Below are 225198 nucleotides of genomic sequence, written 5' to 3'. Positions count from 1 at the left end.
ACATTTCTGGTGGAAATGTAAAACAGTACAATGACTGAAGAATAGGGTTTGGCAGGTCCTCCAAAGTTAAAGAATGATCGCATGACCCAGCATTTCCACTCCTGATATACATAAAAGAGAATCGAAAACATATGCCCACACAAAAATCTGCACACGGATGTTCCTAGCATTATTCATAATGGTCAAAAACTGAAAAGAACTCAAATATCCATTAGCAGCAATTAGCATTATTTGAACACGTGTCCAAAGGTTCTCGGCACTGTTTACAAAAACTAGAAAGTGGAAACAATCCAAACGTGCATTAGTGAATTAAAAAATTGTAGCATAAGCATCAAATGGAACATTACTCACCCATAAAAAGTGAACTACCCATACGTGTTACAATGTGAGTGAATCTCAAAAACATGCTAAGTGAAAGCCAAACACGAAAGGTCACACACTGTATGATTTCATTTATATGAAATATCTGGATGAGGTATAGTGACAGAAGGCAGATTGGTGGTTGGAAGGGACTAGGTATTACTGCTTAATGGGTACAGAATTTTCTTTGGGGGTGATGAAAATATTTTGAAACCAGATAGAGGTACTGATTGCATAATATTATGAAAGTACTAAATGCTACCGAATTGTACACTTTAAAAATGTTAATTTCACCTCATTTTTAAAAAAGATTTTTGTTTGTTTATTTCTTCATGAGAGACACAGAGAGAGGCAGAGACACAGGCAGAGGGAGAAGTAGGCTCCCTGAGGGGAGCCCAACGTGGGACTCAATCTCAGGACCCCGGGATCATGACCTGAGCCAAAGGCAGATGCTCAACCACTGAGCCACTCAGGCGCCCCTCAACTCATTTTTTAAAAGAGGGAAAAGAAATACAGAAGGAAGAGTAAGAGGATCAGAGACTGAGTCCTGGTGTATTACCTACTGGCCATTTCACTACAGGCGTGTAATTTAGATTTCCTCTGACTTCAATTTCCTCATCTATACAGTGATACTCATCATATTTGTACCACCTACATCATAGGGTTATTGTAGAAGCGAAATGAAACATAGTATGTGACATGTGAATATCATGTAATAGTATTATGGGATGCTAGAGATGATTATTGTTGTATTCGTCATTAAAACGTACACTTGGTAAGAAAATGGAGAGCTTCCTTTCATCCTTTTACAAGATCCAAGTTGTGGTAAATGTGCTCATAACGTTCTCTTTTTAATTATTTTTTTTATAAATTTATTTTTTATTGGTGTTCAATTTGCCAACATATAGAACAACACTTGCTCATCCCTTCAAGTGCCCCCCTCAGTGCCCGTCACCCAGTCACCCCCGCCCCCGCCCACCTCCCCTTCCACCACCCCTAGTTCGTTTCCCAGAATTAGGAGTCTCTCATGTTCTGTCCCCCTTTCTGATATTTCCCACCCATTTTTTCTCCTTTCCCCTTTATTCCCTTTCACTATTTTTTATATTCCCCAAATGAATGAGACCATATACTGTTTGTCCTTCTCCGATTGACTTACTTCACTCAGCATAATACCCTCCAGGTCCATCCACATGGAAGCAAATGGTGGGTATTTGTCGTTTCTAATGGCTGAGGAATATTCCATTGTATACATAGACCACATCTTCTTTATCCATTCATCTTTCGATGGACACCGAGGCTCCTTCCAACAGTTTGGCTATTGTGGACATTGCTGCTAGAAACATTGGGGTGCAGGTGTCCCGGCGTTTCATTGCATCTGCATCTTTGGGGTAAATCCCCAGCAGTGCAATTGCTGGGTCATAGGGCAGGTCTATTTTTAACTCTTTTTAATTATTTTATATATTGTGAGCAAAAGATTAAAAGAAACAATTCTTATCCAAATAAGTAGCCAACATCTTCAAGATTTACTGTGGAATATCAAGCCTCATCATGGAATTGATCCTCAGAAGGAAGATACAACACACAACACAAATTCTTTAGGGACAGGTGACAGATATGTGAGTCATGTTATAGGCCCAAGAGGCACATACACATGTGTAACCATACACATGGTTACTTGTGGTTATCAGTCTTCCCAGGAGCAAGTTTTCACATTATCAACAGAGCAGTGATAAAAATATGGGAAGGGGGCAGCGTAAACATCTTTGGTTTAAGGAAACGTAAGTAAGGATTTATCTCATGGTTGCACTGACTTAACGTTTAGTTGCTCTGTTAGTAAAAAAAAAAAAAAAATGTCCTTCTCCCAATTTCAATCCAGCTTCAGTCTAATTCAAACCAGGATCATGGGAAATTTAACATAAAAATACAAAATAACATAAAAATCATCCACCTATTAGAGAAATAAGGAAATACACCAGCACATCAAAAGATCTCTCTCGGGGTGCCTGGGTGGCTCGGGTGGTTAAGCCCCTGCATTCAGCTCAGGTCATGATCTCAGAGTCCTGAGATCAGGTCCTGCACCAGGCTCCCTGCTCTGGGGGGAATCTGCTTCTTCCTGTCTCTGTCCCTCTACTTGTGTTTTCTCTCTTTCAGATAAATAAATAATACCTTTAAAAAAAACCTTTAAAAAAATCTCTCTCTTCCTCCCCCTTTTGCTTTTCTTATGCCATAAACAGGCCTAATGGAATTTTTTAAAAAAGATTTTATTTATTTATTCATGAGAGACACAGAGAAAGATGTAGAGACATAGGCAGAGGGAGAAACAGGCTCCATGCAGGGAGCCTGATATAGGACTTGATCCTGGGACTCCAGGATCATGCCCTGGACCAAAGGCAGGCACTAAACCGCTGAGCCCCCAGGGATCCCCGACCCATTGGAATTTGATAATAAACAAATAAGCAGGTGAAGTCTAATGAAATCATTAGGATTTGTATAGCGTATTCAGGAGGCTAGGAAATAGTTACTCTCCTTTGATTTTATATCTCTACCTTATTTCCCCCAAAGTATTCTCGCTGATAATGTCTTGAAACATTTTTTTATTGCCCCCAAAGTATTCTCGCTGATAATTTCTTGAAACATTTTTTTAAAGATTTTATTTATTTATTCATGAGGGGGTGGGGGAGAGAGAGAGAGAGGCAGAGACCCAGGCAGAGGGAGAAGGAGGCTCCATGCAGGGAGCCCGACATAGGACTCGATCCTGGGTCTCCAGGATCACGCCCTGGACCGAAGGCAGCGTCAAACCGCTGAGCCACTGGGGCTGCCTTCTTGAAACATTTTAAAGAGTAAAATGCAAGAGAGCTAAAAGGTTTTTGGGATTTCACAAGTAATCTGGACTCTTTACATATAACTCTATTTTTCTTTAGAATGCCATGGTCATTCCATGCCACTGCGAGATTCTGGCCATCTGATAATAAAAGCCTATGGTGAAATGATCCATCATCCACTATTTAGTAATTTGCAATAAAATCCTCTAACAAAAACTAGACATATGCAGTTGTTAGGAGTTTTAGGCGAAATTATACTCAGTCTAGACAGAATATGTGTCCTTATTGTTGTAAAATTGGCTCAGTTTTATTACTAAATATACTCAAAGTCCAGTGGTGAACACTCAGCACCCAAAATTCTGTAAGCTCTTTGTAATTGCAGAGCTGGGAGCCAGGCCCAAGAAACAGGTGGTTCTGAATAACCGAAGGTCTGCTGTCGTTCCAAGAAACCAAGGATACTTCATAAATTTTGAGTTTTTATATACTAAGTTACATATATGAGTAGTTCATTTGCAATTAATCTGAGATATGTATGTAGGAAGGAAGATTGTTGGCTAACAGGAGATAGTTGATACATTTCCCTAAAGAGCTTACCGTTTTTGTTAATATTCTAAGTCACTGTAACAATTCTACTGGTCTTTCCGAACTACTAAAATGTTTGCAGCCCCTTCTTCTCCTTTCAGGTGATACTGATCAGTAACCTGATCTGTGAACAGAAAAGACCTAGCATTACTGAGTACTTATGCTGTACTAGATTCTATCCTAGACCACCCTAAATACATCATCTTATTAAACTCTCATCAAAATCTTGTGAAGGTTAGCACTTTCTTTTTAGAACCAAGACACCGAAGCTCAGAGGGTTTAAGAAGATGGTCTGAGGTCCCATAATTAATAGGTCAAGGTGGGGCTCAGACGCAGGGGCTTTTGACTTCAGGGGCAAGGCTTACAAACCCAATTTAATGAGTGAACTAAGGAACCTACCATCCTGACACCCAACAAACCTCCTGGGTGATGAGAATAGTAAGCCAGAACCAAGCCCGCTCCTCTAACAAGTATTTATCAGGCACCTGCTAGGTGCCTTGTGAAGGGTGAATTAACAGACATGGGCTTCGCCTTGATGCTCTAGAGGTGATGAAGACACCTTGAGAGCCAGTGTGATTTGGTGACTCAAAAGAACTACAGAAGGGGCGGTGATAACATGCCACAGGAGAAGGACCTTCTCCTTCCCAAGCAGACTCACAGGATGAGGGAGAGGAGGTGAGAATAAATCCTGTAACCGTGTCAAACATAGTAAATTTAACATGAGACCTTTGATTGATTTAACAAGCATTGCCAGAACACCAACGGAGTCCAAGGCACCAGGCTAAGCCTTCCTTTTCACAAGGTACTCCAAAATATCGTGCTTCTCTAGTTTGCCCATCAACTGCATCTCCTCAGAGAAGGCTGTGCTTCCATGCAAAGATCACAAGTATTTCCTAAAGATCTCACTGATTATCATAAAAGTGGTATGGCGGTAAGAGTCTCTTCCGTATGGGACCCGAGGACACAAGGGCAGGGTGTTCCAGACCAGATGACATGCAGGCAATGACCAGAGAATTGAAGCATTCAGGCCGTGTCTCCCTCCAATGCATCCAACTGTGGAAACTCATTCAGGTCCAGAAATGAATCAATTTCCTTTGCCTGTGTCCTTAAATTTGATGAATAGGGCCTTTGCTTAGAGCTACTGAAGCTGCTATTCATCTCAGTTAGTTGCTAAATAAAACGTTGTTCTTGGATGTAATTCTGGCGAATATGACTTTGGAGATTTTTCACTTAACTATGTAAGTCCAAATTATTCCCTGAGCGATTCTACATGTGAGCTATTTTTGTTCCACACGCTTCATCTTTTTTTCCACGTTAAAGACTAGGAATCTAGGAAGACCAGGTTTTCTTGTTGACGGTAAAGAGGATCGACCCAGGGACAAGTGCCAATTTTTGTGACAAACAGCTGAAGTCATCACTGTTAAGAATTACTTTACTATTCAATGCGAATGGATAATGCGGAAAGCGTTTTGGACCTTCAGACATGCAAAATTTAAAGCAACGAAGAACAACATTTAAATAAACAAATAAGCTGTATCTGAGGAGAGTAGTGGCAGTTTTGACTTGAAGTGAGGGCTATGGAACTTCACGGAACAGTTCAGAACCCTGTGGTCTTCTGTGGTCCACAACTCGCCCAGTCACATGACTAGTGGTGATAGAACATAAGTGGACCACACGTCCTTTTTTTCTTCTCTTTCTTTAAATTTTTAAGTAAATTTTAATTTTTATCTAAGTGAAGCATGGTCACCGTTTACAAAGTCAGAAAGTAACAACTAAAAGATTTCTTACCAAAAATGAACACAAAAACACCAATCCCTAACTTACCTCTTCACCATACTCCTGGTCTCTGTCTTCAGGGAGTACCACTGAGTTATTATTGCCTCTAGTATTTACACATCTTTTTCTATATCATGTATTTTTAAAAAGATTTTATTTATTTATTCATGAGAGACACACAGAGAGAGGCAGAGACACAGGCAGAGGGAGAAGCAGGCTCCATGCAGGGAGCCCGATGTGGGACTCGATTCTGGGTCTCCAGGATCACACCCCGGGCTGAAGGCGGCTGCTAAACCGCTAAGCCACCGGGGCTGCCCTATGTTATGTATTTTTATCTCTAAGTTCTTATCATGAAAAATTACAAAAAGCTTAGAAATACACATCCATGTAGTTACACACTCACATTTTTGATGAATTCTTTAGCAAGTAAGTTAAAATCATCATGACACTTCTGTCCTAAATACTATATGTAATTTATGCTAGCTTTCCTTCCTCTCTTTTAGACATTGTCATAGGACTTCTGTTTATGGGATTTGAGGACTGAGATTTCGTTTTGTTTTGTTTTGTTTTGTTTTTACACCACCATCTGTTTCACAACCCCCATCCTCCCAGTATCATTATAGTACAATTTTGGTTAAATATATTCTAATGGTCAAAATTTTGAGCATTCTTTAAAGACCCTATTTGATCCTAAAACTTCTGCTTTATGAAAGGGAAATCCGTTTCTCAAGCTGCTTTGAAGTGTGGCAGAAAGTATACAGGACACTTTGTAATTTATGATAATGCTAAGCGACCAACTTCTTCTGTAGAAAGTGACTGCAATGGAAAAATCTCCATTCAGTTCTAAACTAGGTAAAATGGTCTCAACAGTACCACCAGGGGCACTGATGAGGCCTATAAATTAGAAACTAATAAAAGAATTTCACAACTTAAAAAAAATATATATATATATATTCTATGTTATATACTCTTTTTTTTCCTGAAATTAATAACTGCCTTGATTTTTTTCATTTGCTTACTGTCTTTGCTTAGTTTCTTACTAATGCCTCCCATACCAACAATAGCCTTTTAAAGCATTTCCAATACAGACCAACTTCAATGATATATACAAATATATATAATATATGTGTATATATTTGAAAAGCACACATATATATTGCACATAATATATATATATTGCATAATCTCTTAGAGAACTCTCCTTTCCCTTGGCTGCCAACCTTGAGCCACCTTTGTCTATCTCCAAGTTTAGATTCTCTGTCTTCTGATTCTCATGCTTGGTGTACACTCTTGTTTTGGCAGAACACAGCCTCTAATAGGTTCATGAGGAGAAAAGGGGAGCATAAGGGACTATGTCTACCTCTTGAGTCACGGCTGCTCTAGTCGGGACTGGTTTCCCTCCTCACCTGTTGTGCAGCTGTTATCCTGGCATCCCATTCCCAATTACCCTGAGCACTGCTGTCGCTATGCTCTTGAGTTCCAGCCCTGCATACCGCACACTGTCTTCCTCTTTCATGGCTTATTTACTCCCTTGCCTTGGTAGGGCATGGTCTCCAGGAGCTTCCTGAGAGAGGGTGCCCAGAAGGTAAAAATTTTTAGAGCTTTCACATCTGAAAATGTTTTTATTCTACACTTGATTGATATTTCGGCTGGCAATGCCTTCTAGGCTGGAAATAACTTTGCTTCAACACTTGGAGTCTTTCCTCCATCACCTTATGGCTTTGCATGATGCAGTTGAGAAACATGAATTCTGACTCCTGCATCTTTGTATGTGACTCTTTTTTTTTTTTTTTTTTTTAACCTTGTAGGCTCTTCCTCCTATTCTGACATTTTAGAATGAAGTCCTTTCTTGCGGTTCACCTGTATTCATGATCCTGGATACCTATTGGCTCCTTTAGCTGAGGTGTATGTTCTTCAGTTCCGGGAAACTTTTTAAAATTAAAAGAATTTTTTGTATGCTTTCTTCCCCTCCTTCTTCTGTTCCTCTCTTTCTAAGCTATGATTGAAACATCTATACGAGTTACCTGATTTTACTGTCTTTAATCTTTTGTTGCCATTTATCTCTTCCCCCCCTTCTGTTTTCTGGAAAATTTATTCAACTTTCTTTTTCAACGTTACTAATCCCAACCCTTTATCATTTTTGTTTTTATGATTTTAGTTTCTAAAAATTCCTTCTCATTCTTTGGAAGTTCTTGGGTTTTTTGTTTGTTTGTTTTGTTTCATGTTTTTGTTTTGTGCTTTTGGACAATAGCATTTGCCCCTAAATGCAGTACCTTTCCTTAACTCTCTGAGGATAGTAATGATTTGGGGGGGGGGGTTGTTTTGTCATTTTTCTTCTTGTTTTGCACTGCTTCTAATGTCTCCGAGTTGCTTTTCTCCCCGTTGGTCGATTTTAGCTTCTATCTTCAGGGTTAGTGACATCTCACAGAAGTCCTGCAGTTCTTGGCTGTCTGCTTAGGTTTAACAGGGGGAACCCAAAAGCTGATCAGAAGTTTTGAAATGTTTGGTTTGGGCTTATCCATGTTGAGCTTCACTGTTGCATGATCTGCTGGATTGTTTGGGGATGGGGGGCGGAGGGAGTCTTGATATCAGTAGGTGCAGGTCTGTCCTCTGGAGCTAGTCAGTTTCTAGCTGGAGAACCTTCCATTCTCTCCTGCCTAGAATGTAAATGCCTGGCTTCCTGGCTTCAGAGAGCTAGAAAGCAGAAGAGGCTGAGAGGATTCATTATTTAGTTCACAAAACATTTCCTTAATTTTGCTGTTTTCATATGGTCGCCCCCTCCCCCGCCCTCCTGTTTAGCACTGCCTGGCATCTCCTAGTCCAGACATCCTCTGGATTTCCACGGGGACTAACACTCCAGGCCTCTACCAGGCTGGGGAGGAGCTGATGCCCAGCATGGAGTTGGCAGCAGCGAGAGAGATCTGCTCACTCCCACGACAACTCCCATCAGGCCTCCTCATTTTGCTCTGCATCCCAGCCCCTCCCATCGGGTTCCAGGAGCCCCCTAGGCTGCCTGTTCCTAGCCTCTGAGGATTTTTCAGAGAAGCAAACTTGAGTCTCAACCTGCCTGGGCTCCGGGTTGAGAATCTGGTTCCCTGCATTTGCTAAGATGCCTCCTGTCCATCTGTTTTCCAGGTTACAAAAAGTTCTTATCGCCTGTTGTATCCACCCTGCCCCTGGTAAATTTATCTTTTATTTGAAATCTCTTGATGGTGGTTTTCATAGGGCATCTGGAAGCAGCAAAATCAGACAAGTGGGTTCAATCTGTCTCTTCATCTAGAAAGTTCTACCATGTTTTTTTCTACTCCACTATAAATATTTGTGCTAACAGTGGAAAGTGTGTAATCCAAGATTATATGATAAAGGTCACTGTGAGAGTTACATGAATTACCACCCTAACCAGCTAGAATCATCATACCAGATAAAACTATGAGGTAAGGACCAGAAATTCTGAGTTTTAAAGAAAGCAATGGTTGGACAGGAGGAAGGAAGAGGAAGAATTTTAATGTATTACACATGATGTTTTAAGTTCCAACTTCCAACAGGGAAAATAGAAATGACCAGCTCAAAAAAGATAAATGTAGACTAAATCCCCCTTAAATGGTCCCTAAACCACTATGGAAAGAGGAAGCTGCAGAGGAAAAAAAAAAAAAACACCTGACAACTGATCAATGCTACCTTACTGAGTATTTGATAGAGACAAACCCTAATCAGTCCCCTTTCATGTTTTTTATACTAAAAAAAACCAAAGTCTTTATTAGAATATTGGAATATTATAATGTTGCAATATTGAAATAAAGTCAATATAGTAACATGGAAATCTATAGCCTTGCAGTTAGCATGTTTGTCTCCTCGCGTGGACATCTGAAAGAAGATGGCCCCTAAAAGCAATGACTTTTTTAGTGCTTGTTCATCAAAAAAGTAGGAATTTGTGTGGAAAGTGCCAAACAAAGGGTACCTCCTGTTACAGGTCACATTTCCTCTCGTGTCTCCCCTAAGTTTGGCAAAGACACCTGCCAGGAAGTCAGTATCAGTCACCTGGGCCACAGGGCCTTGCATATGGAATCTCTAGAAGAATCCGGGCAAAGGGAAAGAGTTTATGAAAAGTCTCCAATTGTTCTTCATACTCAAAATGTAAAAAAAAAAAAAAAAAAAAAAAACCCTTGGGGAGCCTGGGTGGCTCCATCAGTTAAATGTCAGACTCTTGATTTTGGTTCAGTTCATGATCTCAGAGTTGTTGGATTGAGCCCCGGGTCAAATAGGGCTCCACACTCAGGGCAGTATCTGCTTGAGATTCTCTCCCTCTCCCTCTCCCCTCCCCCCACTCTCAGTCTCTCTCTCTCTCTCTTTCTCTAATAAATCAATAAATCTTAAAAAAAAAAAAAAAAAAGGAAAACAACCCCAATATATTCACTGCAATTGCTGTGGGCAAAGAGGATAAAGAGGAAGCCCTAAGCAAATGACATTCTCCCTTCAGAGAAATGAAGCCGATGCCAGGTGATGGAGAGAGCCTTCTCTGATGGTCAGCTGCCTGGGCTTGTCCCAAGGCGGAGGCCATGAAGATTGAGTTGGGGCCCACAGCACCACGTAGACAAGCAAGCTGTGTTGGCAGTACTGCCCTCCCTCACCCCATAAGGCTTCCTCCCCTCTGAGAGCCCCCACCACCTGTCAATCAGAGGAAGTACTAGTTCTTGATACTTCCTCTGGACAGGGTTTGGCTCATTGGAACTTCACTTTGCTCTGCTTTCGTGTCTTCCCATTGACTATACTTAATCTTACAAAGATGAACCGAAGTAACACTTGAAATGAAAACATTTTTTGATGATATTTCGGCTAACTGCGCCAGATTACTTCAGATTCATTTCACATCTTAAACCAAAATATATTCACGATCTGATGTTAGCTTCTTCAGTATGAAATTCCCTTCATTCATCCAAAGAACAATCTCTAAAAAAAAAAAATCTCTCTAATGTCTGGGTTGGAGATATCATTCTTCTCATTCCCTTATGACACACGGAACAAGGTCACTAATTACGTTCTAAGACATCTCCTATGCCTTGTGCCACTAAGAGTAGTACATGCAAGCCTGTCATAGGGGCCTAGGCTTCTTCACAAAGGGTTCCTGACTTGGCCAAATGCTACCTGGCGTCCTGGCTTTACTTCTCCAACCTACTTGACCTTGCTTTTCAGATGGGGATTCTCTTGCTCATTTTTGCTCAGACCTGAGGTCTCTGTGGGTTTGACTTCACTGTTGCCTCAGCCTATCCCCAATCCAACATTCCAACATTTGCTATTTGAATCAGGTTCTGTGGCCCCATTCTTGGGCTCCCTCAGTATGACCTCTGAATTTCTCCCATCATGGTGGAAATGGCGGATGGAAACTGGAATCAAAAGGAAATGGCCTTGCAGCTACTTTTACGGACATTGGGCGACTGTGTTCTAATGTGTTTGTAGGGCTTGTAGGGCACGTTCCTATGGTTGGGCGTACAGAATGACCTTATATTGGTCAGGCCTTTTGATTTCAGGCAACTGAGTTCACGTGCGTTTAAGCAGAGAGGAGTTTATTAGAAGATATAAAGTAGTTCAGAAAATTTCCGGAAAGGATAGAGATCTGGGCTGGCTGGTTACTCTGCCAGTTTCAAAGCGACCAGGAGAAATAGCCAACCCCTCTACTGGGTCGTTCTAGTGAAAATTCTCTACCACTGCCATCCACTACACCCTGGACACCAGGGACAGACGCCCAACACACAGCACAGCTGAACCGGGAAATCCAGGTGCCTTACTCATTGCACTTGCGAGGTGTGAGCTCTCCCTGCAGGGCCACCACCCACATTTGGCATCTCTACCTCTAATCCGAAAAAGCACGGCTCGTTGGCCAAAGCTGGGTCCCACGTGGACACTAGCCTCAAGGAAGTCCTTGGGAAAATATAGTTTTAGCATTCCAGCCTTCACAGCACCAGAAGGAAAACTGAGAGGGACATTAGCAAGGTACTACTACGGGAGGCATGTGGGTTCTCCGCCGGAAGGGAACAGGAATTCCCCACATTACTCAGCTGGCATGAAGAGCTCCCACCCTGGGGCCTGGGCTGTAGCAGGAGGGTGCTCCGAGGTGGCGGGGGGCAAACGGCATCTGGCCGGGCGGGCAGGCTGGGGCATAGATGAGGAGCTAGTACAGCAGGAAATTCCCCAGGCTGCGCCGTGCGCCCCGGACTCTCGAGGTGGCCGCAGCTGGGAGCCACTGCACAGGGCTCTGCGGCCGTGGAGTGTAGCTGCTGACAGTGTAGATTTTGGAACCAGTCAGCTGGGGGTGGATTATTAGCTGTGTGACCGGGGGTGGTGGGGGTGGGGTGGCTGCTCTGTGGGAGGGTCCGATTTCCCCTGGGGAAAGGTCTGCACCCATGCCAGGGTGGTGATACCGACCCCAGAGAACAGGAGCAGCCCCTCCCCTACGAGCGCCTCTCCTTGCCACGAGCCTGGGAAGCCTGGAGTATTCTCTTGTTCAGAAAGTGAACTGCTGGCTCAGTGGGCTGAGCATCTGCTTTCCGCAGGGCTCCTGATTCTGGGATCTCAGGACTGAGCCCCCAGTGAGGCTCCCTGATCAGTGGGGAGCCTGCTTCTCCCCACTCCCTGCCCATGCTCTCTCTCTCCCTCAAATAATGAAATCCTAAAACAAAACAAGAAAGTCAACAGGTTTCCTTATGGGTCAGCCTCTCTCCACGAGGAATAATGGAAGATTGCACAGGGATTGCACAGGGTTCTTTTAAGCAATAAGCTCCTATAGAATAATTACAGACGCAAGATTGTGACCGGGTGTACCTGTTATCAGCGGCTGCAGGACAGATCACCCCCAAAAACTTAGCACCTTCAAGCAACAACTCACGCGGTATCACACGTCTGTGTGCTGGCTGGGCAGCTCCTCTGCCAGCCTTCCCTGTGCTCCCCAAGGCTGGGCACTGCTGGCTGGATGACGGGGCACTGCTGGCTGGGTGACGGGGCGCTGCTGGCTGGGTGACGGGGCACTGCTGGCTGGGTGACGGGGCGCTGCTGGTTGGGTGATGGGGCGCTGCTGGCTGGGTGATGGGGTGCTGCTGGCTGGGTGATGGGGTGCTGCTGGCTGGGCGGCTGGGTGCTGCTGGCTGGGTGATGGGGTGCTGCTGGCTGGGCGGCTAGGCGCTGCTGGCTGGATGATGGGGCGCTGCTGGCTGGGCGGCTGGGTGCTGCTGGCTGGGTGATAGGGTGCTGCTGGCTGGGTGATGGGGCGCTGCTGGCTGGGCGGCTGGGCGCTGCTGGCTGGGTGATGGGTCCCCACTGGCTCCCTCCCAGGCGTGGCCGTCGGTGCCGGCGCTGGAGCTGGCTTCACCCCACGTGGCCTTCAGTGTCCCCCCGGTGTCCCCAGGGCTCCCAGAGGCGAGGGCGGAGCGCAGGGCTGCATGAGCTGCAGCCCCGGAGCCCGCCTCACCCCACCGCGATCGCCCTCGCCCGAGCAAAGCCGCCGGGCCGGCAGCAAGGCGGGGAAGCGGGCCTCATCCCTGGAGGAGAGGAGCCCCCGCGTGACACCTGCTACCCGGAAGGGAGCTGGGCTTTGCTGTCATTGAGCTACCTGCCAGCCGGGGCTGACTTAGAACTGAAAACGGCATCCGGGACAATCCAGCCACTCCGCCCTGTGCGCACCAGGGCAAACACAGCCATCATCGTGATCACTAATTTCCCAGTGGTCGTCCGGGAGTTCAGAACACTTGAAATAGGGCAGCCTGGGTCGCTCTGTGGTTTGGCGCCTGCCTTTGGCCCAGGGCGTGGTCCTGGGGACCCGGGGTCGACTCCCACGTTGGGCTCCCGGGATGGAGCCTGCTTCTCCCTCTGCCTGTGTGTCTCTCTCTCTCTCTGTCTCTCTCAAGAATAAATAAATAAAAATCTTTATTAAAAAAAGAAAACTTGAAATACTATTTTGTAACAGCTGCTGTGGAAGGCAGGAGGGAATCTTAGTGACCTCTGACGATGGAATTAATAACCTCCTTGGCTTCTTGGGAACTGCAGCTTAGAAGTCATCTGCTCCTAACAAGAATGTCCCCAGAAGAAGCCCCTTCAGACAGTGAGAGTCCGGAACAGAAGCATCTACATCAAGGCTTAAAGCACTTTACTAGGCCCTGTTATTGGAAACTTCAGTGTCCCAGGTCCCCTGGCATGTGCCCTCCGTGAATGGAAACCTTGGAGACTTCTCAGAATCATTCCGGGGGCACCTGGGTGGCTCAGTGGTTGAGCCTCTGCCTTCCGCTCAGGTCATTGACCTGGGGTCTCAGGATCGAGTCCCGCAACAGGGTTCCTGTGGGGAGCCTGCTTCTCCCTCCGCCTGTGTCTCTGCTTCTCTCATGAATAAATAAATAAAATCTTAAAAAGGAAAAAAAAAAAAAGGAGTCGTTCTGAACATCTTTCCACGTGCCCTTGGTAAAAAGAGAGGTAAAAAGTCTCCTTCTCCCCGATTGAAAACCTTTCAGTGGGGCCCCCGCTGGCAGATGGGTTGACCGGGACCCCGGCACCGTCCTCCGGGCAGCTGTGCAGGGTGGACAGGTGGGCCTGTGGTGGCACAGCCAGCCCGGCGCGGGGTTCCTTCCTCGCCCAGGCCTCGCCCTCTCGGCTGTCAAACCCCAGGCACTAGATGAAAGGCTTTCCCGCTGACATCTGGGGAGGCTCGAGGAGCCAGGCGGAGGGGACAGGGCCTTTCTGCCAGCCTCTGCCACAGGCCTCCCCGGAGGAGCAAGCAGGCGTCCAGGGCCTTCCCGCTTTGGCCAGGATACTTCTCCACCACTGCCGGCTCCCTACTCCAATTCCATTTTCAGTTGCTACATTTGGAAACTACCATGTGGTGTTGACAGGATTTGAAAATCTTGTCTTTTGAACAATCTTTTCGCCTTTTTATTAATCACAGGAGAGACAAACCTTACTGCGTTTTCCTTTCCATGAGACATCTTACATCTTCCAAAACCATCTTAAACTTAGAACTTCTATATCATCAAAGACATCTGAGGACAGTACAGTAACTGAATGCAATGAAAAAAAAAATGAAATGCAAAATTAGGTGAGCGGAGTAACCAAAAGCCTGAAAGGAAAAAACACCAATATCTTAACAGTGTTTGCACCGGGGGATTGGGATTTTGAAAAATATTTTTTCCTTTCATTTTCCTGAAGCATAATAACCTCTTTCATGGTAAAAAAAAAAAAAAAAAAAAATATATATATATATATATATATATATATTCTTTTTTACATACAAGAAAAATTCCTTTGCTCAAAATTGTTTGTTAGAGTAGGCCCATACTTAGAGCCCCATGTTTAAGCAGTAATTAAGAATTTTGTTTTCACTCCTAAAATAATGCTTAGGCTTGTTTGTTTGGATTGACAGGAAAACAGTGGCCTGCAGTTTATCTTATATTTGACTCTAATTTTATGGCCACGGATTAGCCCCGTGACAGTGAGTACAGGCCAGATTTACAATACCAGTGTCTTTTCTCTCTTAGGAAAGCATGTTAAACTGCCACTATGGTGCCCAGGCCACATCAACGTGAAAGCTGTAGGCCCTTCAGACCTACCTTCGAATAGAAACAAACACACAAATGGACAGAGTAAGAGGAGAAGGAACATTTTCGGTAACAATTTCAAATATGTACTATCAGCTTGCTTTCTCCATCAGGGCTCTTGAGCAGAAATCCTCAGAATGACTGGCTTATCAGCTGATGGAGGAAAGATATTCAAGCAGAAATCCACACAGATGTTGTGAGCCAGTGGCCAGCACCGAGTGCACAAAATGATAAGAATGTCAATGTTTAAAAGAGCTGGAACTTTTTGAAACAGAACAGTACATGGATTTTGTCAATGTGATGTTTTAACGAGGAGATAGATGCCACCATTTCACTTTGCTAACTTTTTTTTGGGGGGGGGAAGGGGACGTTTCTGAGGACACCAATTCTATCTCAAATTGCAGCCAAGGAGAAATTGTCCTCTAGACTACTGCTGCTACCAGGGATTGAGTGTTTTTGTAAAATAGGCATGCTGGAAGTCTTTTAATGTCCCTTAAAAATACTAACCATTTGAACTTCCCCAAATTTCTAATTTTTAAAGAAAAATGTCATTCAGGCAATTTCTTTCGCCAGGAATGCATCTGACATATGTGTATTTACAGTCGGATTTCTCTCTTCCACAATAGCGCGGTTTCCTTCAACACAGTAAGTTGTCCTTCAGAAATGAGTTAATTTGTATTTTGTCATTTAAATTAAGCCTCATAGAGAGTATGATTCAGTTCCACAAAACAGGTTTTGAAGCAGATAAACATGTTCACAGTAACTTCATAAATGGCCCTTTGACTTTGGATTTATTATTTCAGTTGTATCTGGTGAGGGCATTTTGCATGCTTATAAATCTCTTCAGTTTCTTTTTGTGTTTCAGTGCTTCGTGTTAATGCACTTCATAACTGTTACATAAAGCACATCTATCAACAAAGGGTTAGGGACACACCTTTATACCAGGACTGTTTAAAAGTTGGCAGCCTTGGCGAAAAATAAATAACTGTGAACAGGAGAGAAAACAATCAATTAAACAAGAGATGGTCTCCAGAGAGTTTCCTTTTCTTTTTTTCTTTTTTTTAAAGATTTTATTTATTTATTCATGAGAGAGAGAGAGGGAGAGACACAGGCAGAGGGAGAAGCAGGCTCCCTGTGGGGAGCCCGAGGTGGGACTCGATCCCGGGTCTCCAGGATCGCGCCCTGGGCCGCCGGCGGTGCTAAACCGCGGAGCCACCCGGGCTGCCCTCCAGAGAGTTTCATAAAGGGTGGCGGGAACCATCAGGGTCGACACACGCGGCACTCAGCCCAACACAGCCCGAAGGAGGAACCATCAGACTTCCACAGCCCTTGACTATAGTGCTCTCACATGAAAGGATTTTCCCTAATGTTTGGACTATAATCAATATTTAATCAATCTCTGACTTCACTCTAAGTTCCAAAACCTGTATTCATGGGTTCACCATGTCTCCTGGCTTCCCGGTTCTCATACTCAAAGCCAACCACGCTTTCATATCCCCTACACTCACCCTTTCGAACCATTACTTTACATTACAGATTTGTGAGGTCCCTGTCTCACCTGAAATTCACGGAAGCATGACTGTTGGAAGTTTCAAGGTCAGTTCAGTTGCTCAGTTTTATCTAACTATCTGCCTCACAGGCGTCAAAGGGGCAGTTGTACATAGTGGAACTAAGAGAAAGGTCAATATCCTCTCAGCAATCTTTCTCACGGGGCTGAATGTCCTACCTCATATCCTGTGGCCCAATGATTGACATGTAACAACTGTGACTTTACATAGTTTAAGCCCTTTCCATGTATACATCCCACCTGCAGCTCCTTGAGGGCAGGAACAATGCATCTATGTATCTTTGCTTTTGCACCCCTGTGTCTAGCATGGGCAAGTGCCAACAAATGTCAATGCTATTGCTTCCTCTATGGTTGGTGAAGGAGCTCAGGAAGAGGGAAAAGGGGGAAACAACTGTCATTGAGTGTTGGTCAGGGTGCCTGGGTAGCTCAGTCAGTTAAGCTTCTGCCTTTGGCTCAAGTCATGATCCCAGGGTCATGGGATCAAGCCCTGAGTGGGGCAACCTGCTCACTGAGGAGCCTGCTTCTCCCTCTCTTGTTCCCCCTGCTTGTGTTCTCTCTCTGTCAAATAAATAAATAAAATCTAAAAAAATTTTTAAGAAAAGAATGTTGGTTAGTAGAAAGGAGGTGGGTTGGGGGATGGATAAGACAGCTGATGGGGATTAAGGAAAGCATTTGCTGTGATGACCACAGGATGATGTAGAGAAGTGCTGAATCACTGTACTGTACACCTGAAATTAATATCATATTTTACATTTACTGGATTTTTTAAATTTTTATTTATTTATGATAGTCACACAGAGAGATAGAGAGAGACAGAGAGAGGCAGAGATACAGGCAGAGAGAGAAGCAGGCTCCATGCACTGGGAGCCCGACGTGGGATCCGATCCCGGGTCTCCAGGATCGCGCCACACATTGGATATAGATATTACTTAAAAATATATATATTAAAAAAGAAACACCAATTATCTTTAAAGGAGTAACAATTTTAAAAAAAGGAGAACAATTAGAATAATAGCAGATTTCTTATTAGAAATAATGGAAACTGTAAGTCAAAAGAAATGACATTCATATTTCATTTCAAAAAAACCCTTATTTTATACTGGCCAAAAATACCCTTCAAGAATGACACTTTTAGGGGTACCTGGGTGGCTCAGTCGGTTAAGCATCTGCCTCTGGCTCAGGTCATGATCCCAGGGTCCTGGGATAAGACCCTGCATCAGGCTCCTTGCTCAGCAGGTGGTCTGCTTCTCCCTCTGCCTCTGCCTCTCCCTGCTAGTGTGTGCGCACTCTCTCAAATAAATAAATAAATAAATCTCAAATGAAAAATCTTTTTTTTAAAGATTATTTATTTATTTATTCATGATAGAGACAGAGAGAGAGAGGCAGAGACACAGGCAGAGGGAGAAGAAGGCTCCATGCCGGGAGCCCGATGCAGGACTCGATCCCGGGACTCCAGGATCGCACCCTGGGCCAAAGGCAGGCGCTAAACCGCTGAGCCACCCAGGGGATCCCTCAAATGAAAAATCTTAAAAAAAAAAAAAAAAAGAATGACATTTTCAGATAATAAGAAATAATTTCTCACCAACAGGCTAGCCCTTAAAGAAATACCAAATGGAGTTCTTTAGGCCGAAGGAAAGTGACTACATGTGTAAAGTCAGAAATATAGGACGTAATGGAGAGTGATGATTGTGTAAATATGTGAATAAATCTAAATGTATGACTTTACTAGGAAAAAGTGATTATGTGCTGTGGGGATATAAATAAAATACAAGACAACAATTGTGTAAAATTCCAGAGAGGACAAATGAATGAAAAGTGTCCTGAGGTTTCACATTCACCAGAAAGAGTGTAAAATTAACAGGTAATGTCAGGCTTGGAAAAATCAAGAATACATGTTGTCGTTGTCAGTGTAGCTACTGAAAGAGTGTTAAAAGAAATGTGTAACTACCACACTGGAAGAGAAAGAATACAGAATATTAAAATATTTTCCATCAAATTAGGATAAGGCAAAAGGGGAGGGAGAGACAAAGGGAGCAGTTGGATATAAGATTTAAATCTAGGGATCCCTGGGTGGCGCAGCGGTTTGGCGCCTGCCTTTGGCCCAGGGCACGATCCTGGAGACCCGGGATCGAGTCCCACGTCGGGCTCCCGGTGCATGGAGCCTGCTTCTCCCTCTGCCTGTGTCTCTGCCTCTCTCTCTCTCTCTGTGACTATCATAAATAAATAAAAAATTTTTAAAAAAATCTAAACATGTAAGTAAATATGTTAAATGTAAACAGGTTACCTATTCTATGTAAGATAAAGATAACCAAACTGCATTTTCAAAGTTACGCTACTTAAAAGCGATATATTAAAACATGAGGACAGGAGGGTTGACAGTACAATCATCAAAGAAGACAAAGCATGCATTCAGTAACCAAAAGAAAGATGGTGGGTTATAGTAGGATCAGACTTTGAGGCTAAATGCATTACTAGGAATCAAGAATGACACTTCATAATGACAAAAAATTCAATTCATCAAAGATAATATTATATTTGTTTGCACTCAATAAAGTTGTCTTAGAACATATAAAAAAAATAAAAAACTTAGAGACCTGCAAGGATAAATAGATCATCTAACGTCGTAATGAGAGATTTGAATACACTTGCCTCAGTAACCCATAATGAGCAGATAAAAGGTAAGTAAGGATAGAGATATAAAGTCCAGGACTGACAAACTTGATCCAATGAGCAGACAGGATACAGAATTGAACGCGGGCAGAATAATACACGAATACACAGAAAACAGTTTCCAAAAACTTGATCAGATTCTATGTCATTAAGCAAGTGTCTATGTATTTTAAAAGAACACAGCTAAGCTTGGAATCAGTAACACAAATATTTTTAAGTCCTATTTTGGAAATAAACTAATCCATGTGTTTTAAATAACACCTGGATTTTTTTAAGGTGTAAATTACAAAATATTTTTAACTGGGAATAATATTGAAAATACTCAATATCACGGGTGCCTGGGTGGCTCCAGCAGTTGAGCATCTGACTCTTGATTCTGGCTCCAGTCATGATCTCAGGGTCATGAGATTGAGCCCTGTGTAGGGCTCCTTGCTCAGCACCCTCTCTCTCTAAAAATAAAAAAAAAAAATATTTTAAAATAAGAAAATATTACATATCAAAACCTATAGGAAGCATCTAAAGCTGTGCTTAACAAAGGGAATTTTATTATTATAATGGCACTTAGAACAGTAAAGAAGAAGAAAGGATAAAAAAATTGATGAACTATTAAGTCTGAAAAAGACACTGTATTATCTCTCTTACATGTGGAACTTAAAAAATCTATTTAAGAAATTAAGTTCATGGGGCTCCTGGGTGGCTCAGTTGGTTAAGGGGCTGCTTTCAGCTCAGGTCATGATCTCAGGGTCCTGGGATGGAGCCCCATATCGGGCTCCCTGCTCAGTGGGGAGCCTGCTTCTCCCTCTCCCTCTGCCTCTCCTCTATGCTTGGGATCTCTCTTTCAAATAAATAAATAACATTTAAAAAAATAAAATGAAATAAATTAAGTTCATAGACACCAAGAACAAAACTTGTTTGTGTTCTTCTCAGAGATGTAGTGTTCATGGATTTTTAAAAAATAATTTAGCTTATACAATGTTAAAAGGTCAAATAGTACCACCACACACCTATTAGAATAGCTAAAATCCAAAACACTGACAACACCAAATACTGCTGAGGATGTGGAACAATAGGAACTGTAATTTATTGCAAGGGGGGAATGCACATCGGTGCAGCCACTTTGGAAGACCATCCATCAGTTTCAATCAAAATTGAATATACTCTCACCATGTAACTCAGCAATTACTCTCCTAGGTATTTACCCAAAGGAGTTGAAAACTTATGTCCACACAAAAACCTGCACACAAATGCTTACAGCAGCTTCATTCATAACTGTCAAAACTTGGAAGCAACGAAGAGATTTTCTTTGCTTGGGTGAATGGATAAACAGGTACACTGTACAGTGGAGTATTACTCAACAATGAAAAGAAAAGAGCTATCAAGCCATGGAAAGACACGGAGGAGATGTAAATGCATATTACTGATTAAAAAAAGAGAGAGAGAGAGAAAGACAAAAAGTCCATCTCAAGGAGGTAGAAAAAAATAACAGTAAATTAGACTCAGAAGAAAGTAGAAAGAAGGAAATAATAAATTTATGAATATAAGCTAATGAAATGAAAACAAATATAACTACTAGCTCTCTTGGTGAAGCCATTCAAAGAAGAAAGAGAAAATAAACAATGTCAGGAATGAAAAGGAAGACATGACTCTAAGCCTTGCAGACCTATGAAATTGCAAAAAAAAAAATGTATTAAACAACCTCATGCAAGTCAATTTTAAAATATAAATGAAATAGAGAAATTCCTCAAAATACATGACAGGTAAAAACGATGGAAGAATAGAAAATTTAAATAATCCTTCAACTACTAAAAAAACTTATAGACCTACAAAGACCTAGAATTAAACCTAAGATTTGTAAATTAAACCTATAATTCAAAACTTTTCCATAAAGAAAATTTCAGGCCCTGACAGATTCTAAGAAACATTCAAGGAAGAAATGAAGGCAATCTTTCACAAACTCGCTCAAAGCACAGGAAGGACAGCTACCAGTTGCCAACTCCTGTTAAGAGGTCCAGAATAACCCTGATATAAAAACTGTCAGGAAATCCCCAAAAAAGAAAATTTCAGGCTGTCTGACTTATGAATACAGATGTAGATATCCTGAACATAAGATTAGCAAACTTAACCATTAACATAAAGATGGAATGTTAGAGATCAGCTTAATATGAACTAGAAAGCTAGAGCCAGTTCACCCACTGCTTTTTCCCCCTGAACCTCAGGAGAAATAGATTTTTTTCAGGTTTTGGTAAGTATGTTGCTTTTTAAAAAGATTTTATTTATTTATTCATGAGAGGCACACACAGAGAGAGAGAGAGAGAGAGAGAGAGAGAGAGACACAGGCAGAGGGAGAAGCAGGCTCCATGCAGGGAGCCCGACGTGGGACTGGATCCTGGGTCTCCAGGATCACACCCTGGACTGAAGGCGGCACTAAACCACTGAGCCACCTGGGCTGCCCGGCAAGCATGTTTTTTTTGTTTGTTTGTTTGTTTGTTTTTCTTTTTGGTTTTGTTTTTGTTTTTTTAAAAAGCACATCATATCTAGCAATATATAAAAAGGCCAATACATGTCAGGCATATTCCAGAATGCAACACTGGGTTATGATTTAAAAATCAATGCAGTTTACCACATTCACAGACTGAGGGGAAACATTCCTTTATTTGATCTCAATGGAAGATGTTGATCAAAATCATTGCAAAAACTCTTTTTTTTTTTGAAGATTTTTTATTTATTCATTTGAGAAAGAGACAGAGAGTGCACAAGCAGAGGGAGAAGCAGATCCCCACCGCTGTTGAGCTGGAAGCCCAACATAGGGCACGATCCCATGACCTGGAGATCATGACCTGAACCAAAAGCAGACACTTAACCATCTGAGCCACCTAGGTACCCCTCATCACAAAAACTCTTAACAAACTAGGGCTAGAAAGGAATTTTCATAAGCTGAAAAATGATACCTATTCCCAAAGGAGCTTCAGCAAATATCAGACTTAATGATGAAATATTGAGAGCTTTCCCCCTGGAATTGGAACCAAGACATGTTGACTTGTTGCCTAGGGCTGCTATAACAAAGTACCACAAACTGACAGGTCAAAATAGAAATTTATTGTCTCACAATTGTGGAGGCTTCAAGTCTGAAATCAAGGCATTGGCAGAGTGACAATCTCCCTGGAGGCCTTAGAGGTGGATCCTTCCTTGCTTTTTCCTAGCTTCTGGTGGTTGCCAATCAGCCTTGGCATCCCTTGGCTTATAGATGCATCACCTCAACTTCTGTTTCTGTTTTCACATGGTGATTTTCACTGTGTATGTCTTTATCTCACCTCTTTTTATAAGAACACCAGTCACAGTCTTCTTGGAGTAGGGCATACCCTACTCTAATATGACTTCATCTGAACTCATTACACCTGCAAATACCTTATTTCCAAATTCAGTCACATACACAGATTCTGGGATTGAGGACTTCGATCTACCTTCCTGGAGAACACAACTTAATCCACAAAACAAAGACTCCCCCTACTGTTACATCCTTTTGTACAGAATGCCCTAGCCAAAGCAATAAGGCAAGAAAAAGAAACATACAAAGATGAGAGAGGAAGAAATAAAACTCTCATGAATGATATGGTTGTCTATGTAGAAAATCCTAAATAATTTACAGATAAATTATTAGAATTAATAAGTTTAACAAATTGGACTGTTCAAAATTAATATACAAATTAACTTTACTACAACAGGAACAAGAAAATAAATGTTTAAAAAGGTATTATTTACAATGACACACACACACACACACACACAAAACCCCAAATACCTTGAAGTCGATCTAAGAAAATATGTATAAGACCTTTAGGAAGACAACTATAAAGTCTTATTGAGAGAAATTAAAGAAGACCTAAATAAATGGAGGAATATGCCATACTTATGAATCAGAATATTACAAATACACTAAGTCTTTCCAAAATGATCTATAGATACAATGCAATCCAATCAAAATCCCAGTTTATGGAAAATGACAAGCTTATTCTCAAGATCATATGGACATGGAAAGGGTCAAGAAGAGCCAAGAATCTGCTGAACAAAGTGACAATACTTGTATTACTAAATATGAAGACTTAGTATAAAGCTCTTTTCATTAAGACAATGTGGTACTGACACAAAGATAGACAAAGATGCCTGACACAGAAGAGAAGGCCCACAGACAGATCCAGGCACATGGGGACACTTTTCCCATGACAGAAGTATCATTACAGGGAAGTCAGAAGAGACTTTCCAATAAACTGTGCTGGGATAAGTGGATATTCCTATGGGAAAAAAATAGAATTTGACCCCTACCTTGTGCTATGCACCAAAAAAGCTATGTGAAAACAAAGATGAATTTCACAAGCATAAATTCAAGCAGAAGAATACAGGCTGTAAGATTCTATCTATATGAAGTCAAAAAACTAAACCACAATGTAAGAAGTCAAGATTGTGGTTAATTTGGGGGGAAAGAAAGTGTTAGTAATTGGGAGTGGGTACAAGAGGAGTTTTCAGGGAGCTCTTGAAAATTCATATTTTTGAAGGGAGTGTGGTTTTAGTTGTGCTTGCTTCATGATAATCCTTTGATTTGCATTCTGTGCACGTTTTAAAACTTGTATTAATCTTCCCAAGAAGATGAATTTTAAAAACTACATAGACACATTCATTCACTAAACAAATATTTACTGAGAAATCACTATATACCAACACTCTACTAGATCTGGGTCATCAACAGGAATAAAAACAGGCATGCTCCCTCCTCTGGTGGTGCTTACATTCTAGTATCAGAAGCAGACAAAAACAATTACAGTAATGAATACAGATAAATATAGACAATCAGTGGGATGTTTTGACACCCCTAGATCACTACAAAAGGACGACTCTTTTATATATATAGTAGAGAAAACTTTTATTTTTATTTATTTTATATTTTGTTGTTTATTTATTCATGAGAGACACAGAGAGGGAGAGAGCAAGAGAGAGATAGAGAGAGAGGCAGAGACACAGGCAGAGAGAGGAGAAGCAGGCTCCATGCAGGGAGCCGGACGTGGGACTTGATCCCTGATCTCCAGGATCATGCCCTGCCCTGGGCTGAAGGCAGCGCAAAACCGCTGAGTGCCCCACTCCCATCCCACTCCCCCACTCCCAGCCCCACTGGGCTCCCAGCTGCCCCAAAAGACTCTTTTTTAAAAATTAGAGGTGGGAGGTTATGAGGAAAGCCTTTAGCCTTTACACATTTCACTGGACTGAATTATCAAAGTAGTTTGAAAATGTCAATCGGCTTCTCCAAAATGGTAGTCGTTCCTTTTACATATAAGAAATGGTTCCGGGATACCTGTGTGGCTGAGTCAGGTGAGCCTCTGCCTTTGGCTCAGGTCATGATCTTGGGGTCCTCCTATCTGGCCCCGGGTTGGGCTCCTTGCTCGGTGGGGAGTCTGCTTCTCCCTCTCCCTCTGCCCCCTCCCTACTCATTCTCTCTGTCTCTACTCTCTTTCAAATAAATAAATAAATAAAATCTTTTTTTTAAAGAAATGGTCCCAGTATAATTTTAGATCTACACTTACAGGTAGAAATCCTATCTTCTTACCCAAGGAAAATCTTGGCTTGAATGTCATGGCAGCCACTCAGAAAACGAAGAGAATACTAATACTAATTTGTCGTTAATTTTGGAGCTCGTCCTCTAAAATTAAAAAGTTTTTTAAAGTCTTAATTCAGAAAACACCGAGGTTTAAAATAACGTTTTTCTGATTACAAAATACCTGCATGCTTATTATAGAACACCTGGAAGTCATAAAATTACAAAGATAGCAAAAATCCGTAATTCTATCGCCATAGCTACTGTGGATGCTTTGATGCGTTCCCTTCCATTTTAAAAACGCCTCTGTATATTTGTTTCCCCAGTTGAGACAGAATTTCTACGTGATTTCGCAAACTGAACTTTGCATTTAAAAATAGAGCGAGCTCTTGCCAGGTCATTAAATACTCTTCCTAAACCCGATCCTTGTGAAACTGCATCTCCAACTGGAATCCTCCCCAGGAAGGGCCCTTCGCCACACGGAGCCCTCCAGGCACCCCACCCAGGCTCCGCACCTCGAGGCTAGACAGAGCGTTAAAGGAACCGGGTCCCCGTGACCCCGGCAGGTGCTGCGCGGCCCCTCCAGGGAGGGAGCCTGGTGTGGGACTCAGCAAGCCGCGGGGGCCTCGGAGCGCGGAGTCCCGAGCGTTCGGCCAGGTTGCCCCGGCGCCCACGCGGGAGGCGCCCACGCGGGAGGCGCCCGGAGATGCCCAGCGCGCACCCCGCTCCCGGCGCGCCGAGGCTCCGCGTCTCCGCGTCTCCGCCGGCCCCGGCCCCGGCCCCGGCTCGGCCTCGGCAGCGGCGGTCGGCCCGGGCCGCGCCCTCCGCGGGCCGCTGGGCTGAGCGTGGGCGGAGCGCGCCCCGGTTCCGGGCCGCCGGACCGCCCCACCCCTCCCCGCACCCTCACCCCCACCCCCACCCCACGCCACGCCGGGAGCGCGCAGGCGCGGCGGCGCCGGAGTCCCGCGCACGGTCCCGGAGGCCGCGGTGGCAGCCGAGCCCCCGCCCCCCCGCCGCCGCCGCCGCCGCCGCTCGCCATGGGCCCGGGTCGCCGGCTGCTGCTGCCTCTGGCGCTCTGCGTGGGGCTCGGCGCGCTCGCGCCTGCCGCGGGGGCCTCGGGCGTCAGCAGGCGAGGCCCCACCGTGACCGCCAAGGTGCCTGGTGGGCGGCCGGGGGCCGGGGCCGGGGGCGGGGGCGCTGCCCGGGGAGGCCTGGGGGAGCGCGCTGGGCCCTTGGAACTTCGTCTCGGGCGGGGGTCCGACGTGACAGCGGGGGGGGGGGGGGGAGCTTCCGGAGCCTGCGGGCTGTTTCTCCAGGAAGGAGGCGGCCCGAGTACTTCCTTCGGCGGCGTGGCGAGGACTCGGGAATAGAAGCGGGAGGGGGGGGCGCGGAAGAGACTCGCTCGGAGCCGCGGGGGTGCAGGGGGCGCCGCCGCCACCCGCCGCGGGGAGTCCGGGTCCCGCCTCTGTCCTGGGGCAGCCGGTGGGCTTCGCGAGCCCTGCGGCGGCGGGGGGGGCGGGTGCGCGCTGGCAGCGGCGGGGGGGGGGGCGGTGCGCTGGCAGCGGGGTGGGGGGGGGTGTGCGCTGGCAGCGGGGGGGAGGGGGGGTCGTGCGCTGGCAGCGGGAGGCGGGGTGCCTCGGATGCTCGGAGACGGACCGGAGCCTGGGAAGGTGCTAGGCCCACCAGGCTTTCCATCCCCGTAGGGAAGGCCAGGCGGGTGGGACATCGGCCTTGGACTACGTCTCTCCACCTTCCACCTTCGGTGCTTTTTCCTGCGTGTTACTCAGGTTAGAAGATAATGGGAGGGTGTGGAGAGAGACAGAGCCAGGGAGGAAGGAAGGGTGGGGGGGAATGATTGGGTGCCCCTAATCACCACTTCTAGAAAAACCCCCTGGCAGCAGGGTCTTGGAATCTGGAAGGAGGAGCAGCTGCAAGTTGTTTTGATAATACGTCCTCCGAAGTTTGCCAGCGGGAATGATACTGTTGAACCAGAAGTAGAGTGCTTACATCTTCTTACCACAGACCTCACCTGACATGGGGGGGGAGGCTTGTGGAGGGGAAGGTCCCCCCAACATGTGATGTAGCCAAAGAATGAACGGAAAGGCCATACCATGCTGCAGGTGTATGTGTGTGTCAGGGAGAAACTTAGGCCCATTGTTTGGAACACTGAGTCTACTCCCAGCCCCTTGATATTTTGGGCTTGAGAAATTGAGAAATGGCTTGTCCAAGGCCACGGAGCTGAATGGGTGGGGAGGGGGATTCTTTCAGTCTGCAGATACAATTTGGGTCTTTCAATATACAATCATAAGCATAAAATTCATAAAATGATAAAACATACTAGTCCCCTCCTGTCTGCAGGGTATAAGCTCCAAAACCCCCTTCGAATTCTGAAACCAGGATAGTAGGAAACCCCTATACTACACTTTTCCCTATACGTACATACCTATCAGAAAGTTTAATTTAATAATTAGGCACAGTAGGAGATGAACAACCCTAACTGATAATAAACTAGAATAATGATAACAATATAGTGTGAGAAGTTATGTGAATGTTGTCTTTTTCCAAATGCCTTATTGTGCTCATCTTTCTTCTTGTGAGGATGGGAAATGATAAAGCGCCTGATAAGATGAAGGGAGGTGACTGTGTAGGCAGATGTTAGGCTCCTACTCATTTCCTGACCGCAGCTTGCAGCTCCAAAGGAGAACCATCTACTTCTGGAATGCGGTTGAGGTGAATAACTGAACCTTGGGAAAATGGAAACCATGGGCGAGGGGGCGGAGACTACTGTAAACCCTTCTATAGACTGGGTGACAATTTAAAAACACCTGGAGGTAAGAAAAACCAGTCTGGCAAACACTTGGAAGGGAAGGGAGCTGCAGGTGCAAAGGCCTCTGGCCAGGAAAGCCAGGAGAGTTCAGAGGGTAGAGAGGGGACAGGCTCTGGCCCAGGGGAGAGAGGGGAGCATCTTGAGGTAAGACTGGAAGGGTGATCAGCAGCAAAATCGTGGAGGGCCTTGAAGGCCCCAGTTAGAAGTGGGTTTTGAGAAGGTTAATCTTGGAATTCCAGGTCTTAGTCTAAGGGCAGTTAGAGCGTTCAGGCTGCATGTTAGAGTCCAGATGGTGGTGGCCTGGATTTGAGTGGTAACTTTGGAAACGGGGAATCGTGTGTGTGGAAGGGGGTGGGGGGAGGATGTGAAATAGTGTAACAGGACTTGCTGACGTTTTAGATGGGGGTGGGGGAAACAAAGTAGAATTGCCAGATAAAACAGAAGATTCCCGGGTAGGTGTGAATTTCAGATGAACATGAATAATTTCTAAGTGTGAATATATCCCCTGAGATACCTGAGAACAGATATCACCAGGGAAGCTTTTAAACCTCCCAGTGCAGAGACCCACCCCAGATCAAGTCCATCACCATCTGTGTGGATCTGTGTGTAGCCCTGGCTGGGAACATCTAGAAGGGGGTGCAAGAGGGGAAGAAGCTGGTGGTTGCAGGAGGGGAAGGGTGGAACATCTCTGCTCCTAGGCTAGGGTGCTGTCACTTAAGTTTTCCTGCACTCTATTCTCAGTAATGTGTCTCTGTTCCTTTGCTACAAATTTCTCAAGTTCTAAAAGCTCACTGTGTAGACAAGTCTTCTGCAGATTTGACCCTGTTGAAGGACTTTTTCAGTGGACTTATTAAAAGAACTAAATCTACAGGAAAATAGAGATTTCAACAATTATTTCTCTTGAGTTCGGAAAAGTAGATAAACTGGCCATTGCCCTAATGTTTTCCCCATCGTCCTTTCTTTTTCCTCTCATTTCATTTAAAAATAGGACTCTGTACTAAGAGAGGTGTGCTGGGCGGTCCCCCATGGGGCTTCAGCGGCGCTCAGCGGCTCCCACCTCAGCTGCCTGCGGGGCCCCGCCCAAGGAGACTCAGGTCCATGCTCTGGCTCACTGGTCTCCAGATCCACCCGCTGTTCGCAGCCCTGCGCTTGTCAGCACATGCCATGGGTCCTGTGCAAGGTCAGGCACCGTGACTGGGAGTGCTGGGAGTGCACCTTTCCAGCTGCACTCAGGGCCCAACTTGCTGGCACTTTCTACAGCATGGAGTGGCCATGTGGCTACAGCCTGGTGCCCCTGGGCAGTGATTAATGTGTGAAGTTCCATTTCATCCTCTGTAAGTGGAGACAGTGATAATATCTACCTAGGAATGTTTTTGCATATTAGATGTGATAAAGCAGGTAAAGTGCTTAGCCGTGATTTAAGAGGTCATTTGTTACTGTTGTTTATGTTACCTTGTTAATGCTCCCGTGAAACTGCAGCCCTGAAAGGAAGGGTCATCTGTCGAACAGATGAGGAACAGGAGCTTAGAGCTGAATTAACTCGCCCAAGGTCCCCCAGCCAGTTAGTGGTGGGGTAGGGGGGGCCTGGGAGGGCTGGGGGGCTTGGGGGGTGGGGAACAGTTTGCTCACGTATTTGGTTGGTGTCTGCCCTAGCTGCTCTGGAAATGGAAGCAGGATTAAACTTATAGGGGTTAGGATCAGGCTGTGTGAGTGCCTGTTTCCTCTTCTCTCTTCTCCCTACCTCCAGTAACACATAATTTTCAAATGACTTCGAAAGGCAGCCCTCAAGGGAAAAGAGAAATGACTCAGCTTGCTCCTGAAGTGCAGTGTGGAATCCCCTGACCACCTCTGCCAGGAAGCCCACCCTGATCCCCACAGATAATCATCACCCCTGACCATGACGTTTCATCTGTCCAGGGGTGTGTGCCCTGGTCCTCATGTAGCATCACTTCGCATTGAACCACTCACCATTTTTTGAGTACCTGCTTGAGCCCAAGCAGTGCCAGGCACTGGGGATCTCAGAACACCATTTCTACCCCTTAGGGGGTTCCCTGCCTGGACTGAGAGAGCCATACGCAGGACAAATCACAGCCCAGTCAGCTGCAGCTGCGGACTGCAGTGTTGGCTTTCACTCTCCTTGGTGGGAATCCTTGGTGAATCACTGGGGGTGGTGGGGGTGGGGGTGGGTGGGAGGTGGGGGCTTATTCCCATTCTTGTCCCTGGAGGCCACTCCCCTCCCTGCAGGCCTGCTTTGCATCACACCTCCCCCCAGAAGCTTTTCCTCACCCTTAGCATCCCTCCAGGCCCGGGGATGCAGTGTTCTTGTGTACCTGTAGTCTGTGGAAGCTTTGATTTTTATCATTTCCGATGGAGTCGGGAAAAGTCTGCTGTATTTTCTTGTTGTCAGTCATGAAGTGGAAGGACACTGCACTTTGGAAAAAAGCCATATTAGTATGTGCACTAGGCTGCATGTCAGCAAGGCAGATTTTTATTGAAGAGTTTTGTGGGATAACAGGCTCCTTTTCTTCCTCTTCTCCTGCTACTCTCCCACGCTTTACATGCTCCTTGCTGTCTAAACACACACCGGCTTTATTTTCTCATCTGTATTTTCAAAGTCTGGCAGGCTTTTCTAGTGTCTTGCATGGTGTTCCTTTAAGATTCTGTCCTTGATTCTTCTCCTGGTGCTGCTTCCCTTTTGCCTGTTACTGAATTCACTCCTTGGCTTGGGAATCCCTTTGGAGAAACTGCTTCTCTGTGACACCAGCTCTGCGCCACCAGGCTCCTGGTTTGTTCCTGCTGCTTCCTGTCCCCGAGCCATGCTGTTGTTCTCCTCAAGCACCCTGCTCATCTCAAGGGCACAGTCTTCTATGCATTCTGTAAAGTTCTGCCGTATAAATAATAATCCAATTTTGGTTGCTGTGGCCATGTGAAAATTCTAAAATGCCACATGGAACACTAAATATCACATCACCCCATGACAGACGTGCTGATGTATTGGCAGAAGCTCTTGTCTTGAACTAAAGCTTGACAGTCTTTACTTCATGATTTTTCTCAACTGTAAGACATCTTTTTTCTTTGACAACCCTTCTTATATTTTTTAAAGTCATCTCTTGAATGTCTTTTTCCCCCCCTTTCAAATAGTAAATTGGTTCCTATAATCTAAACTCGCTAAAGAATGCCCTTCGACTCCGTAGCCTTTTCAAGCATTCTACTCATCCTAACATGGTGATTGGTGAAGCAAGACGTAGATAAATTTCGTTTTGGATGAAACAGTTTTTTGAAAAAAATAGTTCAAGCAAACTTGTGAGGTTCATCTGCACAAAAAGTGACCCCCACTCACTTCTGGGTACGTGTCTTCTTTCATCTATTCTAAAATGTGCCGCAGGGAGAATAACACAGTATCCCCGTATGACTTTGGGGAGCATGAGGGCTGAGTGGGGCATCTGAGGTTGCAGGGTAAATGGCTTTGTCGGGGGTCTGCACCAGGCTGGGGACCTGGTGCCTTCCAGGGCTCCGAAGTGAGGGGCAGGCCTTTCGGAGGACTCGCTGTGCCTCTTGATGTCTTGAGTTCCCTTGACAGCAGAGGTCTACGGAGAGTGCCCTGGGAACTGGACACTGTTTGAAGTCCTCCCCCCCCCCCCCCAAAAAAAATCTGGATGGTGAAAGTACTTCTTGCCTCAGCAGTGGTTCTCTGCCGCCAGGATCCAGAGCATCACCTTTCAGAGGAGCGCAAAGCTGGCAACCGGGAGGTAGCCGCAGTGCCCCGGGGGGCCGTGCCGGGGTCCTGGAGTTTGCAGAGGCCTCACTGGCTGCTTCCGGCATGCCATGCCGGGTCAAACTTCAAACCCGGTGCCTGGCCCAGAGGAGGTGCCAACTATATGTTTGTGGAACGAGCATTTTTACAGGTGGAAAGCACCCACATGATGGATTTCGAGCTCCTTTATAAGCTGCTGGGGCGGGTGCACAGGGCTTTCACCCCGAATGCATTCTCAGATTTTACCTTTCACTTCCCCTGTGGTCGTGGCGCTCCCCGCCGTAACCCTCTGCTCTGCCATTCACCCACTCGCAGGTCTTCTTCGATGTGAGGATCGGAGACAAAGATGTTGGCAGAATTGTGATTGGCCTCTTTGGAAAGGTTGTGCCTAAGACCGTGGAAAATTTTGTCGCTCTGGCAACAGGGGAGGTATGTCTCAGTTTTCGATCCCTTAGCACAAAAGGGAGTCTTCCTTTGTGTAAGCCCCATGGAAAGATGTCTTCTGGGAAAATAAGTGTTGATTTAGCAGGTCCGATGAGCCCGAGACATCTTACAATATTTTATTTTCCTACAAAATTTCGCTCTTTGGTCGCTCAGTGTCCTTGGGGTTCTAGAAATTGAGAGGAACCAACAGCATGTGAAAATACAGATTGCTCTCATTTCACTTCCATTCACATGGAAGTACTGCTCTTCTTCCGTGGTTGACTTCTTTCTTTATTTGGGGTCCGTCAGTGATGCATTTCTACCAGTAAATCCTTGCAGAGGATTTACTAATTCTGTAGCTAGTCCGTGTCATTTTCTCATTTGTCACGTCCAGATTAATACTGGGGTTCATCTTGCAGTATGGGTTCTCTCTACTCATATATTCAATTGCCATAATCTCTTTAGAAAGGATACAGCTATAAGGGAAGCAGATTTCATCGTGTCATCAAAGATTTCATGATTCAAGGAGGAGACATCACCAGTGGAGACGGCACCGGCGGTAACAATGCCTTTTCTATTTCTCCTTTCCTGCTCGCCAAACCAAAACCCAAGATCAAGTCCCTGAATTGAATTCCCAGATGTAAGAAACAAATTCCTCGGGACCCCCAAACGAATTCTTCAGAAGGACAGGGTTCAGGAAGGGGGGCTCATCACCCAAAATCTAGTCACAGGGACGAATGCTCATGGCCTTCCAACTTGAAACCAAATTGCTTTGCTCGTTACCTTTCCACAGTGGAGATACATTCCTGCAGGAGACTGTTCAGCAGTTATTAAACTGCTAGGCTCCGGGTGGGCAGCAGAAGAGAAAGATGCCCGTCCCCAGAAGGAAAGGGAGGATGTGGAAGTGTGCGCACACCGGGGCGGCAGCCAGCTAGGGCCTTGGATGTGGCGGCGGAGGGCTGGGGGCAGCATTCCCCGCAGGCGAGACTCGAGTTGAGGTGGCAGGCTTGCGGGTGGATTTATCCCTTTTGTTCCAAATTCTTCCATTCTTCTGGTCAGCTTTCCTAATAATAATAATAATAATAATAATAATAAGTAATCATGAGTTGTCAAAATGATACATTTTTATAAGCAAAGCTAGAGTTCTGTGAAGCACAAATAATTAAATTTATGGAATGTCAAAAAACTCCTGAGCTTATTGTTCCTCGTTGGGGGCACACACCCACCTCTCTGGACTGTTTTCCCTCGGAACTCTAGTGACTTCTTTTCCTGAACACACACAATGTCTCTCACTACACTAGAATTTCAGTTTACTTCAGGTTTAAGATTTTTAATTCAGCAAATACTCGTTCTCATGCATTTAACTTGTTAACTTTTTAAAGAAACTCGTAGGCCCGTTTTCAGGCATTACTGCTAATTTTATGTTTATTGCCATGACTTATTTATAACAAAATGGCTACCATTAAAGACTTAGATCTGCCAGGGCCTTCAGGAAAATTATTTTTAGTCCTTGCAAAAATGCTGCAGGGGATGGGGATGGAGAATGGAGCAGAGAAACATGTTCAGGTTACTTGGGTCAGTGGGGTTGGGGAGGATGCCCAGGAAAGCAATCCTTCCTCCCCCACTGCCATAGAGCTGGGTCGCAGGTGGAAAAGCCTGCAGCTTGAGTAGCAGTGCCCTTGAGACTGGAATCCCACTCTGCAGCCCTGGTGCCCGACAGGAACAGTGACTGAGCTTTACTGTGTCCTCTCTTCTGGCTTTTCTCTCTTTGCCTTTCCTGCTGTGTGTGTGTGCGCGCACACATATGTTCAATTGTGTGCACACATGTCTTGAGTTAAAATTCTCTGAGTTTTGGAGGTAGGACCTTTTGGATCACTTAAATCCAGACCAGACCTCTTTGTGAGCAGAGTGTTCCTTCTAGGTCACCTCATCTGTCGCCTACCAATCATCTCTAAATTGATACCCACTTCTGGTCTGTCCAACTGAGTGAGGATTGCCAGCTTGGCACCATGACACGTATTAAGGGTGTTAGAGGGAGTAGATACCTCTGATGGTCTGTGCTCTGGTTTTATGGGGAAAATGTGATCTGCTCTGCTTGATGCTGTGCTGGAACTCCAGTCCATGCTCGTGTTCAGCTCTTCTGCTCAAGGTCGGATCACTCGGGTGCTCCAGTTGCCATCCCCCTCTCTACCCGATGAGCCTGGAAGTTGTCGTGCTGAATGAGGTCCAGGCTGACCTTCCTTGCTTGAATGCTGGCTCAGGAAAGAGCTGCAGTTTTAGTGTCAGAAAGGCACGTGTCTTTAGCGTTCTGCTGTGCAGTGTCCAAGCTCTGTCACTGCTATTTCCTCATTTAAAATGCAATTGAGAATACCTGTTCTGTAGGGTAATGAGGATTAGCTAACAGTCTTCATTGAGTACTGATGGCACCAGGGTTGGGTGCTTAGGGAGGAGTGACCTGAAACCCAGGACAGACATGGAGCCAGTAAGATGGCTCATCCACCTTTCCACGTGACTTTTTGATGTCATCTTGCCCTTTGCTTCCTTCTTATTTCCCAGTGAAATCATTGACTTGCTTGGTCGGGGTTGGAGTCTTGTTTTGAGGCCAGAGGACAGGCCATCTTTAAGGCTTTTGTGTGTTTATCCAAGTCTCTGGTGCCCTGCTTCCCAAAGGAGTGAATTTTACCACTTCTTCTCTTTCTCCTTATGCTTGACCATTTTGTCCCCATGCCCAGCTCCTAGAGGGTTCTGTTAACCAATTCTATTAAAACCTTATGGCTCCCTTAGAAGAATTTACTTTCATATAACATCTGGTGATAACTCCTCTTTTTTTGTTTTCCATTGTGTCTCACCCAGGTATAAGCATTTATGGTGAGACGTTTCCAGATGAAAACTTCAAACTGAAGCATTATGGCATTGGTTGGGTCAGCATGGCCAACGCTGGGCCTGACACCAACGGCTCTCAGTTCTTTATCACCTTGACCAAGCCCACTTGGTTGGATGGCAAACATGTGGTATTTGGAAAAGTCCTTGATGGAATGGTAATGTGATACGTTCATTATTTCTCATTTAAAGCTTTATATAAAGTGAGAGTCCTTTTAGTGATTTATCTTTCTCTTAAAATGTGTGGGTTAGAGATCCATCATTATAGGCCAACTGGGCTCTTCAGAAGTGAATTGTGTATGATATTTTAAACCTGAGGAGCACTGAGGCAGAAGATGGAGACCTGACACCAAAAAACTGAGCGCGTCATTTATATCTCATTACTGGATATAAATAAAAACTCTTTTTTAATGTAACCATATAAAACCCGGGCCCCATATGTGCTTATCGTACATTATTATTCCACATTGTAAAGGAAGGAAATCCTGTCATGTGCTACAACATGGATGAACCTTGACTATGTTGAGTAAAATGAGCTAGTCCCAAAAGACTGTACGATTCCACTTATAAAAGGTATCCAGATACATCCAGATGCATGTAAAATGAAATAGAATGGTGGTTGCCGGGGCCTGGTGGAGAGGAAGAAATGGGGAGTTGGTGTTCAGTGGGTACAGAGTTGCAGTTTTGCAAGATAAAAATTCTGCAGATGAGTTGCACAATAATGGGAATATACTTAAGACTACAGCACTGCACACTCAGGAAGAGATAAGGTGGTACATTTTATGTTATGGGTTTCTTACCATGATTAAAAATAAAATATTAAAAAAAAAACCCTTGAGCACCACATGGTTCAGTACAGAAACAAGTCACCTTCAAAGATGCAGTCAGTAGAGCAACCAAAATTACCAGAGGGAGTTCAGATTCCTGCAGGTATGTCTCAAGGACTATCACAGGGGTCCAATTCATAACCCAAAGAAACACTCCCGCGCTCCTCAAGTCTCTGAAGGACCGATGCTCTCGAAAGGAGCTAAACGTGAGGGTGTGTGCGTTCCACCAGGCTGTGATTTTGACCAGTGGGCCTAACCGGATTTTAAGAAGTTTGTAAACAGGTTCAAACATTCATGCAATGAGCGTTTTTTAATACGTTGTGCTAACTTGTAAGAGAAATGAAGAGTGCGAGTGATGTGTTTTCTTCTTCTGGTCGTGGCTTTTTTTTCTTGCTCTCTAGATCTTCTGTCTTAGTGCCCTGACTCTACCAACTTCCTTCTACCCACTGGGGTGTGTCCTAGGGGACCTGCTGTCTGGTCTCAGAGAACAGTCCTTAACATTTTATGAGTCATAGACTTCTTTGAGAAATTAATGAAAACTATAGACTTTCTCTCCAGGAGGAAAAAAAAAAAAGGTCGGTGTGTGTGTGTTTTAAAGCATTTCAGGGCTCCTGGGTGGCTCAGTGGTTGTCTGCCTTTGGCTCAGGTAGTCATCCCCAGGATCAAGTCCCTCACCAGGCTCCCCTCAGGGAGCCTGCTTCTCCCTCTGCCTGTGTCTCTGCCTCTCTCTGTGTGTCTCTCATGAATAAATAAATAAATCTTAAAAAAAAAAAAATCAAAGCATTTCAAGGAATTTCCAGAATCTCCTGAATTCCAACTCAGAGATCATCTGGGTTGCTTTGTAAGTGCTACAGTTTTCTTGAGCTCACCTCAGACTTCTAGAGTCAGAACCTCCAGAGGTAGGCCCACAAATCAGCATTTTTAAAAACTGTGGGAAAATATACATAGAAATTTCAATCTTAACTATAAAAAAGCATTTTTAAAAATGTTCCACAGGTAATCAAATGGGTCGCCACTGCGTTAGGCCAAGGATTGACTTGGCTGGCACTGTGAAGGCAATGAGATGCTTAGTAGCTATTTTTGTCTCAACCCCGTTTGGGAAACCCATCTGAAGTCAACATTCCTAGTCCTGGACCAGTCTTCCCTCCTTCAGTGTGAAGCACAAGGGGTACATGGGCTTGTGCAGCCTTCCAGGGAGAGAAAGGGCCTTCGTACCACTGGGGGGTTAGAGTCGCTAATTCCACCTCTAGGTTAATGGCTTGGGTCAACTTTATTTATTTATTGGAATTTATTTATTTATTCATGAGAGACACAGAGAGGCAGAGTATAGAGAGTCTGATGTGGGACTCGATCCCAGAATCCTGGGATCACAACCTGAGCTGAAGACAGATGCTCAACCACTGAGCTACCCAGGCACCCAGCTTGGGTCAGCTTTAAAATGGGCAAACCCAGAACAAGCTCTACTTCAAAATCTGCGTTCTGACCCAGGTCCTTAGAGTTGAAACTGACTCATAGTCCATGTTAACTCTTACATTGGGATATAAAGTGGGTAAGAATACATTTTATTAGAGCTGTGTGTTTATGAAAATATCAAGTTATTTTTTAAATATGCTAATTAAAAGAACGTTCTTTCAGTAGCAAGGTAGTGGATAATCTTATTCTGTAATATATAAATTTCCTGAATATTTTAAGTTTTCCATAGTTGGTTTGCATGACTTTGGTATCATGCCAAAAACAAACAAACCTGGTTTCCCACTTGGGCTTTCAGACTGGCCATTGATTTCACCTTTGATCGCCATAGTTGCTGGTGAGAAGTGAACCAGGGGTCTGCTCTTCTCTCACCAGACTGTGGTCCACTCCATAGAACTTCAGGCAACCGATGGGCACGACCGTCCGCTCACTGACTGCTCCATCGTCAACAGTGGCAAGATAGACGTGAAGACTCCTTTTGTGGTTGAGGTCGCTGACTGGTGATAAAACAGGCAGAAAACAAGGAAGACACTCTGGCAGGGATTTGTGTGTGTGTGTGTGTATGTGTGCATGCATGTGTGTGCGTGCACACGAGCTTGCACCCATGTGTGTCTTTTGATTCTCCAAAGTTACTGTTTTGCTTTGTTTTTTCACTTCTGTGTCTCACCCTAGATCACAGGAAAGTTCCAAACATCAACCACTCAGTGTTTAGTTTACATAAATTGTGGTAAATCACTTGTTTAAGGACTTGGCACTTACAAGACCTATCCTCTTCCTCCAATGGTGCTATTTTTAAATTAGAAAACTTTGTATCTTCTGTTTCCTTTTGAACACAATCATTCATTATTTTGCTGAATTAATTGTGATCCCCACAGTGAACGACACTGAAGATTTGTCTGAAGAAGATGCGGTGTGAAGTTTGTTTTTTTGTATTCAAACAGAAATTCTTTGCAGTTAAAGAGAGATTTGATGAGTATAATCTGATATATGTCATAGGGACTTTTACCTGATAAAAGGTGCTCTTGTGTCCTCTATATTAAATGCTTTTTATATAGGTCAACTGTTTTGCAAGTCTTTTTTTTAAGTGCTTTTAAAAATTCATGTACAAAAATATGCAGACTCTAATGTTAACAATGAATAGGCTAGAGAGCGTTCTGTAAATCAAAATGCTAACACAACTGGATAATTAGGGACAGGAATGAACAGAAATAATGCCTAACCACATCCCAAATACCTGAGTGGAGTAATTCACTAATTCTTACTCACTGTAACATTTTTACAAAGTTTCCTTGAGTCGAGTTGCAACAAAAGGACATCTTTTTTTCCCTCCTACACAAGGAAGCATGAAGATTCAGACTGTACTTAAACTAGATGGGAAAGTAGAATCCTGCGGGGGCCACGTTGTAACAGAGCACCTGCTCTCTGTTCAACTTGGAGTGATACCTGCTTCTCTAGGACCCGTGCAGTAAGGACCCCCAGAGTTCCATCTAAATCCATCTCATCAATATAAAAAGAAGAAATAATAAGTCAATAAATTTTGAGAATGACATTTAAAAAAAATTACATCTCCATGGGGACTCCTGGGTGGCTCAGTCTGCTGAGTGAGTGTCTGCTCAGGTCATGATCCCAGGATCCTGGGCTCAAGCCCCACATCAGGCTCCCTGCTGGGAGAGAAGGGGGGGCTGGTTTGCTTCTTCTGCGCCCCCACTCATGCTCTCTACTTCTCTTGCTCATTCACTCTCTCAAATAAATAATCTTTTAAAAAATTCCATCTCTTGAGCTGTATTCTAAGAAAACTGTTTCAACAGGAGATGAAATGTAATGAGCATTCTGTTAATCACTACAACCTTCTTGGTAAACAATTTTTTTTTTTTTTTTTGTTAACAGAAATTTACTGACAGCCTTTGATATACCAGGTAGTAGTTTTGAGTTTTGGAGTATGGTAAGGGGCGGTGAGAAGGGGACCTCATTCTGGAGCAGAGACAGAATAAGGTAGCAAAGAGCGCACTGATGGCGCGAGGTCCCACACATGTGAGCTGGAGCGGCCAGGAGGGGACGCTGGTGGCCAGGGCAGGGCAGCAGTGGGGCAGCACGGCGGGCCTTCCTGGCAGACAGGGAGGCCCCAGTGATGAGGGTCCTCAAGTGGGAAGGAGCAGGTTCCGGCGTGTGCTAGTGTCTGGAAGGCCCAGGGGCTGAGAGGACTGTTCTGCGCCTGGGGGCTGGGGTGGAGTTCTTCCCCATGCCCAGCACATGGGGGGCTATCAGCGTTAAGCTGGGGAAGGGCAGGCCATGGTCTGCATTTAAGGAAGGTTGCTCAGTCTGCTGCAAGGAGGATTTTTATAGGGGAACTAGTATACAAATCAAGAAACTCAAAACATTCACATCCTTTAAAGTCCTGCTCCTGTGACTTTGCTCCGGAAAGTGACATCAGACTGTCATGGGCATCGCTGGTCAGTCCAGCATCCAGTCCCCGTGGCTTGGAGAGGGCCACCTATTTTCTTTGGGGAGTCAGAGCGTTCCCCCAAGCATTTCGTATCGGTGGAGTAGGCTGACTCTACAGATGGGTTAGTATATGGCCTGACAAACTCATTTATTAGCTCACCTGATAATTATTTATCGAGGGCCGCGTAGAGCTGCTAACAGTGGCAGCTCATGGTTCCCATGAAAGAAAACAAATAATAGGAACATATACCGCATAAATATATAATAGGACATCAGGTAGTAAGAAGTCTCTGAAGAGAAACAGCACAGAGAGATGAGAGTCAAGAGGTGGTCTGGGAAGTCCTGAGTGTAGGCTGAAGGAAGTGAGGGCAGCAAGCCACGGTGACGTGGAGGGAAGAGTGTGTGAGAACAGTGGCCCTGGTGATGGGCTGGTAGTTTCAATAAAGATCAGAGTCCAGATATGCAGAGCAAGGGTGGTAGAGGAGTGAGAAAGAGGGAGCAGGAATGTCTGAAAGGCTAACTGGGGCATTCCTTTGTCCTGGGCCTGGTGACTGGCTCAGGAAGAGATATTTGACCTGAGTCATGGTGGTGAGTCTCAACTGTGGGACTTCCAATGGAGATATTGGGACAGAGCTGCTATCTCTCAGGAGCAAGGCCAAGAATGAAATTGGCACAAAGGGAAGCTGATCCGGAAACAAAGAGGTATTCCTGAAGACACCAATCAGCCCCTGAGTCCAGCCATGCCTGAAGCCCATCTCTACCCTTAGATCTTTGGCTCTGCAAGCTAATACTTTTTCTTTCTTTCTTCTTCTTCTTTTCTTTTTTCTTCTTCTTTCTTCTTCTTTTCTCTTCTTTTTTCTTTTCTTTCTTCTTCTTCTTCTTCTTCTTCTTCTTCTTCTTCTTCTTCTTCTTCTTCTTTCTTCTTCTTCTTCCTCTTCTTTTCTTCTTCTTCTTCTTTCTTCTTCTTCTTTCTTTTCTTTTCTCTTCTTCTTCTTCTTCTTTTTTTTTTTTTGCTTCAGCCAGGAAAAATAGAATGCTTGTGACTTAGAACCTAAAATCTTTGTCTAATGGAGCAATATCGAAAAGCTTTGTGTAAAAAGATGTGAATTTGCAGAGGTACCAGGCTGGCTTGGTTGGTAAAGCATGTGACTCTTGATCTTGGGATCATGAATTTCAGCTCCATGTTGGGGGTAGAGTTTACTTAAAAAAATGTGAATTGCAGAATTCTTTATTCTAGCAAAATATTGGAAGCAACCTGAATGTCCCAATATGGTTATGTCATACATCCCATAATAGAATACCATGCGTTCATTAAGATGAATGATAGAAAATTTAGAACAACATGATAAAATGGTCACTTTCAAGAAAAATGGTAGGATTCTGTGTGCAGCATGATGTCAAGTGTGTAAATACACTCTCACAAAGCAAATGCAACAAAATATGAATTGTCATGAAGCAAACGCAAATGGTGAGATTTTTAAACTCTTGAGTTTATATTTTTTGCTTTTTTTGATCTTCCAATTATCCCCTAAGGGGCATTTGTTTTTAATCATTGGGAAAAAAATGTATTTAAAAAACATTTTTAAGGTAACACGGGAGGAAATTGGAAACAAATATGCGTTAGACACAGAAAGTGCTGTAAGTTTCCACGTCAGAGGGCAAGCACATGAGCCCCTGCTTCCTCTGTGCGTGGGGACATGTACTTTCGTACAGTACAGTGGGTTGTATTTTTTTATTAGTATGAGCATAATGACATCTCTCTAGTGACAAAGCAAGAAGGGGTTCATTTTCAAAGGGCTGAAACTCTGAGCACTGAACACACAGGGAGGAAATCGGCAGGCTGTCTACTACACCAGATGACACACCCCCTGCTCAAAGCTGTTTGTTTCTTGAAGGTCACACCTATCAAAAGTATTAGCAGGGATCCCTGGGTGGCTCAGCGGTTTAGCGCCTGCCTTCAGCCCAGGGCTTGATCCTGGAGTCCCGGGATCGAGTCCCACGTCGGGCTCCCTGCATGGAGCCTGCTTCTCCCTCTGCCTGTGTCTCTGCCTCTCCCTGTGTCTTCATGAATAAATAAATAAAATCTTAAAAAAAAAAAAAACATTAGCAAATTCACAACTATAAACTACTGCTTTACAAAAAGCCTATGCTTTCTGCAAAAGCTTTTGAAATGAACAGTTTGCTCTTTTGGCAATCATGCTGTGAAAAGGACACACAGCCAAGGGCGTGTGCAAAATCAGAGGAAAATTATACAGGCTACCACCATCACCATGCCCCAATTATTAAAATTTGGTCCTGAATCACTTTAATAAACAATTTAAAATACTTTGGTATCCTTAGCCGTAAGTTGTCTTATTCCAAATGCTATTTAGCAATTTTAGGGATCTTCAAATAAGATACATTTTAGTAAAACTTATTCCTAGGACACTTTCAAAATTATTAACTACTTCATTTCTGATGAGTTTTTAGATTTTGAACAGAACTCACCAAACTCCTTTTTTAAAAAAAGTTCAGCCGTTTTGAGTTACATAAAGACAAAAACATGGCAAAGATTTTATAGCAGGAAAAGGATTTGTTTTTGTTTTTCAACATTCCTATAATTCAGACAGCTGAAGAAATCTTTGATCTGGAAGGCCTGGAAATTCAAAGCCCCCTTAAGGCATCTTTTTTTTTTAAATTAAGAAAGAGTAAAAACAGTATTTGTAATGGAAAATTTTTGTGCTGTTGAGTACATAACGGCTTTTACTTAGGTCTGTAATTCATCTTGTGGACTTAAGATTGTGGCCAAGCGTAAGTTTTAGGTGTGATATAACATCACCTGCTTGGAGATTTGCTGGCGTTGCTGATATTCTTGAGTGATGGAAAAGTAACTGGCACTAACACAGAACAACAGTGACTAATCACAGGAGCCCTGTCTGGAAGAGGGGGAGAAAAAGGTCCATCTATTAAAGTCAAAACTAAATGCATCACAAAACCGATACATGGAAATTTCATCCCATCACTAGTTCCAACAGAATGCTCAAGAGTCGAGATTTGGAGGTTATGGAGAGGATGCAACATGCCAATATCCCCCCCCCCCCATTGCCCACTTCTGCGGTTTTATTAGGGGCTATCTGTCCCTACACCCATCAATTTTTCAGAAGGTGGGAAGGACTTCTTCCCAAAGCACCCTGGGCATTTAAAGTGCCATGAAAATTCTGGTCCCCTTCCATCCTAGGTGGTAAATAGTACGCCCTGAAACTTTGCTATTCAGATTCGAGAACTTGAGTCTTTTCCTCCAATCTGGACACACACACAAACCAGGTCAGCCTTCTGAGCCACTTCTGGGCACCAGGACCCATCATATGACGGGATGTCAGGAGAGGAATGAGAACTGGTCAGCATGGAGCAGAGAAATTCAAGACTTCATCTATCCCTGTCAGCCGGGAAGTATAGGCCTCTGACAAAGATCTCAGAGCTTCTGAAGTGCCTCCAAACCTTATACAAGCTGTTCCCTCTGCCTTGCAAGTCTCCCTTGCTGCTCCTGTTCCCTGTCACCCTGCAGGACTCAGTACGGGGCTCTCTCTGCAAGCCTTCACTGGAAACTTCTTCAGCTGGGGTTCCCACTGCTTACTTCCAGATGTTTCTCATCTCCTCTTGGACTGGAGGCTCCTCTAAGGATCAGATCTTCACTGTAATCCACCCCTGGTGTTTTACACATAACCGATGCTCAGTGAGTACGTTCAGAGCTAGTAACCCAAACCAGTAGGTCTACATTTATACCATGAGGTACTTAAAATCTCTCAGAAGATTGTATAACATTGGCATTCATCTTTTGACTGTTTCTGCTCCTTTTCAGAGACCGTTACCTTTAAAAAAATACCTTCTGAGTTGAAGTTTGAAGTGTATAGTAGAAGTAGATTGGCAAACATGAGGTAGGTGTCAAACAGTAAAAGGAAAGTTCCAGGTGGCTGTAAGATTTAAGTGGCAGCAGTCTCTGTGGTGGATGGTAGCTGGCTTCGGTGTCATTCCTTGGTTGTGAGCATGGCCAGCTGGCTGGCAGCTGGTGGAGGCCCAGGCCTGAGCAGAGAAGTTTGAATTTGACCTGAGGGGTGATGAGAACCCACTCTCCACAACCGTAAATACTATGGAAGCCAGGTCATCCACCCTAGAAATTCTCATGTTTAAATCCTCATCTGTTGGGGGATTCGTGTGGCCTACCTGACGCAGGACGTGCGGGGTGGCCAGGGAGTAGAGGGTGTGAGATCACAGTACGCCCCACCTGGAAGCTCAGGCTGGTAGCAGTACCATGTACTTTGTGATCAACGCCACGGTTTTGCCCTCTGCTCTGCTCGGTTCCTGACTACAGAGCATCCTCTGACCTTTGTGCGAGAGGTGTGAGAGAATTCAGCACAACTCTGTCACCACGACGGGAAGAATCTAGCTGAGTTTCCTTCTGCTGGTGGGTCAGTGTTGCGCCTCATTTTGCTTTCACGCTGCTGCAGGCATAACTCACAAAGGAAGGGTCGCAGTGTATGGGCTAGAGGAGAGACCAAGAAGGAAAGGATTTATCCCCAAACCTGGAGCTCCCTGGGGATGAGGGTCCCGTTTTCACTCGGGCTGCTACAACAAAGTACCATAGACTGAGTGGTTTATAAACACCATTTTGGAGGCTGGTGGCAGATTTGGGGACGGATGAGGGCTCTCTTCCTGGCTCACGGACTGACACTTTTTCATGGTATCCTTGCATGGTGGACAAGGGGGAAGGGTCTCATGACCTAACCACCTCCTCAAGGCCCACTTCCAAATATCATCACCCTGGGCAGTAGGTCTCAACATGTGAATTTAGGTGGGAGACACAAACATTCCATCTATAGCAGGTCCCAACTTCCCACTCCGAGTCCCAGTCAATGAATGGCATCACCATCCAACCATTGTGCAAGCCCAAAACCCATCCTTGACTTCTTTCTCCCTTCCTTTTACCTTCTGCTTCCAAGTCATCACCAAGTTCATTGGTGGCTGTGCAATACATCTTGAATATCCACATCTCATCCTCTTCACTGCTATCACCTTCCAGGAAAGGGTCATCTCTCACCCAGATTATTCTAGGCACCCCCAGTAGTCTCTCTGCTTCAGATCCTGCACCTGGCCAGGCATTCTCCATAAGCAGCCACAATGATCTTTTAAAAATAAATTGGCTCAAGTGTGATATATCATGTGTCTTACCCTAAATCGCATATTGTTTGTTGATGTCTGCAAGCTGCCTGAAGGATTTTTTTAAAAACTCATGCTTTAAAATGTCTCACGCCTGGGGCACTTGGCTGGCTCAGTCGGAGGAGAGTGCGATTCTTGATCTCCCACTCATGAGTTCAAGTCCCACATGGGTGTAGAGATTATTTAAATAATAATAAAAAAGCTCTAATTTTTTTTTAAATGTCTCATGACTAATAAAAAATAAATGAATGCAAAAGTAAAATTCTTTGTCAATTATACTTCAATAAAGCTGAATAAAAGATAATAAAATAGATTATATTTCTTCTGTGTAAAACCCATCAATGGCTTCCCATTGCATGTAGGCTGCGGGTCAAAGTCTTGAATGCCATCTCCCGAGGGGAGCACTGTGGGATCTGGCCCTTCACTGTCCTCCACACTTACTGGTTTTCTGTGCAGACTTGACGATAGCCTTTTCCTGATTCGGGGCTTTAGAATCTCGTGATGTCTCTGCAACACACTCCCTCCTCCCATTCTTTGCCTGGCTAATTTCTCCAGCATCCTTTAGGTCTCAAGTTCAAAGCCACCTCCTCAGAGAGGATTCCTGCCCTGCTCCAATATAAATTTGGTATTTTCCCTACAGCATAGTACACCTTCATTTTCCTTCACAGCATTTAACACACTTCATAATGACAATTTTGGGGGATTTTTACCCATCCACTATCACATTATTCTGTAAGTTCCATGAAGTCACATTCAAATTCAGATTCAAGTTTAGAAAGATACCAAGGATTTAGAAAGATTTTGTTGCCTGATGTAATGAAGAAAAATTGCCATGAAATAGATATATAAAAGTTCATGGGAAAGCCCTTATCTTTTACTACATTTAAAATACTTTATTAGTTTTCTTGAGATGCTGATGGGTTGTCGTCCTAAAGGTATCACCAGCCTTCTGTTGGAGCCCTCTTGACCATGTTTGATTCTGTCTGCTCCCTCTAGAAGTATTAAGGTTTTTTTTTTTAATTTAAAAAGTTTTTTAAAAAGTTTAAATATTTTAAAAATATGCAACATGAAAATAATTTGAAATGTTCCAGGGTTGTGGTTCTCAAACTTCCTTGTGCATGAGAATCACCTAAAGGCTTATAAGATCTCCAGGCCCCACACTCAGAGAATCTGATTCTGTATGTCTGGGCAAGACCTGAGAAATTATATTTCTAACAATTTCTTGGATGAAGCTGATCCTGCTGGTCCCAGGTCCAAACTTCAAAAAAACCACTGCCCTAGGGTGCCACACAACCATGGCTTCTAAGCACTGATTTAGATTAATCATTTGTTAAGAATGATAGTTTAAGAAATCGTCCAAGGGTGTAGTTACCCAACCCATTACCACTCTGTATCAAATTAGTGAGCAAACTGTAGGAAATTATTGTTTTCAGAATAGTCAGGATGTAATGAAACATTATGGGAATTTGGAAAGATGTTAGCAAATCCTAATTCAAGGTCACCGACTCTGTGGAACCAGCCTTGAGCTGGGTGGGTGCTGGGAACACAGGGTGCTGGCCATCTACTCCTTCACAGAATCTCAGGAGATCTACTCCTGGCCCCACACTAGAGGAGGAGGATAAACAAGTCAGAAGATGCTCCTGCTCTCACAGAGTCCATGTTCTTGGTGGGAGTGCAGGGGGCGGGGGGAGGGGGGAAGACAGTAAACAAACAGAATTACAGATGGTAAAAACTGCTATGAAGTAACAGTTTGCCATACACAAGTCAGAGAAAGACAAACACCATATGATTTCACTTATGTGTGCAACCAAAAAACAAGTGAACAAACAAGCAGATTCATAGATACAGATTGGTGGTTGCCAGTGGGGAGGAGGGTAGGGAGATGGACAAAATAAGTGAAGAGGATGAAGATGTACAAACTTCCAGTTATAAAATAAGTCTTGGAGATGAAAAGTACAGCACAGGGAATATAGTCAACAATATTGTAATGACGGATGGTGGCAGATGATGACTGCACCTAACCATGGTGAGCACTGAGTAATGTATAGGATCGTTGAGTCATTATAATGCATGCTGGAAACTAATATATGTCAACTCTACTTCAATACTGAAGATTTAAAAAAAATCATGGTGCCAGGGACGCCTGGGTGGCTCGGTGGTTGAGCATCTGCCTTTGGCTCAGGGTGTGATCCCGGGGTCTTGGGATCTACTCTCACATTGGGCTCCCCATGGGGATCCTGTGTCTCCCTCTCCCTATGTCTCTGCCTCTCTCATGCATAAATAAATAAAATCTTAAAAAAAGAAATCATGGTGCCAAGTGGTGTGACCTAAGAGGGGCTCTTTGTGGAGGTGATGTTGAAGCTCTTCAGGTGAGAATGAGCATCTTCTCAAGGGAGAAAGGCGTATTTCAAGCAGAGACCAGCAGGTCCTAAGGAGGGACCAAGGTTAGCAAGTCCTGGGGACTCAAACACTAGTGTCACCACTTCAATGAATACCAGCAACAGGAGAGCAAAGGAACTTGGAGATGCTGGCAGGAGTTGTAGCTTTAAGTGGGAATGAAACTCCTGGAAGATTTTGACCAAGTACATAATCTGATGGACACTTTAAGAAGACATCTCTGGCTCTTGTGTGCAGAATGGACTGTAGAGAAAGAAGCAGAGAGATCTGGGAGGAGGCTGCTGCTGGGAGCACGGAGCGTGGCTGAATCAGGCAGGATGGGGCAGCACCCCGTAACCTGCAGTATCATGCAGAAACATCAGCAACTGTTACAAGCCTAGCTCTTTCCCACCTGGGCACTCACATGTGGTTCAGAAATGCACCTAAATATGAAGAGTCAGAATGGGAAGCTGATGAGGGACTGGATTAACCTGAACTGAGGGGTCTAAGTCTCAAATCCTGGTAGCCTTGGTCAAACTGTTCAGTCTTCCTAGCCTCCATTTTTCTCTTTAAAGTGAAATGGTAAGAATACAAACCTCATAAAGATGTCATGAGCCTTCGGGGGACAATCTATGGACAGAATTCAGCCTCATACCTTTTGGCGCCCAAATGAGGGCGCAGTCCTACTAGCTACTTACCATAATCCCTCTGATCTTCACTTTCTTCTTCAGAGTTCATAAGAAGTTTGTAAGGTGATAGTGGAATAAGGTCTGAAAAACCCTAGTCTAATAATATGTGGCACACAGTAGGAGCTCAGTACACAGGGGTGTCTACATAAATCGAGCATCAAAGCTGGAGACCCTGCTGAGGTCCCTCTGCCTGATGATGGGAGAGGAGTGAAGACAGAAAATGCTTCACATTTTAGAGGTCAGACTTCCAGCTCTACCCTAGGACATAAAACCAAGTTTTTCTCTAGATAATTACACAGACTTCAGGGGTTTAACATTTGAACGCACCCTCCTTCCCCTCGCACACAAATAAATGCCTCTTCACCCTGACCAGAGGCCAGAGTTTCACTAGGCATGCATGTGGGCAGAAAACAAAAATGTTGCAGAAATAGCAGTTGTGCGTTAGCGTCTGCTTCTTCCCTGGGTTTCCGCTGCTGAATTCAAGATCCGTAATTATCATCGAGGATGAAAACCACAACAAAGCCCAGATGAAAAGGACGGCTTCAGAGCGGAGTACGGAGACTGGCGAGCACAGCCTTACTCCCTGAACATTCTATCTGATTCAGTTAAACAGAAACATTACTCTCTAGTAAATGCCCGAACTCCCCAAACAACGATTACGTCTCTGTTCTTCAGAGGCCAAACGCAGTGCCTTCATGTGGCGAGGGAACTCACGGGCACGCCACTGAACGAGTGGGTGAGTAACCGAACACATATTCAGGTAGGCCGTCATGAGGCCACTACTCAAAGCTGTCACCCTCGCTGCTTCTGCAGGTCCTGCCACCATCTGAATCTTTCTGTTCCACCACCCACCCCCAAATTCATACATTGAAACCTAATCCCCAATGTGGCGGTGTTTGGAGGTAAGGGCCCTTAGGAGGCAAGGACTGGGTGCCCTTATAAGAGACTCCAAAGAGAGTCCTCGCCCCTTTACTGCCACACGAGGACATAGGAAAGAGAACCCCACATCAGACACCAAGTGTGTCGGTGCCCTATCCTGGACCTCCCAGCTGGGAGGAATGAATTTGGGTGCTCATTAGCCACCGTGTCCATGCTGTGTCTGTTATACAGCCTCAACAACTATGACAAGTACCTCCCTGTGGCCGCCTGCAACAGCCCAGAAGGTGAACCGATGTCCTCTGGATAGTGGGTCCTGCAGAAAGCATAAAAGTCAGCAGCCATTAAGGAAGGGTAGTTCGTAAAGCATCTCACATCTTCACATCCCTCAAACAGTAGTTCCTAACGTACGTGTGTATCGGCAGCAACTCAGCAGCTTGTCTAAGTACCCAAAGGCCCCACCCCAGGTGATTCTGACGTGTGTGTACCCCTGACTGAGAGCCACTGTTTGAGAGGCTGTCAGGGACATGAGAAAAGTACCAAGTACACGTGCCAAAGTCCCTCCTGCACCCTGGCAAATATCATTAACTGGTTACTGTATTACATCCTTACTCGTTCAAAATTCTTTAAAAAATAAAATTTGAAAACAGTTTTGGTAAATATACACGGTACAACATTCCCCATTTTCAAGTGTACAATTCAGTGGCATACAGTAGTCATACTGTTGTGCGAGCATCCCCATCACCCATCTCCAGAACTTCATCTTCTTCCCCAGCTGAAATCCAGTGAACAGTAATTCCTCATTTCTGCCCCTCCCCCATCACTGACAACCACCATTCTGCTTTCTGTTTCTATGAGCTGGACTATTCTAGGTACCTCATATAAGTAGAATCACACAGGACTTGTCCTTTGTGACGGTCTGATTTCACTTAGCATAATGTCTTCAAGATTTATTCATGTTGTGGCATGTGTCAGGACTTCCTTTTTAGGACTGAATAATATTTTATTGCTTGCATAGACTACATTTTGTTTATCCATTCATTCACTGATGGACGGTTGCTTCCACCTGTTGGCGTTTGTGAATAATACCAAGAACTTGGGTGTACAAATCATCTACTCAAGCTTCTGCTTCGACCTCTTTTGGGCATACACCCAGAAGTGGAAATGCTAGATCACACGGTAATTTTAATCTTTTGGAGAACTGCCAGACCATTCTGCACAGAGGCTGTACTGTTTTACATTCTTGCCAGCAAATGTGTGAGGGTTTCAAGGTCTCCACATCCTTGCCGACACTTGTCATTTGCGGCTTTTTGATAGTAGCCACTCTGATGGCTGTGCCGGCACCCTCGGCCGAGCACATTAAGCAGCCATGATCAATTGATCGAAAGTGACAAATGAGATGAAAGCCATTTGTTATTTCTAAACTGTTGCATGAGATTTCTACACTTTTCAAAGTGAAATGATTGAGGATTTACCAGGTAGGGAAGGTCAGTGTTACCAGGGTTGTAGAGATGGTCAAGTGTTTGAAATAGTGGGGGGGGGGAGGCTGGTCTGGAAATGGCTGAGTAGTGGGGACGAGGCCCGAGAAAGGCTCCGCATGAAGCACTGTGGAAGCCTGAGACCAAGCCCAGGCACACCACCAAACCCGCCAACTAGGAGCACAGCAGGTGACGGCTGTCCCCATGTCCTGCCTCAAGTGGCAGTGGGGTTTCTCTTCCTTCTCTTTATTCTGTTTCCATCCCTCTATTCTTTACTGCTCCATTTTCTATGAATCCGTGCTTTGAAAAAATTCATGTTTTGTAAAAAGAAAAAGGGGGGGCAAGAGGAATACATACCGTAAATGTCCATTATCTGTCTGCATGTGGATGAAGTATCCATGCAAGTATACTCATGAACTAAATGCAGTGGTTGTTTGCTGAGGGGGGAGGGGGAGCTGGGAATATGAGACAGGGTGGGAGGTTTATCTCTTTTATATATCCTGTCATAAATTGTTATTAGATTTTCAACCGTGGAAATATAGTATCATCTTTCCAATGTCTGTTCCTGAACTGCAGTGACCAGAAAGTTCCAACTCCTGCCAGACTCCCCTGAAGCTGGGGATCGATAATAAGGTTCTGGCATGTGCTTTCATGAGATGGAGTGTGAGGTGGAAATGGGTGACTACCGTCTCCTGCTGCTTGGGGCCATAGCTGTGGGCAAGCCAGGCCATGGGCATTGAGAGGCAATTGTGGTGTAGGTGGTGGCAACTGGACGCTGTTCCAGGGCCCAGGGCCCCCGCTTCCTGGGTGCGGCTATGAGGCAGTTATGGTGGTAACAGTGACTTCCCAATCTCACTTGCTGGTACCTGGATTGCAGCTGCAGTGGTGATATTTACCCTAGCAGCTTCAAGAGTGGCCTCCTGACTTCATGAATTCCTACTCAAGGCAAAGGCTGCAGCTCCCCTGATGGGTGGGAGCTAGATGTTGCTGGAGGATTCTGGAAGTCATTCCTGGATTCCCTACTAAGGAGGTCACTCTCCTCATCCTTCCAAAAGATTCTGCGAGCTTACTATTCTTACTATTCCATTCTACTTAAAATACTTACCATGGCTTCTATTTCCTCTACTGGACTTGAAACAGGATATGAAATTATGTATTAAAAATTACTAAATAAAAAATAAAAGTCATCTCTAAAAAAAAAAATTCTTAGAAGGGATTTCTTGAGTAGTGTGACACCCAAAATGCTTGGTTCTTATATTAAAAAAAAAAAAATTCTTACCATCTTTGTAAATCATTACCTATTTTAACGAGCACCTGTTAGCTTAAAGGTGAGGTAATTTAACACTCAGAGTAGAAATAAGTGCCTATGAAGTATGTGAGAAGCTGTGTGCGTGTGTATAAAGAGACAGGACACAATTTGCGTTTCCGGTAAAATCCTAAAAGACAAATTCAAATATGTCTTGTCCTTTGTTTTTATTTAACTCAAAAATAGCTAACAACAAAACATTTAAAAAATATCTCTACCACGTGAATATTCAGTTATTTTTGGTTCATGACATTTGATTACATAGTCCTCACCCGTTTTCAGCTCGAAGTAACACATCTATCATAAATGTATCTCTCAAAGTCTGCAGCAGGCTTTAAACCTAACCAAAAACCATGATTTAGTTATCTGTTTTGAATCCAAACATTTTTATCCCACACAAAAGCTTAGTAAAATTAATAACCATAAATAGGCTACCTATTAATTAGTCTTCAATGAAATGCCCAAATACAGCACATACATGAAGTTTGCATATATGCTTTTGTCCTTTACTACTCAAAATATGAATGTCTGTGAGATGTACAATGGAGTTAGAGATCATTCATTGAACTTACATTAATTCCACCTAGGAGGTCAGCAAAAAAGGAAACAGTAAAGAAAATAACAATAAATCCCATGAAAATTCCACCAATTTAATGAATGAGTAAACCCTGATAAGGGTCAGAGGACCTTGAGGAATCCAGGTGCTACCACTGTAGTGGCTCCTCAGGCACAGTCAGTTCACATCTGTGTCTCAGAAGGCAAGCATCTTGCAGGACGAAGTGTGATTCTAGTGTTGAAAGGTATATGGTTTTATACAAAATTGCCATAAACAAACAGCAACAACGTCAAGTGGTCTTCAATGGAAGAAACAGTCCTTTCTTCCAACACTGGAGGGAAAGTGATTGTGTTGGATGCACACATTTCCAGTATGGCACCTTCTGAAAGGGCTGTCAAGAAGAATCTCCTTACTGCCTTTTATCTTATGTTCTGACACTAGAAGCTCATCCCTAGGTATGACGCAACTCCACTGCAGTGTGAAGAGAAATGACCAGATTTTTAAAAATGCCCTAGCATTGTCAGCATAGTTTAATTTCCAGTTTAGTTCCGTCCTCACATTCAGCACAGTGTGTTTCTGTGATGCTCTCATAATGCCGGCACTTGAGAACGAATCTATCATTGACCGAGAGAAATCTCATGATGCAAAGATTAGTGTCTCATAAAATCTGAACAAAAAACAAAACAAAACAAAACAAAAAACCAAGCTACCAAAGTAGATCAGTCTCAGTGTGATTCAGGATAAGAATAACGTCCAATTAGCAGATGGTGCAAAGGAGGCAGAGGGTAACTTCTGTTTTGTCACGCCCGCTGCTCCCAGGGATCTCCTACAGCCTCCTTTTCACCAGTTGCAAAATTGGCAGCTACCTTCTACTTCTCAAACCTCGGCCTTAACCTCAGCACCGCCCTGGTTCAGTTTCTATTTTTAAAAGCACCATTCTAATGGAAATGTCCCTGCCCTGAATTAAGCTGGGACTGTGAATTTTACCACTAGCTAGAGCTGTTATGTCATGGAGTTTAGGTTAATTTGGTAGGTATCGATTCCGTGAAACCTGCTTCAGCTTCCTCTGGCCACGTAGGATCTCTACCTGGGCTGGAGATGAGGGTAAAATATCCCATGGAGGACGCCTTCGATAACCACATTTGGAAAATCTGAAAAACAAAAGGAACACGGCTTGTCTTACGCACCTCCATAAAACACAACTGCATTTTGCAGAAGTGAGCAAGCGAGGCCCACAGGAACTCAGGCATCCGCGTCGGTCGCGGGGGTGCAGCCGCTCCGCGCTCCTCAGGACGCGCTGTCATTTGCTCCGGCCTAAAGCCACTTTAGCGCGCACCCAGACTCTGCAGGAATGCACGGCCAGATTTGTAGCTTATTGATTTAAGGGATGTTCTAATGGTTAATGCTGCTGGGCCCCAGCTCTTTATCTGAATGTTTTCTCACAAGGAAGATGGATTACACTGGCAATTCAATTTCTAACAAAATCTCAATATACTTGAAGGAATTCCAAGATTTCTACTGGGAATACTTGGCTGCAGTTTTTCCATTGTGGTTTACAGCAGCGTTTAGTCCAAGTTGTCTCAAGGATGATCGCTCGGTTACACGAGCTTCCAGGGAGCAGCAGGAATGGGGGCCGTCTTCCTAACTTAAAAGGGCAAATTTCTGACAAAAACCATCCTGTCGAACATGAAAAATCAGCCACATTTTTAGACGAGATACGAAGGAAAGCGAGAGTGTGTGAGTAGGCTGGGCCACATCCCAGTTATCAGAGCGGGTAAAATATGAACAGATAACTTGCACGGGGGAACCCATCCATCACACAGCCCAGAGGTTCAATTTCTCAGCTTCAGTCTGCCTATAATTATGTCCAGAATTTATGTGGAAGCTCCATCCCTTTAAATAAATATAGTTATTACATAAGGAAATTAGTTGGTCCAATACTTTCAGACAGACACTAGTACGTTCTGTTATTAACCGACCTGCTATAGAGTACCTACTATGTAAAACCACTTGCAAGGGAGGGTGGAAAGGTTCCTGGAGGAGCGGATCAGGTTCAAAGACTGAAATGGAGGCCAGGGGAAAAAACAGAGGCAGAGAAGGAGGAGGCTCGAGGGCAGGAAAGCTAATTTAAGTCCAGGAATTCTGGCTTTATCTGAAAAAGCAATGAGAACTCCTGAAGGATTTTAAGCAGAGTCACACAGTATTGAATCATGTTTGGCAAAGATGGCTCTGGCTGCCGTTCAGAGTATGCGGGGACTAGTTCAAAGTGGTGGTGGGTTCCATGTGATGAGTGAGGGATTTCTTAACAGAACCTGCCTGAAAGGTTTCTATAAAGACTGGTGAGTGAAAACAAAGCATGTGAACCTGAGCTGGGCACACAGTCAGTACTGGTTACCATCGTGGACCAAATATGGTCTGGTAACTGGGAATGTATGTAAGTAACAGGCCCTGACCCCACCATGGAACTTCCACGCTAGCCAGGGAGACAAGCAAATGAATACACCAACTAAATATGCTTTAGAAATATCTCTAGTACACGAGCAGTTCAATTACTTTTGGGTGATGATACTTGATTTCTTAATGTTTGCTTTAATTCAGCATGAAATAACCTAATTTTCCATGAAATACATCTTTAATAATCTGTAATAGGATTTAAACCTACATATTTTGAACCGAACCAAAAGCAAAGATTTTGCTAAGTTCATTTTAATTCTCAAAGTAGTTCTCCCCCACAGAAGTGTATTGACACCAAGGGCCATCAATGCAGATATTGATCAGTTTTCAATTAGATGCCCAGATAGAACACACCAACGTGCATTAGCATATGGGCATTTATCCTTTGCCACACAAAATATAAAAGTCTATTTGAAAGTCAGTGAAATTAAAAAAAAAAGAAAGTCAGTGAAATTACAGCATATTCACAGTATATTCATCAGCATATTCAGCTTAAATAGATTTAAGTAAGCCAGTTCAGGAAAAAGGACAAAAAAAGGAAAATACTGCTAATTACTTGGTTTCTGCTCGGGTCATGATCTGAGGGTCATGAGACTGAGCCCTACGTTAGGTTCCACACTCAGCACAGGGTCTGCTTGAGATGCTGTCTCTCTTCCTCTCCCTCTGCCCTTGACCTCACTTGAGTATGTACTCTCTCCCTTTCTCAAATAAATACATAAGTCTTTTAAAAAATAAATAAAAGCAAGGGGGAAAACTGAAGCAGGGAACAGGGTTTGCCAGTGAGGGAACAGGAAGGAGAGGAAAGACCTCTGTGCACAAGTAGGGTGTGAATGAGGACACAGAGGCCCCACCAGGAGGGTATCTGGGAGGAGGGCATTCCTGGCAGAGGGAGGAACACAAGCCAAGGCGCTGAGCTTATGGTCCAGCAAGTGCTGAGCAGGTGCTGGAGGCTGGAGAGTCAACAGGTGAGCACAACAGAGAGAGAGAGAAAAAGGAAAAAAGTATATGATCACTAGTGTAAAGGAAGCAAGCGGGGGACTCTGATCAAAGTGAATGGAACAGAGGTGCTTTATAACAAGGTCCACCAAGAGGACCAATGAGGAGTTTATCAGAAGTCATTATTTTTTTTCAACTGTTCCATTCCATTCTGCCCTTTGGGTTTAGGCTTCGTCATCCATATGTTTTAATTCAATGTCCATTACTGCTTGAAAATTACCTTGGCCTTTGTTTCCCATAGAGAGGGGATGACAAGGAATGTGACTTAGGATAGGTTTTGTGGTCATTTTTGTTGGTTTTCATTTATTTTGGTAAACATTTGCTGTGAACCTTAAATAAAATGAAAGGCAATGTGATGGGGGGGGGTAGTCTTAACTGGCTCTTGAGAACAGAGCAAGCAAAGGCTCTCTCTAGTTGCATCTGGAAGGTTCAGAGCCAGTACTGTGTGGGGACAAGAAGAGGGCTTGGTGGGGGTTGGTGGGGGGAAGCAGCAGTGCCCTAAGGGGGAACAAAGTGAAGACCTTTGAGGCACAGAAAGAACTCAGGGTGGCTACAGCAGAGTGTGTGAGGGGGTCCTCTTAGAAACAGGAGCCAGGCCTAGAGCACTGAGGGCTGTAGGAGCCTGGTAAGAGTCAAAGCTCACAGAGAGGGTGGGGATGGAAAGAGGACTGTGTCGCAGCTGTATACACAAGGTGATTAAGATCATAAGCAAGGAGATCATTCAAAAGAAAGCAAGGGAGAAGACAAGAGGGCCTATGACAGCTGGCTGGTGGGCTTCCAGGGATGGGAAGAAAAGTAGGAAGGTGAAAAAACCCAGGGGAGACCATGTAGGGAAGGGGAGAAAGTGGTCAACAGTGGCCAAAGCTGATGGGAGCTCTGATGAAAGCTGATGAAAGATAGCCATAGAGGGTAGCCATGGGGCAGATGCTGGGGACCACAGCACGAGCTGTTCTGAATTCCCCAGAGAAATCAAAACAAAGCCCAAAAAGCATATGCTCAGAGAAGAATGTCTGGTTATTAGCATTTTATAAGAGGAGAGTGAAGGTCAAGATTTTAAAGATAGACATGCGTCTGCTTTTGTGGGTGTCAGTTCATCTGTGAAAGTATTTCCATACTCAGTATCCTCTGGAAGAGTATCCTCTCAACATTTTGTTACAAGGCTTAAATAACACACATGCACAGGAATTTCAACCAAATGCATCAAATTTCTGACCATAAAAAAATACCTGGAAAAAATACTTGTGGAACCATGTTCAAAAGACAAAAAGAATACCCTATAAAACATTGCCTATTTCATCTAGCCTAGATGACGTTATGCGTGTCTACTAACTGTAACAGTTTGTTAACCTAATATCAACTAATATGTATTTTTGAAAAAGATTTTATTTATTTGACAGAGAGAGAGAGAGTGAGAGAGAGAGAGAAAAAAAAAAAAAGCACAAACAGGGGAAACAGCAGAGGGAGAGGGAGAACCAAGATCATGACCTGAGTCAAAGGCAGACACTTACCTGACTGAGCCATCCAGGCACCCCGATAATGTGCTTTTTTAAAACATAGGAAGCAGGGATGCCTGGGTGGCTCAGTGGTTGAGCGCCTGCCTTCTGCCCAGGGTGTGATCCTGGAGTCCCAGGATTGAGTCCCACGTCGGGCTCCCTGCATGGAGCCTGCTTCTCCCTCTACCTGTGTCTTTGCCTCTCTCTGTGTGTCTCTCATGAATAAATAGATAAATAACCTTAAAAAAAAAAAAAACATAGGAAGCAAATGTTACAGAAACAATTATTCCTCACTGAAAGGATTTTATAGGAAAAATACTACGAGACCATATTCGTATATAGCAAGGGCAGCTCTGCTGGATCAGGGGCTAGGAATGGTCCTGCAACAGAGCCGGGCTGCATGCGCACGGGCCTTGCTCGCACCACCAGCTCAGTCACTGATCTCAGTATACATGCTGCTGCTACAGAACAGTCCCCTCTCTCTTACTGGTGATAAGGTTTTACTGTCAGAATGTAGGAATGGTTTCAACGGATAATTTATCTACTGCTATTGAGTCGCTATGCTATTTAGTTACTCCCAGAAACAAGAGCTGAATGCTCTACGTAAAGAGCTCACAAGGAGAAATTAGGCACCGAGGGGTCTCCCCATCAGCCGTGTGACACGAGGCAAGTCAGGGACCTCCCTGGGCCCCAATTCTGCTTAGCCAATGATGATCTTTGTCCTGCTTATTTTGTGAGGCTGTTAAAATTTTTTTTAAAGATTTTATTTATTTATTTGAGAGAGAGAGAGTGAGCGAGAAAGAGAGAGCATGAGTGGGGAGAGGGAGAGGGAAAAGCAGGCTCCCCACTGAGCAGGAAGCTCAGTGAGAGGTTCGATCCCAGGACCCAGGATGATGATCTGAGCAGAATACAGATGCTTAACCGACTGAGCCACCCAGGCACCCAAAGGCTTTTAAAAAATTTAAATGATATAATGTCTGGGAATGTACTTATGAAGGGGTGTATACCAGAATATTTTGAGGACTCTGAGGAACTTAAATTTCTTGGTACAAAGGACAGAGCCAGGCTAAAATATTGATTACATTCATGCATAAATTCATTATATTTAAGTACTCAATTTCTAAAAATGCACACTCAACCATCTAAGGTGCTATAATCTAAATGGAAGTAAAATATATATGTAATACACGTATGTTGCTTTTAGGGAAAAAAGCATTTGAAAAAAAGGACCAGAGCCTTGGAATCAAACCTTAGCATCTGGATAAAAAAAAACAAGCACAGATCAAAATACACTACCTCCAAAAAAAAGAGAAAAAAAAAAAAAAAAGAAGAAGAAGAAAAGAAAAGGAAAGACAATAAATATTTTTCCTTCTTATTACTCTAATTCAAAATTGCCTGGTAAGGTAGAAAGAAAAATTACATTTCGTGCTGCAAGTCCTGCCCCAATTAAAATTCCGAATGTCTCTTACAGCAAGAGCACTGGTTTATTGGCAGATTATTAAGCCCTGGACCAATGTCACTCTGTTAGACCTGTATTAAAAACGTGGTTTATGTGGTGCAGGGTCAGATCAGTAAAGAGCTGTTAGCAGATGACAGGTTTGATTACCGCTGGCTGCAGGCAAGACGTATGGGTCCCTGAGGAACAGCAGAACCGGCTGGTGGGACAGTTTGCTGGAAAGGTCAAGAACAGGCATGTCAGCATCAGGGGACGACGGTAAACAGAAAACACTACAAACTAGCTTTGAGGGGATCAAACTGCTGTGTGGGGACATCTCAAGGTTTATGTATCAAACCGTGTGGGTGAATAATAGCGAGCAGAGTTACAGGGAAGAGACCAGCACTGCCCGCACCTTCTAAACATTTCTTTGTGGAATTTGAAGCAGATATACCACCTATACAATAAATCGTTGCTGAAAAGGGCTGGGTTTTGTTTTGTTTTGTTTTGAAATCTCAAAGCACAATTATTGATAAAATAGTATTCATATTACTTGCACAAAACAAAGTAGGGCTCTTACCCCTTCACTCCTAGATACAACTGGTTACTTCTCTAACTTCCTAGCAAATATTTAGAATCTTAAAATTAACTTCCTAACAAATACTTTCTAGAAGATCGTGACTTGATACACTGACACCACGGGCATTACACACTTAACAAAACCACTGTCCTATTCCTGGTTTTATGTAACTCTTGATCTGTTAGTATTAGTTCTTACCTTGATTCTTCAGATTCTGGTTCATCAAAAGATCTAGAATTTTTTTCAAAAGAAGAAGAAAAAGACCATGTAAGTTGGGTGAATGTTGCTGCAAACCAAGGGAAAAATAGCCAGTATTCTTAGAGCTCTGAATTGGGAATATTTATTTATTTATTAATTATTATTATTTTTTAAGATTTTATTTATTCATGAGACACAAAGAGAGAGAGAGAGGCAGAGACACAGGCAGAGGGAGAAGCAGGCTCCATGCAGGGAGCCCGACGTGGGACTCGATCTCGGGACTCTGACACGGAACTCGATCCTGAGACTCCAGGATCACGCCCTGGGCTGAAGGCGGTGCTAAACCACTGAGCCACCTGGGCTGCCCTGAACTGGGAAATATTTAAAAGACAAGTATCTTGACAGAGTCACGGCATGACCCATGCCTCACTCTAAAGAGTCATAAGACCACCATATTCCTGAATTTCAATTTTCTGAAGATACTTATAAACCTAGGATTTTGCTTTCGGGCTTATGTAATGGCGAAAAGATTTCACTCTGTCATTCCTCAAATCTCTTCTTAAAAACATCTCTGTATAAAGCCTACCCTCCTAGCAAACGTGCTCAAGTCAGAACAGGACACGCTGACAATGCCTATTATTTGGAGAGCACAGTGCATATAATTCTCGCTCTGGGGTGAGTGGGAAGTGGCCTTGTTCAAATACTGCCAGTGAGGGGGGCTGGTATCTGCAGCCTCTCATCCAGCAGGTGGCTGGGCTTTAACATGACTTGGGTGTGGTCCACCTGAACCTCTGGTAGTTGGTATGTGTCCTTTGGACAGGTCTGGAGGCAGCAAGAGGATGAACAAAACCCTTTTCTCTGCATGGGCTTGCAGAGACTTTATGATGGTGTGTCTCTCTGTAAATAGATTTAATATGTCAGGAGGGTTACTGATTGCCTTCAGAGGCTAGCTCTACACCAGTCAGGTGCCCAGGGCTGGGCAAGTGGCATGTTTCAAAGGTCATTCTTCAGAAGAACATTTCCCAATTGCTGATGATATCAAATGTCTGGTTTCTTGGTAGACAGGGACTGAGATCTACAGCCCCACATTATCAGGTCCTGTGGGAGAGGTAGGAGGAAGCAGGGAGAGAGAGTTCATTTGGGAAGACCTGGGCTCTGCTAGCTACAAGGCAAGAGATTTTGGTAAAAACACTTAGTTCCTGTGTTTCGGTTTGTTCAAATCTACAATAAGGGAGTTGGGTAAAACCATCTCCAAGGTCATTCACAGCTTCCAGATTATGTGACTGTAGATGCATGGGGACACAGACTTTGCTCAAGTAACCACCAATACATATATTAGTCCCTCAACAGGCTATCTAGAGCCATAATTCCCATCAGGTAACATCACTTTGTGGAGCAGCGTAATTCAAAAAGTCAATTCCTTAAGTCTAAACCTGAGTTACTGAGCCTTAGTCATTTGGCCACAAAACAGGAATGAGGACTACAGAGGAATTCCTTTGACTACAGGCAGGGGGCGAGTAAGTGCTGTCCCAGCAGAGAGAACGGGCATGGCCGGGCTGGCCCTTCCAGTGCCACTGGGGTTACTGGTTAGGCCAACAAGTGACTGTAGAGTGGCTTCAAATACACATCCAATAGGTGAACAACAATTCTTACCCACAACTCTCTGCCTTCGGTAGAGAGGGCAAGTGTCGCACATTTAGGAAATCAAGGAACAGTTTGGGAAGTTCTTCATTTTCCAAAATGACAGCCTGTGAAAGGAGAAAACAGAACTTAGAAAGTGAAATTTATCAGGCAATCAATAATCAAAGCAAAAACTTCAAAAAGTCAGGACCATTCATCTAAGTTCTTACCAGCATCATTCTTCATAATCTGTATAGGGGATGGTGGTCTCCATTTCACCCACCAAGAACTCAGGAGACAAGCACGCTCTTTATTGTCAGCAAATACTCCCAACCAGCATTTATGGAGCATCTACTACATGTCAGATGCTGATGAGGGGGTAAGACAGTCAGACACGCGAGGGGGCCACCAGATAGAGTTCTTGTCTTCATGGAGGTTCTGGTATTTTAAAAACCTGGGGACATCAATAATACTGCTAAGATATGTACCTCAAATTTTCCTTACTGGGTGATAAAATGGTCTGGGCTGTGTGCATGCATGCGTGTGTGTGTGTGTGTGTGTGTGTGTGTGTGTGTTTGTGCATGTAAAGAGCCCACTACTGTTTACAAAATACTACACATGGTTTTTTGAACTAGAAGATTTAGCCAAGACCACTCAGCTATCACTTCTTTCGGCACAAGGATCAAATGACATTTATTGCTATTTGGACAGCTCCATTTAAAGGGTCAGTAACAACTTTATCACTAAGTGTAAATCAGCGTATATACTAAAAAAAAAAAAAAATCTATACGGGTTCTTCCATTTAGGGAGCTCTGCTAAAGAGCTGGCATAATGGCATAACCATGTCAGTTCTCAGCTATCCAAATTACGCAAGTGCAAGGGGAAATCTAATGGAGAATGAGAGAGTGCATTTTCCTGGGTATTTATCTTTTAAAAAAGAGGGCCACGGTATGTGAACTGACTAAACAGTTGCCCCTAACCTCCCACTCCCCCCCCTTTTTTTTAACAAAGACCATGGGAAAAAAAATCAAAGATTGTACAATACTTTCTGGAAGTAAGAATTATTTTCAAAGGTCATTTTTATCATTTACCTTAGTTCTCCTCCTCCCACATGTTGTTTAAAGAACAATGAGATGGGATGGTGAAGTATCACTCACACGGCTGATCAAGAGCAGCTATGTCATGTGATGCATAAGGCACAAATGACAAAAGGTCAAATTATGTATATTTTGAAATATGTAATTCTATATAACCTATGGCTTTTAGTCATAATTTACATGCTGAGTGTAAATTATTTTCTATTTCTAGTAGAGTTTTAAAACAGTTACCCAGTTCAGGATATAGGAATGGAATGAGCAATGCAGGCTGACCCCTACATTATGCCAGCATTTCTACTGCTGTTCAATTCCTGGAGAGGAGTCATCTGGAAAGCCAGCAGCCCTGCCTTGGTCTCTTCCTATTCTTACATAGCCGATTGTACCCACTGAGGAAGTAAGAAAGTAAGCAGAAGTAGGAAAACAAAAAAATGCATAAAATAAAATTTAAAAAGCCCTCCTCTTCCCAGAGGCATGCTTTCATCACTATTTCCACTGACCTCCATCTCAATTTTCATCTACTTGGGGAAATTTTGAGGGTGCCTATAAGGTCATTATTTCAGTGCCCAGAACTCAAAGGTTGTAAGAATCATTATATATATGAAACTCCAAGGAATTTTTGCCATAAAGTAAGTTATAGCGATTATCTCCATGTTTCTACATATCTGTTTAAGAGAATGATACAATACCTATTTGAATAATAAAGCTTAATATGGTAACAAACACAGAGCTGTTCACCTAGGCAATAGTTTTAATTATGTGTACAAGTGGTAGCTTTCAGATTAAAAAAAAATGGGGGGGGGGGTTGGTGGTAACACTCTTATCTCCACCCCCACCTTTTAAAATAAATTAAATCAATAACAAGTGTGGGACACTTTTAATGACCTGAACTACTTAATTTCCAGGATCTTTAGACATGTCATCCATCACTGCAGTATGGAGGAAGACATCTCTTGAGTGTTCAGGGGGTTAGTTTGGTTTTATTAATGCAAGATTTAGGGAATTTTAACAAGGTGAATTGTTTATTTGCCTTGACAGATTGGCTTACAATGCACTGGCTACATCTACAGCATGATCATTAATGACAAAAGACAGGCAAAAAGCTGTTTACACTACAACACCAGGATGGGAATTAATCCTGTTCAGCCTCCCCAAATAGAGTACTCCACATAGATGATCACATTTTTTTTAGGTAAGATATACTGGCAAAGAAAAAAAGAAATATAGAAAACTCCAGAAACCTGTGAGCATTTTTGTTAAATGTTACCTGAAAATTCTCAAATAATATTTTTCATAAAACAGTCACCAGTATAGATTTCAGGATTTAGAGGTATAAAGAAAGTAGTGTTGGGGGGTTAATTAAGTATTCAGTTATGTGGTGGTAGGATTTCCTAAAGTCTGCTAAGAAGGTTTGTAAGAAAATGATTAATACTTAAGTTCAAACAGAGATAGAGTGTAATGATAGAATTTACCTAATGTAACATAATATATACAAGTGGAGTGACAATCATCGACTAGTACAGAGATGGACAAGAGAAATTAAATTAGTTTAACAAAATCTTTCCATTCATACACACATGATCTCACTCCCTGAGAGAGCCAACAGTAATGTGGGGACTCATGACTGTTTCATTTACATCTTCTTCTGTTTCTTGAAAAGCTTTCACTCAAGAAGAGCCCTCCTCCTTTTTTTTTTTTCTTTTTTCGTTTTTAAGATTTCTATTTATGTATTTGTGAGAGAAAGCACAAGCAGGAGGAGCAGCAGAGGGAGAGGGAGAAGCAGACACCTCCCCCCCACACACACTGAGCAGGGAGCCTGAGGCAGGGCTCAATCCCAGAACCCTGGGACTGTGACCTAAGCTGAAGGCAGGCGACTGAGCCACCCAGGTCCCCCAAAGATCCTTCCTTCTTAAAGCTGTATCTGGGCCACTCCACCTTCTTGGGACCCCAGTCTAGTCTAAATACCCAACTGTATTCAATAGGTAAATAAATATATTTAAACATATAATAAATAAAATTTATATACATAAATATAAATAAATATATACAAATATATAAATTACATTTTGAATATCAAACCATATTTCTCCATTTTAGCTTGCTTACCATGATTTTTTTATTAGTCTTCAATGGTTACTTATTTCTATTTTTTAGAGAGGCAGGATGGTGTGGTAGGAAGTATGGAGGTTTAGAGCCACACCTGGGTTCCAACACCCTCTTCACCTATCTCAGGGTTAGCATGAGGATAAGATGATGGCCTCAAGAGTCTCTGGAACACAATTAGCATTCAATAAATGTTCACTGTTTCCTTACAATCTCTTCATTGTATCAATCCCCAATAACCTATTTTTGCAGGTTTTGGAAGTTTGGATGATTGTCTATCTAGCAAACAGGACTTCTTAACCCTCTATGATTCATGGATCCCTTTGAAAAAGGGATAAAAGCTGAGAATCTCACTTGCTGAAAAATATGCATACATATATATTTGTACTGACAGCGGCAGGGGGTTCACAGGCCCCTGACAGCCCAGCCAAGGACACCTGTTTTTAGCTCCCTGTGGCAGTGAGGCTGCTAGGCACACTCTTCATTTGGCCCGGTGCCTACAGCCCTCGCTGCTGGGCCTGTGCTGTGTGCCAGCTCCCCAAAGGGCACGCTGGCCTTCTTGTTCTAGTTTTCTACCCTGTTGTCAATTACAACCCCACTGGCGTGTGTGCTGCCTTGCGATTGGAATTCATTGATGCTTTCAGCTCTGGGCTGTGGTGGCAAATATTTGGCAGTGAGGCTACTAGGATTCTTTTGGGTAGATCAAAATCTACTTCAGCACTGAATTTAGAAAGTAGATCATATTCATGGCTTCTGTGTGTTCCATAGGAAATTCTACAATTTAACAATCTGTAGTGCTGATGGTTCTCAAAATTAGCAAAACATGGAGGAAAATATTATTTAAACTCTATCAATGCTGGGTTAGAGTCCAGCCGAAGAGGCACTAGTACTTTACATTAGTTAGGAGAGGAGCATTTTGAAATGCAATGCATTGATGGGTCCATTAACTAATAACTCCGATGGTAGAGTTCTGACACTGGATCTGACACATCGCTGGGCAACTAATTTATGCAGTTAAAAGATGAGAATTCAAAATGAATACAAGTTAGAAAAAAAACTGGAAATAAATCCCATTAAATTAAAATTTACAAGGATATGCACTGAGTCAAATACGACAAGAGGCAGAATTAACTATCCAATGTAAATAAAAGAAGAGTAGCTATTTACATACAAGTACTCTAGGTCTCAGGGGTAGTTCAACAAGAAGTGTTGCTTCCAGAAGGTTTATAAAATGAGCTGAGCAATCCTCTTGCTCCACTTAATGCGGTATTAGCTAGCTCCCAAAGAAAAAAAAAAAAAAAAAAGAATAAGTGCAGAAAGGCCTACTAATGAGCAATGAAAATGAATAAAAGATTCAACATCGTTTCCATAAGAGATCACCCAATAGCAGGTAGAGAGCATGGAATGAGGTGTTGCAGGGCCAAGGAGTATGGTCCTTTGGTTAACTAAAATTTTTTTTAGTAGGGTGGAGATTTTCAAAGCTGCTGGAACAGAAAGAAAGGACTATCCAAACCAGCAGACAGTGTCTATCTCTAATTGAAGCCAATGCAAAAAACAACAAACAAACAAACATACAAAAACAAGCAAAAGTGGCCCATGTATAGGAAATGCCTGCATTGCAAGAGCTTCTATAAAAGTCTGGGCTCTGAAACTGTGGAAGGAGCCTCAGTGTCCATCGAAAGATGAATGGATAAAGAAGATGTGGTTTATGTATACAATGGAATATTCCTCAGCCATTAGAAACGACAAATACCCACCATTTGCTTCAACGTGGATGGAACTGGAGGGTATTATGCTGAGTGAAATAAGTCATTCAGAGAAGGACAAACATTATATGGTCTCATTCATTTGGGAAATATAAAAAATAGTGAAAGGGAATAAAGGGGAAAGGAGAAAAATGAGTGGGAAATATCAGAAAGGGGGACAGAACATGAGAGACTCCTAACTCTAGGAAACGAACTAGGGGTGGTGGAAGGGGAGGTGGGTGGGGGGTGGGGGTGACTGGGTGGCGGGCACTGAGGTGGGCACTTGACAGGATGAGCACTGGGTGTTATTCTATATGTTGGCAAATTGAACACCAATTAAAAAATAAATTTATGAAATTTATTTCATAATGTCCCATTGTCTATCAAGCTCTGAATGTCTTTTAGTTGCTCTTTGATAAACTTGCGGATGGGAGAAGCTATAGAATTAGCAGAAGACGGCATCAAAGAAATTTCCATGCAATTTATCACTTGGGAGTAATGTAGACTAAAAATCACATTATTATCAAGATGCACATGGGAAATGGGGTTCAATAAAGAACTGTAACAAGTGTGTCATACACTATGTAATAGACTGTTATTACTGCATCCAACTCTGCTAAGCATTAAAACCTGGAAACTACCTTGTAAGAAGCAAAAAATAATCATCATTATTCTTTATAGTGTTACTTGCTTCCAGGATAATACAGGACTTTACTTAAAACAGACCAGATATTCCTTCAGAAACATCATTCTAAAAGAATGGGGGAAAAAAATCTCCTGGTCTACAAACACATTTACAAGAAAATTGCCTGAATGGGGCAGAAAAACAATAGCATTTCTACCAGCATCTCCTGCAAGCTCAATGTTTACTCGAGGAGAAATGTCTTTTTTATTGAAAAGGTGCAATTATCATCATGTAACACAAATCACAAAATCCCGATTTTTCTCCCTTATCAGCTTTATAAAATCATGTTCCCAAAGGATACCATTGATTAGTTGCACATGTTCTTTCTGTGACATCCCAAATACTTAATTGTCAGTTATCTTTTCTTCTTCAGTAAGTAAAATGCAGTCACAACATTACAGAGGGACCTGTTCTGCCTTAACCTTCGCTAGATGCCATCATGCAGTGGAAAACACTGGTAAAATATCACAGGATAACGCTGTCCGACAAGGGAGACATATAAACACCGTAATGATTTCCCACGAGTTTCCATTTTAGAAAATTGTCACTAAGGCGAGCATAAACGGTGACACATCTCCACCGAGGACACGGTGAAATCGAACACTGGCATTCTAGTTAGGTCCAAGCCTAGCCGGCAGCCAATTATAACAGGAACGGAACATCTTGTTGAAAACTTAGACAGGACCGCTTTGGTAACCTTCCAAGATTGCTGCACAAAGCTGCATTGTTTTCACCGATGTGAGCCTTTTCTTCTCTCCTCAAAACATTAAATAAATGAAAAAAGAAACAACGCACGTTTCTGCCCCATTGTCTATCAAGGTTTGTTACAGACTGCGGGGAACCTCTGTCACAACAGCCAGGACGCTGAACTGTGTTGGGAGGTTTCCAGGAGGCTTTAAAGCCCGGCTCCCCTTCCATCTAGTTGGGTTTGAAATGCCCGATTGTTTGGGGTGACAAAGTTCATGACAGTTTTTCCTCTGCCCACCAGGAGAGATGCTCCGTACCATACCCACTTCAGAGGCGCAGCTAAGCACAGAGAAGGAAGGAGAAAAATCAATGCCTCCTCACTGCAGTAAGTGGGCTGCAGTGTCACTGTCCCTGGGGATCGAGGCTGACCAGCACACAGAGGCTCTGCAGTCGTCGGGCTTCTGCTTACCCACGCCCCAGCACTTGCTCTCAATTTCACAAAACGAGCCACGGGAAGGTTATCAAAGGAACACTTTTAAAAAGTCAGATGGCCACCTAAAAAAATACAAATCAGATGTGCGTCTGAAGAACCCAGAGTGCCATGCATCCTTCCTTTTGTGCATGACACCATTTCCCGGATGCTCCTAACTCTGTGCCTGGAAAAAAAAATTGCACAATTCACAGAATTCAGACAGACAACTGCTATGGTTTCACAGGACTTTATAGACTACCTTGCAAGAAATCTGAAGACCTGCCCTAGAAGCTGAATGCTGACAAGGGTCTATTTAAAATGGCAAAAAAAAAGAAGAAAAAAATCTGTGAAAAGAAATACTGTAATTTGGCTTAGGATTTGAAAGAAGAAATACCATTCCTGATAATACAGCTAAAGAGACAAAACTAATCACGGGACAACATGATTAGCTCTTTTAGTATCAAAATTTATGTTCTGTGTGTTTCTGGAATATTTATCTAACACCTACTATGTACAACCACTGGTACGATGGCTGGCCAAACAAACATGGTTCTGCCCACCCAGGACATACCATCTAGTGAGGAAAATGAATGGTGTTCCAATAATCACAGCCAAAAGCACAGTAGGCTCAAAGGTAGAAGCATGGTGGTATTAGAAAAACCGACGCCAGGGTGGCTGAGAAAACATTGAAGCAGAGCTGGAGAGGCTGGTGGGGCTTCTGGGTCATGTCACAGATTTGGCTCTTTCCCTTCTGTGGATTTAGGGGCCAGGGAGCGGTGTTAGCAGTTAAATGGTAGGTGGAGTATCTCAGTACACATGACACGATCTGATTGACATGTTGTCTACAACTGAAATGGCAAGAGTGCCCCTCAGACCCAGTGACCACTCATTCAATCCTCTCTCTGGCTACCTCTAAATTACTTCTTAATCAAGCCATCGAGTTAACGTTAATGACTGTATTTTCATTTCTTACTGGTTCTTTTCCAAGTTAGCCTGGTCTGTTTTTCTCTGAAGCTTGATCTTTTCTTATGCCTTCAATTATTTCACAAATTTTTCATTTTTGGTGTTCATAAAATTGTCCTTTACTTGAAATTCTTGGGGTTTAATCCTGCTGTTTTGTGTCCAGTAACTCCCACTCATAGCTGTTTGTTTTCTTCCATGTTTTGTAGTTTTGGTTCATGAGCTCATCTCAACAGGGCTTTATTTGTGGGACAGGTCAGGCCAGGTTCAAGATATGTCCTTTCTGAGTGGTTATATTTCTAGGAAGCAGCAGATCCCTGATTGGGATCCCCAGGATACAATCAGCATTGAGTCAATGATTATGCTAACTTTTTAGATAGGAAGTTATGAGGCCCTGCAGATACTGAAAATATAAACCTTAAACTCTCATAAAACATGGGTAAGGGGAAACCTGGGTGGCTCAGCGGTTGGGTGTCTGCCTTCAGCTCAGGGCGTGATCCTGGAGTACAGAGATTGAGTCCCACATCAGGCTCCCTTCATGGAGCTGGCTTCTCCCTCTGCCTATGTCTCTGCCTCTTTCTCTGTCTCTCTCATGAATGTATAAATAAAATCTTAAAAAAAAAAAAAAAAACATGGGTGGGAAGTGTGAGGAAAGCTTCTGCTCAGTACATTTTTCCTAGACCAGTGGTCTCTAAAGTAAGTTACAGGCATGTAGGATATTAAGCAAGATCACCACCTATGATTCAGGAAAACAAGTATTAGAATTGCTATTGATTTTCAGAGAGCCTAGGTGGCTCAATTGGTCAAGGGTCTATCACAGGATCTAGCCCCACATTGGGCTTCCTGTTCAGCCGGAAGTCTGATTCATTCTCTCTCTCTCTCTCTCTCTCTCTCCCTCCCTCCATCCCTCCCTCCCTCCTTCCCCCTTTGCCTCTCCCTGAATGAACAATGGTTCATTCTCTCTCTCTCAAGTGAATAAATAAAATCTTAAAAAAAAGAATTTCTATTTAATTTAAAATTAAAAATAAATAAATCTATCCTAATTCTGATATATGGATTCATACAGCAACATAGGTATGCAAGTTATTATTAAATGTGTACATACTGGAGCATTATGCTCAAATATTTTTCATGGTAAGGATCCTGGGCCAGGAGACCCTGCCTCTAACTATATATAGTGCAGTAGAGCTTGTAAGAGGTGGTGAGACCCAATCTATCCAAACCACACTTTTGAATTAGTCTACTTTGCTTAATTTATCTTTCACTAAAGGTGTGGTCCATTACTGGGAATGGACCTCTTTTCAACTGGCCAACTCCTACCTGGCCTTCAAGTCTCAGCTCAAGCATTACCTACCCTAGGAAACTTCTCCCAAACCCTCAGTATGGGCTAAACTATCTTTGTGGGAAAAAAAAAAAAAAAACAGAATAATTTCATGCTCTGTGATGATTAATAGTAGACTGAGTCATATTAACTTTCAAGAGTTTTAACTTACCAAATATGGAAAGTTTCAAAGTTTAAAAGTACAATAATATTTATTTAATGCCTACTCTCTGCCAAGCTTCTTATCTTATTTGATTTTCATAGTACTGTGAAACACTGTCATTATCCAAATTCTATCTATGAAAAACTGGAGACTCACAAAGGCTAAACACCTGTGCAAGTTTTCTCAGAGGTCAGAGGGGCAGTCAGGTCAGCTCTCCAGCCTCAAAACTACTGCTCAACTGGTATCTCCATTGATTCATTCATTCATTCCATAAATATTTATTGACATTTACTGCATGTACAACAGGACAATGCCGCCGGTTTAGTTCTTTTCTTAGTGAATTGAATTGGAATCATAATCTTTCCCAATATATATTTTCCCACTGTATTTATAACTTTAATGTATCCCATAGATAAATTTAAGGAAGCCAATGAAATCGACTTCCTTAAAATACAGTCCTGATTTTCCTTGGATTTTCAATGTACCTTAACATCTCAACTAAGTCTTACAAGTATGTAAAAACTCCCAGAAGAAGAAAAGCAATAAATTCCATTAATCTCTGCCTTATATTTAAACAGCAATAACAACAAACAAAATCTGAAAAAACAAAAGCATAATCCAAAAGGACCTGGCCTCCTAACACTTCAAAACCTATTTGACAATCTCTGACCAGCTCCATTCTTTTCAACTGGTTGAAAATACTGTTAAGCCACATTTCAAGCACTTTATATCCATTCCAATTACCTAATTAAATGTTGAATAACAATGTGACTCAATGACAGGTTACAGATCACACCAGAATTTTAAGAGGTATTTCCCTAATGAACCAATAAAAACAAAACAAAACAAAACAAAACAAACAAATGAAGCATTCTAAAAGCAATTATAAGCTAACTTCTTACCTATAAGGCAAAGTTAAGACCAGGAGATGAACACGTATGAATAAAACAGTATATTACAAAGCAAACCAAAACTGACTTAGGAATTCACATAAGAGAGTAGGGTGGGGGTGGGGGGGGGGAGAGACACTAATTTAAATACAAATTATAAGATATGCTTATGGAAAGTTACTCTTATTACTTTAAGGAAGAAATAGGAACCAGAACTGGGCTTTTAGATGTTGCCTGGAGAAAGCCTCAGGAGACTGGTTTTTAATGAAAGATTTACAATTAGCATAGCCTATGCATGCTGATGAACTGACATTTTTAAAATGTTTAAAGTGCTTGAAAACAATCTGCTCTTTCAAGTCCCTTAAATGCTTGTCCCACTACCTCATTTACTCCTCTGATTTATTTAGCATTCTCCTGCTCTGTGTATTGCACACTGTGACCCAGCTTCAGCATTGCTGGGCTTCATGTGGTGTAGTCAGATCGATTAGGGATTCTTAGGCCTACACATTCTATGGCATACCAGTTAAGTACATAGGATACTAGGCAAATATCTTTTTTTTTTTTAAATGGAGACCCCTAATACCACTTTCTATTTGTCAAATTGTAAGTATTGCATTGAGTCTCCTATTTAAATGCTACAGTTATTGTTTTTGCAATTAATGTTTTACAGGAATTTAAGACCCTTGGATGAGCAGAGCTCATGGTGCATGGTCCTGAGTGGGAAGACTTAGGGAAGTGGCTAGAGAGTGAGCAGAGACTATTTCAAGAGGCAGGAATGAGTCCTTAGAGAAATTACACAACAATGAGAAGTGGCCCTTATGGCGACAGTTCGTAGGTCTAAAGTTAAAATACATCTAGGCAGCAAATAATAAAGAAAGGGGGAAAAAGATCCTTGACCTCTTGGCTGCAAGAAAAAAAATGCAGTCAATAAAATTGCTCACCGAAAACACACTGGTGGATACCAGTCCAGCAGGACTACACCAAGGAGGACAGAATACAATAGCAAGTAGAGAAGAAAGTAACACAGCTGTTAATCATTCACAGGATGTCCAAGTAGGACTCGGCTCTCTAAATCCACGGAAGAAAGTCCATGTAACTCTTCTAGCCCTTCTCCCAAATCTAAAGCCAAGAGAAATGCTCTTGTATCATGGGACTAAATTACAAATGTTTATATTCAGGGACTCACACTCAACAATGAACATGGACCCTTTCCTGAAGGTTTTCATATTATACCAGACTTTTCCTGATAAACTCCCAGGTATCTTCAGAAAGTAAGAACAAAATGATTGCATGGAAAGATACTCTACATTTAAGGCAGAAACATGAAATTTCTGCTTGTCTTCTGCCACTGGAGGCCATGGTTCAGACTATACAGTTGCTATCCAAGATCCATTCTTCCTTCTTCCTTATTAATGGAATACTGATTTTGTTGGGGTGTGTGACAATTAGCCAAGGTTAAAAAAGCAAACAACAATAACAACAAAATCACAAGACCCCTGCCCCCAATATTTTCCAAATTCCCTTGGCACGACAAGACACCGATATAGCCACTAAGATGTCAGTGGAAGTTGCTGGATGGAAAAGATTCAAAAAGTTCCCTAAAAGTGAATGGTCAGGCTCTGCTAGCTCTCCCTCATCTTTTTGCTCATCTCTCTACCCACTTCCTCTCTCTTCTTGCCTGAAACATGAGCGTGGTTTCTGAGCTCAGTTGCCATCCTATGATCATGAGGGAAAGGCCAAAGGAATCAAAAAGATCCAACCTCTGATAATCCTGAGCCACTGAACCCAAACCCACAATTATTTACCACTGGTAGTGCTTAAGAAATAGCATGCTTGAGCAAGACAGGCCTCAATTTTGAGCCCTTTTATTTGGGCTGATATCTGTGGTAGAACACAAACCCCTACTGATAGAAACCTCTTGCTTCTACAGATCATAAAGTCTGATTTTTGGCCCATAGAACAGAGTACTGGGGAGAACACGTACAAAGAGAGAGAGGAGAAAAGAAAAAGCCCAACTATGCTATTCTACCTTTAAGTTATTACTTTAATACTGAGTGGAAAAAGAAAGAAAGAGAGAGAGAGGAGAAACAACCAAGTGACTCCGATATTCCATTTTTAACTTATGACTTTAAAAATGTCCATACCATAAAGAACAGCCTATGAAAAATGAAAAAGCAATTAGGCTCACACATATATTACACAATCTATAAAAAGCAAGAAAAAGGACCAATATATGAAAGACTTGTCCGCCTAACAGCAGGTGCCAAGAACGAATACTACAGAACAGTGAAGAAATCAAGCATATACCTAATGAGATGAAACTAAACAAAGAAAAATGTAAGCTGATTATCCAGAAAAATATCCTACCAAATTGGGTCTATTAAACAAATCACAGACAGCATCCCTGTGGAAATGGAAAGTGTTTCATTAAACTTATTTTACAAAGGACTGTCCAAATCACTGTAGAATGAGCCATGGGGAATAACTTAGCATTGGCTGGTGGAAGAAAATACAATTCTACTTAAACAGGTCCCTTGAATCACAGATTTTATGATCTTTTAACAGCTTTCTATGAAGAGCAATTAAAGGAAGATAGTAAAGGTTTACACTAATACTCTAGAAAGTTAAAATGACTACATACATCTTTAAGCAGTGTATATCTTCAAGATCTTAGGTAAGTTTGAGGGAGAAACACTAATTCATTTTTTAAAAAAGAAGAGGAGGGGGGAATCCCTGGGTGGCTCAGTGGTTTGGCGCTTGCCTTCGGCCCAGGGTATTATCCTGGAGTCCTGGGATCGAGTCCCACGTCGAGCTTACTGCATGGAGCCTGCTTCTCCTCTGTCTGCCTCTCTCTCTCTTTCTCTCTGTGTGTGTCTCTCATGAATAAATAAATAAAATCTTAAAAACGAAAAAGAAAGGAGGACGAAGAAGCTGAAAGTTATTTCCCTGGGGTCTAAAGATAACACTTTTGGATTCATTTCTTCTCCCTGCCCAGGGCTTGTCCCTAATACCCAGGCCGCTGTGAAGCCAGACATCAGTGAGGTAGGTGGAAGGGCAGGAGGAACACAGTGGGGTGAGGGAGGGGTGCAGGGGTCAAATAACAACAGAGGGACCAATGCAGATAGCCTAGACACCTTCTCTGTCCTCTGCACCAACCCCACTAGTTGTCTACACCAGTCATCTTAGGCTGTGGTCTCCTCAACAACCCTCATCCCCCAGCCCGCTCCAAAGGTGCTTCCTGGAAAAGGAGCCAGGGAGGTACCCCAGAGCAGGTGACAGGCATGCTCCCATTTTTCTGGAAAAAAAATTTTGGGGTGTGTTTCCATAAGGTTCGGCTTGGTGTGATCACCTGGAGGTAGCTGATGATCAAGGAAAGACTATACTCATTATTTCACAGTTACTACTGAGAAGTGATAGCAGGTAGGTGCAGTATATGGGGACTATGTGTACTTCCAAATATGTATTTACCTAAATTGTTTAAAATTAATATGAGGCAAGTTTCTTGGGTTCTCTGTGCTTCAAAAGGGTAACAGTATCTGTTTCAGATGCTGGAGTCATGATGAAATAAGACTCATGCTAGTTAAGAAACTGCTGCAGTACCTGATATACCACAAGGACCTAATATTATTATTTTTCTTAGTAGTAGTGGGAGTGTAAGATAAATAAAATAAATCTGTGATAAGATTTATAAGAAATATGTATTCTGACTATGATATAATGATTTGTAAGAAATATAGACTTAATATATACATTATATAAATGTATATGAGTTTTCATATATATTCACTCCTATTACTTCAGATGACCAAAATATGTATTTCTTAGATATATTTGGTCTTTATCCATAGTTCCTGAAAATGCTTCAGAGCCATAAAGTTGAAATGGGTGTCTTGTTATTAATGGAGAATTTTGAACCCACCCAAGGTCAGAGGTTGGCTGCCCAGAAGACCAACCACAGGATTAGACTGTGAGGACTTTCAGCCTCCTGGGAGAGAAGAGAGGCTGGAGGTTGAATCAACCAATGGCCAATGACTTAGTCAATTATGACTATGTAATGAAGCCCCCCTAAAAACCCAAGAGGACTCCCTTTCATTCCCTTCCCAAGACCTTTCACACCAGAACACTTCCACGTGCCACGGAGCTAGGCTGAAAGCTCCTTGAGGACAGAAGCTCCTTTGTTTGCGAGATGGCCCTACATATCTCTTCATCTGACTGTTGATAGATAGCCTTTATCATATCCTTTAATAAGCCAGTAAACGTGAGTTAGTGTTTCCCTGAGTTCTCTGAGCCATTCTGGCAAATGAAGTGAACCTAAAGAAGAGGTCATTGGAACCTCCAATCTGTAGCCGATCACTCAGAAGTACAGGTAAGAGACTAAAGCTTATAACGGGTGTCTGAAGAGTGGGGTGGGAAGCAGTCTTCTAGGACAGAATCCTTAAGCTGTGGGATGTGACAGTATTTTTGAGTAAGCAGTGTCAGAATTGAGTCGAACTCTAGGACACCCTGCTGATACCTGAGAAGTGTTTGGTGTTGTGAGCGGCAAGAACCCCTGCTCCCCTGTTGGAACTGGATCTGGGAACTCTCAATAACCATTACAGAAGCTAAGTAATTGAAATCGCTGATTTAAAGAAAGGAAACATTTTCTTACATGGTTTCACTTGTGTTATTATTTTTAAAAGCCTGCACTTTGTATGTAATCCAACTATGTTGTAACTTCCTGGCCTCTTAACACATGCATGCACACAGGCCAAGTATTTGTTCTAAAGAATTTCTATGTAGAACTCATTTAGTCAGATCGTCAAAGCATTCTCTCTAAGGGCCAGTAAGCTCACATACCACGTCACGCTGCTATACGTAGCCCTTCCTTGCAATGGCATCAGCTGTCTACTGAGAGAAGTCCAGTCCATTGATCTGGGACTTTTTCACTTCCATCAGCCCCCTCCGACTTGTCCAGCCTCTTTGTCCAGCTTCAGATTCCATGATCTACCATCCTTATCAGTTCCCTAAAACACCTCTGACCCCACAAGTCACCCTCCCTCTATTGTATTCAGGACACCAAAAGTTCTGGTTGAATCCTAGCATCTCTTACCCAAGCCTCGACCCAGCTGCTGAGCACTGCAAGAAAACCACACAATACAAACAAGTTGTTTTCACTTTAAATTCAAGCTCTTATCCATAGAATATTGTCTTGCTACCTTTCTGTAGAAGAGTGGTTCCCAAATTTCAGCCAGCAGCTGAATCACCTCAAAGGCTTGTTAAAAACACAGATTGCTGGTCCCATCTCTAGACTTTCTGATCTAGGAGGTCCAGGGGTGAGCACTCAGAATCCACTTTCCCAGGTGATGATGATGGAGCTGGCCAGGAACCAGACTTTGAGAACCACTGCTCTAGAGGAACCACCTTCACCCATTTCAGAGCTTCTCTTCTCTTTGAATCTGCCTATACTTTTCCTCCACCCTCCCTCTTAGCTGATAACCACTCTTCACACTTCTTCATGCTTTGATGAGAATGCAGAAGCCACCAGAGTTGATGTCCTTTATCTTCAACCCACCTAATCTATCTACATTTCTCTTCCATCAACTCTTTCTTCCTCTGTGTTAGTGGAGGAGGTGCCCCTTCTTCTGTCAGAGGCCATTCCTCTAATAATGCTGTTTCAGCCCACTTGACTTTCTCAAGTATTTATTTCTTTAGTTATATAGTCCTTCTCTCCTCTGCCTAGTCATGATTTAATTGCTTTCATCCATCCATCTATCCATCCATCCACCCACCCATCTATCCTTCCATCATTTCTGCTGAATCATTCCTATCAGCATATAAACATATTCCAGTATCTCATTATAAAAGAACAGAACAAAAAAACCCCACAAAAATCCTCTCAGAGGATATAGCTTATTTCTCTGCTTCTTTTCATGGCCAAAGTTCTCAAGAATGTTCTGCAGATGTTGCTTCCTCTTCTTATCTCAGGCCATCCACTACTCCACCCTCTACAAACTGGCTTTGGCTTCTACCACTCTCAGTTCATCAAGATCACAAATCTCTTCCCTGTTGCTAAATCCAACAGCCACTTTTGTCCTGACCCCACTCAACTTCTGGGCAGCCAGCACTCCACTGGACAACTGCTCATCCACTTGTTTCCAAAACTTTCCTAGAGTTTCTCCTATCTTATTTTTACCCTCTTTTGTTGCCTCTTCCCTTTCTAGCTGACCTTGAAATACTGGGATTCTTCAGACCTTAGCCAGCAGCCTCTGCTCCCCACCCCCACTCTCTCCTTAACCAAGAAGTATCAACTGCCACACATTTTAAGACCCTTATGGCGATGAGGAACAAATTCTTTTCTCCAGGCTGGCCCTCTCTTCTGAAACTAAATACCTACTTAACGTCTCTGCTTGAATTTCTTAACAGACATCCTTGATTCAAAAGGTCCAAAGCAGAACTTGGTATTTCCTTAAAAAGAAAATACCCTCACCCTCAACTGCCACCCTCTCCTCCATCCCCTTCCTCATTTCAGCACATGATAGCACCATCCACCTAGCTGCCAAAGCTGGAAGCTTCCTTTCCCTCAGCTCCATATTCAGCCTTTCATTAGCATCATTGGGAGCTCCTGTGCCATTCACTTATAAAGCTGCAGTCACCAATGCCACAAATATGCCTCTGCCCCTTAGGCTCACAGCCCCTGTGACAGCTGTTCCCTCCACCTTCTGTGCATGCTCAACATGATTAATGCTCTTCAGTCTTTTTTTTTTTTAAGTATATAAAGATTTATTTATTTATTTATTTTAGAAGGAGGAGGGGCAGAGGCAGACAAGAGTCTCAAGCCGACTCTGCACTGAGCACAGAGCCCAACACGGGGCTTGATCTCACCACCCTGAGATCATGACTTGAGCTGAAATCAAGAGCCTGCGCTTAAGAGCCTGTGCCCCCCAGGCATCCCAATGCTCCTAAGTCTTAAGTCTCCTTGGAGGTGTGTGCTCCAGGATCACCCAAACCCAAGCATTCCCTCTTACTCTCTGATAACTTTCTTCTGGCTCCCTTACATGTTTCCTTTATGGCACTTGCAAATATGTCATTTAAATGTTTACTTGGCTTTTGTCCACTCAGTTCCAGCTCCATTCATTTACCTGTTATCTCTATATCTAAGACATAGCTTTAAATGCATGAGGGTCATTGCACAGGCTGAATGAATGGGCGTCAGCAAAGGTAAATACTGAGAAGGCAAAGTTTGGCTTAATATAAAGAGAAACTTTATAACTGAAGTCAGCCAGGAATGTTATGCTTACTGGAGGTAACCAGCACCTCCACTGCAAGTATATTACCAAAAGAAGCTGGAGGTCCAGCTGCTACAGAATATTGCAGTAAGGATTTATCAGTAAGTAGGGAATCAAGCAAGGCATTTGCTGAGAAAATATAGTACTACCTAATATTTGCATAATATTTTATGGCTCACAAACTGGCTCCACATATACCAGGTCACTTAATGCTCACTACCACCTTTGTGGTAGACAGATCAAAAGTATTTAGTGGATGAGAAAGCTCAGTGAGATGTTAAATGACTTGCTTTTCTTCGAGACCAGCAACACCAAGCCCAGATCCTCCGAAGTGGACAGTCTGCCTCTGGGGGTGGATGAGCTGAGTCTTGCAGTAATTCAGGTCCAGGTCTTGCACTAATACCCAGCAGCACTCTCTTTGAAGGGTTCTTGGGGTTCGGTTCTTTCACAACTGTCTGATCCTTCAAAGGTCGCTGCTCCCCCTTCACCCTCTGGCTAGAGGTGGGCCCAGAGCCCCTCCTTGAAGCTCTGGAGCACAGCCACAGCACAGCTGAATATATAAGCAAGATTCAACCAAGGAGGATGACAGAGGGAAATAAACAACGTCATAAGGCTAGATGTGGTGCCTTACAAACTACCAACAAAATAAGCAATTGCTCATCTATGAAAAATAGGCCAAACAGAACATGGATGCTGCCATTTGGTGTTTCAGATTTACCCCGCTACTAAAATGAGACCCCTCTGAACTCTTCAATTACAGCTCATTATAAGCTGAACATCAGTGGGGAAATGGGAAAGTCTTGTTCAGTATACATTTCAATGGGAAAGGGTAGGTTGAAAATGAACAAGCTTAATTTGCCTTTAATTTTTTTTTTTTTTTTTTAATTTTTTTTAAACTTTTATTTATTTATGATAGGCACACAGTGAGAGAGAGAGAGAGGCAGAGACACAGGCAGAGGGAGAAGCAGGCTCCATGCACCGGGAGCCCGACGTGGGATTCGATCCCGGGTCTCCAGGACCGCGCCCTGGGCCAAAGGCAGGCGCCAAACCGCTGCGCCACCCAGGGATCCCTGCCTTTAATTTTTTTAATCTATCATAATAAGTATGAAAAACTATAGTTAAAATTCCAAATGTTTTCTAATTATTTATTTATTTTTTAAACACAGACCACCACATCCTCATTTTTGGAGGAGGAAAACAGCTGCTTGCTACAGCAATCTTGAGCACAATTTTGCAACCAGAAAATAACTGAGCCAGACAGCAGATAGGAATCTTTTTAAAACATGCCCCCAAATAACGAATAACATGGTGAGAAGCAGCTTCCCAACTGTGATAACTTTTCTTGTTTTGTCTCACTGATATTTTCTTATGAGGGTTTTTGGGTCAGGGTAAACTCCTGAGGACTGATCTGACATTCCCTCTGAAACTAATTACATTAAACAGCAGGTGCCCACTTCAAGTCTGAGCAGGAGAATGTAAGACGATCAGGGAATTCACTGCATGTGGGGTTAATGCTCTCATTTTTTAGGAGCCTCTTTAAGCTTAGGTATCCCCAACTCCACTAACTGTGTCATTTGTGTAGAGATAAAAGAAGGATCAATCGGATATATTGAAATAAAAAAAAAAGGTTAAAATGCAATTTCCGGAAGCTGTGCAGTAGCTGCTCTTAAAATACACTCTGATATGTTTAAGTGCTTAAAAATGAATTGGCTAATTACATTTCCGGGGGGGGGGGGGAACCTTCCTTCTTTCCTTTTTCTTTCCTCTTTCCTTTCTTTTCTTGTTTTCTTCCTTCCTTTTTTTTCCCCTGGGAAAATTTATTTATTTATATATTTATTTATTTATTTATTTATTTACCTTTCAGATTAAGTCTTTCAACAGATTGCTGTGAAATCATACAAATATCATGAGGGCAAGAGAGAAAGCTGATGTACCCGCACCTGTGTTTAAACTCTCCACAAGTAAACCCAGTTTTGATAGAATAGGCATTTCTTCACTAATTAATGCAAACAGGGATTACTCTGGAAAAAACAATGATGGCAATACTATCCCATACCAATGGATTTCAATGATTTTTCAGGGGCCTTCTGTTAGTGGTATGATGAATGACTACCACAATTAATATGAATATCTGGCAAATTCAAAAGTAACTCTTTCAAATATACCAACTTCACTAAAAATAAACAGAAGCAATACAAAAATAGTTGTCACATAATTGCTTGTTACTCTGCTGGCTTGTATTTGAAGGTTCTTGATGAAATTTGAGTAGCCAGTCATGCTATTGCTGTAAGTTAATTCCTGGTCTTGGCTAGAAACTCTGCCCTGATCAGTGACTTAAATAGATTTGACTGAGATAAACAGAATCCAAGGAAAATGATTTATATTTTATGTATAGGGTATATGCTAGAGCCAAATATTCAACAATGTTTGAAAACTACAGGTTCTAGTTGCCCTAACGCAGTTAAAGAACAAGAGGGGACTAGCTATAATATGCTTTTTAATTATGTAAAAGTCAACAGGATTTGCAAAATTTAAATATTATTCCATTTAAGGAGTTCCTGGGCATCTCAGTCAGTTAAGCAAGTGACTCGGGTCATGATCTCAGGGTTGCAAGATTGAGCCCAGCATGGAGCCTGCTTAGGATTCTCTCTCTCCCCCTCTCCCTTTGCCCTCACACATGCACACATGTATGCATTCACTCATCTCTTTCTCTCAAGTAAGTAAATAAATAAATATTATTCCATTTGAGAGGAAAAAAGAATGATCAAAATTATTGCACTTGCAAACAATGATGTCAGCAAAATTCACTTAAGCTCCTTATTAAGAACACATATAAATTTCATTTACTTCGGTCTTTGGGACTCTTCTAAGGATTGAGAAGAGGATATTATTTCTTGAAGATACAACCTTCTCTTAGCCTCAATTTCTAAGTGAAGTTTTAGAAGTAAATCATCAAAATTTTATTTGAGGAAGTGGATCAGTAACTGATGATACCTTGTATTATCACTACTACTACTACTACTACTACTACTACTACTATCATTGAAATAGCTTTAAAAAAAAGTTAATACTTTTCCAAATTGACACATCTAACGAATAGACAAACATTTAGTATATTACTCATTGTGGATAATGTAAGAAAATCTCCTGTGGATAGACTTAACCTTTATTAGTTTTACCTTTAGATTTAATACCAGTTTCTTCTCTAGTAAGATGCTTTGTTGAAAGCTAAGTAACTTCTCTAAATCACCCGCAAAACAAACCAAAATGATCTCCTATTATCTGTGGATTAATGTACACATTTCTTCCCAACACACATATTACATCGTCCTTATTTGTTGAACTATCTGAATGGCCAAAGCAAATTTCTCAAAGGCAAGGATTATGGGCTAATCATTTGCTCTGTGCCAGGCATTCCCCACAGTCGCTGCTCAGTAAATATCCACTGAAAACTAGCAACTTCTTCCCAGCTGTTGACAGGATGCTACATATTCTGTTAACTACAAAATTCATGCCATGAGCAATTCCTCTGTTCTCAACTATGTTTTAGATAACCTTAGGTCGTCATCTTCTTTTTTTTTCCAGAAGCACAAATAATTAAGTTGCTCCTAATTCTAAAGATAAACCTTTTTAACTTGATGCAGAACACTACATTTTGCATGCTAAATGCTAAGATGAAGAGAACTGCTTAAAAGGAAGGGGTCAGCAATTTTCACCAGGGGGTAAGTAGCAGGGGAGTAGGACAAAAGGGCTCCATCAGACCCATCCCACCATAGGTAGGAAGCTCCCAAAGTCCTTGAAACATAGTGGGGGCTCAGATCTTCCTTTCTTGCTGGATCCATGAGTCTTGATGTTGGGGGGTGGGGAAGGGGCACGTCAAGAATGAAAGAAGCATGGAAGAGGTCTCTACCTCTACCAGCCATTCTCCCCTAGAAGACACACGTGCGTTCCAGAGGAAATGACCAGGACACAGATAAATAAAAGCTCAACTATTTTCTTCCTGTCTTTCCTATTCCTGACTTCCTGTCTTCTCTTTCCCCCCACTGTCTCCAGAGTTCAAGTTCCAAAAGCTGCATTTCAAGATGCAGGTAGAAGGTTGTAACCTTCTACCTCCACTGCAGGGACAAGTCACCTTCTGAACCTGAAGCAGACCACTGACAGGAGAGTCAGGGTAATGAATGAGAAAACAGAGGCACCACCAACTGTTAATACAAATTCGGTTTTTCAAACTTGTAATAAAAGTTGCTCGAGCTGTGCAGGAAAACTAAGATTCTGTGGGCATGAAGGAAATTTGGTGGGGTGAGGGAGGGGGATGTCCTAAGAAATGGATTGTTCTAGTAGTCACACAACTCTGAGTTTACTAAGAAATGACTGTCCACTTATAACTTGTGTATTGCATAATATGCCGTTGACACTTCAGTGAAGTCATTAAAAAGTGCATGTTTTCTGTCTTTTCACTCTTCTGCAGGTAACATTCAGGAGTGTGCCTCTCAGCCTATGTGGCTAAATAAAATACTGTATGCTAACCAAGTTTTTCTTGGGTCAGCCAAAAGACTGTTAAATATGGCTGGTACTTGGTGTCAGATGTTGTCAAGAGAAGGGGGAGGCATTTGTTTTTCTCATGAAAGACGAATCACACACACATCACCTTTTATATACATTATCGTACATCAGGTAGAAAGAGTACTTACCTACTAAAAATATACCAAATTGGCCCCCATTACAGGTTTTACCTGAATTAGCACAAGTCCAAAATGAGAAACTTAAAGCCGATTTCAATAACTGTCGAAGAGAGTCTTATGAATCCTAACCTTCATAATCTTTTTTTTAAAGATTTATTTATTTTAGAGAGAGAAAGGGGGAAGGAGAGAGGAAAAGAGAGAGAGAAACTCAAGCAGACTCTGCTCTAAGCATGGAGCCCGATGTGGGGCTCGATCTCACAACCCTGAGATCATGACCTGAGCTGAAACCAAAAGTTGGATGCTTAACTGAGTGTGCCACTCATGCGTTCCCTAACCTTCATAATTTTGTGTTCATTTTTTCACAATCGACACATTGTCATGCAAAATGAGTGTTGGTAGCTTGGTTCTGAAGTGTTCTTAGCTCTCTCCTATACTGTCATCTGCACCTTAGCTTCCTGATTACCTTCTGACCTCGTGGACACCGTTCTCATGTATTCGAGACAAGGTATAGGCACTGCCAATATCAGGGGTGCTGCCCTGAGTCTCCTGTCCCAGACTTGTCCCACTCAGCTTCCCTGTCTGCAACTTTCCTTTTCGTGAAACAAATCTGATACCAACTAGTCTTCTCTCCCTACCATGGAAATGACAACTTATTTATCATAGAAGAAGCACAAGTAGGTATTCTCTGCATTGCACCAGACAGTGGAAGGGACTCAGAGTGTAAAACGTGCTGATGGGCAACGAGGGCACACCACCCACTCCACACATCAGCACTCCACAAATGCATCTTTCTACCCTGAACTCTCCTCTTCTCCAAGTTGGCTTTTCTCAGAGGAGAAAAAGAGAAGACAAAGAAATGGGAAGAATAAATGCTCTTTGTTACAGGAGCAAATAAATAAAATTCACCTCCCCAAACCTTTATGGCCAAGGTAGGGGAAAGGTTGGGGGAGATGGAGCTCACTCAGGACTCCCCTGGGACCAAGCTATGTGAACCTGTCCCTTGCCCTGCAAATGAAACAAACTTGCCCCTCTCCCCACAAACAGCCTATTATAAGATGTTTCCATTATTAAGAATAACAGTTAGGGGAATGCTTTTAGGACTATCATTTGTAATAGCAGTTTATTTATGAGAAAGAACCCAGTGAAGTAAATCTGCAAAGTTCTGCTTTTATGGGCAAGCCATTTCATTATACATTTTTTATTGTGGGTATTTTACTTATATTTAAAGTTATAAATTGCCAAAACAAGTTATTTAGCTCAATGTCACTAATACGTCTATCCCCGAATAACAAATACATGATTTATTATGTAAATATATTTGCTATTGTTCATACTATTTTTGACAAGTGCTTTTCAGTATTTAATAAGTCTGGAAGAGGAAAGAAAGCCACAATGGCTAGGTTAGCCTGTCCTTAGTGTTTGAGATGTAAAGTCATTGTTGGATACAGCTTCAAGGAAAATATTTATAAATTCAACATCTGTAACTACCTATTATAGAATGACATTTCAAAACCAAATGTGATTGCTGACAAAAGCTATGGGTAGACTATTGCATAACTAGAGATAAGCAAAACTGGTAAAGAGGTAGACTGTCAGCACAACTTATGTGTACATTTATGTTTAAAGCCAGCAGGCCCGGCAGTGGACATGACATGATCTATCTGCAGATTACCTCATTCTATCCCAAAGGCAGGAGGAAAGATTTGATTCCGCTTTCTTCAGATATAACATGCTTAAAATTAGTATTCTCTGATTATTACTCAATCTGTTATTCACTGGAGATATCTGCATAAGTGATGACCACAAATGTTCTTTCTCTAAAAACACCAGCACACATCTGATTACATTAATTCAAGTTCCCATTTAAGTGGATATTCATGGTTTTCAAATACGATTTTTTTTTTTGTTCTCCTTAGGATTTTAGGGAGGGCGAGTCAGTCCCTTCTTGGCTTCCATCCTGGTCCCCAAATCTACACCCTTTTTCACAATGCAGTGGGCATGCAGGGTTGCAGGCTGCTCCTTAACTATCGAAGCAAATCAATAGCAGCTGAATGCCATCTGCTTCGGGCCGCAGAACAGAACCAAAGCATAAGCCATGCATCTTCCCTTATTGAAAGGTTATTTTATGCAAGTAAACAATTCATCGTCTTCTTGCACGCTTGATGCTCATTTACCACTGTGATCAATAAAATATGCAAAACAACAAAAAAATTGAATCCTAAGAGTAGTTCTGATGCCAGGGTGATAGTTAATCAATACCCGGCCTCTGTTCACTAGGGCAAGCGGCAGGGGGACTCCTATTGTAACCTGTGAAATCCACAGCGGTAGACGTGGCTCTTGCTGGAAAGAGTTTTTAGAAGGGAGATATGTTACATTTACCCTATAGAATAAACAGGAGAACACAGTCTCATGGAATTAAGTCAAAACACTAACATCACAGGCCTGAATATTACTGATTCACTGATTCACAGCCAGGCCTTCTCAAAGCTCAAGAAAAAGTAATGCAGCTTTATATATCTCAGAGACAAATGTTGGACGAGATCACTGACATGGACCTTTGGAAGCAACCCTTTCTGCTCCTTCTCAAGGTCGGCCATAGGAAGTCTTGGTTTTCAATGTATTCATGTTTCCGGAGAGCTCAGTTTTTCTTCTAAACACAAACTGCTGTGGGAATTTCTAGTGCGTGGTATTTCTCTTAGCCATAGCGCAAGCTGCCTTATTATATTAAGCCTCCTGACAATTGATGCAGGCAGAATGCTTTTCTCCCAACAAAGAAAACTATATCATCTCACAGATGCTGCCGTAAAAAGCTCTCCATTCAAAACTGTTTTCTAGCAAAACACAGAGCACTCAAAAGAAAGCAAAACAAAACAAAAAACTGGAATTTCCCCCCGTTTGCACCAGATCTCTTCAGCTGAATTGTGAATTTCAGTGTAGCACGGGGATAAGAGAAAAATTAAGATAAATTAGACAGCTTTCCAGAAAGTCTAAAAAAGCAGTTTAAGAGAAAGAAAAGCAGTGTCCTGTGAAATAAGAATTGCCCCCAGAAGGTGGCTTTGTTTTTGCCATGTTTTCAGATTTTCTGTCTATGGTACCACAAAAATGATAAGTCATTCATCAATCAAAGACTCTAAGTTTTCCAGGTACCTACTGCAACAGTTTAAAAAACTCGGCTTTTTCTTACTTACTCTGATCTACTGAACCCATCATCACACTTCACACATACCTCTCTGACCACTGGAACGCGTGCTATCCAATAAACATAGCGTCTCCTATTTTTTACAACATGTATACTCCAGCACACTGTAGAAAATCTAAATGAAATATGAGGAAGACAGGTAATGCTGTTTAGCATGTAGAAGGAAAATAAATATTAAAAGTCTTAATAGGATATCTTCAGCACGAAGAAAAAAACAAAGAAAGATCCCACCAAATTTCTATCGGTAGGTGTCTATAGTCATTCCACATCAAATACTTCCCTTTACAAAATGTTTAGGTGAGGCTAAAATTTCTTCCAAAGTTTTCCGTTACAAAACAAGCTAAGTGACATATGGCATTGATTGTGGGAAGTAATATTCCTTGTCATAATCCTCGTTTCATACAATAGAACTCTCTATTTCTAGCTATTATTTTAAAATCATCATTCTAGAACTGTATCTAATACATCCACTCATTTTTAAAAACACCACATATATGGAACAATTTGAATATTTAAGTCAGATAACGGTGATGCAATTAATAACAACAGCACGACTATAGAAGTGTAGTAGCTTTGAGTCAATGACCCAACCAGCGGCAAGGGTATAATTTAAAGGCAGAAATTTCCAGTGCATGCACCGTTAGCCACAGTGAACCTGTTACTGCTCTAAAGGGAATTGTTTGCTTCTTATTAGATTTTCTACAGCACAGCCATAAGTGATAAATGTACTGCTGTACTCACTGTCAAGTTAATCAATGCTGCCAAAGTTTTGTTGACCTAACAGTAATCCATAAAGTGAGCAGCATTTTCTCCGTGCCTATGACATCTCAGTCCACAGAAGGGCTACGAATCCAAAAGTAGCTGCACATGATAAAGACTTGGGGTGGGGGAGACTGGAGCCAGAGAGGGCCAATAGGACGGACTGGGTGATTTTCAAAATTAGCAGGTGTTATGGGTCCCCTGTCCTGAGAAAGCAGCACACACAAAAAATTCAATTTGAATATTTAAAATCCTAATAAATGAACAACTCTCCCAATGAAAGATGATTTTTTCAACAGCACCCCCCACTGCCACTTGCCCCTACCCCCCACTGGACCTCAAAGCAACATGAGTAAACAAATAATAAAAACACCTCAAAACCTTCAAGAATCTCAAATCAAAATAGCCATTTCTACTGCATGGGCTCTGCCTGTCTACAGTTCAATGCACGGATCAAATCCAGGGCAGGGCACTGGTAATAAGAATGGTAATGTGGATGAGAAAAAAGGGCCCCAAATTTTGCTTCACTGAAAATCAGAGCATGTGAAAGACATGTCCATTAGAAATGAGGAAAGAAACAACAGGAGAGGCAAAGCTGCCCTGCAAACAAACCGGTGCCATGCTTTCACAAGCAATTATAGACATATGAAATATGAATTGCAATTGATTTTTCTTCCTGGGGTCACTATGCTCCGTGTCTTACGCACTCTAGGCATTTATTTGGGCAGCAAACTGACAAGTTTTGTAGAATGACCTGAGCAGTGTAATCTTTGCTCCGTCACGAGTACTTCATTGTGGCTTCTCATCCTTGACACTTGTCCCTCCCAAAAACTTGCTGGCAAGGGATTCCTTGATAAAGACGTGGAACAATGCAATTACTGCTGTGAAGGCCTGGCAGAAGCTGACCAGGGGATGCCTAGCAACCTTTTCTGTGCCAATGAAAAATAAATAGCATCAATCTGGAAGAGTGACTGTCATCCTTCCACTTCTATAGCAAATTTTCTTATTCAGCTAGTGGCAATATGGTGGGATACTAAGCTCTGTGATCTGTCTTGCCATTAAGAATAGCAGCAATGGAAAGTTGTGGTTATACGAATAAATAAATAGCACTGTTTCTTAGACTTAACTAAGGCTTTTAAAAACTTCAACCGTAAAAAGATAAGATCTTCCATTTGTCTGTTTTCTCTAACTCCCCCCGATGACAAGACTTCCTTGTTTTTTTGGTCTTCGCAGGGCTCTAAATTGTGAATGTTATTCATCATGAGACAAAGCATTAAAAAAATTTCCATCTCTAGAAAACCCCTCTTATTTCTCCTGGTATCAGTCTGTAAGTCTCAGACAGCTTTCCTTGTCACTATAATAGAGAGTTACAGCATTCTTCTGAATGGCCATGGAGTATTTTGTATAGCTTTCTAACGTATGGGTGTTCCAATAGGTTTTTAACTGATTGCGGCCTTATTGTGTAATTTTTATGACTATACTGCAATGAAATAAATACCTTACATACAACATAGCCCAATTATGCAAGAATAAGTGTAGGATCAATCCATAGAGAGGGAACTGCCAAATTGTTTTTCCAAAAGGTTGCCACAATGGGCAGTTGCCTTAAAGGTATATGGGAATGTTTATTCCTTACCAACGCTGAGCACAAATGCTGTTTTAATTTCTGCAGTTCCATTAGTGTTTCATTTTAATTTGTTGCTGTCTGATTAAGAATGAAGTATCTTTTTCTCTCGTCTCCTGAGCATTCACAATTTTTTAAATGAATGAAATCTGTTTTTCTATCGGACTGTTTTCCTCTTAGTGATTTGTAAAAGCTCTTTGCATAGCACAGAAATTAAACTTTTGTCTTATGTACTGTGCTTATTTTTTCAGTCTTTTTGTCTTAAGATTTGAACTTGTGGTGACTTCTTTGCTGCATACAATTTAAAATTTCCACGCAGCCCAATTGTAAATGTTGCACATACCTAATAATGCACACATACCACTATCAACTCAGAGAATATAATGCAATGAAATATTGCAATGATGAAAGTGGGCACTACTTTTATTTCAATCTAAGATGATGTTCCAAACTATCAGAGAGGGACAAAAAATAACAAAAGAAAGAGATAGAAAAATATCAGGTATCTTAAAACAAACTATCCCTCTGCCAGGCTTGAACAGATGTCAGAGAGGACTCAGCTAAAGCTGGAAGATGCTGAGGGGAGCCCAGCTGAGTGGCAGACAGGCCTAGAAATCTGGCAGGGAAAAAGGAAGACCAGGACCCTAGAAGCTGTTAACAGAAGGTAAGATATGCTGGCATAGTGGTCAACTAAGGTGCCTGAGGGCTTCAGAATATCACATCTGGGTATGGAGAATTGAGATAGGTCCCATACAAAAGGGGATACTGCCAATGAGCCTTTTGGGATGCTCTGATAAACAGACATGAGAAAGAGATGTGCCAGGTACAGAGTATGAAAAACACAAGGGCCAAGACAAGGGGGGCAGCTAATGAGCCATAAGAGACAGGTAGAGTAAGGCTGGAATTCTGGACATCTGGGCTAGGAACAGACAGTTTGGTACCTGACCAGGAGCCATGAAACAATTTTTTTTGGCAGGTGGGTATCACAGTCAGAGATGAAGTTGGGTAGGAGGTAAACTCAAGTAGCCCAGGCTGATGAGGAAACTACCATGATGATCCTGGAGGACGGAACAGAGCAGTAAACAATGACAGTGGCTTGGAAATGATGACCAAGGAAAGTACTTCTCTGACTAATCTGGAATAATCTGCAGGACACAGTTATGGGACTATAATTAGTGAAAAGAATGATTTTATAAAGGCACCTATGCATGGCCCAGAAGGGCCCAGATTTTTCCAAAACAGTATGAGAGGGGCTCTGTGGAGAAAGTCTCCACCAAGGGAGTGACAAGGCAATGATGAGTAATATTGGAAATAAGCCTGAGGAGCATCCTAGAGCTGATGGTGCTGACTTCAGTTGTGTATCTGAAATACGAAAGAGGTCTCAGAAGGGCAGGAGGCATCTAGGGTTCTCCTATTGTGAATGGTCTGAAACAGTCACAGAGTCAGACGATCAGAGTTCCAACAAATATCCTTTGCTCAGCTGCTGCTGCCCTACCTTTCTGCCCAGATGGATGAGGGAGAAAAATCAATTTATTTATGTATCTGCACATGAAAGGCTCTCTGGGGCAAGAGACAATGACAAGTCATCTCAAATCACTATGGGGGTCAGGGAATACAGAAGACAGGATAAAAGCCATAATTTCCACTCAATAAGCAAACATCCTCAGTAGAAAAAGTAAAATTAAAAATAAGACAAGACATTGCCCATTCTGTAAATGAGGATAAAGAAAAAGTAGAGAAGGCAAAGCCAGGCAATGCTTTTAAAAGTATTAGACATTCTTTAGACTTTAAGTGTATTGCCAGAACCAGAACAGACCCTGGACTCAGGGATGTGGAGGTGAGGCTCTTGGTCTAGCCTGAGAACAACCTACCACTTATAGTCTAAAAGCAAAATGGAAGTTGGCCAAATTCTGAATTAGGAAAGGCCTTTAAAAAATTTTTTTGGGGGGGGGAAACAGAGCACTTTGCAATAAATTACAAGCAAGTTCTACAGGAAGAAAATATGTATATATATTTTTTGAAAGTCTGAAACACACTGTGATAATGTTATTTTACTTACTTAAAACACCTTGGCATGAATGGAACAGAGGGTTCTGCTGAAGAGGGAGCAGTAAATCCCAAACATTTTTCATCATATGCCTCTCAGATGAAAAAGAGTTCAGCCTTCACCCTAAAATATATGTGTTTACTTAATTATACACCATTAAAAGCTATCATTGCTTTAATTAGGTGCTATGTAGAACACCTGGGAAGTTCAGTTGGTTAAGCATCTGATTCTTGATCTCAGGGTCCTGAGTTCAAGCCCCACACTAGGCTCCAAGCTGGGCATGGAGCTTACTTCAAATAAATAAAGAAATAAATAAATTATCTGCTATGTGAAACATACCCAAAAGGAAAATTTAAAGTAATATAAAGATGGGAAAAGATTGAAAACAAATTTTATTTTATTGTGATTATCAATGATAGAATGTTTGTTTTTATTTAAAATTACAAATAATGGTATTTTAGAGCACGCGAGTAATGTGATCAGTATGCTGTGTGAAGGTGGCACACAGGTAGATCCAATAGCTGCACTTACTAAGTCATAATACTAATTTTTCCAAATCCATCCTCCAAAAACACAAAGACATTTTAATGAGGTTTGGCCATGAAATTCCCTTCTTTTGTGATGTCACACAGTTGTTCCTGGAGAGCAAGTAGAAAATGTTGCATGTAGAAAAATTTGGATACAAGACCCCCTGAAACTCTTCTTGTGAAAGGTTTCTGAACAGGCTAGAAAATTCTGTTTCCAAGTTTTAAGAGAAGTAGAGAGAATTTTAGGTTACATATATTAATCCTGGCAACCAAATCCCATCATGATAGAAACTCTGTCAAACATCCATTTTCAAGATGTTCTCTCCCAGTGTTGTGTTCTTTCAAAAGCCACTTACTTTCCCACTTGGGGTTCCCAGGGCCCTCAGTGGGAGGCTGGCAGGAGTCGGGGTGGTGCCGGCACCAATGCTGCCTCCTTTCTGTTACTCAACGTACATTTGGGCAAGCAATTTCTGGTTTTGCCTTCAGTCTGCAGTTCCTTTGAAAGGCATCCTTTTAAGCAACTTGCACCTTCTGTGAGATTTCGCTGGAAGCAGGTAATGCAACCTATCTAGTTTAGTTGAAAGTAGGTAATACAACCTCATCAGGTACCTCAGAGTGCAAGAGGCTATCATGAACACACAAGCAAGGGCATCAGAGTGAGGCCCCTGTTGTGGACTCCAAGCTGTCTGACACCTGGACTCATGAAAGGGCCAGAAGCAGTCTGAACAGTGATATTAATAAAGCCTGTTTGGGACACCTGGATGGCTCAGTGGTTGAGCATTTGCCTTTGGCTCAGGGCATGATCCTGGGGTTCTGTGATCAAGTCCTGCATCGGGTTCCCTGCAGGGAGCCTGCTTCTCCCTCTGCCTGTGTCTGTCTCCCTCTCTGTGTCTTCCATGATAAATAAATAAAATCTTAAAAATAAATAAAGCCTGCTTCACTTCTTTGTCATATAAAAAATTAATATAATTGCAAGTTTCATGACTGCTTTCTACATTCTCATAGGTGTGACTGCACACACTTGGCCTTGGACACTTGCTGGTGAGGGGGCTGCATGCACTGACCCTTAGATTCCTACGCAGGCACTCTTTAAATTGTCTCGCCTGACCAACAGCCTCTTAAAAAGGTTCATACTGATTTACCGGATTTCCTTGCTACTATTTTGTCTACTGAGGAAAACAGAAGTGCTTTACATACAGGCTTTGTGCAGATGGTCATATACAAAATGGTCCATATTTAGGCAAACTGACTTCAAATACCAGATGATGCTGTTGAACTAGGATGATGGTGAGGACAATGAAGGAATAAATGCAAAGCACCATGTAGAGCATATGGCCCAGGGCAGGTTCTTCCAAAGCGTTTATTTTATGAATCAATGAGTAAGTGAGTAAACGGATAAAAGATCTCCATGAGAACTTCCTAGTGACAACATCCTGCATCATCCTGAAGATGGTGCTTTGTGTATACTAGTTCAGGTGGTCCTCTTTAACAACTCTATGAGGTAGAGGTATGCTTTTTTAGCCCTTTTACAGAAAAGGTGACCAGTGCCCAGAGTGGTTAGGTTAAAACCCTAGCTGAGACAGCAGTGAGTGGAGGTTCAGGACTCTGAATCCACATCCCCCTGATGCCAGGCCATGCTCTCCCATTTCAGCCCTCTCCGTTGGTCATCTGCCCCAATCTGCACTGGCCTTTAAATGCAAGGATCAACTATAGTTGGAGGGCTGAATGTAGCCTGCTGTATGGTTTTGTAAATAAAGTTTTATTAGAACAGAGGCCCTCTCCTTTGTTAAGCACCATTTATTAACATCTTAAGGCAGCTTTTGCAGTACAATGACAAAGTTGGGTAGTTGTGACAAAAACTGTATGGCCCGGATTACTTAAAATATTTACCAGCTGGTCTTTAAGAAGACAAAAATTATGCTGACTCCTGCCTAGCACAGACACTCTGGTGTTTACAGCTCTATTTCTTCCTCAGAGGGACAATATACATTTCTCTTTTAATGCATTTACCAAATTCAAGGGTCAATTCTGATTTGGAAGATATCGAAAGTCTTTCTTCATGTACCTTAAGATTTGGGAAAACAGATGGTTTTCAATACTAAAAATAAGAACCAATTTGATTATATTTCATCAATTTCCTTTTTTTGATTGGCAAGAAGGTATGACACTGTTACTATACCAAAATTGCTAAAAACCATTACTAACGTTGGTTCACGTTACCTATTTTAAGGAATCTGGAACTAATTGCTCTCAATTAATCTCCTCCATTCTTTGATCGCTTATTTATCAGATTGGGAAAGATAGATTTAATAGTGCTTGCTTGAAACAGGTTCCTTAATTGGAAACATCACAGCATTTAGTTCACTTTGTCCTCCAGCAATTAAGAACAATTTGGAAAAGTGTTGTTGATTTTTTTTTTTTACACTATTGTCTCCCTCATTAGTTTTCTAAAGATCCAGACAAAACAAATGACAATTCTAGCTAGCACTATTGGTCCAAATGAAAGCCTAACAGCCAGATTACTTACTATGAGAAATGTGAGCCATCCTCATCTATTTCGTCTGCGTCTTACATTTATTTCCCTGTACCCTTGGCTCTTGTGCAGGTAAGTGGCAATACCTCTTAGAAAAGGCATCATTTTGCACCCACCTTTACACAATTATCTTTTCTCCAAATAAGCCAAATCAACAGAAGAAATTATTTTTCTTGATTAAGCACCCACATTTCTCTTGGGAGGGACCAAAACAAACAATTAATCTTTCCTTATTTGTTCTCAAGAAGTCCCTGCCTCCTTCCACGCAGGCTATCCAGGTACCTGTGGCAGCCAGTCGGCAGCAATTAGACCTGAGCAGAAAATGAATGGACTCCGGGCCTGAGGGCCTAATCTGCTGAGAGTCTGTGTGAGAGGGCAAGGTTAGACCAGGAACATTCCCTTGTTGTCGGAACACTGTTCAAAATTACTACCTGACTTCAGCATAATTAACCAGGCTTGGGAATTTATATGAACTAAGTAATTGGAAAGAATTAGCAAGAGATATGGACATTAATCTTTACCAGTTACACAGTGTTTAATGAAATTAAGGGTCCCGTGCTCATTCTCACCCTGCTTTAGTTTGCACACTTTCTACTTCGCCTATAGAACAAGGAAAATATGCCACATGAAGATGCACAAATACAAACAACAATGACAACCATAACAAAACCCAAACACTCCAGGTTGAAAATAAAAGACAATCCAAAAACTTAAGAGCAGGCTTAAGTTGTAACGCATCCATAGGATAGGATATTATGGAGCCTTTACTAAAATAGTTTTTTAAAAGAACCTTCATCTGTTAGAGATATATACTGAAAAATTTACAGATAAAAGACATCTGTGAGTTCTTTCAAAATAATATGGGAATATAGGAAGGTGGGGTATATTTGGGAATATAGGTAGGATAGACCCTGAGTTGGTAATTATTGAAGACGGATGATGGGTATCTGGGATTTTATGTTATTATTCTATTTTTTATATGTTGAAAATCCCCATACCAAAAAAGTTAAGGTGCTTTTAAAAACCTCGTCTTAGGAGAATTCTTAATCCATGGTGGTAACTGTCAGTGATACGGTTTTATGTTCTTCTTTATTTTTTCCTGTACAGACTTGGGATATGCTTTTAAATTAAAAGAGGAGTTTATAAAGCATTAGAGATGATACAGTAAATATACTAAAATACATGATTAAAAATATGCACAGAAAAAAGACAAAGGAAGCACATCATGATTTTGAGATGTTTAAATCAGAGTTTCTCAGCCCGTGCCACTATTAACACTCTGAAGCAAATGACTATTTGTTCAGGGCTATCCTGTGTATTGTAAGATTTTTAACATCCTCAAAATGTGACAACCGAAAATGTCTGTACATATCATCTGATGTCCTTTGGGAAGAAAAACTGCCCCTGGTTCAGGTAAGTTTGAATGTAAAGAAAAATCAGTATGTGGGTATATTTGCATCCATATACATGAAACGACATCAGTGACTACTTGTTTCTAGAAGGGACTTTGAGCTGGCTTTCCAGAAATGCATCCAAGTCTGTATATAACACTCCACATCTCACCTGCCCACTTTCTAGAAACAGCATGCTGCCATGAGTCTGCCAACAAGCACAGGCAGCTCTAAAGGAGGATTTAGCCCAAAACATTCATCTTATCAATCCAGGACTCTGTTAGGGCACTAAACCTAACTTAATGACTATTGAGAAGTTTTGTTCTTTTTTTTTTTCCTTATATCAGTATAGACTGACAAACTAGCTGGTCAATATTTATATTTCATAGTCTTAAAATTTCCAAAGTTTTAAATTTTAAGCCTGATCAAATCTTTGGGGCCCCAATGCAATGGAGTACATATTTCCAATCCATTCCCTTCTTCCACACAGATTCCTCTCAATGAAACCGTGGATGTTTTTGAGGTTCCAAGAGCTTCTCAAATTATCATTACTGACCTTACCTCCACTGACCTATATATTACCTCTGAAGGCTCATTATCTATAGCTCTGTAGGCCAGGCTCTTCTGCAATCTCACCTATCCAAAGGAAGCAAGAATGCATTATTTGAATTTTAAAAGTACTGGTTTAATTTATTTCATCAAAAGGAAAGGGTACTGCTTTCTTTAAAGAATTAGTATATACGACTAGTTTCAGAAATTTAAAAAATTGCTCCGTACTAAAAATTATTTTAAACACAGTCTGTCATTTTGAGATCATGGGAAGAAAGCAAATCACAGAGAAAAATAAAATACATTTGATAATAAGTAGCACAATTCTCTGTAATTAAAAGACAAATCTATAAAATATATGAGATGAAATACCACATACTGTGCTAAGTATAGTTTACATAGTGTTTTCAGCTTAGCACATAAAAGTCTTAAAGAACTATATTGTAAAATCTAAGAATCATCTATAGGTCACAGTTGACAAAAATGAAATGTAGGAAACAGAGACTCGTGAAGTTTTTTCCTCTTCATGTTTTGTCAATTATTTCGCCAGTTATGACGACAAACCTGTCTGCCAAATTCTGGATAAGTGGTTAGAGTTTTCCTGTGTGAACAATGAACCACAGAAACAGGGTTCCAGGATTTCTCAGCAGGCACAACACAAACATGTATGCGCTAGAGAATCTGAAAACACTTGCTAGCAATGATGGATTTAAGTTATTAACAGATCAAAAAGAGATGGATGGTGGTTTGCTTTTCTTAATCTACATCATCATCTAGATCTATTTAAAGATATGTGGCGCACTAACAAACTTGGTTAAGGTTTCGATAAAATCAGTAAAAATAATCTGCCCCCGTTACATCGAGTCTGTATCGATCAATAAAATCACTTGTACAAGGAAAGTACTGTTAAGGACTGACAATCCCAGCCATTAATATTATTTAACACACCGTTCACAATCTCTAACGAGAACAAAGAACAGTTTGTCTCATGTTATAAGCAGGACCTTCATAGATACTGTTACTTCTATAGGCTTTTACAGTGATTTTGTGAAGTTAAAACTGTACGTACATCTCTCATGAGTGCACCCTCCACCCCCAATACATAAGAATTTGTTCTTTACTTTGGTTGCATTTTAAGGAAGTCCTTTGTAAGCAAAACTGCTTTTATGCCACTTCTTAATTTGTGAATGAAACTCAATATTATCAGGACCTACACTGTAGGGTGTAGGGTGGCCATGGGGACAGCATAGAGCTTCTGGGCTGCGCTCTTGACTTTATACAGCTCCATCAATGACATTACCCTGTCAGGGGTGGATGAAAAGACAGATTTTCAATTACTCCTCAGTCAGAGTTGTATGGCTATGGAGAGATACACGTATATGATTTAAAAGCACTCAAGTAGAAAGTGGACAATAAAAGATGAGAATATTTAACAGAAGAAATTTTTCACCTTTGTAAAATATCTATGATGGTATAAATGAGAATAATGATGAGAAAACTCCTTTACAAAGTAAAACTGACTTAATGATAATGCTAAGATCTTAAACAGAAACCTGATCTACATCCATCTCACCTTTCCAGCTCTGACCACTCACAAGCTCAACAGTTTATGATATGTAGTGCTTTGCAGTTTTGCTGAGATAAAGCAAGAGGGAGCCCCTCTCTGGTAAGTGAACTTTGAAAACATTAGACCTGAATCTCAGTTCAGTTTCATTTACTGTGTTGATCTCAGCGCAATTGTGCCTATCTTACAATTCTCATGGAGTGATTAAAACAAAACAAAACAAAACAAAACAAACAAAACTCTGGTGGTCTGCACAGTACATGGAGAAACATTCCCCCAAAAGAACATTCATTGCCAGTACGCATCAAAGATGTGAATCAAAAGTGAAATTATGTATATGAAAAAGGATGTTTGGCCATAAAATAGGCATTGTATGTAATTTAAAAGATACCCAACTTATAAGTGGTTTGTAGTCATTAAAAAGTTAAGTTCATGAATGAAAAGTACAGCATAGGAAATATAATCAATAACACTGCAATAATGCTGTACGGTGACAGATGGCGAATGCACTACTGTGGTGAGTCCTGCGTAAGTACAGAACTATTGACTATGTTGTATGCCTAAAACCAATATAACCTTGTATGTCTACATACAAAAGAAAGAAAGTGGAGTGCCTGGGTGGCTCAATTGGTTAAGCGTCTAACTCTTGGTTTCCGCTCAGGTCATGATCTCAGGGTCCTGGTTTAAGCTGGCTTCATACTTAGCCTGGAGTAGCCTTGGGATTCTCTCCCTCTCCCTCCACCCCCTCCCCCTACTCATGCATACATGCTCTCTAAAATAAATAAATAAATAAATAAATAAATCTTACCCAAAAAAAAGAAGACAAAGTAAGTCTACAAAACACTCTAGGTGGAAGTAAGAAAATGTGTTTTACAAAATGCTTTAAGAGTATTCCAACTAGTATAGAAACTGGTTATTAGATGAAAGAGGATATTTCTGAGAAAACCCCATGGTGGTACCAGACACATAATGGCCATGTGATTCTGGAGGTAACTGGGATCTTGTTCGAGTATTTTCATGTAGCAACAGGTGGTGAGGCAGCACAGCAGCTGTTCACCCAACAATTCCCAAAATAAAACACCATTTCAACATTTCACCAGGAGCTTCTTACTGCAAAATGGGGAATGGGGACCTAATGGCCACAGAATCTTTGGAGAATAAAGAAGCTCGTGGACAAGAAAGATAACAGGCTTGAAAATATGCCTGGTGGGATCAGGAAGGCAGCATACTTTGGAAGAAATGTTCTCTAAAGCACACTAGGCTGAAGAAATGTCAAAGACAGATAAAAAAATATTATTCAATAAACCCCAAGACATTAAACCTACATATACTGACTATGTAATTAAAAAAGAAAAAGAAAAACATGTTGAGGTCGTGATGCAACCTTTTTGGGAACTACCTTGCAGGAATGTTGAAGGTCTATTTTACAGCTCATGGGTATGAGTGGTGACAGGTGGCATTTCATAAAAGCGTATGCTCCAGTATGAACCTCAGATGAAATGCATTGTATGTGCAACCAATCACTGGCTGCCACAGGTGGACTGTCCCAGAGATTCCTACAGAATTTGTATTCCCATCCCTAAATGAATAGGATATGAAATCCATTTTGACTTGGGAAGCAAAAACTGTCAAAAATAAAATTATAGTCAGTAAAATAATTAAACTTGTTTTCCAAATTTCTCTATGTTTGAAGAATAGATTATAGGAAATTATGTGTCTCATTTTATTGAAAAAGTCTGCAGTATAAATCCTGATAATAATATCTGGCTAACCATGAAGAGTAATTTAGTACTTGAACACTCCATCATGCCGTATTTTCTTGGAAAGGAATACTCAGGATCCTAAAAATGTTATATATATGTATAAACACATACACACACAAACACAATATGTAGTTTTAAATATATTTTATATTAAGTATATACAAATATACATTATTTTTTAAATCTGCATATTATAAAATATATATTATATATAATTACATATGTATGTATATCAATGTTTAAAAATGCATCACTGAGATGATAATAAAGTATGGAATCAGGATCATCTTTAAATTGAATATAAATAGAAATCCTGATAGACAAGCAAGCACCAAAGCTGGTTCTGTCCCATGGATGAGTTGTGAACACCATACCTTTGAACACCCCCTCTGGGGACGGCATGGACAGAAGAAATGAAGATAAAATCTAAGATTTGCTCAGGGTAGATAGGCATGGGAAACCCAAAAAGTGAAGTCCAAATAAAGCAGCTGAAGGATACATACTCAGAGGAAGGGGGAAAAAAAAAAACCTTCACAGGTTTGTAACCTAAACTAACACCTTTTGTGTAATTCAAAAAATTTTGAAGTCCCAGTTGACAGTGTTCCTAGGTGATCAGCAAAGCAAACAAAAATTCTCTCTTGTGCAAATTTAATTCAATCCTGGACTTAAAAAAAAATCCCTAAGGATAAAGGTAAAAGGAAAGTGATTACCAGCTAAAAATAAAAACAAACAAATAACACATACATGTACACCTAAGATGAAACAAAGCACCATGGGCAAGAATCAGCAGAAACAATTTGGACCATGAAGATGTTAGTTATCATAATTATCAGACCGTGAATTTAAAAACAGAATAAAAAAGGGGAAAGAGGCAACATTCAAAGATATGATACCTGAGCATTTTCCAGAAATGCTGAAAGGTTCCAACATGCAGATTCAGAGAACGTGCACATGCACACACACACACACACACACACACACACACGCAAAATACTAAAAAATACATATTTTAAAAAATCTACACCTACATATAGAATAACTATAGTAACTCTAATAATAAAGTTCTACAGCAAAATGTAAGAACACCAAAGATGAAAAACAGAAGAACATCAAAGATGAAAAGAAGACGCTAAAAGAATTAGAAAAAAATGACAGATCACATTTAAAAGGCAGAAAACTAAGCATTTATATTTATTTTTTCTTTATATGTTTAAGTAGGCTCCACACACAGTATAGAGCTTCAACATAGGGCTTGAACCCACGATCAAAACTTGAGCTGAGATCAAGAGTGACACTTAACTGAATGAGCCACCCAGGCACCCCTAAGCATATCTATTTGTAAGAAATGGTGTTTTATGACTTTTATTCTGTCTTCCAAAAACAAAGAAAAGATTCATATATATTTAAAGAAGACATGATTCCAATCTAATTCCTCCAGCATTAGGATTACCATATGCATCCACTGGATTTTTCCTAATACACATGTGGAATCTAAGTGATCTTATTTTTCCAATACTTTGCAACACTTTGTTCCTTTATAATCCTAAGTATCATTTCATCATCACTCATCAATTATTCCCAACTATGCTAAGAAATAAGAAAACTGAATAATGATGAGAGTGGAGTGTCTGGAAGGATAATGAAATAAATAATCATTGCAATATGTTTTAGCTTTCTTACTGTATTGCCCAAAGTACTCATCATTTTTCAATATCTTCCAATATTTGAAGTTACTTGTAAAGTTCTCACTAAACACAGTTAAATATTCAGAAATTTTCATTTTCTACCCAAAATAGTAAAGAAAAAATAATCAATGGAGCAAAGTGTTTCGCGATTATTATAAGATTCAGACAATGACAAGAAAGATAGACAGGAATACTCTAGACCACCACAGTCCATAAGAAGTATAATGTAAGCCACATATACACTTTATAGTAATTTTAAATGTATATTTAACATTTAAATTTTCTGGTAGCTCCTTGAAAAAAGTAAAAAGAAACAAGTAAATATATTTTGTTTAACCTGATACATAAAAAAAATAGTACTTAAAAAAATAAAAACTATTGAGATATTTTACATTCTTTCTTGTACTAAGTTTTTGAAATCTGTGTACATTTTGTAGAACATCTTGATTGAGACTAGCCACATTTCAAATGTTCAAATGTTTATTAGCCACATATGACTAGTAGCTTCCATAATATATAGCAAAATTAGTAGTAGAGGTAAAATCAGATCATGAGACTTCAGATGCTATCATAGATGAATTTTCTCACACTTAGGGATCAATGATGAAAAAGGAAATACAGTATTCTCTTGGAGCTATTCATTCAATCGGAAGAATTTCATCATACAGTATTTTGCATCAAGGACTCAGACCATTTCATCTTGCTAAAAGAATGTTGAACACCATTTTTTCACTTTTTATGATGTTTGTGTACCAAGATTTATTTAACAAATGCTTTACTTTACCAGACAAAACCATATACAAAGGTGGCAGCAGTGTAAACTTTTTTAAAAAGATTTTATTTATTTATTCATGAGAGACAGAGAGAGGCAGAGACATAGGCAGAGGGAGAAGCAGGCTCCCTGTGGAAGCCCGATGCAGGACTCGATCCCAGGACCCTGGGATCATGACCTGAGCCAAAGGCAGACGCTCAACCACTGAGCCACTCGGGCGTCCCATTATAGAAGATTTTTAAAAACCCATTCTAGTTCTGAGTATAAATTTAAAAAGGAAAACATTTTGTAATAATGCAGGAAAAGTCACTTTTCTTTAACAAATCTATTAACCATTAAGGTTTCCAAAGATTTGGACTGCATCACGCATGTCAAAGAAAAAGAACCAGAAACAATGATAAGCAAAAACCTATCATATATATGTGTATATATAATATGATGTATATATGCGTGTGTGTGTGTGTGTGTGTGTGTATTTATTTATTTATTTATTTATTTATTATTTATTTATTTCCTGGCTCCTGGAAAATATATATGAGATATATTTAAAATCTGGATTTTATAATGTTTACAATATGATTTAGGTTTTCAGGTTTATGCAAAACAGTTCATGACCAGTTCATCAGTAAAGCATGCTGTTCAAAGGATGCTGCCCATTTGAAAAAAAATAGAAAAATAAAGATTAAGACTTTGAGTTTGAGTTTGCTATGCTGAAATTCTAATCAAAATTCTAGTGAAGTTGTCTTTCACTTTTCTCCTTACTTGAATTTCTATAAATTATTCATTAAAAAAATCTTAAAATTACAAAAACACTAAAAATGGCCCACTGGACAAATGGTAAATGATGGTTACCATTTTTCCCAGGAAACTGAGAGTTAGTATGTTTAAAAAGATAAAACAGACCCCAAACTAACATCCAGGCAGATGAGGGGGAAAAAGCAAAGTGAATATCTTTTTTTCTTTTTTTTTACGATTTTATCTATTTATTCACAACAGACAGAGAGAGAGAGAGAGAGAGAGAGAGAGAGGCAAAGACACAGGCAGAGGGAGAATCAGGCTTATTCAGGGAGCCCGACGCAGGACTCGATCCCAGGTTTCCAGGATCACACCCCGGGCTGAAGGCAGCGTTAAACCACTGGGCCACTGGAGCTGCCCAGCAAAGAGAATTTCTAAAACAAAAAAAAGCATAATATTAAAACTGAAAAGTCAAAGGATAGACTTCTAGTTTAATTAGATGGAATAAATAGACTTTTCCCTCTCCCTCCTGCTAAATACAACTAAAACTGGACATTATATTGGATATTATATCTAAGGCTGAGGGAAGGAATGAAACCTGCCAGCACCTAAGGAATGATACAGTGGTGAGTTTTATCTTTCCTGGGTTTTCATTTTACCTCATGTATCTTGATTGGAGCAGAAAAAGCCAGGAGCCAGAAAATACCAGGAGAGGCAGACAAATCAAGCCCCAATCAAAGCTTGTTTCCTCTAGCAAAGATACCATAAAAGAGACAGCCTAGCAAGATAGAAAACTTTCAGGCACTGACCATTCTATTCAACCAAAACACCACAGAAGAAATTGTTGGTCCACTTCTACTCAAGCCAGCAAAAGCCTCTAGTGGAAAGCCTAGATTTCTACCCTCATGAGGCTGCGAAGAGGCACTCGATGCCACAGTAGTGTCAGAGATGGCCAAGTAGGGAGCGAAGACTCTTGTCTCCCTCAAGCCATTCAAGGGTCAGTGGAGACCATGTGGGGAATTGAAACTCCCATCCTCTTAGCAATAACGAAGAAAACCTTTCCCACACTAGAGGTCAACAAAGGCCAAGTGGGGAAGCTGATCATCCACCTTCACCCAGCAGAAATGAGGTAGAGTCCTTGCACCCCACCCTGCCTAGACTGAGCAGTGTCAGAGAAGGCCAGCTAAGAAAGGAGTCTTAATGAGATCCAGAGTTCCTAACATAATACAAAAATGTCCAGGAATCAACCACAACCATTCATCATATCAAAACCAGGAAGATCTCAAACTGAATGAAAAAGACAATCAATAGACACCAACACTGAGAAGACAAAGATGTTAGAATATTCTAATAGTGACTATAAGGCAGCCATGGTAACAATGTTTCAATGAAACAGAAGAAACAGTGCAAAGACTCAACAAAGAAATATAAAACTTCACAAATACTCAACAAAGAAACAATATAAAGACTCAACAGGGATCCCTGGGTGGCGCAGTGGTTTAGTGCCTGCCTTTGGCCCAGGGCGCGATCCTGGAGACCCGGGATCGAATCCCACGTCGGGCTCCCGGTGCATGGAGCCTGCTTCTCCCTCCGCCTGTGTCTCTGCCTCTCTCTCTCTCTCTCTCTGTGACTATCATAAATAAATAAAAATTTAAAAAAAAAAAAAAAAAAAAAAAAAAGAAATAAATGCTATAGGGATCCCTGGGTGGCACAGCGGTTTATTGTCTGCCTTTGGCCCAGGGCGCGATCCTGGAGACCCAGGATCGAATCCCACATCAGACTCCTGGTGCATGGAGCCTGCTTCTCCTTCTGCCTATGTCTCTGCTTCTCTCTCTCTGTGTGTGACTATCATAAATAAATAAAAATAAAAAAAAAGAAATAAATGCTATAAAGAATCAGTGGGAATTAAAAAAATTTTTTTTAAAGATTTTATTTATTCATTCATGAGAGACACACAGATAGAGGCAGAAACATAGGCAGAGGGAGAAGCAGGCTTCCTATGTGGAGCCCGATGTGGGACTTGATCCCAGGACTTGGGGATCACACCCTGAGCCGAAAGCTGAAGCTCAACCACTGAGCCACCCAGGTGTCCCCAGTGGGAATTTTAGAACTAAAAAATACAGTAACCAAAATAAAAAGCCAGTGGATAGGTTCAATATCAGAATGGAAGAACAGTGGAAAAAGTCAGCAAATGGAAAGAAAGAACAATAGAAATGAGCTTATCTGACCAATGGAGGGAAAACAAGTCTGAAGAAAAACAATGGAGAAGGCCCAGATCTGTGCAGGACTAGAGCAAAAAAAAAAAAAAAAAACAAAAAAAAACCCATATATTCCTATTATCATGGCCCTGGAAGGAGAAGACAAAGAAGGGAACTCCAAACAAGAAAAACCCAATGCAATACACACTGAGACACATCATAATTAAGCTTCTGAAAACTAATGACAAAGACAAAATCTTGAAAACAGACATCTTAAAACAGCATCTTACATATAAAAGAAAAACAATAATATGACAGTGGATTTTTTTTTTTTATCAGAAGCCATAAAAGCGAAAAGGAAGCTGTCAACCTAGAATCCTCTGTGTAGGGTGATCAGACTTGAAACATCCTGAGGTATTTGTCATGTTCAGGAGGAGACTAAAGAAAACAGGTAACTAGGAAAAAAAAAAAAACAGATATAAACTAACACAGGAGGGAAAAAGGCAAGAGAAAAAGGGGGAAAAATCTGCCACCAATCTGAAAGCAGGCAAGAAAAGTAAAACCTCAGAAAAAGAGAGACCAAGGGAAAGCAAGGATGGTGGCCCTAAGCCCAATCATATGTGCAATCACAGGAATGTAAGTGGTAAATTTGAACACACCTTTCATCTTATAGATCAAAAAGCAAAGTCTGATTGAACAGCACCCTTAACAAAGTTCATCTCCTATATAGCTCTCTGCACTCAAGAATTAGCGAGTACATGTTTTCAAGCACACATCATCAATTTTAATAAATGGTTCATGTATACTGGAAGAATTAAGAAAAAATAAAACTCAGGTCCACCGCAGACTACTGACCCAACGGAACATTATAGTATGTTGCATAATTTTTAAAACTAATGAAGGGCAGGCTAGCCAGGTAATAGGATCTTCTGTAGACAGCATCCGGCAGGTATTGCATAGTAAATCCCACACCAGCTGTTCAACTGTCTGTGCAATTATCTTCTTCAGTGAATTTTAAGGTATTATGTTTTAGCTTATTTTTTTTTAATTTTTTTAAATTTATTTATGATAGGCACACAGTGAGAGAGAGAGAGGCAGAGACACAGGCAGAGGGAAAAGCAGGCTCCATGCACCGGGAGCCTGACGTGGGATTTGATCCTGGGTCTCCAGGATTGCGCCCTGGGCCAAAGGCAGGCGCTAAACCGCTGCGCCACCCAGGGATCCCTGTTTTAGCTTATTCTTAATCATGATTTCTATGAGACACTTTAGTCTAGCTCCCAACAATTCCTGTATATATTTTTAAAGAATGTATTCATTTATTTATTTGAGAGAGAGAAAGAGAGAGTGCACGCATGTATGTGTGTGGGGAAGAGCAGAGGGAGACGGAGAAGCAGGCTCCCCACTGAGCAGAGAGCCCGATGTGGGGTTCCATCCCAGGACCCTGGGATCAGGACCTGAGCCGAAGTCTGACGCTTAACTGACGGAGCCACACAGTCATCCCTCCTGGTATATTTAACTGTTGTTACCTCCTTATAAATAAGATGAAAACATAATCCTCTGTTGTTCTCAAGAAAGTGACATAAGATGTGGGTCCTTTCCTAAGAAACATAAATCTCACAGCATAGCAACAGATGCAACAAGTGATATATGAAAAATTCCCGTGAAAAATTGCCATCTAAAAACCAAGCCTGCTGCTCTGCCTACTTTACTTAGGTGCGCTCTGTCAAACAAATAAATAAATAAACAAACAAATAAATAAATAAAACCCTTTTATAAAAATAAAAACCAAGCCAGCTTGCAATATGACGCTACTACTGAAGAAGAGAGAGGGACCTGCCCATTGAACCAGCCTCAGATAAGGAAACAGAGCCACAACTGAACCTCAACCTTGCCCACCATTTGTTCTTCTTTTCTGGAAGAGTACAGATCTTCATCTCTGACACACTGAAATTCTGCCAGTGTGTCTATGTCTTGGAGGGCTTCTATCATTCTTCTTGTTCTGCCCTCGAAGCACCTTGTCTATGTAAAGGCTCACCGCCTCCAGCTTGGGGAAATGGCCAACTACTTTTCCTTTGATTATTCTCTCCCCTACTGGTGTATTTCCCCCTCATCTTTCTTTCTAGGACTCCAGGATGTTAGACCTGGATAGATCCTCAGTGTGTCTCGTCTTCTGTTGGGGAGATTTTGTATCTGTCCTTTATGAACAATTTTCCAAGTGAAGTACAGCTACTGAATGATTCGGCTGGAGGACACAATAAATACTAACAGGTCCTGTGTGTCCCGACTGCTCCTCTTAGTTTCCTAGTGTTATCTTTTGGCTGTAAGGCCTTTGGGCAGCTCTCTGGATTTATTAAAACCAATTATGGGGGTGTATTTTGTGTTCTGAGTTCTCTCTTTCCTGACAAGTCAGTGTTTCAGTTCATCTGGTCTTTTTGTTCCTCAAAGGCCTGGCAATCCTTGGTTATCAGGTCTCACTGAAGAAAGCATTACTGAGGGACCTGGGGGAGTGGGGGTTCCTCTGAAGGTCTGTCAGACCTCCTTCCAAGTGGAAGGACAATGTGAGCAGAGCATGCGATCTGGTCAGCTCTTCTCTGGGCTAAGGTGGTGGGGAAGGGAATCGAACTCGGGGTCCTATATCTACATGAGAAGCCTTAGCTCTCTTCATTCTATTTAATATTTTTGCATATTATTTTGTCTTTTTTAAAGATTTATTTGAGAGAGAGAGAGAGAGAGAGAGAGAGAGAGAATATAAGCAGGGCTAGAGGGGCAGAGGGAGTAAGAGAGAATCCTTAAGCAGACTCCATGCTGAGCACTGAGTGCCCAATGATGCACTCAGTCCAAGGACCCCGAGATCATGACCTGAGCTTAAATCAAGAGTCAGTTGCTTAACCCAGTGAGTCACCTAGGCACCCTTGTTTTATTTTGCCCTGAAGAGAAAGGTCTTGCAAATTTTTTTGCCCATCATAAACATCAAGCTGCCTGTATTCTATAGAGAACAAGTGGCCAAGACATCTGCCCCATGTGCTTACTCTGAATGGGCCCACTTGTTTGCATTTTTACCTGATGGCTCTAAGCCTAGACTTTCTCCAGCAAAGCCGTGGGCAGGCTTATTCCTGCCTCTACTGCAGGCTCTCAGGGCTGCTGCCTTCTGCTCTCTGCTACAACAATTCATATGCTTCCAGAACATTCCATTTTCCAGAAAGTTGTTAAACATTTTTCTTCCTCTGATGATCCCCTCTTTCCCTTGCCCATCTACTACTTAACTATGAAGGTTCACTCCTTGTTAAGTTTTTGCACTCTTATTTCAGAGGGGTCTCAGGAAAGACAGGAAGTCATCTCAAAGTAAAATGTCTTCTATAAACCATGTCTGAGGGTCAAATCAGTATGGGACATGCCAGGTAATATATTTCTTAAGATCTGGGTTTCTCTGCAGATGACTTAACATGGAAAACAGATGCATACTGACAGTTTTCATAGGATTCTATATATTCAAGGTATAGATTTTAAAAATAACCAATCAAAATAAAAACAAAACAAAAATAAAAAATCACCAATCTATCAACCTATCAAGGGAGTTAGGGGTAGCTAGTTAATTAAATTATGGCAGCTTATGATTAGAAGGCCTTCTCTTTTATGATTATTAATATATCCTTAAGTAAAACTATGTTAAGGCTAAGAAATTAGAAACATCTATAATGCAGAATGAAAAGGGACTTAGAAACTAAAATTTCAGTTCATGTCTTTAATCAACTCTAGGGAGTGAGGCAAGTTGCATAACCACACTAGACCTCAGTTTCTTCACCACTGAAATAGAAGAGTGACCTTAGGAATTCTGTTCTACTCACCCATTGTCCCGAAAGTACTAGTGGGATAAGAGGAGGAAGTGTTTTCTACGGCCCTCTCAAGTGCTAATCTGCCTGTTCTAAGAGTAGAAACCGAGGCCAGAAGTATAATTATGGATATAATGAAGGGCAGGAGGTAGGCTGGACTAGAAAACATTTTAATAGCACTGTGAGCTTGAAATGTTATGACTGTGGGTATGAAAACTTTTTCAGATTTGTGGGCCAGAACAGGGCCATCCTGTCCAATGCCATGCCAAGACTCTTAAAGAGACTTAAACACCAAAAGTTATAAAAAAATGATATGTGACCCAGGGTTTTCAGTTCACTTAGGACCAGTAAAGCATTCCCACTCATCTCTTCAACTTCTACCTAGCTCCCACTGCTCACAAACACAATCAGCCAGAGGAGGGAGAAGAGAGAGCTCCCATGACCTCCGTAGGGACCATAGTGACTAGAAAATGAATATTAAATGCAGAAGAAGAAGCAAGCTGTCCCAATCCCTCACCACATCTTTCAAGCCCTATTTCTGAGAATAGAAAATTCTAAGCTCAATTTGAGAGTCACTGTAAACTTCTCTTGGGGCCAGATGATTTTATCTGGATAGTTATATCCAAAGTACAAACAACTTAAAATGTTTACATTAAGTAGTAATGGAAGTCATGTGTCAAATACAGTGGGAGGAAAAAGAGGAAAGCATGCTTCACAAGGAAAGCCTGAAGATATACAGTATCTGTGGAAAATGTGGCCTATAAGAATGCATTGTTTACCTATTCCATTTAATTATAGAGAACATGAATTTTTACCCTTCACATCCGATGTCTAAAGTCTCGTTTTTTTTGGTTTGGTTTTGCTTGGCAGTGCTGCCAGCAGCTTTGGAAGTCTCACAGCTCCATATATAGAGCCTCAAGGGACACAGCCACACACGTTCCTATCATTTGTGGAACCCATTTCCTTTCATCTCTGACTTCCAGGGGGAGGCAGTGAAGGATCTGTCCACCATGCCCAAATGCAGATGAACAAAAACAGTAAAGAGAGCCCTTGTTAGATGCTTGCAGGGCCTCCAGCGTGTTGGCTTTTCTCAGTGAACAAGCCAGGAAAACTAAACAAGGCCATGGAGAGACTGTTAGCATCTTTCTACTGGGAGAGGGTCATCTAAATTTATCACCAAGTATAAACCTGTGGGGACAGCTTCTCTTCAACTTCTAACCAACAGTGATACAGGCAAACCACCCAGAAAAAGTTGGTCACACAAACAGTATGCTGGCTTCCCAGAGCCTCCAGCTACCTGCCTATACAGAATCTACCATAGGGTGAAAGCTTAAACAGGTTACAAGATATTAATAATGGAAAGCACAGTAAGAGCTGCTGTTTCTGTGATGTAGCATGTCTTAGATAGATAGATCATCATGATAAATCCATAACCCTTGGGTGAAGTCCAGCTCTTCTCTTCCTTTCCTCTCAGCTATGTTCACTTGGGTCATTCCCATGCATCTGCCTCTCAAATGCTTAGCATCCTGGCTGAGCAACTGGCCTGAGCCGTGCCAGCATCTGCCCTGCGTGGTGCACTCTGGATTAACAACTACATGGATATTTATCTGAAGCTTCTAGCCCTTTGTATTTTAAAACTAAGAGAAGTTGACACTGTTCCATCCTTTCCTTTGCTTTTCCTTTTTACTTAGGACAAGTGCTAAGTAAAGAGTGCTTACGCATTCTTTTAAAAAACATATTCTAATTTGCAAAGAAGTCGGCACTTCATCAGAGGCAATTTTTAGACACTTGTTCTCAACTTGATTTCACAGATGGACGAGTCAAGCCCAACGAAAATTCAGATTCTCTATGTCCTCAACAACCAAAACCCAACGGCTGAATTAAGCAACAAATCTTGAGAGAGAAAACAAAAAACAAAAACTAAGTAATTTGTAGAGCTCAATTAAAAAATGGACAGACCCACTTTACATCAGTCTCTACCTGTACATGAAATTTTCACTTCCTCAATCTACATTATTACTGATTAAAGCTAAAAGGACCAACTAACAACATATTTATAATTTTGCACATTCTTTATTTTAATCTAGAATGTTTGATTGCTTAATCTATTTTGTATCTCATCTATTAGCTTTGAGAAAAAATACTAAGACAGTAATATTAAACTGAGGATCTAAATACATCTTACCTGTAAATATGTTTCCAAACCTTGTCGCCGTTGTTCCAAGACTTTTGGGACCCAGTTCCTAACATGTTTAGAAGGGATTTCTGGAGTTTTTATACATTTCTTCAGCTATAATGACAGAAACAGAAAAAAATACAGAAAAAGTCTCAATTATAAAGACATAATTTAAGGGGGAAAGCCAATAAAAGAAAATGAACTACTACTATCTCTAATAAAAAGACAGAGGAAAATATAATTATATCTAAATTTTATTAAAAAATTCTTTACTTAGGGGTGCATACATGGTGGCTCAGTCAGTTAAGTGTCTGACTCATGATTTCAGCTCAGATCATGATTTCAGGGCCCTGGGATCAAGCCCTATGTCAGGCTCCCTCCCCAGCACAGAATCAGATTCTTTCTCTCTCCCCTCCTCTTGCTGTATCCCTCCCCTTACTCAAGCTTTCTCTCTCTTTCTCTAAAATAAATAAATAAATAAAAAAAATATTTTTTTTAAAACCCTATTTACTTAGCTGTCCTAAATGTTCGGATTTTAGAAGAAGAGTTTTGTGTTTCTGGTAGTTGTTATTGTTGTATATTATCTAGTATTTCAGACTGGGATTATTTTTTCCTGAAAAATTAGAAATTCAGTAAATGCAAAAAAAAAAAGTTCAGTAAATGCATTGTATAGAGGCTAAGTAGTTTATAATTTCCAAAATCAATTAATATAAAGAAATTTTGTTCAGAAGTATTTTTCTGACAAAAAGCTTTTCTATGTATTATTTCACAGAAAAAGTCAAAATAAAATGCAATGTTTATAACCATCCCACTGGAAATGCCATATGAACTAGACCACACCATTTGGAAAGTTTCTCAAGTCTGTAATAGAATAAACTTTAGATTTTTATAACAGAAACACTGATTGTTGCAATGCTCCTAATAATTAGGTCCAAATTCTATTCGAGAAAAATCATCATGGTTCTCAGCTCAGCCTTTCTGGGCAGCAGTATGAAGGAACCACATAAAAAAGAAAAATTCTATTGGAACTTGAGTTAGAGCTGTCTGTGGTAGGCATATCCTATGACATTGCGCCTTAACCTGTGAATGTTACTTTACGTGGCAAACTACTTTGCAGAGGTGACTAAATTAGGGGTCTTAAATATAGAGTGATTTTAAGGAGGATTACCAGCTTGGCTGAGTGTAATAATAAGATTCCTTATAAGAGGCAAGCAGGAGGGTCGGAGTCAGAGAGAGTTTAGAAGATGCCACATGGGTGGCTTTGACAATAGAAGAAGGATTAAGATTAGAGCCCAGGTGATCTCTAGAAGCTGGGAAGGAAAGGGAATAAATATTCCCCTCTAGCCTTGTGATGCCTTGATTTACCCCAGTGAAATTCATTTTGGACTTCTGATCTCAAGAAGGATAAAAATAAATCAATCTGTTTTGTTTTAAGCCACTAAGTTTGCACTAATAGGTTACAGCAGCAATGTGAAACTGATATGCCGACTAAAATGGAATGAAGTTTAATGTTCTAATTAAAAACTTGGAAAACCTACTGTGTAGCAGGAAGCCAGAGCTGGTGTCAGGATTAAGAATATACAGATTATGACCTGCTGGAGGAGAGGCAAAAGCCCTGAGCTTCTGAGCTCCCAGTTTGGGGAAGTGGACCCCATGGGCTCATTCTGATTAAAGGCACTGTTTCATTATATCCACAGAAAGGATGTAGAGTAAGAAGGTTTATTACAGATCCCAGAAGCAGGGGAGGGCGGCAGGTCATGAGCAAGCGGGAGATAAGAGAGCAGGGTAGCAAGCACCTGTCACTTACAGGTGGTTGAGATGGAGGTCACTAACTTCTCAAGGGCTTAACCCCAAATGCTTATTTGAAATGGTGCCAGGAAAGCAAAGTGAGAACTTATGGCAGGAATTCTCGAACTCAAGTTCTCACCTGAATGTCCAGACTCTGGGTGTGAGCAGGGTTATCATAGTGTAAAAAGCCTAGACAGCAGCTCAGAAAATCAAAACTGTTTTTCAAAGTTTCAAAAACTCAAGAGAAACAAAGGTTTTTCTCATCATGGATTGTTCCTTTACCACACATGCAAATCAAGAGCAAATCAAAAGCCTAGCAGCTAAAAGTGTAGTGAAAATGTCTTCCCGTACATAAGAATATATTTATCATTAACCTGCACAAAGAAGGAGTCTCTGTATTTCCCAGATTAGCACTTCCAGTTCAAGACACTAGGCTGAGCCTGTGTTTGCCCCCTCACTCCATACACTGAGTGCTATTAAAATAATAACATGGAAGTGCTAGCTGCAAACCACAAATTCACTCTCCTTGCTTTCCTCACCAATAGAGCTCCTATATTATCAGGAGTAATAATGTATCCAGCTAAATTCAGCCAAGAAAGCTAAATTTCCCAACCCCTCTGCAGAGAGTGGAAGACAGTGGTAATCAGAAGTCTCCAAGGGCTTTTCATAAGGACTCTTAGAATGGAACAAACTCAGGGCACCTGGCTGGCTCAGTTGGTGGAACATGCGACTCTGGACCTTGGAGTTGTGAGTTCAAGCCTCATGTTTGGTGGAGAAATTAAAAAAATAATTAAAATTTAAAAAAAGGAACAGCTCAGCTGCCTTGCACCTTCTGTCCTACTTCACCCCGCCTCCATCCCTTCATCCCCTGGCACCTTCTTCCTATGGAGGTGATAATGATGGCTGGTGCTGCAGTACCCATCAGCCACCATGGAGCAACTCTGAGGATAGATGACAGGTGTTTCAGATGACCGAGCAGAAAGGAAGAAGCAGCCATGCCTGAAAACTTCCAAGAGTTGCCTCAACAGCCCTGGACTGCCCACCCCCCAGACTTATTTTTTGAGAAGACAAAAATAATCCTTTTTTCCCCCCCTTAAAGGTACTGGTATTTGGACTTTCTGTTTTATGTACCTGAATTTAACCCTGATAGACATCCAAAAAGTAAGAAAAGAAAAGAAAAGAAAAGAAAAGAAAAGAAAAGAAAAGGCAAAAAGCCAAAGGTAATGGGACTCAGAAGAATGAAAACAAAGGGGCAGAGAAAAAGTATCACCAAGAGAGGGATTAAGAACTTTCTATAAGACACAAAGTGAGAGTGTGTTAATGAAAATAACAGAGCAGAGGATGCCCTGGCCAGACCACCTCAACAAAGAGATCGCAAATGCCATGGAGCACTGTTTTCTCAGCCAACCTGAGAGCTTTGTGCTCACGACTAGTATGAGAAGAGAGGGGAGCCAAGAAGAGGAATGAGACAATGTCATGGCTGGTCCACTGGCATGGTTACAAGCAGGGGCACTAGTAACCTGGTTGCGTCCCTAGCACTCACACCCAACCCTAGCCCACAAAGAAGTGTCATTGTCCCTAAAGAAAATGAATGAAGCATCTGGGTTGAATGATGGTGTCTGCCATTCTACTTATCCTATCGTGGGGTCCCCAGCCAAACAGCTGGTCTCTCCTCTCACTCCTTATGATGAAGCCCTCTAGCCGACACACCCCACAGAGGACCCGGGCTTGTGTAGCCAAGGCAAAGGTACCAGTGACAAACACCAAGAATAATTCATCTAGTTGGATGGGCAATGAAGGCTAACTATCAGAGTGAAGACTATGAAAAAGCACTGTGGAAAAGAAAGGATTAGAAAAAGAAGTGGAGGGGCAGCCCCGGTGGCGCGGCGGTTTAGCGCCGCCTGCAGCCGCCTGCAGCCCAGCCCTGGAGACCCTGGATCAAGTCCCACGTCGGGCTCTCTGCATGGAGCCTGCTTCTCCCTCTGTCTGTGTCTCTGCCTCTCTCTCTCTCTCTCTCTCTGCATTTCTATGAATAAATAAATAAAATATTAAAAAAAAAGAAAAGAAAAAGAAGTGGAACAACAAACCCCAGAGGAATAAAATAATGGAAGAGATCTTTGATAACTATTTAGTACCTGCAGGGAGATTTGAGAAGACATTGCTTCTATAAAACAAGAAGAGATTGCTGTAAAAAAAAATGAGATTTTTTTTTTAGAAATTAAAAACATGACAGAGAAGTAAAAAATTAAAAGAGGTAGAATATAAAATCACAGATGTCTCTCAAACTCCACAAAAAAGAGAGGGAGAGCAAAGTTAGGTGAAAAGAAAAACACCAGAAGGATTAATATAGGAAGTTTAATACAAAACCAGTAAGCATTCCATAAAGGAAAAAAGAAATACTCAAAGAAACAATAAAAGAATTATGTGAGGGGCAGCCCGGGTGGCTCAGCGGTTTAGTGCTGCCTTCAGCCCAGGGCCTGACCCTGAAGACCTGGGATCGAGTCCCACGTCGGGCTCCCTGCATGGAACCTGCTTCTCCCTCTGCCTGTGTCTCTGCCTCTCTCTCTCTGTGTGTGTCTCTCATGAATAAATAAATAAAATCTTCAAAAAAAAAATTATGTGACCTGATTCAGATCTTCAGATTAAGAACCCACTGCGTGCCAGCATAATATACTTTGAAAGCCCCGCACTTACTGACATTTATCTGTGAGCTCTCAGGATAGCCAGGACAGAGAGAAGACACAGGAAAACATTTGCTGATGAGCACAGAAGGAGAACTGCTGCCACTGCTGATGACTTCTCATCAGCAACGGTGGACATCAGTGCTGCAAAGATCTAACGTGAGAACGTATTTCCATCACCAATTAAGTGGGAGATCCAAAGCATTTCCTGACATTCAAGACCTCAAAAAGTTTACCTCCTATGACTTCTTTCATACAAAGAAAGTTGAGGACATAACTCCAGAAAACAGATTAAAGCAAAGAGAAAGAACAGGATCAACCCAACAGCTCTGCCCCATCAGCACGAGGAAGGGAATCCAAGGACAGCTGGGCACACCATGCCCACAGAACTGTGGCTCTAGGGGTAAGCAAACGGTCAGCGGATTTGAATAGGGGAGTTTCTGGAAGAAGGTTGATTCCATGCAGGAGACAGCATGGGGAAGACGAATAAATTTTAGGTTTTGTTAAAGTAGATTTTCTTTTGTCTATTAGAAAGGCTAAGCTCGGGGACTCCTGGGTGGCTCAGCGGTTGGGCGCCCGCCTTCAGCTCTGGGTGTGATCCCAGAGTCCTGGGATCAAGTCCCGTATCGGACTCCCTGCATGGAGCCTGCTTCTCCCTCTGCCTGTGTCTCTGCCTCTCTCTCTCTGTGCCTCTCATGAATAAATAAATAAAATCCTTTAAAAAAAAAAAAGAAAAGAAAAGAAAAGAAAAAAGAAAAGAAAGGCTAAATTCAAGGGGAAGCAAAAGCCTCTGGTGATGGTCATGGAGCAGAAGACAACGAGCCCCTCCTACATGTTAATTCAGTGCTAGAGACACTCTTGCCCTCATGGGGCTTACATACCAGGAGGCAGACAAGAAACAATATACAAGGTAATAAAACAGGGTGGGGCCAGAGAATAACAGGATGGGGTGGGAGGTGGGGGCCGGTGTGATATGGGAACGTCTGAGGAGGGATGTGAAGGCTACGTAGGAAACTGCATATCATTTTAAATGGGAAGCTTAGTGAACATCTGCAGCAGGGGAATGACTGGATAGAAGTTTACTTTGTAGACGTCATGCTACATCCCACAGCAAGAAGCACTATAATAGGGCAGGAGTCAGTGCAGGAGACCAGTCAGAAGTTCCTGCAGAAGAAGTCCAGGCAGGAGACCATGGTGATTCGAACTATGGTCCTGGCAGCAGATGTGGGGACAAGGAGAGGCTGTGGGAGTATGTAGAAAGAAGAGATGCTCAGAATGACTCCGGGTCCCTAGCTGTTTCAGGTGTGTGGCTTCACCCAGCAGCTGTATTTGAATGACCTGCCTGCTGTTTCCTGAAAGGTGGTAGAAAACCAGGTTCAGGGAAAGTGACAGGGAGCACAAGTTGTCTCCCCAGATCCACTGTCCCTCCCTTCTACAGAACAGACCTGATTTTCAGGTCGAGTACATGACCACCCAGAATAAAGGACACATTCCCCAAACTCCCTTGAAGCTGTGTGGGACCCTAAGACTGAATTCTGGCAGAAGGTAGGTACAAAGACATGTAAGTGCACTTTTCAGGCAGTGTTCTTACAGGGAATGACTATTTCCTTCTTTCCCTTCCTCTGCCCACTGGCTGACTCCACCATGTGATGGCTAGACAGACAGGAAGCCATCACCTTTGAGGATGAGGGACAAGCCTCCCCTTGAGAGCGGGAGAGCCACAGGAGCCTGGGTCCCTGACGACGGTGAAACAGGCACACCAGCCCTAGGCATTTACATGGGAGAAATAAAGGTATATCTGTGGGGTGCCTGAGTGGCTCAGTAGATTAAGCGTCTGCCTTCAGCTCAGGTCATGATCCCAGGGTCCCGGGATGGGGAGTCTCCTTCCTCTTCCTCGGCCCACCCTCTGCTTGTGCTCACTCTAAGAAATAAATAAAAAATCTTAAATAAATAAATAAATAAATAAGTGTTTATCTGTGAATGCCACCATTATTTTGGCTCTAGAGTTACTTGTAGCAAAGTCTAATCTTATATGAGTAGGGCTTACAGCTATTACTGCTAGCTGCCTACCCAATATTCACTCCTTTCCTCTTTTTGCAAAAAAAACAAAAACCCAATGCCATTCAGAATGCCAACATGCTGGGCAAAAGGTCTTTATTTCCCAAGTTCCATTGTCATTAGGATGGTCATGTAACAGAGGTGTTAATGAAATAGTTTAAGTCTACTGGGTAGGGCTCTGGTTTAGCTCAGAGAGAAAGAAGAGGAAAGGAAAGGCGAAAAGGAAAGAAAAGAAAGCCATAAAGAAAAGAAAAAAGAAAAAGGCTCTTCTTCCTGACAGAAATGCAGAAGCAAGGGCTGGAGGGACGGCAGCTATATTGTAACCAGAAGGGTGCAAGGTATGTGCAAAGGTAAAGATGGCAAAGCAGAAAGACAAAAAGGAGCTCGGAACATGGATACTATGGAACTGCTACATCAACTGGGACTGACTGCTTTTAGTTTTGTGGCAGTGTGAGAATCATCTCTCACTTGTTTAAGAGATCTAGTCAAGTTTCTATTACATCCAACCAAAAATCACTCTGGCATAAAGGAACCCACTGTTTGGTTTTGGCGATTTTAAGATGCTCATGCGGTATTCAAATGGAAGCAAAGTGCAAGCAGGTAGATATGAGTCTATAGATCTGGGCATCAGACAGATAGGTGGTTTCTAGAGCCGTGGAACTAGACGACATGACAGTGGGAGCTTCTCCACTGGCATGGACCAAAAAACAATCACTATGATTGATGGCAGGATCCTCAGCTCCCAAGATCCCTGCCTCTTGGTACATGTGCTACAGAATCCCTTCCCCTGGACTAAGATGGCATCTGTGACTGTGGTAGCATAATCACTCCCTGATTCAGGTTTGCCTTTTATGAGAGCCAGTCCTAGCGGATTGCCGGCATGGCCATGTGACACACACATGCCTCAGACTTGGGGATCGGCCTCAAAGAGCTGAGAGCCACCCCTGGCCAACAGTCAGCAAGCAAAAAGGGCCCTCAGTTCCAAGATCACAAGAAACTGAGCCTCACCTATATGAGCTTGGAAAAGGACCCTGAGCCCTGGATGGGATCATAGCCTTGGTGACACCCAGGCATCATGATGCCTGGTGAGGCCCTAAGCAGAGAATCCAGAGAACCCATGCCCAGACTCCCGATCCACAGAAACTCTGAAATGATATAGTTGTCTTGTTTTATACTCTGAAATGATATAGTTGTCTTGTTTTATGCTGCTGAGTGTGTGGGGATCTGTTACGCTGCAACAGGACGCTGAAACAGAAGATGAGACCTCCAACTCTGAGAGGCCGTGCAGAGAAGCAAGGCAGTGACCGAGCAAGGGGTGAAACTTGCACCTTCGGGAAGCCAAGTGCTCCAAGGAGCAGGCATGGTCAGACCATACTCAGTGAGGCTGAGGGATCAAACACTGGGTAAGGAGGGAGAAAGAAGTGGAAAAGCAGACTTCTCTTTCAAGGAATTCTATGAAAAAAGGAGAGTAATGGGGCAGCACAGGAGGGATGCATGGTGTCAAACGTGGGCTTTATTATGTTAAGTAGGAAATGCTGTGACTTGTTCATTTACTGATGAGACTGATCCAGTATTGAGGAAGGGGGAGGAGGAGGAAAGGGGGAGAGAGAGAGAGGGGAGGGAGGGAGAAACAATTTGTTTCTCTCTAAGGGAATAAATACGTATCTCACCTCTATACCACGTGAGGTTATTTCTCAAACAGAAACAAAGCCAAAAATGCTAAGTTATTCTGTGGTAAATAAGCTTATTCGGTTTCAGTTTTAAACCTAAAAAACTTCCTTTAAAAGCACTGAATCATGACATTTCTTACATTGTAAAATAGAAAATCAACTCCATTATCTGTCTCTCTCACTCTCTCTCTTTTTTTAAATCTTGAAGATACAGTACTGAAAACACTTTTCCTTTTTATTTATGTCAGGAGTATGGAGGAAGACGATCATCATAGCTGCAGGGACCTGTGACAGCATTTGTAGGTGAGTAATGAATTGCTTTAGATGAGGAGAGACAAATCCAAGACAATATGTTTCCAGCAGGGCTCAGCTGCTCACAAGATAAATACTCCTCTGCCATCCCATCGGATGATTAACTGTTCTGGGCATGCTGCGTCCAGCCACGCAGCCTTTCCGATCCACGCGGATAGCCACCAGATTCCACAATACTTGCAATACTGCAAGCACCATCCCCTGTGCCTGGAGTGATCACTCCCTTTCCTTTTTATTTCTATTTTTTAATATTTATTTATTTATTTTCAAGTAATCTCTACACCCAACATGGGGCTTGAACTCACAAGCTCAAGTTCAAGAGTTGCGTGCTTCACCAACTGAGCCAGCCAGGTGCCCCTTCCTTTCATTTTTATACCATTTTTTAAAAAGATTGATTGATTGATTGATTGATTGATTGATTATGATAGAGAGAGAGAGAGAGGCAGAGAGAGAAGCAGGTTCCATGCTGGGAGCCCAATGCGGGACTCGATCCCGGGACCCCAGGATCCCGCCCTGGGCCAAAGGCAGGCGCCAAACCGCTGAGCCACCCAGGGATCCCCTCGTTTTTATACCATTAAAGAGATATTCAGAACTTACTCCACACAGACATGCCACCAATAAACTGGTGACTATTTTCTGTTTTTTTAAAAAACATTTTATCTCTTTATTTGAGAGAGAGAGAGAGAGAGAGAGAGCGCACATGTGTGCATGAGTGTAGGGAGGAGGCAGAGGGACAGGGAGAGGAAAGAAACGTCAAGCAGATTCCACACTGAGTATAGAGCCTGGTGTGGGCAGGATTCCATGACCCTGAGATCATGACCTGAGCTGAAACCAAGAGTCAGATGCTCAACCAACTGAGCCACCCAGATGCCCCAATAATGACCACTTTAAGAAAGGAACACAAATACCTATCCCAAGCACATGAATAAAAAGAAGGAACCAGAACAAAGAGGTTAAGGAAAGACCTGGGGAGCCTTTGGGGTAAAATTCATTCTTTCACTCCACTGTGGCATCCCTACATCCCTAGGGTTCCCTCTGGAAACACTGTACATGGTGCTGTACTCCTGATTTAACCCCATATGGTGGCTTGGGATTCCTGTGAAATGTGTACTTTGTTAGTTTAAATATGAGAATGTAATATTTTATTCAAGCCAAAAGTAGGCAATAACAAGATTGAAGATGCTTAATTTAGTAATGCATCAGCACCATATTTCCCTGAAACCTCTGGCCTGGAGCAGACAGCTGGGAAGGCATAAGCTCAGCAGTTGGTCATGCTAAGTTTTCTCCCCACTCCCATGATTGGAGGCCAAGGGAGGAAAGTTGTTCTCAAGGACCACCATTCAAAGTGGTAACCTGCTTGTCTCTAGGGGATGTGGGCAGGTGTTGCTGTAGCACGGGGCGCTGCACACACAAGCCCAAGGCTCTCTCTGTCACCACAGCCTGGCCTGAGCAGTATGGAGGGAACCATTTAACTTTATTTTTAAAAAGGATATTATGCAAAGAGTGAAGAGAGAAGACCAGGGGAGGGGCTTGCTTAGGATTTCAGCGTGATGCTGGTGGTGTTCCCACCTAGGATTGGTGAGCTACAAAGGACTTTTCAGTGTAACCTGGGATGGAAGTTACAGTGAGCCAAACCCCACAATAAAAACCCTTTTTGTCACCCAAAATATTCCTCTAGTAATTCAGAAATATGCATAATGTCCTCCAAACATTCCATTTTCCCAATACCTATTTAATGCCTAGTATGTGCCCAATACTAGGAAGCAGCGAAGAAGATACAAAAGAAATATATGGTCCCTTTTATAAAAAAATGTGTCTTCTAGTTGGACAAGACCTAGGGACAACTAAATTTTAATGATCTCCTAGATTTTTTAAAACTAAGTAGAAATGCCTGCTCACGATATTAGGATCGTAAGAGGCACACGTTGGGCATAGAGATTACTTAAAAAAAAAAAAAAAAATATATATATATATATATATGAAGGAATAGGAGTTCCAAGAGCAAAGACATGAGGGAAAAAGAAACCCACATGAAAGAACATCAAGTGTTTTACTTTGGCTTGAAAGGATCAGAACACAGAAGGGAGGCCATTCAGCATGGCAAAGATAGAAAAAGTGATTTTCATACAAGGGGGTGAATGGGAGGACTAGTTTGGTGGTCACTGCTATCTTCTTATGAGAAAGTGAGAAATAAGGTCAACCAGAAAAGGGGTTTGTGGTTGACACAATAATGGTTCTCTTTAACGATGTCCATGTCCTGATGCCTGGAACCTAAGAATGTGTCACATTATATGGCCAAAGGGTGGGATTAAATCAAGTATCTTGAAATGGAGACATTATCTGGGATTATGCAGGTACAACCAAATCTCAAGGGAGAGGCTGAAGTGTCCCTGTCAGAGAGGGGAGATGTGGGGACTGGACAGAGGATGACAGAATCAGAATCTGCAGTGGCCTTACCACTGGCTCTAGAGACAGAAGAGGCCACAAGCCACAGACTGTGAGCAGCTTCTAAAAGCTAGAAAAGGCAGGGAAATGGATTCTCTCCCAGAGCCTCCCAGGAGGATCATGACGCTGTCCACATATAATAAATGTGTATTGCTTTAAGCCACTAGGTTTGTGGTTATTAACCCTACCAGTAAAAACAAACTAACAGAAACTCTAGGATTACTAGCCTTGAGAATCAATGTCCATGATAGGTTGACAATATGGACCCACTTCAATGTATTTGGGCAAGAGGATGAAGATGTAAATAATGCTTTAGGGAAACTGAATTATAGCAAAGAGTGAATCAGAAGACAAGAGTCAAAACAATTAAAGCAATACTTACAAAATAGTAAGACTCTGGCTTGGGAGGGCAGAGAAGAAAGGGGTAGGTTAAGCAGTGCATATTGTAGAAATTTGGAAGAATGAGTCAATAGGACTTGGTGAGTCTCTGAATATGGGAGGTAAGAGAAAAGCAGGAGAGATTCCCCAAGGTTTCAAACCTTGCGGCTTCTGTGCCTGTGATGGAGAAAGGGTGGGTGGGGAGGATGGTCTAAGAGATGCATCTAAAAATATAACCACACAAGAGGATCTGTCAAATGTCGAGAGGCACTGGGAGACTCATCATGTGGGATGCTGGTTTAACAGACAGATTAATGGACTCCATCAGAGAGACTCTGCTTCTGTGTGTCTGGGTAGTACCCAGAGTGTGCACTTCAGTCAACACTATGCCGGTTTAGGTGGTCCAAAATGCACACTATGAAACGAATCAGTCAAGAAAAGCTAAAAGAAAATGGAATCAGGGGCATCTGGGTGGCTCAGTGGTTGAGTGTCTCCCTTTGGCTCAGATTGTTAATTCCGGGATCCTTGGATCGAGTCCCACATCAGGCTCCCCATAGGGAGCCTGCTTCTCCCTCTGTCTATGTCTCTGTTTAATTTTAATAAATTAAAATCTAAAAAAAAAAAAAAAAAGAAGGAAAGAAAATGGAATCAAATACTCATCATAGCTCTGGAAGAAATGACTGATGTTAGCCAAAATCCGAAAGAGTGAAAATTGACCTCACAGATAACATACCAATTTAAAGCTTTTGTAAATTAAAACAAATATCATAGCCATAAGGTCCTGTATGAAAAATACTCTCAGCCAGTGGCTAACATTTTATTAACAGGCCACACAAACTAACAGACAGAAGCAGGGATCCCTGGGTGGCGCAGCGGTTTGGCGCCTGCCTTTGGCCCAGGGCGCGATCCTGGAGACCCGGGATCGAATCCCACGTCGGGCTCCCGGTGCATGGAGCCTGCTTCTCCTTCTGCCTATGTCTCTGCCTCTCTCTCTCTCTCTCTCTCTCTCTCTCTCTGTGTGACTATCATAAATAAAAAAAAAAAAAAAAAAAACCAGGCCACACAAACTAACAGACAGAAGCAAATGAGACTCCAGCAGAAAGACAATTCCAAAAAGAGGGAATACAACTTCTAAACGAACTTAAAACATACCAATGAAAAGAGCAACAAGGCAACATACACTGTTTGCTAAGTAAACAAGTATCATTGTGGGGCGGGTAATATTCAAATCTGACAAGATTTTGTGATACTTTCAAATGTGCTAGTTGTGTTTTTAATCTGCTAGAACCATTTTAAAAATAATTTGGCAACATACATCAAGGGGCGGTAAAAACATCCAAACCCTTTGACAGAGAATACTTCTTTTTGTAATTTAGTGTAAAGAAACCATGTTGAGCATGGAAAAGATTAGATCTAATGAAGGCTATTAATAGTTGGAAATTTTACGTGATGCACACAATCTCATTTAGCTCATAAAATAATCCTATGAAGTTAGTACTGTAATTATTCCTATCTTACAAATGGGGAACATGAGACACAGAAAGATCACATAACTTGCTCCAGGGACTCAACATTCAGGAAGAGGTAAAGGCAGGCTCAGAAGCATTCTGCTTCCAAAGCCTACACACTTAACTTCCACACCATAGTTACTATCATGCAAGAACACGGTTAGCACAGAATTATTTGCTTCCATGAAAAATTCAAGAAAAGAGGGGCATCTGGTTGCTTCAGCCAGTGGGGTAACTGACTCTTGATCTCAGGGTTGTGATTTTGATCATAGGTTGTGACTCAGTAAAGCAACTACTTAAAAATAAAAATTAAAAAAAAAATCAAGAAAAGGAAAATAGGAAATATAGTAGTATAGCAGAAATATGTAAAACAATGTATTATTTTTCCTGTCCCCAAACTTCCTGCAAAGTTTAGCTTTAGAGTCTAAAAATTATTAGAAAGGGGGAAAAAAAGAAAACCTCTTGAATGTTTCTAAAAAAAAAGAAAACCTAAGAAAAGTGTAAACAACTGGGATATTATTTTTGTATTTTAATATGAACAATTATAAAAATTGAGGAGAAGTTATAATCATCAAGAACTTTCCTTAGACAACCAGATGAACTGTGAAATGGGTAACAGTCTTAGTTTCTGTCTCAAAATCAGCCTGACGACAAGCCAGGAGGCATTTCTGTCCATTTGTAGAATATGGAGAAGAGCCATGTAGCTAGTATTCTAAAGATGCAAAGCACTTGGTTTAAGAGCTCATATATCATTTCAGAATTAATGTGGGGACTCTGGCCCAACACTTAACAAGTAAAAAATATGATGTAAAATGTCAGGAAAACCAGAACACTGATAAGAGGGCAAACCACACATACTGCAGAAATAGTCGAGTATTTCAAGAAGATTAAATAAGAGATTTGACTGAATTTAAAAGGAAAATATTTTATATAAAAATATAACACTCAAAATGCATCACAAAATTCAAATATGGAAACTGGGCCATCAAAATAGTGATAAAACAGTCAAGTTGTACAACATGGCAGTAGCAATCAGTAAAGCTTGTGCATTCTGAGTAAATTTTTGCTGATTTCAATTCTTAACATCATTTACACTCAAGATTACAGATTTCTTCTTTTTTCACACCTTATCATGATTTAGACTTAACTATCTTCTATAGTAACCTGTTAGCCAAATCAAATCCAATTGTACTAGGGCAAGTGAAGGAGGCTTTTGGCAGCTTTCTGCTCTCCAATACCCAATACAGAAGTCAGTAAATACATACCTAAAACTGCCTCACAAAGCTATTTTTATCTCTGTGCCCCTGTCAGGATGTTTTAAAAATGCAAAATTGAGAAATTTGAGGATTTTTCCTCTCAGCTTTGGTAGGCCTGATTATATGACTTTAATCGTGGTTAAAATTATTACCAGAAACTGCAGAAATTGAAGAAAGGTCCTAGAAAACCTAAGAATTTTTTCTGACTCTGAGTATCTCAGAACTGCCCCTAATCACTGGGGAGAAAATAAGATCATGGTAGAGAACCAGAGGACCGACCCTGCACTGGTAAGAAGCTCAGGGCGGGCCTAATTGGCAGTCACCCAGCTGTGCCTGGTGCGGAGCTGGTCCTGGAGTATCTGGTGAGGACAGCTAGGTTGTGTGGAGGTCATGGTGAGCTGGGAGGTTAGGAAGACAGCCGGCATGTGACAAGCCCCCTAGTCTGTACTCTGCTCTTGAGAGGCTGAGCAGGGGGTGGAGCTCTGGTTTTAACATTAGTGTAAGAATTTATTTCATGAAGTACCCTGAAGAAATCTCCCTAGAATCGGCTTCACTGCAACACAAACAGACAAAAACAGAGAAGGCATGGAGTCAGAGACTCCAGGTTTGTTCCTCTTTGAGACCCCCTGGTAGGAGCTTTTGTAAAGGCTAACAGCAACATCTGGTCTATGTCCACATCCACGTGCATTGTTTCCCTTGGAAGCAAATCTGGATTTAACAAAATTTTAACTGAAGAATGACATGTATATAAATTATCCCTTCATAAGAGAAAAGTATACAGAGGGGATGAGTTGCACTAATTTCTCAATAATATCCTGTTAAAGTTTATACTTAGTATTCCATTCTTCTGACTAAAAAAAAAAGTGGTGAAATTTAATTTTTAAAAAACTACTAAAGAATTTTTAATACAGAGTAAGCACCCCATCATGTCATCTATGTGCTGTCAGTTCCCAGAAAATTTAAGAGGTCTTTAACGAAATTAAAGGAATAGATTATCTTTCTTTCTTTAAAATTTTATTTATTTATTCATGATAGACACAGAGAGAGAGAGAGAGAGAGAGAGAGACAGGCAGAGAGAGAAGCAGGCTCCATGCAGGGAGCCTGACGCGGGACATGATCCCAGGACTCCAGGATCACGCCCTGGGCTGAAGGCAGGCACTAAACCGCTGAGCCACCCAGGGATCCCCGAATAGACTATCTTTCTTAACATATTTACTTAGTATCTTCCCATCTAACTTCTTACCTAATAAAAGAACAGAAGTGAAGAAAATGAATTAGGGCACACTTTCATGTGTGTGTGTATGTGTGTGTGTGTGTATAAAATATATATATTCATGCATATGAGTATATACACATATACTCGTATATGTATTCACAAGCTCTGTCTAGTGATTAAGGTAATGTCAGCACCCCAGTAGTAATTTCTAACCCACAAAACATTAAATTTTGGTAGAAAATAAAAAATATTCACTCTTCTATTCTTGACTATTTCTCTCCCAACTCAGCTATTTCTTCTGTATTCTTATTTCTTTTATCTAAATCTTTTAATGAAATAAATCCAAGAACTTGAACAGCCATCTTGTAGAGATCAATTCAATTCAAAAAGAATTGTACATGTTCTCCTTTGAAAGGTTTGCCAAAGAATCCTTGAATACAGGTGCCATGTATGTTATCTTTTCTAGGAACATGTAAGTGTAAGTTGATTTTACTAAATTTCTCCTTGGAAAATCTTTATCTGCTTCTTTCTTTCCTTTCTGTAAAGCATGTTAAGTCTGTTTCGTGGAGAGAATAAGGTCTGAGTCTAATTTTCTGTGAATCTCTAACACTCAGGGCAGTACCTTGCAAACAGCTTATCACCTCACATCTATTTATGTAAAAGATCTTAATAGAAAATCCGCCTACCCAGAAAGCACACCTTTAAGGGACTGAATAATTTATTTTAAAAGAAAACTGAAATCATGATAGAAGAAATCACACTGTTCCAAGAACTATTTGCGCTCTTAGGAAACCATCTTAACCTTACAGCATCTACCATATGAGGAAAAAAGGAAAAAAAAAAGTTACCTTTTTGTGCAAGGCATGAAATTCGCTGTATCTTTTTTCAACAAAATGTTTTCTTCCATTCATTAGCACTTCTATCTTAAACACCTAAGGAGAAAAAATTAAAAAGATTAATTCCACCAGTTCAAAACCCTCAATGGTCTGATGTGGTAAGTTTGTGACCATGATATATTTCATCCCTTTAATTACAGTAGCTGATTCCCCAAAACCCGGAAGGCTCAGGAGACCCTCGTCCAACAGCACTGATTAATGAGCACTCAAGCCAAATGCTTTAGTGAGTACAAACTGAAGGATCCCTTTAACGTGTCGAAAAACAACAGAAACTTAAATGCATTCACATGCTCCTTAACTTTCTAATCAGAGCACATTCTTCCCTTAGAATTATTTCACCAAATGAGTATGATGGTATCGAAATAAAGCGTTTTGACAACAGCGAGCGTCTGGTAGGAATGGCAGGCCCCAGCATTCCATTATGGGTATTATGACGACGGCTGTGCTGTGTCATCTCTAAGACAATCAGGCAAACAGCAGTGCATTTTAGGTTAATTTCTTCCTAACCTGCATATTCATCTATAGGCTCAGCTGGGCCTGTTCTGCTGTTTGCAAAACAGGGAAAATGTAGTAAAGGCTCATTTTCCCTGCATGATGCCAGTGACAGCTTGTGCTCTCACCTCCAGAAGGTTGAAAGGCCAGAAGAAAAGGCTCTCTGGGTGCACTAATTAGTAGGCACTAACATGACATTTTCTTGATTCTTAGGTCAGTGGGTCAAGACTGGGAGCCAGGGATGAGAAATATTGTGAAATTCTCCTGAAAACACAATGCTAAGGTCGGGTAGGGGAAGGATGCTCGGCAAGAATGGAAGAGAAGGTGATCGGTTATTTTCAAGAGTTTGTCTTTGACTCTTGTTTTGCTGAGCAAGATGAGGACGTAATTAAGATGATGGAATATTGTTCAATTAATTAGTAAGCCTAATTTCTTTTTTCAGTTGCCCTTCTGGAAAAAAACTAGAGTTGAGGTCACAGGACTCTAAAAAGAATTAAAAGCATGCTAACTTTAAAGAAAACGGAAGTTAACACACAAAAAACAAGGTCACGTACCACCATTATGAAAACAGACCCCCTATGGCTCTACATTTCTACCTCATATATAATATGACTTTTTTGAAAAGACAAAATTATATCATCAAGCACAAAATGTATTTGTAGATTTGCACTTCTTTGAATCAGAAAATCTTCTATTGTATGACTCAGCTTAAGAAACATGCTTTTCAAAAAAAAAAAAAAAAAAAAAGAAAAAGAAACATGCTTTTCTTAAAGCAAATAGTAAATATTTACCAATTTAATCAATACCTTATATTAACATTCAATTTTTCAAGAAACCTCTCCAAAAATACTTTTCTTTGGCTAACCAGTGAAAATACTCTCTTCTAAAAACATACCCATATGCTTCAAAGTCTCAGATATATGTATACTATTTTTTAGAAAAATATTGTTTACTAATTCACCAAAGAAAATTCTTCTTCAAAGACACTGCCAGGAATAGGATGAGGAAAACACCCTGAGAAACACAAACAAAAGCAGCTCAGCTTCAACACACGAGCTTGGTTAATAGAATACAGAGTCCTTTGTCGTGTCAGGCCTCAGAGTTAAATCAGGACAATGTGGGAGCAGTAGAAGTACTTTCCATCTGCTGAACTGCAGGAAAGAAATGAAGTTATGCTCTGAGTCCAGTTACATGAGGCTTCATCATAAAACCCACCACTTTAATTGGCATGTTTCCTGCAGAATCCGTGGAAGGAGAAAGTAGAAGACTCAGAAAGGCTCAACCTACTGGGTCATCCTGTCGAAGGCCAGGGATAAGATACATTACACGGCGGCTGCCTCATGGAATGTCATTCCTTCTATCGACCAGATGGCTCCATTCCTAAGTTCCAAAGCTACTTTTCAGTCACTCAATTCAAGGGAGTGGCAAGGTCGGAGGGTTATACGCACACACGCACACACGCACACACACCCCCTGCGTGGTACATTTTCATGCTAATATTTTTATTATGGTGCCATTTTAAAAATGTACAATATTACCTAATCTTATTCAGACTTCTTTTAAGTTCTGGGAAAATATCTTGTAAAGGAAGTTGGTTAATTAGAATTTCTAGGACAATGTGAGGCAAGAAACGGAATCAATTTAATAAACCTTATTTTCCTGAATTCCACAGCTGTTTTTCTTTCTTTCTTTCTTCTTTCTTTTCTTTTTCTTCTTTCTTTCTTTCTTTCTTTCTTTCTTTCTTTCTTTCTTTCTTTCTTTCTTTCTTTCTTTCTTTCTCTCTCTTTCTTTCTTTCTTTCTTTCTTTTTTTTTTTTAAATAATTCCTGATACATGTTGTCCCTGCTGCCTGGAAAACCTTTTTCCTGTTCTCTTGGCAAACTCCTAGTAGCTATTAGCCACCTCTAAGTTAGGAATTCCTGGGAAAGCATGTAGTACAGTATCTGGCATTCAGTCATTTAATTATTTATTTAGCAGATATTTACTGAGTGACTACAATGTACCTAGGAGATGCTCTAGGGTCTGGGGATTCAGCAGTGAACAAAAGGGGCAAGAGCTCAGGCTTCCAAGTGCATATATTCTATCTGGTGAGGGAGGCGGACTATAAACACATGAATGAATATGGTGAAGTCAGGAAATCAAAAGTCCTGTGGAGAATTAGGCAGCAGGGTAACAACACAAAGCTGAATGAGGGTGTTGTTTCAGACAGCAGGGTGTCAGAGAAGGTCTCCCTGGGCAGAGCAGCAGAGAAAGGTGCAACATCCAGAGACAAATACCAAGAAAAAGTTGAATGTGGCTATCTCTGGAATTTTAGACTGTGAGTGAATGGACAAGGCCTTTTTTTTAAAAAAAAAAAATTCTGTTTAAAAAAATTTTGAGGGGGACACCAGGATGGCTCATTGGTTGAGCATGGCTCTGGGCATGATCCTGGAGTCCGGGGATGGAGTCCTACATCAGGCTCTCCGTAGGGAGCCTGCTTCTCCCTCTGCCTATGTCTCTGCTTCTCTCTTTGTGTCTCTCACAAATACATAAATAAAATTTTTTAAAAAAATATTTTTTAATTAAAGCCTAGGACAGAATGATTTCCACATCTGGTCAACATAGCATAACGGGGAGCAGGCTTACCCTCCCCCTGGAAACAACTCAAAATAGGTGGGAAAGATGGCTCTCAGGACATCAGCCATGAGGAAATGTGGAACAGTGAGAGACAAAAGAAACAAAGCTGAGCCCGATGTTACCCCTATCAGATTCCTGAGGGCAACTGAGAGGAAGCCAGTTATGAGAAAACAGGGTCCTGGACAAGAGTGAGCCGCACAGAGAGAGCTCCTTCCACCATTCAGCTGAACCCTTGTCAACACACGAGTTTGGGGGAAACTTACTCAAGGACAAGAAGACATAAGAGAGAACCCATGCTCAGAGCTCACAGACAGCTGGGCATACACAGTCTCTTCCCAAAAGCCAGGGTAGAAAACTTCATCATTCACGAGATATTAGAGTTCTTAGAAAGGTCTTGTCTCAGTAGTGGGTCAAAATTAACTGCAGACTAAAGGGTCTTTTAGTCCAACATAAAAAAGCTTAAAACGAGACCCAAAGAATGCAAACTGTTTCCAAGTAACTTAACCACATGCCAGGACAAAGCTCAAGAATATTTTTAGGAATATAAAAATATCTAGTACCTAAAAGATAAAATTCAGAGTCTGGCATCTAATCAAAAAGAAGCAGGAAAATAGAACTCAAAATAATAAGAAAAACCAAAAAAAAAAAAAAAAAAGAGAAAAACCTATGACAGAAACTGATCCAGAAATGACACAGATGATAAAATTAGTAGAAAAAAAGCATTAAAATCATTATTATAAGGCAATTTCTTATATTTAAGAATCCATAGGACAGTGTATCATGACCATGACTATGGGAGATACTAAAAAGATACATAGTGGGATCCCTGGGTGGCGCAGAGGTTTGGCGCCTGCCTTTGGCTCAGGGCGCGATCCTGGAGACCCGGGATCAAATCCCACATCGGGCTCCCAGTGCATGGAGCCTGCTTCTCCCTCTACCTATGTCACTGCCTCTCTCTCTCTCTCTCTCTCTCTTTCTGTGACTATCATAAATAAATTTTAAAAAATTTTAAAAATAAAATAAAAAGATACATAGCAAGTCTGTATTCCACTGATGAAGTCAACAACATCTATGATTTTTAAAAAAATACACTGGACAGAATTTAAAACATATTAGACATTGCATAAGAAAAGTAAGTGAACTTAAAGACTCAGCAACAGAAACTGTCCCAAATGAGAGACAGGAACAAAAACTAAAAAATAGCTAAACAGAGCATCAGTAAATTACAGGACAACTTGAAACAGTAGAATGTATGTATAATTGGAGTCCCCACAGGAGACAAGAGACAGGAGACTAGGGCTGGCAGAAAAGACAAATATATTTAAAGAAATCATGACCAAAATGTTTCCAAATTTGATGGAAACTATTACCCACAGATTAAGAAAATCAATGGATCCAAATACAAGAAACACGGGAAAAAAGCAAAAGCCAAAAATGCATGGCAAATCATATCCAAATTCTTTAAAACCAGTAAGAAAGAGAAAATCTGAAAAGCAGCCAGGGAAAAAAGAGACATTAAGTAGAAAAGAAATAAAGGTAAGTTGGACACCACATTTAAAAAATATTTCCATAAATAACCAAGCATATAAGAGAGATTCAATGCATATATACTGCACTTAGGTTTTACACATCATAGCAATATATTCTTTATAAAGTAGCATATGTAAAATAAAATGTATAATTTAAGGCCAAATTTTTAATCATTATTTTTAAATTAATGATTACTTTTCCCCAGTCAAATAATAACAAGAGTGATAGCAAGGATTTTTCTAGCACTTATTATGTGCAGGCACTGCTCCAAGCTCTTTACTCATAATAATCACTCATTTAATTCTCACCACCCCAAATGAAATAGGTACCATTATCCTCATTTTACAGGTCAGAAAAGTGAGGCAAGAATTAATTGGCTTGCCCATAGTAGAGCTGCATTTTGAACCCAGTAACTTGGTTCCTGTATCTGCCCTTGTAGTCACTGCATGATACTGATTCCTAATAAGCTACGTTCTTTATATAGCCTCATTTCTTGGGGGGGGGGGGGTGTTCTGGAGTAAGCACACCACTTTCCAGTCCTTCTCCCCTGGTGGTTCTGTCCTCTAGATGGGGTTGCCCAGGAGCATAAGACACTTGGCCAGGAAAACGCTCATGATGTCATGAAGTCTTTACCCTCAACTATTTGGAGACTGTGCTCCTTTATGGAACCAGACCACTGATCTATATAAAAAGTATGTAACTCTGTAGAGGAGAAGGATACTTTTTTATATTACCTCCTTTTGTCAGGATCTGTGCCCACACTGCTCTCTCAATCTCCTTATACTGTGGTTCCAAATGTTAGCTTGTATGTTTTTGCTAAAAATAATAATAATTATAATATGTACTTAGGGAAAAAAGTTTCGAAAAGCCCAAACACTGTAAATTTAAAAGTATACATTTCTTACATAAGAGGCTTGTGTAAGTCCTTGACAACTCAAGAGGGAATCTTAAATATCCTTTCACAAATTGTTCCCACACACACAAACTCTGTATGTACATATGTATACAGAAGTTGTTTTACTTTCTTACACAACTGGAGCCACATTACATATTCTACTACTTCATTTCGTCTACTAATTTTCTTACCTTATTTTATTTATTTAGTACATGTTGAACATCCTTCCTTAGCACATTTTCAAATGCCTAATTCTTTCATGGCTACCTAGCACTTCTATGTATAATTGTTACCATACTTTATTTAATTAGGACCCTAAGGTAGATATCAAGTCACTGTACTATTTTTGTATGCATATATATACATGTATGTTTATATATGTATATGTATATATATATGTATGTTTACATAACTGACCCATGAACAACACAAGGGTTATGGACATCCACACACACACACACAATAAAAAAACATGTATAATTTTTGATTCCCAAAAACCTAACTACCAATAGCCTACTGTTGACTGGAAGCCTTCCTGATAACAAAAACAATTGATTAATGCTATTTTGTATGTTATATGTATTAAATACTGTATTCTTACAATAAAGTCATCTAAAGAACACATCAAAAAATCATAAAGAACAAATATGCTTACAGTACTATACTGTATTTATTGAAAAAAATCCACATATAAGTGGACCCACAGTTTAAACCCATGCTGTTCAATGGCCAACTGTATATGTTTTTGTATTTTATTTATAAGAAGATGTCTACATAATCCTTGTTTCTGTGCATGTACCTACATAAATATGTATACACACAGGATAAACTACCAAAACTTTTGCCAAATTTACACCCCCATCTCAAATCTACAAAGTTACACAGGATATGGAATGTATGCTAACAGGATATGGAATGTATGCCTATCCTAAACTGCACTGGCTATTAGTCACTTTGGCAAGCTGGTGAGTAAAATGAGAATTAACTGGATGTATTTTAACCAGTGCATATAGTGGCATAGGTTTTCATTTCAACTATTTCACATAAAATCACACAGAAGCCCCACCTCCCTGTCTAGCCCTCTAATCTTGTCCTCATAGATTTCCAGTAACCCCTCTGTATAAAGCAAGGACGGCTTCCTATAACTAAAAAAAACACATTAAGGTTTCCATTTAGGTTTGCTTAAAAAAAAAAAAAAAAAACCACAAATTATATTATTCATGTGATTAAATTCTAGCCACAGTCCTGGGAACACTATTAAGTCATTAGAATTTAAGTTGAAAAGAAAAATAGATATGTTAAAGACAAGATTTCCATTCCTAAGTGTGGTTTTGATTACATGTTAGGGTCATTTTTTTTCCTTTATGATAGTATCTCTGCAATTAAACTGGAAGTCCATGATAAAATATTCCAAAATTTGGGTTTACACCCAATTTTCCAGGAATGTATTTTTAAGAAATAAAATAAACTAAAGAAGGACTTAACCCATATTCCTCTTGACTTCAGAAGCTTGTATTTTACAAAGTTATTCACTTTCAATTCAAAGCAGAAACAGTTTTTCCTCTAACAGGCCAAAAATATCTAATAAATAATTTAAATGTCTTCCAAGTGTAGATGAGAATTCTATATACAAATAAAGCTGAATATCCCGTGTTCCAAGTGGTTTAGGTCACAAAATTATTATGCTGAGAACATGAGATACACACAAAGGATAACTACCAGCTTCAAATATGTTTTTTTTTTAATTTTTTTTTTAATTTATTTATGATAGTCACAGAGAGAGAGAGAGAGGCAGAGACACAGGCAGAGGGAGAAGCAGGCTCCATGCACCGGGAGCCCGACGTGGGATTCGATCCCGGGTCTCCAGGATCGCGCCCTGGGCCAAAGACAGGCGCTAAACCGCTGCGCCACCCATGGATCCCAAATATGGTTTTTCTTATATACGTTTTAATAGTTGCTCAACATGCCCCAAATATTAACACTAGGCTTGGCTTGGAATCAACTCTGGGCTTGAAATATTCTCTTTCTTGAGTAGGAATACAAGAAAGAAAAAATAAAATTTAAAAGGTTATTATTTCACTTAAATATTATTTCACTTAAATATTATTTCACTTATTTAACATAAAAAGTTATACCTCTAAAAAAGCCACTTATTGTGTGCCCGTTGGAGATCAGGCTTTTATCAGGTATGAATTCACATGATGCTTTTTTAAGGAGGGAAAGATGGTAAGAAATTCTCCAATTATAAATTACTATGATATTCAATGACTAGGTACACAGTTCAATAAAACTAGTGTAAAAATTTAATTTGTTCTTATTCTGAGCCTTTAATCATATTTTCTCTAATCCAAGATGCTACACTGACAAACAGATATTATTAATTTTATTATATTTGGCTGCAGAGAAACTAATACCTTTCTTCATGCCTTAGAAAACATGTAACTATCATAAATTTTAAAATATTTTTAAGAAAAAGACTGTTTCATATAAACCACTACTTAAGGAAAAAGAACAGTTCTATACGTACTTGCCATTATAGACTAGCTCTATAAGAGTCGGGCATGAATAAAAATATGTTTTTTTTTTAAATGATGCTTCTTTGCAAAGAAAATTCATAACACCAAAAGGACTCCCCAAAATAAGAAAAATCTTTGATGAAAGAACAAAAATTAATAAGAGAAACAAAATTAGAGTAAGGGCAAATATCAAAGACAAAAGAAATCTAAGTTTCCTAAGCTAGGAAAATCAAAAGTGTTTACCAAATTAGAGGGAAAAATAAAACATCTACCTATTCTGGAATCTTTTTTCATTACAATAATGAAAAAAAAAAAAAACCAACCACTGGCAAAATACAGATGAAAAAAGCAGCAACAGAGATGAGGATGATTCCAAACTTTTTCTCTGCCACACTAAATGCCTCTCCTACAAAAAATGGAACAGTATCTGCAAAGTTTTATTAGAGTATTATTTCATAATCATCCAAATCATTACTCACATGTGAAGGCAAAAAAAGGCCATCTCAGCTGTGGGTAAATTCAGAAAACAAAGATTCCTCGTGGACTTTTTTTTTTTTTTAAGATTTTAATTTATTTATTTGAGAGTGCATGCATGTGCGCTCATGCATATGGGCAGGGAGAGGAGCCAAGTAGAGGGAGAATCTTTGAGCAGACTCCCTGTTGAGCAGGGAGCCAGACAGGAGGCTAGATCCCAGGACTCTGGTATCATCTGAGCTGAAAACCAACAGTTGGCTTCTTAACCAACTAAGCCACCCAGGCACCCCAACTCCCCACATACTTCTTACAAAAAAACCACTGAAGATATAGAAATGAATTGCAACTAAGAACTCAAAAACATATAAAAGTAGTATTTTATATTTGTATATACTTATTTTATATATTTATGCTTATATAGTTTCAAATATATTTAATATATTTTAAATGTATAATTTACATTTGATGTATAAAATATATAATATACAATAATAAATATATGATAAATATATACAAAGAATATATCAAAAATCTATTAAAAGTCATATACAAGGCCAGCCATTGTTTTTGTCATCATCAAAGACTATGATGCTGGGACAGTAAATACAGACAAGGGCAACATTATCAAGTGGCTGCTATCACGCAGAGACTGAGAACATCTCCAGCAGGAAGCATGGAGGGGTTTCATGGTCACATGGACACAGCTTCCTCACAGGCTACTCTGTTGCTCACTTCTACAAAAAAGGGGTGTGTGGTTGAACTTATTTGGTCACAGACAAATAAAAGTCTCCAGAAATCCATAGAAAACCTGGTTCAAAAGTTTAGCTTCATATGCCTCAAAATTTGATAGTAAATGATCTTTAACACAGAATTTCACATCCAGGCAAATTTTCCACTAAGAAAGAGGTAAAGTGCTCTTTTCAAATATGCAGGAGTATTTTATGCAGTATGTAGACTCTGATAAAATTTTCCTTGAAGTTACCTCTTAAAAATGAAATTTAAAGGAGAGGCCAAAAAACTGGCCCTAACCTAGAAAGAAAATGTTGAGAAAAATCCTAAAATGGCAGATTTGTAGCCTAAAAAATATTCAAACTAGAGTTAGAAGCCAGAGGGTTCCAAGAGATATGCAAAGAAAACTGGTACGAGTAATATCAATTATAGATAATAAGCTTTTAGTAATAGTGTCAAGACATTTGCCTTTCTCTGTGAAGGAAAAAAAAAGCTGCTTAAAAATTCCAAGAAAACCAACCAAACAAAATGGATACAACTCCAAATATAATTCTAGTACACAATTTCAAATATAAAGCAAAATAAATGTAACAAGATTTGGTGCAGTCCAGAGAAGAGTGGCCATTTGGGATAATGCTCGGAAGAGTCTCCAATAAGCAGCAGAGATTTTTTTTTTTAAATAAATTTATTTATTTTTATTGGTGTTCAACTTGCCAACATATAGAATAACACCCAGTGCTCATCCTGTCAAGTGCCCCCCTCAGGGTCCGTCACCCAGTCACCCCCACCCCCCGCCCTCCTCCTTTTCCCCCACCCCTAGTTCGTTTCCCAGAGTTAGGAGTCTCTCATGTTCTGTCTCCCTTTCTGATATTTCCACTCATTTTTTCTCCTTTCCCCTTTATTCCCTTTCACTATTTTTTATATTCCCCAAATGAATAAGACCATATAATGTTTATCCTTCTCCAATTGACTTATTTCACTCAGCATAATACCCTCCAGTTCCATCCACGTCGAAGCAAATGGTGGGTATTTGTCGTTTCTAATGGCTGAGTAATATTCCATTGTATACATAAACCACATCTTCTTTATCCATTCATCTTTCAATGGACACCGAGGCTCCTTCCACAGTTTGGCTACTGTGGACATTGAGCAGCAGAGATTTCATAATTTATAGAAACATGTCATTCTCCGAGCTCAAACACTTGATTTCACAGTGGATGTATACATAAGTATATGTACACACACACACATAATTATATTATTGACAATACCAATTATTGTACTCAGTCTTTAGACTCCATCTATACAGCATGAAAAAAATTCTTTTTACAGAACAGACTGTAAACATTTCTTGTCAGTATAAAAAGCAATGGCATAACTAGCAGAAAACAGGAGGCGAATGAAGAAGGAAAGCAAATGGGGTACAAACTGCTTTCATCTTCTATAACTGGTAGTCAAAGGATACTGCTAAAAATTGGTGTGGAAAGTGGTTCAAGTTACAATGTAATAAAGTCATGATGTTCATATTTAATGATGAAATTGAAATCATCTACATAATAGGAACTGAGTATGACAGAGGGAGGTAATAACTGCGGTGGGTAAACTCTCAGTTTCTATTTCAGAATGGAGGGACACTAAAGGTTTTCCAAGATTGAGCCATCAAAAACCAGAACTTTAGATATACTAGGGTCTGTGTGCTTAAAATAAATGAGTAATTTTTCAACTAACTTATGGTTCTGGAAGGTATTAGACACATTTTGTTTTTCCTTTCACATGTTTATGTAGTATTGGAAATTTTTCCCTGTGTTTATGTATATACTTTCAGATATTCTAATAATGACATAGTCTGCTAATTATTTTAGTTTTAATCTCTCTAGTTAAAAAGGGAAGATTCTTCTTGAGTTTAATGATATTCATAGAACTACAGGCTTTCAGTCCAAACCCTAGTACTAATTTTAGCTGCAGCTCTCTAACTATTTGATTATAAAGGCTTTATTTTTCTTTTTCTCTTAAGCTGTATCTATATGATAATAATCCAATCAATTAAGGGTGAGGGGTAAAATGCACTCAAATACATCTGGTCATTCATGTTGACTGGTTAACATAGTTTTTCATTAGTTTCAATGTAACTTTCATTAGTTTCAATATAACTTTGACTTAGTCTTTCTGTAAAAAGTGAATACTGCTGGTTCTTGGCTTACCTGAACTGTTGTGACAATACATCAAATATTATGTTAATTCAGCAATCTGAAAGACAGATGCTTTATGAGTTCCATTATTCTGTTTTATATCCTGCTTTGAAAAGAATGAAAAGAGATAAATTTCATCTGTACTACTTACTAACTTGGGCAAATCTCTAAATATCTTGGAGCCATAGTATCTCCATTAATAAAAAGAGAATGATAAAATGATGTCACACTGTATTAGTTTGTTGCATAATAAATGTCTTGGTGCCTTATAATATGCTTTGATGGAACAATTAATTGCTAATTGCTAACTATGAAGTGGGTAACAAAGTATCCAGCAGGGATCACAGCATGGTCTTCATGTGGACTTGAGGACAGTCTTCCTCACAGGTTGCTTGAGGAAGAGATTTGTAGTTTAAATAGCTTGTCATATACATAAGAACACAAGAATCTATCATTCTTCTATCAAATTACTTATCTATAAATTGCATTTCTTTATCACAAGCTCATGACTCCTACAAAAAGAAGCAACTCTTCCACCTGCCTCCAAAATCCTCCACGATCTGCCCCAAGCCATCAACCCATCTTGTTTTCCACAGCTCTCCTGGGGCCAATTCCTTCTTGAATCCTCCCTAATCTAGGCACCAACTACAGAGAATGTGCTCACCTACCATAGTGCTTCTGCTCACAAGTGAGCCTTTCCAGGCCAAGGCGTCACATCCTAGCCTTCATTTAGCCTCCATTCCAGAGCCTTCTGGGTCTTGAGGCATCACTGTCTTCCATACACTCCCTTTAAACAGATCATCTAAAATGCACACTTGTGTTTTTTAAAGTGCAGTCATATTCTCAAAATTTCAGGAAATGTATTCCTTTTTTTAAGAAGATTATTTATTTATTTGTTCATGAGAGACACAGAGAGAGGTAGGGGTATAGGCAGAGGGGGAAGCAGGCTCCCCATGGGGAGCCCAGAGTGGGACTTGATCCCAGGACCCCGGGATCATGCCCCGAGACTAAGGCAGATGCTCAATCACTGAGCCACCCAGGTATCCCAGCAAATGTATTCCTACTGACTATTTCATATTATATGTATTATATGCCCCAAGTAAACTGGACTTTTTTTTAGAAGAAAATAATTACTGAGAAGAACCCACAACATTATTGTGAAAAAGCATTTATAATATGCACTAACTGAAAAAGCAGGAGAAAATGTTTTACCCATACAAAGCTGCAGACTATAAAATATGCATAAGAGATGACAAAAGTCATCAGTCAAATGGATGCCTGAGTCGTAGAGTTACAAATTATTCTAATTTTCCCTATAATCTAATTGTTTTCATTAGCACACACATACATTATTCTTATAATTAAAGAAAAAGTTAATCTAAATTTAACCTAATTCTGTCTTCTAAAGTTCTACTGGAATAAATGTAATAAATGACAATTACTCATTTTTTAACACAAACATTAAGTTCATACAAAATTCATTTATGTAATTCCTTTTTATTGCACATCTTCTATATGCCAAGCACTTTGCTATGCTCTATATTAATAACAGTAGCAGTAGCTAAGATCTTTTTTTAAATGTTGCTGTTTTATTTATTTTTACTTTCAGTAGGCTCTATGCCCAATGTGGGGCTTGAACTCATGACCCTAGGATTAAGAGTTGCATGCTCTACCAACTGAGCCAGCCAGGTGCTCTTAACATTTTTGAGTGCTTTTCATGCACCATGGAGTGTTCAAGGCACTTCGATTTATTAACTGGCTTAACCTACACAAGACCCTATGAGGTAGGTACTGTTATTATTCCTACTTGAAATGTGAAGAAATCAAGCCATACGGAGGCCCCTAACTTAGACACAGAACTAGGAACTGATTTATAAACTCAGTCTGGTTCCACAGCCCACAATCAATTAACTATAGAAACAGTGGTGAGCAAACCCACCACCCTGGCCTCTGGGGTACCTACACAATAGAAAGAGAGAAAGAAATTAAAGAGTAGTCAAAACAATATATAATTCTGACATCTGGTGCAAACTATAAAGCTATCTGAGCTGTACTCAATATAAAATGCTTATTTTAAAAAATCTCTCTATGTGTCTTAATTAAGGGAAAATAGGATTTACTCTTGGGAATCCGGGAAGCTTTCCTTCAAGAGTTGATGTTTCTGAACAGACCTACAGTAAAGGCAGGCAAAGGGGAAGGGCAGGCACTGGGTAGCCCAAGCGCAAAGGGCCTGAAGCAGCAGGTGACAGGAGGGAGGAGCCGAGTGAAATGCAGCCCACCTGGAAGGAAGCACTTCTGTAAGAGGCTGGAGAGCGGATTACCAGTGAGCTCCATTCAATGGCTCAACAAAGATAATTACCTAGCACATGCCAGGCTCAGTTCTAGTTCCTGGAGACAGGACAGTGAAGGATCCTAAGATCCCTAACAAAGCTTACTTACATTGGAATGGAAGGAAGACTCAGACAATCACACGAGCAAAGCACATTAGCTGGTAAGTGCTACAGAGGAAAATAGATCCAGGTTATGAGGACAGAGAGGGCCTGGATAAGAGCGGGTATGGCTGCTATATGGGGTGGTGAGGCAAAGTCTTTCTGATAAAGTTTTATCTGAGCAGAGACCTTGTGTTAGTTTTCTCTTCCTCCTATACAAACACAATGCTCCATTTCTTCTCTCACAGTTGTATAAGTGAGGAGTCCAGTGTGCTTGGCTGGCTTCTGTGGTTCAATCTCAAGGGGGCTAAAATCAAGGTACAGGTGGGGCTGTGTTCCCTTTGAGGGTTCACTGGGAGGAAAGGTTTCCATTTCCTTGTGGTTGTTAAGACTATGGTCCTTGTTTCCTTGCTGGCTATAGAACTGTTGTCCCTATTTCCTTGTGCTTATAGCATTGTGGTCCCCATTTCTTTGCAGTTGTAGAAGGGTGGCCCCCATTTCCTGGCTGTCAGCTGGGAACACAGCTCCAGCTTCTAGAAGCTGCCTGCATTCTTTGGCTCATGGCCCCCTTTCTCCACCTTCAAAGCAAGCAACGGCACTCCTTCCCAGGTCACACTTCTCTGATCTGCTTTTCTGTTTCCTCTTCCACCTTTAAGGACTCACATGATGATGTTGGGCTCAGCTAGATCATCCAAAATAGTCTCTGTGACTAAAGGTCCTTAACGTGAACCACATCCATGATGTCCCTTCTGCATGGAAGGTGACAGATTGACAGGTCTAGGAACTAGGATGTGGACGTTTCTGGAGGTCCATTATTCATTCCCTTACCCATAGGCCTGAAGGAAGTGAGAATATTTGAAGGTGACAGAGGAGGGGTCCATGCAAATGTCTGACATGTTTGTGTGCCTGCAGCGATCAGGAGGGAGGAGAATTAAAGAGGTCTGAGCAGTGGTACAGACAGGTGAGTGAAAGCAGAAACAACAGAACAGACTGCTAACTCAAAGTGGAGTCTGTTTATAAAATGAGGAATCAAATAAAATGGTGAAGTTTGGGGCCTGGGGACCTGGCCCCAGGTCAGGGGGCCAGGTAGTGCCATCCTGAACTGTGAAGACCTGGTGTCAACCAGTCTATGGCAGCAAACAGGAGCTCAGCACTGGCCATGTTAAATTGGAGATGCGTTTGAGACACCAAGTGAAGATGTGAAGCAAAAATGAATTTATAGCCTGGGTCTTAGTCAGAGATACAGATTTGGAAGTCATCAGAGTGTGAATGTAATTTAAAGCCAGAAGACTGAATCTGATCATGTAGGAAGAGCTGTTTATTTAGAGGTGTTGAGATCATAATAGGGTTTATGGTTTTACCATTTCAGCAATGAGAGGTCTTGGCTGCACTGTGAAAGACTTCCTTTTCCAAATTAAACCTTTCTAACTCCTCTATCTGTCCTTCAGATGATCTGGTGTTCAGGTCCTGCACTACTCACCACTTTTTTGGATAAAACACAATTTGGCATTGTTTCTTCTAAAATGTTGAATCTGGGATGTAAGGAAATATAGGCATTCCCAATTAATCACTGGATTGCATCTCCAAAGTCCACAGTTGAAGTAGTATAATACTCAGCAGGGATTTTCTCATAGAATAAGTATAAAAGATTCCAACCCAAGCACTTGGGTGGCTCAGTTGGTAAGTTCAGGTCAGGTCATGATCCCAGGGTCCTGGGTTCAGGTCCCCATATCTGGCTCCCTGCTCAGTGGGGAGTCTGCTTCTCCCTCTCCTTCTGCCCTTCCCCCTAGCTCATGCTCTCTTGCTCTCTCCCAAATGAAGAGATATTAAAAAAAAGATTCCAACCCATTAAAAAAAAAAACCCTATTTAGCCCATAATCTGCATAAATTATAATACTAACATTATTGTTAGTATGACACACTGCATATTTCTTAAAAAATATTCTCACCAAAAAAACTATGCAATTCAAAAGATCAAAACTTTAAAGCATTTTCTACAGATATACATACACACATGTACATATACACATATAGATAATTTTTTTAAAAAGATTTTATTTGTTTATTCATGAGAGACACAGAGAGAGAGGCAGAGACACAGGCAGAGGGAGAAGCAGACTCCATGCAGGGAACCTGATGTGGGACTCAATCCTGGGTCTCCAGGATCACACTTTGGGCTGAAGTCGTCGCTAAACCGCTGAGCCACCTGGGCTGCCCTAGATAATTTTTTTTTAACCAAAAAAGGTATAAGAAGTAAGCCTGAGTAGCTGAGAATTATTGGTCTCATTCATGATGAGTCAGGCTCCCTATTTCTATAGGTACCAAGAATATGAGATCCAAGATTCTCCTGTGTTCTCTCAAAACTGAATGTATTTATTAGACCCCAGAATGGGAAGGCTGCTTGGCCACAGGGAATCTGTGATATGCATGTCAGCTTCAAAGCTCTGCTGCTTGGCTTTGAAACACAGACAGAGAGCAGATAGAGAGGGACAAGCTCTATGCCCATGAAAGAACACAGACCATTTTGTCAACTCTACAATGAAAGATCCTGAAAAGATATCCTGTTGTCTTTTTGAGGGTAAAGAAACTTCTTCTGTTCTGCTGACAGGTGTTAAGAGAGGATATATCCACATTTTTTAACACCTGCCTACAAGAACAAAGTAAGCTCTTAAAAATCGTAGAACTCTTAGCCTTCTTTCGAGGCTCAGAATTTCAATTCTTCCTATGAAAAAATACTTATTAAGTCTTTTACTGACTGGATGGATATAACCCGGGTTTAAAACTGTCACACTTGAGCTGCCTGTGTGGCTCAGTCAGCTAAGTATCTGCCTTTGGTTCATGTCATGATCTCGAGGTCTTGGGGTTGAGCCTCCCATCACCTGCTCCTCCCTCTCCGCTCACCCTCTCCTTTGCTATCTCTCCCCTTCAAATAAATAAAATCTTTTAAAAAACAGTTGCACTGTAAAGACAATGATGATGATGTTATTTCTTTATTCAAATATTTATTGAGGAGTTAGTGGGTGCTAAGCCACTAACTTTAAATTTCAAGGTGTTTGAAATCTACCAGAGAAGTAAAATGACAAAGAGCTCTGTCCTCAAGAAACATATGTTCCAGCAGGGGAGACCGATAACAGTAGATATAAAACGATAGCTAAATTGGAGTGTTTCAGAAAGCGATCATCTGGTCTAGGCGCAGAGCCAAGAAAAAGCACTGGAAGTGCTGCAGGAAAGTTGCAATGCTGAATAAAATGATCAGAATTGGCATCTCTGAAAAGATGGAAATCCAGATTCTGAAGTTGTATCATATTACTTAACTTGGTAGTAGCTTTATTGTTTACTTTTTCTTTTTAATTTCTTGTTTTCTTAAAGTTAACCTACTTTTTAAAATGCACTGGCACGTGAAGGTTTAGAAACTAAGTCTGCATAATGAAAAAGGTACAACCAAATTTCTGTATTTCACCAATCACCATCTTTTCTAAATCTACAGAACACACACCAGTGCCAAAGACACTCGGGGAAAAGTTTGGAGCCTAATGAGGCTGGGCCTTGGCATGTAACAGCATGTTCATTCTTCATGTAGAATCAGCATTTCCAAATCCATATATAAGGAGCTGCTAAAGAGGAGGGGGAGGCCATTCCAAGAGCTTCTCATATTGATTTCTTTTACCCCAAACAAAGAGATTCTTCTAGGTACAGGATATATCATAATCACTTAATTTGTCTGAGTCCTTTAAAGAAGGAACAATGAATTGAAGAAAAGGTGTTGACTTGCAAAAAAATAATCATTTTGCAGATTTTTTATTATTGGAATGGGTCATTTTCCCTTAGTAATATGACACATGTGGTCTCTACAGAGAAACTGAAAATGCTTAACCCTTAATTCCCACTGTTCCCAAGCGCCTGAGCTAAACCTAATGAAGCCTACATCTTAAAGACTCTTACCCTGCTCCAAAGAGTAGCAAGGATAAAGCTTTTCTGCAAGCCTTACCTCTCCAAGGTTTACTGTATTAGACACTCACCCTGAAATCACCCAGGTCACCTAGACATGAGTAGTTTTTCTCTCTCCACAGTATTTCCATATGCATAGAGCCAGTGCAACTCAACTGTGAACCTCCTGCCAGGCATTTCCTACAGGGCACAACACAAAGGTTTAAAGGCAACTTTTGGATGAAGTCCCTTCCTGGACAAAAAAAAAAAAAAAAAAAAAATTGGTGCACAAGATAGGAAACTAATACCTCCAATCATGATTAGTACATCAGTCTCATTCAGGAAGGCAAATATTCACTTGCTACAAACCAAATATTCACTAAGTGTCCACTACTCCTGACCATGGCTCTGCTAGGGTTACCTTATTACAGACTAAAACTCATGACAGCAGTGGAATCTGGACACATGAAAACCTTTAGAGACAGGTGAGCTGTCAGAGATAAATAGTACACCTAACTTAAATATTCCTAACAGCAGGAAAGAAGAGTTATCTTAGTTTCATTATGTAACCTTTCATGGGTTATACTGCAAAAGTAAACTACTCTGAAAAGACACATGTGAAGAATAGGAAGAGAATAAAAAATGCATAAGGAAGATTATTTCTCAACAAATATATGAACATATACAGATATGAATAATTTGCTCAACAAAGCAGCACCAAACTGAAACTGGAATATGGCTTTTAAAAGTGAAAAAGTAAGGGGCACCTGGCTGGTGCAGTGGATAGAGTATGTGACTCTTGATCTTGAGGTCATGAGTTTTAAACTCCTTACTGGGTGTAAAGGTTACTTTAAAAAATAATAAAAATAAAAATAAGAGTGAAAAAGTAGGTTTATAGTTATAAACAACTGTCAACAACCTAGCATTTAGAAGGATGATAAATGACAGCACATTCGTATGTTTCAGATGTATTAACACAAAATGGTATTATTAACTGTTAAAATTTTTTAAATATAAGTACAGACTACACAAAGAATACACTGTTTTTGTTAAATTTTATTTAAATTCAATTAATTAACATATAGTGTATTAATCGTTTCATGAGTTCAGTGATTCATCAGTTACATATAAATTAGTACACTGTTGTGCATATAAGCGAGTACATGATCAGGGCACCTGGCTGGCTTAGTCAGTGGAGCATGCGACTCTCTCACGGGGTCGTGAATTCAAGCCCCACACTGGGTGTGAGGATTACTTAAATAAATACGTACTTTAAAAAATAAGCAAATGCATGATCATAACAGCATATGTACATATATACCAAAAAAAGAAAAAAAGGTGGAATAAATACCTAAATGTTTTAAAGGAAGAGATATTTTTTTCTTCTTCACTTTTCCAGGGTTTTTTCTACCAATTTTTCCCATTGAAGCTGTGTATCTCATAGCATTCTCTAAAATTTTGAGTGAAAATGTTCAAAATGGGGGTGCCTGGGTGGCTCAGTCAGTTGAGCGTCAGCCTTTGGCTCAGGTCATGATCCTATGGTTTTGGGATGGAGCCCCACATCAGCCTCTCTGCTGAGCAGAGAGCCTGCTTCTCCCTCTCCCTCTAGCCTCCACCCCCCCCCGCTTGTGCTCTGTCAAATAAATAAATAAAATCTTTAAAAGAGAGAAATAAGAAAATGTTCAAAAAAAAGTTATAAATCAGATACTTTGGGTTCCAAGTCCCTCTTTGACACGTACTAGCTATACAGACAGGAAAATGATTCCTCAGCTGAATCCTGTTCATCAGCTAGGACATGTTAATATTTTACATACATGTTAATATTATACATAATATAACACCTGTGTATCACTCTGTGACACGTGTTTTTCTCCAAGTCTGCTCTAAGGAAGAGACTGCCATGTGCACATTTCTGTGCCATGCTTTCTTTACACACTGCTGAGGGCAAACAAATGTTAACTCCTTTGCAACTAACCATGCATGCTTATCTCACTGTTCAAAATCATGGTCTTCAGGATCTGAAGTGAAATTTCTGTTAGTGAAATGCCTTCCACTACTTCTCCCTTACCAAACAGCAAATTCAGTTCTCAAAACAGACAACTCTGCTCCTTCCCTACCACTTTCTCTACCTTGTGTGCAGTTTCTGGCTTTGAAATCAGAGGGCTCTATGAAATGTAAGCTCCAGGTTGACCTGGGTCAGAATGTGGTTTTCAAAAAAGACTACACTGCATGCCTTCTGGTCGTTTCTCATGCCTTCTTATCTCTCCGGCTACCCTCCCCCCCCCCCCCCCCCCCAGAATGCTCACCCATTTCTCTTCCTTGGCCTGGAAGCACATGCTATGGTCTGTATGTGACTATTTACCTGAATTCTCTAATTTCTAGATGTTTCCTCTTACTGGGACATGTCTCACTGCCACAGGTTGTGAGCAAACAAACACGTGCACTCATTCACAGGAAGGGATGGTTGATGCCCAAAAGTCTGCAATCAAAAGGATTCACCTAGGATATCCATGATAGCATGACACATCACATCAATCCCTTTTAATTTTTTTTTTATTTATTTATGATAGTCACAGAGAGAGAGAGAGAGGCAGAGACACAGGCAGAGGGAGAAGCAGGCTCCATGCACCGGGAGCCTGACGTGGGAATCGATCCCGGGTCTCCAGGATCGCGCCCTGTGCCAAAGGCAGGCGCCAAACAGCTGCGCCACCCAGGGATCCCCATCAATCCCTTTTAAAAGCATTTTTCTAAAGCTATAATAACCTTATGCCTCCATAGTGTAAGGGCTCACTGACCTGATGGCTCTGAACTGTGTGGCCAGTCTGGTGCCAGAAGGGGAGCTGGATCATCAGAGATTACTGGGACTGTGTCCTGGCTTCTGCTGAAAAACACACTGTCCACCTGACAGCTTAAGAAGAGGTACCAATTTTGTTTTGCTTTTTTAGTTATTAACGTTGCTGTATCTCAGTTTTAATTATTTTCCTGATATCGAAACAACTCTGAGTTAATATCCTGTTGGGAACTCCTCAATATGCTTTCTCAAATGCAATAAAACTAAAATAACTAGGGGTACCTGGGTGGCTTTAGTGGTTGAGCATCTGCCTTTGGCTCAGGTCGCAATCCCGGGGTCCTGGGATCGAGTCTCACATCGGGCTCCATGCAAGGAGCCCACTTCTCCCTCTGCCTGTGTCTCTGCCTCTCTCTCTCTGTCTCTCACAAATAAATAAAAATCTAAAAAAAAAAAACAAAAAAAAAAAAAAAAAAAAACAACTAATAACTAAAAATAACTAGTTTTTCTGGCCATGAAGTCCAAACACTATACCAAGCACCACTGAAGCAAGCCACATGAAGCCCTTCCACCATTTTTCTGTCTGGGTTTCTTTCTGATTAATACATAGGACCCTCAAGTGAGTTTTGTACTGTTTCTAATTTGAAGGTGTTCTCACTTCATTAACACAATTCTTCATTTTTTACTTCTTTGTTAGCACCAACAAGAAATTCCAGGCTTTAAAAGATTCAAATGACTTGTATCTAAATCAGACCTGGATTCTGTGCTTGCAACATGCCGATTTACATGAGATCTCTTGGAGTTTCTCTGCTTCCATAAAATGCGGATGCCACTGCCCATCAGGCCCAGGTTTGCCTCTTTGCACAAACAGTCCAAAACAGTTTTCCTGATCTGTTTCAACTTGAAGTGTTGTCAATATATGGATTGTCTTGCTTTCTAATTCAGTGAAAAATCTAGTTTTCCATTAGTCTCTGCCTTTCTAATTTTCGATACAGCTTTACTAAATGTAATTATTACAGGCAGATTCAAGAAAGCAATTACTGAGCTACTGGTTTGTATCTCTGAAGTCTTAATAAGTGGGAAAAAGTTGTAACTGCACCCAGAGTATGAAAAAATTTTTCTACAGACTAAACATACACACCTTTGAATTTGTATGTATGTGGAGAGACATATTTAAAATAGTATATAAAGTGTGCTCTCTTAAAATGCAAGTCTTAATCCTCATTTAAACTTTATTCAAAGGCAGTTCTCTAAGTTCTAAAGAGGAGGAAGTGACATTTCAGAAATGTCTTTCTGTTCTTTCTCCAGGACTCTGTGACTTTGGTAAACCACTTAATTTCCTGGATTTCCTTTTTCCTTCCATCTGTAAATATGTGAGAATGTTAATAGATGGCCAGCAAGTACTTTTTCAGCTCTAAAGGCTAAGAAATATTTATTAAATTCCTAATATCAAAAAAAAAATTCCTAATATCTGCTAAGTTCAGTAATACGCACAAAACCGAACTGCCAAAGCTTAAAATTTAGTTAAGAAGAAATATATAATTAACATAAACCAATACACAATAGTGCTATCCCAATGATATAAACCAAATTATCTTTCTAAAATGTCTTCAGCAATAGCTGTATATATAAATGGGGATACAACTTCTTTGGGAGTCATCCAAATTACAGACTTTGGCATTTCACTTATTGGCAAATAGGGGAGCATTCACTGTGTGATCAGTTAACACTGGTCTTGGGCAAACAACAGATTCTGTGAATGGAACCACCATCCCCAAGCCAAATGCCTCTGAGACATTGAACAACCATGTACCAATCAGTTCATCATCTTTATCTCGGTATAGTGATATTATTTAATAAATGATGAGGTACAAAAAGCAGGTGAATGTCATCATTTTGCAGATAAAAAGACTAAGGATCAGAAAAATAAATGATTTTTCTAAAACCTTATAACCATTCAGTAGTCTGTCCTCTATAATAGGATCATGGGCAGCAGTTTTGCAAAATTAATTAGTGAATGAAGCCATAGGAACCCCTATCCTGGTGACTTTTTCACTCTCTGGAAAAATTTTCATTGCTCTTAACATTCTGGTTTGTCCGCCGGGACACCTGCACCCCAATGTTTATAGCAGCAATGTCCACAATAGCCAAACTGTGGAAGGAGCCTCGGTGTCCATCGAAAGATGAATGGATAAAGAAGATGTGGTTTATGTATACAATGGAATATTACTCAGCCATTAGAAATGACAAATACCCATCATTTGCTTCGATGTGGATGGACCTGGAGGGTATTATGCTGAGTGAAGTAAGTCAGTCAGAGAAGGACAGACATTATATGGTCTCTCTCATTCATTTGGGGAATATAAAAAGTAGTGACAGGGAATAAAGGGGAAAGGAGAAAAAATGAGTGGGAAATGTCAGAGGGAGAGACAGAACATGAGAGACTCCTAACTCTGGGAAATGAACTAGGGGTGGGGGAAAAGGAGGGGGACGGGGGGCGGGGGTGACTGGGTGACGGGCCCTGAGGGGGGCACTTGATGGGATGAGCACTGGGTGTTATTCTATATGTTGGCAAGTTGAACACCAATAAAAAATAAATTTACAAAAAAAAAACATTCTGGTTTGTCGGCACCATTGAAAATAGTGCTAATTATTTACCTTGAATACCATAAAGCTACAGCAACAATTCTAACTCTTAAGATTAATTTAGATGATATGCAAATAACTTACCTTCATGATTTTTAGAATCTATGCTAATAGATTTTGGACAGAGTCCTTACATCAAGGACTAAAAAGTGGTGATGAGCATTATTACTACCACCATTATCTGGAAACTTAAAACCACCTTTCAGTGGTTTCTTCAAATCCACCTTCACGAAGGTCAGTCAAGCAAGTGTGAAGGCAAGGGAAAAAAACTAAAAACAGAAACAAGCAAGCAAACAACATGCTTCTTCCTTTAATTCTATAATGAAGTTGAAAACCTGTATGCCAGGTCCATATTGAATCACCCTTCTAAAGGTGTACTGTGCTCGGCTTGGATGCCACATCTTCAGAATGTAATTGTCACATGAGATAGTCTTTTCCATGGAGAAGGCACTGCAAGACCAGAGTCTATCCCTATGGCATTTGAGGATCAAGGAGAGATGTTTACCCCAGGGGAGCAGTCTGTAAGTATTTGTAGAGCAAATGAAAAGGGATTGCGGTGAAGTTTTGTCGATCCCAATAACAAAATTAAGGCCAGCTAGTAAATTTTCTGCACAGTCTAGAGCTGAGAAAAAGAATCATGACTTAGAGTTTGCCATGCAAGCATAACGAGTCCACAGCCCAAATCACCCACCAGATAAGGCTGAACTGACAGTTTCCAGGCAGCTTATGTAAGGAGGGATTACAATTCAACTGGGTTTCTGGCCAGAGATTGTATTTTGGGAAAACAGACGACATGCCACTGTTAAGTAAACAGCCTCTTTCTTTAAAGTGAGTCAATCAGGGCAGGGGTGTCATTAAGCCATAGAAATAGCTAACACAGAATTTGAGATGGATAAAGTCAAGGCCCCAGATCTACTATTCAAAACAAAAGTATTTTACAAGGAAGCACTGAGATTGTGACTCAGAGTAAAAGCTCCTAAAACACAAAAGGATGAACAATTATAAACACAAAATCTGAAATTGTCACTATAAAGAATTAAGAGAAACTGGGTAAACATTGAACCTCTAGCCTTAAAACACAAAGAGGGCAAAGCAGGGCTCTGGTGTAGGTTCTGAATGAACCTACAAATGGGTACAAGGAATGCCCTAGAAGGAACCGACCCCACTGAGAAGCTGGAAACAGAACACAGAGATCCAGGTCTCCCTGGAAATAATGTGAGGTGCACATTTCTCTCAGGCAATCAGAATGAACAAGTCACAAGAGTGGACACAGCCTACTAATAAATAAAAACCAGATAGTGGAAAGGGCTGTGATTCTTGTCTTGATTCTGGTATTAAGTAGCCCTGGATAGGAGATGACTCATTTGCTCTCATTTCTGGCTCCAATTTATATATTCAGTAAAAATGTAAGGATCACCTCTGTGTGTAAACATGTCCTAGGTGCTGGGGACACAGTGAACTAAGAGCACAATGCACAGTCTGACAGGGGCTCCGAGGGCAAGGCCAGACTACCAAGAGAGTATTCAACAGGACAGCCATTAGGCTCTCTGCAAAAGCCACAAAGACCGGAGACCTAAAGGGGAGCTGAGGATGTGGAGAAGGTTCGTTTAAGAAAAGTAGCAGATGCACTTGACAAACAAGGAAGGCGAACTGGGAAGGCGACAATGCAGTTCAGGGGGAGGAAGGACATTGGGCCTCTTGAGCCACACTGAGGATGGAATGGCCTTTACCATTGACCACTCAATGCCTGAACACTGGACCTGTCTCCATGACATGTGCACAACAATCCTTCTGACTGCAGAATAACGGATTCTAAAAAGTTCAGAGTGGATGGGGAACATGGAGTACGAAGGGGTAGATGCCTTCTCCAACATTCCACATCAAAATTTTTGTTTTTTTAAATGTTTTCATGTAAGCACTTTATAATTACACTAGAGCAACTTAAAAATGGACTCAGTCATACAGTTTATTTTTTTAAAAGATTTTATTTATTTATTCATGAGATACAGAGAGAGAGAGAGGCAGAGATACAGGCAGAGGGAGAAGCAGGCTCCAAGCAGGGAGCCCTATGTGGGACTCGATCCCAGGACTCCAGGATCAGGCCCTGAGCCAAAGGCAGGTGCTTTAACTGATGAGCCACCCAGGCATCCCTCATACAAGTTTAAAACGGCCTTTAAAAGTTTGAAAAGAAACTAGATACTAGGGGCACCTGGGTGGCTCAGTGGGTTGATTATCTGCCTTCAGCTCAGATCACGATCCCAGGGCCCTGGGATCAAGCCCTGCAATAGGTTCCCTGCTCAGCTAGGAAGTCCGCTTCTCTCTCTCCCCCTTTGCCCCTTCCCCATGCAGCTCACGCTCTCTCTCTCTAAAAAAAAAAAAAAGAAAAAAAAAAGCCTTCTCATCAAAGGCTTTTTTCCCTCATCCATGTAAGACCAAGAGAAGGCTGTTCTGCGGCTTATAAGGAAGAGCAACAGCTCTAGGTCTTTGGGCACGGTCTGTGAGGGGGGAGGGAACTGGGTAGGATCCTCTACCTCACCCAACATGTGTGGAGCCCCCTCCAGGGCAATGAAGGTAATGCAACTCAGCAGTTGCAGGTGTCTGCAAAGGAAACAAATCAAGAAAAAGTAGGGATGGGGGAGTGTGGACAAGTGAAGGGAAAAGCAGCAGGTGCTATAAAGGTTGTCCTCAGAAGAAAGGTGAAGGCAGAAGGCATCTACAGCTCTATCAGTGCTGGAATGGAGTGAAGTCATGGAGCCCCCTTAGGTAAAATGGAAGTAATGAATATAGCAATACCAGAATCACCAGTGAGGCAATCCCACTGAGAGAGAACTGTCAACGGCGAGAAGGTGAACTATCTGAGATGTCCTATAAAGGATATTGTGAGGGAGAATGAAGTTCCCAGAATAACTCTACAGTCTCACTATATGGTAATAGGGATCTACATGGAGATGGGCCATAATCTACAATCCCCAGGTTAGAGTTCCTCAGGAAAAAGCAATATATCCTATTACTGACTGGGATTTTATGTGGAAATGGTCTACTTTGGGTTCCAGTCAAAACTATGTAATTATGAGGCTGGTAACAGGACCTTGATATGTAAGAAGGAAGTACCAACCAAGGGCCTGGTTCCTACCCAGTGTACCACTGGAAGAAGGTGACATCAGTATGTAGATTCAGCAAATATATCTGTAGCCTATTCACGCATCATAGAAAGTGTCTTGAGCACAAGAAGGATCTTTAGGCCAGTCTTAGGAAAGGGGATGAGTGGGGAACAGACTGAATATAACCAAAGCAGTTTCCTATGTATCTGTGAACAGCCATTCCTCCCACTTCCACTGAAATCTGACTGAAGAGTGAGATGGTCAGGACTCCCCACTCTTTCTCCAACCGCACTAGAGTCACCCCTACCTAAAGTCCTTCACTCTTCCTCTCTCTCTCTCACTCACTCATCAAAGCCTGTCTGCCCCCAGGCTGGACAGTGAGGATGGCTCTGATGTCAAACCTCTCCCCATATTCTTATAATCTTGGTCTTAGAATTAAGAGGAAAAGAATTTCAAAAGTCAAAATGAAAATAAATGAGAGGAGAAATGAAGTGGACATGAACAGAGCAGCCTGGCCTGCAGCCTAGGAGGGGAAAGTCTCAAAACACTGAGACTCAAGGCAGAGTATATCAAATCCTGAACATCACAATGGCAGGATTAATGTACTAAGGCAACTTTGTTCTACTGGATTTTTTCAGTTAAGTTTCCCATTGTCAAAGTAAAACTTATCTCTGGTGATTTTCTTAAGTTCCTAATCTTCTGCCTTTACAGCTGTTACTCCTAATAGTAAAGTGATGGTTCACTATTTATAGAATAAAGTGCTATCTCTCAGTCTTGAACCTGCAAGCTCTCAATTCACTCTGGCCTCAATGCTGCATTCCTCATCAGGGAAAAGCATGCCCTGGAAAGAAGTATTCCATTAGGTAGTTTGCAAAAGATAACCACACCAGTGTAATCTTGTCATTACTACAGGGTCTGCCTCTGAAAGTAAGTCATTTCTTTGGCAAGTACAGTTGACCTTGGAATAACACGGGTTCGATCTGCCACATAAACCTACAGGTGGATTTTTTTTCACTTGAGTACAATAAACGTATTTTCTCTTCCCTATGATTTTCTTTAAAATCTTTTCTCAAAAAAAATAAATAAAATCTTTTCTCTAGCTTACTTTATTGTAATAATACAGTATATAATATATATACCATACAAAATATGTGTTAGTTGACTATGTTGTGGGTAAGGCTTTCGGTCAACAAGAGGCTGTTAGCAGTTAAGTTTTGTGGAATCAAAGTTACATGTGGATTTTCAGATGTGGGAGGGAACCCTAACCCCTGTGTTGCTCATGAGTCAACTCTATTTATTAAATACTTTTGTGGGCCAGGCTCTGACCTGGAACAGAGTGGGTAGCAAAAGAGACATGGTCTCTCCACCATGGAATTCAGAGACAAGAAAGAGATGAACCCATTGTAAGCACAAGATTATGGCCGAAATTGAAGCCAGAAGGAAGTGAAGATGGTGCCAAAGTCATCTTAACAGGGAAACCAGCCTGGTGGGACAGTGAAGAACACCCAGAGATTTCACACTGTATTCTAACTCGTGACGGCAGACAGGAACTAATGCAACGTCCTCACAGCAAGCACACATGCTCATGTGGTTTACAGCTCTCTCCACTTTGATACTCATTCCACACTTATCTTTGGATACCAAAGACTTGGGTTCAAATCCCACCTTTCCTACTTATTGGCCATGTGTCCTATAGTAAGTCATTTAAACTCATGGGGCATCAGTTTTTTCGTCTGTTAAACAGAGATATTTTCTCTATAGGAATTCAAATAAGATAGTAAAGTACAGAGTATACTGTCTAACATATTGTAAGCGTTCCACTAATAATAGGTATTACTTTCATCACCTAAGAGTCCCTGAATTTTAGTCAATTATATTAACATCATTGAAAATAGTATTTAATGGAATGCTAATATACCCGAATGCCTTTTTCTAGCTTTGATAATGAAGAATCTATCCAGAGTACTCTGGAGTGTCCTTTGTTAATACGGTAATGATTGCATTTCTTTTTGAGTATTTAAGACAATTTTCAATGTGAAACAACTAAATGTCTTAATAATTCAGTATTTCTAACAGGTAATACATTCATTTGATTTTAAAAGTTAAAAAAAAAATATGAAAAGATGAACAGTGAAGTCTCCCTTGAAACCCAGATCACTGTCTGACCAAGTCACACTCGTCACTCTGCCTTTGGGTGCCCACCGGTAACAGCCCCTTCAGCCTGGCTAGGTGCATGTCTGAATTGAATCACTCTTATGTGCTTCCCTCCTATACAAAAGGCGCACTTTACCCATTGATCTATCTCTGGCTTTTTAACTTAGCAAGGGTTCTTGGCAGTCTCCCCACAGGAGGACATACACTATTCTTTTCTTCCTTTTACTGCTACATAATATCCTATTGCATGGATTCTGTTATAATAAATGTCTTTTTGGCTATATCTCTTTCTGGAATGACACAAACTGTCCTAAGCATAGTTTTGGCAGTAGGTGATGAAGAAAACGGATAGAAATACCATATTTTCATTTGACTTCATTGTTCTTAGTCAAAAACTAACAGCAACTAATTATTTTTAGTATATTTCATATAAACAATCTACACAAGCACTATGCTACGGTTTACAATAATAATTTTTCCCTTCGATTATTTTAAAACATCTGTTCTGTATTTCACACATACTGGGATCATTTTCCTTCATGTTTATACGGGAGAAGTGCCGGCTGCTAGCGTCCAATCAGTTACCCCGAGATGTCAGCTGTCAACCATGTCTCCCACAGCAATTTCCCTCTTCTCTCTCCCTTCCCACTCCGGGTGAGCTGTCAAGTTTCTAGTTTCTGACGTGCATTTACATCACTCAATGACATCTGACAGCAGTGAAAGGCCACAGAAAACTGCTTATTGATCAGAGCAAAACTAGTTGACGGAACAGATGAGGTTGTATCACAGAAATGCAGCCACATTCAGGTGATGACATTTTGCCCCCCGTACACAAGAGCTTAATGGAATACAACTTCATTATATCCTGCCACTAGTACTTACAGCCCCAACCCCATCTCCTGACTGTTTTGTCTATGTGGTGATGAGGACAATCTATTTGTGCTGGTATCAATGGATTACCAACCTGATTTGTTCATGAACACTTGCAAACTACTTGTGAATCTGTCCTGACAAATACACCAAGAGACACTGAAATCTCAATCTTACTAAAATCTAATTGTGCTGTCCTTTGAAAAAGAAAAATGGAATTACCACTTAGTAAGCCATTACTGCTCTGTTTAAAACTTTTATGCCACTGGGTAAAGAAGTTTAAATGGGCATTTCTTTGCTGCTTGTTACACTGTCGGGGAAAAAAAAGAGTAACTTGAAAAACAGTCAAAATTTACTTATAAATGGGAGAATGTATGTATTTCTAAGAACTAAAATACCAGATTAAGGCCCTCTGCATACAAACTGTTCCTTTCAGTTTTGAAGAGAACAGTTTTTTTTTAATATATATATATAATAGAGAACAGTTTTAATCACCTGATATTTCCATTGCCAGTGAAGACAGAGGAATGTAAAGTTTAAATCAGTACATGTCTAGAATAGGGATCAAGTCAAACTCCTAATATTTTGCCATAAACATAAGAAAAGGAAAACACAGCACAAGGGACAAAATTACCAGGCCTCCCAGACTTTCAGGAAGAAAAAAAATGCAAAAACTTGATTCTGAGGGTTGTTTGGCCTTGATCTTTCCTTTTTAATTCTTCCTTTGAGGCGGGAGTTGTCTCATAAATCGAGAATTCCCAGATACCACCCTCCTCCCAACCTGGCCACATTCGCATCCTCTCTGGACTTAATATTTTTCATTAAATAGCCTTTCTTCTTCAGTAAAATTTAAAGATAACTTTAAGGTGAGTATGAAAAGAAATACTCATTTTTAAGATAATTTCTTGCCCAGGTGGCTCAGCAGTTTAGTGCTGCCTTCACCCCAGGGTGTGTGATCCTGGAGACCCGGGATCGAGTCCCACGTTGAACTCCCTGCATGGAGCCTGCTTCTCCCTCTGCCTGTGTCTCTGCCTCTCTCTCTCTCTCTCTGTCTCTCATGAATAAATAAATAAAATCTTTTAAAAAATTTTTTTTAGGGTACAGAAGAGAAGAAACTCAAGACTTAGGGCACATGAAGTCAAGAAAGAAGTGGAGACAGATGCCTGGGTGGCTCAGTGGTTGAACCTTGGGCTCAGGTTGTGATCCCAGGGTCCTGGCATCAAGTCCTGCATCGGGCTCCCCACAGGGAGCCTGCTTCTCCCTCTGCCTATGTCTCTGCCTCTCTCTCTGTCTCTCATGAAGAAATAAATAAAATCATAAAAAAAAAGTAGTGGAGAGAGAAGGAAAGAAAATCTCAGAGACTAACAAGGGAAAAATGGAGTCTGAGCAAAAGAGGGTATTTAGACTCACTGCAGCAGCCTCCCTGCTGGTAAAGTTTCCCATTGTCATCTTACCAAGTTCTGTTTCTCTCTCTCTCTCTCACTCTCTCTTTTCCTTCCTTCCTTCCTTCCTTCCTTCCTTCCTTCCTTCCTTCCTTCCTTCCTTCCTTCCTTCACTCCTCCCTTCTTCCCTCCCTCCTTGCGAAGGACACTGCTCTCCTCTGGGTTCCAGTCACACTCTCTTCAACCTATTATCAACTTTGTGCGGTGGCCTCTCCGTCAGACCTGAGACTCGTTGGAGACAGAAGCCACATCTCCTGCAGGGTCCCCAGGGCCCCGCCCGGAGCCCAGCAGGCAAGCAAAGGGCACAGTGGCTCCGATCGCACACCGGCCAGTCCGCCTGCCCCATGCCATGCCACACTGGCCAGCCCTCGGCAGGGAAGTTAGAGGGATCTGAACAAGGGACTTCCTGGACCAGCTGACTTTTTACTTACAGTACCAGCTTCCATAATGAAAAACAGTACCCAGAAAAGCAGAGAAGTGTTAAGTGTGTTTATTTCAAACACATTAAATTTTTCAAGAAATAGTCTAAGTTCTGCCATTTCACAAGTCACACCATAGAAAAGGCATCAGCTTCTTTTTTTTTTTTTTTTTCCGTAAGTGAGATCACGAGAATAAAATCTTCCTTCTCAGTCACCCAGACCAAAACGTATGCCTTCGGGCACTTGTAAACTCAGTGCTTCTGAACCACAGACCACATGTTATTTTCCAAACACTTTCGCTTCACACACATCGAGTCCTATGCCTGAATGGAAACAAAACATGGACTCCAATCAAATCCGCTTTACTGTACCCAAAATTAGCAAGGCACAAAACACCTGGTGAATAAAATTGTGTAAGGCGCATGATGACAGACTGTGGACATAGCAAGCATGCTAGAATGTAGGGCAAGCCAGGCGTGGAGAGGTAAGTGGGAGACTGACCATGTACTCTGCCCCCCAAACTTATCACTACTATCCCAGCATGATGATCAACGCTGCCACCTTTTGCTTCCAAAAGTATGTCAGTTTAGATGGTAAGTTCTGTGGTAACTCCAACAATGGAGAACCTCAACCCCCACAGGTTCCATGGTCTTAGAGTTCTTTGTAATACATGCTCTTTGCTGTCTTATGTGTGCTTGATTTTATACACTTGCTTTCCACCTGACTTAACCAGCATTCCAATTCTGTCTTCAGCGCATAACTGAGGCTTTGCCACATAGTGGGTACTTAATTGTGGTTGAATGACTAATCCTGAGACATCCACAACTCAGTGGACCAGTTGAGAGGTCTGAGTTTCATGAGGAAAAACGAATGGTCAGGTGAAACTAAAAACCTGAATTCTAGGGGATCCCTGGGTGGCTCAGTGGTTTGGCCGCCTGCCTTTGGCCTGGGGTGTGATGCTAGGGTCCTGGTATCGAGTCCTGCATCAGGCTCGCTGCATGGAGCTGGCTTCTCCCTCTGCCTTTGTCTCTACCTCTCTCTATCTCTCATGAATAAATAAATAAAATATTAAAAAAAAAAAAAAAAAACAAAACCTGAATTGTGATGGAATGTCCCAGGACCCGAGAACCATAATTACAAACATAATCTTACAGACAGGAGTAACATCTGAGTTAGGAAGTTGAGAACATTAAACTTGTTCTCAGAAAATCTGGGCATATCTCCAAACAGGTGTTTCCAGGGCCAAGCTGTGATGCTCTCTATTTATAAAGATTTTTAGATGCACTTACCCAGCAGTACCTATATTTACCAAACCTCCTGAATGAGTGGCTGATTCAGGGAAGCCCTAACCAACAAAGTCAAGATACAGAATCACCAGCTTCTCAGGGTACAGAATGAACCCAAATGTGAGGAACTAACATTTGGCATATCCACCTACCAGTCCCAAACCTCCCACCACTTTCCACACCTTGCAGAGAACCTCAAGATGAAATCAGGATCCTTACATATTTAAAAAAAAAAAAATCCTGAAATCAAACATGCCTACTGCAGGCCTGTTTTACATCTACACAGCCGGAATGGGGCTATAAATACACAATGTGTTATAGCATATACTTCCACAGAGGACATTAAGGACTTGGAAGACCTTTGCAAACTGAAACATCTACGTTCTTCCAGACTTACTTAAAACGCCTCCTGGGAGCTAACACCTTCACCAGGCCCCTAGGAGATGACTGTGTGACTGCTGGGGGTGAGGGGGTAGATGCCTGATGGCCACTCAGAGCATGCCTGGAGCACTGGGATGACTTCTACATGCACACACGGCTAAAGCAGAGGCATTTTTTTCCAATTACACTCCATGCAGTTTAAGTCAAAGTCAAAAGAAAAACTAATCTCAGATTTATTATCGACGAAAAAAAACATTTAGCATTCTTAATTGTTCCCTTGGCGACAGAGTTCATTTTATTTTTATTTATTATGATTTTTAAAATAGGCTCTATGCCCAACGTGGGGCTTGAACTCATGACCCCGAGAACAAGAGGTACATGCTGCAGACTGAGCCAGCCAGGCACCCCACGGAGTTCATTTTAAACAGCAGGTTGAATAGGATTAAACACATGAAGCTGGATTATCTGATGACTACGTAAATCACTAATAATTTAAGAGTCTATATAATATAGACAAAAGTGCAACTTTAAGATCATTTGTTCAAACCAATAAGCATGTAATTTTAGATTTATAAAAAGGCATTTAAACGTTTCATAGCCCAGGGCCTCTGGGTAGCTCAGTCGGTTAAGCATCCAACTCTTGGTTTCAGCTCAGGTCGTGATTTCATGGGTCATGAGATTGAGCCTCATGTGGGGCTCCACACTCAGCAGGGAGTCTGCCTAAGATTCTGTCCCTCTACACCTATGCTTCCCTCTCTCTCTCTAAAATAAATAACTAAAGGGGTGCCTGGGTGGCTTAGTCAGTTAAGCATCTGACTCCTGATTTCAACTCAGGTCATGATCTCACGGTCATGGAGTCAAGTCCCCCAGTCAGCTTTGCACTCAGCACAGAGTCTGTTTGAGTTTCTCTCCCTCTGTCCCTCCCCACCCCTCACCCCTCCACTCTCACTCGTTCATGTGCTCAGGGCTCATGTGATCTTTCTCTCTCAAATAAATAAATCTTTTTAAAAATTTCATAACCTAAATCATTAAGAAATAAACATTTTTTTGAAGGCTGGGCATTCCATTTGGTGACTGTATAATTTCAACAATCTATCATTCTCAAGGTTTTCTTGCTCTAGTTTTTAAAACTATATTATACTTGAGGCACTTGGCTGGCTCCATTGGTAGAGCATCTGACTCTTGCTCTCTGAGTGGTGAGTTTAAGCCCCATGCTGGGCACAGAACTTACATTTTTTTTAAGAAGTTAAAACTATCTTAGATTTAACTAATATAACTCAGGAATTTACAAAGGATGCAAAAAACAAACATAATCTTTTCTGTCTCTACCATACCATTTAACTCTAGGACCAACTAGATATGATATCCATAAATTCATGTTTTTAATTTTAACACGTTAGATTTATACATCTTTTAATGTAGTTACTGGAAAGTATTATATGCCCAGGAAAAGAAGAGAACCACAACATATCTGTAGAGTAAAAGGAATATTTTAATTAGAAACAAGAATCCAGGGATGCCTGGGTGGCTCAGCAGTTGAGCATCTGCCTTCGGCTCAGGGTATGATCCTAGAGTCCCAGGATCGGGGCTCCCTGCATGAAACCTGCTTCTCCCTCTGCCTGTGTCTCTGCCTCTCTCTCTCTCTCTCTGTGTCTTTCATGAATAAATAAAGTCTTAAAAAAAAAAAAAAGGAAAGAAACAAGAGTCTATCAAATGGAATGACATCACAAATGTAGAAAGTAGGAGCTTATCAAACGTATAAAAATTTAGAAACACTCTTCTGAAAAAGAGTCACAGAATAATTATGTTTTACATTAGAGGAGCATGGGGCTGATACATTATGGTGCACCAAAATTTAAGGATCAGTAAGAAATAAAATCCGTTTAAGCACATGGCCAAATACTTGCCAGGTTTTAAAACTCCATTCAATGCATCCCTTGTTTTATTCCACAATTATGACCTCTGTGGGTGCTCAGTACACTGGAGATCACTGGATGCATAAAGCACAACCTGTAGGCCACAGCTCACAGATCAGTGGAGGACAGGCTTGTTCACTGATCATTTCAACAGTGCAAGAGTTGGTATGAAAGAGACATAAGCAGGGTACATGAAAAGCACAGCGGTGAACCCAACCAACTCCATCAGGGGGACTGAGGCAGGAGATTCAGAGGAGCAAGTCTCTGAGGTGGGTTATGGGTTCTCCATTTATAGGGCCCAGAAAGGATGAGGACACTTCAAGATGAGGTAACAAGTACAAAAAGAGATTGCCAGAATTGACATGATCCATCTGTGCAACATGAACAAACTGGTATGAGCTGAATCTTGGCAGAGACTGGGGGAGGCAACAGAGGGAGTGAGACTGGTTGAGAGGAGGTCAGAGAGGTAGACTAGGGCAAGGCTGGGAAGGGGCTTTTCTTCACCATACCTACAAGTCTGATCTTTGGACTGGAGGAGGCCAAGAGGCAGCAGAAATATTCAGAAAGACATACTGAAACTTTACCATTAAGGGAATTGACCAAGCAAATGAGAGCCTCCTACGGAAGAGCTAGGCAATCTCAAGCAGAAGCAGTGCCTCTGGGAATAACAGGGAAGGTAGAGGACACTGAAGCAGGGGCCAGAGGCCATAGATACTACTGGTGAATAGCTGACTGCCCAGATGAGGGACAGTGATTATCCTTATGTTATATGTTGGGCCCCTGGGCAGATGATGGCTTCCGGACTCAAATATATAGAAGGCAGGGGTGCCTGGGTGGCTCAGTTGATTAAGTGTCTGCCTTCAGCTCAGGTCATGATCTTGTGGTCCCAGGATTGTGTTAAGTTTTTTAGTAACTAGACGGAAATGAGACCGCCAAGGCAAGCGAGGGTCCAAGAACAGATTTTATTGCAGGCACCCTCGGGCGAGGTTCCACGACTCACGGGGGAAAGAGAGTGAGTCGAGGAAGTCGCGCCAAGACAAGGTGGTAGGGGGTTTACATAACGTTGTAAGGCAGAACGGTTTCCTATTGGTTGGCTCATATGCAAAGGAAGGATTGCAATCCAACCAGTCAGAGTGACCCTCACTATGCAAAGGAAGGATTGCAATTCGACCAGTCAAAGGTGACTTCCTCCTCTGGGGTTTGAAGGGCATTGGGTTCGGTTGAGGAAGTCCAAAGGAGAGGTGTAAGGGTCTGCTCAAGCTGTCATCCCAAGTGGAGGTGGTGACAGGAACCTCAGCCATTTTGGCGTATCTGCCATCTTGAGGAGTTTCCCTTCCCGCCTGGCCCCAACATTCCGACCTTTTGTTTTATATAATGGTGTCGGGGGCGTCGACTCTGCTCTGGCTACTTCCTGCTGACGGTGGGGCATCGTTGTAGGGGTAGTCGGATGTGGGCAGGCGAGAGTATGGGTGAAGTAAAAGTTGGTTGACAGATACCCGGGTGAGTTCTTGCAGGCGTTCCAGTCTTGGGGTACCGGCTGCAAGGGGATCGGCTGGTTTGAGAAAGTTCAGACATCCAAAAGGTTCCTTCGGCATGTCTTGAAGTACAGGTGATGGGTGTCTTCCCTGAGTAACAAGTTCTGGGCATGTGGGTATAAGATGAAAAGTAGCGCGAGGTACCGCTGCCTTTCATGCAATCACATTCTACCGCTTGGATCGGGGGGCTCAGGAGAAGTATGAGAAGGAGCCCTAGCCAGGCGGAGTTTGGTGGGTCCCACCATCTGGGAGGTCCATTCGATACCTGTGGGTGCCCGTTTAAGGTTGTTGATGTGCACCCATGCCGTATGTCCCAGCAATTTTGCCGCGGTTGGGGTGGTGAGGATGACCGTGTGAGGTCCGGTCCATTGGGTCTGCAGGGAGCCTGGCTGCAGATTTCTGAGAAGGACCTGGTCCCCTGGGGATAAGTCTCGTGGAGAGGCTTCCTCGGAGGCATTGTCGGTCGGGGCCGGAATGACAGCATCGGCATGGGCTCTCAAGAGGGCCCGGAGGAGGGTAAGGTAAGGCAGATAGGATAAAAGAGGTGGAGGAATGGCTGGGAGGTTGTGGTTGATAAGGAAGGGCCAACCGTACAGTAACTCAAAGGGACTCAAACCTGATGGTCCTCGGGGGGATGCCCGGAGTCTGGTGAGAGCTATAGGTAACAGTGTGGGCCACGACAGGCGAGTCTCCAGGGTAAGTTTAGTGAGTTGAGCCTTAAGTAGCCCGTTGGCCCTTTCCACCTTACCCGAAGACTGAGGGTGGTAGGGGATGTGCAGCTTCCAGGTAATGTTGAGGCTCTCGGCCACCTGTTGGGTCACACTGGAGATAAATGCCGGCCCATTGTCTGACTGTAGGGTCCGGGGTAACCCAAACCTCGAGATGATGTGCTCGATGAGGATTGTGGCCACCACATCTGCAGTCTCTCTGGCTGTGGGGTATGCCTCAATCCATCCTGTAAAAGTATCAACCAAAGTCAGTAGATAACGAAAGGCTTTATGGCGGGGCATGTGAGTGAAGTCCAGCTGCCAGTCTTCACCGGGCTGATGGCCTCGGAGCTGATGGTTAGGCCCCGGCCTGCGGATTCCTCCCTGTGCATTTACGGCCGAGCAGGTTTTACAAGCCCTATGGACAGCCTCAATCACCTTAGGTAGGGATGGATAGTAAAACAGGGGCTGGAGAAACTGGTTCAGTGCCCTTGGGCCAATATGGAGAGATTGGTGGATATCAGTAATTAGGGTATGGGCCAGGTTTTCTGGGAGGGCAATCTTCCCTCAGATGTAAATCCATCCTTTACTTTCTGCCTTTCCTCCCAGGGCCTGGAGGGCTTGAGTTTCCTTTATAGAGTAGAAAGGTCGATGAGGGGTATTAAGGAAGAGGATGGGAGATATTGGGTTACTTAAGGCCGTTTCCCTGGCCACTGAGTCGGCCTTATTATTTCCTATGGAGACCATGTCTTTAGAAGTCTGATGGCCCCTACAGTGAACGATTGCAACCTCAGTGGGCAGACTAAGGGCCTCAAGCAATTTGGCAATGAGAGGTCCATTTACTATAGGCGTCCCCTTGGTGGTTAAAAATCCCCACTCCTGCCAGAGGACGGAATGAGTATGAACGATGAGATAGGCATATTTTGAGTCGGTGTAGATGGTGACTCGTTGTCCCTTAGATAGATGTAGAGCCCTGGTGAGAGCTATAAGTTCAGCCCTTTGGGAAGTAGTCCCAATTGGGAGGGGGACTGTCTCCACTACCGTCTCTGGGGTGACTACAGCATAGGCGGTGTGTCTCCGACCATCCGCAGCCAGGAAGGAGCTGCCATCTACAAAGAGTATACGGTCAGGGTTGGATAATGGCTGATCAGAGAGTCCAGGGTGGGGAGGGGTGAGATCCTCTATGAGCTGCGGGCAGGAGTGAGTGGGTTCAGAGGTAGGCGAAGGTGTAGGCAACATAGTTGCAGGATTTAAGCGGGGAGAGGTAGAGAGGGAGATTTGAGGGTTTTCGATGAATAGCAGATGGAAGAGTTGGAGACGAGAGGGGGTTAGGTGGGCCAGGGATCGGTGGCTAAGAAGATCCCCAAGTCGACGGGGGGAGTAAACCATGAGGGGTTGTCCCAAAGTCAATTTGAGAGCCTCCTTAGTTAAGGAGGCAGCAGCTGCGAGCGCCCTAAGGCAGGGCTGCCATCTGCGGGCGGTGCTGTCTAGCTGCTTAGATAGATAGGCTATAATCCGGTAAGTAGGTCCAACCGGTTGGGCCAAAAGGCCAGTAGCTGAACCCGACCGCTCCTCAGTGTAAAGGTGGAATGGTTTTGAAGGGTCAGGCAAAGTTAGTATCGGCCCAGCGGTGAGACAGTCTCTTAACTTGGAAAACAGGCGGCAGACCGAAGAGGGATCAGTGAGAGGACCCTGGGGAGTGTCCTTTGCCGCTTGGTATAAGGGGCGGGCCAAAATAGAAAAGTTTGGAATCCAGTGTCTAAAGAAGCCAGCCAACCCGAGGAAGGAAAATATTTCATCTGCCGTCTGAGGGGGTTGGAGCTCTCGTAGGAGGCGGATACGGTCTCCGGTAAGAGATTTAGAGGTGGGGGTCAGGTGGATTCCCAGATAAGTGACCGAAGGGGTGCAGAGTTGTGCCTTAGAGGGTATGACCCGATACCCTTTGCTCCCTAGGAAGTTAAGTAGGGAGGTGGTGTCATCCTGGGAGATGGTGAGGGCAGGGCTGCAGAGGAGGAGGTCGTCTACATATTGTAGTAAGGTACTAGCCTTAAGGAGGCATTGTTGTAAATCCGCAGCCAAGGCCTGACCAAAAATATGGGGGCTGTCCCGGAACCCCTGGGGTAGGACAGTCCAGGTTAATTGTCCAGAGGTATGTGTGTCTGGGTCTTCCCAGGTGAAGGCGAAAAGAAAGTAGGAATCGGGGTGTAGGGGAATAGTAAAAAAGGCATCCTTCAGGTCCAACACCGTAAAGTGAGTGGTGCTTGGAGGGATATGGGATAGCAGGGTATAAGGGTTAGGAACCACTGGATGGAGAGGGACTATTGCCTCATTAATGAGTCGGAGGTCCTGAACCAATCGATAAGCTCCGGAGGGTTTACGGACCGGCAGGATGGGGGAGTTACAGGGAGAGCTTATGGGAATCAGAAGTCCCTGACGCTTTAGGCGTTCTATGATGGGTTTGAGGCCGAGGCGATGGAGGAGGGAGATAGGGAACTGGGGTCTAGAGGGGAACTTGGAACCGTCCTTGAGTTTTATTTTGACGGGAGGGTGGTGGGAGGCCACTACAGGTTCTGAGGTATCCCATACTTGGGGGTTCACGAAGGGTAATTGATCCGGGGTAGGAGTAGATGGAGTGGAGAGATATAGGATGAGACGAGCTGAGGGTGAGGAGGGAGGAGAGGGGGACAAATGAATAGTTGCCCCTAGCTTTTGGAGGATATCCCTACGCAGCAGGGGCACTGGGCATGAGGGAATCACCAGGAATGAGTGAGAGAAGGGGAACCCATCCAGGCTACAAGTAAGGGGAGGTGTGGCCCTAGGAGTGGAGGGGTTCCCGTCGATCCCCGTAACAGCGACTGGTGAGGGTGGAGTAGGTCCCGGGTAGGAAGGCAGAACAGAATAGGCAGCCCCCGTATCCAGCAGAAAGGAGCTGGACTTACCCGCTACCTGGAGCATGGCCCTGGGCTCGGGCTGGGTGAGAGGGGCGGCCGAGGCTGGGCTCCGTCAGTCTCCTCCAGCCCGAGCAGTTGGAAGGCTGGACTCACCGTCTCGGGTCTTCCCCCGCGCTGAGGCGCCGAGGATTCCCTGAGGCTAGGGCAGTCGGATTTCCAGTGGCCCATCAAATGGCAGAGAGGGCATGGTCGAGTTGGTGCCCTAGGGGTGGGCACTGCCGGGCCCAATGGCCTTCAGTCCCGCATTTGAAGCAGGCCCCCGAGGGGTGCGGGTGGGTCCCCCTCTCTGCTGGCTCCTGGAGCCGCGGCCGCAGGGCTGCTACCAAGGCCTGGGTTTGTAGCTGAACCTTCTGCTGGAGTCTGGCCTGTCGCTTCAGCTCTGCGGCTTCCTCACGGGAGTTAAAGACCTTAAATGCCATTCTCACTAGGTCAGAAATGGGGGTCTGAGGGCCTTCCTCGACTTTCTTTAATTTTTTGCGGAAATCTGGGGCTGACTGAGAGATAAAATGTGTGGCTAGAACCGTGGCCCCCGCGGGACAGGCCGGGTCCAAGCGAGTGTACTGAATTAATGCCTCGGTCAGCCGGTTAAGGAATATAGCCGGGTTTTCGTCAGGGGCCTGTATGATTTCTCTGATCTTGTCATAATTTACGGCCTTATTAGAGGCCGCCCGCACGCCAGCGATGAGACATCGGACCATGTGGTCGCGGCGCCGGCGGCCATCTTGACCGTCTTGGTAATCCCAGCCTGGCTCTACGGCGGGGACCGCCTGAGCACCGACCGCCACTGTGGGGTCGGTAAGGTGGACCTGATCAGCGTGTCCCCGGGCAGCAGCCTGGATACGTTCCCTCTCCTCAGTGGTGAGGGTGGTGGTCTGGATGACATGTAAGTCATGCCAGGTTAGGTCATAGGCCTGCGCCAAGTATTGGAATTCCTTGATGTAGTTGTCGGGATTGGCCGAAAAGGAACCTAAGCGTTTTTCTATTTGGGATAGGTCTTGTAGAGAAAAGGGCGCATGGACTCGGACAACCCCTTCAGCCCCTGCAACCTCCCTCAAGGGGCAGACCAGGTCCGGGGAAGAGTTTTTGGATCTGGTACGGGCAGAGATAGGAGGAGAAGGGAGGGGGCTGGAAGGTGGTTGAGGTTCTGGGGCTGGGAGGAGAGGAACGGTTGGAGAGGGTATGCTCGAGGCTGGGCCTGGGCCTGGAGTTTCGGAGATTGAGGAAGGAGTCGGGGACACAGGTTGTTGGGGAGCGGGTTGGTAGGGAGGAGGAGACAGGTGTGGGGCCCTTACAGGGGGCCTGGAGAGATCTTCAGGAGGCTCCACGAGGGGGGATGGAGGGGCCAAGTTGGAGTCTCTAGAGGTGGAGTGGGGAAGAGTCGGCGGGGGAGAGCGGGCTAGGAGTACCTGAGAGGTTGAGCAGCTAGAGCAGAGTTCTGGTCTGGAGCGCAGGGTCCAGAAAGCCTGGACATAGGGCACCTCAGACCATTTGCCTTGGCGTCTACAGAGATTATCAAGGTCCGTAAGTATCTGATAATCAAAAGTGCCTTCAGGTGGCCATCGCGATTGGTTATTCAGCCGATATTGAGGCCAAGCGACGGTACAGTAATGGATAAGGCGTCGCCTTCGTAAGTCCTGGTCTAACTCCAGAGTTCGGAGATTAGCCAGTAGGCATCCTAAAGGCGTTTTGGAATCGAATTTGGACTGGGAGGTTCCCATGGCTCCTACCCGTATCAGCTCAAGACTTGGAGGAGGGCGTCCCCTCGACTGTGAATTGAGCTGCTGCTTACAGAAGTGGTCACCGTGGAGTGAGGACGTCTCCTTTACTCCCCGGAACCGTGGAGCCACCAGGTGGCGGAGGAGGGTTTGCCCTGACGCGGCCGCGATTAGGACAGGGCGCCCCGGGAGAGGGTCGGAAACCAGGGAACACTCACCGCCAGGAGTCCGGTGACCCCAGCAGAGAAAGAGAGCGGAGTTCCAGTCCGACGGAAGAGGAGAGAGCCTCCGTGCTGTTGCAGGGGCTCGATCTCCTCCCGGGTTTCGGCACCAAATGTTAAGTTTTTTAGTAACTAGACAGAAATGAGACCGCCAAGGCAAGCGGGGGTCCAAGAACAGATTTTATTGCAGGCACCCTCGGGCGAGGTTCCACGACTCACGGGGGAAAGAGAGTGAGTCGAGGAAGTCGCGCCAAGACAAGGTGGTAGGGGGTTTACATAACGTTGTAAGGCAGAACGGTTTCCTATTGGTTGGCTCATATGCAAAGGAAGGATTGCAATTCGACCAGTCAAAGGTGACTTCCTCCTCTGGGGTTTGAAGGGCATTGGGTTCGGTTGAGGAAGTCCAAAGGAGAGGTGTAAGGGTCTGCTCAAGCTGTCGTCCCAAGTGGAGGTGGTGACAGGAACCTCAGCCATTTTGGCGTATCCGCCATCTTGAGGAGTTTCCCTTCCTGCCTGGCCCCAACAGATTGAGTCCCACGTCAGGCTCCCTGCTCAGTGTTTTGGACATCTTGAACTGAAAGAATTAAAAGATATCCAAGATGGAGACAGTGAGTAAGAAAGAAAACAGGACAGTGTGGTTCTAAATGAGCCACAATAGGGGAGGGGCCTGGGATCAGGCTCCAATTGGCCACTGTCTTTACCTCCAGAGGCCAAGGTCAGATAAAACAGGAACAAGTGCTGAAGACCCTCCAGGGGGAAGGATGAAGGGTGATGATTCTACAAGATAAGATTATAAAGTCCAAAGAATAGTGACAAGAGACAAAGTCAAATACATCAGAGGTCACGTAAACATTAAATTTTGAGTAGGAGTAAGGGAAAGAGACAACAGGAGTGACAAGGCCCAGAATCTGCATAGCAATGAGGCTGGAATGCCCAAATATCGACTTCCTGCAAGCCAGCCGCTCTGGACCAGGCTGTTCTTCCCCAAATTCCAAGACCACTTATTATCTCTTTGTATTTTGTTCCTAATCATTTGCTATTTTTCATTATTAGAACTGAAATATCTTTAAACAGCCCATACATTCCTGCAGGAAAGAAACTACATTTTGTGTATCTTTGACACCCTCCTTAGTATCACCCACAGTATAAAGCATAAAGTGAAGACCTAACAGATACTTGCTAAATGAAAAGAAAACAAGTTCAATTTCAAACAATCCAAAACTTAGGGAGTAGGGAATAATCCCTCCTAATACATACTAACAGTGTTTTGTCTTTTAAAAATATATAGGTCATTTCTCCCCTAAAAAAGGAGCAATACTTTTTTTTTTTAAGATTTTATTTATTTGAGAGAGAGTGAGAGCCAGAGAGATCACACAGGGAGGGAGAGAAAGAGACTCAAGGCCGACCAGAATGCTCTATGTGGGACTCGATCCCAGCACCCTGGGATCATGACCTGGGCCAAAGGCAGATGCTCAACCAACTGAGCTACCCAGGGTGCCCCAGGAGCAATACTTTTATCACTAAAGGAATAAAACCACGGCTCTCAGGTCTCTGACAGATAAGATTTACCTTTCTCCAGTTATACTTGCTAATATCACACAATACCTATTTCCATATGGCCATACAGAACTGAAATTTGAACATACTTTCTAACGCATATACTTGAGTGTTCCCTGCTCTTAATTTTTTTAAAGATCTGTTTATTTTCAGGATCCCTGGGTGGCGCAGCGGTTTAGGGCCTGCCTTTGGCCCAGGGCGCGATCCTGGAGACCCGGGATCGAATCCCATGTCGGGCTCCCGGTGCATGGAGCCTGCTTCTCCCTCTGCCTATGTCTCTGCCTCTCTCTCTCTCTCTCTGTGTGACTATCATAAATAAATAAAAATTAAAAAAAAAAAAAGATCTGTTTATTTTCAGAAACAGAAAGAGGGCATGTGGGGGGGAGGGGCAGAGGGAAAGGCAGAGGGAGAGAGAATCTTAGGCAGCCTCCCTGCTGAGCACAGATTCCCAATGGGTGGCTCAATCTCACAATCCTGAGATCATGATCTGAGCCAAAACCGAGTCAGATGTCTAATCAACTGAGCCACCCAGGCACCCAATCCTCTTAGATTTTTTAATTTTTATTTAGTTTTTTAAAGATTTTAAATATTTATTTTTGAGAGACACAGAGAGAGACAGAGACACAGGCAGAGGGAGAAGCAAGCTCCATGCAGGGAGCCCGATGTGGGACTCAATCCCGGGACTCCAGGATCACACCCTGAGCTGAAGGCAGATGCTCAACTGCTGAGCCACCCAGGCATCCTTCCTCTTAGATTTTTAAAAGAAGGTCTTATATTTTACATTTTAAAAACTACTTCTACTAAGGCCACTGGCTTTCCTACCTGTAAGTTAAACATTAGTAAGAAGCCTCTACCACTACCATGAGAATTATCCTTGTAAGAGTGTATGCTGTCCTTAAAAACTGACATCTCACTGAATTCATCATTGTAGGAAGCGCCTAGCAGAGTCAAGGCTCCAGTAAGTGTTGAGGAACTTTATATTACTCAACAGAAACATTACTGACAGACTACATGTTAACTAATTTTTTTCTGGCGCAAATGGTTAGGTTTCCATTCGCTTTATGATAGCTACAAAAAATAAGTTCACACAAACTACTGATGCTACAGCTAATGCCCTCCCTCTGCTTAGAACCTCTGTTGCTAGAATCTTACCAACGGCAAGGGATTTACTACTCCAGCTCCAAACTCACACGACTCCCAGCCAGGGCGATGGTGAACACCAGCAGTAAAAGAGCAAAGCAAAGACTTGGCTCCTTCAGATGGGGCAGAGATGTCGGGGTGAGGGCAAGCAGCAGATGGTGAAAGCTATTCCAGAGCAAACAGCAAAGAGCAAATCTTTCAAGTCAAGGGCAACAGGATCCAGAGAAAGCAGCTCCGAAGAATGGCCAGGACAGCCCACCACCACCAATGCATACACACTGTAAGCCTCTAGTCAACAAAGAATATGTAATATGTAATATCCACCAAAGGATGGGAAACACAGGTTTTTTTACTCCAATTCTTGGACTCTGATTTGGGAACTGCCCCACCAACCACGTCTGGCCCACCTGCTAAATAATAAGCAGCCCTGAAAAAAAAAATAATAAGCAGCCCTGGACACCAACTGTTCCCACCCCTGGTTGCACACCTGAAGAATGTTTGAAAAGATCAATTCCACATCTTGAACCAGACTGATTAAATCAGTCTGTGGGTAGAAAATGGTACAAAGAGATATATGTACCCATTATCAAGATTTAATAAAACAAAACAAAAAAAAAGATTTAACAGATGTTTATATTTTTCCATATTTACTTTGATTTCACTTTGTCTTTTAAGAAACTATGTATGATTGATTCAGCTACAACCCACATCTAATCTTAACAACACTTGTTCCCCTTTTGTGCCCGTAAACAGACCATAGGGAGCATTGGTGGACTGGCCTGAGCTCCTCTCCCCTGGCCCTCTGCACGCAGCTCACTGCTCAGCATGACACTGCCTGCAGGGACTCGGACTTAATATTTAAGTATTAATCTAAAAGTTTATAAATGGAAAGGAATTTTGAATACGCCCCACTTGTTTTAATTGCGTATATAGTATGTCTGGCCTTCAGACAGGAGACACCTCTGTTTGTATTATGTACGTGAGGGAAAATCAGGCTGAAGATGATTTGACACTAATACTACAGGAGTACACCTAGGCACTCAAGTTTCACACAGGTACACTTAGTCACCATAAATCTTTTCTAAGTCATTGCATGAAAATAACACCAACTTTCTTCAGAATGCAAAAATCACAATGAAGTATTTCAGACAACAGACCACAATACAGACACATGCGCGTGCATGCATGTGCCCACATGCACAGACACCCATGCACCCTACACACACACACTCATGTGAATGCACAGAGCTTTCTAGAACACTTGTACAGTGTCGATCTGTATGACTGAAATGAAGAATGCATTCTCTGATACTGCTGATCTTAATATCAAAGACTTGTAAATGAATAATGAGCATCTTTCTTTTTCTCCCAAAAAGCAACATAAGACATAAAGTCAAATACTTTCCCCTTTTTGAAGGCATGAGCAGAAGAAGGAAAAAGCCCTCAAATGTTTAAACAATTAAGTCCCACTAATATTATATGACACATCATCAGGAAACAGTTTTTTCTGCTATGGAAAAATTTAGAAATCTAAAGAGAACCTCAATAAATCTGTAGAATATTAAAAATACTTGATAATAAAATCTTAAGGTGGCAAACATGGATGTACTTGCATATACAAAGATTTATCACTACAAATATTTACAGGATACTCATATTGTTATAACTGAGTATTTCAAGTGAAGAAACCCTGCACCTTCCTCTGCCAAAAAAACTTTCTAGCAACAAAGCCCTAGGAGTGACATACACATGTGCAAAACAATTCACTCTTCCAATTGATAGGGCTATATACTGTCTTCTGAGTTTTATGAATTCTTCCCAAATAGGTATTTTTACTTGTATGCAAGAGCTCATTCAGGTAGTAAGGTAGTAGGATGGGCCAAAGAAAGAATGCTGTCATGCTTTCTTAAAATAGCCTAAAGCAATTTTTAGACATAAAAATTGGAAGGGGAAAAATATTCTTGCTTATTAGTGTTGAGAGCTCTTTTTCTGAAAGACCTGTAATGATTTGTAATTTCAGAAATGCACTAATGACATCTTTGATTGCCATTTAATGTATACAGTGACACCTACTGGCATACTGATGAGGCAATGGAGACAAGATCTGAAAATTCACACACAGACAGAGGCCCCTGAGATACATATGTTCACGTCTCCTCACGACACTTGATTTAAGTACAATATTCTGAAACACTGTATTGGACTAATAGTGGAAATAAGCTACAGGAAAGCTCACATTTTTGGTTTTCAATTTCATGTTGCTGAGCACCATGAGAATGATACACAAAGGGCTTGGAAGGCTTTCCTTCAGCATTCAGTTCACATTTTCCTAAAGCCATAAGCATTTATTTTTGGTGGTTGGCGTTAAACCTAAGACCTCACTAAAATCAATATGTTTGGTTGAAAGCAGTCACGTAATGTGATAATTTTAAGTAATCATATAAACCAAGAAAATTGTAGCTGGGAGGCATTAGCTGCTGTATAAACAAGGTGTGGTCTATTATAAACAAACTGTGTCCTTTATAAATAAGCTGTGGTCTATCACAGAAACAAGATCAGACTTATAAGACATATTTTTCTGACTATATATGTGCAATTGTTTGTCATAGGATAAGAAATAAGCTCAAGATAAAGCAGGTGGAAAAAATATGGACAAGAGAGTAGAGCACCCATTAATAATCTGAGAAACTATAGGTGGTCTCACTTTAAAATAGAAATAGAAGGCTCTGGGACAGGACAGGAGGTTACCAAGATGAAAGGACTGGTGGCTGTCTTGGGGGCCACCAACATATGAGTGGACTCGGTGCAACCAGATAGAATGGTCTGAATTTGTGCATGCTAAGTTCTGTGAAGTCAACTCACAAAAGAATGTTAACAATCTTGAGAATAGGATACGCATCCCACATGCCAAATCTGACTGACTAGGATGGGTCAGTCCACAGTACTGCTAAGATTTCCAGGGCTGAGTCAACAGAAATGAGTGCTGGGATCAATTAGCAATGTCTGTCATGGGTATGGAGAAGGGAAAGGGCAACATGCATGCCAAAGATCTGTAACCTCATTATCCTAAGATTAAAAACAACGAACTGTGTTTCACAACCTCACCCATTCCCATTCTGCTGCATTTTTTTGCCTATTTGGCCTTTCCCTTTGTTTCTCAGTGAAATATTTTTGAAAACAGCCCCACCTCAGCTGAGATAAGGAGAGGAGATTTTCTTTGCTGGCTGGAGAGGCCCAAAGAGGGTGGCAGGGATGAAGCAGGGTACACTGACCTGGAAAGGGAGTGCCTATTTGTGCTCATCAGACACATTTTGTCGAAGTATCCTCTAAAAGTGACAGGCGATTCCCCAGCTGAGGGCATTCAATGCAACACCACCCAGGTGAGGCTTTGTGTCAAGTCAGCAGAACCCAAAGGTGCCTGCACCCTTAGCCTAAGATGTTGGATATGAAACAGTTGAGAACTACCTCAGGGGTGCTGCCTCGTAAATCTCAGTGGCAATGATCTCTCCACTAGCACATTATTTTGCCTTTAAACTTGCCTGCAAAATATTCCATTAGTTAGAGCTGACATCATGTTAAAATGAAAATATGTTTTACTTAAAATTAATGAAAATGGAGTAGGTTAATCATGGACAAGTTAATGGCTAAACCTATCCTTCAGGTTATTTTCTTCCCTGTATTTCTGTCTTAAACCCTTTCTACTACAAATATTTTTCTTAAAAATTTTAAGTAATTGGTATACACAGTAAAGGACCAAATGGTTAGACCAGTCATTAGAAGCAAAAGCAAGAACTCCTGGCTCCAGCCCAGGGCAACTTTTAAATGTTTCTACTTTTGGGTCTTCTGGTAGTTAACTACAGAGGAAGTGTACTAATAGGCATATCATTCTACTCTGATTTGTCAACCTTAAAATATATCTAATGACCTCTATATGAAAGATGAGGATTTTTAGTTCATTATATTATTCCCTACTTTGCTTATCCCTCCTCAGTATCTAAGAGTTATTTTATTTTTTGTTGTTCTAATGTTTACTTTTGTAACTGTGAATAACCTCAGTCAGTACTCATTAGTACTTCAAAACTTTTCCCTGAACTTCTTTGCACCTCCTTCTGTCATCCACAGCTCTCACATTCTCAAAAATTCCTAACATTTCTATTTTGACATTCCCAGCAAGTTTTCACTCATCCATACACTGATTCTAAAAGCTGAAGAACAATCAGCAGGGTTTGCAAAGTTTTGAAACGAGATGTATGGAAAGCAAAGTAGCATGCTAGAGTTACAATTACACGAACCATTTAAAAAATAAGTACCATAAAGGCAAGATAGTATTATGAAAAGAATTAGGAGAAAGCAATAAAAGGAAAACATATTAATATGTGATGAAACAAAAGATGACCATTTCTTGCACAATTATTAAAAATTGTATAATCTTAGTTTTTCATAATTTGGGGTTTGGGGAGTTTGGGGAATTTTTTTTTTACTTATAATTAGAATAAAATGTAAGCTACCATTGAAACAAATTAAAAATATTTACAAAACTGTCCTTCAGATATAAGAAGTATTTACTCGCAACTTTCTCTGAACATTACCACTATTGGTTTTGGGGTTGACCACTGCAGAATGAACATCAAAGTGGGAACAATGGGCAGTTCCAAGGCAGAACAAAGCTACAAAATGAAGCATGGAAACTCAAAAAGAAAGAGGCCAAAGACTGCTCAAAGTCAGCAAGAAAACTGTCATCATGTTCATGTGGGTCTGTGTGTTCAAATTCTAAGTTCCTGAACCAAGATGTAAAGTCCGGGTATAACCACCACTCCAAAACCAAAAAGGTAATCATCACGTATGGATCACACTCTGCACATAATTTGCAATGAATGTAGCAATGCCAACACATTCATTATAGGCTTCTATATCTACATTAAATGTTTGAAATACTATGCAATAAATGCCTGGAACTAAAAATGAATTCTGACAGAGTATGCATTGAACATGGGATTCTAAAACAGAATCAAACAAACTGTCTGAAAACCAAGGTAACTAGTGCCCCAGAACCATGAATGGGTTGTAGAATCATATTTGTTTTTACTATACAGAAGTGAAAGTGTGAAAGTTAGATATGAACTAAAAAAAAAAAAAAAAAAAAAAAAAAAAGAGGATAAAATCAATAAAACAGACTTAGTATTTTAGCTGGATAAGACCAGTAAGAGAAAACTTTCCCTAACTCTACCTTTAAAAAGTGCTATTAAAATGAATTATTTATGAAATCGTAGAACTTGTAGCTTAATAAGCTTATTAGTTTATTGAAGACTATTTATCCTAAACAAAAGACTTCTTTATAAGGGGTACCAGGGTGGCTCAGTCAGTTAAGTATTGGACTCCTGATCTCAGCTCAGGCCTTGACCTCATGGTCAAAAGTTCAAGCCCTATGTTGGGCTCCACACTGGGCATGGAGCCTATCAAATATGGCTTCTTTTTATTTTTACTTGGAAGCCAGACTACGTTATAACATGTACTCTCATGTATCTGTTTCATCCTGCTTCTCGGAGAATGTGCAATCAGAGACTCAAAATTACTGAGAACATTTACGTTATGTTAAACTATCAGACACTGGCCCACTCCTCTCACTAGCCCACTTAGGACAAATTCCCTCCACTAGATTGTAAGGAAAATACATCTTATTCTTCACTAACATCACCAAGCATTATGAAGACAATGCCTTGTCCACAGCAGTTGTTCACAAAAAATTTGCTGTGGAAGTATTACCTGTAAGAGCAAAAAACTGAACACAACACAAACTCACAACCACAGGAGACTACTTGGATAAACTATGGTCCATCCACTCAATGAAGTGCCATGCAGCCATTATAAATAAAGTTTCTTATAAACTCAGATGGGAGTGTTTTCCAAGATATAGTGACTAAAAAAATAATCATGGAAGAAAGACTATATAGTATGATACTCCCTGATATAAAAGGCAAAATAAGGGAATGGAGATCTCTTAAGGCTGATATAATTATCAGTATAATATATTATATAATATTATAGTATATTAATATTGTATATTAATTATTAATATTAATTATCAATAATAATAGTATAATATACTGATATATTATAATATACTGATATAATTATCAGCATAAAATCTGCAAAGAAAACTGAGTTAAAATTCCCACATTTTCCCTCACCTAAAATAGTATGTTCCCTAGAAGCAACCTGTCAACTTGATGTGTGTACACCTACAGAAATCAAGCTGCTTCAGTATTTTCCTCCACAACTAGTCTCACACGGTACATAGCACTTGGTAACTTTTTTTTTCTTTTTCGTTTTTTTTTTTTTTTTAAGATTTTATTTATTTATTCATAGAGATGCAGAGAGAGAGAGGCAGAGACACAGGCAGAGGGAGAAGCAGGCTCCATGCAGAGAGCTCGACGCGGGATTTGATCCAGGGTCTCCAGATCACGCCCTGGGCTGCAGGCGGCGCTAAACCGCTGCGCCACCGGGGCTGCCCGGTAACTTTTTTTTTTAACACTTCGCCTTAGAGAGTTTTTAAAGTTGCCTACCAATCAGTATTTTTAAAAATGTTAATACTAGAATAAAGTAAGTATTTTAAATTCAACACTCTAGAACAACTTTAACCAGAAAAAAGTCCTTAGGTAAAAAAGTATTGAGTAGGGGCACCTGGGTGGCTCAGTCAGTTAAGAATCTGCCTTTGGCTCAGGTCATGATCCTGGGGGCCTGGGACTGAGCCCCACATTGGGTTCCCTTTTCAGAGGGGAGTCTGTTTCTCCTTCTCCCACTCCCCCTGCTTGTGCTCTCTCTTTCTCTCAAATAAATAAATAAAAACTATATATATTTTTAAAGTATTGGGTAAAGTTCTATAAAGCAAGATGTATGATATACAAATTTTCCATTTAAACAATTAAAAAAAAAGAAACAATTTGCAGGACAGGAATTATGTCATGACTCCACTTTTATCTGGAATGACATATAATAGACTATTACCCCTGAGAAGGAAGAAAAAGGGAAGAAAAGAGGCTTTTAGTTTTTATTTTACAATCTTCTATATTAAGTTTATTTAATAATTTCCAAAGAAAGTTATTGAAAGGATAAGTTTTAACCAATAACATTTTTGAATAGGTACAAAAAGAATCAGAATTAAACCCACTGCTCATCTAAGGCTCATTTCCTTAAAAATAAGCAACTATAGTCAAAGAAAGGATCAAAGTGGGGAATCAATGGTCAAGACAGGGCTGTAAGCTCAGGTTTTTAAAATCCTCTGTCAAGTGAAACTTCCTTACGGAGAAAGAGTGATAGAATTTAAACATCTCCATTTAACCAGCATTGTAGTAAAACAATCAGCAATGGATACTGAATCAGGGCGGAAACATTTGATGAGGAAGAGAGTATTTTCATAATTTTTTTTTAGATTTTATTTATTTATTCATGAGACACAGAGAGAGAGAAGAGGCAGAGACACAGACAAAGGGAAAAGCAGGCTCCATGCAGGGAGTCTGATGTGGGATCCCAGGTCTCCAGGATCATGCCCTGGGCTGAAGGCCGTGCTAAACCCCTGAGCCACCTGCGCTGCCCTATTTTCATAATCTTAAAAGTGCCTCTCCAAATTTAATTTACCAATTACAAAAGGAAAAAATAGTAAATATACAACAATGAAAACCACTAAAACCTAACCAAGTGGTCAAAATTAGCATCACTAATTAGAGGCAAACAGATAAGATGTGCTTCTGGGTGTGATCCCCTAGGAAGAACAAAGTAACACTAAGTGAGCTTCTCAGCCCCACACCCATAGCCTGCATCCACCCATCAGGAGCCACTGGAAAAAGCCAAATTGAAAGACAGTCTGAAATAACTGCCCTGTCTTTTACAAAAATCACAATGTCATAGAAGACAAAGAAAGAATGATAGCTCCAGATTAAAGAGGACTAAATGAGCTAACAACTGCATACAATGTGTACCTGAATCCTGTGCCAGAATGGAAAAAACACCATAAACAACTTTATTGGGACAACAGACTAATCTGATGTTACTACAAAATGTTAAATTTCCTGATTTGACAATTTTACTGCAGTGAAGAGAATATTCTTGTCTTATACACACTGAAATAATGAGGGGTAAAGGAGTATAATGTACTCAACCTACTCTCAAATGGCTCAGAAAATAAATTACACGTATCTATAACAGAGGGCAGAGGGAAGAAAGATAAAGCAAAAGCAGCAAAATGCTAAAAACTGATGAATCTGGTCATCCAGAAACAAGAATTCTTTGTATTATTCTGCAACTTTTTTGTACATTTGAAATTATTTCCAAATACGGTTAACAGTATTTCCCGTCTGGTCCCCTCGCATCTACGACCTGCTGAATGCCAAGAGCACAGACAGGCATGTGGGGCTGATGGTTCATTTCCTGTGGTGTAATGGGGATCAAAAGCCCCGAATGAGAAAACAGGGTTGGGGAACCAGGATCATTCGCTGCTTGAAACTGAAGATTATTATTGCCATCCAGAGATACAACTTACACAAAGCTGCATATCCAAGGCAGCAGGAGGTAGCTGGAGCAGTCAAGCAAACCACTGGGAAAAATCCTGCGGCTTTCTCTGGATCTCCAATATTCCCACTATATTAAAACAACTAATTGACCGCTTACTATGTGCCAGACATTCCTTTCAAGATGACTGTTTTACATGGATACTATCATTATCATCATTTGACAGACAAGGAATCGAGATACAGAAATGTTAAATAATACCCTCAGGATAGGGCCTGGGTGGCTCAGTAGTTGAGCCTTCCGCTCAGGTCGTAACCCTGGGGTCCTGGGATGGAGTCCAGCATCAGGCTTTCCATGGTGAGCCTGCTACTTCCTCTGCGTATGAATCTGCTTCTCTGTGTCTCTCATGAATAAATAAAAATAAAATCTTTTTTAAAAAAATACCTCCAAGGGATGCCTGGGTGGCTCAGCGGTTGGGCGCCTACCTTCGGCTTAGGTCATGATCCCGGGATCTGGGGTTGAGTACTGCATTGGGCTCCCTGTGAGAAGCCTGCTTCTCTCTCTGCCTGTATCTCTGCCTGTATGTGTCTCTCATGAAAAAATAAATCTTTTTTTAAAAAGTAAAAAAATACATAAAAATACTTCCAAGATAACATATGAGTAATCACCAGTACCAGGATTTGAACTCAAGATGCCAGGTTCCAGACAAGTGAAACTCTACTCTGTCTCTGTGCTACACTCTCTCATTCAGTGACAGCAGCCCAGAGTGAACTGGAAATCAAGAAGATGGGGCAGGGCAGAGGGAAGAGGAACCCCCCCAAACCACCATGCATGCATGGTGGACTCTCTCAAAGGCAGTCTGCAGACTGAACTCTACAACTCGTGAGAACAATCAACAAACAATGACTGGGGGAAAATGCAAATAACAGAACAATCCAAAAAGTTTAAAGAACACTTAATATGTTCAATGGGATGAAGGAAGAAAGGGACAGACAACATCCATTAGAAAAATTATGACACAAAAGCACAGTGGAATTAAAATAAAAAATGAAAGCATCAAATCACCATACATAGGCTAACATGTAAAAGGCCCAAATATGAATCTTAAGTATGAAAACCTAGTCACTAAAATGAAGAACTCAGTACGTCAGTTTAACAACATGTTAGGCAACAATGAAAAGAGAATTGGTGACGCTAAAGAGAAATCCGAACACAGCCAGGAAGATAATGACATAAAAGTATGAAAGAGCAACAGAAGGGTATGAAGAAGAGACTGTAAAGCCCCTATAGACATCTAAAAGTTATTTCACTTGCAAAAAAGTTCTAGAATTCAATGACGACATGAGTGCTCAGAATGAAGAAAGCACAAAGTGTAAGAAGGATATATAAAAATATGTCCTGGACATACTGCAGTGAAAACACTAGGCAGAAAATATAAGGAGAAAGTCTCACAAGCCATGAGAGAGATCAGACTTAAGACTAACTGACAATTAGATGGACTGTAGACTTTATCAGCAACAAAAGATGCAGAAAATAACCAAGAAATATATTCAAAGTGCAGATAAAATAGGACAGTCACCTCAGATTTGTGAATGGAACTAAACTGTCATCCAAGAGCATGTGCAAAATTAAGACCTCTTTTTATTATTTTTGTTTCTTTTATTAATGGCTACCATCCAGAGATAAAATTAAATGAACTATACTTTACAGCAAATAAAATGTGAACTCAGAGGGGAAAAGGGGGATGCAGGAAGAAAGAATCAGTACAGATATTGATAAAATGTTTGCTAAAATAATTCTGTTTAAAACCTGGAGCAAAAATTCTATATCCCCCTGTCCCCACAATATAAAGGGAAACGGGATAGGGGTGTACAGGTGTTAAGGTATGCTAAAGTTCTTGCCATGCTCAGGAGAAAAATGAGGTGGTTTTTTTTTTAAGATTTATTTATTTATTTTATAGAGAGAGTGTGTAAGTGGGGGTAGAGGCAAAGGGAAAGAGATAATCTTCAGGGAGACTCCTTGCTGAGTGTGGAGCCCAATGCCGGCTTGAGGCCAGGACTCCCAGATCATGACTGGGCTGCAATCAACCCAGGTACCCAATAATGAGGAATTTTAAATGTTACTGGAAATATATAAGACAAAGGATAAATGTTAAATTGTTAATATTAAACATTCTAAGATTTATAGTTCGCAAAAAAGTCTGGGGAGGTGCAAATAAAAGGAAAAGAAAACTATCCATCTAAAAGAAGACAGGAAAGGAGAGAGAAAGAAGCAGGAATGAAGCTGAAGGATCAGAAAACACAAATTAAAAAGGATGGAAATGTGTTAGTAATCAAAGTAAAGGGAAAACTCTACTAAAATTCATGTTGATTTTCTTCTACAAATGCATTTGCCAATTAATTACTAAAATGTGGGACACATGGGTGGCTCAGTGGTTGAGCGTCTGCCTTCAGCTCAGGCTGTGATCCCAGGATCCGGGATCGAGTCCCACACCGGGCTCCCTGTACGCAGCCTGTTTCCCCCTCTGCCTGTGTCTCTGCTTCACTCTCTCTGTGTCTCTAGTGAGTGAATAAATAAAATCTTTTAAAAAAAATTAGTAAATGTAATGCCTTCCCCATGTCAGTGATTAACTACCTTTAGTCTACTCTTTTTTTTTTTTTAAGTTTTGCCCTTCAGTCTACTCTTTTTTTTTTTTTTTTTTTTTCAGTCTACTCTTAAATCAAGTCTAAGTTATCAGTCATGAAGCTCAAGCATTACCGGCAACCATACTCCTGACACTTTTGAGATCTACCCCTTGCTCTGAACCTCCCCCTCTGTCCTCTGGCACGCACTATGCCCAGTTCAGTTTCAGCACCTTTGCTCTTACTTTGCCCAAACCCAGAATCCTCCTGTGCTTAAATCCCACTGATTCCTTAAGTGCCTGCTCATCCATGAAAGTCGGGGCACAAAGTTAAGGAGGACCTGCTTGATACAAGGTTAAGTTGGTGGGCTGAGCAAGGATAGGCTGTGGGGTCCCCCTGCCCTGAATTCCTGGAAACATTTGAGATTTATTTCAAAATGACAAATCCATGTCCATGTTAGAAAACAAGAAGAGGTACTCTCAAGTCAAAATCTGTCACAGATAATAACACTGTGAAGAAGTGAAAGAAAACTATGATTCTCAGAGTATGCACAGAATAGGATGATTTAAAATTAGGGAGAGGTGGCAAGGGACTCAAAGTCCAGAGGTAGAAGACACTGAAACAGGAAGAACCTGAGGCAATGGACACCTTGGGCCAGGTTGTGACCAACAGGTGTCTGCCCAGTGGGAACACAGAGGAGAGAGGAAAATAGTGTTTTTCAAGGGAAAAAAAAAGTCGTGTTATATCTGGCTGTTAATTTTTGTCTATTTCCCACCCCTGCCCCACCCAACCCTCCTGAGGCAGGGAACAAGCAGGAATGCAGTGACACCCCAGAAAAATGGAGAGCCCCCAAAATACAGTGGGCTGGTTACCGACATACACCCATCCAACACTACAAATCCAGCCTTTTTTCCTTTTACCTTCCCAAAGAGAGACCTCCTGCTATGCAAAGCCATCCTTTTACTTGTGCTTTTTAAAAACTGAACTTTTTGATCTGTTTCTCAAGTGTTTATCCTACTCCTTTTTGAAATATATCCTTTACCACACACAGACACACACAAAAGGCAGACATGCTTCTGAAATGGCCAACAGAGTTGTAAGAAGAGGTGTGGAGGCAGCCCGGGTGGCTCAGCCATTTAGCGCTGCCTCCAGCCCAGGGCGTGATCCTGGAGTCCGGGGATCGAGTCCCGCGTCGGGCTCCCTGCACGGAGCCTGCTTCTCCCTCTGCTTCTCCCTCTCTCTCTGTCTCTCTCATGAATAAATAAATAAAATCTTAAAAAAAAAAAAAAGAGTTATGCCCACCTGCTACAACAGTCCATAGTAGAAGTGTTGAAACACAAGTATTTTGCTCTCTGCAGTAGATATATTTTTCTGAGAAGCTAGGTCTAAATCTTTAGCTCTTCATTCAGAGAGGTTCCATCCCTTCCACTAGAACACTGACTCCTTGGCAGGGGGATGCTCTTTGCTCGGTAACCACGCAGCTGCCCAACTCCTTGACACGTCATACCTCCCCCTCCACCCTTTGGCCAGAACCTTCTTTCTGATCCCACCTGACACACCTTACAGACTCTATCGCTTATTCTCTATTATTTAAGTTCAAGTCAAGTGCTGTTGGGCCTGTAATTACTGAATACAGACTTGACTGAGAGAAATGAATTGTCTGACATATGTTTTGTCAGATAAAGAAACAACTGAGGGTAATTCAATAGAGCAATAATAAGTAGAGAGAAGATCCATAATTCATTCCACATCAATTTATTCCTGTAGGAATCCATGGAAAAGTTAGAAAATATGTTTCCTATCTACCATGTCCAAACTCTAATTTCAGAAGTTAAAACGGACATTTATATATGCAGCTGAATAAATCAAGTAGTGTTCATTAACACTCTGACACTAAATCTGCTTCTTCTACAGAACCAATGACATTACCACAGAAAATATTTATCAATCCATCCAAGCAAGGCTCCAATGTAAGAATCAATGATGTGACATTCTTGAGTAATACATTTCTGACAGTCCTGAAAGCTTACTGGATGCATTAACACTTTAATGCAATGCATAAACATTAATAGAAGTTCACAGAGTAATGGCAGAAGCTAATCATCTCTAAGGCAACCAATTAATCAACGTAGCTTAAAATTTGAAAAGAAAAAAAAAGTAACATTAAGGAAAATATGCCACTTGTTCATTTTAAGACACATCAGGAGATTTAACCAGATACTAACCAATGTGCAAACACAGAAAGGTGCTACTACTTTAATAACAGTGCTTACCAAATAAGGAAACGCTTAAAAATACAGAAATACAATGCAGAGAACAGTTTCACCTTTGACAGGAAGGTCATTTGCACCTGGGATTTCGATAGAATCTCAACCTTTCTTGGGATCACAGATACTGAAAATCTGGGACCTCCATGGAAACACACATACATGTAAGATTTCCCATGCAATTTCAAGATGAGGAACATGTGTTTGAAGAAAAGCTATCTCTCACCTTTTGGAAAAACACTGATGAGCTAGTTGATTCTAACTTAACAGACCTGAGGAGCTGAGCTGATTCCTCCTCTCGGCCTGTACATTCCCCCAAGCTCTGTACTCCGTTTCTCCTTGTCCTGTTCCCCTTGCCCTTGCCCCACAACATCCATTCCTACTCCCCATCCCTATGTATCTCATCCTCCCTTTTCCCAGTTCCTGGCCCACCCCTGTTTCTCCATAGATATTCTCCTACTTTCAATTCCTTAACTGCTCCAGATATGGAAATAAATCCTATTTCTGAGTGGCTCAACAAGCTAAATTTTTATGTTGTTATTCCTGATTTTAAAAGCTGGTGAGTTGAAAATTTTACATTTACAGACAGAGATGGAGAGATTCATCATGAGAGGAAAAAGAAGAGAGGAAAGAAGAGGAAAATAGTGTTTTCAAGGAGAGAAAAAAAGTCATGTTATATCTGGCTGTTAATTTTTGTCTCTGTATTCCCCACCCCTGCCCCACCTCACCCCTCTGAGGTCAATACAAGGAAAACGTGCTTGTGACCATCAGGAGGTTTTGGGAACATACATATGGAGCCCTGAGCATCCACAGTGGGACCAGAACACAGCACACAGGGACGAGGGCAGGAGTTTCTTCCATCCTGAGCCAGGCCAGAAGGCCAGGAGGCCAAGGGAGGGCTCTGGAACCAGAACCCTGGGATGCTGAGATGGTACTGAGCCTAACCTCCAGGAGCTGGCAGGTGCATTTTATAGACCTCTCCAGGTAGCAGGCACTGTCCATGGCCCTACTACATTCTCTAGATCATGATGGGATGATGCCATGAGACAAAGGTTAACAAGCTAAGTGATTATGTGTGGAAAGCCACCAAATGTAGCCACACTTAGCTACAGCTCGTCTACAAACTTCACAATCTCTGCAGTGTGGAAATTATTTGCAGGTGAATTATTTCACAATGAAACAAATCTTCATGCTCTTAAGGGGAAGTCCCAGGAGGTACCACTCTACTTCTTTCCTTTACTGCATGTTTTCCCCACGTCAAGCGCTGTATAAATACGTAGACGTACAGGAAGAATTCTAACTCCATGTATTTACAGTTTAATAATCATATGAACCCTACGATGTAGTTATGCAATCCCTGCTTAGATGAGAACAGACCATTGACAGAACTGCTCCCAAGTCAAACATCACTAAGTCAGGAAGCTGGACTTTAAACGCAGATTTCTCAAGACTGCAAAGCCTGTGTTCTGAGCCTGAATTTCTCATCTTCTCCATCTTTAATGAACATGCCCTAGGGATCTTGTGAGAATGCAGATCCTGGTAGGTCTGGCCTAGGGCCTGAGAGCCTGTGTTCTAACAAGCTCCCAACACTCCTGCTCATTCTTGGACCGACCACGTTTTGAGAAGCAAGGGCCTCAAATAAACCCTTAAGTGCCACAGAGTTCATACTTACCGCTGTGACTTCTAAACACTGAGACCACTGCTAACAACAGCATTCCTAAGGAGGTAACCACTTTAAAGATAAAAACACGTGGTATGTATTTAAAGCTATTAAACTGCATGGTGAATTTATTTGTTTTTTAATTCAGAACACACCACCCTATAACCTAAAACCAATTTTCAATGAAATAAAATGAATCTCCAGTTTTTCGGCGCATAATCCTGTTGTCTTCAGCCAGCAGAGTCTCTCCCACGTCCAAAGTCCCCAAACCAGATGCATCCTGTGTTTCTACAAGGAAACCATCAGAATCTATTAAAATTACTGGGCTCTGATAGCAGCCGGGACATGACAAATCACAGGCCAAGAGTCAGATACTGGAGAATGTGTTTCGGGGCTTTGGGGGCAGGCCCATTTGCAACCAAATGATATTGTGTGAGGCTGGCATGCTCAGTGCATGACAAACTGATGCAATTTCAGGGCTGTCTGAGGGCCAGGGGAGATTTCTCTGATGCTGGCTGTGGTTAGTTTACAGAATTGTGCAGAGTTCCCAGATCTGAATCACTTGGGGCTTGAAAGGGCTTCACTTGACAAGCTACAAATAATTACACTCTACTCTTTCCATTGTACTCTATTATTTTGCCCCCCTTATCTCCAGGAGTTGAGCTTTTGTGAACAAGCAAGGTCGGCTTCTATTTTGACCAACAACACCACAAAACATTGTTCTTTTCTGATATGATAAATAAAACGAGGCCCTGCAGACTAAACATTTTTATCAGGCCCATTTTCCACCCTTCTAGGCAAAAGTCAACTTTGGACTCAGTTAGAAGGCTTGAGCTGGACACAAGCAGGCAGGCAGGTCTCTGCATCTTCACTTAGGGACATGCTCCAACTCTGGGGTTATTGCAAAAGCTTGTTTGAAAAATGGGACACTGACTGGCAGATGAAGGGCACGTGGACCTATGTAGAAACTCCATAGGTTTCTACAGTAATTCCTTTGCTTCCCCCTCACCCCAAACTCCATTCTACTACCCTTCTCAATCAGATACTCTCAAGGAAAAAGTTTTTCCAACTTGGGATGCAATGAGAACCAAGCTGCCTTATGTTCATGCACACTCCTCTGAAACTTCAGGGTCCCAGATTCAAGCGTGCTATTCCATTTGTGAAAGACTTTGAAGAGCGTATCCCCCTACCCTATGGCAGCTCCTAAGAGCAGCATGTTGCTCATTGCTCTATTTTATTTTTCTAGATGTGATTAAACTTCATGTTTTTATATTCTTAAGTTTAAGATTTAAGGAGGCAGTTTTTTGTTTAAAATCCAATCTCAAATAACAGGTCATAAAGTTAAAGTCCCTAGAAAAGTTTTGTTTTTTCTTCTTTGTTTTTTGGTTCTATAATGATGATGAACATGGACTCAAATAAAATAATCTTTTTTTTTAAGATTTTATTTATTCATGAGACACACACACACACACAGAGAGAGAGAGAGAGAGAGAGAGAGAGGCAGAGACATAGGCAGAGGGAGAAGCAGGCTCCATGCAGGAAGCCCAACGTGGGACTTGATCCCAGGTCTCCAGGATCACGCCCTGGGCTGAAGGCAGCACTAAACTGCTGAGCCACCCGGGCTGCCCTCAAATAAAGTAATCTAAACATCTTCTGAAATTTATTTGTTAAGCCTTTGCTGGGTCAGCCCTCCACATTTAATTCTTCCAACAATCCCCCCCGTAAGAGTATAGAATTTCTGATAATAACATTTGTTATTACTATCCTCATTTTAGAGACCAGGAAACTGAGGCACAGAAAGGTACCCAACGCGCTCAAGGACTCACAGCTGGTAAACGGTGGCTCTGGGAATTGAGCCCCAAGAGTGACTTGGAGCCCCCTTCAATACTGTTTCCCGGTTCCATAGTCCACCGATTTGAGTGGATTCAAGACTCAACAACAGGCACAGCATACCTCATCTAAGCTAAAACCAAGAGTCTTGAGTGTTCTCTGGTTGGCTATACGTACAAATCACAGTGAGATTAAATGCTCACCAATAGTGGGGTGTCCTGCTGGCTCAGTTGATAGAACATGAGACGTGTGATCTCAGGGTTTTAAGTTTGAGCCCCACGTTGGGTGTAGAGATTACTTCAAAACAAAATCTTAAAAAAAAAAAAAAAAAATTCTCACCAGTAGCTAAAGAAGCTAAAATGTGAGATTTCAGCTCCCCAGAGTGGACAGCTTTATTCCAGCTTCACTACAGGTTTTGCTGTGAGCTGGACCTCTCCTTGTCTCTAAGTCTGTCTTGTCCAATATGGTGGCACTCGCCATTTATTGCCATTGGGCATCTGAAAAGTACCTGGTCCCAACAGAGGTATCCTGTAAGCGTAAAAAAAAATGCCAAAAAAAAGCCAGATTTGGGGATCCCTGGGTGGCTCAGTGGTTTAGCACCTGCATTCGGCCCAGGGCATGACCCTGGAGTCCGAGGATAGAGTCCTGCATCGGGCACCCTGAGTGGAGCCTGCTTCTCCCTCTGCCTGTGTCTCTGCCTCTCTCTCTCTCTCTCTCTCTCTGTCTCTCTCATGAAAAAAATAAGTAAAATCTTTTTTAAAAATGCCAGATTTAAGGAATTAACACAAAAAATAATGTAAAATATCTCCTCAGTAATTTTTATACTGCTGACATGTTGAAATAATACTTTGGATTTAGTAGGCTAAATGAAATATGTATCAGTATAATTCATTTCACCTGTTTCTTTTTACTTTTTAAAATACAGCTACTGGAAAATTTAAAGTCCTGTGTGGCCTCACATTATATTTCTACTGGACAAGATTACTCTAAACTCATCCCTGAATCTCAAACTTTACGTGGGCTGACCCCTCAATACAAACCTGTAACCTGAAAGGAAAAGCAACTCCAAGAACTGTTTGCCCACTCCCCACCAGCCTTGTTCCCACTCATTTCCTCTCCTTTCTCACACCCCTGCCTCTTCTTCTTGACCTTGAAACACTCACTGTCTGTGTTCTCAGTGAGAAAAAGCCTTTACTTGACCCGGAATTCCCTTCCTGCTGCTCCTCCAAGGCCCCATGTCCCCTCTATATGTTCCTTCTCCACCTCGTTCCAATGCTCTGCCTTCTCTAGAACCCCCTGATCACACAGCGGCCTCCCCTAAACCTGCGCCTCCATGCACTGAACATCAACCAGGCTCTTGGAAGAGGCACCAATCTCCCCACCCCATTTTCCCCATCCCTGCTCCAAAGGAGGACGTTTTCCCATTATCTGGGAATTCTTGATCAAGGCAGATGTGGCTCAGTGCAGCTGTGCTGTTCATGGACCTTCCCTGCTCAGCCACCCTTGTGCTGTCCCCTGCCCTTCCAGGCTAGGGAAAGCAAGACTCACTCAGGATGAGCCTTAAGCACCATCTGACAGAATGGACAGCCAGCCATGAGGGGCTCCCATGCATGGCCAGGGGGCTCCCAAGGGGAAATCACTGCTCTTTGGTTTATAGGCTTGAAGACAAAGAAGTAAGAAGAAAGGTCTTGAGCAAAAGTGAAAACTGCAGCATTGGCTGCCTAGAGGAAGCAAGTGAAACCAGAACTGGTTCTGGAAGGGAAGATAAGCTAATCGGGTACAGGGGTGGGGGCAGTGGGAGAAACAAGAGCACTCTGACTGTCTAGTAACCAAGGGGGGACAGGGAGCAGTTCAGGTGTGTCAGGTAGGAAGTACCAAGTGAAAAGATAAGTAGAGATGAGACAGAGGCCCCTAAATTTTACTTTTTAAAAATTTATCCTTCTCTTTTAGCTGCTAACTCCAGACAGTTTCCAAAGCCCACTGACATTCTCTTCAGAGTCCCTCATGTCTGTCCTATGCCACCTGTCCCAGTCTGCACCTCCATCCTGGTCACCTGCCCCCTCCCCCCGCAGCCTGGCCTAGGCCACAGTAACAGTCCCAGAGGCGATGCCAGCTAGCCCCCTCTGGAAACAGTCTGTACACCATGCTAAGTTTAATTAGCCTCACTGTCTCACTTCCCAGGGATAAACATTCACTCCTCTGCACCTCTCATTTCAGCACAATGCAGACATTCCCTAGATGAGAATGTGCCCTTCTCTTCCCAGTCCTTATCCAAAGTGGAAAGCATTCTGACACCTTCCACACTGGCTGATGTCTATCCTCCAGGAGCATTATGAACCAAAACAATCACCCACAGGGCCTCTGCATGTGGCTCTGCACCACGTATCCACAAGACTTTCATTCTCTACCCACAACCGCCTCCTGCACACAGGACACTGCCCTCTTCCCAACCTCCTCCATATGATGTTCATTTATATCATCCTACTGGACAGGTGCAGGGGGGTGGTGCTCCTTCACACAAGCCCTATCCTTTCCAGCTGTTTATCCAAATCCTACTTAGCCTTCAAGACACAGCCTAAGCATGATTTCTTGAAGGTACTTTACTCCTCTGATCTTATTCTCAAACTTTCCATTCAATGCAATTCACTATTTTGTATCTGTTTCCAAAAGACATTTATTACTGCTTCATAAACATTGTGTCATTTGGTTTTAAGTCCTTAACTATGAAGGCTTTGAGGTCTAGAATCAGGCCTTCCAGTTTTCAGTATATAGGTGGCAGGCACCAAGCAGGCATTCAGATACTTGATTTACTAAGTTACATTGTTAATTATTCTTTATAAAAGACAAAGGTTTTGCTTCCACTGGATGTGGAAACTAAGAGCACAGAGGTTACATGGCACTGACGACTCAATTCCCCATCCATTTCTTATGGAACTCTTCCTTAAAATTCACTATAAGTGTATGTACAGGATCACAAAGACATTAATTAAGGAAATAATGAGTTTAAAATATGTTACGGTGCTTTCAAAGACTAGTATTTTTTCATTTTTATAACGTGATGCTGTTATAAATGGACAAAAATTGAATATATCTATAACATAAAGCAAATGTTGCTGCAAAAAGATTTTTAAAAAACCCCTCCAAACCTATAAAACAAACAAACAAAAACCTATAAAATAAATATACATTTTCAGGGGCAGCTGGGTGGTTCGGTCGGTAAGTGTCTGACTCTCTTGATCTAGTTCAGGTACTGATCTCAGGGTCATGAGTTGAAGCCCTGCGCTGGGTTCCATGCTGGGTATGGAGCCTACTTTTTTTTTTTTTTTAAACTTTGAGAGAGAGAGAAACAATGAGCAGGGAGGAGGGAGGAGAGAGGAAAGCAGACTCCCTGCCGAGCAGGGAGCCCAATACCGGCCTTGATCCCAGGACCCTGAGATCATGACCTGAGCCAAAGGCAGAGGCTTACTTACCCTTACCCGACTGAGCAACCCAGGCACTCAGAGGAGGAGGAAGAGGAGGAGAGTAGTAAGGCCCCCAGAGGGGGGAGGAGGAGAGGGAGGCAGAGGGAGAAAGAAGAGGAAGAGGAGGAGGTGAGGAGGAAGAAAAAGACGACAGTACTGTAGTCAAGAACCCAGTGCCTACCCACATTCATGTAAGAACAGTCCGTACATCACCTGAAGAAAGCCAATGAACTGTTTATATTGGCTTCAATATAAAATGGTACACAAGAAGTTCAGGAGGCAACAGTTCCACAGGCTCCATCATACAATGAGGTGCACTTGAACAGACCCAGGGCAGCCAAAGGAAGCAAAAACTGGGTAAATCAAACAAGAGACAAGCTAAAGTCCATTTCAACATAAAATCCTTTTTGGCCATTATTATTTAATGAGCCAGTTCTTGGCATTTATGGTTCTATATCCATTTTCTAATATGAAGTGTTTCCCATATTTTAACTCTACACATTACTGGACATTTAAGGTGGCAGAACACTTCCTCAAATTACCAAAATCCACTGTATCATGGATCATCCTTAGTACCAAGTATCTGTTTTAAGTTCCTCTCTAGTGCTTAATGACAATACTGGAAAACTCTCTTTGATTGCCTAAGTTAACTTCTAATAAGCCAGGTTCATGTTTCAAATCTGACCCCCAAATCTGTTCTTTGCATGTCCAGGAACACCTCAATCAGGTACTAGCATGACCCTCCCCTCAGAACCACTCAGGCACCAGCAGAGCTGGAGCCCTCAGAACCCAGACGGTTCAGGTGGGATGCCAGCCCCTGGGGCTGCCGGCTCTTTTGTCAAGAATAACTGCATGGCACCAGATTGCAACAATCTCCAGAGCACAAAGTCAACCACATGCAATCTTCCTGGCTGATTCAAGAGCTCCCTTCTACACAGTGTAAACCCAAGAGATTGTGGTCCTCTGTGCAGATGGCAGGCAGCAGGAGAGTCTGTCTGGCCAGAGACAGACGAAAAGTGAAATGAGCACTTCTCGTGTGCTGCTTGGAGTAAAGGGAGCCCACCATTCTCTTCCTGCTTTCCAGAACCTAAATAGTAACAGCAACTACCTTTCAGTCCCTGCCTTATGCTATGTTAGGCGCTTGTCATTCATTATCTGCATTACTCTTTTATCCTCATGGCTCTCAATGCTAGCACCCCCCCACCCCCATCTCATGAATGAGTATAATGAAGTAAGAGAAAGTGAGCCAAGGTGAAAACCCAAGTCAAGTACAGGCACTTTCTGCTCTGCTTGTGCTCTCCCTAGACAGCCTACACCTCAAGCAAGGGATGGCAATATATTAAGAGCAGACTTCTTTAGAAGCGTATCTCTGTCTAAGCAATCTATAAGAGGTATGTATTTCTTCCTCATAAAATGAAGTCTTAAGATATGAGCTCTCTGGTGTTCTCAGTAATCTCTTTCCATGTCACTGTATTTTTCATTTGTTACAATCCTATCATTAACTAGTTTTGAAAGGGTGTGTCTACTAGACAATAGAAACAGTTCTAGACAGTTCATGGATAAAAATCAACACAGGCCAAACTCTAACTCAACTTCATGAACCCCAAATCCCTTTGCTATACTGAAATATCCATCAAATTTTTACTGGACAGGTATTATTTTTGGTCTCTCTGTTTTGCTTTGGTAGGAAAGCGTAGGAAGAGGTGACGAATTTATGGTTTCAATGGTGCTCAAGTCAGAAATCCCACACAACTCTACCTTGGGCAATTCTCTCTTGAAATCCAACATAATGATTTAAGTTTTTAGAAACAAATGCCAACATTAAGTACTACAGAACTAACTCTATATGTTTGGGGCTTTACACCTATTATTTGATTTGCTTCAACAACTGCTACTGGTTACAAAGCAGATACGATTCTTCCCATTTAAGGAGCGGAGGCTCAGAGGATTTAAGCAACCAGTGACCACTGAACATGGATAAGGAGTGATGAGGTGTCAGCAACTCCAAAGTGCACTTTTCAACCACACTGCTACTTCCCTTCCCATAGAACATCTTCCCAAAGGGGTCAACTTTACAAAATACACACAACCTCAGTTTCTACCTGGTTCACCAGAGCTGGCTCTGATGCTTCCGGTTCAGCATCAGATCAAGGAAAACATGGTGACAACACTCCTTCTCCACTTGAACCATTGCTCCTCCGGAACGTTCCATCTCTCCTTACCCAGTGTGTTAGACAGTGGGGAAAGCTGTCGAGAAACCCCTCTCCCAGATGCCCTCCTGTCTTTCACACAGGCTTCCTGACTCTGTGTTTTAGTGCCTGGCGTTCAGGGAAAAGCTAATTGTTGTCTGAAGCTGACACCTTGCCAGGCATCTCACATGTACTGTTTCATTTAATCTTGGCAGTGACTCTGTGGGATGGGTACTTGGCAATGACCATGGACTAGGTACTACTGTTAACCCATTTTGAAGATAAGGAAACAAAGGTTAACAGTTTGCTCCTATTTAATTAAGCATGTTAACGTAACTGTATTTACACGTTCAGCTCTCCGTGGAGCAACATAGGACTCGTTTACTACAGTTCAAGTGTACCCTGTGTTCACAAATTGGAAGAATCCCTTTGAGAGAGAGTTTCAGAATGTTTTAAGGGTCTTGAAGAGAAAATGAGGAAAATGATGGCATCCCCACGGCTCAGCACAGTGCCTAGTAGACTGCTTCAAGAACCACTGGCTGAATAAATGAATATGAGTAAATACTGGGGCTGATAAAATTGTGCCCCACACTCCATGTCTCTGCCTCTACTCAGTCCTCACCCTCTGCTACCTCTTACAGCTCCTGCCTGCATTTTTGCCTGGCTCTCCTGGGTGGTCCCCTCTGCAGACTGCATATGGCATCCAGTAGGCAAATGTGCTCCCAGCAGATCACATAAACTCTGAAATAAACTTCCAATTAAACAGACTGCCAGCTTCCCCTGTCACCCATTTTAGAATCCTCTGGGCCACAGAAAGATGAGCTCCATAGAATTTTTCTAGACCCAGTACTCACTAAAGGAGCAAAATCCTGACTGCAAAAAACAGCTTCAAAAACAAAACTTTAGGTTAAAATGTCTTTGTTAAAACTGGCTACACTTGAACCTGGCTAAAGCCAAACACTGATGAGTCAGAAGTCAAAAGTTCTACTTCCTGGGGCACCTGGGTGGCTCAGCTGGTTAAGTGTCTGCCTTCAGCTCAGGATCCAGTCCCACGTCAGGCTCACTGTTCAGCAGGGAGTTTGCTTTTCCCTCTCCCTCTGCCCTTCCCCTGGCTCCTGCTCTCTTGCTCCTGCTGCTTTCTCTCTCACAAATAAGTAAAATCTTATAAAAAAAAAAAAAAAGTTCTACTTCATGCTCACAGCAAAGTATCAAGCATGGATATGGGTAGGTACTGGCCTCACCTCCACCAAGCTAGCGCCATATACTCAAACACTTACAAACGAGGCCTGGCCTCTTCTAAAAAGACCTTATATTTGGAGAACGTAGAAAACCAATTCAAAGTTTTACCTGAGAACGCTGTTAAGCATGTAAAGCAAAGAAGAGTGGCTGAAGTTTCACCTATTGAGTGGCTGTGATAGAGAAATAGTGGTTTTCAACAATTGGTCGTTTCAACATATAATCAACGTTCTTCACATGTTCTTATAGATGAGGTGCCTGGGACACTTTAGATGTCATTCTTTAATGTGAAAGCACTGCAAGGATCTTTTGATATTATTTTTTTAAAGATTTTATTTACTTATTCATGAGAGACAGAGAGAGAGAGAGAGAGAGAGAGGCAGAGACACAGGAAGAGGGAGAAGCAGGCTCCATGTAGGGAACCTGATGCAGGACTTGATCCCGGGGCTCCAGGATCACGCCCTGGGCTGAAGGTGGCACTAAACTGCTGAGCCACCTAGGCTGCCCACTGATATTACTTTTAAAAAAGAATTTGTTTAAAGCAGTGAATTAAATGTGGAAATATTCAAAATTGAGGAAAAAAAATATCATGACACATTAATCCATACTGGCAAAAACTTAATTACAAGTACTAGAAATAACAAGAACTGCCCACATGGCAAGCTCCTATCATGTGCCTGAAACTTAGAGGAAGGCTCAAAAGAAAAATGAGGTAAGCATTTTAGGGAAATGAGGCTCAGGGAAGTTTATGACTTGCACAAGTCCTCTCACTCATGAGTAAAAAACCCAGAATGTGGAACAGGGTCTGTCTAGCTTGAGAGCTTACTAATGACCTTCCTCAGAGTTCCTCAAATGTGCTTAGGTCAGAAAAGTTTAAAGGGCCCCTAGCTGGCTCAGTCAGTGGAGTATGTGACTCTTGACCTCAGGGTTGTGGGTTTGAGCCCCATGCTGAGTCTAGAGATTACTTAAAATTTTTTAAGTCTTTGAAAAAGAAAAGAAGAAAAAAAAGAAGAGCTTCAGTTCATTTAGTTTGTGACTCCAAAGACTCAAGAGTGGTTTCATGGTTCAGGTCGTAGTTCCTAGATGAACTTCTGCTAAATCAGAATGTGAACTGGTCCTTTAAAGCTTTAAAACAAAACTGACATTCCTCCTTCATTCTAACTATGCACTCTATATGGTGTCTTTTTCAAAACAGGGTTAAGTCACCTATTCCATAATTTGCAGGCTGGGCTACAAATTAAAATCAACTGGAGAGTTTTTAAATCATACCAGAGCTTAAGTCCCAATTACATGAGAATCTCTGGGCAGATAGCCTGAAAATCTATGTATTTAATCACTTCCAAAATCATGGACTTATCCTATTAAGATGTTTTGGGGCAAGGAACCCGCCTTAATGATCCCTAAAACCATCCTGGGTATATTTTTAGGGCAGTGCTCTATTTCTACTGCTCCTTAGAATCACCCAGGGACCTTTTAAAAATTCCCATGCTCAATTCATACCAAGAGCCATCAGGCTCCCTGAGGGTAGAACCCAGGCACCGGCAATTTGTAAAGATATCCAGCATGCAGTGCGGGCTGGGCACCAGAGACTCAGCAGCCAGGTATCTGCACCAGAAGCCATGCCCTCACGTGGACGGAGTTCCAATGTCCCATCCACCAGTGGCACCATCCACCACCAGTGGCATCATTATATCAATAGCCTATTGTCTCCAACTCCCTGCCTTCCCTCTTAGCATCAGGCTGATGCCCAGAAGCCCTTCCATTTGTCAATCACTTTCTTGGTGCAGGTCCACTTAAGAGAAATGCTACTCATGTAGCATTTCTGTCCTTCAGAAGCATTCCTACTACTGAATGATTCATCTCCTGCGCACATGCACCATTTGTCATTCTCTCACCACTTTCAATTTTCTAATGTCCACTTCCTTTTTTTCTTATTAGTATTTTCCACACTGTTACGGCTTTTGCCCTTCTGAACAATCTGGGGTCAATGCTGTTCTGGATACAAGAAATCTAGGGACAAAGCTACAAGGCTAAGGAACCACACTATGGCTGAAACAAAACTGGTATCCCAGGACCGATGCTATTCACTGCAGGCCAGCTGAGTGGATGTCCTTTCTGGCTTTGGAGAAGAGCTCTCTTTACATGAAAAGTTCCTATGAATGCAAAGGTTTCAAGTAGAGGAGCTCGGCACTGCCTTTTGATTACATGCAGCTCCTCCAGAAGCAAGCTCAGAGGTTATCCTGAACTCCCAAAGCACACTTTTTGATTAACTACAAAGATCTTCATGATTAAAAAAAAAAAAAAAAATCCACAAAAAAAGAGACAAAAACCTCTGTGCATCTCAGTTTGAAACGTCTTAAGGGTGTAAATCTTCTTGCATGGGTCATAAATGAAATGAATTCTACACTGATAGCAAAATGATTTTTACCCAATATTTATGTGCAAAATAAGCAGCATTCATTGTGAAGATATTCTCTCAAAGGGCAAATGAGGTGTTGATTAAAGCTTCCCCAAAACATGCACTACTCTGGCCTACTAATGAATGGCTGACAAAATTAATTCACATCTTCACCCTGCAAACCATCCTCCTTCCACATACACACAACAATATCAATGAAAAAGTACATACCGCTAAGAAAATGCATTTGCTTGATAAAGTACTAGGTAAGGTTGTTGATTACTTCACAAATTTTTTTCATTATTATCTCAGGTTATTTTTGGAAAATTATCCATGGAAAATCCACAGACAATGAATTCAGAGTCTACAGTTGAAAAAGAGGATCTGATTTCCTTACAAATCATAAAATGAAAATGTAGCAATAATTTACTCCCATAGCTTTTATGGGAAAGATCAAGAGTATTGACTTTTAAAATAAGGTTTCTCTCTGCTAAGTTAATTTCTGTCCTGTTCCAAATAATTTAGTTGGTATTTGAGAAGGAATTTTAGGATAATATTTAACAGTTAATTAAAAACAGTGTAAGCATTCATGTCAGTCAAGCATGACCTCTGCTCTACAACGCATTTAAATGCATGTCACCTTGACCTGTAACACAGCAATGTAAAAAATTTTGGTCAATATAAATCAAATGTACACTAATTTATTCAGCAGGTTCCCTAGTATCTGAATCAACATTAGAAATCTAACCAGTATTTGTTATTCTGTTATTGACAAAAGGAAGCATATTTAAATGATAACAAGGACTCATGGGTGTCATTTGGAAGTTAAATTGTTCCCCAAAGACAGTCTCCGTAAACATCTACATTTAAAGGTCATTTACCACCAAATTATGAACAACTGTTGCATTTATTAGCACAGGCTCAATAATTTGGAAGCTACAGCCATCCATTTTTACTGACAATGAGATCTAATTGTCCACTAATAATATACAAGGAAAACAGACCTTTTCTATAAACTTTTATTCCCTGCACTATGATCGTGCTTGAAAGTGGAGATGCAAACTTTCCACATCTGAAGAAAAAACCTTTTAACTACAAGGAGGATTAAACACACTTTGCAATAAATATTGGGTACTAAAATACAAAAACATGTGTTCTTATGTTTTCTACATCCGAACTAAAACAAAAGGGAGAAAAACACTACAATTTTTACTGAAGAAAGCAGCATATATTTCAATTTTAGAAGGAAATGTGATGGTTAATTTTACTGTGGGGTGCCCAGGTATTTGGTCAAACATTGTTCTGGGTGTTCTGTGAAGTGGTTTTGGATGAGATTAGTATTTAAACCTATAGAGGGAACACAGCAGATTGCCCTCCATAATGTGTGTGTGTGTTGGGGGGAGCTCTTTTGATTCTGGAGGCAACCTATTTTGGGTGTGTTATGCCAACCCCTTTGCCAAATGACCTGAAAAGCTTTGAGTGGGTTCCAGACCAAGAGAAGGCTTTGCAGCAAAGGAAGATTTTAATAATCAAGTGGACAAGATGTGTTCTGCAGATGTCAATCAGCCTCTTTCCTCAGCCACTCTGTCATTGCCCCGTGGGCTCACAAAGTGCCGACGATGACAGGGATGTAGATTATGTAGGGATTCAGGAACACGAGCTTCCACTCACCAAGGCCCACCTGGCTATGATCACCAATCAGCCAACAGCAGAGACCAGTTCTGAACTCCCAATATGGCACTATTCTTTGAAGTGATTAGCCAGCTACCTGGTAGCAGGTTGATTACACTAGACCACTTCCATTGTGGAAGGGACAGTGTAATAAAGGTTTGCCTTCCCTGAATGCAATGCCTTTGCTACAACTATCATACATGGACTTCTGGAATGCCTTACACACTGCCATGGTATTCCACACAGCACTCCTTCTGATCAAGCAACTCACTTCATAGTAAATGCAATGATGCAGGGGGTCCATAAACATGGAATTCATGGGTCTCATCGTGTTCCCCACCATCCTCAAGCAGCTGGGTTGACAGAATGGTGGAATGGCCTTCTGCAGATTCAGTTACACTACCAGCTGGGGGGCAGCAGCTTGCAGGGCTGGGACAAGGTTCTCTAAATAGCTGAATATAGTCTGCATCAGTGTCTAGTACATGATGCTGTGTCCCCATCACCAGAATTCACAGATCTAGGAATCAGGGGTGGAAATAGGAGTGACATCACTCACTATTACTGCTAGTGGCCCACTGGTACAATTTTCGCTTCCAGTCTCTGTGACTTTATGCTCTGTTGACCTAGAGGTTTTAGTTCCAAAAGGTGAATGCTTCCACTAGGAGACACAGCAAGAATTCCACTGAACTGGAAGTCAAGGCTGTCACTTGGCCACTTTGAGTTCCTAGTGTCTCTGAATCCACACAGCAAGGAAGGCAATAAGCGTGCTGGTTGGGGTGACTGATCCTGACTAGCAAGGGTAAAGTAAACTGCTAAAGCATAGTGGGGACAAGGAAGATCCTCTATACCACAGGAGACCCCCTGATGGTGTCTCTTAGTAGTAAGATGCCCTGTGATTAAAGTCACCAGAAAACTACAACCACCCAATTCAAAAAGGACAACTAATGGCTCAGACCCTTTAGGAATAAAGATTCGGGGATCCCTGGGTGGCACAGCGGTTTGGCGCCTGCCTTTGGCCCAGGGCGCGATCCTGGAGACCCGGGATCGAGTCCCACATCGGGCTCCAGGTGCATGGAGCCTGCTTCTCCCTCTGCCTATGTCTCTGCCTCTCTCTCTCTCTCTCTCTCTCCCTGTGACTATCATAAATAAATAAAAATTAAAAAAAATAAATATTTTAAAAAAAAAAGGAATAAAGATTCGAGTCACCGTACCTGGCAAAGACCTACAACCAGCTGAGGTGCTTGCTGAAGGCAAAGGGAATACAGAGTGAGTAGGGAAAGAAAGTAGTTATACATACCAGCTGTGACCAGGTGATGAGTTACAGAAATGAGGACTGTAACTGTCCGAAGTATTCCTTCCTTATTTTGTCTTTAGTATGTTTATGTGCATACCGATTAACATATATATAGTAAACGTTTTTTCTCTCCTCTCTTACCACTTTATCATTTAACATAAGAAGTACTGTCTTTAAAAAAAAAAAAAAAAAGAAGTACTGTCTTTATATTATAGAATTCAAGTATCGTTAACTTTACATCATAGTATTCAAGTTGCGGGATATCAATGAAATGATCTTCCTTTTCTCAAACTGGCAAACTTCCGTTCATCCTTCCAGAGCAAGCCTTCATGTCAGCTATCCCTGAACCCACAACAATACCAGTACAATGCTTGGGAGAGGGGTAAATACATAATACATAATTTACATGAGTGAATGCATGCTCTACCCACCTTATGTAAGAGGAATATCCACTAGCAAGGTGGAGAGAAGGGTGAAGGTGAAGAAGGTAGAAGCTTATAGTTTCTAGAACAATTTCCACATTCTAAATTAATCTAAATCCAAAGAACTGGGCAGCCTGGGTTGCTCAGCGGTTTAGCGCCGCCTTCAGCCCAGGGAGTGATCCTGGAGTCCTGGGATCGAGTCCCACATCAGGCTCCCTGTATGGAGCCTGCTTCTCCCTTCCTCTTGTCTCAGCCCCTCTCTTTATCTCTCTCTCTGTCTCTCATGAATAAAATCTTTAAAAAATAAATAAATAAATCCAAAGAACTAAGGAAGGTGGCTGGTACAACTCAACTCACATATTGGTTCTTCCTTCAAGTAAGAATTATAAGATGAAAACCTAAGTCACTTGCTTTTTCAATAAAAATCAACAAAAGAACAGCTTATTTCAGACACCCACCTATCCACTACCTACTTCATGATGATGATGATGATGATGAAGAAGAAGAAGAAGAAGAGAGAGAGAGAGAGAGAGAAAGAAAGAAAAAGGAAGGAAGGAAGGAAGGAAGGAAGGAAGGAAGGAAGGAAGAAAGAAAGAAAGAAAGAAAGAAAGAAAGAAAGAAAGAAAGAGCGAGCAAAGCAACTACAAGGGTCACTAGCATTTTCAAAAATGTCCAAGCTAGTCATCAGAATTGAGCAAGCAAATTACAATGGATCTACAATGAGACACCACTGCTTACCTTATCAGATTGGCAGAAACCCAAAGGCCTGACAACACACTCAGTTGGCAAGCTTGCGAGGAAATAGACACTCTCATAAACTGCTATGGGAATGTAAAATAGCACAATCCCCAAGGAAGGAGATCTGAAAATATCTGGCAAAATAACATATGTATGCATGTACCTTTTGATCCAGTAACCCACTGCTAAGAGTCTAAAGATACTCTGAGAAAAATGCAAAAAATATAGGCACAAGGCTAATGACTACAGACAACAATGGAGAACAATTAAGTTGTAGAAAAGGAGTGGGCATCCTGATATATGCCCCTTGGGGAGTGAACTACAGGATGCACTGTGAAGCCAAAAAAAAAAAAAAAAAAAAAAAAAAAAAAAAGCAGGTGGAAGAAAACATTTTAGTATACCACTGTTTAATTTTAGACTACTGTTTAATCTAAGGGCACAAATGTACCTGTGTTTGTTTCCTTTTATTTAAATAATCTCTATACCCAACGTGGGGCTCAAACTCATAACCCCAAGATCAAGATTACATGCTCCTCTGACTGAGCCAGCCAGGCACCACTTGTTTCTATTCTTTTTTTTTAATGGAAAGATAAATGGTCATCAAGTGGAGGGGAAGAAAACAGAATGAAGGGAATATAAAAAGAAGCCAGATGTCAGCAGATAAACCTAATACAGTATACACTTTACACAATATAAAACAAAATCAGTTTCTAAAAAAAATCCACAAAAATACAAAAGAAAATGAGGCTGGGTAGCTAGTTAGTGTTATGAGCAAAGAAGAATCCAAGTGATTTTAAAACATTTGATTGAAAAAAAAAATAAAATAAAATAAAACATTTCATTGTATAACCCTTAGTGCAATAGATTAAAAAACAAAAAAGCTTTTTTTAAAAAAAGTTTTAAACTGTTGTCAGTAATCATGCTGTTGATAGTAGTACTGGTATTATAATGGAGACACACTGAAGTGTTTAAAGTGAGATAAAGTTAACTGCTAATCATATGATATCCCATTAATCTCAGCATCTAAAGTACTGAGATTTTCAATGCGGAAGGAAAAAGACACAGTTGAAGATAAAAGACCAAGACAAAAATTCTTGAAGTTGTCTTCAAGATACCATGTATTTGATCTTAAGAGAAATATTCCTCCACTCTGACCACTGAAAAGATTTCAAAACTTCCACAAATACCTTGTGTCCAGATCATAGTCTCTAATTATCATTTCCCAGTAAATGCAACCAGTGATCTTTAGAGAAAAACCTAATTCCAGATCTGGGGCGGGAAAGGTAAAAGATGTACTTCATCACACTAAGCAGCAAGAAAGTTATCAAAGACCATTAAAGTTATGTCAAGGACATACACAGCATCCAACTTGAAAATGCCAAATAAGTAAACGGCCAAAGAGGGACATAAAGTATATGAGAATGATAAATGCAAGAGACCGAACTACATCAAATATGTGAATATCTACAGATTCATAACAATACTGATTTTTTTTTTTAAGACAAGGTCTGTGATAATCTTTAATTTGTGATCTTTGGAGAAAGCCAACTCATTGTTTTGAAAAGTAAATAATCAAGAAAGTATCAGGCACTTATCCTACTTTTCCCATAAAAACTACACCTCAGGGTAACTTTCCATAAGTTCCCATAAAAACTACACCTCAGGAGGTGGCTCCTCTTTTAATTAATGAGGCAAAGTTGCTTTGTATAAATGTATTCAAGTCAATAAATGAAAGAAGAATGATAAAATTAAACTACTGATACTTAGCAACCGCCAAGGAACGAATAGATCCAGGCAATATTCCTCAATGGTTGCCAGCATCACAAATCAAATCTGAAAAAGCTAAAGCCTCTATCTTGGTACAATGTAAGGAACTGGAAAAGGCGTTAATAATGACATGGGGATGTAATCAGCCAAACCCAGCATGGAAAACTCTGTGGGACAAATGTCACCATTTATACAACAAAATCACTGTAAAACAAAAAAGAGATGTAGTAAAAGCACTTACAAACTTAGAAAGATAGAGGACACAATATTAAGCAATTACATTATATGGACTTAGTTTCAATCAAATTCAAACTACATTTAAAAAAAAAAACATGCTCGGGAAAATTTTTTAAAATGTAAAAATGGATTGATATTTATGATAATTGATAGTTGCTTTCTTATTGCTTATTTTGAAAGTGTCTGATAATGATATTATGATCATATTTTAAAGGAAGAATCTTTGTTTTTTAGACAGAGAAGCTGGAAATATTTACAGACAGGTCTGAGATTTGCTTCAAAATGATGTACAAGGGAAGATGTGCAAGAAGCAGAGGAAAAGATTAGGAAACAAAGCTGGCTGTGAGTTCATCATTTTATTTTAAAGATTTTATTTATTTAGAAATAGAAACAGAGAGAGCATAAGCAGGGGCAGAGAGAAGGAGCACAGGGAGAAGGATAGAATCTCAAGCAGACTCTGCAGTGGGGCTTGACCCCAGGACCATGGAATAGTGACCTGAGCAGAAATCATGAGTCAGATGCTTAACCAACTGAGCCACCCAGATACCCCATGAGCTCATCATTTTAAAAGCTGAGTAAAAGCATCAGTCTCTCCACTGCTTTATAGGTTGACTTTTTTCATAACAAAACAGGTACTTTCAAAAGGGAGGGGAAGCATGAAAAAAAAAAAAAAAACCCAGAAAAGACATAAAGCAAAATAACTGTAAATTACATTAAAAATCTGAATCTGGGGGGATCCCTGGGTGGTTCAGTGGTTTAGCACCTGCCTTCGGCCCAGGGCGTGATCTTGGAGTCCCGGGATCGAGTCCCACATTGGGCTCCCTGCATGGAGCCTGCTCCCCACTCTGCCTGTGTCTCTGCCTCTCTCTCTCTCTCTCTCTGTGTCTCTCATGAATAAATAAATAAAATCTTTAAAAAAAAATCTGAATCTGTACTTGGAAAACCAGCATAAGAATACAATCTATAAGCCTGATGGCCCCTGTGTTTTGGAGGGATGCTAGAGGAATGATAGAGGATAGAGAAGGTGAGAAGCATGTATCTCTGTGCCCTCTATTATATATCCTTCTCACTTATGTAAATATATTACCCTTTAGCATCTTGAAGGAACACACACACACACATACACAGACACAATAAATAAGGCTAGAAAAACTAAACCTGAATTGAATGAATTTGTAATAAGAATACCAGTTGTTCTATGTGAACTTTCACTTCTAAAGTACTTCAAAGTATTTGCAAAGCATTTATTTTATATAGCATGACTACTTCTCCTAGATTTATGTTTATATTATTGACATTAAAAAGTTTTTAAAAGGGCAGCCTGGGTGGCTCAGCGGCTTAGTGCCGCCTTTGGCCCAGGGTGTGGTCCTGGGGACCCGGGATGGAGTCCCATGTTGGGCTCTCTGCGTGGAGCTTGCTTCTCCCTCTGCCTGTGCCTCTTTCTCTCTCTGTGTCTCTCATGAATAAATAAATAAAATCTTAAAAAAAAAAAAAGTTTAAAAAGTTAACTTCAAGGAAGTCCCTACATGAAATAATAAAAATAAATCATATGGCTAGACATATCATCCCTTGTACTTTTAAAAATGTCATTTAATCCTCAAACCACTCCAGGTGGTACTAGTATTCTCCTCTTTTACAGATGAGAGGGGAAAACATAGAGTGTTTGTCCAAAGTCAGACTTCAAGCTAAATGCTGCAGGCAAAATATGAATGCAGACAGCATGAAATCTAGAGCCTGAGACTTTCGCCCTTAGGCTGTGTCATAAGCCTGTGGAAGAGTCTAATGGGCTTTTGCCAAGTGGCAAAAATCACACACAAAGCATCTAAAGTAGCCAAAATCTGACTTGGTCTATACAGGCTCATTTCTAACAACATGTCTGCCTCATTTTTGAGACATTGTGCTATAACTTGGAATACTTAGTTTCACATCGAATCAGACAAAACTAAATGCAACAGGATATCCTGGTTTGGACATTAGTGGAATCCAAATAAAGTCTGGAGCTTAGTTAATAGTAATGTACCAATGCCAGTTTCCTTGTTTTGACATTACCATGGTAATATATGATGTTAACAACAGGGGAAACGGGTTTGGGGGTCGGGGGTAAATTGGAACTCACTAACTTTGTAAATTTTCTGCGAATCTGAAGTTATTTCACCATTAAAAGTTTATTTAAAAAAAACATAAATTACAAAGTGAAAACTACAGAAAAAGATTAAAATGTATTTCTATCTCAATGAAAACAAAGTTACTTGGGTCCCCAAATTTCTAAGCAGCATATTTGCAAAATTCAATCCTCTTGTACTTATTTTGGTTCTTCAGTGAAGGTAGCATTCTATTGGCTACTGTCCAAGAATATTTTCACACTTGGGTCACCTGGATGGTTCAGTGGGTTAAGCCTAAGACTCTTGGTTTCTGCCCAGGTCATGATCTCATGGGTCCTTTAGAGATAAAGCCCCTGGTTGGGAGGGCTCTATGCTCAGCCACAGTTGGTTTGAGTTTCTCTCCTTCTGCCCCTCAACCCCAATGCACAGGGACACTGCCCTAAGGCTCAAGTTCTCTCTCCCTCTCTCAAGTAAACAAATCAAAAAGAATTTCAAGAATATTTTCACACTCGCATTTCTTGTCCTTAAGGGTAAGGAACATACCCTACACATGCTTGATTTAATTATGTAACACATACTTAGTGTTTGCTTATGCTGTCAATTTACCATGAGTGAGGCACTGTGGCAGCTATGTCCTTGTCACACAAAGGCCTTCTTCATCACAAATGCTCATAATGGGTGATTTTAAGATATTGTGGCCGACATTGTGGTCTCACTGTCGTGCCTACAGGGTTTGGTGGCAGGAAGGGACTGACCTCACTCCCAGCTCCAGAAAAGCCTATTATTTTAACTCCATCTAGATAAATGTAGCCTTGGCAGGTGATTGGTTCAGGAGGCCCTGGCCTCAGCCAATCAGCACAGAGATTCCCCCAGCAACAGGATTGGTTGAAAAACCAATTGGAGACAACAAGACATGAAAGGAGATGGATTTGTTCAGAGCTTCTGGGGAAAAATAGTGCCCAGAAATGCTTGAAGAATTTACACTCTCTTCCTCTGCAAACTGTAGCACGCACACACACACACATTTTTTTTTTTTTTCCAGTCTTCAACTTGTTTTCACCAGGTGTTAGCTACTCTGAGGATGAGAGCACAGAGAGGGCCAATCTTGGGGAGTCAGGTGCCCTTCCTCAATCTCTCATTCTCACAAGTACAAAATGGCAGTAAAAATACAGCCTGCAAGTCGCCTGGGTGGCTCGGTCTGTTAAGCCTCTGCCTTTGGCTCAGGTCATGATCCCTTTGGAGATCAAGCCCCGCTGGGCTCCCAGCTCAGTGGGGAGTCTGCTTCTCCCTCTACCCCTCTCCACCTTGAGCTCTCTCTTGTTTTCTCTTTCTCTCTCATAAATAAAATCTTAAAAAAAAAAAAAAATCCTGCAGATCACTGTTAATGCCAAGGCAATGTCTACATTGTGGTTATGCTAAAAACAACAAAAACAAAGGAGAATTGGGATGATAGCAAGGTATGGCTAATTTTGTGATGTTAACTGACATTTTGGTTATATATTTTTTAAAGTCTTTACCTGTCAGATATTCAAAGTGAAAGAGTTACAGGTGAAATTATGTCCCGGATTTGTTTCAAAATATTCCAGGATTTTTTTTAAAAAATAGAAGAATAAGGGGTGATAAATGAAGTAATAATTTAAAATATTGAAGGTGAGTGATCGGTAAATGGCCCCTCATATTGTTCTATTTTTCTATTTTAATCCATAAAATACTAAAATAATGATCCCTGATATGTCTCAATATTATGATCATGTATATATGAAGCTGCCTTATGTAATGAAAAGCATGATACATCAAGTAAATCAAAAAGTCCAGAATTCAAGAAAAAGATATATTTGTATAACCATAACACAGTCATAGACATACTGTTACAATGAACTTGAAAAATCATCTTATTCAATGCCTTGATTTTTACAACTATAAAAATGAAATCAATTACATTCAAACTTTGGTGTTGCACCTAGGTAGTAGTTCTACTTTTGTTATTTTTCTTTTTTTTTTCCCACTTTTGCTATTTTTCTACCAACAACATATCTGAAAATTGAAAATACTAGCCTATACTAGCACACCAGACCTGCTTACCCTCATGTTCAACGGACTGTTCTCCATCCTCATCTTACAAGACCACTCAGCCACAACCAGCACTTTCCTTCCTGTAGACCATCTACCATTCTCTCTTACCACTTCATACCCCTAGATTTCCTTCTCCCACTCCGTCAGGATGCAGTGCTGAGACTTCTTTGCTCATGCCAATTCTAGGATTTTACCTTCAGTCAACCATCTTTCCTCACTTCACATTCTTTTCCTGGGAATAGCATTAATTGTTATGCTTTTTCATCCTTTGTGCTGAATGACCTCCTAGAGCCATACTTCTAGCCCAGACCTCTATCCTGAGCTCTAAAATCAAAATGCCTCACCAATCATGAAAAACTCAACAGGTCTCCACAGGGAATTTCCTTCTTACTTCAGCTCTGATTTGGTCTATGGCATCCACATCCATGGGAGTCACACTCCTGCCTCGCATCAGGCTCACATCCTCTCTCTCCTTTCTTGTCCTTCTGCTAGCATTCCTTAAATGTTTAAAAATACTCCAGGGTTAGGATGCCTGGATGGCTCAGCGATTAAGCGTCTGCCTTCAGCTCAGGGCATGATCCTGGAGTCCCAGGATGGAGTCCCACGTCGGACTCCCTGTGAGGAGCCTGCTTCTCCCTCTGCCTGTGTCTCTGCCTCTCTGTGTCTCTCATGAATAAATAAAATCCTTAAAAAAAAAAATACTCAAGGGTCATCTAAATGCAAAGCTTATCATGTTACTTCCTTCCTCAAACCCTTCAGTGACTTCCCAATGTCTGGAGCAGAAGTCCATACTCCTGACTGGCTGCTGGTCTCTCTCCACTCTCTGTCAGATGGCCCTTGCATAATCTCTGCTGCTACTGGAAACTCCAGTCTGTACCATGACCCCCTCCTACCCAGTGAGTTGCTTCATGCCTCATAATCACAGTTCTTCTGGTTTTCTTCTCCTTTTAGAAGACTCATTCATTCATTATTTATTCAGCACACATGTACTGAATTCTTTCTATGTGATGGGCCCTGTCCTGGAGTATAGGAGTAGAAACGGACACTGTCCTAGTCTCAAGGAATTTAGAGCCTAGCTGGGAAACAGACAGTAAATAAGCTATGGGGACAGGAGGCAGATAGAGAATAACCTTCCCATAAAGTAATATTTGAGTTCATGTGAATTTTGTTAGAAGATCCTCTCCTGCTTCTTTATAAACTGATTTAGAAGCCCCTTCCCAACTCATTTTCCTTTTTTTTTTTTTTTTATGAATCTGGGAATTTAAAATACCTTCCTCTTGAGATGACATTTTGCCCTTTACTTCCTCCTTCTAGAATTCGCAATGCCAGCAAAAACCTAACCAGATTTCAAAAGTCAGCATTCCTAAGCAATCCCCAACACCACCCCACACATTACCAGAAGGCAGTGCAGAAATGCCCTCTTCCTCCTCATGACTCCAGATAACATCAGGGTTCCCTAGCCCTTCCCTACTTTGCCCCTCTTGGCTAAGAATCCCTAAGGATGGGAACAATATCCTTCTACCTTTCATTCCACACTGGACATCACGCAAGCCCAAAGTCAATGTTTAAGTGTTCGAAAGGCAAAAGTTCACTCTTTAAAGGTAAATTACCTTGTACAGTGAGCATAACTTTGTATAAACTTCTTTTTTTTTTAAAGATTTTATTTATTTATTCATGAGAGACACACACACACAGAGAGAGAGAGAGGGGGGGGCAGAGACACAGGCAGAGGGAGAAGCAGGCTCCATGTAGGGAGCCCGACGTGGGACTTGATCCTGGGTCTCCAGGATCACACCCCGGGCCGCAGGCGGTGCTAAACCACTGCGCCACCAGGGCTGCCCTGTATAAACTTCTTGACTAACAATTGAGCAAGATCTATGAAAACTTTAAAAGGCCCAGAAGTACCACTTCTAGTTAATGTTCTACAAAAATCCTAGTCGTAGGCATAAAAAAAGCATGCACAGTGATGTCTCATTTCAACATTTGACACGGTTGCTAAAAATTAGAAGCAAATGTCAGTGGCCATCAACAAGAGATCTGGGTAAAAAAATGATGGCATATTCCTCATGAGGGCGCTCCCTTTGCTAGTAGCTAGGAGGAGACAGATCTATCCATATCAGAACAGAAATATATTCATGTTGTAGGATGACAGTATAGTCAAATCTCACAATTTATTCTAAGAAAAAAAAAGGAAGGTTTTCATGGCATAGAGAAAGGGCTCTAAGAAAGCACCCTCACATTTTATGTCTTGAGGGCATGGGATTAGAAGGAAGGAAGAACCACACTTCTTTACCATAAGCCTCCAATCACTGAATTTGTTCAAATGCAAGATTTCTTAAATATTCTTCAATAAACATCATCACTAAAGTAAAAAGACGCTTTTTACTCTTAAGTGTACATTATTTCACAAGTTTTTGGTTCAGGAACCCAAGATTATATTTTTTTTAATTCTCAGGTTTTTTAAAAAGATGAAATATTATTCACTGCTAAGTTCCCAGGACCTAGAATAGAGACACCAAGCAGACACTTATTTGCTAAATGAATAAGTGCTGTGCAATTATAAAACAGCTGCTCAGAGGGAACGAAGGATCCAGAAGCTGCTCCATTGACTCACACAGGAAAAAAATCACTTGCAAAGGTATCTTAACAATAAGGTCACCAATGTAAATGAATTAGGTTGTTTTTTTCTTTTTTATTTATTTATTTTTATTTATTTATTTATTTATTTTTTTAAGTGAGCCTTTGGACTGCCTGGGTGGCATAATGGTTTAGCGCCTGCCTTCCGCCCAGGGCATGACCTGGATCCTAGGATCAAGTCCCACATCAGGCTCCCTGTATGGACTCGGCTTCTCTCTCTGCCTCTCACTCTCTCCCTGTGTCTCTCATGAATAAATAAAATCTTAAAAAAAAAAAAAAAAGCCTTTAAAAAGCACACAAACTATCATCATATAAGCAATCTTCAAACTGCCAAGTTGGCCAAGAACAGGGCTCCTTCCAAATCAATTTAATTCACAATGTGGCACATGCCTGGTCGTAATACAAGTAATTAAAAGGTATTTGAAAACACTGTGGGAAAACACAGCTCCTGTAAGAGAAGAAACACCAGTAATGATCTTTTTCAAAGTTCTTATTTGAGAAGGTAAGTAGCTTTTCGTTTGGATTACTGAGACCACCTTCATCTGAACACTTCTAAAGACCAAACAAGCAGGCTATAATCTTCAGATCCTGAAGAATGCCCCAAAAGATGGCAGGCCTTTGATGACTACCGATGCTGATTTGGGAGAGGTGTGTGGGGTTGTGAGAGACATACTTGAACTGAAGAAATAGAGCAAGGTTTCAAGGGTTTCAGGAAAAGGCTTTTCACAGTTTTTTTTTTTTTTTAAGGAAAATGCAGAATACTTAACCAAATATTAATTCATTGGGAAGACTTATTTATATAAATAATGGCCAAACAGAGCTCAGCCTCCCCACGGGAAGGTACTCAGTACTTCTTTTGGGACACCTGAACCCAGAGGTCTACTTAACCCTAAAAATCCACATACTCCCTGGGTTTGTTTGTTTTTTTTTTTTCCCAATCACTTAATTCCACTTTCAATCCCTTAATTCCAAAAATTCTCTTGAGAGGGAGATTTAAGCCTCCCTATGAAAACACACAAGGTTCCAAATAGGCTGTCACCTATACCCAAGAATACTTAGGAGAGAGAAAGGGTAAAATACCCTCCCAGATTAACATAAACGGTGTTTGGCAAGTGGGTGAGTTCTCTCAGCCCTCTCAGACTGCCGTCTGCAATCTTCTCTTTAACAGCTGGAAATAAAGTCTTCCAAGGCATTTCTCCCTCCAGCAATGACGGTGTAGATGAAGGCGTCGAAGTTCATTGGGAAATCAGCCACCTACAGTTCAGCTACTGAACTCTGGATCGAAGGTTCCAGGCCCTGGCGTTCACCCCCCGGACCCAGCCTTTCACTCGGGAGCCCGGGGCCCGTGTCTCGGTTCTCGGGGATCAGCCTTAGGTCCGAACAGGTGCGCAGTGAAGCACCTGACTCTGCCCATTTCAGGGCCCAGCAGAACGGGGGGGCGAACTTTGGAAGCCATCGGATCGGAAAGCAACACAGGTGTGCACTCCGGCTGATAAAGAGCTACAGACGACCCTTACAATTAGCCTGTTTATGCGTCTGAATGAATCCCGCAGAACTTGGAGGGCGGCTGGGGTCCGGGCGGGGGCGGCGTAGCCCACCGCGGGCTGCCCAGGGCGGGCGGGGGAAGGGGGGGGGGAGGCGAGCTCCGCGCCGGGGCTCGGCTGCCCGCGCTGCTGCCCGGAGGCCGGGAGCGGGCGGGGGGGCGGCGGGGGAGGGGGAGGGGGAGGGGGCGAGCCGGGGCCCCGTCGCCCTGGCAACGGCGCGGGGGAGCAGCCCGGCCGCGGGCCCCGGGGGGCGGGGGGCAGCGAGGGACCCGCGCGGGGGGCGGCGGCGGCGGCGGCGGCGGCCCGGGCCCTGCGCGCTCGGCGGCCGCCGTCCCGGCTCGGGGGCCCCGTCCGGCCGCGGCCGCGCCTACCGTGTATCCCCGCTCCAGGTCGCTCTCCTCGTAGCGAAAGGACGGGATGTAGACCTCCATGGCCGCGCCAGCCGGCAGGCGGAGGGCGAGCGGGGGGCGGGCGAGCGGCCGCAGCTCCGCCCCCGGCCGAGCGCCCCGCCCCGCCCCGCCCCCGCCCCCGCCTCCCGCCTCCCGCCGCCGCCGCCGCCGCGCTCTCCGGGGCTCGGGGCGGGGCGGGGCCCTGCGGCCGGGCCCGGCCCTCGGGCGGCGGAGCCGAGCTGGGCCCGGAGGAGGCGGGGCCTCAAGGCCTGCGAGTCCGCCGAGGAGGGGTGCGCGCCCCCGCCCGGCCCCTCGCAGGCCGCGGACGCCGCCCGAGCCGCTGCAGGCCGCGGAGCCGGGAAGCGCCCAGCCCTGGTGCCGCCGGCGCCCGCACCTCCTCCCGCCGCCTGGCACCGCCGCGAAGCCTCCGGCCTCACCGAGGCTCCTCTGGTGCCCCGGGTCTCGGCCGACGGGCCCGGGGACGCCGTGCCAACACCCACCCCGGGCGTCCGCGGATCGCGGGGGCGAACACTCTGCTTTCTTGTTGCAGTTTTAAGATGCTGCCTCGGAGGAGCTGTTGCGGGTTTCGACTGTAAGAGAAAACAGAACACACACACACACACACACACACACACACACACACGGAAAAGAGAAAAAGGAAAGGCAGATGAGGGCCAGAATCTGCCTGTCGGGCCAGGACCAAATAACCTGAAATGACCTAAACGATGGAGTTCCACTTGAGGAAGCTTGATGACCAGGTTACCTTTGTAAACCCTGAGTGTCCTCCTTGGGTGAGTGCTTGGAGCAGAGTAGAAACTTGGGAAGTGACTTGTGGGTGAAGGAAAAGTTGGCCTGGGGCACTGAGGTTTGGGGCCGCAGGCGTCTGCGCTGGAGGCCGGGGGCACTGCAACTTGGTAAACTCTGAAATTTATGCTGAGTTCCTGAGTCAGGGAGAACAGAAGAATTAGGCCCTTTGCTTCAAGAACTTGCCTGATGTGGACTGCAAAAGCCTTCCGGCTTAGAGGCGTCTGAAGACCCATCCTCCAGGCCACACACTTGCAGCTCTGGGATCTGCCACTCGGAACTCCCTGCCTCAGCAGACAGCTGTGTCCTGTGACCAGCCCACCCTTCCTCTTCTGCTGGCCAGCACCATCCGCTGTTAGGAAACAGCTCTGTGGACACCGCGCTGAGTTTAGAGGCTGGGCCCTGGTTCCTTAAGCCTCTGGCGACTCTTAACAGTGTATTGTGGGATTTGTTTACCTGTCTGCCTCACCCAGTTGGTTTTAGGGCACGTACCTTAAATTTTTTTTTTTATTTCCTGCTTGGCATATTGCCTGGCACATTTTTCTTGAAAGCTTTATATAAGCTTTTAAATATTTAATCTTTACAATATCAGTAGAATGCAGCGGGTACTATAAAGCAGATACTGTTACATATCATGTCTCAGGACTAAGCTTTCTAATAACCCCACGAAGAAATGGTATGTGCAGTAGGACTTTAAAGGACTAAGAAGTAGTGTTTCTGTATTTCATTTTTAAAATAATAATGCAGAGGCTCTTGGCTGGCCCAATCAGTAGATCATACAACTCTTGATCTCAGCATCATGAATTTGAGCCTCACATTGGGTGTGGAGTTTATTAAGAAAAAAAAAATGTGTGAGTCTGAAAGTTTAAAATAAATAAATAAATAAAATAATTATGCCTGCTGATGGCAGAAAACCAAAACGATTTCCAGATGGGTTGAAACAGCTTGTTAAAGTCTCAGTGGGTAGGAGCACCCCGGCTGGCTCAGTCAGTAGAGCATGTGACTCCTGTCCTCCCAGTTTGAGCCCCACTGTTGGGTGTGGAGATTACTTAAAAATAAATCTTGGGGGGATCCCTGGGTGGCTCAGCGGTTTAGCACCTGCCTTCGGCCCAGGGCGTGTTCCTGGAGACCCGGGATCAAGTCCTCAAGTCGAGTCCCATGTCGGCCTCCCTGCGTGGAGCCTGCTTCTCCCTCTGCCTGTGTCTCTGCCTCTCTCTCTCTCTCTCTCTGTCTCTCTCATGAATAAATAAATAAAATCTTAAAAAAAAAAAAAAGAAGCTTCAGTGGGTAATGTAACCCAGGACTATGTATTCATAAAGTCCTTGTGCTAGAGATTGCTGGTCAAGCATTTAAAATACTTTCTATACTTTCCTTTCTTCAAAGTTTGCTAGTAGCCTGACGTACACCTTTTTGTCCGGTATGGCTCACTTATTTATCAGTTGAACTTAACTGGCAGAAATGTGTGGATTTATAAAGATCTGACAGATGGTCCAAATAAGACCTACTTGTTGTATTCTACTAATTTTTGGATTCTGTGAATATTGATATTAATTACACATTATATAATTATATATTACCATTTAGTATAATGTATCAATATGAATATTAATAACATTTATTGTATTCTAATAGCTGTGTATGATTTAATTTTGCCTTGCTGAAAATCTATGCAAGCTCTCAATATGTGGGTGTGTTCCGGAGGGTCTATCATCTCAGCTGTAAGTGGGATTGTTACTATTTCATTGGTTACAGAGTACGTGTAATCAGGCTCAGAGGAAATAAATATGAATTTACTAGCCAATAGTTAGAAGGGCTAAACTTCTAACCAAGTTCTGTGAGAAATCCCTCAGAAGGGGAGAAATAGTGCTACAGAGAATATGGCAAATGTATCATCCTGTTTGTCCTACATAACTTTTAGATTGACTCTACAATCCATGACAAGCCAGCTAGAATTTTTCAGAACGTTAATAAAAATATGTGGTGAATACACATGTAAGATATTGAACAGTGTCTTAATAAAAGCAAAAAATTTACATAAGCAAAATAATAAAATTCAGCTTAGAATCTGCATATAAAATCCTTACACTAAAAATGCCACATTTACCTAGTATTAAGTAGAAATATATTTCAGCAAATTTAGTGATAAACAGCTTTATTTATTTTTTAAAGATTTTATTTATTCATGAGAGACACAAAGAGAGAGAGAGAGAGAGGCAGAGACACAGGCAGAGGGAGAAACAGGCTCCATGTAGGGGAGTCCAATGTAGGACTCGATCCTGGGTCTCCGATTACGCCCTAGGCCAAAGGGGGCACTAAACCACTGAGCCACCCAGGGATACCCAAATGATAAACAGTTTTTTTGTTTTTTTTTTTTAAGATTTTTTTTTTTATTGGTGTTCAATTTACCAACATACAGAATAACCCCCAGTGCCCGTCACCCAATCACTCCCACCCCCCGCCCTCCTCCCCTTCTACCACCCCTAGTTCGTTTCCCAGAGTTAGCAGTCTTTACGTTCTGTCTCCCTTTCTGATATTTCCCACACATTTCTTCTCCCTTCCCTTATATTCCCTTTCACTATTATTTATATTCCCCACATGAATGAGAACATATAATGTTTGTCCTTCTCCGACTGACTTACTTCACTCAGCGATAAACAGCTTTAAATATCAACTTATATTGGTTTTCAACCCCAAATTCAAAAGTCACATGCTCTACAACTGAGCCAGACAGGTGCCCCATATTAGAAGTTTAGACCAAAATCTGTCAAGAATGTATTACATATTTAACATTCAATTACAAGACTAATACAGCATGACCAAATAAGATTTACCCCAGGAACATAAAGATGGTTAAACATTAGGAAATCTGTTGATGTATCTCTCAACATTGTCCTATTGGAAAAGATAAATAAATGAATATCTCAATGAATTCCTAAAAAACCATTAATAAATCAGTATACCTCTTCCTAGTAATTCTTAGCAGGCTAGTAATAGCAAGAAACATTTTTAGGTTAATAAAGGTTGACTACCATAATTCCACAGCAAATATCCTACTCAGCATCATATGAGGAAGCACTATAACGGTGCCAATAACTTTTTTTTAAAAGATTTTATTTATTTATTCATGAGAGACACAAAGGGAGAGACATAGGCAGAGGGAGAAGCAGGCTTCATGCAGGGAGCCCAATGTGGGACTTGATCCCAGGACCCTAGGATTAGGACCTGAGCCGAAGGCAGATGCTCAACCGCTGAGCCACGTAGGTGTCCTACAGTGCCAATTAACTTTATCACAAGTATTCTTTTTTTTTTTTTTTTAAAGATTTTATTTATTTACTAGAGAGAGCGTACATGAGTGCTTGCATGAGTAGGGGAGAAAAGGAATCTCAAGCAGTCGCCACTCTGGTTGCTGAGCCCATCCCAGGGCTCAATCTCACCACCCTGAGATCATGACCTGAGCCAAAATCAAGAGTCCCACATTTAACTGACTGAGCCACCCAAGTACCCCTTTATCACACCTATTCTTTCACATTTCGCTAGAGGTCCTTGCCTCTGAAAGAGGACAATGAAAAGACATAAAGGTACAGATAATGGATAGGAAAACAGAAAACTAAGGCTATTTATAAATAAAATGATCTACATAGAACTGAGTGAACTAAAAAAAATGATTAGAATAAAACTTTCATAAGTTGCCATATACTAAATCAATATATACTAATCAATAGATTTCCTATACAACAGCTTTTCCTTACACACCATTAGTTAAAAAATAACATAAGGAAAACCAAAATATTTCATTAATTACACATTTAAAGCTGATAATGTCTAAGGATAAACTTTACAACAAATGTTCAAAATCTTTTGAAGAAACATAAAAAACTTTATTAAAGGACATAAAAGGGGCACCTGGGTGGCTCAGCTGGTTAAGCATCTACCTTCGGCTCAGATTATGATCCTGGAGTGTCCATATCCAGCCCTGCATTGGGCTCCCAGCTCAGCGAGGAGCCTGCTTCTCCCTCTCTCTTTGCCCCTCCCCACTCATGTTCTTCCTCACTTTCTTAAATTAATAAATAAAATTTAAAAAAAATTCTTTCTTTTAAAAAATTAAAGGATAGAAAAGAAGATCTGAAAATAGTTATATCATGCTCCTGGGTGGGAAGAATCAGTATTTTAAAGATATGAGTTTTCACCAACATGATTTATTAAGCTAATAAAATTAAAACCCCAACAATCTAAGACCAGTGACAAGCTGGTTCTAAAATTCATTTGAAAAAGAAGAGGGGCAAGTTTGAACAAGAAGAAAAATGAATGAGGGAATAAGTTATTTTATAGAACATCAAAACATGTAAAGCCATAGTACAGATTTTCTTTAAGATGGGGTTATGTCCCAATAAACCCACTGTAAATTGAAAATAAAGTCAAAAATCCATTTAATACACCTAACCCATTGAACATCATATCATCACTTAGTGTAACCAACCTCTGACATGCTCAGAACACTTCTATTAGTCTACATTTGGGCAAAATTATCAAATACAAACATCGAACACATTTTATAATCAAGTGTTTAGTATTTCGTGTAATTCATTGAATATTGTACTGAAGGTCAAAAAGATTGTTGTAAGTGTATCAGTTGTAAATTTAGGCTTGTGATTCCCTGCAGCTGCCTAGCATCACCAGAAAGTATCCTACTAGCCTGACAAAAGATGCAAATTCAAAATTCGAAGAATAGTTTCTACTGAATGGGTATCACTTTTGCACCATCATAAAGTCAAAAAATCTCCATGCAAAAAAATAAAGTCAAAAAATCTTGAGTTAAACCATCATAAGTCAGAGACAGTCTGTAATGAAACCAGTATGATCCTGGAACAGACTGAGACAAATGATCAAGGGAATTAAGTAATCCAGAAACAACTCTGAATTATATGGCAATGTAATATGAAACAACAGGGCTATTTCAAACTCATGGGGGTCTAAAAGTATTCAATAAATGGTGTCTACATAGTTTTCATAAATGTTTAAATTGTCAAATTTTAATATATGTTAAAATAAATGGTGTTTAAATAAATGGTATAATACATAGTTTATGCACAACTGGCTATCCATTTGAAAGAAAAATAAAATAGGTTTTAAAAATGAATTCTATATTTAGTAAAAACTATGAAAAACCAAAGCTATAAAACCTTAATGTGGACAAAGTTTTCTTATTACAATATACAAAATGTCAAAGACATTAATGGGAAGATATTTTAGACTACATAAGGATTTAAAATGGCACTTGACTCCTAAATAAAATTGGGGTTAGTGGCACTGACCTTGCAGTTGAAAATCCATTTATAGCTTTTGACTCCCCCAAAACTTAACTACTAATAGCTTATTATCAACCAGAAGTCTTACCCAGAACACAAACCATCCATTAACACATATTTTGTATGTTAGATGTATTATATACTGTATTCCTACAATAAAGTAAGCTAGAGAAAAGAAAATGTTATGAAAATCATAAGAGAAAATACATGTATTTTCTATACGGTATTTATAAAAAAATCCACTGTAAATTGACCTGCACACTTCTAACTCATGTTGTTCAAAGATCAACTGCAATGTAAACCAAAGACCACAGTTTAAAAAATATAATCAGAAAAATATTTCAACACATATAACAAAGGATTAACGTGTATTTTATATGTAAATACATAATTTTTTTTAATGGCAGAATAGAAAGTGGGCACAGTTTGAACAGGCATTTCCCAGAAGAATGCAAATGGACCCACAAATCTGTGTGAGTTATCTATGAACACATAATAAATTACCCCCAAACTTAGCTGCTTAAAACAATAAATACTTCTTATCTCCCACAGTTTCTGTGGGTCAGGAATCTGGGAGTAGCTTGGGGTGCTGTCAAAGTATCCACCAAGGCTCAGTCATCTCCAGACTCTACTTATTAGGCCACAAGGTGGTTCACTCACATGCCTGGCAAGTTAACGTTGGTCATTGGCAGGAGACCTCTGTTCCTGGCCACTGGGACTTCTGCAACAGTCCCTCTAAACGTCAGGAAGACACAGAGACTAGCTTTGCCCAAGGCAAGAAATTCACAAGAACTCTGGGCAGAGGCCACAATGACTTTCTATCACTTACCCTCAGAAGTCATACTCCATCATTTCTGTAATATGCTACTGGTTACACGGGTTAGCTTTATTCTATGGGGGAGGGGACTCTACAAGGCTTAATTCAGGAGGCCAGAATTAAATGGGGCCCATCATGGAGACTAGCCACTGAGATTACTGAATCCAGTGGTAATCAAGGCAATGCAAATTAAATAATGAGGTATCGCTTTGCAACTTTTAAATTGGCAAATATTTCAAAGGTTATTCCGGTATTGGCAGGGATATGGGGAAATAAGTAGTACTACCAGTAAGACGGTAAACTGGGAAAGCCTCTGAATGACAAGTTGACAGCAGCTGCTATAGTTCTAAATTAGGCACTTATTCAGTCTAGAAACTTCATCTCTGTGTTAACTAACTAGAATTTAAATAAAACCTTAAAAAATTAAAAATTAAGTAAGGCATTATTTTAGAATTTAAAGATTGTATTTATCTATATTTAGAGACAGAGCACCTGTGAGTGTGAGCAAGGGGAGGGCCAGACAGACAGGGAAGGAAAGCATCTCAAGCAGACTCTCCACTGAGTGGGGAGCTTGGTGCAGGGCTCCATCTCACAACCTTGAGACCATGACTTACTTGAGCTGAAACCAAGAGTTGGCACTTAACCAACGGAGCCACCCAGGTGTCCTGCATTATTTTAGCATTAAAAAAAAAAAAAGAAGAAGGAAGGAAAGAAGAAAGAAAAGAGAAATTTCCCTTCTGAAAGTAGTTCTCTATGTGCAGGGCAGGAAAGGTATATACAAGCATATTGCATTGTTTTTGATGGCAAAAATTTGGAAACAAATTCTATCACATTAAGGGCTATTTAGTTACCCATCCATACTCTGAATACAAAGTTGCTGTTAAAAACCCTATGTAGAGATTTCAGAGTTAGGATAACAAACTGAACATCCACAGATAATTTCACTTCTTCCTCCAGCCCCAATAAAAAACAAGAAATGTTTCCTTTTTTTAAAAAAAAAACCATAAAAATAGGGAAAACAGGAAAAGAGGGAACAGCAACAAGATTTTTGTAAGCTAGAAAGCAGATGGATGAGAAGCAACTGTTTTAGCAAACAAGAAAAAGCCAAATTTAAATGAGAAAGCTGAAAACCAACCTCATTTACACAGCACAAGTCAAAAGGCACAGCAACAGGAAATAGCAGGTACCTCTAGAATGGGAGGGAGCTGGCTAAAATAAGGAAGCCAGAGTGAAAGCTGAGTCAGGAAGATCCTTCAATCCCCTCCCCACCTCCACACAGTTCTGAAGGGTATGTCCTCAAGAGAGGGTGAAAGAGTGTCTTTGCATTAGGAGTTGATAGCCTGGTTGAGGGCATGAAAACTTTAAAAAAAAAAAAAAAAGGCTGAGGTTTGGTGACAATAGGCATATCAAATGATGAATGTTGAAAACTTAGAAAAGCTGGCATTTATACCTTTACCTTCCAGGCAAAAAACAGGAAAAGTATTCTCTGGGCAATCTGAGCAGCCCAAGAGGAAAACTCTGGAGACATCTACATTGGAGGTTCCCTATAAACAACCCAACAATTTCACTCTTCAGTGACACTCAAATTTCACAGGTCCCATGATGACGCTCAAAGCGTTGCCAATCAGCTTTCAGTTCCCACTGTCTAAACAGGAAGAGATATCCAAAAATTAACAGATGTCTGAGGAAACCATCTAACATGGAAAAGAGAGGTCAAAATAGGAAAATAATTTTGAGGAAACAAAAAGGTAAGAAAATAACTTTACAAGTAAACTATTACTGATCTCCTCAGAGCGATACAGGACTTAAAAATAGGAATGATCAGAAAAAAGAAATTAGAATCAGAGAATACTCTGAACAACACGAGAGGGAGAGAGTATAAGAAAAATGATGGCCTCAGTCCAGGACATCCAATATCCATGTGATGGGTCATCAAGAAGGAGAAGAGAGACTACAGAAGAGAAGACATGAGTGGAACAACCCAAGAAAATTTTCAGAACTGAATGTCATGTTTCCAGGTTGAAAGCATCCACACTGGAAGAAAACAGACATTTACAACAGTAAATCTCTGTAAGACTTCAGAACATGGGATAAAAGAAGATCCTACAGACACCAGAGGGGTGGGAAACAGCTTATACACTAAACATCAAGAAACAGAATGGCTTTGGAATTCTCAACAGCAACACTGGAAGCCAGAAGACAGTGAGGCAATGTCTTCAAAATTCTAGAGAACATGATTTTCAACATGTACTCAGTTAAATTATCTTTTAAGAATTAAGGTAAAATAAAGTCTCAAAAGTGTGGCTTCTATGCATCCATTTTCAGTAAACTATTCTTTATATCCACCAAAATGAAGGCTAAATCAAGAAAAAGGGGGAGGTCTGTCTGGGTGGCTTAGTGGTTAAGTGTCTGCCTTTGGGTCAGGTCATGATCCCGGAGTCCTGGGATCAAGTCCCACATCGGGCTCCCCACAGGGAGCCTGCTTCTCCCTCTGCCTGTGTCTCTGCCTCTCTCTCTCTGTGTCTCTCATGAATGGATAAAATCTTAAAAAAAAGGAAGGAAGGAAGGAAGAGGAAGGCATGGGGTATCAAGAACAGGATGTACAACCCAGGAAAAAGCAAAGGGAATCTTCAGAATTACCATGGTGGGCCAGGTAGAAAAAGGCAACCAGTGTGGAGTAGAGCAACCTCACTCCAGCAGCAGGCATGTAAGGGCTGCCTTTACAACACTTTCTACCATATTTTCTTCTCAAACTACAAACCTACTATAGAACATACTATACCAATGCAGGAGAATATACGAAGAGAGAGGATGGTATGAGATCTGGGACATAGGGAAGAAACCCCAGGACAAAGGCAAAGGCACTTCCAAAGTCAAGAGCAAGGGAAAAACAAGATGACAACAAGCCCGGAGAGCACCAGTCCAGAGAGAACAGAAGCCTCCGGGAGACTTTCCTTAAAGAAAACAACCGGAGTGGCTAGATGACCTGACATGAGCCATCTTGTGGGAAAATGGACTAAGAAGATACTATGGGAAGACATCGGAAAAATCAGCAATATATTTTTTAAAATGCACCAGCCAAATGAAAAAAAAAAATCAAGGTATGTTTTACCACAGAATAAAAGTAGGAAGTCACTGAGAACAAGGGAAGTCTGAGAAGCTGTCACAGCCTAGAGGAGCAGAAGGAGACAAGACTGAATGTAATGTGGGATCCTGGATGGCATTTTGGAACAGAAAAAGGACATTAAAGCAAAAGCTCAGAAATGCGGATGAACTATGGACTCTAGCTAATAACGATGTAATTGATACGTTAATTGTAACAAATGTAATATACTATGGAAGATGTTAATAATGAGTGAAACAAGACATAGAGTGGAGGGGATCTCTCCATACACTATCTTCACAAGATTCCGTAAATCTAATACTGTTCTAAAAAATAAGTTTAGGGAGGCAGGTGGGGTGATGGGGATTAAGGAGGGCACCTGATGGAATGAGCACTTGGTGTTACCTGCAACTGATGAATCACTATATTCTACCCTGAAATTAATAATACACTACATTTTAACTAACTTAAATTTATTTTTTTTTAAATATTTTTTAAATTTTATTTATTTATGATAGTCACAGAGAGAGACAGAGAGAGAGAGGCAGAGACATAGGCAGAGGGAGAAGCAGGCTCCATGCAGGGAGCCTAACATGGGATTCGATCCCGGGTCTCCAGGATCGTGCCCTGGGCCAAAGGCAGGCGCTAAACCGCTGCGCCACCCAGGGATCCCATTAACTAACTTAAATTTAAATAAAACAAAGGAAACACAAAAGAAGTTAACTTTTAAAAAATTATGATTAAATAGACTATTTTCCCTGATGAAACGATATTTGTGTAGGCACAATATTGCAAGTATTAAATACTGAATTAACTGGAAATTGTAACCTAACTACACTTGAAGAGGTGAGTATAAGGGGGTGAAGCAGACAGATGCCAGAGGAAGGGAACTAAATGTCCATTTGCCATAAAAAAGATAAGCAGATGATGCCTAAAATTGACAACTCGAAAAATAGCATGTCCTGCACTTTATTTAGAAATGTGAAGGTGATATAAATAGAAGAACAGCTAAAAATAAAGTTCATCTTTTCAAGGAAGGGATTGTGAAACTGGGAACATGTGGGGCAGAGAACCACTCTATCTTGCCACTTAGCCCTTCAGATGCTAGTTTATTTTTTCCCACTCATGGCTTGCTATATATGATTTTAAGTCATCTCTACACCCAACATGAGGCTCGAACTCACAGCCCCAAGATCAAGAGTGGTATGCTCTACCAACCAAGCCAGCCAGCCACCCAGTAAAGCTAGTTCTTGAACTCTGTGCACGTATTAACTGAAGGAGATAAAACGAACTTATCAGAAGACTGAAGCTGATTTTTATCTACTGACATGCAAAAGCTTTCAACAGATTGGCAAATCAAAAAGTAAACCTGGGGAATCCATGGAAATAACCCTAATCACACTATGCAGTCTATTTGCCATATTGGAGGTATTCTTTTTAAAAATGTCCATATGGGGCACCTAGGAGGCTCAGTCAGTTTTGCGTCTGCCTTCAGCTCGGGTCATGACTTGGGACTCGGTCCTGGGACCGAGCCCCACATTGGGCTCCCTGCTCAGTGGGAGTCTGTTCTCTCTCTCCCTCTGCTGCTCCTCCTGCTCATGCTCGGTCTCTCAAATAAAATGTTTTTTTTTTTTCAAATAAAATCTTTTACAACAAATTAAAAAGACCAATATAACAATGTCATTTTTAAAACTAAGGTTTCCTCCTTTGACCATTTTCTCCTTTCACCTCATCACTGCATCTTCATCTCTCAACTTGTGCCTGTCTCTTAGTCTTTTAAGTTCATATTGTGAAATCCCTTTCTCCTTGACTTTCTCTCACATTGGCCAACAATTCCCAATTCTGAATGAATCCAACAATCTGTGTGAGGTCCTGCTTTCTCATGGCTGAAGAACTGGATACTTTCTCTGGTTGGCTTCACTGTAAATTCACAATTTCCAGACTCATTTGAGTCATTACCCTTCTTACTCATCTCTGTTTTTCTAAACGTGTACCATTTCCTTGGCCTGAAATCTTTGGCTTTCCTGTTGACATCATTCCCTGATGGCTTATTTTCCCGCTTCACCAAGAAAAAAAGCTTTCAGTCTTTATTTCCAGATACATGCAACTTCCATTCCTTTGTGTTCAGAAGTATTTACTTCTGAGACTCTTTCCATAGACCAGACTTTTTTTTTTTTTAAGATTTTATTTATTCATGAGAGACACACATAGAGAGGCAGAGACACAGGCAGAGGGAGAAGCAGGCTCCATACGGGGAGCCCAATGTGGGACTCAATCCCAGGACCCCGGGATCATGACCTGAGCCAAAGGCAGACACTCAAACACTGAGCCACCCAGGGGCCCCTTGATCAGACTTCTTCACTAATAGCTTCACTTTTGAGCCAGGGTTTAAACTGGTGGCTGACAGCTTAATCAGTCTTCACTTCCATTTTCACCTTAGATATTAGTTTTACCCAGGACTTGTCCTCAGCAAACTGATATATTTGCTCTCTGAAGCTGCTTTCATGAACAATCATGGTTTGAAATGTTCACATTTCTAAATGGATGATACAATAATCGAATTCTGACTTCTGTTTTCAACATTTTCATATTGGATGCCCAAAAGTACCTCAAGGATAACACGCCCTAAAGAACTTCATCTTTCCCAAACCTACATCTCCTATAAGATGCCAGTTAAGAAAAGCAGCAGTACCCTAACCCATCAAAGCCCAAATTCTGGGCATCATCCTAGGCAACTTTCTTGTATTTCCCTAATCTCAGTCCATTGCTTCAGTGCCTGACACAAAGTAGAGATTGAACATTTATCAAATGAAGCTTGCCTACTTTTATTTCCATTGTGTTGAACTATCTCCTTTTCTACTTCCACTCAGCGGTCAGACCCTGACCATCCCCTGACTGGCTGATTGCTGCTCCATCAACCACTATCATGGGTTTTTTATTCTCTATTTTTTCTTCACTGTTTACTATTTTCTGTAGTCTACAAATTATTCAGTTCTCACAAAGTTCTTGCGGATGGAAATAAACTACTTTCCCTAACTAAATCCCACATTTCTGTATCACCCTTCCTTCCTT

The 225198-nt window shown here is 41.6% G+C and overlaps 3 protein-coding genes and 2 long non-coding RNA genes across 18 annotated transcripts; 2 read left to right on the top strand and 3 right to left on the bottom strand.

The window, feature by feature from the left end:
• The first annotated feature begins 25929 nt into the window (after positions 1–25929).
• Positions 25930–38171, top strand: PPIC (peptidylprolyl isomerase C). Of its 4 annotated transcripts, none has more exons than XM_072840766.1 (5): positions 25930–26084; positions 31827–31940; positions 32400–32493; positions 34788–34972; positions 37487–38171. In XM_072840766.1, the coding sequence occupies exons 1-5, from the start codon at positions 25968–25970 to the stop codon at positions 37613–37615; spliced, it is 639 nt and encodes a 212-aa protein (XP_072696867.1). In that variant the 5' UTR covers positions 25930–25967; the 3' UTR covers positions 37616–38171. The 4 variants fall into 4 exon arrangements, with proteins under 4 accessions (XP_072696867.1, XP_072696868.1, XP_072696865.1 ...); XM_072840767.1 differs by lacking the exon at positions 25930–26084 and adding an exon at positions 27568–27660; XM_072840764.1 differs by lacking the exon at positions 25930–26084 and adding an exon at positions 31399–31662.
• On the bottom strand, positions 30189–48915 carry LOC140641237 (uncharacterized). The gene is made up of 2 exons (XR_012037772.1): positions 47821–48915; positions 30189–32998 (listed from the first exon to the last, which is right to left on the bottom strand). It is a non-coding gene; the product is annotated as an uncharacterized lncRNA (long non-coding RNA).
• On the top strand, positions 48395–82753 carry LOC140641236 (uncharacterized). 9 transcript variants are annotated; one of them, XR_012037767.1, is made up of 9 exons: positions 48395–48547; positions 62936–63089; positions 73489–73597; positions 73919–73965; positions 74253–74343; positions 79355–79496; positions 81774–81910; positions 82242–82359; positions 82657–82753. It is a non-coding gene; the product is annotated as an uncharacterized lncRNA (long non-coding RNA). The 9 variants fall into 9 exon arrangements; XR_012037769.1 differs by lacking the exon at positions 82657–82753 and having other exon boundaries at positions 81833–81910; positions 82242–82639; XR_012037762.1 differs by lacking the exon at positions 82657–82753 and having other exon boundaries at positions 82242–82639.
• Positions 51624–212219, bottom strand: SNX24 (sorting nexin 24). Of its 3 annotated transcripts, XM_072840770.1 has the most exons (8): positions 212079–212176; positions 126383–126466; positions 110232–110336; positions 86097–86184; positions 60837–60931; positions 59184–59216; positions 58577–58641; positions 51624–53178 (listed from the first exon to the last, which is right to left on the bottom strand). In XM_072840770.1, the coding sequence occupies exons 3-8, from the start codon at positions 110294–110296 to the stop codon at positions 53111–53113; spliced, it is 414 nt and encodes a 137-aa protein (XP_072696871.1). In that variant the 5' UTR covers positions 110297–110336; positions 126383–126466; positions 212079–212176; the 3' UTR covers positions 51624–53110. The 3 variants fall into 3 exon arrangements, with proteins under 3 accessions (XP_072696871.1, XP_072696870.1, XP_072696869.1); XM_072840769.1 differs by lacking the exon at positions 86097–86184 and having other exon boundaries at positions 212079–212219; XM_072840768.1 differs by lacking the exons at positions 86097–86184; positions 212079–212176 and adding an exon at positions 144319–144393.
• LOC140641990 (uncharacterized) lies at positions 163581–168140 on the bottom strand. Its single transcript, XM_072842607.1, has 2 exons — positions 166411–168140; positions 163581–163719 (listed from the first exon to the last, which is right to left on the bottom strand). The coding sequence occupies exon 1, from the start codon at positions 168138–168140 to the stop codon at positions 166590–166592; it is 1551 nt and encodes a 516-aa protein (XP_072698708.1). The 3' UTR covers positions 163581–163719; positions 166411–166589.
• Positions 212220–225198: the final 12979 nt, after the last annotated feature.

This window comes from Canis lupus, chromosome 10, assembly GCF_048164855.1.
Source record: "Canis lupus baileyi chromosome 10, mCanLup2.hap1, whole genome shotgun sequence".
Taxonomy (NCBI): Eukaryota; Metazoa; Chordata; class Mammalia; order Carnivora; family Canidae; genus Canis; species Canis lupus.
This window is presented reverse-complemented; position numbering and strand designations above follow the sequence as displayed.

What these genes read in the sequence shown, in the direction of transcription:
- PPIC (XM_072840764.1), top strand. Translation starts at nt 31,414, where the DNA reads ATGGTGAAAGTACTTCTTGCCTCAGCAGTGGTTCTCTGCCGCCAGGAT. An exon ending in TCGCTCTGGCAACAGGGGAG is followed by an intron (nt 31,941 to 32,399) that starts GTATGTCTCAGT and finishes TAATCTCTTTAG; the next exon opens with AAAGGATACAGCTATAAGGG. An exon ending in CAGTGGAGACGGCACCGGCG is followed by an intron (nt 32,494 to 34,787) that starts GTAACAATGCCT and finishes TGTCTCACCCAG; the next exon opens with GTATAAGCATTTATGGTGAG.
- LOC140641990 (XM_072842607.1), bottom strand. Translation starts at nt 168,140, where the DNA reads ATGGGAACCTCCCAGTCCAAATTCGATTCCAAAACGCCTTTAGGATGC.
- SNX24 (XM_072840768.1), bottom strand. Translation starts at nt 144,384, where the DNA reads ATGCATATGGAAATACTGTGGAGAGAGAAAAACTACTCATGTCTAGGT. An exon ending in GTGACCTGGGTGATTTCAGG is followed by an intron (nt 126,467 to 144,318) that starts GTGAGTGTCTAA and finishes TTTTCTCCTTAG; the next exon opens with GTGTTTAAGATAGAAGTGCT. An exon ending in GTTTGGAAACATATTTACAG is followed by an intron (nt 60,932 to 110,231) that starts GTAAGATGTATT and finishes CTCCTTTCACAG; the next exon opens with GCTGTCATTTTGGAAAATGA.